General features: G+C 36.2%; 7 protein-coding genes across 28 annotated transcripts; 3 read left to right on the top strand and 4 right to left on the bottom strand.

Moving 5' to 3' along the window:
• Window positions 1–6,150: 6,150 nt before the first annotated feature.
• On the top strand, window positions 6,151–31,703 carry LOC120319339 (trifunctional purine biosynthetic protein adenosine-3-like). The gene is made up of 21 exons (XM_039368099.1): window positions 6,151–6,375; window positions 6,906–7,001; window positions 7,726–7,900; window positions 9,064–9,175; window positions 10,690–10,767; window positions 11,650–11,775; window positions 12,415–12,502; window positions 13,206–13,291; window positions 13,688–13,856; window positions 14,182–14,413; window positions 15,812–15,906; window positions 17,545–17,654; window positions 18,456–18,663; window positions 20,123–20,374; window positions 20,655–20,807; window positions 21,893–22,096; window positions 24,089–24,238; window positions 25,773–25,903; window positions 28,138–28,279; window positions 30,508–30,623; window positions 31,290–31,703. The coding sequence occupies exons 1-21, from the start codon at window positions 6,231–6,233 to the stop codon at window positions 31,515–31,517; spliced, it is 3,096 nt and encodes a 1,031-aa protein (XP_039224033.1). The 5' UTR covers window positions 6,151–6,230; the 3' UTR covers window positions 31,518–31,703.
• Window positions 31,704–33,745: 2,042 nt separating this feature from the next.
• Window positions 33,746–77,991, bottom strand: GART (phosphoribosylglycinamide formyltransferase, phosphoribosylglycinamide synthetase, phosphoribosylaminoimidazole synthetase). 6 transcript variants are annotated; one of them, XM_039318920.1, is made up of 24 exons: window positions 77,904–77,959; window positions 75,605–75,711; window positions 73,714–73,818; window positions 69,270–69,418; window positions 62,205–62,300; window positions 61,254–61,428; window positions 61,020–61,131; window positions 59,275–59,343; window positions 58,088–58,213; window positions 56,328–56,415; window positions 55,557–55,642; window positions 53,951–54,119; window positions 50,669–50,900; window positions 48,509–48,603; window positions 47,513–47,622; window positions 46,598–46,796; window positions 45,452–45,703; window positions 43,502–43,654; window positions 41,351–41,554; window positions 40,942–41,070; window positions 39,080–39,210; window positions 37,321–37,462; window positions 35,326–35,441; window positions 33,746–34,932 (listed from the first exon to the last, which is right to left on the bottom strand). In XM_039318920.1, the coding sequence occupies exons 4-24, from the start codon at window positions 69,412–69,414 to the stop codon at window positions 34,735–34,737; spliced, it is 3,027 nt and encodes a 1,008-aa protein (XP_039174854.1). In that variant the 5' UTR covers window positions 69,415–69,418; window positions 73,714–73,818; window positions 75,605–75,711; window positions 77,904–77,959; the 3' UTR covers window positions 33,746–34,734. The 6 variants fall into 6 exon arrangements, with proteins under 6 accessions (XP_039174854.1, XP_039174891.1, XP_039174885.1 ...); XM_039318957.1 differs by lacking the exon at window positions 45,452–45,703 and having other exon boundaries at window positions 77,904–77,960; XM_039318951.1 differs by lacking the exon at window positions 73,714–73,818.
• A 3,964-nt stretch (window positions 77,992–81,955) lies between these two features.
• On the top strand, window positions 81,956–113,464 carry SON (SON DNA and RNA binding protein). 8 transcript variants are annotated; one of them, XM_039318862.1, is made up of 12 exons: window positions 81,963–82,446; window positions 85,263–85,429; window positions 86,868–94,220; window positions 95,382–95,545; window positions 96,653–96,796; window positions 98,477–98,659; window positions 100,336–100,446; window positions 101,727–101,843; window positions 109,550–109,697; window positions 111,627–111,695; window positions 111,812–111,927; window positions 112,645–113,464. In XM_039318862.1, the coding sequence occupies exons 1-12, from the start codon at window positions 82,367–82,369 to the stop codon at window positions 112,801–112,803; spliced, it is 8,811 nt and encodes a 2,936-aa protein (XP_039174796.1). In that variant the 5' UTR covers window positions 81,963–82,366; the 3' UTR covers window positions 112,804–113,464. The 8 variants fall into 8 exon arrangements, 4 of the variants coding, with proteins under 4 accessions (XP_039174807.1, XP_039174818.1, XP_039174827.1 ...); XR_005553600.1 differs by lacking the exons at window positions 109,550–109,697; window positions 111,627–111,695; window positions 111,812–111,927; window positions 112,645–113,464 and adding exons at window positions 106,709–106,784; window positions 108,045–108,176; window positions 108,963–109,048 and having other exon boundaries at window positions 81,956–82,446; XR_005553599.1 differs by lacking the exons at window positions 109,550–109,697; window positions 111,627–111,695; window positions 111,812–111,927; window positions 112,645–113,464 and adding exons at window positions 106,709–106,784; window positions 108,045–108,294; window positions 108,963–109,016 and having other exon boundaries at window positions 81,956–82,446.
• Window positions 113,465–113,665: 201 nt separating this feature from the next.
• DONSON (DNA replication fork stabilization factor DONSON) lies at window positions 113,666–132,797 on the bottom strand. The gene is made up of 10 exons (XM_039318907.1): window positions 132,439–132,797; window positions 127,086–127,166; window positions 126,332–126,535; window positions 123,694–123,872; window positions 119,743–119,921; window positions 119,548–119,665; window positions 119,318–119,437; window positions 117,576–117,774; window positions 115,372–115,581; window positions 113,666–114,924 (listed from the first exon to the last, which is right to left on the bottom strand). Exons 1-10 carry the CDS (start codon window positions 132,751–132,753, stop codon window positions 114,787–114,789), a joined length of 1,743 nt encoding a protein of 580 aa, XP_039174841.1. The 5' UTR covers window positions 132,754–132,797; the 3' UTR covers window positions 113,666–114,786.
• Window positions 132,798–133,943: 1,146 nt separating this feature from the next.
• CRYZL1 (crystallin zeta like 1) lies at window positions 133,944–162,045 on the bottom strand. 2 transcript variants are annotated; one of them, XM_039318841.1, is made up of 13 exons: window positions 161,720–162,045; window positions 158,341–158,409; window positions 153,000–153,077; window positions 150,115–150,187; window positions 148,733–148,777; window positions 145,825–145,893; window positions 144,073–144,206; window positions 142,653–142,764; window positions 140,301–140,399; window positions 138,189–138,307; window positions 137,779–137,884; window positions 135,472–135,517; window positions 133,944–134,742 (listed from the first exon to the last, which is right to left on the bottom strand). In XM_039318841.1, exons 1-13 carry the CDS (start codon window positions 161,792–161,794, stop codon window positions 134,643–134,645), a joined length of 1,125 nt encoding a protein of 374 aa, XP_039174775.1. In that variant the 5' UTR covers window positions 161,795–162,045; the 3' UTR covers window positions 133,944–134,642. The 2 variants fall into 2 exon arrangements, with proteins under 2 accessions (XP_039174775.1, XP_039174785.1); XM_039318851.1 differs by lacking the exon at window positions 161,720–162,045 and adding an exon at window positions 161,560–161,650.
• A 147-nt stretch (window positions 162,046–162,192) lies between these two features.
• Window positions 162,193–257,321, top strand: ITSN1 (intersectin 1). 9 transcript variants are annotated; one of them, XM_039318785.1, is made up of 40 exons: window positions 162,193–162,463; window positions 175,365–175,404; window positions 179,241–179,288; window positions 179,917–180,009; window positions 182,425–182,488; window positions 186,234–186,394; window positions 187,448–187,627; window positions 190,304–190,397; window positions 193,737–193,837; window positions 195,856–195,919; window positions 196,044–196,181; window positions 199,549–199,664; window positions 200,583–200,845; window positions 201,859–202,008; window positions 205,670–205,810; window positions 207,376–207,463; window positions 207,584–207,723; window positions 213,969–214,090; window positions 215,133–215,362; window positions 216,962–217,083; window positions 220,452–220,699; window positions 221,332–221,491; window positions 221,849–222,054; window positions 222,275–222,354; window positions 224,131–224,297; window positions 225,664–225,709; window positions 227,502–227,623; window positions 227,816–227,933; window positions 230,960–231,151; window positions 240,688–240,809; window positions 243,051–243,157; window positions 243,748–243,931; window positions 245,916–246,014; window positions 246,629–246,796; window positions 248,049–248,261; window positions 252,349–252,470; window positions 252,905–252,987; window positions 253,071–253,154; window positions 254,508–254,681; window positions 255,055–255,203. In XM_039318785.1, the coding sequence occupies exons 3-40, from the start codon at window positions 179,261–179,263 to the stop codon at window positions 255,201–255,203; spliced, it is 5,139 nt and encodes a 1,712-aa protein (XP_039174719.1). In that variant the 5' UTR covers window positions 162,193–162,463; window positions 175,365–175,404; window positions 179,241–179,260. The 9 variants fall into 9 exon arrangements, 8 of the variants coding, with proteins under 8 accessions (XP_039174719.1, XP_039174737.1, XP_039174701.1 ...); XM_039318803.1 differs by lacking the exon at window positions 175,365–175,404 and having other exon boundaries at window positions 199,552–199,664; window positions 255,055–257,321; XM_039318767.1 differs by lacking the exon at window positions 175,365–175,404.
• Window positions 257,322–259,462: 2,141 nt separating this feature from the next.
• Window positions 259,463–266,874, bottom strand: ATP5PO (ATP synthase peripheral stalk subunit OSCP). The gene is made up of 7 exons (XM_039318763.1): window positions 266,767–266,874; window positions 265,002–265,052; window positions 263,157–263,267; window positions 261,959–262,088; window positions 261,651–261,763; window positions 260,791–260,877; window positions 259,463–259,655 (listed from the first exon to the last, which is right to left on the bottom strand). The coding sequence occupies exons 1-7, from the start codon at window positions 266,797–266,799 to the stop codon at window positions 259,542–259,544; spliced, it is 639 nt and encodes a 212-aa protein (XP_039174697.1). The 5' UTR covers window positions 266,800–266,874; the 3' UTR covers window positions 259,463–259,541.
• Window positions 266,875–274,623: the final 7,749 nt, after the last annotated feature.

The following is a 274,623-nucleotide window of genomic DNA, read 5'->3' as shown; positions in this document are numbered from 1 at the left end:
TTAAACAGCCAAACAAAGCCAGAGATATTCAGGAACCATCTATGACCTAGGTATGAGCATCTATGAGACACAGAGCAAGTAAAAATTCCCTTTATAGTACAATGGCATTTTCATCAAATAAATCAAATGCCAAAAATATTTTTGTTTGGCTAATGCTATCTTTGTATTTGGAAAATTAGATCTTGAAATTTAGTACTATTAAGTTCTGGCTTACCTTCTGACAAATTAGGGTTTTATTTCATATTAGTATTTCACATTAATTTATTTCCTTTTAGAAATCGTGTCTTTCTTTTTAAGATACGTTTTTGTTCTTTATCTTGACTTTACCAATATTTTTCTAGCTTTCCTATATATAAGAAAAATGTTTCCCTTATATCTAAGAATACAATTAATGCAAGTGTATTTTCCTCTTACTTGATTGGACAAAAGGATGGAATTTCAGGCAGTAGCCTGTTAACTGTGAGCAGTAAAGCATTCTTTCAGCTAGACACTAAGCCTTCCACACTCTAAATGCTTTTGTAACTTAATCTGACATCAGCTGAAGATTTTCTTTTCAGTGCTGCTCTTTACAATTTAGAAGAACACTGAAATTGACTTCTGTATACAGTATTGCAGAATAATTTGGAGGATTTTGGTAAGTGCTTTTTACTTTTCCAATCAAAGGGACTTTTTACAATGTGCTAAATTAAAACTGATATTTTACAAAGCAAAGTGGGCAGTGAAACTTTCTGTATCAGAATCTGTAAAATATATTTAAATTCTAAAATGTAAACATGTGAAAGAATGAAACATCCAGATAAACAAAAATACTGAAAGCAGTTAAAATATTTTAATGGGATTCTCATAAAAAATTAATAATCTCTAAATCTCAGATAGTTTAAAAAAAATATTGCCATGCTACTGGATGAATCTAGCCTAACGATTTTATATTTTGAAGATGCAATTTGAGCCCAGATAGGCTGGGAAAACAAAGCAGTTATTACGTATCATGTAATATATCCCACAGTTTTAAAATTGATTATCTTGATCACTTATATTGATGTTTTCTTTTTGGAATGATAGAATTAAGTCTCTTAAGAGAGTAGCTGATAGCTAGATTTTAAACCGTCCTTTTAATATGCAGTGTACCTTTTTGATACATTCGTAATACATCCAGATAGCAATAATGTCATTGTATAGTCATTATCTCAGCATACTTTATACAAATACCCTGCTATTGACTATCCAATAATGCATATTTCCACAGTACTCTGCTTTAAAATTCAGGAGGGAGAATTGGCAAACTAAATTATCACAGCAAAGTTTCTTGTTTCTCCTCTATCCAACCAGTTCCTTGCCATTATTATCCACAGTCTTCTCAGTTTGCAAGCAGCCTGTGCACTCTGTATTTATCTGTGCCAGAATTCTAAAATATTCCAAAAGCACAATTTATCATTCACAAATTAGCTTTACTGTCCCAAATTTTTATATTTTTCATAATTCAGATTCAGCTGTTCAAATGTTTCTGATACCCACATTCCTTCTGTTAAAAATATCTTTTTGCATACTTATGTACTGCTATAACTGCATGGATTTCTGATCAAGCTAGACATTTTTAATCTGAGTGTAGGATCATTTTGGAAATAGTAAAGATCACCAATAAACAGACTGTTTTTTCTTCAGGAAAGTTTTTATTGCAAAAAAACCCCCATACTTATTTTCTATCTTATATATTTAACAAACTTAGGTCATATGCCTATGCTATCTTAAACTATACATATATATCAATTGTGTAGGCCTATATTTTATTCATACACAACCTATTCTTCTTGGTCACTTGAGCATATATCAAAATCATTAGCCATCTTCAAATTGGCTTCTGTTACTGTGCAGCTTCTGTTCAAAACTGCTGAATCGTTAGCTTAGCAACTTCTCCGTCTGAGAAAAGGAAGATGCTTTACCAGCTGGCTGCAGCTTCTCAATGTGGCTGCTGGAGTGGTGAAGCTGCTGGGCTCTGCTTTGCTTTTGGCTTGCCTGCTGCTGGTTTGGTGAAGTCCAAGCCTGCTTCTGCTTTGTCATCACTTGTCTGTTAAGCCAGTGTTTCCCAAGCTTGACAATTTTAAGGCATGAGGACTTCAACTCCCATGTGGAGTTGAAGTCCACATGCCTTAAAATTGTCAAGTTTGGGAAACACTGTGCTGATGGCTTTTTTTTTTTTTACTGTCTCAGCTGTAAATTCCTTCTTTCTGCTTTCCTACATGACACAACACACCTATACACCCACACCATGGTGTTCGCCACCTTTTCCTTTTGCAGTTAAAAACAGGTGTGCTATAAGTGCATTGGGCAATTTAGGCTGCCTTAAAGTCCCAGGGGAGAAAACAAAGGGAAGGGATTACTCATGATGACTTTCCTTCCATGCTGAGTAAGCCAATGCTGAAAAATTCCTTAATGTGTTTACCAGTTTTTGCTGAATGTTGTTGTTAATGGTTTATTTTAATTTAAGCTTTCATTCAGAGATGTTGAACACGTAAGGCATATTGGAATCTTGGAATTTTGTTTTAGTTTTAAGAAGAAAGATTTCTTTGTGATAAACTGCTTTAGTATAAATGTTAGATTACACATCTAATGAAGAAAAATAAAGAAGGACCTTATGCAGAAATCCAACTCACATCTGAACATGACTATCCAGATAAATGCTTGCTCATTCTGTCTACAGTCGTAACCTAGTTCCTCCTTTGGTTAAGTAGATAAATAAGAGAAAAAATACTGCTATTATACAGTAGCAATCAGCCAGCTTTTCTTGCAGGAATTTCTAGGCAGGCATCATCAGAGCAAAGGACAATACCATTCAAAATTCATAAGCATTGTCTGTTCTTAAAAATTGCAGCTTTAGGACATAGTCTGAGTGTCCAGCACTTTTTCTGTGAATGAAGTAATCGGAGCTTCCAGATCTGGACTACAAAAATCCAGATGACTGATAAATTATAACCCAAAGTTAGAGATTTCTGAATCTTTCTGTTGTCATCTAGTAATTTTTTTGCAGATCGGATAGTCCTAATGGTAATAAAATCATATAGAAAAGTTTTACTTCCAGAATTCCCAGCAAACTGTTGGAGGTAAAACAGAATTTCAGAAATGTTATTTCAAGACACTTAGATTATAATACAGGTAATCCCTGAGTTATGAACGTTCACATAATGCTTGTTCAAAGTTACACAATAAGCGCCCCCTAGTGCTTATGAACAAGTCCCAAAATTACGAATATTGCAGTACTGTGGCAGCCATTCACCTTTACAAGCAACCGCAGAGGCTCTGCAACATTCATCCTGGTTTTTCCCCCCTCCCCACCCCGGGGCTTCCTAGGCACTAGGCCTTCAATACTCATCCTGCGACGATCGAGATCCTTCACTTTCTTGGCTGCTCCAGGTTTTTGGTGAGTTCGCAGAGAATGGAGACTAAAGTAACACAAGATCAAGCAACATCAATGGGGCGAGATCTCATGCTACTGATCTCGGTGATCTCATAAGATAAGATAAGAGAACAGAACTGAAGCCAGGGGACACTTCCATGTGCCTCCAGAGGCTGGATCGGGGCGTTGGAAGTCTTTTCCAGGTTGCTGCCTCCTGGATCTGAAGCTGGGGGACGCTTCCATGGCCTTTGGGTGGCCTGATCCAGGCACCAGGGGCCTTCTCCAGGCCACTGCTGCCTGGATCTGAGGCTGGGGGATGTGGCCCTCCGGTGGCCTGTTTCCAGGCAGCAGCAGTCTGGAGAAGACCTCCGGCGCCTGGATTGGGCTGCCAGAATGCCACAGAAGTGTCCCCCAGCCTCAGATCCGGGCGGCAGCGGCCTAAAGAATGCCTCCAATGCCCTGATCCAGCCTCCGGAGGCATGCGGAAACATCCTCTGGCCTCAGATCCGGGTGGCAGCAGGAACCGCAGCAGGGAGAAGACGGATCTTTTGAAGGTGAGTCTGGTGCAGCAGGAAGGGAGGGGGAAGCATGAGGTATCTTAGTGGTCAGGGAGGCCTTGGGGGCCTGTTCCATCACTAGGCCCTCCATGGCCTTCCCCACTCTAAGATACCTCATGTTCGCTTAATGAGCAACATGTGTCTTAACGAGCAAGGGAGTGATCTCATTCAAGGTACGAGATTCACTCCCATGGGTTTTCGAGTTATGAGTGGAATGGGCAGGCTGCATTAACTCGTAAGTCGAGGACTACCTGTATTGTATCCAGGTCATAAAGAATTAGATAATCACTAGATAATCACTAGATGGCAGGAAGGAGTTCAGGTCTTCTATATCTCTATGCTGCCATCTACCAACCTTCCTTCCTTCCTTCCTTCCTTCCTTCCTTCCTTCCTTCCTTCCACCCACCCACCCATCCATCCATCCATCCTTTTCAGAAAAGTTAAAATCTCCCAAATTGCTGAAAGTGATTTTTCAAGCTCTGTGTAGAATTCTGAAATTTACTATAAAAGAAAATAATGCACAACCCCAGGTGGACATCTGTCGATGTAAAAAAAAAAAAATCTCAAAATCTTTCAAGTCAAAAACTTCCTTTAAATGGGAATATAAAATATCTTCAATCTGTGGTATTTTTTGTTATTTATTTTGTTAGGGATGGGGCTTTTTTAAATGACAGTATGATGTAGTAGTTAATGACAGAAAACACTGGGCCTGTCACTGTCTCTCAACCTCAGGATTTCATATGCTGGCAGGAAAAGGGCATGAAGATTCAGGACTGTTATTAGAGCATAAAAACAATAACAATGCAAATTAGCAAATAATGTGGGCTAGTTTGAGTGAAACCCAACTGCCAATGTAGTAGCAGTTGCTCAGATCCTGCAAACATCTTAATAAGCTAAGTAACTACTAAGCTATTTCCCTATTGTTTCCTGCTGGTTATTTATTATTGTAGGCACATATGCTACATGTAAATTCTGTTCAAGGTTTTATCAGCATTATTTATGAGCAGAGACATATGTAAATAATCTTTCAGTTTTGTAAAAGGATGCAGTTTCTCCTTATAGCTTGATTTAAATTACTTGAGGAGAATTGTATTAAAGGCATCCTTTAAAGCTGATCCATCCTAACCTCACTCCTTCCCAGCTGCTTGCTTTTCCATCTAAAAGTATTTTTTTTGGGGGGGTAGAGATAAAAAGGCACATTTTATTGCGCTGTAATTAACATATTTGATGGGCAAGAAGTGCAGCAGTGGACTTTAAAGGTCACATTTATAGAGAGCTCCCATTCTTTCTGCCTCAGCATTCATGATGCTTATTTCTAGTTCATTTTTTTTAAAAATATCAACAAATGAAGGCACAATGTTATTGACATGCATAAAACTATCTAATCAAGAATAATGTTGGGATAGGCTAATTGCATACCTCCTTTCATAACATACTTTTCAACTATTTATTTTCATTCTTGCAATTTCTCTCTGTCCGGTTGCCAGCTTCCATTCCCTGAATGACTTCTTATGAAGTGTCACAACTTAAAAACTTGAGAAAGTTAGTCACTGTATCAGCCTAGGGCAGGGGTAGGCAACCTTGGCTCTTTTATGACTCGTGGACTTCAACTCCCAGAATTCTGGGAGTTGAAGTTCACAAGTCATAAAAAAGCCAAGGTTGCCTACCCCTGCCCTAGGGATTTGGAGGCAATCTGGCTGCCACATTTGTCACCCCACGGATTACCAAATTTGGTTTGGCTGATTTGCCTGGCTATGTGGATGTCCCCTTTTTTTTCTCATCATCTGTCTCTTTCTGGAAGCGGCATTCACAGTGGAAGAGGATGACCATATGTCTGGCATGTCTGAACTACGGAAATCTATACAACTGATGCACGGTAGCAACATTACTTTTATGTAACTTTTCCTGGCCGTCTAATGAATATATGCAACCAGTATGATAGCTCCAGTTTGCTGAAACAAAATACATGGAAGTAACATGAAAAGCAATGTGCACTGCAGGATCTATATATATTTATATATGTCAATACCTTTTTTGCCCAATTATGTCTTGATTAGTTTCTGATTCCCTTTTATTATAATTTAATTCTTTTAGCCAATTCTTTTGCAGTTACTTCATTTAACATGCTTTAAATTATAGAGAAATCAGGACTATTTTGCACTGTTTTTCTATTGCTTGTCTCTAGTGTGCCTATTATCCAAATAAATTTTAAACTGATTCTCCTTTTTGATGCAGTCTCAAGTCGCAAATCACCATCCATCAGCTTACTAAAACAAGCCAGAATGGCTGATCGAGTGCTTGTGATTGGCAGCGGAGGCAGAGAACATGCATTGGCTTGGAAGCTGGCACAATCTCCACACCTGAAACAAGTACTGGTTGCACCAGGAAATGCCGGAACAGTCAGTGATGGGAAAATGTCTAATTCAGGTAAAAAGATTATTATATGACAATGCATTAATATATTTGAATGCCTCTGGAGAGAAAAATCTATAATACCTCCCCAAACCATTGTACCACATATTGTACAAAAATAAATGTTTAGGACAATGCATTTGATTCATGATTACACAGAGAAAACAATTTAATATGAATTAAATAGAAACAGGAGGTAGCTAGATTCATAAAGTCAATTTAGCTAGGTTAGTAAATTAACCCAATTTTCTGAACCTGTACAATACATTGAATCATAAGCTCACCAAACAAGTTGAGTTTGCATCACCTAAGAAGATGCATAAAAATTAATCAGTTCTAAAACCAACCAAACTTAGCATGTTGTAAAAAAAAAAAAGGAAATTCCCCCCCCCCACTTATAAGATTTTTTTCAGCCAACTCTTTATATACATTTTTAAAATTATTATTTTCATTAATTGCAAGATTGCTTCTGCTTCCCTTGGGAAGCACAGTTTTCATATTTAGTATCTGGATATTAAAGTATGTGTTTTTAATTTCTATTTCAGGTGTTTTAATTAGCAACCATACTATCCTTTCCCAGTTCTGCAAGGATCATAACATTGGGTTTGTGATTGCTGGACCAGAAACTTTGCTTGCTGCTGGTAAGATCTGAACCTCTTCCAAAGCTGAGGATTTGAACTTAAATTAAAATTAATGCGCCAGTCTTGGGCTGTAGATTGATGTACAATCCTGGACAAAGAGTTCAGTGCTGATACATCATGATTGAATGGCATTCTAAGGATTTGATAATAGTTTGCAGTAGTTTGCTGTTCTGGAGTACAAGGATGCTTTCAGATGATGTATTTGTCATGTAATTGCCATTCCTCGTTTGTGAAAGTTTATGAGGAATCCACATAATATAATCTTACTTTTGCATTCTTCCTATGTTTTCCCACATCTTTTTTCTGGAAAAAACTGATTACCTGGTTATCTAGGAACAGTTTGATCCTGTTGGGCCTGAGGAAGTGGACAGGGTCCTTGCAACTGTAGTTCAGCCACGTGCTTCTTAGATTCATGCCCCAAATATGCCAAAGAGACTGATAAGCAAACTCTTAAATTTCATTCAGTGTGCATTCCATTTTTACAACCATTAACATGTATATTCATGAATATTCATATAGCCACTGATGACTAATAATGTTGTCTTTAAAAAAGGGCTAACAACATAATCTTTCCAACAATCTCATTATAATGCTAAATCAGCCAAACTCTTCCCTCTTCATAGCAATATGAAATTTTTAAATGCTCTTTTGTTCTGGGACAGTACAATAATATGACATTCAATTACATTCAATTTATCTGAGCCTTTCAGTATTTCATTACTAGGAATTGTTGATGACTTGGTAGCAGCTGGAATTCAGTGTTTTGGCCCTACAGCCAAGGCAGCCCAGTTGGGAACAAATAGATATTTCACTAACATCTTTCTTGATCAGCATGGAATTCCCACAGCAAGATGGAAAGCCTTTTCAAATCCTAAAGAAGCATGTGCTTTTATTAACAGGTAAATATTTATTTTCTTTCATTGAAGTATTAAGATTATCTGTTCTATAGATAGGATCATCACAGAGAAAAGATTGTGTTTCTAATCAAATAATTTGATATAGGAGGACCTTACAAGGATTTTAAGACTCTCTGTGTGAAGAATCTTTCCTCTTTTTTATGCCTAATAATATAAAATAACTTACATAACATGACTGAAACATATTTCCAAAATCTGTTCTCATTGGCTAAAAAGAAAAATTAAGCACAAAGACTGCTCTTTCGGAGAGCACAGCAGAAGGAAACATTAGAGGGACATTAGAGACAATTATCACCATTGTCACGCTCTGCAATAGTGGGAGAGCACACCTCACACCAGTCTTTCTTCCTTCTTAATCAGTTTCTTGAAGCAGATTGCCACATCTCTGAGCAAGTTTTACCCCAGTTCTGCAGGTCCACTATGAATGGCCAGTCCATGCAAGTTAGAAGCTAAAAGCTTGACTTTTAAATAAGGAAAAGAGTCAGATTGCACAAGTATAGATTTATGTGTCAACATGGCTATTATGAAGTGAAAAGAAAATAGTACTAATATTTCTTGATAAAATAATGTGAAAAAAGTGTTAGAAACAATGTAAACAATCAAAAATATGTTGACACTAATACATTACTACAATCACTTTGTAAAAAAGATTTTATTGAGAATTCTAGCCTGCATGCACAATAATGCAGATTATTATCTCATGCCAGATCTCAGTCAACATTTGAGTCTCTATGAGGCAGTTTAACCAAGCCCGTCCATAAGCTAATAAAATTAAGACTTCCATCTTTCAAAAAAGAGGCAGAAGATATAGATGAGGCTGGAAAAAAATAATGTTCTATCTGTCTTTTCAGCAACTTTAGAGGTAATTTATTAGGTTTTTCAAGAGGAAGTCTAGGGATAATTGTGATAATTGTGACCCCAGATTGGATCCTGAGACCTCTACTCTTCTATCTTCAAGACTCTACTATTCATATTCACCCTTACTGAAGTATTTACATGATGTTGATCTGAACTGTAAGAGTCCCGAGAATAATGTTGGTCCTTGATTCTGTCATATATAGTTTTCCAGTCTGCAGTTTTACAAAAGGAGACCTTGGATCATATACTGTACATTTTCTTCTAATGTGCTCTATCTTATTTTAAAGTGCAGATTTTCCTCCACTGGTGATAAAACCTAGTGGTTTCGGTCCTAGAAAAAAAATAGTTCTTGCATCCAACCGAGCAGATGCCTCTAAGGCAGCACAAGATATTCTTCAGGTGACTTACATTTCTATGTAAACGTATTCCCTGTATTCATATTCATATTCATGTATAATATTAAGAAAATACATAAATCACATTATGACTTCAGACAATATGTGAACCCTGAATGTGATTCATTTTGGTGTATAATTGCTTAGTTTAATAGTAAAGTATAATAGTAAGTTTACAGAATTCAGTGAAGTTATGTTACAAAGTGAATTAGTAAATCAATGGGCCAAAATCGATTGTAAATTACATTTTATGATGTGTGCTTTTTTTCTGTATGTTGATTATATTAAACCTAAATGCAGAGTCAGATCTCTGCTAAATATTTCTTTGTTTTCAGTGTATTGTCTTCTGACTTCATTGACTTGTGAAATCCAAAAATAGGATAGAAATACTCTAATAAAATAATCCTGACAAAGAGAAAGGCTTATCTATGATGTTGTTAAAATTAAACGTCTTCCTAACAGTGGCATCCAATTTAATTGGTGATGCATCCATAAACACAAGTGATGAAATCTCATCCTATTATAAAATAATGTTGTACAGGACATCACCTTTAAAACTCTCATGTAGGAAATATTTTCTGCCTAAGTAAACCTACCATCTCAGGAACAAAACTTGTAGCTTTCCTGTTACTGCAAGGAAAATTGCAAGTTTTTTTTTTAAACAAAACAAAACAAAATTGGAAGAGAAGGCAAAAAATAAAAAAATCCCTGGCTGGTATTTTTGTCTATGTAGACAATTATGCAAAACACTGATTCCAAGCTACTTTGGGGCCCAACTTTCCAATGTAATACAATAGCATTTTTATAAGTAAGTATGCTGACATGCATAGTCCCCCATATAATACTATGATTACCTTAAGGCAGTGGTGGCGAACCTATGGCACGGGTGCCAGAGGCGGCACTCAGAGACCTCTCTGTGGGCACCCGCGTCATCCCCGCAGTCCTAGGCCTTCAGCTGGGTTTTATAAAACCTTTTCGCTTTAGGCCTCTGCCACCATGGGCAAAAAAAAAAAAAAGGTTCAATCAGTCAATTTCAACTTCTTGTGGGAAAAAAAAAGATCTTGCAAAGTTGGAATTGATTGATTGAACTTTTTAGTCCCATCCAGTCTGCCATTACCACCGCAGTCATGCCCGCCCAATTGGCCACGCCCACCCAATTGGCCACACCCAGCCAATGGGCCACACCCACCCGGCACTTGACGATGCATAAGCGGGTTTTGGGTTGCAGTTTGGGCACTCGGTCTCTAAAAGGTTCGCCATCACTGCCTTAAGGCATATTTCTGCAGTCAGCAGGAGTTGGACTCTAATTCTAATTCTATAATTAATTGTAATCATATCAGATTAGAAATTAAGGATTTGACTTATATCGCCCATGAGTAGAATATGCTCTATAAAAAGTTTTATATGTGGAAAATGAAGTATATTCATAGTGGAAATGCTGTAAAGATGGTTTCTCATAAACAAGAAAGGATGAAAAGAAAAAAGATTTGACCATTGACTATTCTATTTATATTGCAGGACAACATGTGTTATCATTCTGAAGACTCCTCTGAGACAGTTATCATTGAAGAACTTCTTAAAGGGGAAGAATTTTCAGTGTGTTGTTTCATTAAATGTTTGGGTCAGAATTATCATTGTTTGCCTGGGTTACTTTTTACCCTGACTACATATTCTAGTGTGATTATTAACATCAAAAATAAAGCTAACAGAGTGCTTAGAAAAGTGTTGAGCATTATAGTAGTGCTAAGTATTATTAATTGTAGAAAATCAGATGCAATTAATTTGTTGTACTGGCATATTGGGATTTAAATTCTCATTCTGTTCTCTGGGTAATTAGTCAATAAGTTTAGGTTGTCATAGGGGTGCTATGGATAAAATATGTATGTGTATACATATACATATGCACATGCTCATGTGCACACACACACACATACAAATACAGACAGATATGGTATACACACAGACACATATACCATATGCATATGTGGGGAGGGGGCTGAGTGTGAAAGCATATATGAAACTTTTTTAGGGCAATTGAAGTTTTAAAAATATGGTAGTGCCGAGCTTTAACATTTTTAACATTTTCAAGAATTTCATTAGAAAATATTATTAAAAGCCAGAAAAATTATAATTTTAAAAACATTATGGAGGAAGAGTCCTAGAAATGGGTTTGGATATCTTTCTTTTCCTGCATTGCTCCTTCCCCACGTCCACATTTGTAGAATTCAAAATAAGAAAAAATGAAGGTTTGTAGATTTAGGGAAAAAGAGGAAAAAAAACAGATGAATAGACAGTTGTGGGGATAATATTAACCTCCTTGTTGTGAAACAAACCCTCAGTTAAGAAGTCAGAGTGTAGCTGGAAAGGCTTGTTGAACAGTTTGCTGGTGTGGTGTTTATTAATTGAAATATAAATACAATAAAAATATGAATTTCATTTACCATATAAGTAATCCAGTCTCCTTTGCTTTCCTTCCAGTATTTATGCTTTGTTGATGGAGCCACTTTTATTCCCATGCCACCAGTTCGGGTCCAGAAGCAGCTGCTGAATGAACATCAGAGTCCAAGCATCATTGAAATAGGAGCCTTTGCCCCTTTTCCTAAGGTGCATCATATTTGGTTCATGGTCTTACATGAAAGATGCCAAGAAGTCCTGTATACTGTAGTCTAGAAACATTTGATTACTATAATAAAATTCCTGGATAAACAATCATTCAACTTTATCTTTTTTAAATGTTCAATGGTATTGGTGGCTTCCTTTCTCTAAAGAAACAAAAATGTAGCACACAGAAGACTATGCACTTCATTAAAATATGGAGCCTCTGGCACCAAAGTACAAAGATATTGTACTTTAGCACATGCATACTTTACTCTATAATACATGTTTATCTGGGTTGTTTCTGTCTGGCAGGGGAGGAGGGAGAGCCTGTGTTTGGTTAAAATGGTATTGTAAAAGCTGCACTGCTAAATAGACTCAGACCTACACCTACCACTACCATCACCATCACCACTCCACACACACTGTACACAGATGTACACATATACACTGACAGTATTGAATGATTCATAAGCATTGGTAATCAATGGCATCTTGACTTCTAAAGCATGCCCTAACTTCTGTTAGGTTGTAATACATATTTGAAAGATATGCTGTTGTATCAAACAGAGTTTGTGTGTGTGTGTTGCTATTGAAGAAAATGTTTAATAGAGAATTCTTAATGTGTTCTTTTCCTTGACTTATTAGGTTCCTGAAGTTCTTCTGGAAAAAATTAAAAGCACGCTCCTTCAACACATTCTTGAAGGTATGAAGCAAGAAGGTTTGTCATACACAGGTAAGGGGCTGTACTTATTTCTGAATTTTTTTTAGGAATTGTTGATTGTACTGTAGATTAGGTATGCACAAAGTAGGGCCTCAGGACTGCAACTATCCCACCCTACTTAAGCCTTGCATGCGACTTCTTAGTTCTTCCAAAACTTACTATTGAAATCTCAGTTCAGGCATAATAAGAAAATGAAGGACAAAACAGCCACATTTTATTTGGGTAGGTAGAATTCTTTTGCTTTGAATGGTAAAATAAATAGTAAAATATTAAAGTGGAAACAGCTCCTGACTTTTGGCCTACTGTGCAAAGCCTGAGAGCTAACAAAACTTGTGAATCCTGTTTTAGTCCAGCTGCTTTTTGTGCTTAATTGAATGTCTCTGAAGGAGCTTGTGATGAATAGTTCAGTTTTCCAGAGTTGTCTGGCCTAGTTCTGGAACCCTGGATATGACTCTGGATGATTGTCTTGTTGTTTATGTTGGAGCCCCAATCTACATCAGTTGATTTTCTTGGTTAGCAAAAGATTGCTTTAGATGTTATTCTATGAAATGTCATATTGCATCATCAGGTAAGAACTGATCTGAGAACAAAACTGATTGGGTGGGGGTTCCTGATTAAGAACACAAATCCTAAATCCACAGGCAAAAAAGACAGATAATATATTGTTTTAGGACATGTAAACAAAATCATTATTTTACCTTTTTTCCCCATGTAGGTGTGCTACAAATAGAATTAATGCTTACTAAACATGGTGTGAAAGTTTTAAGCGTTGGCTGTCATTTCGGTGACCCACAATGCCAGGTAAAGGAGAGAAATATAATTCCAATGAAACACTAAAACAATAAATTACTATTTTGGGTTAGCTTACTTTCTGTTGTGTTTTGTTGTCTAATTTTTTGTACATTAAGGCTGATAATGCTGCATTAGCATTGTAAGCTAACAAAGGAGAGGCTGCTTTATCTTCCAGACTATATTAGTATATTTTCTTCCATAGAGCCCAAAGGGAATTTCCATTGCTTTTCTACCATACTTTGCCATGTTCCCTGAAAATATTATTCTTTATATCAATGCTTACACAGATCCAGTAGATAGACACAAATATAGCATTTGGGAAAACAAAAAACAACAAAACTGAATTCTGAAGTTAGAACTTCTATAGAACTTGTACTTGATTTTTTTTTTTACATAATTTTGTAGATAATTCTTCAGCTTCTTAAAAGTGATCTTTATGAAGTTATCCAAGCTGCAGTTGCTGGCCAACTCTGCAATTCCATATTGGCTTGGTTGGATAATTGTACTGCTGTGTCAGTTTCCATGGAAAATGGCAGCTATCTGCAAGGTCATAAAAAGAGCATAGAAATCACTGGTAAGTTCGTTATTTTTATGTATTTTTCCGTCTCAGTCTTTTCTTCTGATATTTGACGATAGTCAGGTTTGCTCAAAGAATAGCAAGCATCTGAGAAGCCCCTCTGAGATACAGTGTTCTTAATTATTTGCTAGGTTTGTCTGTTTTCAAGAGTCTCTAAAGAGAAACAAATAATTAAACGTGGAGGTTCTTTGTTAGTAGAAAATTCGTCTCCCAGTATCACAGAGTATGTGAGCTATCTATATAACTGAAGTACAATGGTCACTATTTGTAGAAAATATTGTGAGAAAAATAATGAAGCCAATTATCCTTTTAATTTGTTTAGGGCTTCTTCAGGCTAAAGAGTTAGGCCTTGAAATCTTTCATGGAGCTACTGTAATAAAGGAAGGCAAAATGCTGAGTAATGGAAACAGAATCCTTACAGTAACAGCTGTCAAACAGGACATCATGTCAGCCCTTGAAGATATCTACAGAGGACTAGCAGTCATTTCTATCCAGGGTGCAACCTACGGAAAAGAAACTAGCCATCAAACTATTGCATTCTTCCGACAATTTGTGTATGTGAACAATGGGAAATAACATGTATTAAGCCATGACTTATGACTTTTTCTAGGATTTTCTTGCAATCGGCATCTTAAACAAAAATGGAGTTTTTCTGAGAATGTATTTATTTTTTATTTATTTTATTTAAGAAAATTTATATGGCCGATTCACTTTCAATGACTCTGGGCTGCTTACAAAAATAACTTAATAATAAAAAATAATATAAATATAACATAATAAAATATAAAAATATTTTTTTTATCTCTGAACAACTAAAAAACAAAAACTATATCCATGAACATGATTTATAAAGGTTCTAATCAATTTATATTATTTCATTAGTACATATTAAAGATATAGAAAAACTACTCAGAGGAATAATATCAGTTCCCCTTATTTAATATCTGGCACCATTATCCATTTTTACTTCTAAATATGGCTGAATTTGGATAGACCTCTTGGAAAGTATTAAATTCTGCCTGCGGGCTGATGTAACACTATTTTCTTGTAGGAAGCAATGGTGAGGCCTTGGTTAAAGAAATCAAGTTTAGACCCAATAGCTAATTGTCACAGTATCCAATTTCTGTTTCTTCAGCTAATATTGGAACATGCGGTGGCATCTTAACTCCAGACAACATTGAAACTGAGACAGCTTTGGTTTCTGGTGGATGACATACATAAATGTCAATAATGGCATAGAACTATATTGAATCTTTTTACCTGCTCCATAAGCATGGCAAACTAGGAGAGCCAGGATTGCAGCCATTGAGCAAAGCGATCATGTGGCATCTTGCTTAATGACCACTTTACTCAGCAACTGAGATTCCAGGTCCAGTTGTGGTCATAAGTGAAGGTCTACCTGTACAGACTTAATACCAGTTCATTTCAAATCATAGGCCAAGTACACCATTCTATTAAAAACCATTATAATATTCAATAAATGTAATTAATTAAATAAGCAATAACCAATAAGCAATATCAATCATTAAAACCCAATATAATTGACATTTATCACTTATTAATATACACCATTGAGGGGTCCTTGCTGCTGTCTGAGTTTGGGATGATGTTGCCTAGTTGGATAATTAAATGTCTGCAAGAAAACAACCAAGCTCAGAGAGCACCAAAGACCTCACAATTCAATCCTGAGCTGTGCTGAGCTACAAATATTCTTTTCTATTGATACATTGTTGAACAAAAATAGTTCATCAATAGTTTTAATTACAGGAAGTATTACCTTGCATTTCTTATGTTTTTATGCAGAACTTTTTCATTGTTTCTCTGGTTGTAATTCATTTAACAAAAACAGCAATCAGAGTGGTGTTTGATATTTGCTGCGTTGCAAATATCAATGTTATGAGTCCTGTAAGTGTCTGTTTTATTAATTACAATTACATTTATTTCTGATTGAGGTCCCCATCATATGAAGATAGAATTTCAGATTCCATAGCATGCAGTATCTTGGATCATTCATCTGTGTTATCCACTGCAAGGGGTACCAAGCTAGGTAAGGGGAGGAAGAATGAAAGAATTCTCAATGATCTTGGAATTAAAATAAGTTTTTTGTTCAGGGTAAATCAAACAACCCTTGTTTTCACTTAGCTTGGAAGTTCTTCTCCAGTTCTTTGCACAAGAGTAATTTTCATTTACACACATATACATACACACACGTATCCCATCTTTATTATTTTTATAAATAACTCAGCATGACTTTCATGAATCAACAGCAGCAGCAGCAAAGGAGGTTTTCCATTCTCTCATAGGGCTGCGTCCTTAGTAAACTGAAATTTCTAGTTATTTAGATAATAAACCTGAATGTATTTATACCAAGCAACCAATTGGATGAACTCAGTTAAAGTGGCAAGTTGGAAGACCTGAAAGACCAGGTAAGGGACAGATACTCATGGAAAAAATCTATATGGTCGTTTGGAGTTGAAAATTACATAATGGCATATAATCAGTCTTACATACTATATATGCCAAGAACAAATACATAATAAACATACCCATTTTCTTTCACATAGCAGAGGGAATATCTTTTCCAAGATGACCTCTGGGGTTATCCATCAGTATATCATTTAAAAACAAATATGTTTTTCTTTGGAAAATATAATTAGGTATAGTTTTAATTGATAGAATTATCAAGGAATCAAGTTCAAGTAATATGAATCCATTAACATGTACTGTACTTAATTGGGTACATCTCCACTTATTAATTTACAATCTTCATATACAGAACCTTGACAAAGGGCAAGGTTATAGAATATTCATAATGAAAACTGGTATAAATTGCTTCTATCACCACCACCCCTGTTATTTTGCTTACAGTTCTTTTGCCACTAGGTGACATAGTCAGAGCTGGCCCAGTTTCTTCTGTAGAATTGCCAACATACCTTGATTGTTCTACCTTCATTTATTGTAGTTATTTAATAGACTATAGAAACAGCTGTTGCGTTATAATACCTGCTGCTCAGCTTTCATCTTCCACTAGCAATAGAGTTAGCATCTGCTGTTTACTGTGTGTTTGTACCTGCTATAATCTCAAACAAAAAAGAGGACAAAGTGGCTGAATTGTAAATGCATTTTTACAATCATATTTATCATAGAGAAAATCTGTTTTTATATGTAATGTGTCACTAGTTGGAATTGTTTCAGTGAATAGTGTAAAATTTTACACTCTTATCCTAGAGAAAATTGGGGGTGGGGAAGAGAGAGAGAGAGAGATTGAGATTATAGTTACAGATCTTTATTTGATGCCACCTACATAGAGTTCATAGTTTTTGTATGGACCTATAACCTTACGATATCTACAATAACGGTGACCTTTTTGTTATTGAGAGCATAGGATTCTTGATTACCATGAATACAGTTTTTTCCCCTGGGTAATTATATTGATTCCTGTACAGCACATATTGTAATTTATGCCTGTTACACCAAATTATGCACTGCAAAATGATCCTTGTGCATATGTGAATCTGATATGAGAACTTACAGAGTGCTATCTCAACCACTTGTGCACTTTCTCCAGAACCCTCCCTTATATCCTCATCCTTCTACAAGCAGGTTGAATTGAAAGGGAAAATAGTGATGTTTTAAGTTTTTGAAAGCAATGGTCCATACTATCTCACACTTTTATGGGTTGCAGGTTGCCCTGGGCATGATGCGATCATGCCAGCCTTCTTTGATTTGAGAGCCTCTGGTTATCGTGATCCCATTCTAGTATCCCATGCTAAAGGCATTGGGTCAAAACTTAAGGTAAATGGAGGCAAGTCCATTTTTAAACTGGACTGCTTGTACATAAATATGTGATTAAAAAATATAAACTTGCTCTAGTCTCATCAGAAGGGAATGACTTGCTCATAAAAAGAAAAATCACTTGCTCGTTTATTTTGAACTTCTGTTTATATTTTTCATTATATATTTTTGCACACTGATCATGCTGACAATGTGCAGTCAGTCCACTTTATATTTCAGTAAACTCTTTTTTGTCCCTTTGTCTTTTCCCCTTCCTGTTTCCTTTTTCCTGGATTGATGAGATAATTTTGCTGGACAAAATATCTTCAAACTTTAAGGCTGCACTAAATGCAATTTATGTAAAAGTGGGGGAGTTTCTTAGCTATTTGTTGTGATTTGCTTGGTGCATTTATATCTATTGCTTTTTCTGGCTTTTACTAGGTTGCTAGCAAGATAACATCTGATTCTGCAAGACTCATACAATTGATTATGTTTTACTTATAATTGTATCAGTCTTGCGGAATCAGATAATTGTATTATCTTTAATTATTGAAAATCCCAACCCCTTTAGAGCAGATTTACGTTTACCATGAATTATCCCTTCCACTGCAACCTTCTACATATTTTCTTATCATTAGAGACGAGGAAAACGTACACTACTGTGTACTCTTCTGCTGCACTGAAGGAAGCTTCCTATTAGCCAAATAATACTGGATGGTTTTCAGCTGAGTTTTTGGATCCATCAAAAATTATTGAAGTAATATTTTGTATGAACAATTATTTACATTACAATGTGTGGCTAATTTGTATGATTTTTTACAGATTGCCCAGTTGTGCAATAAGCATGACATGATTGGTCAGGACTTGGTGGCTATATGTGTCAATGACTTGCTGGTTCAAGGAGCTGAACCTCTCTTCTTCCATGGCCATTTTGCATTTGGAAAACTGGATGCTGGTGTGACTCAGCTCACTCAGGGTATCTCAGATGGGATAGCTGCAGCTTGTAAACTGGCAGGATGTACTTTCCTTGGTATGAACACGTTTAAATCAGTTTTTAAACTACTTCCCTGAATCCTAGTGGCACTCATTTCCAGTTGCAAGGCTGAATCTGAGAGCACTTCCATCCTACCACTTCCATTCCCTAATCCCTGAGAAAAAAATCAATTTCTGTTGAACTTGAAACATTGAAAGAATACAGGGCCAATAGGAAAGTCACCCAAGCAGTATCTTTTTCTCGTGGAGCAAGAACAATCTCATCGTCCTCATTCAAACAGTTACTGATCCTCTCCTGCACATTTTCAGTACATGTTATGCACATTTGTCCATTTACAAAACAGCCAGACAAAACATTCTGAGCTGTTCATACGATGGGGAACTTCAAAGATATAATTCTTCTTTTGTTATGTTATGATAAAAACTTTGGCATTATTGCAACTAAGCATTTCAATACTTTTGTTCATGGTTGCCCAATGCTAGAGCAACTGGAAAAAGAGAAAAAGAAAGGTATTATTTGGAATGTTTATAGGCAGGCCACAGGAAAAGGATGCTGTAGCTCCGTGGTGGCGAACCTATGGCACGCGTGCCACAGGTGGCATGCAGAGCCCTCTCTGTGGGCATGTGCGCTGTCGCCCCAGTCCGAGGCCTTCAGCTGGGTTTTATAAAATCTTTTCGCTTTAGGCGTCTGTCGCTGTGTGCAAAAAAACCCCAAAGGTTCATCAATCAATCAATTTCAATTTCTCGCGGGAAAAAAAAGATCTCGCAAAGTTGGAATTGATTGATTGAACTTTTTAGTCCCACCCAGTCTGCGGTTACCATCACAGCCACGCCCACCCAATGGGCCACGCCCACCTGTCACCCAACAATACATACGTGGGTTTTGGGTTGCAGTTTGGGCACTCGGTCTATTAAAAGGTTCACCCTCACTGCTGTAGCTTTTGGGGAAGAACAGATAGTAATTCTACAGTGTACAGTGTAGAATCTAAGAAGAGGGATGACAGAGAAGTTCTGGCCCATAGAAAAATGGCCTTTACAATGTAGCACAGCCACTTACAATAATTCATCTTCAGGTGCGAATGTACTTCTGGTATGGGGCAAAATTCACGAGGGCAAATGTCCTCATTAAGGGCTATTCCAGATAAGAAAACACATATACACAGAGAAAGACACAAAACACACTATCAGTGGTTTTCTCATTCCATGAATGGAGGTTAACAAGAATTTAGCTTGTTTTTTTCTTTTACAAAAATGATATTTGAAACTATGAAGCACTGTTGGGTGTAAGGGTGTAAGGGCTTTGGAAGCATCCCAACAGTTTATTCATTTATGCATGCTTTTGTTGGCCTTTATCAGTGCAATACATTTTGTTGGTCGTATAAAATCAGAAGTCGGGGCTTTTACTAATCTGTGCTATTTTAAACTGGATTTCAATGGAATGATGATTTCTAGATTTTCTTAGGATGCACTGTGTTTGATTCCTTCCTTTTTCCCAGGAAGAGAAACTAATGAAATGCCTGCCACTTGTGTAGCTGGAGAATACAACCTGGTTGGCTTTGCAGTTGGTGCTATGGAGCGAGGCATGAGGTTTCCTCGGCAAGGGAACATTGTCAGTGAAGATATTGTGATTGGAATAGCTTCTTCAGGACTTCATCACCAAGGATTTGATCTTGTGAGAAAGATTTTTTTAACATCGTCCCTACACTATTTCTCTCCAGTTCCTGGTGGACATGGCAACCATACTTTAGGCATGTAAACACTTGCCACTTTTTATTCCACACTTTTCTTGGAAAGAAATAATTTTCTGTCATTAGGTATTGTGCAAGGGACATAGACATAAACATAGACATATACACTGTTAAATAGTTTTACTGTATTAATTGCAACTCTTTGTATGTTCTGATCCTGACGATGTAGGCTCATCCCTAGAATACTTTGAGATTAGGAATTTAATTTATTTTGTTTCCTTAAAGAGCAGAAAAATGCTATCTTCTGTTTCTTAAAATTAATTTCCTTGTATCTTAATAGGAGAGCAGTTGCTAACTCCAACCAAAATCTATAGCAGATCCCTCCTTCCTGTCCTCCGATCAGGAAATGTAAAAGCCTTTATCCATATTGCTGATGGAGGATTGTTGGGTGGTTTTTCCCATATCCTTCCTGAACGCTTTAGTGTTGTTTTGAGTAAGTAGAAAAAGCTTGGAATGTTGTACCAACTGTAATCCAATAAGATAATGAAAAAAATCTGCTAAAGAATTAATGTAGGCATATCCTCTGGTGGACATGTGTAATATAATGTATAATGTAAATAGATTATATGTATAATATACTGTATAATAAACTTGGTGGAATGGAAAAGAAAGAAAACCTGGAAGGTAGTAAATTCATCAAAGAAAAGATGGACTAAGTAGAGAACCACTTCCTTAGAAAATGAGACTGAAAGTTTCAGTGTCTCTTATGCTATCAATTCCAAAATTTTCTACACTGTTCTGAGGGGAGAATAGGAATCTAAGGATATAAGAATCGATCTTTAAGGTTCTGGTCATTTCAAAAATCAACTGCTTGATTTTAATTTCTGGTCTAGGAGTTAACAGGAAAAGCTTGTGTAGGAATCCCCAACTTTGAGGGGCTGGTAAGCACATTTGGAATTTTGAGAGCACTTTATTGGTAATCTTCCAAAATGGTTGTGGAAAGGTTATCTATTCACAAAATGGATGCCAAAAGAAGATAGCAATCTGATAAATTGATGCTTTCTTATTGGCTAATTACTACTTCCTGTCATCTGGATTTCCTCTGCTTGTTTTTATCTTTTCTTCTAGTAGTATGGTTTACTTCCAAACAAGCCCATTCATCATTTTTATTTTCTAAAAAAGTGTATAAGGCCCATTTGATGACCAAAGGTACTTTTGTAAAGAAAGATGATACTACTGACAAGTATTTTACATTGAAACATACTTATCATTTTTTTAAAAAAATGATTTAAATATGTAAACCAAAAAAAGTAATTGGAGCATAGATTCTGGAAGACCCCAAGAAAACATCTATGACACATGGAACGATACTGAAGATCAAAGGGCCATTCATTTTGATCCTGGGGTCTCCAATCACATTTGTCTCAATCGTATTCTCAGCTGTCTGTATGTTTCTTTTTTCCCTTTGCAAATCATAAGATTAATCTGGGTTGTGATGTTAAAGGGATCAAAATATAATCTCTATTTGCACTGCTGTGTAAAAACTGGGTTGTCCTTTACAAATCGTCTGCTTTTTAGATACCTGTGAGTGGAAGATTCCATCAATTTTCTCCTGGCTCCAAGAGGAAGGAAACCTCTCAGAAGAGGAGATGGTGCAAATATTCAACTGTGGGATTGGTGCTGTTTTAGTAGTCCAGAGAGAAGCTGCCAAGCAGGTGCTGAAGGATGTCCAGAAACATGAGGACGCATGGGTGATTGGAAAGGTTGTCCTCCGAACTGCAGGTTATTTAATTGACTAAGCATGTATAAGAACAACTTTATCTTCTTATTGAAACCAATTAAAGTGTGGAAAGATCTCTACTTGGTTTTGAATAATCTGTGTTAGGTTTCTGCAGCTATATCAGTATTTATGAAAGACTTCTGAAAATCCATCAGATTTCGGAAAATAGTTATAACCAATCTAAGAACCAAAACAATTTCAAATTTACCTTATGGATTTTCAAGCAAGTATACAGTGCTGAGTTTGTTTTAATAAAGACTGTAGATCAACATTTAGCTCCAGTTCAAGGAGAAAGCGAAATACAAATTCATATTCTTCTCAGAACTATTCTTAGTAATTTCATGCCCTGTTATAATTTTACTTCTATCCATATAGACACAAGAACAAGGGTTCCAAGTCTCAGTTTCAGTATGCAATAGTCATTATGAGAAGTATAACTATGAGTTGTCTTCTTGAATGGATTTTCAAAATGCACATAAAACCTTTCTCCAGTGCACTATTATTGTATATAAATTAATTAGGAAGTATTGTAGTCAGAGTAGACAAACTGATTTTGGTATCTTCTCTAAGGTTGTATAAATTGTGGCCTAACCTTTATGGATGTTTGGTAACTTGTGTTAAGTAACCTGTTGATCTCCAGATGTTTTGGTTTACAACTCTCTAGACCAGGGCTTTTCAACCTTTTCACCCATTGTACCACTTTTAGGATATGGCAACATCCGAGTACCACCAGTTGCCTAGCAAGGTGTCAAAAACTTGATGACCAAAAAAAAGGAAAAAAGTGATAAAGTACAGGTAGTTCTCGACTTACAACAGTTCGCTTAGTGACTGTTCGAAGTTACAATGACACTGAAAAAAGTGCCCCCCAAGCCACAGCCTGCCCGCCTGGCAGCGCTCTTCCTCCTGTCCGAGGTTTTCATTATTGTGAGCATTTCTGTTGAGGATTGGCCATGGGTGTGGGGTGTGGGGTGTTTGGTTTTTATTCCCACTGTCTGCTGGGTGGTTGCAGCAGGTTTTGGTCACTTCAAATGATCCTGGGACACCGTGACTGTCATAAATATGAATCAGTTGTCAAGCATCTGAATGTAAATCACAAGATCCTGGCGATGCTGCAACATTCCAGCTGATTGTTGCTTTTTCTGGGCTCAGCAGAAGCGCCAGGATCATTGCTGCTTTCCAGCTGATTGGTGCTTCTTCAGGGCTTAGCAGAAGCACCAGGATCAGCGCCAAACTCCAGCTGGAGCCTGGCGCTGATCCTGGTGCTTCCACTGAGCCCTGACAGCCCCAAAGAAGCGCCGATCAGCTGGAAAGTGACACTAATCCTGGCGCTTCCGCTGAACTCTGACAACCCTGCAGCTCCAGCCATCTCTCGCTCAGGCTTGTGTGGTGCTGCCAACCGGTTCAGCTCCCCCGCTACCACTTTTCTAGGATGGTTGCGTACCACCTGCCAGGTGTCAACGTATCACAGGTGGTACCCGTACCACTGGTTGAAAAGCCCTGCTCTAGACCAGGGGTGTCAAACTGCCAGCCCATGTGCCAGATGCGTCACCAGGAAATTGCGCCCACCCCAAAGCTGGCAATGAGGAAAAAGCTCCGATACATTGCGCGATGTCACATGACGTTGCGAGTTGGACATGTCTGTTCTAGACATTAACCATTCTAACTGGGGTTGCCTTAGAACTAAATTTCAGAAGATGTTAAGATTTCCTATCTCTGTCTATGTAATAAAAACGCTGGCCTTAGTGAGAAAGATGCTGTGCAGTACACTTTACTAATGACTACTTTTGAATCTTTTTGTGGCGTGAATAAAAATACAGAGTATCAGTTTAGGAATAAAAATCAGGTGAAGTGTAAGAGATTTTTATTCGATAGTATAATTACAGGAAAGTTTATTCTTTCAGTAATTAGTTCAAAACATCTGGAAAAAGCCAAATTTAACTGAATTTTGAATGTAATGCTTGTAGTTACTACATTTTTAGCATATACTTCTTCAGGGTATCCCCAGGTAGAAATCAAGAATCTCTCTGAAGTCCTGCTAAAAAATAAATGGCCATTTTTGAAGGATGTTTCAAATGTAGACAATCAACCTCAGATCATACACAGAAAGCATAAAGTTAAAGTAGCTATCCTTATTTCTGGAACAGGTAACCATACAATTATTTTCTGGAGTTACTAATATCGCACTGTATATTTAATGCATACCATGTCTTATAGTTGAAGTCGCTTGTCTGTACTTTCCATATCTGCTTGAAACTACTTTCTTAAGATTTGTGAAAAGTTATCACATTTCTAGTAGTTATGCTTTGGATCAAATTGAAAATTAAGTAGAACTTCCAATATCCAAATTTTCCATTAAACTAATTGTTCAAATCCATTGAATATCTTTAATGGCAACTGGAAGCATCTTCAGATTTTAAGAATAAAATTCCTAAAGAAAGCAGAATGGCACCGTGGTTTGAGATGAAAGCTTTTTCAGTTGGATTTATATAACTGAACAGAATGTGAAACCTTCCGATTCTTAAGCTGCCTAAAGATGCAATACTACCTTGCAGTACATCCCAATGAACACAACTGAGCTCACTTACTTAAAATCCATGAATGTTAAATTTAATCCATGAGAGGGATGGAGTTTTCTCCAAATGGGTAGGTTGGGGTTGAGAAACATGCTTCAGTAGATTTCTAAACTTAATAGGCAAATAAGATAGAAAGGAAACAATGTTAAAGTAATCATTTGAATTTAATTATATTATGCTATGCTGTGTCATTTTTAAACGTTTTCAGATGAGAATTTTTTTTAATAGGCTTCAGTCTATTAAATGATCAAGAAACCTTTCATAATAAAAGAAAGGAAAATATGAACTTATATTTTCTGTCTGAATGTCAGAATAAGCCTTTCTTGTTTTGAGCCCCCAATTACACAATGTGGTAATAATATATATCACATATATATCCCATATATCTATGGGATCGCCTTTTCCTCTGCCAATCTTATTAGGTAAGATAAGGTGGGTACATTCCTAGACCCAATAAAGGAGAATATTTGTAGCTCAGGGTTGAAATGAGAGGTCTTTGGTGCTCTCTGAGCTTGGTTGTTTTCTTGCAGATGTTTCGTTACCCAGACTAGGTAACATCATTAGTGCTAGATGATGCTAAAACCGATGACGGTACCTAGTTTGAGTAATGAAACAACCAAGCTCAGAAAGTATCAAGGAGTTTATATTCCTAGCCTCTTTCACTAAATTTTGCCATCCGAGGGGAACTAGGAAGCATGTTCCTGCCCTATGGAACACACTGCCCCTGAAATTCTGCAGGCCTCCATCCTCTGAACCTTTTATAAAGCTCTGAAGATCTGTCTTTTTCTCCAAGTATTGAGATAAGATCAGATAATTGCACATTAGATGTTTTGACTTGTTGCCAGGCCTTTGTTTTTTTCAATGCTTTAATCTACTTAGTTTGATAGTTTTAATATGATTTTATGTGTTGTTTTAATTTTTGAATTTGATCCATCCAAATTTGGTTATGAGTGGCCATATAAATGTGTTAAGTAAATGAATAATTAAATAAATAGACACTGCATTATTAATGGGGCATTTCTTTTGCTTGTCTCAAGAAATTGTCATTTTCAGCATTTCAGGATGGAGTTTTGATGCATTTTGCATGTTTTTCTTTTATTTTGAGGTACAAGTCTTTCAGCACTCCTGTCATATGCAAAAGAGCCTGCAAGTTGCTCTCAGGTAGTCCTAGTAATTGCCAACAGATCTGGGGTGGAAGAACTAAGGAATGCAACCTTGGCTGGGATCCCAACCAGAGTAAATACTTTCTATTGTTTTCGCTCACCTAAGAAAACAACTCAGCTTTCAGGTTGCGATGTGCAAGGAAACTTTGTAGATATCTGATTTACATTGTCTCTTGTTATGATATTTTTTTTCTTTTCTGAATTATTGCTTTCAGTCTGTTTTTGACATTAATCAATGTGTAACTTATTGTAATGTACATTCTAAAAAAATTACATTCACTATTTTGGAGGCTCCACAGATAAAAAGGCGCCACATGACCCAATTCATTAATGTACATTTAGTTCCAGGTTAAGATATAATCTAATATTTATTTGAATACATCTCTAAGCCTACTAGCAAAACACTCACACTGCCTTCACACATATTTAGTAAAGGCTATAATATCACTCTAGCCCAAGTGTGCCTTGTGACTGGTGGCTGTCCAAGCCAAGAGGCCCTAACTTTTAATATTTAGAGGCAAGTAGACAACCTGTGACACATTGGATCATCCTTTCACAGATACTGCCTTCAACAATGACAGAACTTCTCATGTATTACCTTCACTGGAAAAGTTAGGATTAGAGGAGCCTAGGACAACTCATAATAACCAACTTGCTGCAGCCAACTCACCGCGGGACAAGAGTTACACTAATATCAAAGAAATGGTGAAATAGAATCATTAAAGATGCAAAAGGAGGGATAAAATGAAATGCGAATGATAAAAATTAAAATAATTTTTAAATTATTTAAATAATTAAATAGAATTATTGACTTGTCCCATGGTGAGTTGTCCTGTGGCAAGTTGGCCATAGCGAGTTGTCCTACAGCAAGTTGGCCACGGTGAGTTATCCAATTCCAGATTCAGAGATATAGCTCTGCCTTGAAAATAGCCTACACTGAGCTGAATAGTATTACTCAAGTATCAGCACATGAAATATTATATGGTATTTTGTATTTGTCATCAAATACTATATGATAATTCTATGTCATATGAATATTTCCAAATTTACCAAATTTCAATTCTACAGGAATAATGGGTTCCAGATTTTGGACACATTCTGTACATTAGTCCATTTGAGGTACCTTTGTTCAAAACTTATTGTCATATGATGTACTGTTTCACCCAGTTAAAGATTACAGGAATGAGAGTACATAGAGAGTATAGAGTCTATATATTGTCTATATATTATGTATACTCTATATACTATAAGACAACCACAACTAGAGAGTGCAGTCAATGCAACAACAGCTTAATTACCAGAAGATTTAAAGTACAGAAATAAATATGAGGGAAATATTAGTCAAATACATGCCCATTCTCTTGCCAGAGATCCCTCCAGAGTAGCAAATGACATCCCCAGCTGATCAAATGGAGCATAGCATCTTCTGGATGGTTTATACCAAAGACCCCTGCAGAGTGCAAATATTTCCAACTTGTATTTTAATTTTACTTTGTTTTGACTGTAAATTTGTCCTTGCATCAATTGCCAAGGAATTCTTCTTAGGGTATGTCTGCTTCCTTGCAAGGTGCTGCTGGTGCTAGTAGAAGAGTCATCTACTTAGCTTTGTGTCACTTTTTCCACATTGGGAGAAGTCCAAGTCCAATAGATAAGTAGGAAAAGAAGCAAACAAGTGAAGTGAAAAATATGGCACCACACTGTACTTCTAAGAATGGAAATACATTGCAGCCATGGGGGTGGAGATGACTTTTCCAAGACTGACTTCAGTGATTAGTATCATTAAGCATCTGTAAAGTTCAATAAATTGATTGTAGATACACTGTATATCTTTTTGATCATGGTACTACATGGTTATATTTTCTCTCTTTAAGTATGGCATAGGTAATAACAAAGAGATCTCTTCTTACCCTCTCTTTTTGGTGGGCTAGAGGGGGCACTCCTGAAATGCAATTTGTCTGGGAGTTAGTTAGCTGTAGTATCCTTCTTCCAAGTGATGAATTGCTTGAAAATAATCTGCACAATTGTCTGTTATTTGAATTATAACACACATTGTTTTTCAATAAGAGTTGCAGTATGGAGACCCAATAAATGGGAAAAAGAACTTATTCAGTGCAAAAAGCGGGAGTGAAATGCAATGTATATTTAACTTTGAATCTTGAAACTTCACAGATTGTACTTGGTAGATGTTGTATATCCACCTAAATGGCTTTCAGATATATACTGGTGACTGTTAAGAGAATTGTTTTCAGTGTTCACCCAAACATTTACGAGGTTTTGCCCTCTCTAATTTCCTCTTAACTATTGCAGGTAATTGATCATAAACTGTATGGAAGCAGATCAGAATATGAAGGCACAATTGACAGTGTCCTTGAAGAATTCTCTATTGAATTGATTTGTCTATCGGGATTCGTGAGAATTTTGTCTAGTAACTTCCTTAGGAAATGGTATGGTAAGCAAGTTAGATGAAATATTATTGTTAACAGTAATGGATCTATTCTTATTTGTTTATTTGTTTATTTTATAAAATCATTGAATCAGCACATAACTCAGGGTAGAATACCTCATCAGCAAAAGCAGTAGAATCATGCAAAACAATATAATAAACAAGTAGAGAAAAACAAATACAAAGACACGAGGACATAAAGTTTCAGGAAAATTCATTTGGCAGGAGAAAGAGCTAGGTCTTCAGTACTTTTCAAAGGCACACAGGATTAGGACCAACAAAATCTGGGGAGATGCTGTTCCAAAGGCAAAGGCCAGCAATAGAGAAGGCATTTCTATTGGATCTTGTCAGATGATATTGCCTAAACAAAAGAATCTAGTATACCAACCTTTCAGATGCTGCCAGACAAGGAGACATAACTGGAGGTAAATAATTCCACAAGTAACCTGGCCCTGAGCCATGGAGAGTTTTGTAAGTGAGAACCAATATCTTGAATTGCACCCAGAAACTCACTAGTAATCAGTGCAGATCATGAAGTAGAGCTGGTATATGCATAGTGAGGTATTCCTATAAACATCTCTGTGACTATGTGTTGGCTAGTTGCAGCTTCCAAATGGATATCAAGGGCAGCCGCCATGTACAGTGCATTGCAATAATCCAATGGCAAGGTGACTGAGGGATTAAGGGCCATGTCCCCAATTGGCACACAAGATGGAGCTGTGCAAATGCTCTGCAAATGAACCACTGCTGCCATCCGCTCCCCAAGCAGGAACCCAGAATCTAGGAGGAGCCCCAAATTGCTCACTGAGTCTGTTTAGGGCAGTGTGGCCCCTTCCAGAAACAAAAATGGAAATCTTTCAGAGCCAGGTGGCTTAAAAACCCACAGCCAATTGGTTTTGTGAGGGTTCAGTCTAAGCCTGTTCTCCATTCACATCTCTAAAGATGCCAGACAGTGGGACAGAATGTCAATGCATCACTTGGGTGGCCCAGAGATGAGATGTACAACTAAGCATCATCAACATACTGAAGATATCTCACCCTATGCTGACAGATGACCTCCCTCATTGATCTCTTGTAGAAATTAAATAGGAGTGGAAGGAGAACTATATCCTAGGCACCCTAAAGACTTGGGCTAGATCTCTCACCACCAACCCCTCCCATTAAACTGACAGGAACTAGCCCCGAGGAAAAAAATCACCACGGTACCTTGTCTTGCACTCTCAATCTTTTAACCAATCCAGCAGGATACCATAATTGCTGGTACTGAAGGATGCCAAGGGATCAAGGAGGACCAGATTGAATGTACTACTTCTGTCCTGGTTATAATCCCCCTACAGATCATCAAGTGCGATCAGTGCCATCTCTGTACTGTGGCCAGATCTGAAATCTGCCTGCAAGGATCCAGATAATCAACCTCATCCAGAGCATTTTCTAGTAACAGCCTGAACACCTTCTCAACAACTTTCCTTGTAAAAGAAATGTTGGAGATAGGCAGAAATTATTCAGCATGGTTGTGTCTGGTGATGGCTCCTTGAGGAGAGATTGTATCATCACTCCCTTAAACAATGCAGGATCATCCGTTTTCTCAGATACATTCACCACCTTTTGCACCCAATCACATAACATCCCATTTCTGCCTGTATGTAAAAATCTACCATATTTCTGCATTTTACAGGGTTATAGGTGTTGTGTTGCAATGACTAGGCCAACTTGCCACTACAATTTATATGACCTTAAAATTAAAATTTAAACGTTTAAAAAGTGAACGAAGAGGGGCCTTGGGCATAAATCTGCTTTGGAATTTGAATTTGGCACATTCATTGAGCTGTGGGCACAGTGGTTAGAATGCAGTATTGCAGGCTAACTCTGCCCACAATCTGGAGTTCAATCCTGACAAGCTCGAGATTGACTCAGCTTTCCATTCTCCCAAGGTCGGTAAAATGAGGACCCAGATTGTTGGGGACTATAGGCTGATATTTTTAAACCACTCAGAGAGTGCTGTAAAGCATTATGGAGCAGTATATAAGTCTAACTGCTATTGCTATTTCTACTGCTGTTATTCCTCATTACTACTCAGAAGAGATATTTACTGTTGAAAGTTTGGCATATATGACAACCTTTTCTATTAGCCAATAAGTTTTAGATGTGTAATCTAAAACATTTAAATTAATTACCTGTTTGTGTCTTGTATGTCCATACTATTTGATAATTCCCAATATGATTATTAATTGTAGGAAAGATGTTGGGAACTTACCCATCCATTTCACCATCAACTAAGAGAATTAACACCTATAATCAAGCACATCCATCTATAGACAAAATTGTTGGCTGTACTGTGCATTTTGTACTTGTAAGTATGTTTTTCTGGATTGGCAATAAACACATTTTCTGTGTTCTATATATTGGTAGGTAATAATTATTATGTTCACAACTAGCATGGCTTGTCTGTTTGATGTTTACTGTGATTTCATTAATAAAATAATATCTACCAAGATTTGGGAAATCCTTTTGTAGAAATTGAGGCTATGGAATATTGTTATTCCTCTACTTTTGTGCGAAGAAATCAACTCAAACATTCCAAATTATGTTATACCTCCTTTGTCTATATTTCATTGAACTTTTATGGTAATTAATTTTATAGCATCTACCTCTGATGCAACTATCTATAATTAAATATTCTTTAAATGTATTGGACTACAACACCACCTACTCTTGTTAGTAGGGAAGGTAGTATTTTGCTCTGGCTACTTTAATATATTGGATGAGAAATATTGTCTTAATTTCATGCGTGACCAAAATTCTTCATACACTATCTAAATAAAATATTCTTTTAGTGTACCCTTATCCCATTTCCAAATGTTCTGATAATTCATTGTCTCATATCTTAGTGAACAATTCTATTGTTCATATAATTAAAGTACACAAGTTACTGCTCTGTTTTTAACTATTTCTCTTTCACGTTAACCTTGCTAGTACGTTTCTGGATAAGGGGTGTTTTCCCTTCTCTTTCTTTCAGGAGGAGACCAGTCCTGAAGCAATAATTGTACAAGAGCCGGCATATACAAAGGCAGAAGATCCACAGGAGGCCCTATCTGCAAAGATCAAAGAAGCAGAGAACCGGATCTTTCCCATGGCTCTGCAACTGGTTGCCAGTGGAATGGTGCAGTTAGGAGGAGACAGAAAAACCTATTGGAAAAGAGAAAGACAGGAGCTAAACTGCCAAGAGGAAAGGCAGGATTGTTAATGCTTTTGTAGCAGCAATTTCACGTAGTGATGAATGACAATGATTGAGATTCTAAATTCAGTTTTGGTTTCAGTCTGTCACTTCCGTTTATGCAGCAACTCCCCCCCCCCTTTGCTTATATACTATAGTTACAGCTTTCCTTCCATAAACCAGAGCATTAGAACCAGCAACGGCTCCCAGGGGTGAGAAAAGGCATGGGCATAATAATGTGAGCTTCAAATAGTTCCTCTTCCCAAAGGCCAATAGCTGCATTAGACACTGAGCCTGGGCTTTTTTTTTCTATCAATTTACATTGCAATACCTAAATCATTAATTGTCAAGGACTTTCTTACCACTGAGCATCACCAAAAAGGTCAGCCCAGGAGATGAAGCAGTTATAGATGGCCCTGACATTTGCTGCCACTATTTCTTCAACCAAGAATATAGGAGCAAGACTGAAAGAAAGAAATGCCTTCCCCTTTCTATTAATTGAAATGGCACAAGGATAGCTTAATTTTTGTAATCCGTAGTTAATCTGCAGCAATTGAGCTCTGGATTACAAGCTCCTAAATCAAAACATTCACCAGCCCTGAAGAAGCACCAATCAGCTGGAAAGTGGCACTGATCCAGGCGATTCCGCTGAGCCCTGACAGCCCTGCAGCTCCAGCCATCTCTCGCTCAGGCTTGTGCGGTGCTGCGCTGGTTCAGCTCATTCCCCTCCCCCACTACCACTTTTCTAGGATGGTCACGTACCACCTGCCAGGTGCCAATGTACCACAGGTGGTACCCATACCACTGGTTGAAAAGCCCTGACCTAGATGACTGAGAATCTCCATAGACAGAATGGATAATATCATCATCATCAAAAAGGTTTTAATGGAAATATCTAACAGTTGTGTACTAAGTATATAAATATGAATTAAATCTGTCTTTGTGATAAAAAATGGTAAGCAACGTAAGTAAAGTTGATAATACAAATAAATTTGAGACTTGCAGTTCGTATTAGATTATTGATATAGTGAATAAGATTTAATTGTTCTGGAAGTTTAAGATTTTATCTTTCTATCTTTATATTTTATCAGTAAGTTTTGCTCTACAATGTCCATGCTTCGTGGATACAAGGAAAAAGATGCAGATAACTATTGCTTAATGCTTGTTAAAGGAAATCTCTGGAAAGTATATATACCAAAGAGATTTCTAACACCTTAAAGATCAACCTACCCCTGTTCTTGAAGTCTCATAGTGTCAAGGTTTTATTTCTCCTGTTATATTTGTTACTGACCAATATACATTTAAATTGATAAAACTCAAGTAAACATATATCCACTTAATAGCTCAGTATTCCATAGATAGAACGTCAGCATTCTAGGCTTAAAAAACATTTTACTAATTAATTTGTCATATTGTTTCTATTACTTGCATCATGTTCCTGTATTCATTGCATTGTAGTAAATTGTTCTAAGCACCATTATTGATGTTTTAGAAACATTCTAGGTTTTAGCCATTTTACTATTTTTTCCAATTAATATTTATATATTTTTTCTAATACCATAGATTCTTATGCTGTGTGCTTTTTCTTTTAATCTGTCTACTGTTTGATTTGCTGGTCAGTTACTGTAATAAAGATCACCTATATAATATTGGTATGCAATGTGGATCTCAATTACTTCTTTGTAAAGCACTTAGCCTTAGGAAGTGGTAAGGCAGTGTTTCCAAATCTTGAAATTTCCAGTTGTGTGGACTTTAAATATTTAGAATTCTCGCTGTGCATTAGCCATGGAGGATTCTGAGAGTGAAATCTGTGCATCTGGAATTCACTGATGTCAGAAAACACTGCTCTAAGACAATACCTATTAAAAGAAAAAAAAGTACTATTACCCCATCAAATGATTTTCTAGGCATAAGAGACCTGGTGGATGAACCCATCTTGCGCATCTTACTAAACTTCATAGTTTAGTAAGAGTAGCAAAAGGTATATAGTTGAAACCGCTTCCCACTATTAATGGATACATTCTGGATTTCTGTGAAGTGACACAAGAGACAACAGAGGACTATTTGTGTTAAATGCCTGAAACAGGAACTCTGTGATTTATTTCAGGCTGCAGAAATGTTTTTCATCATCAGGCTTCTCTGAACATCATCTTTTGATTTCTCTAGAAATCACAGTTGTTACAAGTTAATTTCAACTACTCTACCAATAAGACTTTTATTCCCCTACACCTATGGTATTAAAAAGAAATCCATTGATATAAAAATGAATTTTGAAACATTTTATTAGATTGGGAGTTGAGATCACAAAATCTTTGGATATAAAAACAAAGTTAAAAGGAATGTCACAGTAACTGAGTTATAGTCTGTCTTCTCATCATTTAAGTTAGTAACAAAAATATAGTTCAGTGGAACTACATCGTTTATATTCATTTTAAAAGAAGTAATAATATGACTTTTGAAAAAGTAGGTAATATTTAGGCCCATAATTCCACATTTACTTTCAAACAGGAATTAAATGAATTTGTTTGTTTTCGTAATATTAACGGTTAAGATAAAAATATCCTGGAAAAAGATTGTTGCTTGATTCCATGATGGAAAAAATATACGATTTGGATGTTTCAAGTACAATGTATTTAGAAAAGGGGGTGGAAAATTTGTGTCATGTAGGAGGTCAGTTACACACAGATCTGGTACTGAATGATACCGCTTTGTTCAATAATACTGGTACTGCTGTGTTCACAGTATTTAGTACAGGATTACAAAACACAAACTCTTTTGATATCACTACTATGGAAAAAAAATGAAGGAACTTAATTCCAAATTACCTTAATATTTAGTAGGTGAAACTATCATTAGTACTTTTAAAATGCTTCATTCATAATTGTGATTATGACCTGTTCTTTTTTGTGGTGCCTTTCTTAGTCTGAGTTAAACATAGAGTCTGATCCCTTGAAGCACAATTCTGACAGATAACAGACAGGTAAAATGACAAGCATTTGCGGCAAGCGGCTCTTCACATAGTTTTCAGATAACATACTGTGGATATACTAATTACACAAATGCCTTGTCACTTAGACCTATCTCCATTTAATTCTGTTTTGAGTATAATTCGGCAAGTTCATTCCTTTTATTTTGGGATATATTAGCTTGAGTTGCTTGGTTAAGATTTTAAATCTTGCTGTCCTATGCCAAACTCAGAAGTCAAAACATACACCAGAATTGTTGCTCTTTTTATGCCCTATATTGTTTAGTGATGGTCTTCCAAATTCCAGCACAACTTCCCATCTCTTCCTAATTGAACTGCTCCACTTGCCACTAGCTGCATAGCAGCAGGGAAGGCTTTGTGTTCTGCCTCCTTCACTCTTTCTGACAAAGTCTTCTCTGTGTCTCCAATCTTCACGGGAACAGCTTCTTGAAATATTATTGCTCCAGCATCAACTTCTTCCTGGAAAGAAAAGAATAAAAAACTTTAGCAACATACAGAAATTTAAAGTCATCTGCAATAACAAAGGATACAGTGAGAATGGCTAACTTAATTCTTAAATGATCAAACAACTATGGCCTGTTTTACTAGGGGGAGAATCTATTATTCTTGAAATATATTTATCAGTATTCCACTAGGGGGACAATCCATGTGTATATATTTTTTTTCTATCTACATTTTTTATGTCTTGTTTAGTTTTGTTTTGTCAAAACTACAAGATTATAGCTCAGATTCCTGATTACTTTATGTTGAGTTCACTATACTTTGCTCTCAAAAGTAGTTATGAGCAGTTAAGCTGCTAGCCAAAGGCTTTAAACTAAATTGATCAACCAAGTAATAAAAATAAGCACATACAGCCACAAAGTGCACGGTGCAGCCAGTGACACGGACTCCAGCCTCCAGTACAAGTTTATGGGCATTACTTCCTTTAAATGAAGGCAGCAAAGAAGGGTGAATATTCAAAATTTTTCCTACGGAAAAAAAAGAATACACTGCTATTATGTTCATTTTTCTAATTTTATAAAATTAAAATATAAATTAATGGGTGTGCATAAAATAAGATAAAAACACTTCCCCCCCCCAATTTAATTAAAAATACAGTGGAAACTGTGTAATGTCTGTCCAATGCAGTCAACTAAATTATAGTTTGGAAGTGGTCAAATCAAAATCTGAAACCAAATGGCAAAACATATTGATAAATCTTGGTTGGTGTCAGGGAGAAATTGCCAAATCAATGATTTAGAACTCTGCTTTAAAGGGAAAAATAAAGCATAAATCAAGATCTGAAGTCTAAATTATGGCTATATAGTGCAGTGTTTCTCAACCTTTTTAATGCTGCGACCCCCAAGTGGTCGTAAGTTGAGGACTACTCAACTGGTCGTAAGTTGAGGACTATTCAACTGGTGCAGCCCCGTTTGCAGAATGGGACTTTTGGCGGGCTCAGCAGGGCAGAGACAGCCTGGACAATTTCTATTGGCTTTTGAAAGCCAATAGAATGAGACTCTATTCAAGAGAGTCTCTTCTATTGGCTTTCAAAAGCCAATAGAATAAAAGGGAGCAGCACAGCTAAGGAAAAGGGAGAAAAAATGGCGGACTGCGTTGTTTGGCGACCCCCGTGAAATGGTCGTTCGACCCCAAATGGGGTCCCGACCCACAGGTTGAGAACCACTGATATAGTGCAATATGTCAAATTTGAAACAGCAATCTATAAGCATCAATGTATGCTTTTAATGTCTAGTCTTTCATCAGCACGTATTAATTGCATTTGCAATACAATACATATTTAGATTGGAATCAACCAAGCTCCGATCCATTGTAATGATACCTCAACAAATTGTCATCTAATGTAGTTCTGTCTGTTTTGATTGGCAATGTTTCTCCAAGATCTCAGGAAAAACTGTAATCAACCTATTATTGTGATTCTTAGACTAACAACCTAGGAATTGAAATTTGGACTTTTTGCAGTACTTGTAAAAATCAGTCTGTTGATAAACTTTTAAAGATTTATAACAAACCTTTAAGACCCTGCATTTGTATAGTAGATGAAGCAAGCAGACATGACCCCTAAGTTCTAATTTTAAAAAGATTAAGCCAGTAGATAGAACAAATTCTTATTTAAAGAAAAACTCAATACTTTCATGTGTCCTTGTTCTGCTTCATTGTCTCTTTTAAAAGAAATACCGATGTGTATTACATGAAGTTCCCATCATAACTGCTCATAAAGGCTCCACTCTAACTATAACTCCTCTGGTTGTGTTCTCACCCCAATTTCTTTCAAAAGACTTCTATTACAAAGGATTGATTCAGATATCTAAAATGACCATTTGTCTCCTGCATCCTGCTACGTAAGGACGGGGAAAAAAAAGAAGAGGTGGTGGTCCTTTTCACATTGGGCTTTCTAATATTTCTTACTCTAAAATATGTTTATCTGAGATCGTATGGTGATGATAGTAGAAGTCAATTGTCTCTCAGTCTAAGAGAGCCGCAATATGTGTGTGTGTGTGTGTGTATACACACATACACATACACACACACACATATATATGGTAATAAATAGGAAGATTTTTGCCCTCATCTTAATTAAGTAACATATCAGCTCAGAATAGATGGTTATCAATATGGAGATTCTTGCAATGTACCTTGTTTAGTAATAACACGGAGAATAATGACATTGTCCCTTACATCAGTGGAGTTTTTAACTTACAAAATGCATCTGTTCAAAATAAAAGGATTCACTTCAAATCTGTTAGTCTCTGAAGACTTTTAAAATGATTAAATTAAGAAGTTACTGCTTCTAGGAAAGTGACTCTACAACAAACTGTTTGCTATGTAAAACACAGAAGTGCTCACCATCCCACTTGCTAACGAAAGGACCAGATAAGATGCGCATAAATCCTGCAAGACAAATCAATTCTACTGAAAATTCGCTCAGGACTTGATCAACGGCACTGTCAAATTCTATACGATTGCTGTAATCCTTGTGGTTAATTACCTAAAATACAAAAAACAGTAGAAAAAACAGATGTAATGCAGTCTAGTTTACCCTAAGTGCCATCTTTCAGATAAGTTGGACCTCAATTTCCATCATCCCCAGCCATGATAATTGTTAAACTGTGGAGCAAGATTAGACAAGTCTGATTTTATCATACTTCCATTAAATACACAAAACACTGATACTTAAAGCTTTATTTTATCAATTGGAAATCATTTAGGGAGACATATGATATATCAAGAACAATATATCATTGTCTACATGGTTAATTTTGGCCCTGGGCACTAAGACAATGAAATAGGAACCTTTAAACAGATTCAGAGTAGGATACCCTGTAACAGTATGTCAAAGTGTTTCACACATTCTTCTTAGTTACTTTTGTGATAACCAAGTATTATAACATTAATTCTATGTTGTAATCTGGAGTTTACAGCTGGCAAAGATTATGGCTGGCAATTCATGGCAGATGAAAAAAAAAATCCTATCATCTGGTAACTGCCCTTGTCCAAACCAGAACTTCTAGGGGAAAATCTGTATTGGGGGAAATCTGATACAATGGCCTCATCTAGCCTAATTTTAGGTCTCTTTTCCACACAGCAACAACCTCCCCCCCCATTTTATACACATTTTAGTGCACCTAAATAATTTCAATTGCAATAACCCAAGGGTGGAGAATCTAGGCTGCTGAATGGTTCCACCAGCTCTGGCCAGCAAGCTTAGCATGAGAAACTCAGGATGTTGTAGTTGTAGCAGTATCTCACAACATGCTGTAAATATTTTCCACAGGCATGTTAAATCCCATAGAATCTTATAAAGCAGAGCCACATCTACCTTTTCTTGAACTGTTTTCAGTATGCTTAATATAGAATACTTAAATGTTGCTATTTTATCCTTTATTAGACCAGTTTAGTTAAGGATCACAACGTTGACTGTTCCTTCTCCTAAGCATAGAAATCTTAAGGAATTCTGATGGGATGAGGATCATGTGTGCTTTTGAGAGTTATGTAGAAGGCTGCAATCTCAAAGTGGTAGGGATATATCTTTCTAATTAAATATGAAGTTAAATACAGATAATGCATACATACTCTCCCACAAACATGTACAGTATAGCTGAACATACACAAACTCTCTTACTCCCTTATCTACTTGCACATGCACATTGAAAATGCTTAAATACAACTATCACACAGTGATGTACACAAAAAACAGGAAGCAAAGTGAGAAGATGGGGAGCAAGCAGGAAATAAATGAAAAGGACATGGAACAACAGTAAAAAGTTGGGAAAAATGGCTTAGAACCATGTCTTGTAACTATGTTTTCCATTTGCTCAGTGTTTTCATTCTTATGTACAAAAAATCCAGAACAGCTATGATACTCAGGTTTCTAATGACGCTTTGTCAGATGATCACAAATTGTTCCATCTCAAGCACAATTTTCCTACTTTATGGGCTCCTGTGATGTCTTAACTGTGCTCAATCTGCCATCTGTGACAAATCTAGAAGGGCACGTTTTCTCTTTCTTAGGTATTTTTTATAAGGGCTGACCCACTATTGTTTACTTATTTATTTCAGGCAGCAACAACTAAATACAATAAACTGCTAATGCGAAAGTACCTACTTTTGTGGGAATCCCAACTCCTGCGGCTTTTTTAAGTCCTTCTGCATCAGCCTTATTAGAAATGACAACTACTATTTCCGCAGAGCTGTTTGGCTTCTTTGCACTTGCAATTAGAGCTTCCATATTAGTACCTGGCAAATAAAACAAACATAAGCCAGAACCTTAATTTACCTAAACATAAACTACATTGAATTCAATGAGTTTTCCTCATTAGACCATTTTTCTGCACAAGAATAGAACAGAACGGAATAGAATATCTTTATGTTATTGTGTAACTCACAACAAAATTAAATGCTGTCCACAGTAGCCAATAATACTCTGGGCGATGGTAATCACACTCTGGAGCACTTTCCTATCTGCTACTGTGCAGCAAGCAAACCATACACAAACGCAATAAGTTACAATGCTCTATGGAGCAATAGTAGAAGGTCACCAGCAGTTTTTCATTCATTCAACAATTTTCATTTCATTCAGTTGTTGTTTCCTGAGAAGTCTCAAGAAATATAATTTCTGCTGGGCCTTCTTAACCAACGCTATAACATGAGCACTCCAGGTCAAGTCCTCCTTTACGGTAACACCCAGAAACCTAAAAGTTGCCACCTGCTACACACAGTCTCTGCTGTTGATCAAGGGCTGAATATCTGATCTATTCCTCTTGTGATCTACTATAAGCTCCTTGGTCTTAGTTGTGTTGAGAACCAAATTATTGTCTCTGCATCACAAGAGCAACTGCTCCCCCTCATCACGGTAGGCAGTCTCATCCCCCTTGGAGATAAGCCCTACCACTGTTGTATCATCTGCAAATTTAACAATAATATTGCTGGGATGAGTGGGGGTGCAGTCATAAGTGTAGAGGGTGTAAAGTAGGGGGTTCAACAAATAGCCCTGTGGGGAGCCCGTATTAAGAATAAGTGCTGAAGAGATATAGTTGCCTAATCTAACCCTCTGAGAGCGTTTGCACTATTGTACTATTAACAATGTAATTAACAATACAATTAAGTATTCTAGCCAACTGGCAATTTGAGTCCTCACAAAAGTTAAAGCTTCCTTTGTAAAAAAATAACCCAATCCATCCAAAATCAACAATAATGTTAAAATATGAACATTAGTCACAACTAAAAATGCATTCTCATTTTAATATATTTTACTTTAATAAGATAGTGTATTTAATAGATATTCTAATTTTAATTATACTCATTAAGTTTTTTAAAAAATAATTTAATAAAATATAAATTTTATTTTAATAAGATAAAATTTAAAATAAAAACTTATCATTTACACTTGAAAACGCTAAAACTTTCTACTATACTGTTCATATATTTTCCAGTGTCAGCATTACATAAAACAGTATTGGCATTAGAAGAAACACCTTCTAAATGTATGTCTTGTTCTAAAATTTGAATTGGATTATATAATTCATGTGTCAAGGTATATAGATCTTTAAAAATGCAATTAATCAACCAACCAATCAAATGGAACTCCACTCCTAAATTAAAAATAGGTATACTATACTCCATTCTCTTAGGATAGGAACACTTTTAAAACATATTTACTTTGCAGTTCTTTAATAACTTCCCTCAGAAATTTGCATATAGAAATTATAGTTTAATACTTAGTAAACTATAACTATGTATTATATTAAAGGAGAGACACAGATGATTAAACAGAGAAACACGGACTCAAAAACTTGATCTATTTTCATAAGAATTATGTTGATCAAATCAATACAGAATCAGAAAATACTTTTCCTGTCCATATTGACCAAACTATTTTATGCTTGTTTGTCAGAAAACTATAGTCAATGAAAGAAAGATGCTTAAAGTTTTTTTGCATTTCTTGCAATGGGAAACACAAGAACTTACCTGTTCCAGAGATAAGGATGCCAACTCTTGTTTTGCGTGGCTCCATTTTTATTTGTTTGCTGTGCAAGGACTGTAATCTATTTGCTCGTAAGGCCTGGAGCAAGTTTTTGACTTCAACATGAGCAGAACCTTTATATTAGAAATTAAACATTAACTGCAAATATTTCAGATTACAGCACAAGAGTTCAGTAAAACAACTAATTTTCTATTAAATTATAAGGAAAATCCAAGATATGTGAAAAAGGGTAGTTTTATTTTAAACACCTGGAAAGGGTCCTAAAAGTCCTAAAATAGGTTCAAATAATGGTGGCATTTAAGATATAGCTATATATTGTTATTTAGCAATTATAGAAATCAGGACTGCTATACTGACACATGTAATCCCCAGAAAATTGAGGTTGAACATAACCTGCTTGATGTTGCACAACTTTCCCAATCAACCATGCCTCTTCACGTCTCCGAATGTCACTTAGGATTTTCCCAGCCAGCTCCTTCTGTACAATGAGGACTGCACCAATGCCACAATTAAATGTTCTTGCCATTTCTTCCTCTGATAGATTTCCTTCCCTCTGAAGCCAGGAAAAGATGCTGGGTATCTTCCAATGCAAGGCATCTGAAAATAGCCAGGATATTTATTTTAATAAACATTTATATTCAAATAAGAAATGTTATGGTCAAAACATTATAGCACTTAAAAGTTTCGGGAGTTTGAAGTTTGGAATACAATTTATAAAATGTAAGAACTATAAACATCTGCTCTGATGGTTACTTATAGCAATTGAGAAAATTCATTAGATTATATCAAGTATCATGGGAAGACTAAGTCACACAATAAAATTTTCTCTTTTCTACAAATGTGCTTTTCTAGATGAGACCACACTTGGAATACTGCATCCAGTTTGGTCACCACAATATAAAAAAGATGTTGAAACTCTAGAGAGTGCAGAAAAAAGCAACAAAGATGATTAGTAGACTGGAGGCTAAAACATATGAAGAACATATGAAGAACAGAGTTTGTCTAATTTAATGAAAAGAAGGAAGGGGGGGCATGATAGCAATGTTCCAATATCTCAGGGGCTGCCACAAAGAAGAGAGGATTAGCCTATTCTCCAAAGCACCTGAAGGCAGGACAAGAAGCAACGATGGAAACTACTCAAGAAGAGAACCAACCTAGAACTAAGGAGAAATTTCCTGACAGAACAATTAATTAGTGGAACAGCTTGTCTTCAGTAGTTGTGGGTGCTTCATCCTGGAGGCTTTTAAGAAGAGACTGGACAATCAATCTGGAATGGATTAGGATCCCCTGCTTGAGCAGTGGGCTGGATTAGAAGACCTTCAAGATCCCTTCCAACTCTATTATTCTGTCATGATCTCTCACCTTCAAAAGCAAATCTGAACTGGGGGTGTGGGGAAGAGGAATGCAGAGAAAAGTAATCTATTCTACCAGCAAATATTCAACCCCAAATTTCTGTTGCTCAGCAAGACAGTTATTAAGTGAGTTTTGCTCCATTTTTAGACCTTTCTTGCCAGTTAAGTGAAGCACTGTAGTTAAGTTAGTAACACAGCTATTAAGTGAATCACTGCAATTGTTAAGTTAGTAACATGGCTACTAAGTGAATCTGGCTTCCCCATTGACTTTGCTTCTCAGAAGGTTGCAAAAGGTGATCATATGACCCCGGGACACCACAACCGTCATAAATATGAGTCAGTTGCCAACTGTCCAAATTTTGATCATGTGACCATGGGGACACTGCAACAGTCATAAGTGTGAAAAACGGACATAAGTCACTTTTTTCAGTGCCATTGTAACTTCAAACGGTCACTAAATAAATGTGGTAAATTGAGGACTACCTGTATTGTGAACTCATCTAGCATTGTTTTTAATTGCTTTGTTAATGGCTCAACCTCCAGATCATTAGAGCTCAAAATGTCTTTGCTTCACTTTTCTCTCTCATTTCTATTGCCCTATTGATTGTAAAGCTTACATATCTATGAAATGCATATGTCTATCAAAATACTATGGGGGGTTGTGGGGATTGGGGTAAGATAAAGAGCAGGGTAGCTGTGCTATTTCTGTCCCAATTCTAGAATTTAAAAATAAAGTAATACTGCTTTTTGTCTCATATGCAGGTGCTGCTAATTTTCTTAACTAGGGGAATATAAAGCCTAAAGAGACAGATTTTTTGTAAGGTACAATTACAGTTCAACATTAAATCTGAACCAGGCCTTTAGAACAGTGGTTCTCAACCTGTGGGTCGGGACCCCATTTGGGGTCGAACGACCATTTCATGGGGGTCGCCAAACAAGGCTGTCCGCCATTTTTTTCCCCTTTTCTTTGGCCATGCCCCTGGCACCTGGTGATATATAAGTGGTTGGGGGTCACCACAACATGGGGAACTGTATTATGGGGTCGCAGCATTAGAAAGGTTGAGAACCACTGCTTTAGAAGGTAAAAAATAGCCTGTAAAGAATGCCTAAGAATGTATCTGTAAAATCATATTTAACAAAAACAAAAACAAAAAAAACAAGAAATCTCCAACTGTTGCTTTAGCTTTCTTACCTAGAACTACACCAACTGATGCTGGCAGGACACGAGGAATGTTTTCAAGCAGCCCTCCTCCAGTAATGTGGGCATATGCTTTCACATCACCCGAACGAAGCACTGGCAAAAGAATCTTGCTGTAGATTTTAGTAGGTGTGAGTAACTGTTCTCCTGTAAACCCCCAAAATGAAGGAATTATTACAACAGCGACATCCACTGAGGCAGTAGAAGAATAAGGAAACCAAAATTAATATTACTGAGATGTCTCTTTCACAGAATAATCATATTAAGAGAGGCCCATAAAATTAATAAAAGGGATGCTGTCTGGCATCCAGTGCACAGATATCTGAGCAAAAAGCCAACATACATGTTTCTAGGTCAGCAGGAAGCCTGCACATGTGTGTTTCAGGCTGCAAAGGAATCTAGTTGCATTGTTTTTCCTCCTGCAGCATTTCATATCTAATATTAGATTAGATAAATTTCATTGTCACTTTTTCCTGTGGGCACAATGGCACACATTAAAAATGAAATTTAGTTGCTTCCTCTCAAAGTGTACACATACATAACACACATTTAAAACATACTATATACAACATATGTATAGACCTACACCCTTACATATTAGTAACATATAAACATATAATATGTGAAACAGGGCTGCATTCCCACAGAAAGAACAGGTATGTAAATTTCGAAGTACCTCATTAAAACCGAGAAACCTCTGTGGCCAGGACTGCTATAAATTGGTATGGGAGAGTAATTATAGTCCACATAAATGTAAATGAGATACATATAAATTCTGGGTGTTACAATCCAGAGGGTGAACTGAACTAAATTGGAGAAAGGATTCTTTATAGAAGAGAATCTAATGTAATGCTATTTGAATATGGTGGCTTGCTTATCCTGGCTTTGCAGTATATCCAAGGACATGAATAGTCCCTTCAATGGCAAAACTTTTACCCAATTTCCATTGAGCAGGAAGAATATTATGCGGTAGCATGAGTGAATGGATGAGGATTAGAGTTTGAGATTAAATCTCTTTCATTTGCCATTCTAAATTGACCTTCTCTATTTATTTCTTGTACCAACCTTACACACATGAGTACGAAGCCTGCCCAAAACAAACAACAGAATATGTTCCTATAGTTTTGATAGGGTGTCTATGGAGATTTTTAATCATCCAGGTCATGGTTGCCCCAAAGTGCTTTTTCCAAAAGGCAACTGGACTTCCTTGGTTTTTTCCCTTGAAAACATTTTGCTCTCCATCCAAGAAGCTTCTGCTGAAAGGACAGCTTTGTAAACAGGAGATAGGTGTGTCCTATTCCTCCCGCTCTGTTGAGGGAGGGCTGCTCTTTTAAGAGGCCCTCTATGTTCAAATTGAACAGCAGTCCCAAGAAGGTTCCACAACATTTACACTTTGATTCATCTGACTGAGGATGCAGACAAACCCGCAAGTGGCCTCAACAACTCTCAGAAAGCTAACCATCAACCCTCAGAGTGCTAACAATCAAATGATTGCAAAGAATATAAATCCTGAACTGAACTGAAAAAGCTTCTTGACTCTGATTAGGATACAAGTGTCTCCCACTTATCCCAATGAGAAAGAAATATGATTGATTAGGGCATCTCTGGACAATTTGCACTGAAAATGAAAAGCATATTATAGGGGCAGTTGTATTGGAAGTGAATAAAATAGATTTATTAGCTTATAAATCAATGCAACTGTTGAAACACATTCTATTGCCCTCAGGGATTGGTGTGTTGGCTGAAGACAGAAATCCTAAACTGGCTTAAGTTCAGCCAATTCAACAATGGTGGAAAATGAGGACAGAGATAACTCCTGCGTTTTTTTGGGGTGGGGGGAAATATTTACAAAGTAATTTGTATAAACATGGGTATATTAAATATATTATACAACCAGAAATTAATATTTATATTGGATGAAAATACTGTATTGAAAGAGCTTACCTAGTGTTTGCTCAGGACAGTCACCCACTGAAGGAGAGGAAAAATCTAAAGAGGATTTTTCAACAATCTTTCTCACAAGGCTAAACCCATTGCTGTGAATACCCGAGGAAGCAATTCCAAGAACCACGTCTCCATCAGTGATCTTGTCAAGGTGGGGGAGCATTTGTCCTCGTTCTACAGCACCCACAGCAAATCCCCCAAGGTCATATTCTCCAGGTGGATACATGCCAGGCATTTCAGCAGTTTCTCCGCCTTGAGTTTGGGGGTGGTGTGGGAGGTGGGGATGGAAAAAATGTTATTGTGAAGTTTTATGTAATCTTGCTATCTGGATTCTTATATAGATTATAATATGACATAGTTTAGAATGTCATAAACGGTTTAATTCTAAGAAATAGTGCTGCCCTGAGAATCCTACTATGAAATTTTGCCCATTCTTTCCTATCAATTCTGTAGAAGACAACAAATCAACAATGGCAAAACAAAAAAGTTAAGACTGCTTTTACAGTGTGGGATTTCAATACCAATAATTCCTAGCTGACAAGGAAATAGAATCCCATAAAAAAAGGTCATCCCAGGGAACTTGGTCTTAGTATAATTAAAGACCTAGAAGATTCACATAGTGTAAATCTGTTGAACTGTACAATTTTTGTACAAAACTAGCACATTAGAGGGGGAAAACATGGAATTAATTTTACCTATACCAGTCTCTGTCTCTTTAGACAACCTCTTTAAATCCTCCTTGTGCCAACCAATTGCAAATCCAATGCTTGGGTTTAACACCCTGAGCTAAGCCAGGTTACTATTGTGTTTGTATTAATTTACTCTTTTAATATTGTATTTTTTCTATATAAGTCATCAAGAGTTGTTTTGATTGTAGTAGCAAAGGAATATATTGTTTCTGGCTTAACAATGATTGTTCTAAAATCATTGTTTACGGATTTGTAATATATGTGAACCACCATGATGATTTCTGCAAGAGATTATGATTAAAACAAATAATGGGTTAGTGTGTGGATGAACCAGTCACTGGACAATGATTCCTGCCAGCTCCAACAAAACACATATAACATTCTTAACAACACCTAGATTCCTAAACACCACCCCAGCTGATAAAATTCCTGTGATAATAGAAGTAGAGAGCCATACCAAGAAGAGCACAGCCTGCTAGTTTACAAGCTTCTGCTATTCCAGCTATGATTGTCTGAGCCATCCTGACATCAAGTTTCCCACACGCAAAATAGTCAAGGAAAAAGAGAGGCTCGGCTCCTTGAGCTAGGATATCATTGACACACATGGCGACCAAGTCTTGACCGATGGCATTATGCTTATTACACAACTGAGCAATCTGTTGTGAAAATGAAGAAACAGCAGCATGTCACGATCATTTTACAATTTTCATCTTGATGAGGCTTGACAAAAAGTGCCTTTGCCAGTTCCCCCCCTCCAAAGTACATTTGTTTGCCAGCCCTAATAAAAGTTATAGCTTTTGCTGCATAGTTTTGCTGCCCAGTGGCCATGGCTACTTTAGACTAGAGATTTCAAGGAGAGAACATGTGATTCCCTGTATTCCTTACTTTGAATTCCCCATATGGAATCCATGGGCGACACTGTTACCTAGGAAGCTGAAAGCATCACGCAGTAGTAATTTCTCACCTAATAAAGGAATGTTTTATGAATGGTCATCTTCACCACAGCAACCATTTTTTGAAGATTTAGATATTCCCAACTTTCTAAATATACCACTGGCCAAAAATATTAGAAATTCTTGATCTAAATTTATTAGATTTATATGTCTCCAAGAACTTCAAGAAGTCTCCTTAATTTTAAGTTCACAATAGCAATCCTGTGAGGTAGGGCGAGTGAGAAAGCAAGGGGCACATGATCATGAAGTGAATTTCCATGGTGGAGGTGGATTTGGCCTTGGATCTCCCAGTTCTACTGTTAACATCCATTACAAAGGTTTCTTATGAAACCTGGTTTCAGGCTTAAACCAGCCTCTCTAAAAATAAACAGCAAAATACCAAAAAAGAAAAACTATGAGATGTCTTCTTTTCTTATTACCTTGAGCTTTGTTCCAACACCATCAGTACCAGAAACCAAAATTGGATCTTTATATCCAGCTTCTTTTATATCAAAAAGGCCAGCAAAGCCTCCAAGGTCAGCATTACAACCTATCAAGTGTGGGAAAAGGGTTGTTACTATAAGATTTGTCAATTTGTTGTTCTGGCTTGATTTCCCCATTTTTCAAATTTTGACCTAAACCTACAAAAAATATATGCCAGCAAGCATGGGATAACATTTGTTTCGATTATGGATTTTCTATAGTAGTAGCAGCAGCAGCAGCAGCAGCAGCAGCAGCAGCAGGGTTGGAAGGGACCTTTGAGGTCATTTAGTCCAACCACCTGCTCAGGCAGGAAACACTATACTGTTTCGGACAAATGATGTCCAGTCTCTTCTTAAAAACTTCCAGAGTTGGAGCCTTCACAACTTCTGGAGGCAGGCTGTTCCACTGATTAATTGTTCTAACTGTCAGGAATTTGTGGGTACTAATTTTGATTTTATTTGGAAATGTGTTAGTTGAAATAAAGCAACTCCCCTCAACATGGCACCTTCAAGATGAATTGGGATTTCAATTCCCAGAATTCCTAAACTTCTCCAATAAGGTAACATGGCGGGGGAGGCCGAAATAAAAGCTTGTTCTCCCTTCCCCACTGCGCCTGAATTAATCTGGATTCCTTTGCTCACTTAGTTACCAAATAATAATTATTTAATAGGGCTTATTTGATATCAACAAGTTCCATCAGTCTGAACTAGAGTTCCTGAGTAGACATGCAAATAAATGCTTTAATTGCTAATTGATTTACAGAAGTCCCGCTGAACTAAGGAACAGAATTATATACACAATCCCAAATGGAATTCATAATAATCCAATACTCAGTCATTTCTGCACCCTTGAATTCTAATTGCAAAATACAAATCTAGTAACTAGTAAATATTAGTAAATGAACATGTGTCTGACAATTCATACTTCTACAAAATGTAATAAGATTATCTTACCTGATCTAGAGGTGGCTGCTGCTAAAGGTTTAATTTTCTGAACCAAGGTGTTACCAGCTGCAATATCTACACCACTGTCTTTATATGTTAGGCCTCTAAAAAGGCAGAATAGCCAATTATCAATTTGCCCATATATACAATCTATTTTGCAGTTGTATTTTCTAATGCTTATAGTCGATTTGTAAGGACTTTTTACTCATCCTGCTTTTTTACCTTCAGCAAACATAACAGAAAAATTTAGCCTTTAAAAACTAGTGTTTTAAAAACAGGTTTGTGTTCTAAAAATATAGTTTTATCGGTATTCTAAAGCTAGGTGTTCTAAAAAAAACTATTTTTTAGAAAAATATTGACTTTGATTTCAAAACTCAGTAACTATGTTTCAGTACACAGAAGACTGTCATTTCTGGTGTGTGTGAGGCCTCAGCTGGTATTACGTCAACCAAAAAGATCAGAGCAAATTACAACATAGTTCTTCAACTCTCCAGTATAGTATATGGCATTACTGAACACATGGAAGCAAGATTCTTAATGTCCCTTTGTGAAGTGATTTGCTCAAGTGCATCATCAACAGAATTTTCCAATGGATTTACTCTACTGATTCTTTACTGTATTCAAAGAAGAAAAAAATAAGAATAGCTCTTATCATATTACAACTAATATCCAAAATATGACATAACTTTTTTAAAAGTAAAAAAAATGTGTGTTAATTTGCATTCTCCACATGCACTTATGAAAGTACTGTTACAACTTGTTATTGTTCCACACGTAAACCAATACAGACCATACTTCAAATAATTATTTAAATAAAGTATTATTGAAGGTGTGGGATGTCAAGGTTATAGATTACAATCAAGGGTAAACCTGTGGAAGAACAGGTATAATGGTCTTTTAGCCACACTTGAGATTTTAGTAATTCTGAATCATGCTTATGATAAAGCAGTTTAATGACTTAAACAATTTTAAGGCCTCAATAGAAAAAAATATCAATATTAGGGTTCATTAGCACAATGAAAATGTTAAAATGGTGTTATAGTACTGTACCACAAATCAACTATGTATCCAGATAATTCTATTTAAATAAAATGGTTCCTTTCTGAATACAATGCAAAGTCCAGTGATAAATTCATATCTTATAATAGCTGTTTAATCAGACTTTTAAATACAAGACTATGGTATGTTAACTCTTTAAATATTACATTGAACTCACTGAATATTACAGACCCTTTTCTGGCCCAAAGACCACTTCATAGTGCTGCATTTGATATAGTCCGTGAGAGTTTATAAAACACTCATTTTGTCTTCTTTAAGCTGGCAAAAATACTCTAAAACTTCTCTTTTTTTTCCAATTTTGCTACAATGGAATACTATAGCTTTTCACAGTGAATGTCCTGTTATAGCTGTTCAAATATACATGCTTCAAAATAAAATACAAGGTAATTTTAAAATAAAATTCATTTCACTGAATTTAGCGAAGTGGATTTATATCACTTTTCAAATAATTATTCAATACTAAGAATAATAAAACTAAATATGATTACACAGTAGCTTTATTGCATTACAGAAGATTAGTCTTGCAGTGCACTGATATGTCATACACTTTCAAGCAAAGAAAGCTTTATCAAGAGACTATTATTATGGTACAAAAGATTGTGTTATCAAGAAATGTTTGATATTACTTTGATGCTAATTTTAATATTTGGTGGATTTTGCTCTTTAAAAAAAAGACTTTGTTACAGCTCAAATAAACTCAAGCAAATTCCTGGATTAAATACTAATTTTGTTAATATAGTTGCACTAAAAAAAATTAGGATTCAGTCTATGTATTTCTTGTGAGATTGGTCTATTTCTCCATACAAGGGGACAAGTAGGAGAATCTCAATTCCCTAATCACACAATTCAACTGGGGATCTAGAGTTAGGGAGGAGATATCAGGAAAAGGCATCCCTTTGTGGCAGCAGTAACTGTCAAGGTGCACACCAAGACAGGATGTGGAGCTAAGGTGTGTAGTCCCTGAGGGCTTCTAGGAGACAGGGCCTTAATCTAATAAACCAAGCTTTCACTGTATAAAAATTAAATCAAGCAGCAATTTATAATGACTTGCATGTCTTCTGCTTGCTTAAATTTAACTATCAATTTTTAGTTCTGCCTTCAAATAGATACCTGGATTGTTTAAGAAAAGCAATAGCCCGATAACCAATATCCTTTCTATAAATGGCCCCTTTGAAACGAATGATTTCAACTCCTTTGTTGGCATGTTCCAGTGCAGATATAAGATCTTTCTTGATAGCTGTCACAGTGAGGACTCTTCCACCACTGGTAACCACCTTGCCATCTTTCAGGGTTGTGCCAGCATGGAATACCTCCAAACCTTGTACTTTAGCTTGAGAAAATCCTGTAAGGCAACAATATGTTATAACTAAATAACATTTGGATACTAAAACTTTTTCTATGTATCTATTGTGTGTATATTACCATAATTACTATTATTACTACTACTACTACTATTGCTAATACTATGACTTCTGTTACTGCTATTGTTGATTGGTAAAGACTACAAGTAATAACACAATAGCATAAAATGACATAATGAACAAGCTACTTCCAGGTGTTTCTCACCAGTTTTTCTAAAATTTATTTATGCATTTAAATTACATTAATATATATGATCATGTAAAGCAGGAAAGTCAGAATTCCTAGAAGCCTGGTACTCGGTTAATGGGACGTCAACAGCTCAATGGAGCTGAATATGTTTGATTATCCAATCAGATGGCACATTAGGTCACACAAAGCAAACAAATGAGGTGGATCAATCAAAACAGAGACAACCTATTAACTCCTCACAGGAGCTTATTCAACCAACCCCTCTAAATTAAAATCCTACATAAACTACAAATACTGCAGGGCAACAGAACTTTTAAAATTTGCATTGGGGAAGCCTGGTTAGGATACAGGATAAAATTATTTGGAAAACCTGATCAAAGCCTGGAAACTTTGACTACTAAATATGCTTTCCGGGGTTTGTGGTGATCCAGAATATCTGGAAGTGATAGGTTTCCACTTCTGATACAACCAATTATATCTTCTCTTGTAGTAGTAGTCATCATCATCATCATCATCATAATAATAACAACAACAACAACAACAACAATAATATAACAACAACAGCACACTTGGTAGATAAAAATGCCAAATCCAGTCTAAACATCTGACTGTGCAATCATCCATAATATTAGTTAGCAATTAGCCATTAGGCCGTATCAAAATGCAAGACTATAATAAGTTTATATATAATAGAGTAAAAGGCAAAATTTGAAGAAAATAAAATTCATATATACAACAGTCTCAATAGTACTGTTTTATTCAGATAAAAGGTCAAATTATATGCTATATTCGGGTTCTGGCAACGTATTAAATATATTGTTCTAATGTATGCATCTACAGTAATTGGGCTGTACATTTAATGTGTGGTTTAAGATACCCTATTGGTCTTTTACTTTATTATATAGCTGCCATTCAAATAATATATGTCTTCAACCTCTGAAGCAACACAAATAATATATGTATATGGTAAGCAACTTGATTATATCTTCCATATTTAACTATTTTATATAATTGTCCAAATCTTAAGTAAAAACCCTTGGACTACTTGCACTTTTTGTATTTAGATATCTTTGAATTTGAAAGATGCATTTCTAACCATTTGTCCATTTCAGTGTGCCGGCCTTACTGAGGGCAGCCATATCTCTTTGTGATTCTGCATCAAATCTGCAGAACTCTCATCTTGCAACAGTAACAGAGATGGAAGGGATCTTGAGGTCATCTAGTCCAGGGGTAGGCAACCCAAAACACTCAAAGAGCCACTTAGATCCGTTTCCCACTGAAAACAAAACCCTGGGAGCCGCAAAACCCTTCTGACATCTAAAATGACGATAACACTGCATATATCCTTTTTTACCTTTACCTTTTACCTCAGTGTATGTGTGGGGGGGGCACTTGCGCTTCCCCCCTCTTTCTCTCTCTCCCTCTCTTTCTCTCTCTCCTCTCCCTCTCTTTCTCTCTCCTCTCCTTTTCTTTCTTCTTTCCTCTCCTTCTTTCTCTTTCCTCTCCCTCTCTTTCCTCCCCCTCTCCCCCTTTTACTCCTCTTTCCTCTCCCTCTTTTCTTTTTCCTCTTTCCTCTCCCTCTCTCTCTCTTTCCTCTCCCTCACTCTCTTTCCTCTCCCCCCTTTCTCTTTCTCTCCCCCTCATCTCCCTCTTTTTCTTTTTTTCTTTGCTCTCTCTCTTTCTCTCTCCCCCTCTCTCCGATCTTCTGCTCCCCTGGCAAGCTGGCTTCAAGCTGTTCTCCAACAAACTGACATACATTCTTATTCGGCTAGCTCAGGGGCAGGCAACCTCAGCTCTTTTATGACTCATGGACTTCCAACTCCCAGAATTCCTGAGTCAGCATAAGTGGGCTCGCTAGCTGTCTCCTGCCCTTCCTGCTTCCTGCTGAGACGCAGCAAAGGGAGGAGCCCCACCCAATAAGCCGCAGGAGAAGGCTCAAAGAGCTGCACGTGGCTCCGGAGCCGCAGGTGGCCGACCTGTGATCTAGTCTAACCCACTGCTCTCACAACAGAGTATTTCTGATAAATGCCTACCCAGTCTCTTCTTAAAAGCTTCCAATGATGGGGCACCCATAACATCTGAAGGCAATTTAAATTTAAAACCTACAAACTATAGTAATATATTCTAATCTCCAAAATAAAAGCAAGGAAACACAACGTTATAGAATGTTTTGTGTAGATCCTGGCTAGCATTTCTACAAGCAGTTTCAAGGAAAATGCAAACAAACTCTATCTTTACAAAGTACTGTACTTACAAACACAATAGTTTGCAAATACAATACTTAAGAAGCACAACAGGTCCCAAAGTGCTTGCAAACAGTTTTGTTATTATAGAGTAACAATTAAAAAAAAATACAGAAGCAGTCCTCAAGCCCAGGCAGGAGCAGATTCTCCACCCAAAAAGCAAAAACAAATCAGCGCCCAGCTCTTGTTAGGCCATGTGACCAGGGACAAAAAAAACAAAACCCTTCAGCTTCAGGAAATTACATTCGTAACCTGCCGCCCAGGCAAGTCACAGAGTTCAAAATGGCCACCGCTGCAGCAGTAACTGAATCCAAGTCACATGGCTACAGAGACCTCTTTTTGCTCGCAATTTTGAATTTCTAATGTAAGTACCCTTTCTGAATAAATTCATTTTTCTGAAAACTCACTAAATGAACATTCATACCTGGGGGATTACCTGTATTCTAATGCAGAAGCTAAACACGTTAAAAAAACAAACTGGTTAAAGCTAGTACTTTTGTTATTTGAGGCAATGTGATACCAAGAAATTCACACAGCCTCCAGTGGAATGGGAACATTGAAAATACTGTATTTGGGATTCTATGTGACTGTTTCATACCTGTTATTTCCAAACCCTTGGCATAATTTCCTGGATAGCCTTCACTAGCCATCACCACAGTAACAGCTGCACGATCCTCAAACCAAACAGGTATGCAGTTGGACAACTTCTGATCAATAGTTGCTTGCATAACCTCATAAAGGTCACTTTTAAGAAGTGGGAGAATTACCTACAAAAATGCAGACAAAAGTTATGTTGTTATTTAAACTACAAAATATGTGACATTCACAAGACTATTAAAGAAGCATATTAAGATTCTAAACATATTTATTAAGAAGCATATTCCATTAAGCCCTCCTCTGGTGATGGCAACTTTTAACCTTGGCTGATATCAGAAATCAGTAACGACAGTTCTAGTTAGTGCTTGGATAAGAGATCACTGATTAATCTTGGATGAGATGAGGGGAAAGACTGCTAATTTTATAACTGGGCAAATTAAGAAATACTGAGATTTGATATATACTGGTAAAAGATGCAGAAAAAGCTCTTTGTTGATAGTGATGGCTGTTTTAGTAAATAATCCGCTAAAATCCTACAAACTTTGAAATCAATAATATATATTCCAAATAAGTATTCAGTTTAAAGCTATGCAGTCTATACCAATGCAATCATCAAAATTGGTTCAGAAGAGGTTGAATATTGTATTGGCTAAGCCACAGGTCGGCAACCTGCGGCTCCGGAGCCGCATGCGGCTCTTTGAGCCTTCCCCTGTGGCTCCCAGCTTCCTCTGCCTTTGCAGAGAGAGACAGAGACAGAGAGAGGCAATTGCGCTTCCCTGCTTTTCTCTCTCTGTGTGTGTGTGTGTGTGTGTGTTTTTAAAAGAGAGTGCACTCACAGTGTTCTCCGAGGAGCTGAAAAGCTTACTGGGCGGAGCTCCTCCCTTTGCTGCGTCTCTGCAGGAAGCAGGAAGGGCAGGAGAGAGCTAGCTAGCCCAGCTAGGCTGACTCAGGATTTCTGGGAGTTGAAGTCCATGAGTCATAAAAGAGACGAGGTTGCTTACCCCTGAGCTTGTTGGACAACAGCTTGAAGCTTGCCAGGTGAGCAGCAGATAGGAGGGGGTGGAGAAAGAGAGAGAGAGAGAGAGAGAGAGAGAGAGAGGAAAGAGAGAGAGAAAGAAGAGAGTGGGGGAAGAGGAGTGGCAGACCAAGGGCAGATAGAGAGGGAGGGAGGGAGAGAGACAGAGAGAGAGAGACCCTTTTGACATCTAAAATGAAGATAACACTGCATATATCCTTTTTTTACCTTTGTGTGTATGTAATTTTATTCTCTTAAAGCATTCTCTTGGTGATCATTGTTTTAATAGTATGGATATTCCCAAGAGTCATATTTTTACTTTTATTTTTAATGTGTGTACATACACACACACACACACACACCTATAATAAAGGTAAAAAAGGATATATGCAATGTTATCTTCATTTTAGATATCAAAAGGGTTTTGCGGCTCCCGGTGTTTTGTTTTTGGTGGGAAACGGGTCCAAGTGGCTGTTTGAGTGTTTTGGGTTGCCCACCCCTGGGCTAAGACAATATGCATATTTTAATAGACCTTATTGAACTATGATATCAACATGCAGACATGTAAAAGATTGCAGTTAATTATTCTCACCTGGCATTCAGGGTCACCAAATCGACAATTGAACTCCAAAACTTTAGGTCCATCTTTCGTTAGCATTAACCCCGCATAAAGCACACCTTATTGAAGAACAAAAAATACTGGAGACAAACACATCTTGGACAATTGTCTAGAAATACCTGCAGAACAATCATGCTGATAATTGTGTTCATAATACTGTTGAATATTATCACTCAACAATAACACATGTACAACCTAGATAAAAGATACATCTTTGAAAGGAGAAGACCCTTTTCCACTGTAACCCCAATCCTATGGAACACTCTGCCACCAGAGGTGAGAACTGCTCCATCCTTTTGGCCCCCCAGAACGGCATTAAAATTTAGGTTTGCCACTGGGCTTACAGCCCAGTACTGGAGGTGGCTGAGGGAGTAAGAAGGCCTCATCCCCGTGCTGCCTTTCACCTTGGTTCTGGTTTTTTTTGCATAGTTTTAATTTTTTAATTTCTTTTCTATTTATCTTCTAATATTCTATAGGCTCCCCAGAGTTGCCTTATTGGGGAGATGGGCAGTACATAAATAAAATAAGTACATACATAAATAAAGTCTGGTTCCTCTCGAAAGCTTAGATAACTTAGTTAAGTACTAATACCTGAATTCCTGCTCCTTCTGCATTCCTGCATCTTTTTGTATGGTAATTATTAGAAGCTTACAGGTAAGCATTTTTCATCCTGAATCTTGTATGGCAACTAATATAATGTGTTTATATCATAAGCAATCAACTAAGAATAATTCTCCCACTTACCTATGTATGGGATACCTTCTTTTCTCATACCATCAATTGTTTTCTGGAGAACAGAATTTCTGATTTTCAGAAGCAGATCTTGAGACAGCTAAAAATGTTACAGAAAGTGAAATTTGTAAGAAAAATTTAATCTATAATCTCAGTATAGGAAATAGGTCTCTGCCCAGTGCCTTGGAGCATTGCTCACTATATGGAACAATGCTTTGACTGAACCATATTATCTTAATAAGGGCGCAGCAGCCAAGCAGTTATGATGCTGGGCTTGTAGATCGTAACATTGGCACTTCGAGGCCTAAGTAACTCCTGTTACTTGCCCCAGTTCCTGCTAACCTAGCAGTTTGAAAGCACGTAGATAAATAGGTACCACTTTGGTGGGAAGGTAATAGTGTCCTCTGAGACTTTGGCATAAAGTCATGCTGGCCACATGACCCCTGAAGCAACTTCAGATACTTCAAAGATGAGCACTGCCCCCTACAACTGGATATGACTGGCAGGGGAAACCTTTACCTTTTTTAATGGATTACATTACATTTGCATTAAATAATACAGTAAATACAATGTCACTATTATGATATTTTCTTCTGCTCTAAACCATAAGTTTTAATCTCCCTTTACAAAAGAAGATGCATATATAGCAACCCAGCAGCCTGCAAGATTTGGACATAATTTGGTTCCTGGCTATATGCTTCTTTTGTACTTCTCCTATTCCTCTTTCAATGCTACTGCATAAAAAGATTCACAGGTAGTCCTCAACTTACGACCACAATTGAGCCCAATATTTCTGTGGCTAAGTGAGACATTTAAGTGAGTTTTGCTCCATTTTACAACCTTTCTTGCCACTGTTATTAAGTGAATCACTGCAGTTGTTCAAGTTAGCAACACAGTTGTTAAGTGAATCTGTATGTCCTTTGACTTTGCTTTTCAGAAGGTTGCAAAGAGTGATCACGTGACCCCCAAAAATAAGTGTCAGTTGCCAAGCGTCTGAATTTTGATCACATGACCATGGATGGAGAGGCTGCATTAGTTGTAAGTGTGAAAAATGGTCATAAGTCACTTTTTTCAGTGCTGCTGTAATTTTAAATGGTCACTAAATGAACTGTTGTAAGTCGAGGACTACTTGTATGTTATTAGACTTTGTTAAAAAAAACCATAGACTGCGGACAGAGAAACAACTTAAAATTATTAGCAAAAATGATAGGAATAGAAAACTCATACATAAAATATAACTTTGTCAGTGTATTAATATCTTGAAAAGATTGAATCTTTCATTATTTTATTATTTTCATTTTATAATAAATTTACAGCTTCATTATTTAAGAAGATATTTATAGTGTATTTTACTTACCTATTAACTAGCTATTTCTGCTGGATAAAACCTAGTGTTTTTATGATAAATGGCAGACTAAGAGTTCTTTCCACTTCCTTTTACAGTGACCTTAGTTTTTCTTATGCCTTTCCTCATCCCTCTGCCTTTTTTTAATCCCAAAGGCATGTCTCATTCTAATTATTGTACAATATCTTATTAGTGAAGTCATGTTACTGTTATATCATATCGTATCATATGAACACTTAATATCACATTGCCTCATCATAGAGTACCATGCCATTATCCCATTAAGAAGTGATATAAAGAAAAGTGGTGACAATTAGTTTACATCACTCTTTTTTCTTAAAATCTAAGAAGAGTATATAGAATTCTAATACCCACTACTGGCTTCTTTTAAGCTTCCTAAGGAACTCTAACATAGTAGGAACCTTACCTGAGGTGCTGGGCAATATGCACCCATTCCACCAGTGTTTGGTCCTTGATCACCATCCATTAACCGTTTGTGATCCTGGGCAGGAGGCATGGGAGCCACAGTGATACCATCTGTGAAGCACAAGCACTGTAAAAAAACAAAAACAAATAATAGCTAGCACATAAGAACAATGCAATGGGAATAACCGTGATATTAAACTTATACAGCTCAGTATTATTCAGCTCTTAATGATAAGTAACATCCTGCTTATAACAAGAGATAGGTTGTATAAAGTATACTTATATACTCTAATTTATTTCCACTGGCATTTCTGAATAAAAGTTAAATTAAAATATTATTGTTTATTGTTAAAACAAACACATTTTATTAAAAAATCAGACTGAGATCATTTCAAATACTTTGTCTAAGGAATTATTATTGACAAGTAATTTCAATACCCACATACTTTAACAAAATTTAAATAGTTTGTCTAAAACAGATTAGTGCTTTAGGCACTAAAGCACTAATAGTGCATAAATCCTGAAAAACTTAGTCCATTTTATTTTCATTCATTTGATAAAATATCTAAATTGTATTAATTTATTTTATATTCATTTTGATATTGTATGAACTCTTAATCAAGCCCAATATTCTGGTTTTGACTGTTTGGTCTTATCAAAGTGTTCAACTGTGCTATGCTTGTGAATGACCAAAATAAAGGCTGGACTGGATTTCCTGAAAATTCATTTAGGAGTTTTATTTATTTATTTAATTTCTTGGCTGTCCATCTTATCACAAGGTAACTCTTCACCAGCAGTATGGGAAATATTCAAGAGAAAGCCAATGTAAAGATTAATTGATAAAAACAACACAATATTTAATCATCTGTTTTGTTTCAGTGATTCATACAGGAAGAGCTTGGTTTTCTAAACTTTTAATTAAAACTTTTGTAGAATGTTCAAAATGGGAATAATATAGCCAAAGTTAAATACATTTAATTTCTATTGTTTTCAGTAAGGAAGAGTTAAGCGGTGATTTTGGATGAACTCTTCCACTGAAATGGAAGAAGCATAAAAATAGTTACCTTGACTGGATTTCTGAAAACTTTTACATTACAAATTTTAGAGGGGATAGTGGTGCTGTGCATGAATGATGAAAGAATTATAGGATGGACTTCAATAGACTCCTGTATTATGTTATTTACTTACAGAAACTTCTTCTCCTTCAAGAAGTTCCTCAACCACAATAGTATCTCCAGCTGCTCCAAAGGTTTTATCCTGCATTAAAGATACATGCATATTTTATGGAATCTGTAAATATGTTATATAGAAAATCAAGTATTCTTTTTGGAATTCCAAGCAGTGATAAGAGTTTTTTTTCCTTTAATTTTTTGCATTTTTCTTTTTAAAAAACACTAGCTTTAGTTTAGCCATCTGCAAAATACCATAATTTTCCATTCATTTCAAATTCCAAATTATAACTCCCTCAGCTGAAAACAACTGTTTTCAGAAACAAACTACAGACATTCTTTTAAGTAGCTTTCCCAATTTGTGAGACCTCGGTGTCCCCATATGAATTACACAACAGCATATCTTCTTCAAATGTGAAAGATCCCTCCCTCCCTCCCTCTCTTTTTTTCTCTTTCTCTCTCCAGATTTGTTATTATTACAATTTTCATGATCTCCACCTAGCTTTTTTGTTGCCTATGCCAGGGGTCCGATCTATAGACCGGCAGCAATCCACGGCCTGCCAGAAACTGGGCAGCACAAACAAGCAAAGCCACGGGATGCAGGCAACACATGAAACCACGCCCCCTTCAGTCCACAGAAAAACCTCTCTCCATAGAACTGGTTCCTGGTATCAAAAAGGTTGGGGGTCATTGGGCTGTGCTATCTGGGCTGATGGATGTTGTAATCAACTCATTTGGAGACAGTGGGCCAGGAAAGCTGTCTTAAATCACATCTCTATTGCTCATTTTCAGCATGCATATTGGAAAAAATACTCAACGTTTTCATTGAGGGCTTAATCTCAAGTAACATATAGCAACTTAATTGTAAGGGAGTGTTCTTCAAAAATAGTGTTAGAAGATAGAAGAACCAATTCCTAGAACTCTTAGCAATGGCTAGGTTGGCTGGAGAATTCTGGAATTTGCAGTCTGTATATCTAAAGGGGGACCAAACTGGAAAAGGCTATTAAAAGGTTATTCTATCCGTATTTACTCAGAGGAATGGCACAGTGTATTCAGTAGACTTTAGTATCTAAAAAGCATATGACTGTTGCCTTTACACTGATTTGATTGCAATATCAGGCTTTCCTGAAAACACTTTAGATGAAAAATTATGTATATCAATGAAAAAATAAACTAGTTAGTGGTCCTTAAAATGAAGTCCTGTAAAGTTATAGAAGACACATAGTAAACACTCAGATGCTATATTTTGACAGAGTAGCAATGACACATTATAACTTTTTTTTTCCAATCTAAAGCATTTCTTCCTTTTCTTTTTAGGATAGATGTTATATGTTCTTGGCATTAAATTAAATTAATGCCAAGATCTGCAGATCCAAGCTATTTTAAAAAACGTATGCTTTCATCTTACAAATAATTTCTTTATTATCACTACCAAAGATCTTAAAATATTGTATAAATATTTAGCATCAAACAATTATAGTGTTGTTATTGTTAGACATAAGTTATTTGACACAAACTGAATGGTGCATTTTCAGCAAATTAGCAACATCCAAACATAGTAAAATGTAAACCATTTGATCTGTTTCTCAGACTAAAAATCCTGCCCACAATTCCTGGGTAATTTGAAGAACAAAATATTCCAAATCAATCAGAAGCCAATTTCTTTTAATTATAGTAAAATATTTCTGGTAACAATTATTCTAAATGTAGGACAATGAAACAACTTATTTGCACATTGTTTAAGCTTGGCTGTTTGTTACTCACTTGCATTATTTCATGCACAGCTTGACAGGCCTCTTCTTTGTTAGCAGCTACTATCACACCTTTTCCAGCAGCCAGACCACTTGCTTTTACAACTAGAGCAGGGAAAGATGCACTTGGGTTGGGGGTGGGGAGATGAAAAAAAAATTAAGTAAGCAGGGAAGATATATTATAAATGGCAAGCTCTAACACTTTATCAAATGCTGGGACAATGGAATAAAAGATGTTCTACTATACCTAGTAATAAAAGTGCAAGCTTCTTCTTCATTAGTGAAAGCTTTCCATCTTGCAGTAGGGATGCCATGACGATCTAAGAAGGCTTTCGAAAAATTCTTGCTTGACTCTAGCTGAGCTGCCTTTGCTGTAGGACCAAAGCATCTCACACCAGCAGCTTCCAAGTCATCAACAATTCCTAACAAAAACACATGCCTCAAAGTCAGATGGACTTTCATATGAGCACACGGAAACACAATTGCTTACATGCACTCCAAATGCATATTTTTATGTAGCCCAAATGGCACTATCCACACTCAAAATAGACATGTCAGCAAAGTAGGGGGACCTCAACATATTGCAAAATGAAAAGCTAAGCATGCTCATCAGTCATAGAATGCCAGTAGCTGCTGGAATGGGAGATCAGAAAACCAGAAAAGAGGAAGAATGGAATGGATTATATATTTAAAATATATAGATGGATGACCATTTTGACCATTTCAAAATGGGCATTGCAACTCTTTGTAAATTCTACTATTTATATCTTTTATGGCTAAAGTCTACCCTACAAACTGGGATGAGATTTATCGATATGATGGACAGCCATTGCTTTATCAATCTCTTTGTAGCATCATGGGGGAATTATGAGTTGCTCAAAAGAAAATGCTACATCTTAAACAGGACTGACCCACCAAATATTTCTGAATTGTGATTCAATCATGGCAGCAGGCTAAGATACCCCATTAACTAATAAATAACAATATTCTGTTACATGTTATTATATTATGATTGAAAAGAATTCTGTAGTGTCTGCACACCTATGCATGTTTAGATCCAATTATTAGCATATAATTATATAATAATTAGATACTGGATATTGATCAGAATATTTTGTGCAATTGTATAACATCAATCAGTTAATATGTTAGACAGGAGACTGGAATTGCAAAACAAAATAATTTCATTTGGACATACCAGCAGCAAGAGGGACTTCTGGACCAACCACCACAAGGTCAATCTTCTGGTTTTTGCAGTATATGGAAAGGGCTGCATGATCACTGATTGAGATTACTATCAGGAGATAAAGAAAAACTTGCGATTATTTATTATTTATAGTATGGTTCTACCCCCCCTTTAATTTTTTGTGAGAAAACCAAGGAATTTAGAAACAATTGTTTCTTAAGAATAATTACAGGCATGATATGAGAGACTATCAGGACACTGTGGAAGGAAGGGAAAGATAGCAGTCGAATTAGTTCACAGCTTATTTTTATGAACAGCCCAGATGGGAAGAAATCTGGGAAGAAACATCTAAAAGCATGCAAAGAGACACCATTTTAATTTTACTCAGTATACATGAGACTGAAGAATTTTTACTGAAATATCCAAGATTCTGAATTTACTCCGGATGATAAACATATTTAATATACCTTTCTCTTCCTATTTTCTCCACAACATTATGCTTGTGAGGCAAGCTGGGCTGAGAGAGACTGACTGGTTTAAAGTTACCCATCTGGCTTTCGTGGTAAAGCAGGACTAAAATTCACAGTCTCCTGGTTTACAGCTTTGTGCCTTAACCACTGGACCAAGCTGCATTTGAAATTATATACATTTTAGTAATTGTTGTGTGCTAATTGTTCAGTTTGCAGTATAATCCAAAGATGTACAAATAGTTTAAGAACCGATACAAATTAGTCTCTCCCTTTCTGGTAAATTGCAGAGTATTTTTACTATGCCATATCCCAAGAAAAAGGAATTCTACAATAATGGAATTAAGATCTTGCTTCAGATCCTTGACTAATTCAGGGAATGATGTTCAGTTTGTAAAGGAGAATTTTTGAAGTTATGCCACATATTGTACTTCAAACCAAATGATTCTAGGACCTGATCTAGAAGTCTAATGTTGCAGCAAAACTCTCGTGCAGAAAAGTTCATTCTACATGTAATGTTTGCTTGGAAAGAAAAGACAACCATGAGATAAAAGACATCATTACTCCTACACTTTTATCAAAAATAAATAACTCCAAAGTCTAAAGTGATCTGGCAAAGATGAGCATATTAGGCAAGACCATCTCTTACCTCTCTCCTCCTTTATTTCTGGAGAGCTGTGAGATGTACTGTATTACTGTGGCAAGAATTTTGGCAAACATATGCAAAACTGTTTCATTAAACTGGCACATTTAACATCACGCTGGGATGTTACTCTTGAAAGAGTTTCATTTCATTCTCACATCAGCAAAGCCTTGAATTCACACTGCCATTTTTAGGGCAACTTTAGGATTTACACTGTGACAAATTTTTTGGTTCACTTTAGTACTGCTGACCAAACATCTGTAATAAAATTGCATTCTATTTTAAATAATCAAACTGACAGATCAAAATTCATCATTTTTGGAAACATGGTGTTTAGCCTTTTTAATGGGTTTATAGAAAAATACAGTCCTAGTTTGTTTCATTCTTTCATCTTAGCTAATTTTCTATCTCGCCTGCTTCAGAATAAAAGAATTGGCAATAGCAAAAATACCCACCTTGAAAATGGCATATTAATAAACCATTATTTGTGGATGCAATATGGATCTTCTTTAAAGATACATTAGGAAAGATATTGTCACATTTGTGTTATGTGTGGAAAAAATCCTTGTACTATTGATTACATTCACCAGAGATCTTGAAACTGAAAAGTACCTGTATCTCTGGAAACCTTGTTAAATGATACATTCCAGTGACTGAATGTATGACTGATGTATGGCTCTTACCTTCCAAACTTGTGAAATAACATTTGAAAAGAACTGTTGTATATATTTTGACAATGGCATTGGAAACTGGAGCAGAAACAATTTCTATTCTTGTTTGAATATTACATGAAATGCATAAAACATAAACATGTATTCACAAAGAATATCAAGACCACCTCCTCTAAGGTGCTCAACCTTTATAAAAGCAAAAACAAAAACATATAAACTGCTTATGCAATAAGATTGTTCAACTGTAACATAAATAGCAGTTTGGTATTTCAACACCAAGCCTCCAGTTTCAAATATATTTTATCATAAACCAAGATTAAAGGTTACTCATCACCAGAACTCAGCCCAAGGTTTACTAGGTTTGATGTTGAACTTGAATACTCCCAGATTGCCACAATGCCCTTTTAAACTTCAACTGCAGATATTTAAACTATGGTTTTTAATATGTAATTTATCGGGTGAATCTGTTTTTCTTTGCTTCTGCTCCTATTCCACCTTTCAGAACAAAAATTCTACTACACAAGAAAATAGTTTTTATTTTAAAAAAAGAAACCTAATTTCTAGGATCCTTTCAATAGAACATAGATGGAAATAGCTCTGAGAGTCATGTGGCTTATGGATTGCTCTTCCCCTTCTCTTCAAACCCATGTTAAAGAACACTATTATATAGTAAATACCCCAAAACAGCTAGAGTTTTTCTTGAAATGAATTACACTAAACTTACACTAAAAAAAAAAAAAAAGTCTGGCTTAACAATTAGGAAATTGCTCTCTGGTGTTTCTACAGGACACAAGGAAAAGTCTGACTAAAATTCTTCCAAGTCCCTTATTCAAATCAGGGTGATACTGTATTTCCTCGAAAATAAGACCTATCCCAAAAAGAAGACCTACCCTGATTTTTGGGGGGTGGGCCTAATATAAGCCCTACCTTCAAAATAAGCCCTAGTAGGACCCCGCCCACTCTGTCCCACCTCGCTTCCGCCACAAGGCGAGGCAGTTGAGGGAGGGGGTGGAGCTGCCTCACAGGTCCCACACCTGCTTACTTCAGCCCCCCCCCCCCCGCCAGGCCATTCCTTGCTCGGGAGGCGGCAGGAGAGCCTTGTGCTGTTGGCAGAGGAGGAGGAGGCTACTGCTGGGCAGGTGATCTGTAGGGTGAAGCGCGAAGCCCCTCTAGTGGCGCACAGAGGCAGCGGAGCCTTTCACTGTCACTCCCCCCTGGCTCTGAAACAGTCTGGCTTGGGAGGGGAGTGAAAGGAAAGGTCGCCGAGCAAGGAATGGCCTGGCTGGGGGAGGGGCTGAAGTAAGCGGGTGCGGGGCCCGTGGGACAGCTCCACCCCTCCCCCACCTGCCTCACCTTATGGCGGCAGTGGCGCGATGTGCCACACGGCCTTCTGCCGTGAGCAACCGCAGAAATGGGCCGGCAGCCACGCAGGCTGCTGCTGGATGAGCTGTTGGTGCCGCCGCCACGAGTCGAGGCAGGTGTCATGAAAAATATAAGATATCCCCCCAAAATAAGACCTAGTGCCTCTTTTGGAGGCAAAAATTATATAAGACCGGGTCTTATTTTCGAGGAAACACGGTATATAGACAGAACATGTGATTGAAAGCTAAGCTGAATTTTCCTTCTTCATTCCTATTATTTTAAGCAGCTACAGATGCCATTTGTGCTTCTCCTTTCTTCATTGAGTGTCCCAATAATGATGTCTCAAAAAAATGAATATGTAGTTAGGACTTTAATTTTGTTCTTATCATGAAAGCAAAATTATTGAAAATGAATCAAATTTAATTCAGTGAACATAAAGAAAAAAGATTGTTGTTCAAAACTGTACATTTAACTTATCATATGACCATCACAAGAATGCCATGGGACATCCCATTCTCCTCATGAAACGGATAACTAAATGAAGCAAATATATTTTTACAAATCTGACAGTAGTCTGAAAAGAAACAGGACTGCTTTATTTTATATATACTGAATTGCAGATAAAACAATGGGCAAAAGGGATTCCATGCCTGGATTTTTCATGCATAGAAACAACAAGCAGAAATTCCATTTGCTGACTTGTTAGGATGAACGCTTTGGTGCATACCAGCAAGTGTAATGAACCCCAAAATTCTTCCCAACCTTGGCAATAGACATAAGAGGACAAGGAACTAACTAATAATTGTCTTGGTTTGCCAAACCCTCTAAAGTGCAGTGCCACTGCTGAAGGTTTAAATTTAGCTGGAACGCTTGTTAGAGGAAGAGCTCCTGGATAAGCATGCTGAAAGAACACTGAGTAATTAAATCATAGAGCAGTGTTTCCCAAACTTGACAATTTTAAGGCATGAGGACTTCAACTCCCAGAATTCCACAACCAGCAATGCTGGCTGTGGAATTCTGGGAATTGAAGTCCACATGCCTTAAAATTGTCAAGTTTGGGAAACACTGTCATAGAGTATCCCATTAAAAATAGGTAAATACTCATAATGTCACATGTTGTGGATACAGAATATGGGCTTAGCCCAGCTGCTAATGAATGTTAAGAATCATTCACTATATTTGAAGTATTAGTAAAATTTATTTAAAACACATACAACAGGAAAGCTCACTTCTAGATTAGCATTTTATTTCTCACAGTGGCCAACCAAATGACTGTTGCATTCGATAAGGAGTCAAGCTCCTTATTACTCTTTTAGAATATTTTGCATCTCATTGTTTCTGAATCTAATATTTTAAGAGAAAAAAGAAAACTTTTGTCATCTTTCTTTTCTATTTCATATATTTCAAGAATTGGCTCCTAGCAACCAAAGTTTTGGAATGCAGATCCAGATACAAATGTACTGTGTACAATAATGTAATAGATTGGAGCTAAATGTGCAACATCAATAATTTTTCATCCATCTATATTAACACATTTATGAAAGTCAATGTTTTAAACACAGAAAAACAAAAGCTCGGTCAGAGACACACAGCATGCCCTGGGAAGCAAATTTCAAATTGTTCATTGTAATCTGACAATCTGCGTAGATTCTAAGTCCAGAAAGGTCAAAACACTGATTAACCCAACTGCAGTTCTTGTAATTCAGTATGAAGCAAAAATACCAAAATTATTTCTTCATTTCAAAGGAAGGTTCAAAGAAAATTGGTATCTTTCTCTAATTTCAAGATAGGAGAAAGGCTCAGTATACACATATAGAAGAATTAACAGACTATACTTTTTAAACATGCTTTAAAAAACCCTTCTAATTATTTCCAAGTCCATTTCCCCCCAAAATCCATTCCTGATTACCAAACCATAGTCTGTTCCCTATTCAATGTTTCATCATTGTCTCCTTCACAATCTCTTTCATCAAAAACCATCCAATCAATCAATCAATCAATCATGCATAGGAACGTTTAACTATTTGGCTTTAAGAACCGTAGATCCAAATAACTATATATCCCTAATCATTTATTTTGATTCATACTTTGTCATATGTATATGTGAATACGTTTTTGTTTAGAAATCTGTAACAATATTCCCTCCCCTCCCAAGATCTGCACACTCCAACCCTTATCTTTAAGAAAGATCATTTGCAGCAGGCCATCAACAAGAGCAACCAGTGCTGCCCCATACTTTGACCCACCTGATAATCTATTTCCTCCAGAATTCTCTGGAGTTGAAGTCCAATCATCTTTTCAATATCATTATCTAAACATGGAAAGATGGTTATTAGATGGAAATTGTCCCAAACTGTCTTTCTCTCTTCAGTCTTTTTCTCATTCACTTTCCCTCTCCTCTCCTCTTCACTCCTTCAGGCAACTCCCTCCTGGATCACCTTCTGTGGCCAAGCTCAGTGTAACTCAGAGGTTACCTACCATGGAGTACAAAAGGACTGTATCCTCAGGTGCATCACTCATGCAGCCCAATAACAAGGTCTTGCTGTTGCTGTAAGTCTCTCTGGATCAGACTGAGGCAAGTTGCTAAGTCACTACCACAAGGTTGCTCTTTTTCCTAAAGCACGGCCCATGTTCATCCTGAGCATCTAAGAACACTGGCTTTATTGGGAAGCTATTTTAATTGTTGCAGACTACAGAAGATGAAGTGGAGAGATGCATAAGGCTCACAAGCTGCAAGTTTGAGACCTCCAATCTAAATGATGGTACTCCATATTTTATGACATATATTAGTCATTTTATTCTTAATGAAATCTATATTTTTGCTTTTACACATAACAATAACAACAATAATAGTAAAGTTAGAAGGGACCTTGGAGGTCATCTAGTCCAACCCCCTGCTCAGGCAGGAAACCCTATACCATTTCGGACAAATGGCTGTCCAGTCTCTTCTTAAAAACTTCCAGTGTTGGAGCATTCACCACTTCTGGAGGCAGGTTGTTCCACTGTTTAATTGGTCTAACTGTCAGGAAGTTTCTCCTTAGTTCCAGGTTGCTTCTCTCCTTGATTAGTTTCCATCTGTTGCTTCTTGTTCTGCCTTCAGGCGCTTTGGAGAATAGCTTGACTCCCTCTTCTTGGCGGCAGCCCGAGATATTGGAACACTGCTATCATGTCCCCCCTCATCCTTCTCTTCATTAAACTAGACATACCCAATTCCAGCAGCCGTTCCTTATATGCTTTAGCTTCCAGTCCCCTAATCATCTTTGTTGCTCTTCTCTGTACATTTTCTAGAGTCTCAACATCTTTTTTATATCGCGGTGACCAAAACTGTCCATCTGTTTTTTCTTTCCTAAATGTAAACCCTACATTTCATGCCACTAAATTGCAGTTTGTTGGGAAAGGCTCATGTCTGTCAAAATCCTTTTGAATGGTAAACTTATCTTCTCAATTCTCTATCTCTGTATCCCAATTATTTATAAAAATGGTGGAAAGTACTAGCCACCAGGAGAGAACCCTGAGGTAGCCTACTGGATATTTCTTTCATTAGATATACAAGTGTACCTTTGGAAAATAGAAACACATATAATTATTTCCCTTTTTAACAATTTCTGAATTTTCCACACGTCTTTTGCAATTGTCCACAAGATACAGAGTCAAAGAGGAACTTTGAATCCAAGTCTTAATGTTATTATTAATGCTAATGAATACACAGAAACAAATAATACATAGTGGGGATATGGGAAGACTGGTGGAAAAAGGAATTCAGGTTTCTGGATAAGAAAAACCTGTGCTAGCCTAGTTTTATTTTATTTTTTTATTCTTCCAGCAAATTTACAAAAGAACAATGAATGCAGGAAAGCCAAAAATTTATCAACACAAAAGATTGAAAGGGAAATTCCTAAATGCTGTATATCTAATTTCACTTTTCTATAGTTACCTGAATTAGAAATTTTCCCATCGTTGGCTGTTCCAGCATTTCCTGGAGCAACCAGTACTCGTTTCAGGTGTGGAGATTGTGCTAGTTTCCAAGCCAGTGCATGTTCTCTGCCTCCACTGCCAATTACAAGCACTTGTTCAGCCATCAGTCTGTGGAGAAGGAAATCATACAAACATTAAATGTTGCATTGAGTTACTGCTTCAAAAACGTGGTTTGTACCTTTATCACAATACTGTAAAATTTCTTTCTTCCGTTAAAAGAGAAGCCATGTTTGTATAAAACAATCCAAAACATCTGAATTTCCAATCTATCCATTCATATAGCAAATTACAACAACACTGTTAAAAACTTTATTGTGTAAGGGGAATGCTATAAGCAGTGCATCTTCTTATTCTATTTTAGTGCAGTATTTAATGTGCATACATTCCAACTTAAAAAAAATCCATAGAGTTAATTGGGGCTAAACCTCAGGAAACATATTTTGGATTTCAGCCTGAGCCATGCACAGGAAAAATAGGAACCCCAATCTTTCCTGGATAGGACATGGAGTTAGTTTCATCCCATTTACTTCTAATCAGCCAAACTGCACAGCCACCCACTTATTTCAGGTATATTTTGTCTCTTTTTCCTTAGCAAAACTACAAAGAATTAAAACTGGTGGATCATCTTATTTGTGGGGTCTCTATTTAGAGTAGGGTTTTTGACTGTTGAAGTCCATCTTAAAGTTGTCAAGTTTGAAAAACCCAAATTTAGAGTAACTCAGTTACTCAGTTTTGGCTGCACGTGATGTCAGAGGCATAGGTTTCTTCATGAACATAACGGCTAGGCCAGTGGTGGCGAACCTATGGCACGCATGCCAGAGGCGGCACTCAGAGCCCTCTCTGTGGGCACGCACGCCACCATTGCCAGCAGTTTGCGCAGGTCCATTAGGCCGCCGCCACTGCCCAGAACGGCAGTCCCACCAGGCATAAAGGGGGCGAAGTGGACAGCTAGCAAGCTCGAATAGAGGTCGTAGAGCATGCCCACACCCAGCAGGCCACCCCGAGCAGGGAAAGCTGGATCCCCATCGGCACCATGGCCCTCCAGTCCCAGCTATGATTGCATGCCTCCCCCCCATCTATGCTGGGCCTCCTGCCCACCGCCCTACCCACCAGAGACCCCCTGGATCTCCCTCAACCCTGCCCGGCCCCCACAGGCCTTCACCCCATGAGCAACATCAAGGTGGTCATGCCCACCCCAGCCACTCCCACCCAGTCTGCCATGACAACCGCAGCCCTGTCCACCCAGTGGGCCATGCCCACTCAGTGGGCCATGCCCCCCCAAGGGCACCACAATACTGATGCGGTCCTGGCACTTTGCAATAAATATGTGGGTTTTGGGTTGCAGTTTGGGCACTTGGTCTCTAAAAGGTTCGCCATCACTGGGCTAGGCAAAGGAAATTTCCTCTTCTGTGTAATATAACTTTCTTTTTCAGTTAAATGGAAGGTAGAACCAAATGCTTCCAGCTGCTATATTGGCAATTACTGAACACTGATCACAACTAACAATAATAGCAAAAGACAGCTTGCCCTGGATTTCCCCAATTATATTCCTGTAACAACATTATGAAACAATTTGGACTAAGACAATGATTGCCTGGCTCAAAGTTCCCCCGGGAGTTCCATGTATGAATGGGGATGTAAATCTGACTTTCTCTAGCTCAAGACCAATCTTTATATATCAAAGAATATTCACTCCTAGAATTAACCAATCCCAAACAAACAAACATCACTTGTGCATTTTGAAGAGACATTTTGTAATAGAGAAATATTTTATACCTGTAATACTTTAAGTATGTATGATTACCAATATAATTGTTTATGCAGTTGAAATACTTGTTATGATTTAAAAAAATATATACAACGTAAGACTGACAAGACTGATAAAGTGCCTTTGCAGATATGGAAGCTTTTATATACTGAATGCTGCCAGGAAAATAGCTTGCTATTTAGTTAAAAATTGCACTCAGCAAAGCTGAACCTCTGTTGCAATCTTTGCAAATATGCATTTGCCCTTCTCCTCCCCCTGTGATGTCATCCTTATTCAGGTCATTTCCCTCTCCCTTGTCAATGTAAACAATTCCTCCTATTGCAAAGTATAGATAAAAGCAAATCTTGCTTTTAAAACCTGGGGGGGGGGGAGAGAAAGAGGCCCATGTAAAATGTAATGTCAAATGGCCACGGGACTGGCGAAGAAGATACCCACTTAAATAAGAGCCTTCTCTAAAGCAGAACTTTCTTTGGTAGTAAGCATACATTCCCATTCCGAGGCAGAGCGCTGTCATGGATTAAGCAGACTTTGTTGGTTCACCTAAATTTTGCCCATTAAGACATATATATTATTCCTCAGGGGCTAAGAGTGGAAAGAAGAGAAGGAAAAAAAATCATAGCCCTTCTGCTGCAACAGTTTTTACTTCTATCCAGAGGAAATTTAAACAAACTCTATAGAATGGCGAAGCTCATTAACTCAGAAAACAGCAATGAAACATTTTAGTCTATACAGGTAGTTCTCAACTTACAACCAGTCGTTTAGTGACTATTCAAAGTTATGACAAACCCCCCCAAAGCTACTTACAACCTGGTTCTGGAGTTCCAATGACTGCAGAAACCACTGCAGCTGCATGATGCCATTTTGGGTGCTTAGCACCTAGCTCACCTTTATGGCTGGTTACCAGCAAAAATTGACCATAGGAGTACATTGATTCGCTTAATGACTGCAGCATTTGATTAATGACTGCAGCACAACTGTCATAAAACTGGGTTCGGTCATGTGGGTGCCTCACTTTATTAACGTCATGATTTACAGTGGAAATTATAAGCTTCATTATATACCTCTGTGGCAAGGACTACCTGTACATGTGTGCAGCTATCTGAAAATAAATTTGACTTAATAAAGGAATTTGTTTTCAAGAAGGCATGAATAAGATTAGACTGCATAACTACCAGAAATATTTTTTTTTAAAATCTAAATTATGATATGTAGAGCTACATAGCCGTGTTTCCCCGAAAATAAGACCCGATTTTATATATTTTTTGCCTCCAAAAGAGGCATTAGGTCTTATTTTTCAGGGAATGTCTTATTTTTTACACTGTCTCACCTTGTGGCGGTGGCACCAACAGTTCCATCCAGCAGGAACCTGCGGGGCCACCGGTGGCCCACTTATTCTGTGGCTACTTTCCGCCACTCGTGTGTCACCCCTGGCCTCCGTTTCGCCGGCAGAGGCCTTCAGGAAAGACTTTTGAAGCTGAAAACGAAGCCCTGGGTTGATGTGCACGAGTGGCAGCAAGCGGCCGTAGAAATGGGCTGGTGGCAGCCACGCAGGTTCCTGCTGGATGGGGCTGTTGGTGCTGCCGCCGCAAAGTGAAACAGATGTTGGGGTGTGGGAGGTCTGGCTGCGGGGGCCTTGAGGTAAGTGGATGCGGGACGTATGGGGAAATTCCACCACCTTCCTAATCTGCCTTGCTTCACCTTGTGGCAGTGGCACTGCAAACAACCAGATGGAATGGGCGGGCGGCCAGCTGCGCAGGCTCTTAATTAGAGCTTATTGGGGGGGGTACGGCTTATATTAGGTGCATGCGTTTCTTTTTGATATTCTTAATTTGTACAACTGCCCTTTGCTACCCACTTGATCACCTTTAAAGCTTAGATTAAAAAAACTTTTGATACAGAATTCATAAAAACTAATCTGCTTTGCAAAGATGAAAAATAAAGTAAATGAAATTCTAATATATACATTTGCCTAGAAATTAGCTGCACAATTTAAGACAATACAGTGCTGAATTGACATATATGGAATTATATTATGAGCTTACAAATCCTATGCATAGTTCAGACTAAATCCTATAGAATTTTGTTGATTTTATTTCTCAAGTAATCCAGCTTCAGACTTGTCATTCGATGTACATGAAACCCAACTGAGCATTCTGGATTGTACCAAAGAAGTGGGCTCACACATCATAATAAAGTATGATTTTTTAGTGGTTGTTTGCTGATTAAACCACAATAGTTGGTGGCCACATTGTGATAACTTAAAATTACTTGCAATTGCACACTGTCAAGAAAGTTTGTCTTATTTAATTGTTGTGAAGACTTTAATTTGGAGCGATTCAAATGGGAGGGCAGAGAGAGAACTGTCTATAATTAAAATGCAGCAAAAAATTACTGATGTGGAAAGAAATTCTTTAATTTGATTAGAGAAATTACATGTACTAATTTCTCATTTAGAATTTGTATTTAGTAACAAATACATCTTTTTTGAAAAGATCTGTGGTGTTAAAGAAGTAAAGGTATTTACAGTTATAATACAATATCCAACCCTTCAAAGATAGTGCTAGTTATAATGATCAAAGAAGTCATTCCCTTGGAACCGATGCTAAGAGCTAACAATGACAAACAGTGTACTTACTGTGATAGCAGCAATTTGCAAAGAGGGATATCAAATTCCAAAAAGGCAGGAAAAAAAGGAAAGAAATAGAGAGGTGCCTTCAGCTAAAAGATAATCAGGTCCATACTGACGATGTTAGGCATGTAACCAATGAAAAGAAGAGTTAAGTTCAGCGTCAAAAGAAAGGGCGGTTACAACTGATAATTTATATGCATTTTCCAAATAAATTTATCTATAGTAGGAGAAAAAAAATACAGTTAACTGCCATGACAATTGTTCCCCATATCCAAATGCTCAGTATTTTAAACAACATTCTATGCTATTCTGAAAACTGAGAAAGTTTTCAAATATAGCACAGTATGGAAGATAAAATGGAGATTTACAGTTCAAAGAAAAAGCAGAAAATCCCACTAGATGTGCCAGTTTTTTTTATAATATTTTATTAATTTTCCAGTTTTACTTTTGAATATTTAAAAAGCAACGTGGTGACTGGATTAATCAATAGCTCAATGTCTTTCTTGCAAGAACTTTTTGGATTCTGGCCGTATTTAAATATTTGTGTTTAGCATTTGATAGCTTTTGAGCCCAGACTAGATCATCCAGATACTAAGTACTGTAGTTACTAGTTAAAAGTTGGATGGAAAACTATCAGGGAATCCCAGGTGGTAGGCTAAACTAGAAAGCTGAAAAACAACCTAGAAAAAGGCAAAACATTTTTGTCCAGATTTCTTAAACCAGCAAAATCCATGCCTGGAATTTATCTATATTACTTGTTTGACCTTGTTGCAAATAACTTATGCAAACACCTATTCTCCTAATGTTATTTATCTATCTGTGAGGCAAGGACAATTACAATTCCCCTCGACACTGAATTGTGTTATACATCAACATTTAAATTCATGGGTCTTATTTTAACATTTAGAATTTGCTTTGAATATTCCTCCTTTCCCATTACTTCTTTGACCTTAAACTAGTGAGAAAGTACTGGCAAACTGGAGATGCTTAGCTGTTTTTTTCTTGTTTTTGATGATTTTTCACTATATACATAACAACTGTACACCAGTGATAATCATACAATATATTTTTAAAACCTATATTCTTCAGCACCAACAGATGCTTATGTGTTCTTACTGGACTTTTCAAAAAACCAGCAAAAGTGTAAACTAACATTTTACATTGTAAGTTGGAACTCATTGGACTCCACTGAAAAGAAGCAACAAAAACTAAACACACCAGATTCTGCTGTAGGGTGAAGTGCCAACACAAGTGACCTGCATAAAAATGCAATGTAAGCATGTTTGTCCACATGTAGCTATATGAATTAAAGCAAGTGAAATAGCAATGGCAGTAAGACTTTCAACTGTCTTACAAATGCAGTACTGCAAACAGCCCTGAACAATATTACCAGAAATAATAAAACATATATGAGCTTTTCAACCCTGCCTACTATTTTATATGCTATGTATTGGAATGTGATATTAAACAGCAATCCTACATTATAGATGTCTTCTAAACAATTGCTCTGGGGAAAAAAAACCCTCAGCAATGTTTAAAAGGGGCTCTACAGGTAGTCCTCGGTTAACAATCATTTATTCAGCAACCACTCATAAGTATGACAGTGATGGACAAGGGCGACTTATTGCCAGTCCTTGAAGTTGCAGGTGTCATAGGGTCCCTGCTATGTGTTGTGATCATAATTCAGATGCTTGGCAATTGGCTTGCAATTATGATGGTTGCAGTATACTATAGACATGTGATTTCCATTTGCCACCTTGCCTGCTGGGTTCCCACTAGCAAGAAGTCGCAAATTGCTCCTGCTCTATTCCCCCCAAGAGGAGCATCCAAGTGGCATGGGGATCTTGTACTCCATGGTGCCTGTCCATGGCACCTGCCTGCACTCTGTAGTGCTTACCTGTAGCACCCACCATCCGTAGCTCTCACTTGATGGCCTGCTTGCCTGGGTTGAGCTTCAGCACCCCGTGTCACATAAGGTCCTTACAATGACCTGCACAGTCCTCCCTTAATGGCGTCAAAAAGGAACTGCCATCAGTAATGCAATCACATGACATCACTTTATGAAGAGCATCTAGAAGCTGCAATTAATGCAAAATGCATCCATGTGGGATTTATGGGTCCTCCCTGATTAGGGCATTTGACAACTCTGTCCCATGAGATACACTGGTTGTCAGTATACTTCTGGGTTCAATCCAAGGTGTAGGTAATGATCTATAAACCTCCATATAACATGGGACCAGATTACTTGAGGGACCTCTTCTCCCTGGTTACATCTAGAAATCTCATCAAATCCGGCAGAAGAGGCATGTTACTTGTCCCATTTATTAGGGTGTCATCAGGCCTGAGGACCCAGTAGCAATATGAAGTTGTTCATTGGTTTTGCTGAAAGTTTTGAATGCTTTTGGTAACTTGGCTGTTGAATATGTTACAGTTTTATGTTTTGTTTATTTGCAATTAGTTGTTTCTGATGCTGCCAAGGGTTAAGCATGTGAGATGAGCAGGTATATAAATTGTATAAGCAAATAAATAAAATAACTTGACAAAAGACAAATCAATTGGAGTTGAGGTGCAATAAGAGAATGAAACTCAAGCTAAAGGAATATAAAGGAATCTGCAATTCTTTCTTAATACTAAAAAGAGCTTTTCAGATTGACAAAACTTTCTTTGATAGCAGCAACATAAATTGTCACCAAGATGCAATAATGTTTTCATTTTTAAATAATGCAAATAATTTGTCATTCTTTCTTTAATTATACTCCAAATAGTAATAGTAATCTTTGGGATACTGGAAATATTAGACATTGCTTGGTTGAAAAATACTAAAACCAGCAATGCAATCCATGGTGTTTGAAATAACTTCAGGGATGCAAAATAAAAGCAAACAAACAAAGAACACCCAGTAATTGCACACTGAAATCACATTTTGCCTGCCATTCACCACAAATATGACCTAGAAAAATCTCTATAATTATGAAATTGTTTTTTCATTTAACTGATCTTCTATTTTTTAAAAATTCTTTATAACATGACAAAACAGTACTGTAATATGCACATCTAACAGTCATTCTATGAATTTTTCTGAAAATATCTGGTAGTATTTACTTTAATATCACGTCCTTGAATACAATGCTGAAAGGCCAACATACAAGTTTTCTAAAACTATAGTATCCATTTGTGCTGTAACAAACTGAAGTAGCCCCGGATGATTATGACTTTTTAAGAAAATACATATATTAACAGCCTAATATGAAAATTAGACAAATTTATTTTCAATAAATGCAAACAATCCTAAAACAAAACTGTTTCAAAATTAACATGGTTTTTGCATAGCAGAATGCAGAAAAATAAGACATTACTGAATTCACTCTTGATTCACACAGAGTTCCTGCCTGCCTACTGCTTACCTATTTATATTTTAGTAATCTAGCATTATATAGAATGATTATTAAATATGTACTGATATTTTACATCTTTCTAACACACATTAGGAATGTGCTCCGACGATTTTCAGCTACTCATGTTTATTGGGAATTCTAAGAATTAGACCCAATGTACTCTGGATAGTAAGGGAGGAAAGTCTGATTTATATGGAAAAAGAAAACAGGTTTCCACATGAGACAACTGTAACAGTTGTCTCATGTGAAACTGACAACAGTTTCCAGACAACTGTAGTTATGGCATTTCGTTAATTTTTTTTTGCTATTTCCATTTTATATCATTGCTTATTATTCAGAGGATCCCAGAGCATTATCACGTCACACTTATACAGCATATCCACCCTAAATTTCTCGATATTTTGTAAAAATATAAAGTCATGACTCTTCACGAGCAGCAGACATGTATACAACATTAATGGAATAATTTTAGTTTTGCAAAACTGTATACAAATATTTCAAATTCCTGTAAAATTCAATAGGTTAATGAATATGCCGAACATTGTCGTAAAAAAATACACAAGGAACACACGAAAAACACAACCATTTATATGAAGAAATTGAAAAAAAAAGCCTACTCGAAACTGGAGAAAAAACAGCAAGAAAGCAATTTGCAAACGCTTACCACGAGGTCAAAAATTAGTCTACTATCTCATTAAGCAGACAAAACAGACTATTACGTATTTTTTAAAAAGCACACCATAATAATGTGCTAGTTTTCTTTTTTCTTTTCTTTCTCCGAAATATATACTGAAAACTTACTTTTGGGCGGACAACTTTTAAACAGCAAGCATACACTTTCCCACCAGCGTATGCTAAAAACTACTTCTCCCAGAATGCTGCTGTTTCAGCGATCTTTAACCCTTCTCAGGGAAGGAGAAATAGAACTGATTTCATAATGGCAGAGGGATTTATTCATGGTCATAGCCTAAAAAACTGAAGTTGAATCTAATATAAACATTTAGATTAAACAACATTAATTACACAACAAGCTAGTGCTTACAAGCGTATTTGCATCGGTGCATACTTGCTGTATAGAAAACTTTTGAGGTAGCAAAAGTAGCAATAGCAATAGCACTTAGACTTATATTCGGCTTCACATTGTTTTGCAGCCCTCCCTAAGCGGTTTAGAGTCAGCACATCGTCCCCAATAATCTGGCTCATTTTACCGACCTCGGAAGGATGGAAGGAACATGCTATATCATTAGAAATCATATTTCAAAACTGCATTGCATAGTTAGTCTGTATGATTTAATGCAGTATTTTTCACTTAAACTTTGGTTGGAACATTAATTCTCTTGTATTTTTTTAATTATATAATTATAATTTATATAAATGCAAAGAGCCCAGAAAGTTGCCTTAAACCATAAACAAGTTTATAAATGCTTCTCCATTTGCAGTTGTTTCCAGTCTGTTTCCAGGCTCAGTTCAATCTTTAAAAGAGGGAATAGTACAATAGCAGAAAGCTTGTGCGCACATGTATGCATGTGCACGTGCACATACACATACAAAAACACCCAAGAGCTCACCAAGTGCTATATAAAATTGTTAAAATATTATTAATGTATTGACCAAAAATTTGAGAAGTAAAAAGTTTTATTGTTACTTATAAAATCATAAAGGCAGGATAAAATAACCATTGCTTTATTGGAACATGTCTATTTTTAGATTTTAATCCATAATATCTTATCTTTATATTTTAACAACTCAAGGCAGCAAATATAATACATCTTATTCTCCCCACAATTACAACCCTGTGAGCTGGCTTGAACCAAGAGAGCATAATTACCTCAAAATCATCCTACCAGCTTTCATGCCTAAGGAGGACTAGAACTTTCAATATCTTGTTTTTTAGTTTAGTATTTGTGACATATATTGTACCTGTATCAGGCACATGGAAATTGTTTATCTTAAATTTTAAACCTGCTTTCCTCCTAATATGCTAATAATAATCCGTATTATTATTTTAAAGCTGTAGCCATATAATTTGAGGATCATTCTACTACTGTATGTGGAAAATCTACCATTCTGGGAAAGTAGGTAACCCAGAAGATTTTCACATAGACCATGCCAATTTGGCAGTTCAGCTGTCCTCCTATAATTCTGCAGAAAACAGCATTTTTTCAAAGTAATCTTTTGGGGTACCTTTTTTGGCTTTTAACACAATTTGGTGTTTGGTTTCTAATTTTCTAAAACCCTTCTGAATAGAATAGGAATAGAATAGAAAAGGCTTTATTGGCCAAGTGTGATTGGACAAACAAGGAATTTATTTCCGGTGCCTAAGTTCTCAGTGTATATATAAACAACAAAGTTATATAATAAGTGTACATACAAACCTACAAATAACATGTATATACAAACAACAAACAAGGTAATATAAAATACCAATAGGAGAAGGTAGTAAAAAAGATGAGAAGAATATAGCCATACTATATAGGTAAATATCCTTAGGCATAAGACAGTACTGTGACAAGTAGGTGTTCAGCAGAGTGATGGCATAAGGAAAAAAAAAAGGCCTTTGTGTCTAATTGTTTTGCCACGCAATGCTCTGTAGCAGCATCCTGAGAGAGGAAAGAGTTTATGTCCAGGATATGAGTGGTCTGTAGGTGCTTTCTCACCTTTCTTTCTGACCTATGCAGTATACAGGTCCTGAATGGAAGGTGGGCTGGTTGCAATTTTTTGCTGCAATCCTAACTATCAGTTGAAGTCCGTACCTGTCCTTTTTGGTTGCTGTAACAAACTAGTGTTGAAGGAAAAATCTTCATCAGGATCCAGTCCAAGCCGAGAATAAACAACATGGCAACTGCTTTAGAAAGAAGGTTGTAGTTTATTGAAGAGAGCCAGACAAAAAGATGGCTCTGGAAAAAAAGAGAGAGCACATGTAGTAGGGAGTGGGTTTTATACCTTCTTGGACTTTTGTTTGGAGTTGTTCCTGTGGCATGAACTTTGACCTGAGTCTGGGTGTGCCTTTCTGGTATTCTTATGGTGGTGGGTTAATCCTATTATGTCATGTCTTAGAGTTTGGGTGGGGTATGCAGTTTTTAAGGGTCTTTGTCTTCCTGATCTCTTCAGCTTCTAGCTGAAGGGCTCCAACCTTCCAGAATGGATTATTACATCAAATATTTCTTTCTCTGGATTGTTCCCACACTAGACAGTTATAGAAGTACAAATGACAGACTCAATAATTCTTCTGTAGAACTTTATCAACAGCTCCTGGATAGTCTGAACTTTCTGAGTTGATGCAGAAGAACGTTCTTTTTAATGATGGTTCTAATGTTAGGTGTCCATTTTAAGTCCTGAAACTTAAACATACTTAAAACTCTCTACAGTTTTAAGTGTGTTCAGCTCCAGATTGTTCAGGCTGCACCATAGCTGGAACAGCCACAATTTTACCTTGGATATATTATTTTTAAAGATAAATTTTAGTTATTTCTTACAGTTTTCATATTTATGAATATAATAATCTAAGCTTATTATGGGTTGTCAGCCAAAAATATGTCTTTGCTGAAGCAAGACAGGTTACCTAATATAACATTCTATCAGTGATCAAGAATTAAGAAAGTTCTTAAACATGAACAGGGAATTAATACTTTCTAGTTTTATTCTTCTGAAGGTGTTATTCAATATATATTTCCACTGCTTCAGACTAGAAATCATTGGTAGTCTTTTTCTCTATGAAGTTTTCCAATCTCGTTTTGAAATCATTGAAACTGGTAGCCATAATTAATGGTGCCAAATTCCTGTTTAACTACATTATAGTAACAGGATGCAGATGTTTTGGATTCAATTTGAGACAGCTCTTTGGAACATGCAAAAGTGAAAACGCACCTATATGCAACATATTAAAGCAGTTTCAAGCACACTTGGAGGATAGTTGTTTTGATGAGTCATACAAGGGTACTGCATTGGGGCTAACATTCCAAAGCAACTTTCCAAAATGAATCTGAAGCATTGCAGAATGGTGTAAATATTATGTACAGTGGTTTTTATAGCTTCTTCGTAAGTGTCTAGGGAAACAATGGTTTGAATTAAGGATTTTTGGCATGCTCAACGTTGTGTCCTGTTTTCTCTTACCAGATATTAAGGCTTTCTTATCCCTCTCCCTTGAATTATAGCTTCAAGTAATTATTTAATTCAATTAAAATGCTCCTGACATTTCCTTTGTATAGTTACTGAGTATTGTATGAGGCAATAGGCTAAAATAAAATGTTTTTGTGATTCATTTTGTTACGTGAAGTCAGTTTCTTCCTTAGTTCCTCACAACAAAATGTGTAGAACTCCGCGATATCGCAATTACCAATGACATTCTTCATTTGCCCTCTCCCTGGCTTATTCAGTAAAACTAACCATCTTGTGGTGCGAGCAGAGCTGATTAATTTTGCTGAACCTTTAAAATGGCGCTTTAGAGATTGCTACCGATTGACCAACTTGCTTTGAGCCTCTGTGCTAGATAGACATATTCACACTAGAGATTAAGCCGAGAAACTATGCAATTATGTAAATGCAAGGCAGATATTTTTCAGAATATGTGAAACGTCGGGCTATGTTGCAAGCTACTCTCTTGAACCTTTCCGAACAATGTTTAGGAGAGCTCCGATGCGCCTCCCGTACCACATTAACCAGTCTTTTTGTCCCTCCCAGCCATACAAGCTCCCACTTCTTCGGCAAGCCGCGCTCTCCCGACTCCCAGCGACAGGCAGTCACCTCGCCGTGAAGCGCAGCAACATGGCCGCCGTGCACAGCGAGCCAACGGTAAAACTAGGCTCTTCCACCCCCGAGAACCGCGTGATTATGAACCTTCAAGACGGGGGACTGTTTAGTTCAAGCAACGTTTAAAGCGGAGGGAGCGCCCACGAAGTGACTTCCACGATCAGAAAATTAATTTTGACCTAGGAAGTAATCGTTATAATCTTCTTTATTATGTTCTTCCTTCCTCGCGTATACTTCACACGGAACTATGACTAGCGGTTGCAGCAAATTGAAAAAAAGGCAGCAATGTCTGTGGGAAACTCGGCCGTCCGGGACTCTATGACCAAAATCGAGGGTAGAGCGTCCACACAGACGACTTCAGTCCCCACCTCCGGCCTCAAAGCAAGCAATCAGAGAAGGCAGAACGTAAAAGGAAGAGGTGGGAAAGAGCTGCATCTTCTTCCGGCGTTGCATTGTAGAGCGCAGGCGGATCTGCGTCTCGAGGAGAGAAGGGGTTTGTGCCGCGCAAGGCTGTCATGGCGACTAACATCGAGCAAATTTTTCGGTCTTTCGTCGTTACCAAGTTCCGGGAGATCCAGGAGCAGCAATTCGGCAGGTAAACCGTGAGAGGAGTGGGCTTATGTTGCTTGGGAGCAGGTAGCGTCTGGCAGCGGGTACGCGGAGTAACGGATGAAGCGGATGGAGTGGGGGAGGGGTTAGCCAAGAGACCGGAAGGGGCATTGAGGGGGACACAGCTGTGCGAGAATGGGGCCGAGGGCAGATTTAGTCGGGATATCGATTTATATTAGTCACGGAAAGAAATTGGGCCTCCAAAAACCGAAAGGGTGCGGGGGGGGGGAAGAGTCAGAAGGTTGGAAGAAGAAAAGCCGACATATGCGGCCTAGAAGTAGGTGGTAGTTGGATTGGCGTCGCAAAGAATATAAATACTTCGTTATTTGAAATTTCGGAAATCGGATCGTTGGACGTATTCAATGGGTTTTAGAGCTTGAAAGCGGATTTTAAGCCCTGGGACTATTTGAGAAGATAATTACTTATCCAGCAAAACAAAAATTTTAACTGTACATCATCTAGTCAGTGTTTTAGAAAATTGACGTGTTCAAGAAAGGCGTTATTTGATATCCTTTCCCGGGAATGAGAAAGAGAGAAGAGTTACATGGAAATGCCCTGATAAATCCACTTCACTGTTTGTAGAAAATTGTAGAATCTAACTCTTTTAAAGCATAGCTTTAAATCAATTTGCCAAGAGTGTTATTGCAAATACGAATTTTTTTTTTAAATGTAATTATTTTAAAGTAAAATTAAACATTTTAATAATGGTTGTGAAACTAATACGGTGCTTAAGAACATCAATGAAGGATCTCTATCCAACTAATTTTATATATTGGATTACTTGTAAAATTCATAATAATTTTCTTTATTGATTAAACTATCATTATATTACTTAGTTATCATAGAATCAGTGTTGACTCCTGGTGACTGACTGGACAAATCCTTGAGGCAAGAGTTCAGAAGTGGCTCATCATTGCTTCCTTCCTAGGAGTGACAATCCCAAATCACTCAGCTGTCTTTCACAGCTAAGGCAGGACCAGAATTCAACTCTTTTGGTTTCTAGCCTAGTACCTTAACCACTAGCTCAAACTGCCTCTATTTTTACTTTATTGTACTTATATTCATCATTTATTTTTATTATTATATCTGATACTCATGTAGACCTATTGGACAAGATGGACAATAGGGATCTCTTTGGCAATGCTAATTGTGTAAAACACCAAATTCTGATTATGGAGGCAGTAAATAAAATACTTTCAGAAAAAAGTATTTTGAATACAAGAGGGTTTTGTCAAGAAGTTATATCAAGCTATTATAAAGATTATAAATATTCTTTAGATTTTATAATTTTGGCAATTGCAACAAAAGATGCAAATTGGAAATGTGCATATATATATAGCAGTTAACAAATGTTTACATTTTAATAGCTGTTGTATCTATAGTTTACTATCTTAAATTTTGTTCTTTGGAGGACAGTAGCTTAAATGTAAATATGCTCTAGGTTTTAGAGTCATATTTACTACCTAAATCAACATCCTATGTGTGAATGAAGAACTAATATTGAGATTTCTGCCCTAAATGGTTGCATTAAAAATAATAAAAACTTTCAAAGAATATGAACTTGTAGAGTGAAATCATTGTAGGTCCAAGTGTACTTTCTTCAGCATATATTTGTGAAAATAAATAGGCTGAATGACATACCAACTCTAAAACTTCATGTTTTTTTTAAATTACACTCGATGTAACTGTGAAATATAACTTTGTATGCATTCCATTAAAAGTTATAATCAACGTATGTCAGGGGAAATAAATTAATAGTAGTCTGTTTCTTTTTTTCTTTTTAAATGAGGTATCCTTCATTAAAAACACTTAACTATCTTGGAAACACTGCCTGATCCTGTTTTCATTTAATACTAGTAGTATTTCAAGGGCATCCGTGCCTTTGAATTAGTATTCCAACTGTGTTCAAAACCATTCCAAATATGCATTGAGATGCTTACCAGCATACAGAATAATTCTTGTAAATATTCCTTTCATTTTCATGAAACCAATAAATGTAGCTCAAGTTTACTTTAGTTAGAGTAAAAATAAATCATTGTATCAGTGTCATAAAACTATAAAAAAGGGATGTTATATTCTGGAAAGGAGTATAATTATCAACAAATTATCACTTGAAAGGATCACTCAATTTTATTATGCTCTATAATGTTGATTTGTAAAAGGCTTTTATTTACCTATATCAGCTCAGTGCACATAGCTGAAAAACATATATAGTTAATCAAAAATACGTTGCCTTTGTTTCAAGCAGTAACATCAGAAGAACAAATAGCACTAAAGATTGACAACTTATAGTAGGAGATAATACTAAAAAAAAAGAATTCAGCTCATGATAATGCAGGCTTTATTGTATATGCTTAACTGTAAGTTCATTTAAAAATATCAGATGTAAAATACTACAGTTTTCTGCAAGGAAATTTATGTCCTCCCACTGTTTTTAATCTAGTCTTCTGAGTAAAAGTATGGTACAGTGCTTGGCATTCTTGTCTCAACTGTTAAAAAATGGATATTACACATTATTATATGTAACATATACTTCAACGGACATGTAATGTTCTATACATATTTGACTGTCATAACTTAAGACTTCATTATTTTATTGTGCTAAATTTTATGTGATTATTACTCGTTGAGAGCTTTTTCCTATATTGTGAATTTCAATATGAACATAAATTTAATATTTATTCATTTTTTGTCTAAGAGACGTTTATGTGAATTGTTGAACTAGTAAACATAGGGTACATGTATTTGACTGTATACTTGAAATATGTCTGATCTTGATATTTTTAATTTTTTTCTGATTAGTGGAAAGCTAGGAAATCAGCACAATGGTGAAATAAACACATCTGGACAAGTAAACTCCTCAGATGATACAATTCAATCTATAGAAAGTCTTCAGAATGATTCACTAGTGCAGAAGATAGAACAAGTATTATCAGAAGTGTTGGGTACTGAGCCACGGTACAAATCAGGTAAATTAAAAAACATTTTAAGATCAGTATGTAATTTTAATTACATTTATGTCTTTAAAGTAGTTAATGTTTGTAAAATAGTATGTTATCTCTAGAATGTGTACATGTAAAATAGCTTTCTGGAGATGAATAACACTTGCAAAATGTGTTTCATAATGTTTTCTGTACCTTTTGCTATATCAGGATAGATTAAATTGACATTTGGAGAAAATAGTTGGATCAATTTTGTATATGTTTTGTAATTTATATAAATTAAAGTAGCATAAGTATAAATGTTTGTTTAATACTTTCTAAAGCAATATTTTAAATTGTAATAGTTTATAGTAAAGGTAATTTTCTGAATAGAGTTCTATGCCATAAAGAAGTTGAGGGAAGATTTTGCCTTCAAACATTTTACCTATTGATATAGGATCACCTCCCCTTCGTTTGGAAAAAAATAAGGGTTTTTTCCTTTGGGCATAGAAAATAAAATATTTGAATTACACTCTCCACAAAAATACAAAAGACATGTAGACACTATTTCCATTAATATGTCAGATGTGTAGCTGTTAACTTTTTTTCAGCAAAGTGCATTATCTTGGTTTTTGGATGGTTAATAACCAGTATTTCAGCTTTACAAAAGACCAGTAGGGACTTCTGTGCTTTTCTAATATTTTAACATATATTGCTGCATAACTATATATGTTAAAATTGGAATCTGTTTACCAAATGATGAAAATTTATGTTAGAAAGAACATGATTTAAGTAATATATAAATTAAAAAGAAATTGAACAAAAATGCCCCCACATTATAATGAAGATAAACCCCTAAATTAACCTAAGGTATAAATGAATCTGCTATAAAGAAATCAATAAATACAGGTAGTCCTTGATTTACAACAGTTCAGTTAGTGACTGTTTGAAGTTACAACAGCACTGAAAAAAGGTGACTTATGTTTTTTAACATTTATGACTGTTGCAACATCCTCATGGTCAGGTCAAAATTCAGCCACTTGGCAACTATGGTTTATGACGGTTGCAGTGTTCTAGAGTCATGTGATCAACATTTGCGACCTTCTGATAAGCAAAGTCAATGGGGAAGCCAGATTCACTTAACCTGTTAGTAACTTAACAACTGCAATGATTCACTTAACAACTGTGGCAAGAAAAGTTGTAAAATGGGGCAAAATTCACTGAAAAAATTCATTTAGCAACAAATTTTGGGCTCAATTGTGATCGTATGTTGAGGACTACCTGTATAGGACCTTAACTCTTTGAGAATTCATGGTATATATCAGTATTAGTAATAGTTGCTTGTTGACTCAAATAAGCTGACAATCCCAGCAAATATAGCAAAACTGCTTAATATTTGTAATATTTGGCCTTTGATTTTCATATAACTTTATGTCCGTTTTTGTCATTTTATGTTTTAAATTTTAACCAAAATATCTTTTTAAAGGGGATGGAGATGATATCGAAAGGAATAATTCACGTTCTATTAAAAGAGGCTTATCTGAAGATGTGCAAGATGAAATTCCAAGGAAAAAGTCTAAGAAGGACAAGAAACACAAAGATAAAAAGAAAAAGAAAAAACGAAAGAAGGAAAAAAAAGAAAAGTATAAAAAACATGCCAAAGAAACAGATGTTCAGCAAAAAGAATGTGGAGATATGCAACTTATTTCTCATTCAAATCTAGAAAATTCAGGTTTTCTCTTAAATGCAGAAAATGATATAGATACCCAGTCTGGGTCTATCTTGAAAGACGTTTCTCCTTTGATTAATGAAAAAACTGTATATGAAAATCTAAATTCAGCCATGTTGAATAATATGTTTAGTTCAGATACCAGCAAACTGGATATATCTGAAGAAGATTCTACTTTGATAAGTATTCAGGAGGTCAGTGAAGTCAAGATTACAGATGAAAAAGAATTGGAAGATGACAGTTACCATCCTAATGTAACTGTAACTATATGCCCAGAGGATAAATATTTAAGTGAAACTGTTTGCACAGTTGTAGAAGGAGTATCAGATATAAAAGAAGTAGAACAACCTAAGTTAATATTGGAGGCAACAGATCAAGAATACATTCCTGAAAGCAGTCCATTTTGTGTAAGAGGGGAGCCAGAACATTTGGAAACCAGGCTGGAATCTACTGCAATGAAAGTAACCTGTATAAATTCAGTCACAGAGTCTGCGACTTCGAAAAATTTGAAAGAAACAGTATCCACATCCTTTGAACCAGCTGGCTATAAATTAACAACCCTCCCTTTGGAATCAAATGCAGAAGCTAAAGAGTCAGTAACAACTTTGGGATTTTTAGCTATGGTGGTAGGAAAAGATTTTGAAGCAACTTCAGAATTTTTAAATACTGCAAAAGTGAAAGCTTCAGAAAGAAGTCCGAAGCATTCCGGTAGAAAAGGTGATTCAGTTCACGAGTCTGAGAAAACTATCACAGTGAAAGGTTTGCACAAACCACAACAGTTTGGAACAGAAGGGAAAGATTTGGAAACTGCTCCAGAAGCTGTCCATGCAGCCCCTGAAAAAGATTCTGAACTAGCTGTGGTAGTTCAGCTGAAACCTCAGCAAGAAATTTCAGAATTTGATGTTCAAAAATATAATAGAGCAAGCCTTGGTGCAGAGATTCCGAAAGAGATGAAAGAATTGAGAGAAACTCCTACTCTCATGACAGGACTGAGTGAATCAGAAAAAAATGCAGGATATCTTCCAATCCAAAAAAATGCAAAAGATTTGCAAAGAGCACCACTATTAGAAAATATGACTAGAGTAGATTCAGAAGAACATCTCTCAGTTGTAGTGTTGGAAACAACGAATTTAGAGGTTAATACTGGTTTTACGGAAATTGACAAAAAATATTTAAAAGCAAAATCTGCTGGTGTAATAGAATCAGAAAATTGGAAACCTGCTCCAGAATCTTTTAAAGCAAAGAATTTAGAGTGCATCCAGGAATTTGAGAAGGCTGAACAGATTAATTATTTGGAAACCTCATTAGAAACTGTAATAGAAAATAGAGGAAACTCTGAAATCATCCAACACTCTCTGGCACTGTTTAATGTGAAAGTTCCTGAAAATGCTTCACAATTAAAAGAGGTGAATGTTGCAGAAACAATAATACAAACACAGGTTGGGAAAACACAGAATTTGGAAAGTTCAAAATCTGTAGCTCTAAGAAATAAGGAAAACAAGAATGAAGAGAAATTGAAAAATATTCCGGAAACTTTGATGATTGTAAACAATTTAGAAAATTCCTCTTCACAGTGCATAGAAGAAATTAAAATAGTGAAGGAAACTTCACAGTCTGATATGGAGGCACAAAAAAAAGATTTCAAAATTGGTCTTGAGCCTGAAGAGGAGAGAGAAGAGAGAGAAGTGGATGCTGGTTCAGGATCTCTGCAGATGATATTTGCAAACTATTCAGAACATAGTCTAGAACTTTATACAGAAACTAAAGGTATGACAGAGTTGAAAAATACAGAAGCAGTGTTGAAATCATTGCATAAATCGAATACTGACAATTTTGAACCACCGTGTGCCAAGGAAATCAAATACGTTAAAAGTACAGAATCTGGAGCAGTGACTGAAGCAAATGATTTGCAAGAAAACTTAAAACCATTGCACAAACATGTAAAAAATGTGGAAGCTGCATCAAAATCAATTACATTACCAACTGTGACATACACGGAAACATTAGAAGGTACTTCCAATAGGAAACAAAGTGAAACCGAATCTCATTTTGTGCAAGAAATAGAACAGAAATGTTTTGATTCCACTGTAAAGAAGAAAAGTAGTGGAGATACAACGGATTTGGGACTTATAGCAAGAAGTAAAGAAGTAATTGAAACAAACTCCAGTAAAATAGAAGAAAGTGAGTTGTTAGGTAAGAGTCAAGATCCATTATTCGTTTCAAAATCATTGCATGAAATTGATGTAATAAGTTCTGAAAAAAATAATCAAGAATTTAAAGGAATAGCAGCAGTACAAGACTTAAAAGAACCTGGAAAATCTTTGGCAGCTGCAATTGATCCTAGGGAATTTTTACAATTGAAGAATTTAGTATTAGTTGAGTCAAAAGATGATTTTCCAGTTGGCAGTACTGTGAAACAATTTGAATCAGTTTCAGAATCTCTTGAACAAAATCAAGAACAATTAGAGCACACAAAGACTCAAATTAGAAAAGAATGTTTAGATTCTGTGCCTGATTTAGGTGTTAAATGTGCAAGAACAAGCCCAGAGATTCTATATTCAGATGAATTTAATATTCAGGAGAACAAGAAATTGGAAAAACAAATAGAAACAACAGGATTAATGGAAGCACCAGAATCTCTACATTTGTCAGAGAGAGATCTGATTGTTCCAACTTTTGATTCTGGAACTAAAGTTTCAGAATATGGTCCAGAAACTGCGTACTTGACAAAAACAAATTCAAAGACCATCCCAAAATCTTATGAAATTCAAGTGAAAGATTCAAAAACAACTTCAGAATCTAAAATGATAAATGTAAAAGACTTGAACATTGATTCAGAACCTTTGCTTCAAGCAGGTGTAGAAATTAAAGAATATATTCCGGGATGTAAATCAGTGCTATCATCAGAGAGTATGATATTTACAGCAGAAACTCCCCGAAAAAATGAAATGCTTCCAGAATCAAATTTGCAAAAATCAAATACAGTACTCAGAAGTGAAGGATTGACATACGAACATTTGAAAACACCTCCAGCATCTGTATATGTAATAGATACTGAAGATTTAGAAATACCTCCCAAGTCTAAAGAATTGGACGTAATAGAAAAGCAAGGTGTTCTAACATCTCTATTTGCATCAGTGGAATCTACAGATGTATCAGAAGAAAGTTTTGAACATAATTACAAAACAAATGTAAAGAAGGTAGAAGCAAGTCAGAAGTCAATTAATGTAGAGTCTGTGGGTAAAGAAAAGATGAATGATGAATCTGTCCAGCCATTTAATGAAAATGATGCAAATGTATCAAAACCATATTTGTCTTCAAATCATGCTGTAAGGGCACAAATTATAGAAGATAGACTGTCAATTGCTGACAAAGAAAGTGTTTCTGGAATAACTTCAGAATCAGGGACAGAATTAGTATTAAAACGTTCTGGAGTTTCTGAAACTATCACAGGTCAAGAGAGAGAGAAGCTTGATACACCTCTGCCTGAATTTATGATGGATTTGAAAGAAAGCCCTAATATTTTAGATGCACAAGAGATGAAGAATTTAAAAGGTATTCAGAGAGAAAAATATACTAATTCTCTTTATGTATTAGAATCCAGGGATGCAGCTGATGCTTCACAGTCTGGGTCTAAAGTTGAAAGACTATCAGAAATAAAAGATCCAATGGCTGCTTTAGTGCAATTAAAGAAACCAGAATTAACATCTTCAGAATCTGTTTCTACATTGGAAGTAACTGACACATCAAAAATCCCAGAGCTCAAAACTACTCAAACATATTTAGGAGTAACTGGTTTCAAATCTACTGACACAGCTGCAGAGAGTTGTCCACTAGAAATCATTGACTCTGACACACAAATACAACCAGAAAACATTTTGGGAGTAAAAAATTTTGAATCTGTTTCAGAAATCAAATATGGGCTAGGAACACATCCATTCAAAATTGCTTCAGAATCTGAAAAAGTGACACAAGACCAGCTTTCAAAAGCTATTTCAGACATATTATCTTCAGGCAATATAGAAAACCTGGAACAAATTTTGAAATATAGACGTAACCAGGAAAGAAAAGATTTAGAGTCTTCCCAGTTTGACATCCCAGTGGCCAAAAATTTAAAAGGAAGTCTTCCATATAAAGAAATAATAGGTATTTCAGAGACGACTACTCAGTTTGCAAAAGCAACAGATACAGGGTCAAATATATTGACTATAGTTCCAGAAACAACTGAAAAATGTTCTGAAATATTTCTGGAAAGTGTAAATATGTCAGATATACAGGCTACAAATACAAATGTAGAACTAGACAATTTAATAAAGAAATCACCTGACATTTCTACAGATACTAATAAATCAAATTCAGGATTTATAGATATAGTGGAATTGAAATGTAACAATGCTGCAGAATCTGTACACATGAAACAACTGGAAGATTCTGAAGCAGTTGCTGTATGCAAGTCTGTCATTGAAATAAAAAATATCCAAGCTGATGTACAAACATCAGAAGAGAAAGAGCAAATGGATTTTCAGAAACTCTCAAAATCAGTGTTACCTTTAGACATTCAGAATTTGGAAAGAAACTCAAGTTTGCCACAACAAAAGATATTAGAAATATCTCTAGAACCTGCTAAAGATTTTGTATCCGTTTCTGAATGTTCAAGTACAAAGAATACGGAACAGAATTTAAAAAGTGGATTTGTGGCAAAAGCAAAAGCTCAGGAATCAACTGTAGAAGATGTGATACCAACGCGAGATAAGAGTGCAGAAATACCACAGTTATCTTTGGAAATGAAAGATTCAGAAGTAACCTTAGAATCTGTAGGTGTGGCAAACAGAAAAGACTTAGATGTACAGACTTCTTCAAAGGAACAAACAACTATAAAACCTCTCTGTATTGCAATAGAAGACAATGTAGAAGTTAATCAACTGGAAACTATTGTGCTGGAAGATTCAGGAGAAGCTGTAAAGCATGTGCACGTGGCAGAGAAAGAAGATACCAAAATGGGAGAATGCATTGAGGCAAAAAAGTCAGAAATAGCTGTTGAATCTGAGGTTATAGTAAAGGATAAAAACTTGGAAGTTTCTCTTCAGGACTCTTCAAAATATCAAGATTCAAATGCTTCTCTGAATTCTTCAGACATACTTAAGGAAAGTGAAGTGAGTAATTTAAAAGACAAAAAAAGTGAAAAAATAAGTAGTAAAAGTAAAGATAAAAGTAAAAGTGGAAAAAAAGCAAAAAAAAGCAGATCAAAATCTCCTTCCAAGTCAAAGAAACGTAAAAAGAAGTCTAGATCACGTTCTACCTCTAGACAAGTATCTAGAAGAGCACGTTCTAGAAGCAAAAATGATTCCAGTTCCAAGAAGCATTCTACTTCACGCCATAAGTCTAGATCCAAATCTGTTGATAAAAAAGAAAAAGAATCTTCATTAAGATCTAGACGAAGACGTTCACGGACCTCTGATCGTGTTAAATCTAGATCTAAATCTCCTGATAGAAGAGAAACTTCAATAAGATCAAGACGTAGACGATCTAGATCTTCTAATCACAAGTCTAGATCGAGATCAGTTGAAAAAGAATCAGCTAGGAGAAGACGAAGATTATCCAGGTCTTCTGACAATCGCAGGTCTAGATCAAGATCAGTTGATAGAAGAGAGATTTTGACAAGATCAAGGAGGAGGCGGTCCAGATCTTCTGACCATCATAAATCTAGATCACGGTCAAGTGACAAAAGAGAGACCTCTGTGAGAACAAGGCGAAGGCGATCTCAGTCTTCTGATCGTTGCAGATCTAGATCTAAATCTTTTGACAGAAGAGACTCTTCAGTAAGAACAAGGCGAAGGCGATCTAGATCTTCTGATAACCTCAAATCTAGGTCAAGATCTCCTGATGACAAGAGAGAACCTTCAGTGAGAAGAAGGGGGAGAAGATCAAGGACCCCTGAAACCCGCAAATCTAGGTCTAGATCTGTTGACAGACGGGAGATTTCAGGGAGAGGAAGGCGAAGGCGGTCAAGATCCTCTGATAATCGTAAGTCAAGATCCAGATCAGTTGAGAAAAGAGAGAGTTCAGTGAGGGTAAGGCGAAGGCGATCCAGGTCTTCTGATAACCGCAGATCAAAGTCCAAATCTGCTGACAAAAGGGAGATTTCAGTGAGGACGAAACGAAGGCGGTCTGTGTCCTCTGATCGCAAATCTAGATCCAGATCTGTTGATAAAAGAGAGACTTCAGCTAGAACAAAAAGGAGACGTTCTAGGTCTTCTGATAATCACAAATCTAGATCCAAATCTGTTGAGCACATAGAAACAGCAGCAAAGTCAAAAAGAAGGCGATCTAAATCTACTGATCATAAGTCCAGAACAAAATCAGTTGAAAAGGGGGAGTCGACCTTAAATTCTAGACATAGACGATCTAAATCATCAGATCGGCCAAAATCTAAATCAAAATCTAGATCAAAGTCTTCTGAAAGAAGGAAAGACAAAGATTCTGTAGATGGATCAAGAGGAAAACGTTCTAAATACAGATCAAAGTCAAAGTCCCTTGAGAAAACAGATGGAACTGAGTCTTTGGAAGCAACTTTGAATAATCGAGAAAAATCACCTGAGCAGCAGAAATCTAGGTCTAGGTCTAAATCTATAGATAAAACAGGAGAGAGAGAACGCTCAAGAAGATCAAGAAGTAAAGGTTCCAAGTCTTCAGAATCGAGGTCTCGTAGACGTAGAACAGTATCAAGGTCTAGAAGAAATCGTTCACAATCATTAACACAGAAGAGAACAAGATCTAAATCTAATCATCGATCACAGTCACGCTCTCGAACTCGTTCACAATCATGTTCAAGACGTTGGAGGAGGACTAGGTCAAGATCGGTATCAAGACAGCGATCTTTGTCAAGGAAAAGACAAAGACGATCTCGGAGAAATCGATCAAGATCAACTGACAGGAGAAGAAGAAGATCTGATTCAAGAGACAGTTATAGAATATCTCTCAGGTTACGGTCCAGAAGCCGAACACCTGTCCGTCTGAGGTCTACAGGAAGAAGAAGAAGTGCTAGTAAGTCACCTGATCATCGACGATCTAGATCTTCAAGCAGATCACCAAAACGTCTCACTGACTTGGGTAAGCAAACATTACTTCTTGCTAGATAAAACTATCTTGATTATTTTGGCATTCATATATTCATTTCACATCATGAATGCATTCAAAGCTATTCCCCACCCTTCAGAAGATTCTTGAATGAAAAGTGAAACATCTTCAAGGAAAAACAAAATCCAGTTACCTTTTGAAATTTCAAATCTGATAAACCCAAACCACCTCCTTCCTTAGCATCTTGCAGTAATTTGTATCTAATTCTTGGTTTTTTTCCCTTGCCATATAAACTTGGAAATATCCATTGCCATTGTTTAAATGGAGTATCAGTTGCAAGTATTGGCAGTGTCTGAAAAAGAAAAGGCATCTTTGGTAAAATATTCATCTTAATTACAGAAATTTTACCATTAATGATAATTGCAATTTATCCCATCTCAGTAACTCATTTTTTACATCATTCCAAAGAGGCACATAGTTATTTTGAAACAGTTCTGCGTTTGTATTTGCCAATATAAACCTCAGGTATTTTACTTTCTTAACCTTAAAAATCAGATTTTTTAGTCAATAGGTCACAATCCTGGGAGTCATATTCTTAATAAGCATTGTTGTTTTCTGTTTATTTATTTTAAAACCTGCTAAAACCCCAAACTCACTTAATTTCCTCATCAAATATTCTATATTATTTTAGAGATAAGATAACCTTTATTGTCATTTTTTACTGTGGGCACACTGACACACATTAAAAATGAAATTCTGTTGCCTGCTCTCAAAAGAAAGTATCCACCTACCTACCTACCTACCTACCTACATACACATACGTGTGTGTGTGTGTGTGTGTGTGTGTGTGTGTGTGTGTTGTAAATTACTGTCCATTTTGAATACTTTTTTGAGGGTCTTGCAAAAATATAACCAAGTCATCAGCAAATGCTCTCAATTTATAAACTTCCTTTTTAATTTTTATACCTGTTATTTTCTCATCTTGCCTAATATCGCTATCGAAAACTTATACTGCCTCTTGTTCTACTTTAACTGATTACTCAAACTTAACTGGCCTTGAGTGAATGAGAATGCTAGAGCAGATATTTGGAAAGAGGTATATGATTGTCCAAGTTATAAACCTGCACTCGAATTCTGTAAGTAGACACCATGAGACTGACACAATATAAATAAATAATTTCATTTTCCTTGTAGATAAGGCACAATTACTTGAAATAGCCAAGGCAAATGCAGCAGCAATGTGTGCTAAGGCTGGTGTTCCACTCCCACCAAGTCTGATGCCAGTTATAACTCCAGAAAAGAAGGAAGAGAAAGTTACTCAAAAATCAGCAAAAGAAACAATATTAGAACTGACTGAGGTAAGAGGAAAAATGAAACCGATGTAGGAAAACTAGCTAGAGGAGTGCCAAAGTATCAAATCTGAAAGCGCCTTTAGGTGCAAATCAGTTATTTTAAATATAAAATACTCGTTTACTCAGGCATCTCCAAAACTGAAATGGAACAGAGCATCGTGAATTTGAAATTGTTTTGCATCCTGTCTTACCACTGATTTAATGAAAACAATTCATGCTATATTTAGTTTTCAAAATAAAAAAAATACCCTGTTTGAAAAACATTAGATCTCGTATAAGGACAAAAATAAGTGCAACTTGAACCGAATCTGGATTTTCTTTTAAATAATTTGTATATATGTCTGGGTGTGCCTTTGATGTTGATTTTTGGCGACTATCTAGATCAGTGATGGTGAACCTTTTAGAAACTGAGTGCCCAAAAACTGGCCCTGCCCCCCGCTCCACCCCCTGCTCTGCCTCTACCCTGCCTGCCCGCAGGGCCACTCACCGCGTCCAGGGCTTGCTGCAGATCGCCCAGGCAGCCCAGCAGTGCCATGGCCATGCCCTCTGCCCGCGCCCCACAGCCTCAACTGCGCGATGGGGCGTGAGGGCAGAGTCTTGTCTACGCTGCCTGGCTGCCATGTCCTTGGTTGCACTGCTCTGCGTGGGCCATGCTCAGGGGCGACTCCTCCAGAAGGGCTGCTGGTGAGGGGTCGCAGGGGGAGGCAAAGCTGGGGCAATGGCACGTGTGCCCACACAGAGAGGGTTCCGAGTGCCACCTCTGGTACCCAAGCCATAAGTTCGCCACCACTGGTCTAGATCATGAAGTTTTCTTGACAAGATTTCACAAGTGGCTCACCATTGCCTTCTTCCTAGAGTTGAGGGGATGAGGTCACCCAACTGGCTTTGTGCCTAAGGTAGACTAGAATTTATGATTTCCCACTTTCTAGCCAGGTACAATTTGGTTATATTTTAGTGGATGTTTGTTCCAAGTCTGTTCTTTGATTTTTTAAAAAAGTTTTTAACTGTTATCATTGTCATATTTTAGGAAATGCCATTATATACACTTACCTCCCCAACCCTTTAATCATACTTGTTTCATTGTATACTATATAATGTTAACTTTATTTTCAGAAATGCAAGAAGATTGCCCAAAGCCAGGAAGATGATGTCATTGTAAATAAGCCTCATGTTTCTGATGAAGAAGAGGAGGAACATCCTTTTATCAATCATCCCTTTAAGCTGAATGAGCCCAAGCCTATTTTTTTCAATTTAAGTGTACGTATTGTAAAATCCTTGTAGCTGCATTTTGTTTCATTTAAGTACTTTTACAAAATATTTAACTGACAAGGAATACACAATATAATGTTTTATTATTAATTGCAGAGAAATACTAATGTTCACAATACTTGAAATAGGCTATCACTAGCATTTAGGCATATTCTGGGTTTTGAAGTAGATTTCACCAACATTTGAAAAAGCAAAATATGTATAAGTTATAAGTGGTGAAAAGATAGAGATTACATTCCTCCCTTCAGGTAACTGAATATTTAGACAACACACAGTAATATATTTACACTGTTGAAACAGTAGTGAACATTGGATTTGTTTCATATAATTTATGGAACAGTGTTTAGCAGAATGGGAAAGACACATGATTTCTACTACTCAGGAGTCCCAGACTCCTCAAAAATTGTTTTGGAGATTTGGACTTGGATTAAGGGAAGTTCTGTTATAAAAATTAAAACTGCACGTATGAGATTGCATTTCATTTTATGATTTATTAGAAGGTTTTCATGATGGTGAGCAGAGCCAACTCAATTTAAAATACCTTGATGGAAACCTAGAGAAACTGTTTAATACCTTCTTAGCATCATTTCAAAATCTTTTAAAATGCTTTTTATTGGAGATTTCAGCAATAGTAAAAGGTAATACAAATTGAAATCAAAAAGAAAAGAAAAATGAATTTTTTATAAAAAATAAAATAGCTAAAAATAAATAGCATAATTAATATGCATTACAGTATGACCTACCATCATTACTTAACTATTTGTCATGGTTCCGACTAATGAAACACTTCAAAGAACTTCCAGGCATTGTTTACCCTAAATGCCTTTATTAACAGTGTAACAGATTGACGGCACTTCATGGATGGATGCCAGAATCTGAATTTCTCTTGCTTGCCTCTAACTTTTCTTGCTAAACCCCTCCCTTATTTTGCAGTCATAAGTCACATCTTCCAATTAGCCCAGAGGGCAAAGATTCACTTCCGTTCCTTTTCCCGGGCTTTCCTTATAAATCTCCCTTTCTCTGTCATCTGAATTAACTCTAAAAATACCAGACAGTTCTGTATATTTTGTCAAAGCAATAATATCCTATATTAACAGTGTCAACATCATTGCTGTAAATCTTTAGAATGGATCAAAACAATTGTGCTTTTGCCTATGATGTCTGTTTTCATAACCTGGATGGCAAATACTTGGAGACAACCTTCTCCCTATAATAATGAATTCATGTTATATGGATTTACCTTGAGTAGAATTCTTCTCATGAGATAGTTTAAAGAGAAAAGAGGCAGTTTTTGCTTTTAATGGGTTAGTGCATCAGAGATTGTTCACAAAGTTGATGGAGAATGAATTCAGATATCACCATTTATTTCATTGCTTTCCCCCCTACTTTTGAAACATTTATTTTTTCAAAAAAAAAACAGTTTTATTTTGCTTTGTATAATGTGTTTGGAATGACACATTATACATATTAGTTGTGATAGTAGTAAATGATAAAAATGTGATTAAAATTATCTGGATTGTAAAACTTCAAAGTTGGAAACATGGTTTGTTACTCATTCAGTTTGTTGTGCATGTTTTGCCAATGCAGTGCTAGGAATTTACTTATAATATATGAGTGCTTATAATTGTAAATCTGTTTATTATTTTCTTTCTCGCCCACCTCCCAAAGACTCCTACAATAAAACCAACACCTCCAAAAAATCAGGTAACTCTGACAAAAGAGTTTCCAGTTTCTTCAGGATCTCAACACAGGAAAAAAGAAGCAGATAGTGCATATGGGGAATGGGTTCCAGTTGAGAAGAACAAGGATGAGAACAAGGATGATGTGTTTCCCAATCCAGCCAGCTTGGAGGTAAAAAGTTGAAAGAGACTGGAGATACTGACTATCCATCTTTTCATTAACTGTATAGACCAGTGTTTCCCAAACTTGACAATTTTAAGGCATGTGGACTTCAACTCCCAGAATTCCACAGCCAGCGTTGCTGGCTGTGGAATTCTGGGAGTTGAAGTCCTCATGCCTTAAAATTGTCAAGTTTGGGAAACACTGGTATAGACATTAGATTATAATCTAGTGTGCAAGCTGAATAATTCTCAGTTAAGTATAGAACGATATGCTGATTTTAGACTGTTTGCCTGCTCCAGTCAAGTTGTCAAACTAATTATTTTAGTGATACAAATTCTAGAGGAAAGTTGGAATATAAACTTAGTTTTAGAAAATGTATGCTTTTATAAGTAAGAAAAAGCAACCATCCCAATGCATATAATTTGATAATTAAAATAAGCTATGTATATTATGTTGATCATTTATATGGCTGATTGCACAGTCAGATATTTACACTGGAGTTGGTATTTTTATCCAGGACCTGACATAAGCAGATGTTTGATGGTTTAAAGCAGGGGTATCAAACTGCTGGCCTGTAGGCTGGATGCATCATGGCGAAACCGTGCCCACCCCATTGCCGGCAATGGGGGGGGGGGAAATCGTGACACATCACGTGACATTGCGAGTTTGACACCCCTGATTTAAAGGTATTGTTGCAGGATAAAAGGTGTTCAAAGTAAAGTTGCCTATTGCAATTTACTGATGGTTATTTTGTCGATGCTGATGGTTTTCAAATAGCACTCTAGATATTTTGGAATTGCACTTAAGGCAGCTGTTACTAGTGGTGCTATCCATGCCCATCTCACCAATAGGCAATTCTAAATGGCTTGCAACCAAGTAAATGCTACAAGATAACACATTAACATTATATTAATATTAAAATTGGCTTAAAATTGAGAAACCTGACAAGGGAGCAAGATACGCATGGGATGAAGGTGGAGTTAACCACTTCCAGTATGACACCCTCATCGAGGCATCAGGCCAGTTGGCAGAGCCAGGCCACCAAGCCCGTTCAGAAGGCCAAAATGATGGGGGGCAAGATCATCTTGGGGGGCACAATGTTCCAGAGGGCAGGAGCCATGGCAGAAAAGGTTTTCTCGACTTCGTCAGTCAGAATTCCTTGATCAATGGAATCATGTCCTTTCTGCCAGTATGGTTGGGGTAGACCAATCCCATTGGGGTGAGGTGGTTCCTTAGGTAACCTGGACCCATGTCAAAAAGGGCTTTAAAGGTAATAACCAACACCTTGAATTGAAGCAAACTGGCAACCGTGCCGCTTGCAGAACAGCGGTGTAACTGGGGCCACCCTAGTGGCCCCAAGAACTGTCTGCATTCTGTGCCAGTTGTAGTTTTCAAATACCCTTCAAGGATAGCACCATGTAATGCCAGATGTAAGATAGCAGAGCCTGAGTGACTGAGTACAGGGATTCACAAACCAGCAAAAGGCGGAACTGGTGCACAAGTTGCATTTCATAGCCCCACACTGCTTTGTTGTCTCTGTTATTCTGTGTTTACATGTTCTGAACATGTACTAAAAGTGTCCTATTGGCTTATAATTAGACAAAAGTTTGTATTTCTCTGTGGGAGAATATTTACCGAAGGGAAATTTCCATAGGGAAAAGATAATATTTTTACTATTTTTTTAGCCTGTGGACATCTCATCAGCATTGACTGAACGGACGATAGCCCAAAAGAGACTTACAGAAAATACATTTGATCTGGAGGCAATGTGCTTGTTAAATCGTGCACAAGAACGGGCAAGTTATAGCTTCTTTCTATCTCCCAATTTTATCTTGAAAATGTTATAAAAAACTGAGGAATGTAAAATCTTATCAGTTTTACATATTTCTGGCAGTATTAATTTCAGACTTTTAAGTTTTTTTAAAGCTATGTTCTTTATGTGTTCCCATACACACAGACATTGAATTGTTTCCTTAGGATGTGATAAGCAAAACACGAGAAAAAAAATTACTTTATATGCCGGCGTATAAGGCGACTTCCGCAAGCGCTAAAATCGGCGCCAAAGACGGGGGTCATCTTATACGCCGAGTTGTCTTATACGCCGGAAATACTGGTAGTTTCCGGCGTATAAGACGACGTTCTAGGAATGCAGCTCAGCGACAAAGACGGGGGTCGTCTTATATGCCGGGTCGCCTTGTACGCCAGCATATACGGTAGTAAGCAAAATTGAAAAGAAATGAAATCTAATTTATATCTACACCTTTTTCTCTTTCAGTTTTTGCAAACTCTCTTTTCTTTCACCATATAAATAATTGCTTTTGTCTTTAAACTTCTCACTTTTTTGAGGATCTTACTGAATCCAATTTCCTTGATCTCCTCCTCCTTCCCAATTCTTTCTCACTGATTTGTTATTTCTTATACATTATTTCTACATGACCAAATCACCTATATCTCTTTTATACTGTTCAATCAGTTGTGAATTAAATCCATATGCACATGCCATTCATTCTTAACCCTATATCTTTTTTACTATACAAACTTCTTAATTAACATATTCCCACTGCATTCAACTTTTATGTTTCTCCTGATACACCAAACTTTAACTTCTGATTAATGAAGTGATAAGATGCAGATTGATATGCAGCCAATTTCACTTCATTCTATTCATTCTTTGCAGCAAGATTCATACAGTCCACTACCTTTATACATTTTAAAATTTCACTCCATTTTTCCCTCCTCCATTAAGGGTCTATCAAGTTTCAACGAGCCAGAAATCATGCTGATTGATAGGGGATCAAATACTTATTTCACTCATTAAAATGCAGATCAATTTATAACTTTTTTGAAATGCGTTTTTCTGGATTTTTTTTGTTATTCTCTCTCGCTGTTAAAATAAACCTACCATTAAAATTATAGACTGATCATTTCTTTGTCAGTGGCAAATGTACAAAATCAGCAGAGGATCAAATGCTTTGTTCCCTCACTGTAGCTAGAGGCACTACAAGGAAGTTACGTTGATATATACTTAATGTTTGGAAATGTTTTAATGAATTATTATGCTCCTTTGTAATTGCAGATTGATGCCTGGGCTGAGCTGAATTCTATACCAGGCCATTTTACGGGCACTACTGGAGCACAGGTCTTGACTTCTGAACAGTTATCCAACAGCGGTCCCCAAGCCTGGGTTAAAAAGGTAGATGATATTCAGACAGATGAGTCCAAATGTCACAGTTTAAATTCCTTTGAAATCACTGGAAGAAGTGATACTGATGCTCTTAGGACATTAGTAACATCCTAAAATATATGCAGAAAAATAAATTAAAAACGTTTATTTTTGTGTTCTGTCACGAAGTGTTTTGCATTCTGTATTTACACTGCTTTGATACCCGGACTTTAGAAACTGGGAGACTGATATGTGCTCACCTGTTTAAAAATAACTGTTTTAATTTCTCTCCTAAGGTTACTGTTATTTTGTGCTGAAATTGTCCTGAAATGTGGTTCCAATTCTATGGGCTTTTCTATTAGTTTAAGTCTTGATGCTGATTTCAGTACAATTTGGATAGGAACTCACTTAATGGTCAATATGGCTGTAAAAATTCACTTGCTTGTTTCTGTTGTGTACATCTTTGAAAGGGGAGAATTAGAAGTTTGCCTAACTCTGGCCTGAACCAATAGTATTCTTGGCTCTTAGGAGAATATTCTAGAATTTTCTAGTCTGCAAAGGCAACGTTAAGAAGTTATTATCATTATCATTATTAAATCCTAAGAACAATGGCCCATACTTGATGGGGACATCAGTAGGAGACAAGTTGATGAAAGTAGACAGGTAGTCTTTGCAAATTGAGGAGAGGGGTTTTTTTTCTTTGTCTGCAGAATATGATTGCGCATATTAATAGGGCAGTGGCAGAGCTAACACACATTTATTTGCATTTATTTGTTGCTCAGAAATAATGCAAAGACAATGAAAATAAAGGCTGTTTGGATAGTTTTCACAGTTGAGTTTTTATAAGACTGATCCTGACCCCCTCACAGAGCCTATGTTATATCTGCTGTTTCTATAGCTGAAATCATAAAGGCGCTTTAAGTTTGTAGGAACTATAGTTTGAGAATTTACAGTTTTGGAAAGTTTAAAAGACCCTTTACATAGTGGGATTGTACACTTGGCAAGTACATTTTTACAGTCTTCTTTATATATTCGTCATGCTCACAGATCTATCAATTAATTTTATGATTGTCTAATTCTGATTGGCTTTTTTCAAAGCCCTATTAGTTGGAGCCTGCTTGTTTTCAAACGCATTGTGGTTGAATCAGTGCATTTGGATACAGTAACTAGAGTTTTATATTTGTGTTTTGTTGATAAAATGTATTATATACTTTTACAGTTTTGTAATTAAAGTATATGGGAAATAATGTAAATACACTATATGTAAATATTTCCTCATGAAAGGGTTTTCTCTATGAAATAAAACTGGAGAATTGTTGGTAATTATTAACATACAGCAGCCATTTTAACAAGCAGTTCACTGAAGCTCCCATTATATGCTTGGTATTCAGCACCGATGTACAGTTCACAAAAAAGCCATCCTTTCTGTAATATAATTGGCAGAGTATCTAATTTTAGTACGTGCTAATTTTAATGAAATCTGAAAAAAAATGGAGAAATCTTGAATCAGGATGTCCCAGAAGATTTTTGCAATAACTTTTTTTCCTTGTTTTTAACTTTTCACAAGATGCCTGAGTGACACATCTAGGGGCATATCTTTTTTTTTAAGCAATGACAATTTTGTAACTACTTAATTAGCTATTTCAAATTGTTGACTGGCTGAGGACTGCTCATAGCCATTCTTCACAGAGGGTTGAAGCTTTGAAATTAATGTATGTAGTGTACATATATGTAGCTGGTACTGCTTCTGTTTTTTAGGATTCTAATATAGGAGAAATTGTCTATTAATGTTCTTAACTCAAGCATTTTGTTCAGGTCTCTTATATCTATAATAATCTTTATATTATATGCTTTAGATTACAAATTTCTCTCTTTATAATATAGTTTGTTAGAGGAATCACATACAATATTGCTTTTTTCCTTCACCTCCTACAAGTCTCAGGCAATTATTCACTACTTGAGTAGAATAGTTATTGGAGGCCTGGAATATAGAGTAGTTAGCATGTTGCTGGTAATTTTTTTTATAAAAAGTGTTTGTTGAATGTACAAATATATGGAGATGAAGCTCTTGAATTGATGTAGTTTGCATTGTGTGATTTCTATCACCTTTGATGTGAGGATAGTTGGGTAGAAGATTTCTCGGAGATTTGTGAGATTAGACCGTTGAGCTTTTTAACTGTCTGGTATTGTATGTCTCCACATATTCACCCAAATTTAGAGGGCTATGTATATAAAAAATTACTCTATGTTATCGGAGCTGTCTCCTTGTAAAAATGATGATTTTTCCAATGAATAGGTAAACCAAAAGCACCTTGAAGCAGTAATTTTTAGATTTTGTTGAGTGCGTAATATCCCTAAATACTCTTCATATTAGAGTTTTTGATTATATTCCCAGAAAATGTTGGTTTCTTGAGTAAAGTTTGAACGAAATAAGAAAGATGGAAAAATCTATACAAATCTATATATAATAGCCTATATGCATACAGAATTCCTGAATGAAAAGTCTTTCTTATAGCATTTAAATTCAGTTGCCATGATAAGCATTCTTTCTTGCAAATAAGACCATTTACGCTCAATAGGACTTGAATGTTGCATATGATTGGGCTGTTAATTTCTTTGCAAGTGAAATCATATGAAAAACAAATTAATTCACATTATTACACATAATAAATATCCACCATTTTCTTAAAAGAACAGTCATTGGATCTGTCAGTTGACTCTGGTGAATTATTGGTGATTTTTTAAGAAATGAAATGTTAAGTCTATACTGTATCAAGCTTTTTAAAAAACTTACATTGAAATTTAACTATCACTGAAAAATAAGAGAAAGATACACCAAAGGTTATGTTTGTTAATGTGCTTTATGTTGTAGCAAGCAAGCCACTTTTAAAAAAGCAATTTGTGTTTTTATTTGCTTGAATTTTAAGCAATGTAATATAAAATGTTTGGGTATTAGGGTTTTTGATATTTTTAAAGAAAGAACAACTTTAGTCTGTTTGCATTATCATCAATGATGTAATCAGTTCACAAATACAAAAATATTAAATTCTTCACAGTACATGTGCAACACATTTCTTTTTAGGCTTACTGTATTTATTTGCTTTTTGAATCACATATATGGTGATTTTTTGAAGAGGGTATTAAATATTAGGCCAAAATTGAAAGAAAACAATATTGATTGTCCAGCAGAGATTAGTATCTCAAATAGGAGTCCGTGTTCCACAATATTTTTCAGATTTACTCAATAAGTAAGAGTGTTTAGGAGCCCAGCCTTAATAACGTATTAAACGAAATCTCGCTTGATTTTCAGACAGTGCCACATATATTACTATCAAAAATAGTCTTTTAGTTTATAATGGTAACCAAATGCACATTGTCAGTTATTTCCTACTCTAAAGAGAAAAGTCAGAATACAAAAAGTTTTAACAGTTTACTTTTTTCCTGTACTTTCCCACCAACCAAGAAAATGATAGGCTGTTCTTGTGAAGGCAAATGGGATAAGCATGATAGATCTAGGAGAATTGGTAGTGCTTGGTGTTTTAAGGAATTATTACTAGGTTGAGTGCTGAAGTTGAATAAAGCAAGTATTTTGGAAGTTGAGTTCCTTGGATATTCTGAATGCTGTGCTCTTCTGAAGCTTCCCCTGTCCCAGTACTCTGTCCCCCTTCAGGACCTAGATTTCATCTGGAGGGACTGACAGCGCTGATCTTACACGATTGCTGCAATGAACAGGAAAGCCGACCAGGAATTCCCAGGTGAAAAATGTATAGGAGAAAGCATAGTACTTCATAATGGTATGATATAACAATAATCTTCCCTTACTTCAGAAATCAGTACCTGCCAATATTACTCTCTCCTGAAAGCAATGCAAGATCCTCCAACAAAGTAAGCATGTGTGTAATACAAAACAATTGGGGAGGGGGCACTTAAGAACAGGATCGATATATATAGACTTCTCAGATTTGCAAAAGTTGGAATACTGCTGATTTTGGACCTTCCTAGGAGCTTTAAACCCATACCACTATATTAAATACCACTATATTAAATCAATATAATAATAAAATGCACTTTATTTTACCTGCAACTTAAAAGCACACAGGACTATAATTAGTGATTTCATCTAAGGGTTAATGTGTTCTGTCATGGAAGTAATGATCTGATTTCTGTTGATAATATGCTTCGGAGCAAGGCTTCTTATTTCTATAGAAACATTTTTAGAAGCACGTGATCTGCCTTTTAGCACTCTGGAAGCATTTTTCAATGGTAGATTCCTGATGTTGTGGACACTGTAGCTACAGAATGCAGATTAGAAAAAATGGATTGTATGTCCTGAATTCAGATACAAGAATGAGCTAGATATAGTTCCAGTAATTGGAAATTAGAATTTCAGCTCCATTTGCAATTCTTTTTTCTATATTATTCTGGTCCTTTATCATCTTAGTAGCCTTGATATTCTGCATTTCAAATAAAATAAAATACTCTGCACACACAAACACACATAGCAGTTTCAGCATGCGAGTTTTTGTCATACCCAATTTAGCTGCAATGTCCATATTACTTTTTCCTTCATTTTATATTGCTCCTTATTATTTAGCATATTGCTATTACTTCATAGCGATAGGTATAAAGGCACTCTGGCAACTTTACTCTCCCGATCCCCCAATCATGTTTGTGTCCATTTCGAAGTAAAAATCATGAAGACCACTGTCTCTTACATTTGGCCATAAGAAATGTTGTTTACTGTATGTGAGAAATATGGATTTGGTACAATAATATTTAAATACTTAACATTGGTTTAAGTAAAGTTTCATTTCTAAGTAATTACAAAGTTTGCAGAAATAGTCAGTGGCAGACATGGTCTGCTCACTGTAGTCCGTTCTGTGTTTTTCTTATAGGTATTCACCCTTGCACCCAGGATTGGGTCTTGGCGTTCCCATTTGTGTGGGCTTTTCTTGGCATTGAATGAATCTGGTAAATTGTGATTTCTTACCTCTTTCGTTCCTAACTATCCCTGCACCAGTCTGAATATCATTTTTTCCCCCCATTACAGTGGTGTTGAATACTTCCTTTATCAGGCGTTCTTACTGCTAGGTGCTTTTATTAGATTTCATTTGCTTGTCCTGTAAACTAGACCTGTCAGCCTTTTTTTACAATAGGAAGAAGAAATGGCTTGCCCTAGCTAGTGACAAGAATTTTACTACTTCACTAAGACTTGTTTAATATAGGGTGATTTAAAGAATCACAAATGACCAATTGCCATAGAAGCAATATAGGGTCAGAGCAAAACAAATAATTCAAATTTTAAAAACTTTTACGTGTTTCCCATATTATTTGTTGACTTTATAGTTGTGTATTTCAATAATAACCAATCTTGATTTATTGTACCTTTGTACTGGAAAATATATTAATAGTATTGTAGATTTAGTTCCTCCATATTGTGAAATAACATGGTCACAATGTAATGTTATTTCAAGTACTTGTTCAACTTTCGGATAGTGCTTGTTTAGCATTGCAAATAAAATATCAGAGTATTACATGTATATACTTAACAGGCATTTTATTTTAGCCAGTTTTTACTAGCCAAGTGGTTTCCCGAGCAAGATATCTACAGGCTGGAATAGATAGGACTTGTTTAAAGTATCTGCAGGGTGTGAGGTTGGAAATAGCTCGTATAATTTTCTCATGTAGATGAATCGGAGTGTTTTGTATTTGACATAAACTACTATTAGATATAATTTGCAGGGATATAAAGGCTTATGGGGGTAATCCATAACTCATGAATTAAAAAAGCCTGGAGTGCTTGACAAGGAGTTGTAATGTGCAATCCAAGAACAACAAAAGAAATATTAAGATTCCCCTTAGAAACCATAAACTTCAGTACCTAAGTAAGCATTGATTCCATTATTTATTTACGGATAAAAAGGATTTTAGGACATTAGACAAAAACTTGTTCTTTTTCCACTGGACTTTGGCACATATATTTCCCTTTGAGTTCTGTCATTGAATTCTACAACTGGATAACCTGTGAACATAGTGTTATAATCAACTTGTTGAGCAATTAGAAAACAGTACTTCAAAAATGTACTGTACTTCAGTTGTTGTTTTTTTTTCCCAAAAAAAAAAAAAACCCTCCAAGTTATATCTCACCTTTGTAGAAAAAGATTACTTAGGATTGTGCTCACCTGTGTTTCAAAGAAAAGGGCTTCTTTTTATTTTGCCCCCAATAATTAGGACAGAGCCTGATAAATTGTTGCAACCTCAAAGACCTTCCTTGAACAAGAGGTCCCTGGCATTTTTGTGAACTGGATACACATTGGTGATGAAACAGACATTGTTGATGAACATTCTATCATTGCAAAGCAGGTACAAAAGAGGAGTCGGAGCCCTGGGTGACATTGACTGGGGTTTGTATCATACTCTGCATGGTTGCCCTTTTCTAATGAGAGGTTCGTGGAAAGGAGAGGGGAGGATGAAAATGGAAGTAAGTAAAAGCCATTCTAGAGGTGTATCAACTCGAAGCAGTTGGTAACTGGCATCAGCTAACATGTTTCTGTGTACACAAACTGCATGGCTTGCACCAGTCAAACTGTTTCTTTCTGTGAGAGGTAATGTCTGCCTCATTTTTAGCCCTTTCTTACATAAGAACCCTTTTCCAAAGTAAAGTTCATTTGCATGGAATACAGACATGTATTTAATTGTATTATATGGACTGATTTGATACTTGAGGAACTCATGTTACATATGTCATTGGAATACACTACAGTTTGCTTTTTTAACAGGGATACAGATATCAGTACTGCAGTGTGTGTGTGTGTGCATATGTCATAATTTTCTGTGCTGAAGGACAAACCTACTGACTGTACACTCAGTTCGCTTTCAGTGCATATTTTCAGTCATTGAAATGTAGACTGAAAGCAGAGGGGTTTCTATATAGAGTTTGGTATGTTAAGTTTTAAAAATGATGTGCTAATACTACACACACAGACACATAAGTATATGTGTGTACTTATATGTTTGTGTGTGTATATATATCCATACATCTACACAAGCAGTTTGTTGTGTTGGGTCCTTGGGTGGGGCAGAAAGAGAGATGATAGTTCACAGAATAGCCTGTGAACTTTCACCCCTCTATATGGAAACTTGTTTCAGGGCCAAATCTGCCTTGTAGCTGCCTTCTTGCCACGGTCAATGCCAGCCCTACTATTCACAACACTGCAGCCATCGAGGCCTAGGTACGTAAACGTTTAAGGAGTTTTTAAAGAACTATAAAGCTGAAAGCATTTTAGCAGAGTTGATATACTCTCACTAATAATATGATTTTATGGTTTTCAAAACATTTGTCCCGTGCTACTGTTGAACTGTATGGCTAAGCTTTTTTCTTTTAAAGATGCTTCTATCATGCATGAGGAGTTTTGTGAGGGAATTGGTTTTCAAAGGTCCAGATTGTTTCTGAAAATGTAATTGGTAAAGGACTGTTTTACTCAGTAAGTAGTATATCTATACAAATAAGTTTTTGCTTGTTTTAATTATACTTTTAATTTGAAACAATCCATTGAAGTTTTCTAGATGAATGCAAAAGGATATGCATATACTTTGAAATCTGATTTGAATTGTAACTGAAAAAAAAGTTGAAGTAAAAGAATTCATTGCTGAAAATATTAGAAAGGTCTACATTTTTTAAAAAAAGTGTGTTAAATAAAGGTATTTTTTTTCCCCTTTTTTTCCCGCTTGGGTAGGATCAGTTTCTCAGAGCTGCCCCTGTTAGTGGAGGAATGGGAGCCCAACTCATGAGAAAGATGGGATGGAGAGAAGGAGAGGGCTTGGGAAAAAACAAAGAAGGAAACAAGGAGCCTATTTTAGTTGATTTTAAAACGGATCGGAAAGGTGAGTGTCCAATCTACAATTCTAATATGAACAGTCAGTTGCTCTTTGAAATAATTATGTCTTGATTGTTTCCTAACTCATCTGGGAGGATGCCATCCAAATTTCCAGGGATAAAGATATGCCTGGGGAGCACACAGAAAAAAAAAAAAATTCCTGTCTCTCCTGTCCCCAAATCTTATATTGAGGTGCGAGAACTTTACAATCTCTGTTCAGGAAGCATGAACTAGATAGATTGGCTAACTCAGTTTGAGAGTGTATTCATGACAAGCCATAAAAAGGGCATGTAGGTGGTGCCTACAACACCATTGGTATGTGAGACCAGGGATTCTTGCCTGCTCGAAGATACACTGCTGCATTTGTGTGTATGAGCCGTGGTGGCACAATGGTTAGAATGCAGTACTGCAGGGTAATTCTGCCAACTGCCAGCAGTTCGATCTTCATTGGCTCAAGGTTGACTCAGCCTTCCATCCTTCTGAGATTGGTAAAATGAGGACCCAGATTGTTGGGGGCAATATGCTGACTCTGTAAACTGCTTAGAGAGGGCTGTAAAGCACTATGAAACAGTATATAAGTCTTAAATGCTATTGCTATGACCAGAAACCTAAAATTTCCAGAAATGTTGTAAAATTTTCACAAAAAATACTATCCTAGTTTTATGACTTTACAACACATGCCTAGAATGAAAAAAAAAAAAAGCATTCTGCTTTAAGCAGAACAATCAATGCGCCCTGCTTAACCTCCTGGCCCAAATGCTAATGGGAATATTCAGGTCATTGATTCTTATGCACAAGGCCAACAGAATTGGGGTGATTTGGATTCCAAGAGTGTGTTATTCCACAGGATATGCTCAGCCACAAAGTACAACTTTTAGATCCTGCAAGAATAGATGGGACTTGGAACATGCAATTTTGCTGCTTCTAGCGGAGAAAGCAGAGACAATTGAAGATAGGAAGCCCAACTTTTAACTGGCCCTGAACTGTGTAGGCTTTATAAGTGATGTGGTATGTTATGATCTCTTATTCATAAAGTATGTGATACTTTACCAATCAAATTTGGTACTCAACACATTTTGACATGAAAGCTTTGCTTTGCAAGTCATTGTTTGTTTGGTATTCAACGCACAAGTTAGAACTTATCACTGTTGATTCCCTTGTGACTCTACATTATTCCTTATGGGAAATATTTGTTTGGTACTCATTTTTGGTGCTCATCCTGCCTCCCGGATACAATTAATAACGAGTAGCAAAGTACCACTGTAATTTCATAACTGTTAATTTTAAAGTTTAGGGTTTTTTTGTTTTGTTTTGTCATATTTTATTAAAAACCTAAAATACTAAAGATATTCAGATATCTTTTGACTATACATATATACACAAACAGTATTTTGAACATAAGAGTTTTGGAAGCAGAAGATACATTAAATATACCAGTCATTTTTTGTTAACATTTTTAAATATTTCAAGAAATAATTTTTGTGATGCCTTTATTATAAATCACAGTAATGGTGTACATGTTCTTCATATTTTGAATGTAATAAATGGAACCCTACAGTCTACTATTGTGCTTTAGAGGTTAACCAGATGAATGAAGGTAGATGCCTGAAAAGGAATTTCTTAAGCTACAGTCATGTAAGAATGCACTATGGATAATTCTTAATGAATCACAAGTTTAATGGAGATTAAAATTACTTGCATATGAGAAAAAATGGTAAGATATTGTATTATGATGATATGAGTTTATTGGTTAAACTGCTGTGAGTGACGATTGGAAATGGCATTTTTTTTTTGCAAGCGTTAGTAGTTTCTCCATTTACACTTGTTGGTTTAAAAGGTGTGATCCCAATATAAAAATGTTACTAAATACCAAATGCATTAGGAAAGAAATGAGCACACACAACAAATCTATATAATTCTTTTTTTGTTTTCCAAGGCTTAGTTGCTGTGGGAGAGAAAACACAAAAGAGACATGGGCCTTTTAGTACAGGGAAAGATCTTTCAGGTAAGATTTGGAATAATAGATATTGGTTTGCATAAAAATACAGCAGTCTTCCTTGCGTTTCAGTTCTAATTACAATGTACCTGGAAGATCTTTTTAAAATGTTTTTTCTTGTTAAGGCAAACATCCAGTATCAGCTTTGCTGGAAGTCTGTAATAAAAGAAGATGGTCTCCACCTGTATTTGTACTGGTGAATGATAATCGTCCTGAATATCGCAAACATTTCCTGTTTAAGGTAAGTTGTAATTATCATAACATAAAAATGTTGACTTGATTCCTAATTCTGTGAAAGCTAGTTAGAATATTATGTGTAGTCCGCATCTGTAATCTTGAAAGGTAAAATACATTAAGGGGTCCTGTCCCATGGATGGTTCTCTACTTTTGTGATGTTAGAATTCAGTGGGCCCTTTCTAAGCTCCCCAATTTGAAAGTATTATTTCTTTGATTTACCATTTACTGGGTATAGGAAGTAAGTAATCATAATATAGAACAATTATCCAAAGTTACCTCAGCAAGCAAGAAATAATCCTGGGCACCTTATCTTCCCTTTAATTTTTCAAACTAGAATAAAATGAAAAAAGTATACATAGAGACATCAGATAGGTCAAATTTCGCCATCTAAATAGAAAGGTTTTGGTCCGACGTTTCCTTCCTGATTGAAGACTTCCTCAAATGAAGTCATTCTGCCAGAGAAAACTCTTGGATTTAACCCAATGAAAGCATGCTTATTGCTTCAGAACTATTATCTAATTTGTGTAGCCAATCCTTAAGCTTCGCTCAAAAATATATTGGCATTCTCTTTTCTCCCGAAATATGCCAATCATTTGTAGATGACATCTGACTATTGTAAAGAATAGGGTGCTGTTTCCCCTCCCCCCTTTTTTTTTTAAAAAAAAGGGAAAACTATATTCAGCTTTGAAATTATTCTCTTCCTTTCTTTATTCCCTCATAGGTGATGGTCAATGGAGTTGAACATAAACCTAGTTTTGTCAGCCCAAACAAGAAGCATGCTAAAGCCACAGCAGCCACTGTGGCTCTCCAAGCATTGGGACTAGTACCAAAGGAGCTCTTGGCAAACACCACTAACTTCAGGAGTGCCTCACATAACTAAACTATTGTTTTTAACATTTCAAACATTTCTATTCTGTATAACAGATATTTCGTTCTGCTTTTGTAAATACATCAGCATCTCATTGTAAAAACTGTACAGACACCTTCAGGCTTTTCTTTTGTACCTGCAAATATATTTAATTCATTTAGTTATGTATATTATTGATCTCAGTCACGCCATCATTTCTTAAATTACTAAACATCTAATGTGAGTCTGAAAGTATCTGTAATTTGCTTTAATATTTTAGCTTTCTCTTCAATATAAATATGGTAGTTTACAGTTTTGTAGTACGATGCAGTTCCCATAGTTTTGGAAAAGTTCATTTATGCTTATTTAAAACTATGTAGTTTTTAAGCCTACAACTACTAGATAAGTATTGGACCCAAACATTCAATAATTTTTGAATCAAAGCAAAATCCAACAACTTTGCTAGATAATGTTATCCATTATTTCTCTATCAGAATGTCTTATGAAAATGATTGTATAAGAACAATGCATGTTTTCGTAAAAGAAACAGGAAATTGTAATTAATTTCACACACAATACCTGATGTTGATTTAACACATTTGTAGTAAACAAATAATTCAGCGATAATTGGATGAGGATGTATGATGCTATTGTTGTTGTATTCCGCTTGGTCAAATAAAGCTGTATAACTTCATTTTATTTACCAGCCACTTAACAGAATATTATAATGCACATTTTGATCAAATGGAACAAGAGTCATTAGTAGTGATTTGCAGTTTTGTTATAAGCTGAACTATAAAAACTAAATAATTTAGGCTTTATAATTTACCGTATATGCCGGCGTACAAGGCGACCCGGCGTATAAGACAACCCCCGTCTTTGTCGCTGGGCTGCATTCCTAGAACGTCGTCTTATATGCCGGAAACTACCAGTATTTCCGGCGTATAAGACGACTCGGCGTATAAGACGACCTCCGTCTTTGGCGCCGACTTTAGCGCTTGCAGAAGTCGCCTTATACACCAGCATATACGGTAATAGGATTTTTTAAACCTAAAGAATCATATTATTGATGTATTCAGGCTGAGAGCAAGTTGGAACTATTTTCTAGTTGGCCTTTAATTAAAGGTTGATGTTACATGGCAGAAGCTGAAATCATTACTATATTTATTACTATATGTCTATCAAAGTAGCAACATTTGAAGATTAGTTTAGATGCTTCATCTCCCCAAGTAATTCTGAGTTACTAAGCAACAGTTAACTACTAACAGAATCATTGTACAGTTTTTTGCTATGGTAGTTGAGAACCTGAATTTTTCCATAGGTAGGACCATGGCCGTACATAAAATAAAGGATCCAGTTCAGTCTACATCTGAACTGCAAATATTAGGAATACTTTAATTTCAATCCATATTCATAATGTGCCTTGCTTATTTGCCCATTCATTCTAGTGTACAGAACAAATTCTGTGTTTTGTTCACAGCTCATTCAAGTTATTGCAAGAACATGTAACAACTAAAATTATTTTTTTAAAAAAGCCTTTCTATCCCAGAGATTTTTGGCAGTACTGCCTAAAATATGAAATTATGATTTTTACCATCTTTGTCTCATTTCTGAAATGCTGCTGCAAGCTGTGGTGCCTTTCAAGTCCACCACAGCTACTAATGGTAGTCACTTCCTGGTTAAAACAATAAGTATAATGCAGTATAGATGCTTTGAAGGCCTCAGCATTTGTATTAAGAAGTGTGACATATATAATAAAGGAAAACGCCATGGACGGTAGAAGGGAGTATTGCAACATTTTTTCCTCACCCAACTCTCTTCCTTCGATCCATACAATTACAAATGTCAGATTCTTAAAGTTTAATTTAAAATGTATATTTCAGATTTACAAGTTTAAGAAAAGTAACAAGAGCAGTTACATAAGCATTATATACAAAAAAGTCTATTAATGAATAAAATTATTCTTATTGAGTACAAGGCTCCATTTTAAGCCATTTTAAATTATCATTTACTTGCTTAGGTTTTCCATGTATAGAGATAATCACTCATTTCTAAAAGTCGTATTGAAGATTTTCCTAGTGTTGAATTAAGGGTAAGTTGATTTAAAGTATTAGGATGCAATCCACAATTGGAAAGTCCATTGATACAAGATTCCTGTGAAAAATGGGATAAACAAAAATAGTTAACAGTGGGATAAACAAAAGCAGCCTATTCAAAGGTCGGATATCAGAAAAGCTTATACTGTAGTACAATGAGAAATAAGGCAATTCCCAATCTGTGCCTTTATGTTGAAAATGTACAAATCCGTGGGAAAAAATACAAAATTTAACCATATTGTTCTTATATGATGATTTATGAACAGGTTACATAAATGTGCTTCATCATTCTAGATGAAAAATGGCCTTTAATTACAGCCAGCCAAAATACAAAGTAATGGCCTCATTTTAATCCTGTTTTTGGTGTGCTAACAATATAGTTTGTTTCTCTGCCTGTAGTGAATAAATCTTAAGTTGTGGCTGTTACAACCACATGAGAAAAACTTATTAGCACGTCATTTATGTAAGTGGTCCCTCCCCAACTAGGATAAATGCAAGTATTTACCTTCATATGCTGCTTGTCGCTGATACCTGTGTTGAACACAGCTGTTGGTTCATGAGTATAACATACAGCAGAGAAAGTTCCCCTTTGAGCAGATTTCAGTAGCATTGACAAAGAATGGACACAATGGGGCATAATAGGGCCCACAATCTCCAAGCTAAATAGATCTTTATAATGCGAATGGGCTTGTGTTCTCACATTTATGCTTCGGGCCTAGGAAAGAGGAAGAAAAAAATCCTTAATTGCAATTTATATTTGCTCCTATTACCAAAGGAGTGTTATTTACCATGGACAACTGATATTTGAGACTTGTTGGTAAAAATGTGCTCAAAAATGGGTGACTAAGCCAGGCAAAATTAATATTCACACCAAAAATAGCAGTGGTCTACATCTGAGCATACCAATTAGAGTAACTTGGATGAGCAATAGTAGGAAACTAAAATAAATAAAAGTCAAGTCACCAAGCAACTAAAAAAATCCTTCGAGGGAGATGGGTGGTTCAAAAATGTGAAAAATAAATCTACATTTCAGGTCTGCGTCTTCCAAATTAGTGCTAGAAAACACAAAGTTCCTTTTAAATTCTAAAAACCCTTGCAATCTTGTATAAATTTTAGGTATTTCAGCAACTATTTGAAACAAATTGCCAAGTGAGCAGAGGACAAGTTGCCATTTCTAAAATAAAGGTGACCCTTGCTTAACGACAGTAATTGGGGCTGACAATTCAGTTGCTAACAGACCTGGTCATAAAGTGAAAACTCACATGACTGCACCGACTTATGATGGCAGTTTTGGCAATTCCAATTGTCATCATTGAACAAGAATGTTACGGGCTTAGCTGGCTGCCCAAATTCCACAGAACAGGAAGCCCCTCTTTGGAGCAAACCTCTCATCAACTCCCTGAGAAGCCCCAAGGACTTGAGGAACATGGACTACATTTTGGAGGGGGAGAGCAAACCAGGGCTACAGGTAGGCACACTTGTACTTGTCTTCCACTCTGCTCATTGAGCTGCAGGTGGCCCATTCCCCCATGCATCCTGTGACCCCCGAGTGGGGGAGGCAAGGGGCATGAATCCCAATCCAGATGGGCCCAAGAGCAGGCCAGGAGACTGCCCACCAGTTCTTCCTAAGCCTGATCACATAGATGGATGGCAGGTGTCAAGGCAGCTCTTCATGCAGTACTTCCAGACTGACACAGACCTTGAAAGCCTTCTGCACCTGTCAGAACCATTCTAAGGCACTTTCCCAAAACCACAAGCTTCATTCAGGCAAGGTCTTGGGATGGTAGCATGTAAGGAAACAACAGTGGATGGTGATGCCCCCAGGCCTGATCTCCCTCTCCACTGCCTTTTCTCATCTGCTACTTCATTTGGACCATCAGCAGGTTGACAATGAAAAACAAGGACACCTGGAAAAAGAAGACCACCCTGGACATTGCCAGAAGCTTGCAACTTCCTACCAGCTTTCCTATTGACTTTGTGGGAAGCCAGCAGGGAAAGCTGCATATGGCGATTATGTGACTGCGGGACGCTACCATATTATGAAGGCTGATTGCCAAGCACCCAAATTGCAACCATGTGACTGTAAGTGGTGCTGCAAGGGCTACAACTTTGAGAACTGCTTGTAAATTCAACTTGGTCAGCGCTGTCATACTTTCAAACAATTGATCAATGAATGGTTGTTAAATGAAGACACATGTATAAATTAATTTCTTACCTTGAATTAAGAACTGGAAAGGAGATAGTCTTGAGTTGAACAGAGAAAAATGTATATTATATTAGCAATCAGGAGCAATATTAATATAATGTACATTTTCTAAGTGTTATATTTATTTGGACCCTGTGTTTTCCTATGCTGGAGCTCTCAAAGAGGGCATTTTACAAAACAGTTTGAAGAAAACCAGTATTTCCCTATTTTCCCCTTTAGTCCCTTCTGCTCCCTCTTGCATAATTCTGAAAGGTCTCCCAACTAATCTAAATAGATTTTCAGATAGTGAATGGGATAGCAGAGGTATTAATTGGTGAGAATCAGCTTTATCCCTTATTTCTGCCAGAATAAATGTTCATTCAGAAGCTTCTGGTGAGTGATAGATGTATCACTTACCCATCTTATTTTTCTTCTCTGAAATTGGACGGTGTATATTATATCAAAGTACTTACGATAGATTAAAGTGAACAAATAACAACAACAATAAGCTCATAATTTATTACCTTGAGTGTCTGCATTGTTGCGCCTCTAAAAGCAACTGGGGACAGCAATGTTGGAGGGATTCCAGCCTGAGGACCTGCAGAAGCCACCAAACTTTTACAATTCATCAAGAAGTTCAGCAAAGTGAATGTATTTGTCCCTTTTACTAACACTACAGATTCAGGCCTGTGATCCAATTTCATCTCAGTTTTTTCTTTGCAACTACATAGACAGTTAAGGAAGATGCATACACATACACAGTACATACACACATATATAGTAATGGTAGATTAATATGAAGTTATCTGTGGGAAAAGAGTTGCATTATAATAATAAGACAAATAAATGTTCTTTACATATGCTTTTTATTATCCTTGCAAATCTGTAGTGGAAGGAGGCTTGCGAAGATAATAAAACCAAAGTTTGCTATTGTATAGGAGAATTCCAAATATTACTACAGACTAAAAGTATTACATAGAAATAGTTGCAATATTTAAATATACTATTTAATATATATTTATAGTTGGGAGCTTCTCTCTATCACAGTAACAAAAATATGCTTTCCTGCCATATTAAGATTTTTTTCTCCTCAGTGAGTCCAGGATTATTTAACAAACACATTTTCCCCATTCTTCGCAAAACAAAAATGGGAAAGAGATTAAAAAGAAAGGAAATGCAATTAAATAACAAAATGAAACAAGTGGGAAATATAAAATGCATCAATGTTAGTCTCTTTTTTTTGAGGATCTCTCTGTATATACTTAAGACTCCAATAAGTTTGATTAAATAATCATGATACCAATTGCAAATACATAGCAATTACATTTGCAGAGAAACCTGCAAATTCAGGTAATCTGAATTTGAATTACTAATTCATGATAAAGAATGCCATAAAATCATTTTTATTCTGTCGATTCATCAGTATGCTTGTTTAGGAATAAGTTCTGCTAAGCCCAAGAGAACAAATAAGTGTAGCTTTTTTTTTTAATTTTAAATCTTCTATCTGCCTGTCTATCTCCTAGTTCCCCCCCCCCCGCCTTCCCCCCAAGCAATCCCGTGAGGTGGGTTGGCCTGAGAGAGCGACAGGCTCAAAGTCCTCCATCTGGCTTTCATGCCTACAGGGGCTAGAACTTACACTCTCCTGCTTTCTTGCCCAGCATCTTAATCATGTTATTTTTCCTGAATATATTCAGCAGATTTCCACCATATTTTTTGGGGATTTGGTTACAGACTTATGTACTCACATACTTCCACCTGAAAAAAAGATTACTGCTTGCCATGTACAACTGGCCCTGTCTTATTCATTTGAATTGAAAACAAAAAGAAGTGTTTAGTCCATGATATGGAGTGCCCCTAATAAAGTATACAAAGTTCAAAACTTTCCAGAAAAATAATTTACTATTGAAAAACTAACAAAATAATGTCATGAATTCCCAGAAATAGAGAAAACCAGAAAGAAAGAAAGAAAAAATGGGACAACTATGACACAGAACCTCAGGTTCTAAGGGAAAGGGTGGGGGACGGAAATTTCCTAAAAAACAATAACAAAAAGAATCCAGATAAACTGAAGCCACCCATCTGAAGAAACTGAAAAATGATCACTGCTATTTTGATTATCTGAGCAGCAGCCACTACAGTACTTCTATATACAGATACTAACATCACTTAGAGTCCTAGACTGCATATAATACAGTATAATGCATATTTTAGGGAAACAACTATTGGCCATTGATTAAAGGAAAATGTTTTAACTCTTAAAGGATACAATTTGGTAAAAATTGTGTCTGGTTTTTTAATTTTGTCTTCAACTCCCATTTCCACCAGCCATAAAATTCCATCATCATCATCATCATCACTGCCATCGCCACCATTCACTCCCAATTCTCTGAGTAGCAAAACATAGTAAAAATACTTATAAATGACCAATTTTTGAACAAGAGCTAATAGTTCTAAGAGAAATGCACATTAAGTCACCGTAAGCACTAGATCACATACTCTTCAATTTCGTTGCCCATTATTTCAGTATCTTTTTCATCTTCTGTTTCTAAAGGAGAAGCTGCAGCATTGAATTTTTTTTGTCTAATTCCTTGGAATGGTAAATCAAATTCAATACCTATAAAAAAGAAAATAATAATAATTTTTCTTGGTTGGGGACAAAGAGAATTTTTACACTGTTCATAATTTCTTTACCTTCATTTTTCATGGCTTCCCTTAATCCTCTGGTTGTGGGAGAAATTAATGCAGTGATCGTATCACTTCCAGCAAGTCCTGCTGCACGGAACAGTACAGTGAACTGATAAGTGCAAACATAGAAATAGGGACACAGCTTGGCTCTCAACAGGTTATAAAGAGAGGTAAAACTGAGGGACCTGCAAATTAAAGAAACAGAGAACGATCAACTTCCTGGTATAGAACAAGGAAACAACCTAAACCGGTTGTTTTAAGCTGCTGCATTGATGTATTCCTAAGCAACAGTGCAAATCTGACTATTATTTCATGTGAATTCATAATTGCAGTGTTATTCTTCCTTTATTTCATTCAAATAATCAGTTTTTATCTAGTTTTCCTGTTACTTTGTATGTTATTCTGGGTTCTTTTCAGTTATATGGAACATTTTTTTTAAAAAATACCTATGTATCAGTTCTTTTTTACATCATTCAAATAAGCTAGAAGAAAATAAGAATTGATTCACTTGCTAATTTTGTCTTCTTTTGTTTTCTATATAGCCCATTTATTGTTTCCCTCTTTCTTGATCTATCTTCACCGTTGTGAAAATAGGCAAAAATGAAATCCTATGTGTGGTAATCTACAGAACAATGTGATAGTTATTGCGTAAATTAAAACAGTTTATTTTCATCAGGGGAAAATTAAGTAGCTGTTTTATAGGTATTTGAAAAATAACGTAATTAACTTAAATTGTTCTTCGCTAATAAAGAAAGGCCGAATGTAATCTAATGGCTACATAAAGAGAAACTGATTATGGCGCAGCAGTTAGAATGCAGTATTGAGGCTAATTCTGCTGACTGCCAGCAGCTCAAGGTTGACTCAGCCTTCCATCCTTCCGAGGTCGGTAAAACGAGGACCCAGATTGCTGGGGACAATATGCTGACTCTGTAAACTGCCCTAGAGAGAGTTGTAAAGCACTGTGAAACAATATATAAGTCTAAGTACTATCTTCGCATAGGCATCAGTGTGAAAAGATCATCCATTTGATTTTAATCTACATTGTTTACTGAAGCCTTCTCCAATCTAGGTGCTTTCCACATTTCAGTTTCAAACATAGCAATTGTTAAGCCTGAAAAATGAAATTCATACATTGCTGGAGTGTTTCTAAGAATACTAAGTCGACAACAGTCGTAGTTGTTACCATATAGGCAGGCAAATTAGTTTCTAAAAAGCAAAAATAAAGAACTTTAAGGCACTCTAAAAGCAAATCAAAGGACATGAAATTCTGAACAGCACAGAAGTCAACATCCAAGATATCTTAGTAGATATTCCCTATTTATAATAACCTGTATTTTTAGAAGATGAAATTAGAAGCACATTCTTGTAATTACCAAGAAGGCTACAGAACTGATGGAATATGTACAATAGACAAAAATGTCAAGGAAGAGAAGAAAAATCAATAAAAATTCTAATCAACTTTGCTAGCAAATCTGAAGAATATGGTGATCAATAGATTGGAAGAGATTACAGATTAATTTCAAAGAAAAAAGATGTAAAGGATGCATTAGTAAAATACTTAGGATCATTCAACACAAATTAGAGCCCTAGATAAAACTGCTGATGCATACTGGATAATTGAGAAAAACCAAAAAATACCCCCTCCCAAAAGTCAACATATGCTTCAAAGACTATAGAAAGGTCTTTAACTCTGTTGACCATGTCAAGCTGTGGAATGTCCCTAGGAAAACCTAGAACATTTCATTGTCCTCATATAAAACACCAATATACGGGACCAAAAACCACTATCTAGATGGAACATGCTAAGACAGATTGACTCCAGATTGACAAAGGAGTGAGAAAAGATTATATACTTTCTTTTCAGCCTATATGCAGAATATATTGCAGGAGTCTAGAATGCTAAAAGATAGACATGGTTTTAAAACTGGAGAAGAAAATATTAAATAACCTGCACTACGCTGATGACAGTACTGTGATAGCTAAAAATGCAAATGATCTAGTTCTTGGTAATTAAAGTTAAGGAGTATAGTAAAAAAAATGAGACTGCAATTAAATTTAGACAATTCAATTAATGACAAAAAGTACAGCATTCTGTCTTAGAGCTGACAATAACACACTGAAGTGTTGGAAAGCTTGTGCCTTTTAGAATCAGCTATTAATAATAAAGGAGTCATAAATCAAGAAATATATCACATCCTAGGATTTGATAGATCAACAATGAAAGCCTTGGAAAATAAATTCAGATACCATAACATACCTCTATTTGAATAAGGCAATGGTTTTTCTTATGACATTCAATGGAAGCAAAAGTTGGACTGAGTTTTGGTGTTTGAGAAAACTCTTGAGAATACCATGTACAGGGAAGAAAACAAATGAATGGATCTCAGAACAAATCAGTCTGTTTTTACTTGAGGCATAAATGACATGCTCAAATTATTGTATTTTGGATACATTATGTGAAGATCCAGCTTCTTTGAAAAGTCTGTAATGTTGGAGAAGATGAAAGGAATGAGGTGAAGAGAATGGCTGGCAGCAAGGTGGATGGATTATCTTACAGGGCAGATATGAATATCCTGTTGGAGGACCTGAAGCGCCAAGTTGAGACAAATAGTCCTGAAAAGATTCACTCTATGTAATTGCTAGGAGTTAACACTAACCCAGGGGTAGGCAACCTTGGCTCTTTTATGACTCGTGGACTTCAACTCCCAGAATTCCTGAGCCAGCCATGTTGGCTCAGGAATTCTGGGAATTGAAGTCCATGAGTCATAAAAGAGCCAAGGTTGCCTACCCCTGCACTAACCTAATGACACCTGATCTATTAATCAGTCATCCAATGTTATTTATTTGGTAAATGCAATATAGCGGCCCAGCTCATATATTTGACTCCGAACACCATGTAAAGATAAAAATTCAAAATAACGTAACAAAATAACAAAGTAACAAAACAACAAAAACATTACAAACAATTAAAAAAAAAAACAATCTCTGGGAGAGTGCACTCAATTTCTTTAGTAATAAAGCCATTTTGTGGGCTCTATACCTGTTACCAGATCCTCATGCCAGATGGCAATGCAATGTTTCCAGGCCCTTCTGGGAGGCCAGCAAGGTTAGAGCCAATCTGACCGCAGGGAGAATAATGTTCCGAAGGGTGGGTGCCGTGGCAGAAAAGACTCTCCTTCTGGGTCCCGTCAGATGACACTTGGGGGAGCTTCAAACTGGAGCTTGTTAATTAAGAGCTAATCCCACCTCTCCCCTGTGCCTCTGGCTGCCCCTTTCTTCATCTTGTGTCCGTGATTTAATTCTTTTTCTATTGTAATTTTATTGGGTATATTTATATATGATGATTTTAATGTCTTTATGTTGTAAGCAGCCCGGAGTAGCTTTGAAATGAGATTGGCAGCCAATAAATTTCATAATAATAATTTCTTTCTGGACAGGAACTGTCACATGCCCTTCCTATTGGATCTGATGGAATGGGTAGATGTGATTGGGGAGAGGTAGACCCTCAAATAATCCAGTCCCATGCCATGTAAGAATTTGTAGGTCATTACTAGCACTCTGAGTTGAACCCAGAAGCAAACTTGCAACCAATGTAGCTCACAAAGCAACATCTGCTGATCTAGATGGGCATATAGCTGACCACACAGCCACATTTTGCACCAAAGTGCTCTTCAAGGACAGCCACATATAGAATGTGTTACGGTAATATATTCTGCAAGTGTGCACAGACTCACAGAATTACCTTTTACAGAAAGCCATGTTAGTAACGATCTGCTTTTTTAGAGGTATAAAAGCATAGCAACTATGAAAATAAATACTTCTTTCCTCTCACAGAACTGCTCTAAGTGCCTGAACACAAGCAGATTTTGGTTAGAAAAAAAGATCCTTACTGAAAATACTCTTCAGAGAAAAGGAACTTATGCTTAGCTTTTTATATTTCCAAGAACTTCAACTTACCAATCACTCATGAACATTTGTTGGAGTTCTTCATTAAAGGCACACGGATGATTTTTTCCAACCATTTTTCTGTCCGCTCCAATTCGAGGAAAAAGTGGTAGCCATGGGAAGAAGGGGTGAAGCCAATACACTAGATTTTGCTGGAAAGCACATCGCAGTTCTGTGGAAAGTTTTGGCTCCTAAATATCGAAGTACAGAACTTACATTTACATTTTTAAAAGGCTATTTTTAAGTTATTTTCAGCCATTCAAAAACCATCAAAGACGGAGATAGACCTGCAAGCCATAAGTGAATCTTGTAGAAAATATGGTAAGCAAATAAATACAGTATGTGAAATGTCTATTCAACAGTACCTGATTTTAATACAAATTTGGATCACAACTGGAAATGAATTGCAATTGGATTAATGCCCAGTTATCAAAAAAAATATCCAAAGGGTTTATAAGTTGAACATGTTTTAAGAGGAGGAGGATAAGGTTAGTATTCTAGTGCATTTATGTACTATGGCTTATTTGTAATGTTGCTTTGATTTAAAAACAACTTGCTATAACACTAGATTCAATTTGCATAATACATCCTCCTGTCCATGAACTATATTGGATAAAGATGCCGTCCAAGATCACTGTGGATGCACTTTCATTCATACTGTAGTTTTGGAGAAAAGTGTAAAGAAGATAATTGGAAAAGGATTTTTAGAAAAATTCATGTAATAAAACACAGAGAATAGCAGCATTATGATATATTTCCATTTTTTCAAGGGATCAAAAAGCAATTTCTAGTATTCCATTTTAAGTCCACAAATGTTTATAATATATAAAACAAAGTTAACATATTTAATATTTTTGCACCTTGCCATAATCTGCAAACAACTCTACCTTGGTTTCAATTTACTTATACAGATTAGGATTTATTTAAATAGCTTGTTTGCATTTAAATGCCAATTGTCCTGATAAGGGGACATAATAAAATAATTTGGAAGCTTTGCCATTTTTCTTGTAAAGGGGAACAGAATTTTTTAAAAAATATACAGCTAGTCTACCAGAAAACAGAATATGCCGTTTTTATAAAGTTTAACCTTTATGTGGTTTTTGTGATAATGATTCAGAACATTTCTTAGAAGCAGATTTTATATCAAAGATAAAATATCTTACACTGTACCAAAACATATTGGGAGAAGTTAACAATAGCTATTTTCTAAAAGAAAATATAAAGGCAGCAATTATTCATACTTACAGTTATATAGAAGTATTTGTGTGCCTTTTAAGACACATGAAAATATGACATACCTTATATTAGCAAAACTAACTTTGGGAAATAATTTATTTAATATATAGAAACTACTATTTAGTTTGTTGTAACCATGAGGTTACAGGTATTAAGGATCTACGCTATTGTAGATTGTATATGCTTATAAAATAATTTTGAATTTCATTTGGCAACAAACTATCACTTAGTACAGTTCTTTCCAAGCAGTGCAATCTACTCAAAGTAAGTTATTAGTGAAGATGCAATATTCTACATGGGCAGCATCTTCTGGGCTAACGTACGTGTTACACATGATGACTGTGAAGTTAACAGTATTACTATAAGCTGTACTGTCCAAAAAATACATAGTGAAGAAATGCTTTATCAAAGAATCAATTTCTGAGACCACTAAAAAAATGGCTTCTAGACCAGTGATATATTGTGTGCTTAAGTTTTCAGAGAGTATGCAGCTTCATCCAAAATAGGTAATCTCTCTAAATCCCAGGTAAACATAATGCAGTATCTTGTCAGGATTCATTTGTGTCCAAATACTCAGATGATACTTTTATGACTCAGATGATACAGAGAAACAGATCTGGTTGTCAACAAGCTACTGATGTGACATGTTGGCTCCGTATCTATATGCAAATAACTACATATACTGTAGATGTTAAAAAGAACTAAAGATAGGTTGGAGTCTTGAAGAATTCTATAATTTCATTGCTACAGAGCTGAGCATTAGTCATTTTGAGAATTGCTGAGCAGGCAAGAGCAGTGTTGTCTGAATCAACAAAGAATACAACACTTTACCAAAATTACTGAGAAATTAGGAGGATCATCCCTTTCCTAAAACAGTTTATCACGGCAAGTAAGGTTTATTTACTCCCATACCCTAGCCTATCCAAATTAAAATAGTTCCCCAATACTTATTTTTTCCAAGAATTTATAAATCTGCCTGCTGTTAGCATGATTTGAATCCTCCATAAGTGATATTCATAACTGTCTAAGAAAAAGATATTAGTGATTCCGGGAACTGGCACCATTCGTTGAAACACAGGCATATTTCTGCATGATGTAACACCCTGAATGTCACAGATAACTCAATAAGGACCCTTAAGACATCCCCCTTAGATTCATAGAATACTGAGAAATTTGTTCAACAACATTAAACAATTGAGATTTTATTGTTTTGTTCACTAGATAGCTGTAAACATTGAGAAATAGGCAACAGAGGTGAATTAGAAAGATATGACTGGCCATTCAGATTTTAAAGTATTTAAAGAACTAAATATAACAATCCAAAATAAGTTCACCAGTTGCAATTTGAACTGACTCTTGCATCGACTGCAGATTCCAGTTCATTAATCCAACAGCATTAAGCAGCATAACCTACCTGTATACTTTGAGGTAAGTTTATTAATGTTGCTCTACAATGCTGGATATATCCTTGGGATTCTTCTTGAGCTTTTAAGTGATCTGCCCATGCAAATGATTGAGAAGAAGTGACTAGAAGACGAGTTTTAATACTCCAATCTGCAGGAAATTCAAAACTTGGCGAAGAAAGAACATCAGTATTGGAAATGGCCAAACAAGAGTCCTTAAAAAAATTGAACAAAGTATAAGTAAGCAATGAAATCAATAAAATGCCATCAGTTAGATGTACAAAGACGTCATCCTACTTTTGCCAACATTAAGCGTTATCATTTTGGTTCTGGATTTATACTAGACATGGGTAATACTGATTTATAAATCTAGATCTAACTGCACAAGGAAAAAATTCTGAAGTTTATAAAAGAAGCGCACTTTAGTGCTGTGGTAAGTGTGGTGAGTATACAGTACTTCTTTAAAGAAAAATGGACATTAAGTTATATGAGGGGTCCTTAGTGCTCTCTGAGCTTGGTTGTTAAGTTACTTTTAAAAAGTAAGATACAATTAAAATTACAGAGTAACCAAAAAAAAGTTTTATGTCTGACTGTAAGAAAACATGCATGGTTGCAAGAGGTCTATTTATATGAAGAGAGACTGTGTGCAGTCTATATGCAAAGCAGCACATGGGGATATGCAAATACCCAGAGTAAACAACCCTGCACTCTCGAATTTTAAGTGTTTTTATATTTAAAAATTCTAAAATTAAAAATGATACTTACTTTGATCAGTGTTTCAGCAGTTGCTATTTTAGAAAGCTCTTCTTTACATGTGAACCCATCTTTGCCACAACCTTTTAAAAACTAAAAGAAAAAAAATCAAACCATATATTGCAGTTTGTAACCTATTACCATTGCCTGTATTAAACTTCATAAGAACATCAAGCTTCAGATTCCTGCCCTGTAGCAAAAAAGTACAAGAAGATATTGGAAGCAGGTGATCACCATAGTGACAATGGCAAAGGCATCTGTGTGAGAGAAGGCAATGATAAACCACCTCTGCATTTTAACCAAGAAAACCACATGGATAGAAAATATAACATGATTGGTGATATACTGCCTGGTGATGGATCCCTTGGAATGAATGGCACTCAACATACTACTGAGAAAGCTGAGGATTTTTCAGAGTACAAATGGTGTTTAAGATGTCCCACAGGCTTAATCTAGCCACATCCAGTTGCTAATGTTGCCATACAGGAAAAGAAAATCTGAATGTGCAAAGGCAGAATTATGGTAGAATGTTGAATATAAGAAGCAGGAACATGGGAAAACTCAGCAAAGTGAAAAATGAAATGACTACAAAATGAAATCTTAGGCATCAGAAAATCAAGATGGGATTGGGATTGGACTTTTCAGTCAGAAGATCACATTTATTAGTCAGGACATAAAAAACAAAGAATAGCATTGTTTTTATAGTTAAGGAGGGGGCAACAGGAACACTACTTCACTGCAATGCAATCAATTATCAAATATGTGTGAGAACAACTTTAAGATGATGATCATTCATGTTTATGATCCAACCAACAATCCAGAAGAGGAGGTAGATGATTTTTATGATCAGGTTTGATTTGAAATCATCAGAACATGCAAGCAAAATGTGCTGCTTCTGACTGAAATGTCAAAACTGGAAACACTAAAGAAGAAAATGTAGTTATATTAGCTTTGGAAACCAAAATGAAGCAGGAGATTGGCTTATCATTTTCTGCCACTCTAGTGAATTCTTCCTAGAATTCTGTCTTCAAACAACTAAATTGACCCCTATACATGGACATTACTAGACGGAGTATGTAGAAATCTCATTGATTATATTATTGCTAAAAGGAGGTGGAGGAGCTCAATTATAACATCAAAGAATTGGAGAGGTGCTGACTGTGGAACAAATCATGAACTTGTCATATGCAAGTTCAAAGTTAACAAAGAAAAAAAATCAAGTCAGTTTCTAGTCAGTCTTGAACATACATCCACCATTTTCACCCACAACACCAGAAATTCCTTTGAAGTCCTGAACCTGACGGACAGAAAATTCCAGATGAGCTGTGTAGTGAAATTAAAGAAGTCATTAAAGCTGAATGCGAAGAGACTGACAAAAATAAAGAGAATAAAATAAACTGGTTTCAGAACAAACTGCGGAAATTGCCTCAAAGAGAAGCCAAAGTCACGAAAAACAAAAATCTCAGAAAGGACCTTAAGGAGTTTTGGAGAGCTGTTAGAACAGGGGTGTCAAACTGCTGGCCCACAGGCCGGTTTCATCATACTGAAGCCGCGCCCACCCCATTGCCGGCAACGCAAAGAGTCGCGATACTTCATGACATGTCACATGACGTGGCGAGTTTGACACCTGTGTGCTAGAAGATACAAGAAGCAGTATTACAACTTCTGTACAGATACTGAAGAGGGAAACAGATGTGGAGAAACAAGGACAGTTTTTTAAAAGATCTCTGAATTCAGTAGTTCCAATCTTGAATTGGTAGGCTAAAAGACTCCAATGGACAGATAGTTATCAATTCAAACGAGATCAGACCAAATGAGAAATGTATATTAAAACATTGTACAGTAGAACTGTCAACATTCAAGATACCTTAGAAGATATTTCCTACTTATAATCTCTATTATTAGATGAAGTTAGATCAGCACTCCATTCATTACCACGTCAGAAGGCTACAAGAACTGATAGAATACCTACTGAAATAGACAGGCAAGCAACTGAAGGCGATTTGATCAAGATTCCAACCAAGCTTTGACAGTAAACATGGAGAATAACACAATGGTCAGCAGATTGGAAGGCTTGCTCCAGCTTGGGAAAGAAATGGGACATGGCTATATACTCTCCCATTATGTATTCAATCTATATGCTGAATATATATTAAAGGAAGATAGATTGGAGAATGAGGAGTGTGTTTTTGAAGTTGGACGAAGAAATATCAATAACCTGTGCTATCTGATGACACTCTCAGGTACTGTTATCCTTGCCCATACATTTATTTAATACATTTGTTCAAAGTTACAATGGCACTGAACAAGGGTACTCCTTTCCCCAAAGGTAAACCCACCCCCAAAAGTAAGCCCCAGCTGATTTTTTTTGGGGGGCGGGCCAGGCCTAATATAATCCCTCCCCTGAAAGTAAGCCCTACTTAAGGGCCTGCACAGATGGCCTCTGCGATGAGGTGAAGCCGATGGGGGAGGGGGGGATCCAGTATACCTCCCCCCGGCTTGTTCCATAGCCTCATGGCAGTGGCATTGGGTGCGATGTGTGAGGTGGCAAACAGCCGGCTTTGGCATGATGTGGCTGTTTGCCGCCGGCTGCAGCCGTTTGCTGCCTTGCACGTCACACCCAATGCAACTCGCGAAGTTGGAATTGATTGATCTTTCCCCCCCCCCAAAAAAAACTTCCTTCGTTTTCTTAAACGTGGCAGCGGCAGATTGCGAAGGAGAAATGGTACGGGGCTGGGAGTCAGGTAAGGAAAGAAAGGCAATTTCTGGGCGGACCGAGGATTTCTTTCCTTATCTGCCCCACTTATTTTGAGGCCATTTTCCACTCAGCCGTGTTGCTCTTGCCAATGGCCCGACCACCTACTTCAGCACCTTCCTTCACCGAGCCTCCGGCACTCTACCTGCTGCTTTGGTTGATCTGCCAGGCCCCACCTCAATGCCCTGTTCACCGCTACCCCGGGGCTGCACTTGCACAGGAAGGGCACGCGCCCCACCCTCCCGCCACCATGCAGGGTAAGGTTGCCGCGCCATCCCGGCCAGATGCCCTCTTTTCCCCCAAGCAGTTTTTTTACTAACCTGTGTTTCAGTTGCATTCCGTTTCTCTGTTCGCTTCTCAGCCTTCACTGCATGTTTGTGGGACTATCGGTTAAAAAAAAAGAGTTCCATCAAACTTTCTAATTTCTTGAGATCGTGTGAGAAGTTAGAAAGTCTGATTGAACTTTTTTTTGGGTCTCACAAATATGTGGCGAAGGCTGAGAAACGGAGAAACAAAATGCAGCTGAAAGGCAGGTTAGTAAAAAAACGCTTGAGGAGGCGAGGGCATCTGGGTGGGGGCAGGTGTGGCAACCTTACCCTGCACAGCTTCGGCAGGTGTCTGGCAGGGGGAGGGAAGCAATTGGTCTGCCACCATGCTAGCACCGCCGTGTTGCTTCTCCACCCCACGCACAGGCCCTGCCCCACCCCTGCACGTTCGTGGCCTACTGGTGCCGGTACCGGCAAAAAGTAAGCCCTCCCCAAAAGTAAAACACTGCTTACTTCAGAGCCCAAAAGAAAGTAAGACAGTGTATTACTTTGGGGAAAACATGGTAGTTGCAGCTACTGCAGCATTCTCAAAGTCACATAATCTCACTGCTGGCACTTGGTGACCAACTTAAAATTAAAACATTGCAGAGTCCTGTCATGCCTCCATCTGAGTCTGACTCTGAGGAAGACATGAAGTTCTCTGTTGAGGCCCAGGAGGGGGTGTCTGTGGCTTCGGAGGACTGTGGGGAGGAGCAGGCTGAGGCAGGCCAGGGCCCTTCAGGTTTGGAACAGGGAAGGCAGAGTTCAGGAGAGGAGCAAGGCCCCTCGCCACCTGATCCTAGAGCAGTGTTTCTCAACCTTGACAATTTTAAAGCATGTGGACTTCAACTCCCAGAATTCCACAGCCAGCAATGCTGGCTGTGGAATTCTGGGAGTTGAAGTCCACATGCCTTAAAATTGTCAAGGTTGAGAAACACTGTCCTAGAGCAAGGAGAGCAGAGAGGAGGAGGGAACAATGGAGGCAGGCTCACTTGCTTGGGAGGAGAGCATCCCGCCCCACTCCACAAGGCACACCTGGGGAGTAGGATTTAAGGAGACGCTGTGGGGTCGGGCATTTGCTGGGAACAAATGTGAAATCTTGAGATAGTGTGCTCTTGTAACCTGGACACTTTGTATTCCTGACCAGTTTGCTTCCTGCTGATCTTTCCTTGCAGTCTGCAGCATGCAGTTCACAGGTAAGCTGGGAGTTAAAAGGATTATACATTTGCTTTTTATCTGTCTTGCTTTAAGAACAGTGGAAACTTCCCTGGCTGTTTTGTTTGAACTGGTGCCAGCATATGTGGGGGCTGTTGGGTGAACATTGGCAGTGATTAAAAAGACTATTGCTCTGGCCAACTGATTGCTTTGCCTCCATTCGGGGCCCTGGGTCATCACAGTCCCTTGATTATATGACCACCATTTGTGACCTTCTCTGCCAGCTTCCTACAAGCAAAGTTAATGGGAAAGCTGGCAAGAGATTGCAGATGGGAATTACATGGTTGTGGGATGCTTTGACCACACAGGATTTGCTTAATGATGCCAACAGGAACTGCTAGAACTGCCATCATAAGTTGCCACAATCATCTGAGTTCCTGGTTCCAATTATTATCAGTGAGGATTCCTCGTATTATAAAATGCAATGGATGTGGAAGCTCTGATAAAATAGAATAATAGTTAATAAAAGTAATAAAAGTTAAGGAGTAAAATGAAAAAAAATGGGACTAACATTAAATATAATGAAGATCAAACTAATGACAACCGGTAGAACACCCAGCCTTAAAATTAACAATAGACATGTGGAAGAGGTTGTGTTCTTTTAGGATCAACCAACAAGATTAAAGCAACAAGCAGTCAAGAAATATGTTGAAGTCTTGGAAAAGATTTTGGCTGAATAGCAGCCATCTTTTTCTTTTCTTCAAAAAAAGAAAAGAAAAACAGAAACCATTATAAGAACTAACAACATCTTCATAAACAAGCTGAGCCAAATATGGAGAGACACTATTCCCAGTAATTTTCATTCTCATAAATGATTATTTTGTTATTAACTATGTGGTAGGAATGTCCATATCTTTTTAGCATTTCAAACAGGCCCACAAGACCGAGAGCTGCACTCACCTTCTTAAATTTAAGCTTTATCGTTTTTCTTAAAATTTAAAACTCATTTCAACACACAGGCGCACCCTTATACACAATCATTTACAACGCTCTATTGTTTTCTACTCCTTGGGCACGCCAACACGCTTGATTTATATGCAGTTCGGTCTCATGCACATCGAAGGCAACGCGACAGCAGAGACCAATTTACCTCCTCCTCGGGTCTGCTGGATACGTCATTCCTCGCCACTAACCACTCCACGTCTGTAAGTTTCTGAGTAGAAGATTGAACCCCACTGGGTTCCGGCAGAAGACGAGGCGTGTTTCCTAGGTTCGTGAAGGGGTTGCGCCGCCGACTCCCCGGACAGAGTCGAGGGGGAGCAGGCGAATCCTTGAGGGTTGCAGCGGACGAAAACTCTCCAGAGAGCGCGACCGTTTCGCTTCTCCGAAACCTCTTCCTCTTCAAGCGCAAAATCTCCGGCGGCTTCTTAAAGCCAGGAGAATAATCGGGCACCACGGAACACATACCGCTTGATCGGTGGAAGCGGCTGGAAGGAGACTACTACACCAAGCAGAATTCCGCGCTTAACTTGAAAGCCCCGCCTAGCAGCTGGGCGTATTCCTTTCGTTTGCCCGCGGAAAAGACAACCAATCCGAACTGAGCTCCTTCGCGAGAATCGCCACCCCTTTTCCCCACGCAGGGCGAAGGCCTCCTTTCCCGCTAGCGAAGAGCCAGGGTAGTCAACGGAGCTCCGTTCGTCAGGGGAAATAAGAGAATATCTGGAGGCTTACGGGTTCCTTTTCGCTTTTGAAAATTTGATTTTTATCACAAGATCCACTATTAAACAGCCAGGACAAAAGACGAAGGCTTAGAATTGTGAATCTAGATCCATTTCAGCTGTCTACCAGTTATTAATATCAGAATGGTGAGAACTGAATTTTCCTTGTCGATCTAGTACGGTAGAAATACAGCTTTATCGCTCATGATTCCTGAGTGCGGTGTTTCTCAATCTCGGGCACTTTTAAAAATGTGTGGACTTCAACTCCTAGATTTGTGAGCCATTCAGAATTGCATATGATGGGCAGCAGTGTAAATCTTTTACATAAGTAATGTAATGTAATTTTTAACCATTGAATAAAAAAATTAATATGCAGTTAACCCAGCTAATAAAATTGCACACAGCAAGTCCAGGTCTGTTATAGCATATGCAGAAATAAACATATTTAAGTTACAGGTTTCTTCTTTATTTGGTGCAATAGTCCTGATTATTCCAGAATTATATATTTTAAGTGTGATCAGACATCAAATAAAACAGTGCAGTTTTAAAACATTAGACATTCTGAAATTGTATATGCACTTTTGGGGATAAGTATCTGTACTTCTGCATAAACAAATGCAGGTTTATATTCCCAAATTTATTTATTTATTTATTTATGAGACTTATATACCGCTTTAAGTGCAAGCACTCTCTAAGCGGTGTACACCAGTAAGCAATGTGTATATATATATATATATATATATATATATATATATATATATATATATATATATATATATATATCATTGCCCCCAACAATCTGGGTCCTCATTTTACCTACCCCGGAAGGATGGAAGGCTGAGTCAACCTTGAGCCGGTGAGATTTGAACCGCTGACCTGCTGAACACAGTAGATAGTTGAAAACAGGGAAGACAAATAATACATCCAATTCTTTAAATCTGAACTGGGGACATCTCTTTATTGTATTGTGAAATGCTTTTCCAAGATTATAACTTTACTCAGGTTTATTTCAATATGTCGTGCTCTTTGTAAATGAAATTGAAGTTTATGTGACAATTCTAATAAAGATAGAAACAAAGTGTAGTGACATTTTTAAAAGAGAAAATTACAAAGTTACAACATGTTGCTCATAGTTTCCCATTTACATATTACTGATGGAACATTAAAGAAAACACTCAGCCAAACCAAAACTAAGAAATCTTTTTTGAAAAATCCTGGCCATTACTTATGATTCATTATAAATTTGTTCTGATTTCATGCTTTGTATAAACTTGGATCAAACATATAATTTTCTGTGACATTATAGAACAATAATAGGAATCTCCCTTCATCGGAATCAGCATGCAGTTACCCCCTTCCCCTCAAAATAAAAAAAGCCAAATAAAAGAAAGCAGTACACAATAGTCAAAGGTAAGTCCTATGGTTTTTAGATACATGAATTATATCTAAGGTTATAAGGGAGTTAACCTATAGTTATTAAGAACTATTTCAGATGTGATAGAAGAGTTCAAACTGTTATTCTGTAATAATTTTTAATAATAATTAAAATAGAGTATTGGCTGAAAACAATAAATATTTAACAACTATGCAGAATACATTAACTTCACTTTTTACAGTTCAAGTTGCCTTAGAAACTTCATAGCTGGACAACTAGCTTTTTTCTTGCTTGATTCTTCTGAACCATTTCCATAGAAACTTTAGCTTCATATAAAGGTACAGGTTTATCCAGATGAGGCCTGAGAACAAAAACAAAAATTATAAATGTACCACATTTAGTTATTTGCTTTATTCATTACTTCACTCCCTAGCAATCTTTAGGCAGCTTACAGATATTAAGACCCTCCCAAAGTATCAATAAATAATACATAACAAATTATTAAAATAATACTGGTGGGAGGAAGATCTATGAATGTGCACATGGACTGTGAACAAATACAATATCTTGAAAGGCGATTTCCCAGAGAATGCATAAGTAATCCATCCTAAATGGGTTCACTTCTCATATGCAGTTTGTCCTAAGGGAAAAATATACATGGATGATTTTTGACAACTTCCTAATTTCAGTAATTAGAAAAAGAAATAAGATCAGAATAGCCTGCACAACGTGGGACATGCCAAGTAGCCTTGTGCAGCCTGTTTTTTAAATAGTAGTGCATTTCCAGGAATTTCCTCCCAAAAATAATGTTTCTGAGCATCTCCAAACTTCCTTGCCAATTCCAGCACTTTGCTGCTCCATTAGTCGCAAAAGATCTCATCGGCACTCCAAGTATTTCTTTGTGGCCCACAAAGATTTTTAAATTATCAATGTGGCCCTTTCCTCTTTATGTGTTTTGCAGCTCTGATCTAGAATATCTAGGATCTCAAGAGCTAATTGGAACTAAAGCTTTTAAGTATCACTTTCTCATGTTTTTAAAGAGGTTAATCGATTGAATACTTAAATAGTTCAAACACCAATTTATCCTTACTTGAAAACTCCACTTGATAACTTCTCCATTACATCTTCCAAAATGCGTATAGAAAAGAATAGTCAAGTGAAACAATATATAAGATAGTAGAGCTGTGCCAAGATCTGGGTTTAAAGCAGAAATGTGATTCATAATATTAAACTACTCTCACAATAACCTTAAATCAAACACATGTCAGAAAAACAAGGGTACAAATTAACCTATCGAAGAGCAATTAAGGAGGAACCCTTTTTCTTTGAAATACAGGTAGTCCTCAACTGAGTCATTTAATGACCGTTCAAAGTTACAAAGATCCATAAAGCACTTCTGCCCCCCCCCAGATTATTGAGATTTGTGATTGGCAGTTTGCTTGTGCTTACAAACAGTTGCCAAGTATCCTGCGACCATGTGGTTGCCATTTGCAATCTTCTCTGCCAGCTTCCCCCAGAAAGACAGAGAAAGTATAAACTGCTGCCACCAGCCGATAGATTTCTCCTCCCCTCAATGGACACAGGTAAGGAAAATCCTTTGTTGGGCTGCAAAAGCGAAACTCAGATCTTCAGGATCCAAGGTCCATTTCTCTAGCCCAATGAAAGTTATCGCTTCATTAGATCCTGAAGATCCAAGCTCCATTCATGCAACCTATTTGAGTTCCCTTCTGTGCACAGAGGGGAGCTGCCTGCCTTTCTTCAATAGGAAGCTCCGTTGTGCCATCTGCTTAACAACCTGCTTAATGACTGCAATTGGGACAGCTATGATTGCAGTTGTTGAACAAAGCAGTCACATGACTACCTCACTTAATGACCATTTTGCTCAACACTGAGATTCTTATTCCAGTTGTGGTTGTAAGTTGAGGAGTACCTGTACTAGCATTCAGTGAGCAACAAGGCTTTCAGGGAGATGGAGCGGAGAGAGAAAGCAATTATTTTATTATTTCTAATGTGCATTTATATGCTTTCACTGAACATGTATTCCTAAGCTTGGGAGAACCCACTAGTCCAATGCTTCCCAAAGCTTTCCAAAACCGCTTATCAGACAGTGCTTTTTATCCAATGTACATAAGTCAATTTAATATCCCTGTTTCTAATTGGGCAATAGTTCATGTGTTGTTACCCAAAGAAAAACTATTCCTTGAGTAATTTACCTAAGTTTGGAAAGTACTGCTTTAGTTTATACTGTTTCATAATAAATAAGGTCTCTACACACAGTTAAGGAATGGCTGTCAAAATAAATCCCTTCCTACTGTAAAGACTTTTCAGTGAAAAGTTGTCCAAGTATTTCTATGAAAGAAAATACAATTATAATTAAATGAAATGTCATAGTATTTAGTTTTTCTACTGTATGTTAAATGGTTTAAAATATGGTGGGAATGATGGAACAATTGAAAAGAAAATAAGGAAAATATGTTTGTGATCAACTAAAAAACACTTGGTCTGATTCTATATATTATGTGTTTCAACAGTAGCTATGAAGACAATAAGCACTTTGAATATGTTAAAAAAATCATACATAATATTTGCCTGACCATTTTGCTTGGCACTGTAATGTATAAATATTTCACAAATAATTACATAGGTAAAATTATTTAAATTGAAAACATCAGTGTGAATAATACTATTTATGTTGCACTACAGGTAGTCCTTGACTTATGATCACAATTTGGGACTGGAATTTTGGTTGCTAAGTAATGTAGTCATTAAACAAGTCATCATGAAATGGGATTTGATTTTACAACCATTTTTATTTTGGTACTTAAGAGAATCATATGATCGCTTAGTGAAGCACACAGTCATTAAGCAATTCCAACTTCCTTAATTTGTTTTTCAGAAGCCAGTTGGGAAGGTTTCAAATTGCTATCACCTGACCTCAAGATGTTGCAACTGTTGTAAGTGCAAACAAATTGCCAAATGCCCAAATACCTGATTACGAGACTTTGAGGATGGTGCAACATTCATAACTTTGAGGATGAGTTGTAGGCCAATTTTTCCAACGCTGCCATAACTTTAAATCATTGTTAAATGAATGGTCATAAGTCAAGCATTGCAATTCAAATTTTTTTACTCCCACCCTTAAAGGCCTTTGTGTCTTAGAGGACAGATACTTAAGGGACCACTTCCCTCTTATTTTTCCTGTCTGGCCAGTAATATTTGGCAAACGTTGCATGGATCCCATCAACAAAGGAATGTCATGTTGTAAGACACAAGAGATGTTTTTCTGCAGCTGTCTCTGCCAGCTAAACACGGATATTAACCTCACAATCAATACAAAATGTGGTGTATAGATACTATGATATATAAATACAATAAAATGATATAATAGAAAGGATATATAGATATTTTCCTTGTTGCATACTTGACAAATTCCAAATTTCATCATTCAGAAAAGAAACTGAAGCACCTTTCAGAAAAAGGTATCTAGAGTCTGGAGGATCCAACTTTAAAAAAGGGAAAAATAGTGAAACTACATTACTTGGAATAAAAATAACATAAACAAAGAACATTAGTTGATGGTTAACAAAGTTTTTGCTAAGAGAGAATATCATTTTTAACATCTATATTATTATTTATTCCAAAAATATAAGACTAGGATGACATATAATGCCTTCCAGATACAGTATATTAGAATTTCAACTTCTGTATCATCTGGGATTTTATGGAAATTAAAGTCCAATGCAGTTGGAAAATATCAGACCAGGAGAAGTTGGTCTAACTATAATTGTTTTAGAAATTTCTTCTTACCTGAAGATTTTTTTCAGTTGTAATCCAGTGGCTTCCAGCACTGAGTAATGTAATGATGTCATGCTTGTGGGGTAGCAATTGTTGTGAAGTTGTTTCATTGTCTTTATTATGCAGTCTCACTAAAAATAAATTATAAACACTTTCTAAAAATGGAAGATGAGAAAGAACTGAAAAGATGTGCATATCAATAAATTCATATTTTTTCAGGATGCAGTTTTTCTTTGTACTGATTAACTTTGGCTTCTTTTAAGGATCTTTGTTGTTTTTTTACTTTACCAGGGTCAAATTATTTATTTCTGATATATATATATGAAAGCATGTCACTCATTTGATTTGAGTGTCACTATTTTGCTATATAAAAAGTATACTGTTCCCAATGACTTGAAAACTGGTAGATGAATAAGTATTCATAGCTTGAAATATATACTCTATAACAGTGGTTCTCAACCTGTGGGTCGGGACCCCATTTGGGGTCGAACGGCCATTTCACGGGGGTCGCCAAACAACGCAGTCCGCCATTTTTTTCCCCTTTTCCTTAGCTGTGCTACTCCCTTTTATTCTATTGGCTTTTGAAAGCCAATAGAATAGACTCTCTTGAATAGAGTCTAATTCTATTGGCTTTCCAAAGCCAATAGGAATTGTCCCGGCTGTCTCTGCCCTGCTGAGCCCGCCAAAAGTCCCATTCTGCAAACGGTGCTGCACCAGTTGAGTAGTCCTCGACTTACGACCGGTTGAGTAGTCCTCGACTTACGACCGGTTGGGGGTCACGGCATTAAAAAGGTTGAGAACCACTGCTCTATAAGCATTTCAATCTATGCTGTTAGTATATAAAATGCTCTGAAGTGCCACTGGTACAAATGCACTACTTTGTAATATTGTTTTCCAAGAAAGATCTTGTGCTTTTTCATTGCTTATAAGAAAATATCACAGCCAAATGGTAAAAAGTACAAAAGTGAACTGGTTTAATTATCTTTGCAGTACCCTTTCCTGAACTTTGACTATTGCTAGAGTAGCTGCAGAATAGCAAAGAACAAATTCTGCTTTCAGAAGATTGTGCTCTACTATATGGGAACATTGAGGAGTCAGCTCAGTAACAAAACTGAAGATTTATAGAGCCGTGATACTTATTATCCTTCTGTATACCCATGAATGTGAACTGTGTATTGAAGGCATGCAAAACAACTCAACTATTTCCAAAGGATTTCTTTTTTTTAATCCTTTTATTATTATTATAAGTAACTGAACATGACAAACATACATATTCTTTTCTTCTCCTATTTTCCCCAAATCAACGTAGGGAACAACATTTGTGTAAGATGGGTTGGCTGAGAGAGAATAACTGGCCCAAAGTCTCCGAGATGGCTTTCATAGCTAAAACAGCTCTAGAGCTCAAAATCTCCTGGTTTATAGGCTGGTGTCAAGCACAAGAAATTGGGAGTCAGGATAAGAGTTCAAAAGCACTGTGAGTTTATTTCATGCTACCTATACACAAGAATCTGCTCTACTAATGGTCAAGGAATTGGCACCAGATAAGAGTCAATGGACTTCAAGTAAGGGGTGGTGGTGGACTTAGGTCTTTTACAGCCGCACAGAGACTCCAACCTGATGATGTGTTTGACCCTGCACTGGGCTCAGCCTGGTCATGTCCTACAGCTGGTGCTTTAACCACTAAAATGGCTGTTTGTAGAGTATTTGTTTTTGCTGGATATTACGCATCAGATGGCAAGACAAGGTTTCAACACCGAACTTTCATCCAGACCATATCTAACTTCAAACTACATGTCATCCTTATGCTAGATGAGTGCCTACCTGAAAGCTCCTTTGGGGGAAACTGTCAGCCTTCCTAAGTAAACCAGAAGGAAACATGACTGGTTGAGCTCAATCTACTTTACTGTAAGGCTGCATTAACAGAATCTTGCAAGTCTGAAGGTACAAACTTCCTGCCGCCACTTTTAACCATCTGATCAATTAGGGTGGATCCTTCCTAAGTTTCTTTCTATGGCTTTATTAAATGGCAAATTCTAATATAGTTTATATAATTTTAACCGTAGGCTATATATTGTACTAAAAATGTGCTTCTCTAGGTAGAATCATCCTGGAATAATTACAGACCTCCTGCATCAATGATGATGTCCATTCCTAGACCACCTGTCTCCTCTAAACAACTTTCTGTCAGGTCATATTTTCCATTTGAGACATCTATAATCCGAACTGAATGGATGGGAAGATAAAATAAATATTTAGACATAAGTTGTTTTAAAAATCAATTCAAATACCAATATACATAAAAGAAAAGAACAGTTTCTTTTGTTAAAAGATTTACAGTTAATGTAGATAAGAAATAACCAGTTATCAAAAACTTAGAGCTCCTCCTTCTCAACACAGTAAACAGGCCAGACAAAAGTTGTATATCCTTGCTCTACTGTGTTCCTTGGGATTTCCTGATGTTTTTACATGCTATTTGGGAAGGATATAAAGGAGTTCTAAGGAGAAACCAGTAATAACAGTTACCTTTTATGAAAACTCCTTACAAGACATAAAAATAAGGCCCAGACCAAAACATGAACAAAAGCAGAAAACAAAACACATCACAAAAGACAATTGCAAAAAGATATGTAAAAATGACTTTGCTTTCAAATCATTTATTAAAGCTTGTGCACATGGAATCAAATTGATAGATCTTTCCATATTGTCAATAGAGAGCCAATTCAAAGGTTTTAGTAGAGGACTGGGAGAATAACAACTGGCATATAAAATGAGAGCTCTCCAGAGATTGCCTACAGAAATTGCTTATTTTTTTATTTCACTCCACCACCTTGCAGAGTAGTGAGATTAGAGAGGAAGGGATTACAAGAGAGTAAGCAGGCATGCAATGGGAATATCCTAGGCTCTTTCCAGGGAATGCTCCTGGCTGTTGGTATCAGCACAATGTAGACTGACTATGATGGCAATCACAAGACATAGGGATATTGCAAAGGTGATAAATGCAGCATTGGTTATAAAGCTATTTTTTTCAGCACTATTGTAACTTCAAATCGTCACAGAATGAGGCACTCAATAAGCAAGGACTACCGGTACTGCTACATACACAATACGTCAGTGGTATTCTAATAACTGCTGTTATATGGCAAACAAGAAATGTGTGCTTTCAGGCCTCAAAGATGATCTTTCTTTTAGGGAAACATATATTTTAATATATATATATATATTATTTTTGAGCTTGCAATATTACAGAAAATATTGCATGCAATCATAAGTCAACCATAAGTAAACCTGGAATGTCATTAAGTCTAAGATTGCTACACTAAATCTGAAAAGCCAAGACAAAAGATAAATAATATTAAAATTAAATAAAAGATCAAAAAGATGAACGTTGCATAATGTGCAGTTCTCATTAAATTCTATGAGCTTTTACAATTCTGGATTCCTAAGTTTTCATTGGAATATTGCAAATTTCCCATCATTGGATATTACCGTAATAATTAGAAACAACTTCTTACATAGCAGGAATTTATCTAAAGTTATAATCAAAGGTTACAATGTAACCTCTCAAATTTCGACATCCTTTCCATTATTCCAGGCATGTCAAACTGCCGGCCCGCAGACCAGATGTGTCATGCTGAAACCACGCCCACACCATTGCCGGCAATGAGGAAAAAGTCACAATACGTCATGCGACGTCATGAGTTTGACATGCCTGCATTATTCTTTCCCTTGTCAATTCCAGGCAGAGACCAGATCAGAATTTTTCCAAAATTACTGGCAAAAAATATCTACCTTAACTGTATATGTCTGAGTAAGACACTTTGGATCAATTCACATGATACACTAGTCAATAAAGGTGGCTATAGTGAATAAGTGAGGCCAATAATCAGCTCATATCTTGGTTGGGAAACCTCACCATAGTATGTTGTAAACTGCCTGTCCAAACAAGCCAGAAGACAAACCCCTTAACAAATATAAAAACAAACCTTGGTTTTGTTCTCTCTTCTTCAAAATGCTGCATTCATAATTATACTGAATGTAGCTAATCTATCTTTTTGCCTTAGTACTATAGCTATATGTAATCATTGAACAGAATTGCTACATTCCAATTCCTTTTTTTAGAACAGATATGAAAGTTCATTGTTAGATGGTATAAGTTATATTCAAAGATTGAATTCTAGGTATTAATATTTTTATTTATCTGATATTTAAATTCTTTTATGCTGCATATCGTCAAAATTTAGTCAGTAAAGTTAACATATATAGTTTACATTATGGGTGATTCTGACCAGATACTAAAATGTTGGTAATGTATGTGCATAAATGTAGGATGTATCTGAAAGATAGATGATGTAGAATAATACTCTATTTCAGATTCCTAGATGCCAACCCTTGCGAGCTTATGAACATTTATAAATTTAAAAAATGGTCTGAATTGGGTTTTTTTCATGCAGTTTAGTATAAAACAATTTAACTTACCTACAGGAGGAACAATCCTCTCCAGACATTGTTTGTCTTCAAGATTATACACAGTAGAAATCACTTTAGCTCCTCTGTGTTGTGCTAACTGAATAGCTATTGTACCAAATGGCTGTAGAAAAATCAAATGGTTATGTACTTGTATTTATACATCTATATCTAGCTGCATTAGAGCCTATTGAAAAAAATAATCTTTCAAATCCTATATTCAGTGTAAAAGAATCTTAGACTTATGTGTTTACTTTTCTGCTCTATCTGGAACGTCAGAAACCTTGAAATTTATACTTTTCTTCATTTTTAGCAGCATAAAGGAACATAAAAGATGCCTTGAGAAATGTTTCTGCATAACATGCTAGCAAAAGAAAATCTACACATTATCCTGAACCTAGTTCCATTGTTCCAAAAATTCAGTTAAAATCTTTTTTTCCTATATCACTATTGGTTTTAATCCTGTATTCTGGGACAACACAGAACAAGCCTTCTCCATCTTTTTAATGTGTCAGCTCTTCAATATTTAAAAAAGCACTAGAATGATTTCACTTTTATCTTTTCCAAAGTAAATATGTCCTGTTCCTTCAACTTTTCTCCACTGGAATAATTTTTCTTAGCTCTGAACATTTTCATTACTTTCCATTGCATCCATTCCAATTTGCCTACGTTCTTCTTAGGGTATGAGATTCTGACTTTTGAGATTTTTAAAACTTTAATTTATTTAAAGAACTTTTATGGCCAGCCAATTCACATAGTGATCTTAGGTGACTGACAACCGATATAAAAAAGATCATGCCTTTTCACCAGGTGCCATACTATGGACCCATACTATTCATATTTCTGTCCATCCATCCAAACACGCACACAGGCAGATGCAAATTAAGTGAAATTATTGCTTCTCTATGGTTTTTAAACGTGTGGTTCTGTTAATAAAGCCACAAAACAGATACTTTTTAAAAATCATTATCAGGTGACACTTGTGATTCAAAAATCTATAACTATAATTCAATTACTGCATCCCATTCCAATGCTGAACTTGGTTTTCTGTATTGCTTAGCAACAGAAATACCTGTACTGTATTTTGCTTGGCTGAAATGCAAGGGTAGAAATTAGTGGGATTTAGTTTTTGGTGAAAAAAAGCATGCCAGATTTTACTGGAATTTACAGAATCACTCTATAATAGTCCTCTCCATAGCCAAATAGATATTAGTAGCCAGTTGCTTTCCCCCCCATCCATTTAAGTAGCAGAGATTGGGGCATTGCTTAAGGTGTTCATTTAAGTAGCACAGACTAAAGTGATCATTTGGAAAAAAGAACAAGAATTGTATGAACAGAAGGCTGCTTTAACAGCATTGGATTTAACCCATCGAATCTATTTCTAATAAATAGTTTTCAATATTCTTAAGTTCAATGGCATTTTTATACATACACTTGCACCATCCATTATCAACACGTTCTTTCCATCAGAAACATAAGAGAGGTAATGTAGAGCTGTATATGCACGAAGACCGTCACGAATGGTCCCAGCTGATTCAATCCAGGAGATTTTTTCAGGTTTATGAACTGTTTCACAAAGAAGAAAGTTTGGTGATAGACTTTATAGCAGTGTTGAAGCATACAGATGGTCCTTGACGAACAATCATTTGTTTAACGATCATTCAAAGTTTCAACAGCACTGAAAAAAGTGATTTATATCCATTTTTCACACATATGACCGTTGCTGCGTCCCCATGGTTACGGGATCAAAATTTGGATGCTTGGCAACTAGCATGTATTTATGCCAATTGCAATGTCTTAGGTCACATGATCACCTTTTGCGACCTTCTGACAAGCAAAGTCAATGGGCAACTGAGATTCAGTTAACAACTGTGACAAGAAAAGTCATAAAATGGAACAAAACTGATACTTTACAACTGTCTTGCTTAGCAATGGAAATTTTGGGCTCAGTTATGGTAGTAAGTCGAAGACTACCTGTATATTGATCTAAACAAAATAACTAAAATGAAATGTTCAATTTGCTATAACTATGAAATCATTATCACACAAAAGTATTCAATATCTTCCCTTCTCCATTTATTTCTCTATTAAACATTTGATTGGTTTTAGCTGATCAACTATCAGAGAGTTTTTAGAATAATGTTGATTTGACAATGATAAATGTCAAGGAATGAACATTTGAAAAAAAATCAAAAGTAACTGAGTAAATTGTTTTATAAAACAACAATTTGTATTATTATTGATTAAATTGTTTTGAGTGCTAAGTTAGGCTTCAAAATATGTTCGTTAAGAAACAGTACAGTTGAACATTGTGAATCTAGACGTTACATTCAAAATTTAATATGAAATTTGATTGGAGATGTTCCAAACCAGTTTCAAAATTATAGAAATATAAGGGCAAACTGAAATCCAGGTATTATACAAACCTATGCATGCCATCTGACTATATGAAACTTCATATTTTCCTGTAAATTCTATATATTTATATGATTTGCAGTATATACAACACTGACAAATCTCCAAAGATAGCTCCAAATCGAAATGCAAATATTTCCGTATTTCAAAGCAAACCTCTGTAATGGGGCACATTTTCTAACTGCAGAATAAATTTTGCAATTGAAATTTTGTTTTTTATGAATTGGGCATGTTTTGCAATGTGGAAGATTTCCAAATATGTTTTTCTACAATATAACTTTAATATATTTACCATGGTTGAGCATACTGTATATAATAATAACCTTAATTCCAGACCCAACTCAATGTTCTGTCCCACCCCCCAACCCCCTGTTGTGATTTTTGGGAAGGACAAAGGGAAGATTTGGCTATTTTCCTTCTTAATAATTAGTAAATGCTTCCAAAAGAAACCAAGAACATCTTAGAATAACATATTAAAAAAAACCTAGGGTGAAATGCTTGCTTTTACACTTTCAGGATTAGTCAGAAGGAAAAGTGAGTGAAGTAATAAAAGAAGTTTATCAGAAACAGGTGACTCAGCTTTAGTAGTTCTGTTTAAAGAGAATGATAACTACTACTGCTATTATTTAACTCAAATGATAAAGTTTTGATCTAAGATGATAATGTTTTCGCGTTAAACAAGGTTTATTCACAAATTGAACAATTTTTGAGTATCTTAGGCAGTTACATTTCAGAAAAAGTAATGTATTACTGTTTTCTACCTACATACCTAAATAATGCTCATGAACTAGAATCTCTTCACACAATCCAGATTCTTCTGAGTCCAATGGTAAAATTCCTATGAAAACAGGATTTCCTCCAGCTTAAGACAAGAGTACAATCAGCTGAACAACATCCAAGCACAATCATTGACTTGCACACCTTTGAATTCCATATAATGCATCTGAATGTGAATAGCTAAGAAGCTTAATGTAATTTGCCCTTGAAGTAGACATAAATAATCTGAATCAAAAATCCCCCATTTTGTTCTTTCTTGAATAATCATATTCTGTAAAATAACACATTAAAATAAAACATGGAGTATAATTAAAACACATTCTTATAAAATTGTTATTATGGGAGGGGGTGCTTCTGTGATCATGAATGTGAGCCAATCACAATCCCAAATTCAAGAAAACAAATAAGTGAGATGGTTGTCTCCATTCATCTATCTTTCCAGGATTTTCTCTACTACTTTTTTACCTTTATTTTTTTATTAAAGGAAGGTAGGCCAACAAATCATCAGATTGCAGTCACTATTTTTAAAAATGCCTATTTGATGTGCCAACTTTCATGTTTTTTAATTGAAATAATCTAAAGCAGATGCCACACAGAGTTTACAAGGACATAAGGAGCCATGGTCATCTAGTTGCTCATCTTTGGTTTAAGACTAACAGTCTGCAGTGATTCTTAATATTTGAAGAAGAACATTAAGAAAGATACAGATGGGCTATTATGCTGCTTCTTTCCATGTTTCTCCCTTGTATATATTCATCTATGCACTGACTTTGAAACTTTGAGGATTTTGAAAGATTAGTTTAGGGCCTTTTCCTATATTTGTCTTGCTTCTCCATCATTAAATATTGCTATCATTTAAAGTATTTTTATAGCATTTGCTTCAGTCTCATAGGCACACGTTATTTTGATTCATTTATCTCTTAACTTGGAATGAATTTTTAATAAAAACAGATTCCTAATATAATTAGATGCAAATGACAATTTACTATAAAGTGATTGTCACAATCTTTGATTTCTTTCCCTGTAGACAAGGAATTCAGTTTTTAAGATTTCTTCCAATATAGAGAAGTTCAATACTTTCTTTCCTTGTCAGCATTTTATTGAAAAGCTTTAGCCTTCCCACATAATTATAGTATAGGGATTAATAGGGGGAAAAAAAAGTAATATAGGTACATTAGAAGGAGAATTATCAATAAAGCTAAGGCCAGGGAGGAAAGTAACAAAATTTCTCCACTGTGCTCAAGATTATTATACAAATCCAACAACCCAACTATGAACAAAGCATACAGTAATGGGTATTTGTTGTTAGGACTGAATGTGCTGGTTAAAATATTAAAGAACTATGTCTTCTTGAAGCTCAGGACAGCTGATCTAGGGGCCTCCTTTTGTGAGCTGAGAAGGCATGTATGTAAATGTCTATGGAGATTCTCAATCATCCAGGTTATGGTTGTCCCAAAAGTGCTTTTTCCAAAAGGCAACTGGACTTTGTTATTTTTTTCTTTGAAAAGTTTCACTTTTCATCCAAGAAGCTTTTTCAGTTCTAACTGACTGGTGGGGGATGAAAGGATTTATATTCTTTGCAGTCATTTGGTTGTTAGCACTCTAAGGGTTGGTCGTTAGCTTTTTGAGAGTCATTGAGGCCACTTGGGGGTTTATCTTTAGCTTGGTAGTATAGGATTCTGATTCTCTCAGTTTGTGATCCAGTGGATGATGAGAATCCAAATGTAAATACTGATCTGTGTGGCTTTTCTGTATACTTCAATGTTGAGGCTTCTGTCTTCCTTGATGTGTACTGAACAGTCCAAGAAGGCTAGATTATTTTCCTTAGCGTCTTGTATGTGAACTTAATGCTGCTGTCCACAGTATTGATGGGTTTGGTGAAGGCTTCCACTTCCTGTGTTTTAATTTTGAGCCATTTTGGGATTCTCACCACCCACTGGAGCAGAAACTGGGAGTAAGTATATAACGCTACACCTGGGCTGAAGATTTGCCTACCAAAGAACAAAAACACATCACGGAAGCCCTCAGAACTTGTGGCTATCCTACCCTAACTTGTGGCCTTCATCAAATCCATAAAAAGATCCAGCAGGAGTTCCTTTATAACAGAAAAAGTAGAGAACAAACAGAGCAACATCGTCATTCTATATGTTGTAGGAAGATTGGAAAAACTCAGGAGGATTCTCAACCAACACAACATTTTGGAAAAAGCACCTTTGAGGTTGCCAATAAGTGTTTTCTGTGCATAGCCACATATGATGAAATTTTATTCAAAGGTGCTCAAAGTGACCATGCCAAACCTTTGAACTAATGTAAGAACTTGATGCTAGAAGTAACATGCTCAGAAGACTATCTTACAAAGTGTGCCTCCAAATGGTACACACCCCTCTGTTAGCTATAATTTTAGTGTCTAACCCAGTTCTCATACTGGAAAAAAAACATTGTAAGAGCAGCCAATATATGTCTGAGAGATGTGACCTCTGAATTCTAAATTAAATCTTCATAACAATTAAGGGAGTGAAAAGCTCTTTGGTCTATGATATATCGAACAGCATTTCTGGATCTGGCTTTCAGTGGGAAAAATGGCAGTTTAACCTGGTTTAAAATGTAGAAAAAGGTTAAACATTTGAGGATTTACTTTGACTAATATGAATTGCACGCTGATTCAAAATAATTATGCCATGGTATGGAATGACATTTACAAAGATATATTCAGATGGGAAAAATTGTAATTGCCATTGTTGAGAAAAAATTCTGTGATCAAGATGAATGTTTTATCTACAGTGTTGTATCTATTTCAGACAAATACTCATTCTGAATGTCAAAATAAGATATATTTTTAAAAAAAAAAATTATGGTAAATTTTTACAATTTAAACATTTTAGTTAATTAGATAAACTTACCTACTACCTCATCTTGAAGCTTAAAAGAAGACACTTTATTTCCAACTGGAAGAAAGGAAAAAAAGGAACAATAAAACACATAAAAGAACTATGGTACTTAAAACAATGTTACTGTTAATAATAATTTATTATAAAGTCTTCTAATACATTATGCAATCCACAACATGATAACTATAGGCAGTTTTAAAAAATACTGAGAAGGGCAAGAAAAAAAAAACTTTCTCTGAAATAGAATTTAATAGAAGACTAAAAAGGGAAGCAAGTCCAGGCATTACATTCCCAAGAATAAAAACTGGAAAAAAGACTATTAAATTTACATACCCATTTCATATATATAGCTTCAAAACAATCAGATCCACAGATCAATCAACAATATGCAAGCAATAAACAAAATAAATTCAGTTAATCAAGATAATGTATTTTAATTCAAGTTGGATGTTTCTGTATCCAACTTCATTTTCTAGGTGCATATGTGAGCTAAGACAATCTACTATATGAACAGCAATTTACTACAGTTTTATGTTACTTGTCTGGGACTGCAAAATCTACCTGAATACAGTTCTATAGATCTCCACAGACATCTCCCAGAATACAGTTCATTACTACTGATTTGCTAGTCAAAAGTCTGGCAGTCCTGTCCTAAGGAATTAAGGAAAAGAAATAGTCAAATAAAAAAAATATGTCTTTTCTATCTCCATTATTCTCAAACATTTCAATGCATGCATTTATATAGACAAACTAGTTTGTAAATATAAAAAGAATTGGATGTTTGAGAATGAATTTAATGAAAAAATATCCTAGAAATTATTGGCTTATATGTTAAATAATAATTGGCACATGTTTTAAATTAAATTTCCAATCAAACTTCCTCACTCAATCTCATTAGGTGAACCTATCATGGTAAACAGTCATATGGCTTCTTTAAATTTTGGCCTAATACGTTGTAGAAACATCTTACTGTCATTTACAAAACATGATTTCTGTTTGCATGATTGTGGAAACTACTGTCTCCACTGCAGCATTAATGCAAACTTTTATACAGGACAAAAAATGAATTTTAAGCGGCTCTCAAATAAAATGATCCTGCACTTTAATTCTGATAAGCCTTTAACATTCAAGACTGCTAAAAGTAAAATACCTCTCAGTTGGCATACATTTTTTATTAATTAGAGATGTGATGGGGAATCTGTGGTCCTTTAAATATTGCAGAATTGCAACTTCTAGTAGCTTAGGAGTTGTAATTCAGTTGTAATTCTGGAGTTTTGTAGGTTCTGAGAGTGTAATAGGATCTGTTAGAGGATTACTGAACATAGGGACTGGTAATTTTAATATATGAATACTTCAATATTTTATAAAAATATTATGCAAATTAGTATACTTACTTTCCAACACAACACCAGCAATTTCCCTTCCAACAGGTAGAACTTTCTTCTCTTTTTTTATTTCTGATAAAAACTTATGACAATAACAGAAGGTCAATTGTCAAGTTTAGTACATCTGCATAAGGAGCAATAAAATGCTAATATGGATTCCTGCTACTAACAAAAATGAGACCCTGGTTATTTGGAAAAAGAATAATAGAGTCTAAGGCTGCAATAAAATGCACTTTTTACATAAAGCAAATATTGAACATAAAGAAATCCTTCTAAGTTATGCACTAAACTGTAAATCTAGCATTCTTGAAACTATAAACTTGATGTCAGAGTTTGGTTTTCATAATAATTACATTGCAAAAACAATTTAATTTTATAAATTGTAAACGCTTGAAAGTTTGACTAAAATAGCAATAGCACTTAGACTTATATATTGCAGCCCTCTCTAAGCGGTTTCCAGAGTCAGCATATTGACCCCAATAATCTGGGTCCTCATTTTACCGATCTCAGAAGGATCGAAGGCTGAGTCAACCTTGAGCTGGTCAGAATTGAACTGCTGGCAGCCGGCAGTCAGCAGAATTAATCTGTAAAACTGTATTCTAACTACTACACCACCATAAAAGTAATACATATATATTTTCAATTTTATTGTGTTTAAAAGGAAGCTGTGTAAGCTTAGAAACAAATATTTATCTGTAATTATCTATAAAGTTTCTATTCTATATTTTAATTATTAAAATCAATATCAAAACATAAAATATATGACTTTTTATTCTGAACATATACTTTTGAATGCATAATCTTTTAAATTGTAGCTCTACTTCTATGTACACACTGCCAATTGAACTAACGGGACAAGATAATGTACCCAAAAGAGTGCTTAATTTCAGTAGTCAGGCAGCACTCACATAAACCTGTATTAGTGCCAATGTATGTGTAATGGTAATCATGTGAAAGTCTGAAGTAACATATATGTAGTAAGTGAATCAATTATCATGTGTACAATAGACCATTGCAAAGTTCTTGCCTATTCACTATTATGACATAGAAGCTAATATTTGAGCCTTAGGATACAGTATTATTTTTCTCCCTTGATGTAACATTTGATATATTTGACAAAGTAAAAAATTGCCTGAAGGACCATTTTGTCTCAATTATATCAACCCATCTCATCCGGTCAGGCAGTAAGAACATATTATGGACTCTGTCAGTTAAAGAATTCTGACCGGAGGGGTCTAGGAAAATCATCTTTGCTGTCATCCTTACCTTATGGAATATTTTGCCCCCTGAGGTGAGGTTAACCCCCACTCCCATCGTCTTTTGGAAGAGCGTTAAGACCTGGCTCTCTCAACTGGCAGGGGGATCCAAGAACAATATACAACCCTGGGGATGGTTAGTGGCTTGAAGGCACTATCTTCAACTTTTGTTGCTTTTTGTAAGGATCTTATGGTTTTTACAATTTCTTTTACTTGTAAACCACTCAGAGTCACTTAGAGAGTAAGATGGATAGTGTAAAAATTTAATCTTATATATATATATATATATATATATATATATATATATATATATATATATATAATAAGGTCTTTGGTTGTTCGGGTTTTCTCCCGCGTAAAATTGGAAGTGTCTTGGCAAGTTTCGACGAAGTCACATTCGTCATCTTCAGGCTGGTGTTTTTAGCTTCTTGCTTTGAGCAGCAATGTGTGGTTTTAGCTGTTTCTTCCTTTTACTGCCAGTGAGGGTATGAACTGATTGGATGGGAATTGGGTGGAGGTGTTTCTGAACACAGCCAAGCTCCCATCAATCAGTTCATACCCTCACTGGCAGTTAAAAGGAAGAAACAGCTAAAACCACACATTGCTGCTCAAAGCAAGAAGCTAAAAACACCAGCCTGAAGATGACGAATGTGACTTCGTCGAAACGTTGCCAAGACACTTCCAATTTTACGCGGGAGAAAACCCGAACAACCAAAGACCTATATACAAATACCCGCGAAAACCTCAGAAAACATATATATATATATATATATGTAAATGTTCATTTGTTCAAAATCTTAAATCTCCAAAAGTTCTTCACTGATTGCTTTGAAATTTTGAAACAACGTTGCATTCAAATACGCACGTGTTTTTATATACCTATATTACCGTAAATGCCGGCGTACAAGGCGACCCGGCGTATAAGACGACCCCCGTCTTTATAGCCGGGCCGCATTCCTAGAACGTCGTCTTATACGCCGTAAACTACCAGTATTTCCGGCGTATAAGACGACTCGGCGTATAAGACGACCCCCGTCTTTGGCGCCGATTTCAGCGCTCGCGGAAGTCGTCTTATACGCCGGCATTTACGGTATATAGATGTCACATCTGTGACAGGTAAAAACATGCTTTTTGTGAAAAACAGCACCATTTGTTGGACGTAAAAGCAACACATGCTACGATTTCAGACAATCTCTATATCTGCACAGACAATGGAATAACAAAAAATATTGTATACCCACAAGCATTGTGAAATTAAACATATTACAAACGTGTGCTTTGTCTTTTCTTTCTTTTCCATTTAACCAGATTGAGCCACAGCAACGCGTTGCTGGGAACAGCTAGTAAGTAAATAAATTTAAAAACTCAGACCAATTTATCTAGCAGGAAAAAAGCGAAGGATTAAAGTTAAGCATGTACCTACAAGTTTCAAGCTTTGTAGCAAGCTCAGCGAACAAAGGAAAAACTTCCTATGTCTAGAACTGTGCTGTGATTCATATATGAGTGTATATGATAGATAAGATGGTCAAGATATTAAACTTGTTTGCATGAACTTGCATGAGACTTTATGCACAGAAGAATAAATTTATAACCATTTGACAAATTTATAAATATATATATAAAAGGTATATCAAATACCTTTTTATCAATCCAGCTAAGAGCACAGGCTTTAACTTGAACTTTCACATCGTGGTCACTCACAATAGGAAGGCCATCCTAAGGTAAATTGAAAGTATAGGTACAATTTCTAATATATTTTTTGAAAGCAAATCCAACAGTTTGATTACAATGAAAAACAGCCGAGAACATATTTCATACTAATAGCATTGGCACATTAGGACAATTCAAGGTTAATCTGGAAACTTTCTTTGAAATTTTGATCCCATGCAACTGAATGCTTATACAGGTAGTCCTCAACTTACGACTGGTCATTTAATGACTGTTTGAAGTTATGATAATCTCGAAAAGAATGGCCTGTAAAACACTTTAAAATGCCCCCCTCCACTGATCAAGTGATTGCCATTTGGGTGCTTGGCAACCTGTTCGCACTTACAACCAATTGTCAAGTACCCCTGTGATCAGTTATCACCATTTACAAAGTCTTCTGACAGTTTCCCCAGAAAGTCAATGGGAAGTCAGCAGGGAAGATTGCAAGGTGCTGCTGGGGAGCTGAGATTTCCTCCCAACAGTCAGCTCTTTTGAGGGGGAACTCCTCAAGGGACTGCACAAATGGAGCTCAATTCCCAAAGATCTGAGCTCCGTTTCTGCAGCCCTTCGAACAAGTTTCTTTCCATGTACACAGGGGAGGGAAACTCTGAAGGGCTGCAGAAAGAGAGGTCAGATCCTGAAGATCAAAGTTCCACTACTGCAGCCATTTGAAGGAGTTCTCCTCCATGCATGGAAGGAAGATGAACTCCTCCTGTGGGCTGCAGGAACGAACCTGGGCTCTTCAGGATCTGTGCTCTTTTTCTGCACCTCATTGGAGTTTGTCTGCTTTCCATGTGTGGAAGGGAACTGCTCCAGTCAGGAAAGAGCTCTGTTCTTGCAGCCCATTGAAGCAGTTCTCTTCCACAGAGAGGGAAGAGGAAATCCTCTGGCGGGGTGGAGAAACGGAGTTCAGATCGCAAAGATCCCAGCTGTGTTTCTGCAATCCTCTGGAGCAGTTCCCTTCTACACACAGAGGGGAGCTGAACTCAGCAGGCAGCTCTTTTGTCTGTCTGCTTAACAACCTGGCAGATTGCTTAACGACTGCAACGACAAATGCCAAAATTGTAGTCATGTGGGTGTCTTGCTTAGCAACCGTTTCATTCAATGACCAAGATTCCAGTCCCAGCTGTAATTGTAAGTCAAAAACTACCTGTACTGCTGAAGAAATATATTTAAAATGGAGCATGTATTCCAAGCAGTATTAGGAACAGCAATGAAAACAGACATGAAGAATTACATTAGAAGCAAACATTTGTAAGAAATTCTAGCAGAATATTGTGCTTGAAAAGGCAATGGGGCATAGGAATATTAATTGGAGCAGAGAGGCAGTGGCAAGCAGGGATGCTTAATCTATTTCAATCTGCCACTTTGTTTTATTCTATAATCTGTAAAGTGCTTTTCTCCATGTGGAAAAAATACTATAGTGAAAGTAATTATAATTTTGGAACAACGAAATAGAGAATTGAATGATAGTAATGCTATAAAAACAAAATGAAATAGAAAAATGAAACATCTCTCACTTTCATCTGCTTTCCCACAAATAGTCAACTGTGGCACATATTTCCTAGAAACATTTAGTCCTGCCCTAAAAAAAGATGGCAAACTGCAAATCTCCTAACAATATGCATGTATTTTATTAAATCTTACTATAAAATGTTATAGGCAAAGCAATTCTAAAATAAATAATCAATATATGTATAGTAAAATCATTTTCATATAATTATTTGCCAACAATGCTTTCCACAACTGTCTTAGGACACCATTTATAAAGTTGGTATTTTAATAAAGCTGGCTGAAATACAGTAGATTCAGCATAGTAACACATTATTTATATCTAATATATTTAGATCTAATATGAAGACGGGTTAGATTAGTTTATGTTGAAATGGTTTATTTAATGAGTTTTGGAAATCACTTCACTCCTTTCTTTTATAGTGCTAATGTTACGTTCAGCAAAAATTTAAAATTATGCTAAAGATAATGGTTGTGACTTTAATATTCTTGCTAAAATGCAATTCTTGCTAAGCAATTCTTGCTAAAATGCAATGCTGACTTCCTTGAATTCATGTGGTTACGCTGTTTCCTCACTATGTCAGATCATTTCTTTAAATGGAAAGTGACAAATTTTGCTAACAGATGCACTTTTTTTCCCTGTGCTGTGAAGAAAATAACTGCTGGACTTAGAGGTTTCTACTTTAAAAATGTAAATTATTGCATAACTTTAAGTGCAGTAAGTCTAGGCTTGATTCTTAATGAATGGCTACATCATGTTTGGACTGCTTGGATTGTGCTATATGCTTTGATGTTTCTTCCTATCATAATATAGTTCTATTCCCTCTCCTGAGTTCAAACAACTCAATATGCTATTATATCTGTATTAACTATAGTTTATACCAGGGCTTCCCAATCTTGGCAACTTTAAGACGGGTGGCCTTCAACTCCCAAAATTCCCCAACCCCAGCATGGCTGGCTGGGAAATTTTGGGAGTTGAAGCCCGCATGTCTTAAAAATTGCCAGGATTGGGAATCCCTGGTTTGTACAATTATACTCCACCAGAATATTTGGAAATTTGTTGCAAATTAATTTTGATTAATTAATTAAGGGCCCTTTGACTGGAAATATGTTTCTTAAAATAAATGGTACTTAAATATACACAGATCACAAAATCAGTTAATAACCTGATATAATACACATAATAAAAAGGCCTGTGATCATGCTTAATTTATTTTGCTATTAAGAAAGCAAAATTCTACAGTCTACAATTAAATATTTAGCTATTGCAAGAGTTATTCTAGGATCCTTATCCACCAAAAATACAGTATACATCTCCCCGAATAAACAATTTTGTCCAAAGAGCTTAAAAAGAGGTATTAGCAGCCAATTTCTAATAAACAAAATTACAATAAAGTAAAATATGAGTCTGTGATTTGATAGTTTCATCTTTTTAAGGGAAAACATTTCTGCATAGAGTTTTTGAAATTTAGAAAATAAATTAGAAAACACAGCTGGTGACAAGATATTGAACTTCAATAGTATAAAAACCCTATTAAATATATTATTTGTAGGTTGGTCAAAGTATGTTGAAACGTAGACCAAATTTTATTCTAACCTAGTTGCATTGTGTGTGAGAGCCTTCTGTATTCAGTTTATAATTCTGCACTGGGAATTTGTTGCCTGAGAAATATGTAACCTTTTCTTGTCCCAAGCTCATCAGCAGCTTAGGTAAAAATCCCATTTTCTGCAATTTGTCATTTATTTGCTGTGTCCATGAAGAAAAATTGTCAGGATAAGATGCATCAGATCTTGAGCTTGAAAATTAACATTTGTTTGATATTAAAGCACAGTTAGACACCATTGTTTCAATTTTAGGAACTCTACCTCTAGATCAGTGGTTCTCAACCTGTGGGTCGGGACCCCATTTGGGGTCGAATGACCATTTCACAGGGGTCGCCAAACCACGCTGTCCGCCATTTTTTCCCCTTTTCCCTAGCTGTTCTACTCCCTCTTATTGATGGCCACACCCACTTGGGGGTCACCACAACATGGGGAACTGTATTATGGGGTCACGGTATTAGAAAGGTTGAGAACCACTGCTCTAGATATAGGACAATACTGTTTCATTTATCTTAGAAAATTGGTTTGTCATCTCTCTGGCTTGTAATAGTTGATGCCTGGGTTTAGTTTGACTTTGTCTGGGACTTGTGCCAATGTCTTGGTTTCAGAAAATTTCACTGCAGCTGCTACTCTTGCTACTGAAGTCTTCTAAGCATCCAAAGCAACCTAGGTAGTGTAAGCATGTCACTTCTCCAAATATTGCAGTACAAATCCCAGATACATAGTAGTAGTAGTAGTAGTAGTAGTAGTAGTAGTAGTAGTAGTAGTAGTAAAAGTTGGAAGGGAGATCATCTAGTCCAATCCCCTGCTCAGGCAGGAAATCCTATACCATTTCTGACAAATGGCTGTCCAGTCTCTTCTTAAAAACTTCCAGTGTTAACAAATGGAACATGCTGCATTTTATGCTCTTCAGCGCTCAAAGTCCCTTTTTAACACAAATGCATGACTTTTTTCTTATAGTTAATCTGTAATAAGTGTTCCTTACAGAAATAGGTATGTCCCTGTATGGCCAACTGGTGTCTTGATATGGCTATATCTCAGTTTTGAAGAAATAATCTACTAATGAATTGCTATAAAACTTGAATAATAATAGTCCAAAACACACTCTTATTTATCCTCTTACTGGTTGATGCTGAATTGGAAAGGTGACTGTTATGTATATCTTACTCTCAGGCTAGTATTTTTATGAAGTGCATATAGTTGGGTATCTCTCAATTGATTGGGGATGCCTTAAGTTGTGACCTAAAGATACTGTAAGAAGTCAGCACCCCCACCCAGAAGAATGAAATATTTTTGGGAATATTAAAAAAGGCAGAATATTATATTTCCCCAAAGGAGAAACGGAAAAAAATCTTAAAGTCAGAAAGCAGCCCGTCTTTCTTAATAGCCTCAAGCAGAAGCCTCAAGTCTTTAGAGATGGATATTTTGTACCTATCAAGAAAGACTGGGTCAATCTATTCATAAACAAAATGCCTTCCATCCCCACAGCTGATGTAATTAAGAATTTACATTTCCCCACCTAAATTCTAAGGACAGGACATGACCTTTAAGACATAATAGGATTAACCCACCATCATTAAACTAGCAAAAGACACAAAAACCCACCTCATTGCACAACCCAGAAACATTTGCACTTCAAAGTCTCAGGGCCCCATAAAGATCCATCCACTCTTAAGTCCATTTGGTCAGCGATCCCAGAACTACATGCTGTTGTTGGTTCTGCTCATCATTCTTTCCAAACAGCTAGCCTCCATTTTATTTCCAGTGTCTTAGCTTCCATTTTATTTACTCCTGGCTTGGAACTGGACCAGATGATTTTTCTTTCAACAATACAATCAAAGGTCTGCTTAAGAACAAACAGGGCAAAAGGACCTGATTTAGGTCAGTGGCCTCCAGTCTTTTGGGCACCAGGGACTGGTTCCAAGGAGAGACATTTTTCTGCGGACTGGAGGGGGCGTGGTTTCACATGCTGCCTGCATCCCATGGATGGAGCTTCCCTTGTTTGCATGGTCCAGTTTCTGGTATGCCGGTACCGGTGCCTGTCCACAGACCCAATTTAGGTGGCTCGATATACTGTTCAATTTAACACTGTGAAAGTATTAGTCCCTGATCAAATATAGAATTCTGAATGGATGTGTAAGATAGCAATGTAACTCACCTTTTCCAGGAAGATGAACTCTCTTTCTTTTTCAGAATTCTGCTGCCAATATAAGCCTTTCATAGTGATCTTTAAAATTCAGAGAAGAAAATAAAATCCCTCAGATGTTAGAAAATTTTCAGGTCAGATATAGTAGACCCTAAACAATTTCTATCTAAAAATTTGGTAAGTTTTGGTAAACTTCTTAAGTTTTACCCAAAAAAAAAAAAAAAAAAGATTGTGGATGTTAACCTATTACTTCCCATTCAAAAATGAATGCCAAATTGTTATGTGACATCGGTTAGGTTGAATAACATGCTCACTGAATTATAGTTTGTGGTGCTGTTTATTTTATTTATCAAATTTGTATAGCTGTCCCACTCTCAAAATCAACTGTTATAAAAATGCAGCTGTGATTAGTTTATGATTCAGTGTGCTGCACAATACATCCAACATGGTACATTTATGGTTTCCTGTTGTGCAAATCCAAACAATTTGTTTCATTCAGAAAACTATTGATCAATTAACTATGCATCAGTATTATTCCTTTCAAAATTGCAATAGTAAGCAACATAGCAATAGATCCAAAGTGCATTTTCTTCACTATGAGAAAAAAAAAATACTAGTATTTCCCCCCTTAGTTAATAGTATTTTGCTTTAGAAATCTGTAAAATCTGCTCAGCACTATGAAAACAGGCTTTAGGATATCCCATAACTCAAAAATAGGTTCGAATAAATCAGTTACTTTATTTACAGATTAATTAATCCACTGTATACGTGCAGCCTTTGTTTACTTCATTAGGGTCAATGTTTATATTTGGGTTACTATACAAAACCATTCAAGCATCTGAATTTATACATCACTCTGTGCTTTGATACTGAATTAAATAGTTAACATTCAACTATGGTTTACAAACCATAAAACCTGAATCCACATAATATACTATATACAAAACCAATCATGCCATATTGTAAGCAAAGGGTAAACCATTTATGTTACAGCTTAGATAGTATGTGAATCCTTATTAGCTAAGACAATCTTTTTTCGCCTAATTTTTCAGAAGGAACCAACACGTAACAGATATGGCTTATCAGTTATTACCAGATGGTTACAGGTTCAGTTTCAAGAGTCTGAAACTCTTTAAAGCACAACTGAAACGAAGCGTGGAGAGCAGCGGTTCTCAACCTGTGGGTCCCGACCCTTTTGGGGGTCGAACAACCCTTTCACAGGGGTCACCTAAGACCATCTGAAAACACATATTTCCGATGGTCTTAGGAACCGAAACACCGCTCCACATTCGTCTCCGCATGGCCTCCTCCGCCATTTGCAGAGAGAGAGCAGAGAGGCACTTTTGCTTCCCTTCTCTCTCTCTCAGGCGGACTTACCTCCTGCAGGGCTCCTGATTGGCCCCATACCCGGGTGCCCCACCCCCTGGAGAAGCACAGCCAGGGTCTCATGACCTTGAAGCTGCCCGGGGAAGTCCCGGGATCCCTGCTGGGAGCGGCCTGCTGGAGGCTCCACTGAGCGGGCCAGCCCTCCAAGCCACGGCCCAAGGGAGACCAGCCTGTCAATGCTGCAAATATTGTATATTCTTGCTTATGACAATATGTAGAACTGTCTGATATTTACGGGGTTAATACAGAGCAGAATGGGGGTGGGGATAAAGCCTGGGAAAGAAAGAGGAAGGAAACCTTCGACCTTCACACTAATTGGATGATGTGATAGATGATGGCTAATTTAGGGAGGGAACATGCTGATAATTTAACTCCTTAGAGGAAGAGAACTTAGATCTTAGCATCCCTCCATTATGCCTGTGCCAACATCTTGTAACAATCAATGATTTTTAGGAAAATAAATGCCTGGAAGTTCTTTGAAGTGTTTCATTAACTGGAACCATAACACAGCCCCTGCGATTCCCCAGCCAGCCGAATCATTGGACCCACTGGCCAGGAAGATGAGCCGGAGTCCAGGCTGCCAGGAAGGAAGAAGGAGATTCAGCAAAGGTAGGAGAGGAGAGCCGCCTCCTGGGCCCAGCGCTGGCGGCGGCTTCCTTGCCATCCTCTTCCTCCTCCCCTTCTTTCTCCTACTGCCCCCAAGGCAGCTCGGGCAGGCGCCAGGGCAAAAGGGGTGCCGGGGGGAGGGTGTGGGAAGCAGCCGGGCTGGCAGAGGGGCTGACGGGCCACGCGGCACCAGCTCCCACCATGGCTCCATCAGGTGGGCAGAAGGCAAGGCCAGGCAGTGCTGAGTCTCAGCTGGGGCGGCGGCAGTGGTTTTCTCGCCCTTCTCTCCTTCCTCCTGCTGACCCCCAAGGTGGCTCAGGCTGGCACAAGAAGGGTGCCTGGAGGGAGCAGCCGGGCTGGCAGAGGGGCTGGCAGGCTGCGCAGCTCCAATCCACACTGCAGCCTGCCAGAATGAGAGAGACAGAGAGAGAGAGAGAGAGAGGGGAAAGAAACGGGGAGAGAAAAGAGAAAAAGAGGAAAGAGGAAAAGAGAGAGGGGGGAAAGAGAGGAAAGAGGGAGAGAGAGAAGGGAGAGAGGAAAGAGGAAAGAAAGAGGAAAAGAGAGAAAAAATAGAGAAAGAGGAAAGAGAGAAAGAGAGGAAAGAGAGAAAGAGAGGAAAGAGGGAGAGAGAGGGAAAAGAGAGGAAAAAGGGGGAGAGAGAAGAGAGGAAAGAGAGAGGAAAGAGAGAAAGAGGAAAAGAGAAAAGATAGAGAAAGAGAAAGAGAGGAAAGAGAGAAACGGGGAGAGGAAAGAGAAAAAAAGGAAAGAGGGAAAGAGGAAAGAGGGAGCAAGAGAAGAGAGGAAAGAAAGAAGAGAAAAAGAGAGGAAAGAGAAAGAGGAAAGAGAAAGAGGAAAAGAGAGAGAGAGAGAGAAGAGAGAGAGGAAAGAGAAAGAGAGGAAAGAGAGAGGAAAGAGAGAAAGAGGGAGAGGAATGGTGCTTCTCCAACCAGGCTGGGCAGAGCCGGTGGAACGGCCTTCCTGCCCCCCCTCCCCAGCCAGCTGGATGGGGGGTTGAGGGTCACCACAACATGAGGAACTATATTAAAAGGTCGCGGCATTAGAAAGGTTGAGAACCACTGGTGTAGAGCTACTGCAGAGCTACGGGACAATCAAGGAGACAACGGACGACACGATTACTGTACAGCTGCCCCGCAACACGCACTCCCTGCCGTTCACACGTCTAGCACCCCTCACCCGCGCGAGAAAAAGAGTCCGCGACTATCTCGCCAAGCCCATTACCTCTTTGAGGCCCCTCTTTTATTCTCGCGGGAGCGGAAACGTCGATTGCTAAATCCTACAAATAAGGGTTCCCTGAAAAGGCAACTGTCAATTGGTCGACCCAGCCGTCACTCGAAGTAAAGGCGGGACCATACGGCAAGGATCTTCCATTCAGACTTACCTTGAGCGTTTCACGGCTTTGAGTTTCTGAATTAAAATGACTACATTTCCCGGTACTCTGCGTAACGCGAATCATCTGGTTTCAGTACGCAGCGCCTCTCCAATTGCTGAAGGGTGGAAAAGTCAGAGTGGACACGTGAAAATCCGAGTGCTTTGCTTTGAATGGTATTCGAGATTATGTGTGCTTTTTCTGATAGAAAAATAAGAAGTTTTAATGACTTTCCTGGGGCTGGAACCTCAGCCCTATACCTTTTTCTTAGATCGTTTTTCCACATTCACTACTGCTAATTTTCGTTCGTTTTGTAGCCGTAAGAATACGTACAAACTCAAAATTCCCTCAGGCATCTTATAAATCAGCGCTTACAGCGATCAATTGGCCGGCATTTCCGCCTTCCCTACTGGTGAAAGGGGGTGTCCGTCATTTAGAAAAGGGGCGGGATCTCTGGCCGAACGAAAACGCGGTTGGCTGCCCGGGGATTGGTCTCTCTCCGCGTTGCGCAGTAATATGTGTGTGCGCGAGAGAAGAAGCCGGGAAGGCAGGTCTCTTCCCCCTCCCCCTCCTTTCTCCCCGAGACGGCGGTGACTCTAAAGAGGCGGCGGCGGTTAAAGCAGCAGCAGTAGCAACGGCAGCGGGCGCGGGAGGGAATGGTCCGTCTCGCGGAGGCAATGGCCTTTGCTGCTCAGCCGTCTGCCCTCCGTCCTGGCCGAGGTTGCGAGGAGGACACCCGAGACCGATAGATATGAGGTAACGGCAGGGAGCGGAGCGGAGTCGGGCTGTGGGAAAAGGCTTAATTGGCGGGGAGAGCGCAGGGGTCAGTCGGGGGAGGTGAGCGCAGGCGCTTTGAGGAGGACATCCAACCCCGTCCCCAACGTTTTTCCTACTGCTCTTTCTCACGGCTGCGAGGTTGGGGCCGCAGAAGATTTCCCCTTCTGCCTCCAGAGATCCACCCCTTTCTATTTCTCCGAGCCTGCTCCTGCCTGGCCGGATTGGTTTCCCCTCTGATTGTTTCCAGACTCGCCTTCTGTCTTGTCCTCTTTCCTCTTCGCCTGCTCTTCATCGCATCAGCCTCTTGGCTGGCGTGATCCTGATCCGTGGACAAGTGACCCCTGTCGCACATGGGGAGTTTTTTGCTGGGGGCCGTGATTGCCTTTTATATATATAAATCATATATCGCTAGGGACGATGCGGGTGTGGGTCTCGTTTGAAGCCTTTTGGCTCCTTAGTACGGAGGGGGGCGGAATAGATGCGAGGAGCGGAGCCAACAAGGGTGTGTTGGAAAGACGGGCCCTGTTCTCTGTGCATGGCTTGTGGCCAGTTCGGACAAGCGAGTGCTCTGCCTTGTCTGTGAAAGGGTGTCAACGCCTCTGTTCCGTGGCTTTATGAATCAGCTTGTTTGTACTGTATCAGTTTTGATCAACTCCCCGGAAGATTATGTAGTAACACAGACCAATACACTGGATAAGCCTCCACGACTACAGTGCTGGATAATCCATGAAATGTTGCCCCTGGCAGCCATGGCTTATTGAGAGGAATCTCATTTACATTAGGCTCTGACATTTTCTGGCAAAACAAATACTAGTAAAAAGTCTACATCTTTGCATTTGCCTGGCCTTGCACTGTCTGGTACTATCTCTTTGCCCCCAGCCTGTGTCCAAGAAAGTTATCTTTTTTTTTTTTCCTTCTCTAGTTAAAATGCTTCAATGCATTTTGTGGCCAGATTTGATTTAGAATCTGTGTATTAAAAATGAGAAATCCCAGATAGCTAGTTGAATGGTAATATCTGATGAATGAAAGGCACTGCAGTGTATCCTGTGCTGAATATAGTTCAGTAATTAGAAGATGAAATGCCAGAATTTATGACATTAAATAACCATGGTATGATTTAGCATAGGGATGCAGAACATCTTGTTGCCTCTAGTTTAAGAATTATCTGTTTCTTCAGGAATCTAACTTTCCTGTTTTCTTGGAACAGACAGAAAATATGGCATCAGCTGCATTAGAAATTAAGTCAGTTTCCTTCATGTGTTAAGTTATTGTTTCCCATTTTTTTCAAAATCGTCCTCCCGGGGAAGTTATCTTTTATAAAAATCTTATTTCTTGTACTGTTAAATTGAGTGGAAACTAGATACAGAATAGCATACAGAAATTAGGCCTGGTTTTGCTTCAAAAATGAAGCTTGAGAGGCAGGATCTGGCAACTTTCAAAAGTACAAAAGGTTAAACACGCAATATAAAGAAATCCATTAAACTGCATATAATGTAACAACATACTAAAATTAACCATTAGGAAAGGTTAAATGTAAAATTTCAATCAACTTGCCAGAAGGTAAAAATAAATACTGTATACCGGTAATAAAACTGAACAATATTAAATTTGAGCATAAATTATAAAAATAAAACTTAAAGCAAGTACAAAGAGTTGCTGTTGGTCTTAAAATGGAAACAATTCTTGAATAGAATTCTAGATGATGCACTTGAAGGCTAAAAAGCTGTTACATCTAGCAATTGCCTTACAATTGCTAAGAGCTTTTTAAATAGTTTTAATTATATTTGAGTAAGATTTATAAAAATTTATTGTAGACCATAGTTATCCTTTCTCAATCTGAAACCCAAAGTATGTGTTGAACAAACTTTGTTTGGCTGTGTCAGCATTTTTATCCTTGCTGGTTGAAATCTATGGTGCTTATAGTCTGAAATATTTATAGTAATCCAGATTAGAGCATTCTGATTTTGCCTCCTTCTATAGTAGTCTGTTTAGGATTGGAAACATTGTACTCTGTATTTTAAATGGGCCTTTAAATTGGATACATGGTGCCTAACTGGTAAAATTAGCAAAAGCTGCTCCATGCACTGAGTTTCAACTATTTTATTGAATATATATCTTGCCTCTCCAATCACAGCTACTCTTCATAGTTAATAGAGTATGAATACAAAATCCAGTAAATTTACAAAGACGTCAATAAGATAAATTTACAAAGTCAATAAGATGAATTTAAAACAACTTCAAATACTGTAGGAAGCTTTTCATAAGGCAGTCTCAAAACTCAGACAGGATATTAAATTTGGCCTTTCAAATAAGATGGATTATATATATAAAACCTTATATAACTTTCATATAGTTGGTATTTCCAACAGGGTCAAATTATATAAAGTTTTATGAATAGGTGTTTGCTGATTCGTTGTTTGATTATATTTTCCAGAATCTTCTCAATACCTGGGAAGATTCTGGAAAAGATAAGCAAGGAGTCAATGAACACCTAGAGGCAAACAAAGTCATTACCAAAAGCCAACATGGGTTTGTCAAAAACAGATCATACCAGACAAATCTTATTACATTCTCTGACCAGGTGACAAAATTAATGGACGAGAGGAATGCTGTGGATATAATTTACTTGGACTTCAATAAGGCATCTGATAAAGTAGACCACAACCTACTACTTGATAAGATACAAAAATGTGGGTTAGACAGCGTCACCACCAGATGGATTCGTAGCTGGCTGACTGGCCGTACTCAGCGTGTGATCCTCAATGGAACTGCAGCTACATGGAGGGAAGTGTGAATTGGGATGCCCCAGAGCTCTGTTCTGGGCCCAGTACTCTTCAACATCTTCATCAACGATCTGGACGAGGGGATAGATGGGGAACTCATCACATTTGGAGACGACACCAAGCTGGCAGGAATAGCCAACACTCCAGAAGATAGTCTTAAGATACAGCAGGATCTTGACAGACTTGAAGATTGGGCACTATGTAACAAAATGAAATTCAATGGTGAAAAAAGTAAGGTTCTACATTTAGGAAAGAAAAAACAAATGCACAGGTATAGTATAGGTGTACCTTGCTCAGTAGTAGCAACTATGAGAGGGATCTCAGAGTCCTAGTGGACAATCACTTAAATATGAGCCACCAGTGTGCTGCAGCTGCCAAAAAAGCCAACACAGTGCTAGGCTGCATTAACAGAGGGATAGAATCAAAATCACGTGACGTGTTAATACCATTTTACAATGCCTTGGAAAGGTCACACTTGGAATACTGCATCCAGTTTTGGTCACCATGATGTAAAAAAGATGTTGAGACTCTAGAATGAGTACAGAGAAGCGCAACAAAGATGATTAGGGGATTGGAGGCTAAAGAACGGTTGCTGGAATTGGCTATGTCTAGTAGTTTAATGAAGAGAAGGACTAAGGGGTGACAGGATAGCAGTGTTCCAATATCCCAGGGGTTGCCACAAAGAAGAGGGAGTCAAGCTGTTCTCCAAAGCACTTGAAGGCAAGACAAGGAACAACAGATGGAAACTAACCAAAGGGAGAAGCAACCTAGAACTAAGGAGAAATTTCCCGACAGAACAATTAATCAGTGAAATAACCTGCCTCCAGAAGCGGTGAATGCTCCAACACTGGAAGTTTTTAAGAAGAGATTGGACAGCCATTTGTCTGAAATGTTATAGGATTTCCTGCCTGAGCAGGGGGTTGGACTAGATGACCTCCAAGGTCCCTTCCAACTTTATCATTATTATTATTACTATTTCTACTACTACTACTACTATTATTGTTATTATCATCATCATTATCATCATCATCATCATCATCTTCCTGAATTGTGTCTTGAAATAGAAACATAGGAAAAGACCTAGTGGTTCATTGAGACTGCCTGTTGGGTTTTTTTTTCTTTTTAATTTATGTATTATTTTTACTGTAATTATTTTTATTTTATTTTTTAATTTTTGTCACATGATCTTGCATTGATAATGCTGTTGAGATGTGTGAGTAATTTGCCAACTAAGCCTAGCCCTGATCAATAATTTAAACACCTTTCAAAAGCAGCTCCTTATAGTTCATGTTAAAATGTGAGAGTCTGGATGAGGGTTTCTTTTTTAAAAGAAACCAATCAGGGCCTATTTACTTATTCGTTTAAGGGATAACAAATACTTTAGGGCTGATTTCTAATCATCTTTTTGCTTTTCTGCTTTATATGAATTAAACATGATTTTTTAAGTATTATTGGTATTGTGAGATTATTTTAAAATTTGTGAACACACTGGGCTTCTACAAAAAGAATAATATAGAAAGTATAGAAAAGTAGATATAGAAAAATAAAAAAATTCTGGGCAGTCGTATTTTAGTTGTGTTTTTATCATATTTACTGGACATATTGTAAGTTTCTCAGAGTTTTTTGGGGGCTGAATGGCCTTAACAAATCCAGTAAATAAAAATAAAATGTAAATACTCTGTCAAGCTAAACTTGAATTGTGAACCCTACCATACAATTTTGTTGAGAGCATATCAAAGTGTTTTTACATTTCTTTGTTTATGTTTTTGAACTTTCCAGTCTAACAGCTCTGGTGGTCCCTTCCAAATATTACCAGGCTTGATTCAGTTTAGTTTGAAAGTCCTGACATAATCAATCAGTTCTGCCAATTGAGATGTTATCATGTACATTTTTATTTTAGCTAGATCTGTGCTTGAGGAATCAGGGAAGAAAACACAAGTATGGGATATCTGCTCCTTTTCTGGGTCAAATTTGCCTTTGCCCTATTATGCTGAGCCTCCAAAATGCAAAGGATACTTCCCTTTGGGCTTTGGTTCTCTGTTGCCTGCAAAAGCCAAAGTCTCTCTCTTTCCAGTTTTGCAAGCATAATTAGGGTTAAGTACCATATTTATCCCAAACACAACAATTCTTCTGTCACTTGCAGGAAAAAAATCATACAAGTTGGCAAAAATTTGGTGCAGTGTTCAGCTTCTTTACTTTATGAACCTTGAGTTGACAGTTTTAGCAGAAAAGCTTCTCTTTCCCACATGATACACATTTGTGAAATGTGTTTTTTTAATTGTTGGAAGTAATATTCTAAAAAAGGGGAAGACCAGGAGAGAATCTATAAATGTAATAATTAAATCTATCAATAATCCTAAACTAAAGACATCTGTTTAGTACTGTTCAAAGTTATTATGTTGAAAAAAGTGACTTTTGATCAGTACTCTCACTTATAACCATCACAGTATCTCCATGGTCATGTGATCTCAATTTGGGTGCTTGGCAAGGACACATATTTACTATGGTTGCAGTGTCCCAGAGTTGCATGATTGCTATTTGCAACCTTCCCAGCCACTTACAACAAGAAAAGGTCAGTAAGAGAGGTTGGATTCACTTAATGAACTCAGCAGAAAAGGTTGTAGAATTGGGCACAGTTAGTTGATTAAATGACTGTATTGCTTAGTGACAGAAGTTCTTGTTCCCATTGTGTACAGGAACAAAGCGTGGCAGTGATAGGTATAAATATCAGTTTTGAGTGTGCGTTCATCTGTATTATAATGAATGATAGGATATCTAAAATTTAGTGTATTACTGATTAGTAGGTATTAGCATATTACTGATTAGTAGGTATTAGTAAAACATTAATGTCAACAAACCTCTGCTTCTACTTTAGACTTAGTGGAGTAAATTATTGTGGAATTCTAAGATAAATTTAAGTACTAGATGCAACATAAAACTACTAGATGCAATATAAAAAAACATCCTGAGTCTGCACATGTCCTTCACCAAATTGCACACTGCCATCTTGTGATGCTTCTGAGGCTTTCCAAAAGATTGCAGAAAGGCTGTGCCAACACTTCTCCATTTGCACACTGCCTTCTTGTGATGGTGGCAGGGTTGATGGAGTGCAGGGTAGGGACGGCTTTATGCTATGGCACAGGGGTGGCTGGCTGGCCATGATGTGGATACTGAGGCAGCAATTCTCACTGGCAGTGGTGTTAGGATGGCATTGGGGCTGATGTAGAGGCCTGGGGAGACCGTAGCCAACTGATACTGCTAAAGGCCCTGGGCCTGTATTTCAGCCCCAGCATGTCTGATGTTGCGACCTCCAGCAAGTGCTGCTATGCATGGCAACCAAAAAAGCAGAAATGGGGAAAAGATAGGCAAATGATGGTAGTTGAAACTGGTCATAAGTGCAGGCAGACTGCCAATCATCTGAATTTTGATCATGTGACTGGGGGACTGCAATGGTTCTCTAACTTATCCTGGTTGGTGGTGTTAAGTGAATTCCACCAGTTGTTAGCCAAGAACCCACCCTAATCCTAGCCATTCTGGCCCCTCTTAGTGGGACTAGTGAAATTATTTATGAAATTATTTACAGATCACCCCAGGTTTGCCTTTATTCTGAGTCTACTGAAAGAAGGGGCTACCAAAAGGGAAACGCTCCTTGTTGAAAGCAAAAATCAATTACTGAATAATCACCCAAATTTCATGCAACGATTTGTGATGATCTGGAAAGGAGAAAAAGAACAAATTGGTAAATTCACAAACTAAAGAAAGGTCATTGTATAATTGGTGTGTATATACTGAATTTCCAGACACTTTCAGGGATATGGAATGGCATAAATTAGCTTTGACTAGTTTTGGAAAAGACTTGCTGACAAATTGAGAAATGAGTTGTTGGCATACAAGAGAGTTTGGAGGAATTGTTCCAATGTTGTGTCGTTGTGTCGTAACTGATGGGCAATTAGAGGAGTTGAGACATGGAGGAAAGAATAAGGGAAAGAGCTTTTATAGCCTCTCTGCACCCAGTTCTCCCCTCTGTAGTCTCCTTGGACCTGAACACCAGAGAAACCATTCAAATAGAAACCCGCAGCAGAAACAGACAGACTTAGGTTTGTGTTGCTACTGTACAGCCCTCATATACATAGCCAAGACTTCCACGGCTAAAATACCAGTTGCTAAGTGCCCACCTGTGGAATTGCAGGCCATGTAGCAAGCAAATGCCTGAATTGCTTCAGAACATTATCTTCAGGAATCTTGGCAGGCTTCTATGATCCCAACAGCTTGGCAAGGGAGCCCTCAGACGATTAAGAAGAGCTCAGGAAATTAACAACAGACTGCTGCATTTTATAATCTATGTTACTCTTCATGTACTCTGAAGCTTAGAAATACAGTGGTGCTTAAAAATTTGTGAACCCATTTGAATTTTCGATATTTCTGCATAAATATGACCTAAAATGTTTAAGCCCTCACTCTTTGGGGTCCCATCCCCTGGTTATTTTAATGAGCGGGTTCGTTTGAAGATCATTTTATTTTCAGAAGGTCAGCTCTCTATTACTGAGTAGAGGGCCTTGCTCTGTGCGGTTCCAGGCTATAAATGCACTCTCCCAAAAATCCTTTCAATATTAAGGAAAATAGTGAAAATCAGTATCTTTCGAGAAGCTTTATAGCGTTCATTTCATTTAGATTTTAATGATGCAGATTTTAATATTGATTTTAATTATATATATTTTTTATTTTATAACTTTTATTTTCAATTGCTATAAGCCACCTTGATGATTTATAAATAGAAAAATGGGGTATTCATTTAATAAATAAATTACATCTTGAACTTCTGTCTAAAGGCTAGTTAGAGAGGCTGGGGAGAGTGACACTTCTGGATGACGGGTTAGGGTTCCAGAGATGCTGAGAGCAAATGCCGTGTTGGTTGTAGGAGGTTTGATGTACGTGGCTGGATGGAGGGATCCCCAGGTCAGAAAGCTAGAAGGCCAGTGTTGGGAAGAGGAGGAAGATTCTGAGAATTCAGAGTGAGTTGCAATATTCAGGTGGTGATAGGTAGGGGATATTTCAACAGGAGTCAGAGGGTGGGCAATTGGCAGATAAAATTGATCCCAGTTGAATGCCAACAATGGGACAAGTCCTGTGGAGATGCCTGGGGAGCAAACTTATTCAGTTATCTGGGAACAATTTGATCCTGTTGAATCTGAGGAAATGGACAGGTTTCTCCAGACTAGAAATACCAACACCTGGGAATTAGATCCATGCTCTTCATGCTGTCAGGACTGCCCCCAGAAGTGGCATGTGAATGGGCGTGAGTGATGGTGAATTCTTTGCTGGAAGGGGTGTTCCCAGTTCACTTTAAGGAGATGCTGGGGTGCCCTCCCCTCTTTCCTAGATCCTACTGTTCTGGACAATTTTTAGGGAAAGTGATGGCACTACAATTCCAGAAGATTTTGGATGAAATCGATCAGGACTTTTCAACCAGTGGTACGGGTACCACCTGTGGTACATTGGCACCTGGCAAGTGGTACGCGACCATCCTAGAAAAGTAGCAGGGGAGGGGAATGAGCTGAACCAGTGGCAGCACCGCACAAGCCTGAGCGAGAGATGGCTGCAGCTGCAGGGCTGACAGGGCTCAGTGGAAGCGCCAGGATCAGTGCCGCTTTCCAGCTGATCGGCGCTTCTTCGGGGCTGTCAGGGCTCAGTGGAAGCACCAGGATCAGCACCAGGCTCCAGCTGGAGCTCAATGCTGATCCTGGTGCTTCTGCTGAGCCCTGAAGAAGTACCAATCAGCTGGAATGTTGCAGCATCTCCAGGGTCTTGTGATTTACATTCAGATTCTTGGCAACTGATTCATATTTATGATGGTCACAGTGTCCCAGGGTCATGTGAAGTGACCAAAACCTGCTGCAACCACTTAGCAGACGGGGAATAAAAACCAAACACCCCCCACCCCATCCCCGCTGCCAATCCTCAACAGAAATGCTCACAACAATGGAAACCTCGGACAGGAGGAAAAGTGCAGGCAGGCGGGCAGGCAGGTGTCTTGCTTGGCTGTGGCTTGGGGGCACTTTTTTCAGTGCCATTGTAACTTCGAACAGTCACTAAGCAAATTGTTGTAGGTTGGGGCACAATTTTGTGCAAGTCCATCTCCTTCCTCTGAGGCTGGTCCCAGTCGCTGTTGATAGAGAGGGAGAGGTCCAGTCCTCAGCCCCTTTTTGGTAGGGTGCTTCAGGGCTTAGTGACATTTAACATTTACATAAAACTGCTGGGTAAGATCATCCGTCAGCACAGGATGAGCTATCATGAGCATACTGTACAGTGATACATCTCTGCCCCAGTGAATGAAATCATGCTGTGATGTTCTTTCGCAATGCCCGAAGGCTATGGGTGTCTCAGTGGGGATCAACAGGCCGAACCCTGGTAATACAGAGTGGCTGTGGGTGTGGGGTTCCTTTGGAGGTTTATTATCTTTGGTCTTGGATGGAGCAGCATTGCACCAGGCAGACCCAATGCATAATCTGGGGATTCTCTTGGACTCATGACTGCTACTTGTGGCTAGGAGGGCTTTTGCTCAATTACTTTTGAAACCTACTTGACATGAAGCCAGGTTATCACCCTAAAAGACCTGCCACCTTTTAATTTTATAATTTATTTTATCTTTGTTTTTATTTGGCTCCTGTTTTACTGGACTTGATAGATATTGTGTGCTCATATAGTTTTAATGCTTTTATCTGCATATCTGTAAATCAGAGTCATTCTGAGAGTAAGATGGATAGTATCTAAATTTGATGATAAATTAATATTATGTAGTATGGATTTATAAGATAAAGATGTTCTGACAGGATTACATTTGTAATTATTGTATGGTATAATGTACATTTAATTAGATGCTGAAAATGGCTTTAAAGAGATTTCTTGGCAATCACAATTTCTAAATATCTGTCTTTACACAAAGGGAAAAAAACAGACCAACCTATCAAAAATAGTGCCATAAAAAACAAAATAGAAATGCAAGTTAAGATAGGCAAGAAAATGGTAAGCGAACACCTGTCCAGCCTAGACGAGTTCAAATCACCAGGACCAGATGGATTACACCCAAAGATTCTCAAGGAACTGGCAGATGTGATCTCAGAACCACTGAACTATATTTTTCAAAGATCCTGGAGCACTGGGGAACTACCAGAGGACTGGAAAAGAACTGATGTAGTTCCCATCCTCAAAAAAGGAAAAAAAAAGGACCCAGGAAATTACAGACCTATCAGCCTGACCTCAATACCTGGGAAGACTCTGGAAAAGATAATCAAACAACGAATCAGTGAACACCTACAGGCAAACAAAGTCATTACTAAAAGCCAACATGGGTTTGTCAAAAACAGATCATGCCAGACAAATCTTATTGCATTCTTTGACCAAGTGACAAAATTAGTGGGCCAGAGGAATGCTGTGGATATAATTTACTTGGACTTCAGTAAGGCATTTGACAAAGTAGATCACAACCTATTGATAAGATAGAAAAATGCGGGTTAGACAGCATCACCACCACATGGATCTGTATCAGGCTGACTGGCCGTACTTAGCGTGTGGTCCTCAATGGAACCGCATCTACATGGAGGGAAGTGTGTAGTGGGGTGCCCGAGGGCTCTGTTCTGGGCCCAGTGCTCTTCAACATCTTCATCAATGATTTGGACGAGGGGATAGATGGGGAACTCATCAAATTTGGAGACAACACCAAGCTGGCAGGAATAGCCAACACTCCAGAAGACAGGCTTAGGATACAGAAGGATCTGGACAGACTTGAACACTGGGCGCTATCTAACAAAATGAAATTCAATGGTGAAAAAAGTAAGGTTCTACATTTAGGCAAGAAAAAACAAATGTACAGGTATAGTATAGGGGGTACCTTGCTCAATAGTAGTAACTGTGAGAGGAACCTCGGAGTCCTAGTGGACAATCATTTAAATATGAGCCACCAGTATGCTGCAGCTGCCAAAAAAGCCAACACAGTGCTAGACTGCATTAACAGAGGGATAGAATCAAGATCACGTGAAGTATTAATACCACTTTACAATGCCTTGGACGAGGGGGGACATGATAGCAGTGTTCCAATATCTCAGGGGCTGTCACAAAGAAGAGGGAGTCAAGCTATTTTGCAAAGCGCCTGAAGGCAGGACAAGAAGCAACAAGTGGAAACTAACCAAAGAGAGAAGCAACCTAGAACTAAGAAGAAACTTCCTGACATTAGAACAATTAACCTGCCTCCAGAAGCGGTGAATGCTCCAACATTGGGAATTTTTAGGAAGAAACTGGACAGCCATTTGTCCGAAATAGTGTAAGGTTTCCTGCCTGAGCAGGGGGTTGGACTAGATGACCTCCAAGGTCCCTTCCAACTTTAACAACATCATCATCATCATCATCATCATCATCATCATCATCATCATCATTATTATTATTATTAAAGTAGGTTTTCCTTTTCCTAAAAGTTTACATTTTGCATTGGCATTATTTATCCAATCACTCAATCATATGTGGATTACCAGTACGGGGTTTTTTAAAAAAAATTCTGTGGTATCATTACAAATCCCCTCATTCTTGAACTTGAGTCAAGGGATTTCTACCAAGCTCACAGTTGTAATGTAGCTTTCTTAATTTCTTAATCACCTTTGGAAATTGTTTCTTAACTGCTTTTCAACTATTAGGAATCTCTGGACCAATATTTTTTATAGCACCAGGTGAGTTTCCTTCAATCCTTAGCAAAATAAATTTTAGATACAAATTTAAGGACTGTATATTTTTTAATAAACAGCAGAAGGTGATTAGAACTTTGATGTTGGAAGTTATAGACTAAGGGCTCAGATGGATTTATGAGTAAGATTTTGAAACTGTAAGAATCCTTCCTATGGGAAAATGCTGTTGTTTTGAATGTTTAAAACAAAACATGATATGATGGGACTTTGAAGCTTGAACACAAGAGGAAAACAGAAGGAACTAAAAATTACAATTAAAAAACAACGTTTAAATTTGACCTATTAATACAAAATGGAGCAAAATACTTTTACAGTGGACATATTGAAGGTTATTTGTGAACAATGGATCCAGAAGTTAATTTAAAAACTGTCTGTTATTATAGTTAGACTATCTTTGAAAGATGAGAGAAGAGGAATATGTTTTATCGGATAAAACTGAGACTGATTTGAATGTGGATTTAAAAATAACAGACTATAAGAATGATATGGAAAAGATACTACACAGGATATACAAATGGAATTGGCTGAAATCTTAATTAAAAGGAACATATACATAACAAACCAAGAGTGATTTGGATAGCTTGTCTATATTGGATTTACAAGACAGTTGTTAAACTTTTAAGAAGTGACAAAGAAAAATGAAAAAAAAAAAAACCACTATGTTCTCTAGGACCAGGTGTCAAACTGCCGGCCTGCAGGCCAGTTGCATTTGCGGAGGCCGTGCCCACCTCAGCTCTGGCAATGCAAAAAAAGTTGCAATACGTTGCAACACATCACATGATGCAGCGAGTTTGACACCCGTGTTTTAGGACATTATTTGAATGGATTAAAGATCAGGATTGTTAAAAGGAGAAAGTATAAAATTGGTTTCTTTTGCCAAGATTAAAATAGATATGTTATCTCTGGTAACCTTTACTAGAGATTTGCTGACCAGTATTGATCAATAAGGCTTTAAGGATTTGGTTATAGATAAAAATGAGGTATGGGAAATAGAAATCATTTGTTGTATTTTAAGGAAAGGTGATCAGTTACTAAAAATATAGTAACTTGTTGTGATGAAGAGGGAAGATATTTGTTTTTTCGTTGTATTCTTTTCTATTTTCCTTTCCTTTTTTCTCTTTATTTTCTACACTTTCTGTTTTTTATTTTTATTCTTTTATATTTTTAGTTTGCATTAGTTTTTATCTTTTTAATTGTTATGTTTAATAAGATAAGATAACCTTTATTGTCATTTTTTTATTGTGGGCACAACGGCACATCAAAAATTATTGTAAAAAAGAGTACATGCCTATATTAGCAAATAAAACCATGAAAGAGTGCTTGAAAGAAAAAAGAATCCCTTCATTCTTTTTTTGTTTATTTTAGAATGTCTGCTTTGAAAGTTGAAACCCTGAAAATATTAAAGGTACTGTAGTAGGAATGTATCAGATAGAGATTACCATATGCATTGTGTTCTATAAATTTGCCACAAACTTCTTTTCATAATCTTATTTCATTAACATGAAATGTTGGCATCCTTCCTACTTACTTTGTGAATTGGGCTATATCAGACTTGATATCAAAATATTTGAATAATTATTCTATTTTTGTTGTAATATGTTGGGAATTTTTAATTGAGAAAGTTTTCTCAGCTAGTGTTGAAAGTTTAAACTCTATTGATTCTTATTTTCAGTGGTCTTTCAAAGCTTTCACAATGGTTAAAATGAATTTAAAAGTTATTGAATTTTCTGTATGGAGTTATCCTTCAAGTTTCTTACTCTACAAGTTGGATTTAATTTTCTGAGCATTCATGCCTTTTGTTGGCATTTATTTTAGTTTTAGTTTTATTAATGCAAAATGGGGCTCCAAGTGTCTTTGGATTCAACAGGGAAGTTATTTCATTCCACTGAAATTTTGGTAGATCCTAGATTTTGGGGATCAGTTTAAGTAACTCTTTAAATGTTAATATATTATGGCTATCCACAGTTTTAAAATGGCTGAAGTAAATTGGGACTCACATTCAACAGTATTGTCTTAGATTGGCCTAACTAACTATTCAACGTTTAAAACATTTGTAGAAATTAAAACTTAGTTTGATTACTTGGAATGCTTTTTGACAATTTTTAACCATATCTTTTTTTTTTAATTGAAAATTTTTAAAAGTTTTTACAAATAAGGAGGAAAAAAAAATAAAAAACAAAAAACAACCCTACCCAACCACCCCAACCCTCCCAGTCCATCCCCCCACCTTCCCAGAGCTGAATATAGGCTTGATTAAAATTTCTAAAAATCTTAAAAAAAATTAAAAAAATATAAACCATTAATATATCTAAATACATTACCTAAGCTTATAAGATAATTAACAATAATATATATGTAAAAAAAAAACAAAACATAGATATTAAAAAAAGAGAAAAAATTACTTAAAAAGAAAGAGAATAAAAAAGAAAAGAAAGAAGAAAAGATATATATATATATAAAGAAGTAAAATAAGATGAGATAAAAATAAAAAATATAAGGAAAGAGAAGAAAAAAAATACAATCTATAAAATATTAAAATTTATATATAGGTTATTGAAAAACTAAGTAATATTTTTTATATCCAACTTATGTTGTATAAAATCTATCCATTTTTCCCATACCGCAAAAAACTTCTCTTGCAATTGATCCTTTAAAAAAGCCGAAATCTTTGCCATTTCCGCCAAATAAGAAACTTTAAAAAACCATTCAATTTTTAACCATATCTTGACAATTTTTCTACCTTAATTGGATTTGACTGCTTCATACTTCATTCTCTGTTGTAATCTTTAATATTTTTGCAAGATAGTATATTTCCGAAAGTATATATTTTGTATATATACATATCATTCTATGTTTTATTTGGTATTTCTGTGTTATAAGTAGTTGGACCAAAATTGTCTTAATCCCAGCAAACCCTAACACAGTGATGGTGAACCTTTTAGACAACGAGTGCCCAAAACCATTCCACCCCTGCCCTGCCCACTCTGCCCTGCCACTCCTACTCCACCCCACCTTCTGCCCCACCCACTCTGCCCCACCCTGCTGCCCACAGGGCCACTTACTGCCTCCATGGCCTGCCACGGCAGATCGCCCAGGCAGCCCTACAGCACCATGGCAGCCATACCAGCAGATGCAGCCATACAGCAGATGATGCTGCGGGGCATGGGGACGAGTCTTGTACCTGCTGCCCGGCTGCCATGTCCTTGGCTGCCCTTCTCTGCACGGGCCATAACTGGAGGCGATTCTCCTTCAGGGGGGCTGCTGGTGAGGAGGGGGCCATTGGAGGCAAGGCTGGGGCGACAGCGCACATGCCCACAGAGAGGGCTCTGAGTGCTGTCTCTAGCATGCGCGCCATAGGTTCGCCACCACTGCCCTAGCATGTCTTCAGCAAGTTTTAGACTTAATGTAGGTTACCACAGCTTTACATTCTTATAGTATTTATAAATTTTAGTATTACCCGTGTTTTCCCGAAAATAAGACCGGCTCTTTTTTTTTGGCCTCCAAACGAGACACCAGGTCTTATTTTAAGGGGATGTCTTTTATATTCAACTCCGGCACTGACAGCCCCACCCAGCCGGCCCACTTCTTCTGACCGAAGGTGCAGCTTCATTCTGCAGCTGCATTCCGGCCTGCATTTTGCAGTCAGGCCTCTGCAGCCGAGTACCAAGCTATGGATTCAATCCATAGCTCAGTTCTTGGCTATAGTGGCCTTCCGGAAAGGCCTGTGACTGAGAAATGCAGGCCTGGCTGCAGAAGACAGCACAGAAGAAATGGGCTAGTGAGGAGAGTCCTGGCTGCAAGCTGAGTGGGTGCGGGGCGTGTGGGGCAGTTCCACCCCCACCCCGCCCTAGATTGATTTTTTGGTGTGTGTCTTGCCCCAAAACTAGGGCTTATTTTCGGGGTAGGACTTATATTAAGTCCGCCCCCCAAAATCAAGCTAGGACTTATTCTCGGGGTAAGCCTTGCTTTCGGGGAAATGGTACTTATGTCCTTTTATAGTTACGTATCCTGGATATTTATAGCATTTGGATTATTTATCATAGAATTAATATTGTAGAATTTTGCATTTTCATTCCTGTATTCTGTAATTCTGTCTTTTCCTTATTTTATCAATATGAATTTTTATTTTTATTTCTATTTTAGCATAATTATTACATTAGCTCTATGCTAATGTATGACTAAAATAACATTGAAAAAAATAATTAAGGTTTCCAGGCTAGTTAGTTTTGAAAGAAATAAAAAAAGTAGATAGATCAATGCTAATTACAGTATATTTAAAATAATGAATGCCCTGTTATTGCAGATTAGAAGACAATTGATTTATAAAATATAAACTATCAATTCTTTTAATCTAAAATGCGATTTAATATTGAAAACATAATTATACATACATCAGATAACCCTGATGTCGGGATTGACAATGAGACTCTAGTTCCTTAGAGATTTATTTATTTATATCCCACCTTTATTATTTTTACAAATAAGGCAGCGAACATATTTAACACACCTTCCTCCTATTTTCCCCACAACAACAACCCTGTGAGGTGGATTGGGTGAACAGAGAGTGTCTGATCCAAAGTCACTCAGATGGCTTTCATAGTCAGCAGCTATGCAAATACCTGACTTCCAAGTATTTGTTAGAAGTTGGTCATGAACCAAAAGTGTGATTCAGTTGCCAAAGGCCAATGTTATTTTGTGATGTATATCAAATCCAGATCACAGGAAACAATTATTCCCTTCTACTCTTTCTTTGTGAGACCTCACTTGATATATTGTATCCTATTCTGGGTACCATAGTCTAAAAATGGACATGACAAAATAGAATAAGATCAGAAGAGAGAGAGCTATTAAGTTGATGAGGAGCCTCAATGAGAATCAGTCTGCTTAAGCGCTGTAGAAGTCCATGTGTGCTGATGTGCAGTTAGATAAAATTAAATATTGTCGTTGCAATTAAATAAGACTCATTTTTTAAATTAATACCATTTGTTTTTCTGTCTCATTTTCTTTGCTTATCATAATCTAAAGTACTAAGACAACATTTGTTAAAATAAGCAACAATGTAAATTCTTTAGACTAAAGTTGTAACAATATTTGTGATAGACTTAATGCTGTTAAAAAGATAGGAATGGAGTAGAATCCCTCCCTCCCTCCCTCCTTCCTTCCTTCCTTTCTTCCTGTATTTATGTCTCAAATTTTCATATTTTTAGTAATCCCATGTTTTTATGCATGCATTTATTTCAGACACTTAAAGTAGCTGAATCATGGCTCAGTTTCCAACACCTTTTGGAGGTAAGCATTAAATTATATCTGTGACACTTCTTTTTAAGGGAGAAAACACTATTTCATTTGTGTTAGAAAAAATACTCTGATTTGCAGAGCCAAAAGTCATGTATCTCATTCTTCAGAATAATTATAGAACTTAGCAAAAGCAGCTTAGACAAAGGACATCAGCATAGTTGGAGATAAAAGCAGCCCAAACAAGAGCTAGAGAAATAACTTTGGAGTCCAAAGATTAACATATTGGATGGCATTGGTGATGGGGGCTGTCAGAAGTCAATTGGCTACTTCCATTCATAGTAGTAATAGAACATTTTCTCTATTGTCTCTGATTTAAAAAATGCAGAGGCATTTGATCGTCAGAAATATATTCATGGCTGGTTTCTACTGGTCACCTGCCAGCTTCATTTATGGTGAACTCCAATTCTTCAACTTGTATTTTTGTTGCTCTTTAGATTATTATAGTGAATATTTTCTTTTTCTTAATTAGTGAGCTTTGCTTCCTTCAACATGAGGCGGAAGACATTATTTAATCCCCTTTCAATTTGTGAATGTTTAAATTCTTCATAGCTCCTTAAGAAACTACACCATTATTTATAATACCTATTTTTCCTTTTTTAATTTCTTTGTTATGAATTAGGCAGCTTGGAAATTTGGGCCATAACTGTGGAAGAGAGAGCGAAGCATGATCAGCAATTTCACAGTTTGAAACCAATATCTGGATTTATCACTGGTAATGCCAAATAGTCATTCTGTTTAAGATCATCCATAGTATCATGTAACATGTTTGTTTCCCTAAAGCAGTGGTTCTCAACCTTTTTAATGCCGCGACCCCCAACCGGTCGTAAGTCGAGGACTACTGAACCGGTCGTAAGTCGAGGACTACTCAACTGGTGCAGTACCATTTGCACGGTAGAATGGGACTTTTGGCGGGCTCAGCAGGGCAGAGACAGCCTGGACAATTCCTGTTGGCTTTTGAAAGCCAATAGAATTAGACTCTATTCAAGAGAGTCTATTCTATTTGCTTTCAAAAGCCAATAGAATAAAAGGGAGTAGCACATCTAAGTAAAAGGGGAAAAAATGGTGGACTGCGTTGTTTGGCGACCCCTGTGAAATGGTCGTTCGACCCCAAATGGGGTCCTGACCCATAGGTTGAGAACCACTGCCCTAAAGCCTCCGTCCAACAGCCAAACTGGTAGTGTTGCAAAAGTTCATTGTTATAGTACGGTAGAAGACAATGCATACATGCCTACAAGATAATATTCTGCTCAAAATATGATCTCGGAGGTGTAATTTTAAAAGAATCACTAAAATTTTAAGAAATTATGTTCTAAATTTATTGCTACTTTTTGGTGTCTTGCCTATCTAATCCCCCCAATAATCCATATCACTGAGTTCAGCAAAGAAATAATAGCAATAAATTCACTTCACTATTGCCAGTGATCTGCATATGAACAGCAGAGATACATTTCTGTATGATTATTTTGAGGCTTCTTTCAAACCCTATTTTCACAGCCCATATAATGTAGCCTGAAAGCTCAAATAGCGTAACAACCCTAGGTTTACTGCATGTGCATAATGCATAATTTTTCACTTGATAACCTACCTCAAACAGAAAGCAAAACACAGGGATGACCCTCTCCAAAATATTGAATGAGACAATATATTATACCAGAAAATTTAAAAATACGAGAAAGCTTACTTATTAGCAAACAGCAGTATATTGTTACTTACTCTCCTTTCTTCCAATTGACATGTAGACAATAGCAACAGCAATGAAACCTCTGCATATTTTTTTTATTAATTACTGCACTCTCTAAGTTTGCATGGTTTTAGATTTTATTTAAAAAAAATTATAAGATGGCAGAATGACTGAACTGAAATAAAAGCCACCTAGAGTAGCCCCAGGTGAGCTAGGCAGCAAATAAATTTAACATAAATAAAAATACATACATTTTAGAGCAAAACATTTGGAACATGGGAGATTTTGTTCTAAAATTGAAAGACTTGAAATAAGTTCAAAATGTTGGCATCCCCCTATTAGAGACTCTAATATGTCAATCTATAAGTGAAATGGGTGGTCTCTAAATTTAATGAATAAAAGAAATAAATTTAGAGCTATTGATGGCATTGTTACAAATAAAAATCTAAAATAATAGCAGTGAACAACTCACAACAGAAATAAAATGTTTTCGCAATATTCTGCAATTTGACAAAAATGGCAGTATTATACAGTACGTTGAAAGTGGCCTTCAAAAAGGAAGATTTTTAACAATGTCCAGAAAACTGTTATCAAAAATATGAGACAACTTCTTTGGAAGAAATTCCAAGCTTAGATGCAGTCATTGAAAATCCTGGCTTCCTATTGTCAATATTGTAGTTCTGTTTTTGACAGTTAAATGGAATCTTTGTGTTCATGATGTAATGTGCTTATAAATATCTAATGTTAAGGAGAAAAGGAGATAATGTAATAATCCAGGACTATTAGGGAGTTTTCAGAACATCTGGTCTCGATCTGAGCCAGCAGAATGTTCTGACTCTGTTTTAGAGCAACTATTGACTTCATGAACTACTATACCTTTTTATTATGCTTTTTTGGTATCTACTACTTTGCGTTCTAGAAAAACATTTCCTAAAAATTATTTTTAGTTCATTTGATTATCTCTAGAACTATTCATTCTCCTCCCAAAATCCACCCACTGGGAGAGAGAAAAAAATCCCATTTTCATGGTTGTTTCACTTGCTTTCTTTTTCAAAATAATTTTTTTTTTGTAGTTTTGCAAACTGGTAACATTGAGTTTCTGGCATGCTCAAGAATGAGTAAAGCTGTTTCAGAATGAACATGGAAAACATTATTTAATGGTAGAAGGAATAATTCTGACCTATCACAATAGCTGTTGTAAGAATTACTGATATTCTTTGAATAAGATAAAATAACAGCATTAATTATTTACTGTGGGGAAGGGAACTTTTGGTGCTCTAGATTCCTTTGGAATTATACTTTAATTTCAGATGCTCTAACAGGATAGGTGATAAGGGTTTTATGAATGTAGTTCAATAGCATTAGACATCATTGGTTCCTTACTAGTACTTTTTTATTGCTATTGGTACAAGTTTACATTTGAAATAATACATTTCTTTTTGGCAGGTGATCAAGCCAGGAATTTTTTTTTTCAGTCTGGTTTACCTCAACCAATTTTAGCACAGATTTGGTAAGTTTGATATTTCATCATTTTTGGAGGGGATAATACTTAAATTATGGTGATACAGTGATATTCTGTTTTAAAATTTCACCTAAAAACCAGAACATTGAGTTCTAGTCCTGCTTTAGGCATGAAAGCCAGCTGGTGACTTTGGGCCAATCACTCACTCTCAGACCAACCCACTCCATAGGGGGAATGTTATGGGGAATATAGGAGGAGAAGGAATACTTTGTTTTACACCTTGAGTTACCCATGAAGTAATAAAGACAGGATAAAAATATTTTAAAAATGAATAAAATAAATTTTATCTATAATATACTATGAAATACAAAGGCTGTAGGCTTAAATGGGAAGTGAAAAATATATCCTGGAGGAGAATTACATGGATGTGTCAATAGAGTTGCCAATAGATGGCCCTAATCTGAAGGAGGCATTTCTTTTATAGTATGAGTTCTTAGAACAGTATTTTTGATAAATATTGTTTTTGTGAAAAAAAATTTCTAAAGAATTAAGGGAAATATAAAAATGTCAGACCAGTACATTAGCAAATTAATCTTTCTGTACCTATCTTCTTTCATTAGGTATCTGAATTATCAGAATAAATAAATATAAATAATGTTTGATTCTAAGATTGGAAATAAATTTAGCAGATAGAATGAGTTTTCTCATTGTCTAGAGAGAATAATTAGATACTGAAATAATAGGATGTTACTTAATAGCCTCTAGTTAGAATGTTTATGTGATTATATATAATGTATATTCTAATTTGTTAAAAAAATTACTGAGAACATTTAAAAATCCTTTGTTATATAAGGATGTAATTTCATCCTGTGTATTCTGGTATAATTTTGGTATAAAGGATGGTAATATGAGAAGATAAAAATAATTATTTGTATTTGCATCTTATAATATTTTAGAATATGTAACTGGATATTTAAATTTTCTTGAGCTTTGAAAAACTATCAATGGTAAAATGCTAGCCTTTTAAACATAATTTCTAGTAGCTAAGACAATTTATTATAAAGGTTAAGGTTTATAATGAAATGAAATTCAAATGGTTTTCAAAATAGTAACTAAATTTAAATAGCCATACTGTTCCAACATATTTTCTGAAAACTATATTCTTTAGGATTTTGATTAATTTGATCAGTTTGATTAGTCTTGATACTATAGATGAACTAGTAGAGGTGAAATAGAGAACTAGAAGATGAAAATACTATGTAGTATTTTGTAGATATTTCAACTTCATTTTTATCAATTGTTATAAAATACTATGTAACACTATGCAGTATTACAAGTGTAGAATTAGAAGTTTTTTTATTATAGTATTCAGTTATTGTTATTGGATTAACTGTGGCTGTTGCTTTTGTATACAACTTAGTTACCTTAAAAATTGATAGAGAAGGAAAGGGAAAAACGTTAGTAGGCAGTTTATACTGTTCCTTTTGTAAATACAACCTTAGCATTTCTGTGAAAGTGATAACATTTTCCTATGTGAAAGAGATACATATTTTAGCACTGACAGAGTAATTATTTCCATACTTCCTGTTACAGCCACAGTCCAGTTCAATTTTGAGAATGTTTTGAGCGTATAAGGTGATAAAACAGACTTCCTTTAAAGTTGCTTATTATGGGTTGTTTAATACAGTGCATTCAGAAACTATTCGGACCCTCTTCACTTTTTTCAGGCTACAGCCTGATTCTACAGTTGTTGAAATTCATTTTTTTAATCATTAATCTATTACTCAGTACCCCATAGTGACAAAGGGAAAACAGAATTCTAGAAATGTTTTTTAAAAAAACAACTGAAGTATCACATTGGCATAAGTATTCAAACTCAGTACTTTGTTGAAGCACTTTTGGCAGCAATTACAGCCTCAAGTCTTTTGGGGGTATGATGCGACATACTCTGCATACCTGGATTGGGGAATTTTTCTGCCATTCTTGCAAATCCTTTCAAGTTCAGTCAGGTTGGATGGCAACCATCAGTGGACAGCCATTTTCAGATCCCTTCAGAGATGTTCAATAGAGTTCAATTCAGGGCTCTGGCTGGGCCACTCTAGGACATTCACAGAGTTGTCCCTAAGCTACTCCTGTGTCATCTTGGCTGTGTGTTTAGGATTGTTGTCATGTTGGAAAGTGAATCTTCACAGTCTGAGATCCTGAGTGCTATGGAACAGGTTTTCATTAAGTATATCCCTGTACTTCGCTCCATTCAGCTTTCCCTCAATCCTGACCAGTCTCCCAGTCACTACTGCTGAAAAACACCCCCACAGCATGATGCTGCCACCACCATGCTTCACTGTTGGGATGATATTGGGCAGGTGATTAACGGTGCCTGATTTCCTACAAACATAATTTTAGAGTTTGGGCTAAACAGTTCAATTTTGGTTTCATCAGACCAGAGAATCTTGAACCTCACAGTCTGAGAGTCCTTCGGGTGCTTTGTTGCAAACTCCAAGAGGGTTTTCTGTGTTTTGCACTGAAGAGAGTCTTCCGTCTAGCCACTCTGCCATAAAACCCAGATCGGTGGAGGGTTGCAGTGATGGTTGTCCTTCTGGAACTCTGTCCCATCTCCACAGAGGATCTCTGGAGCTCAGTCAGCGTGACTATCGGGTTCTTGGTTACCTCTCCTACTAAGGCCTTTCATACTTTCTGAATGCACTATAGGTGTCCTCTTAAAAAGAAAGAGTCAGCACAGTTTAAACTATTTTCATCCTTTCTTTTGCAATGAAATTTAATGCTTGATAACTCTGCCTTGTGGCTCTGATTCAGTTCTTGTTAGTTTCAAGTAGAAGTAGAAAAAATATTATTTTAAATAATTTCATTCTGTATGAGTAATTTGCAAAGTGATATTAATTTTAGTGCTACGAATAGTTTTAAAACACCAATTAATTTTACTTTAATTCATTAAGATGAACTTTAGATTTAATTTTGATTCAGTTCCTGGTAAAGGAAATTGGAGTCTAATAAGAAGAAAAACATCACCAGTTGCTTTCTGTTGGTTACTAACTGGCAAAAACATTAATGACAGGAGTAATGTATGAAAATAATGCAAGAAAGTAATTGGCTCTGTTCTATATCACATTAGCATAAACCGTGTATTACAATTTATTTGAAACCATTCATTTCATTTAGGATGTGTATTAACCTGGAAAATCTCTAGTATTTAGCTTTTTAACATTCGAAGTTCATAGTAATATTAAGTTGAAATCCAATACATCTGGGGATTATTAGGTTAAAGAAAAGCTAGTTTAAAGAGTCTTGGGCAGAGGAAAAATATTCTAGAGCGAGCTTCCATATCTTTTAGAGAGGAAAGAACCAGATTAATACCTTAGAAATAATCATAGGCCACTAAAGAATAGCTGTCATGCTGTTAGGCATCCAGGAACAGCACAACAGTATGGAGTTGGCAATGTCTGTGAAGTCTAGAGGTGTTGGAAATGCTTGGCAATATGACTTACATGACAGTGGTGGTAATATTTAGTGGCAGACTTAAGTTTTTTTTTAAAAAAAAATGCTTATGTGTCACACAGGGCTGTTTGATAGACTGCATATTGTCCAGCACTGTTCTAGAACTTTAAAATCACTCTTTGAAAACTGATGCTATCACAATATATAATACTGGACTGTGTGGACCAATGTCTACCTTAGGATAAAAAGAACACATGAGAAAATGTTGGCACAGTAATATAACTTTTGTTTGCTTTTGGATGAATTTGCAAGATTCTTTTTTGAAATGCTGATATTTTAGGGCTCTGGCAGATATGAACAATGATGGGAGAATGGACCAACTGGAATTTTCTATAGCTATGAAACTTATCAAACTAAAGCTACAAGGTTATCAGCTCCCTTCTGCATTACCTCCTATTATGAAGCAGCCTCCCATTGCTATTTCGACTACCCCAGGATTTGGTAAGAATATTTTATATTACATCATCTTTCTGAAGTACTTTGTAGATTTCATATTGTCTACATACTGTCATTCTATTCAGAGATCACTTTAATACAATTGTAACAAACATGATACAGATTTTCACTTATGATATAAATACGTGTTGTTAGCAGTTTTAATTTTCGTTAAGAGTTATCCAAATAAAAGACGAATACAGAAATTTAGGAAGAAAAAGAAAAAATACAGAAAACAATACAGTTAAAGAAAAATAATAAGTGAAGTATCTTCTGTCCTTCTTTACAGCAGTTACAAACTCATTATCCCTTTCCTCTTTTAACAATAATCCCTTCAGATCCTTTTGGAATCCTTTTTAGTCCTTAAATTCAGAAATTACCATTTCATAGATTTATATACTGGTTCACAGTGCTTTATAGCCCTCTCTAAGAGGTTACAGAGTTAGCATATTTCCCCCAACAATCTGGGTCCTCATTTTAGTGACATCGGAAGGCTGGTGAGAATCGAACTGCTGGCAGTCAGCAGAATTAGCCTGCAATACTGCATTCTAAGCACTATGCCACCACAATTGGGATTGGACTGGAATTATGGCTGTATGTCAGGATTGTAAATTGAGGCACCACATATCAGACTTGATTTTACAACCACTTTTATGATGATTAAGTGAGGCACAGTTAAGTGAACCATATAATTGTAAATGCAAAATCATTTGATTCAATGGGCATTTTCGCCATTTTGATTGCATTTTTCATTGTTAAGGGAAATGTTAAAATATTTTAAACCTTTTAAAAAATAACCCCCTTGATCTACTTTTGTGATCCCAACTTGGAAAAACAAAGGAGCCAAGAGATCATTTTTCAAATTCTCTTTCCCTATGGAGAAACATTATTTCAAATTTTGTTCTTTTGGAAAATCTTTCTTGGTCTGATTTATTCCAGAATCGGAACATTTTTTCCAATTTTAGACCTATACTTATTCAACAATTATTCATGTAGATCATTGTAATAAAAGACTTTGTAGCTTGCCAATGATGGTAATTGTGAAAACTTCTCTTACAGGAATAAGCGGTCTCTCCAGTATACCACCTCTTTCAGCTGTTGCACCAGGGCCAATGACATCCATACCAGTTGTGGGAATGTCTCCACCTTTAGTATCTTCCGTTCCTACAGCAGCTGTGCCTCCTGTTGCTAATGGAGCACCAGCTGTTATCCAACCTCTACCAGTTTATGGTCATCCCGGTATGCTGAATTATCAACATTTAGGTTTCCAGAGCTTATACATATTATATTTTATATTTAAAAGAAAAATAATTTGTGTTTTAAAATGAAATCACATATTTATGTATGACATCAATGTAATTCTACTCTGAACATTAAGTTATCTGTTAAACTTATAATACATTATTTTCTTATTGAATGGTATATAATAATAATAATAATGATAAAGTTGGAAGGGACCTTGGAAGTCATCTAGTCCAACCCCCTGCTCAGGCAGGAAACCCTATACCATTTCGGACAAATGGCTGTCCAGTTTCTTCTTAAAAACTTCCAGTGTTGGCACATTCACCGCTTCTGGAGGCAGGTTGTTCCACTGGTTAATTGTTCTAACTGTCAGGAACTTTCTCCTTAGTTCTAGGTTGCTTCTCTCTTTGGTTAGTTTCCACCCGTTGCTCCTTGTCCTGCCTTCAGGCGCTTTGGAAAATAGCTTGACTCCCTCTTCTTTGTGGTAGCCCCTGAGATATTGGAACACTGCTATGATGTCCCCCCTCATTTTTCTCTTTGTTAAACTAGACATACCCAATTCCAGCAACTGTTCCTTATATGTTTTAGCCTCCAGTCCCCTAATCATCTTTGTTGCTCTTCTCTGTACTCTTTCTAAAGTCTCAACATCTTTTTTACATCGTGATGGCTAGAGGTATATACAGTGTTTCAGATCCAGTCTCCTAAAGATTCTTTGAAGTGTGTGAACTTAACATCTGTCTGCAACACTAAAACAACCCCACCTTTTTTTCAGGGTCAGACTGTTCTCTGTCTGATTTAATCCAAGGAGCTGCAGAATCCTGGTGTTTGCAGTATAATTACATGACTCTTTATTAGTTTTTATATATAACAGCATAGCAAAATATTATTGCATCTTAGATCAAATATTTGAGTTTAACAGTATTCAGAATTATAAAGTTGCATTCCTGATTCACACAGATTTTTAATAATTTTTTGTAATATCACTAAATCTTTGATAATTTGATTAATTTTAATAAGCTTATCATTTTCTTCCCTGAAAAATTACACTGGTTGGCTTTTCCATGTCTTTTAAATACTGATTAAGCCATGTTAAAATATTATAAAGGCAAGTGCATATATTTACATATTTAAGCAAATCTAATATTAGACATGAGATTGATATCTTTCTGAAGTATTGCTTGGCCTAAATTGTCTTCCACTTTTATAAATAATATCCATTTAGTGGTTTAGTTTCCACACTGTACTAAACCAAAATTTGGTTTGTTTGCTTTTGGCACATAATGCTGTAATATCTAATTGGCTTTCATTCTATAAACTGGCTAAATGAATTGTAGCTTAATACAGTATGGGATCAGTTTCTCCTTTTACTGCAATATACTGGTTATATATTCCAGGTCTTTCTTAAGCCTTGGCAGAAAACTATTCAAGAAATATGTAATTACATGAAAGGAATACATAGGGAATTAGTTGTGTATAAACAATTTTATTGTACTGTACACAGCCCACAGAAAATAAAATAACTTTATTAAATAGATACAGCAACAACGTGGACCATATCCATGCCCTAGAGAGGTATGAATAGGAAACAATGAATTGTCCATTATGAAATCATGCAAATGCTGCAGCTTAAGTAATTGTATCAGATATCAAGATTGCAAATACATAATGGCATTTGTGTGATGACATCACAGTGCAAATGAAATAATTTTGGCATCGTGGTTTGCTGTGGATATCACGATCAATGTCAGACAACTCTAACCCTTGTTTAATACCCGGTCTTATATTTATTTTGCCTCACAAAGAGGCACTAGGTCTTATTTTCAGGGAATGCCTTACCTTAGGACTGCCGCAGCCAGGCCTCCCACGCCCCAACACCTGTCACACTGCTGCTTGACTTCAGCAGCCGCTTGCTGCCATGTGCGGCCGGATGCCACCTGGCGCATTGTGCCAGTGCCACCCGTCATGGCAGGAGACCGCATGGTGCTTTGGGCCACTGCTGCTGGTTGTAGCAGCAAGCTGTGCAGTGCTTCAGGCCATTTGCAGGAGGCTGCATGATGCTTCCCGTCGATGCCACCGGTAGTGGCAGGATGCTGCATGGCACTTTGGGAGGAACGGCAACAGCCTGATGTGCCGTGCAACCTCCTGCTGAAAGGAGCGGCAACGGTGCGATGAGCCATGCAGTGCAACAAGTGTCGGGGTGTAGGAGGCTTGCTTGCAGTGGTCCTACCGGTAAGGAAAGGGAATGTAGTGTGTGTGGGGCAGTTCCATCCCCCTATCCCACCCTAACTTGATTTTTAGGCATTTGCCTTGTCCCAAAACTAGGGCTTATTTTCGGGGTAGGGCTTATATTAGGCCCACTCCCCAAAATCAAGCTAAGACTTATTTTCAGGGTAGGTTTTATTTTACTTTTGAGGAAACGTGTTACATTTTGTACTCAGATTCTTTAATTATCTAAGAGATCTGTAATCAATTCATATTTTGTTTAATTGATTAATATATGATTTAATATTAATTGTTATGATCCTTTGTACTTTTAAAAAAAGTACAATGTTATAAGCAGTATTGTAATCTGTACATTGAAAAGTATGTTTGATAATTGCAGTTTAAGGTAAAATAATTTGTGTATTAATCATTTAATTTCATCAAATTTAAAACATAATTGTTATGTTTCAGCAACATTGCCAAAGAGTTCCTCCTTCAGTAGATCTGGTGGAGGACCCCAACTAAATGCAAAGCTGCAAAAAGCACAATCATTTGATGTAGCTGGGTAAGTAAGACTGTTTTGTTCTGAAGTACTTTGGCAGCTTTGTCAAAAATGTCAGTCCTGCAGATACTCAGATACCAATGTTTTCACTAAATTTAAGAAGACTACTTGTAAATAAATGATATCAGGAATGAACTCTTTGCCTATAATAGGGCATTTCAAAAATCTGAAATTAAAGAATTAATTCTGTTGAAAAGCTTGTTTGTGTAGAATAGAATATAATTTTTATTATGATCACTGATTAGAATTGTGTAGAAGAATAATTATGTATAGTCTTTAATATACTTTATATTGTACATCTGTTTTGTTATGAAAAGATAGTCATAGATTAAAGTTTTGTATAAATAATAAGATTTGGACTTATCTGGAAAAGTAATTAGCTAGATTTACACTGCTAACTATTCTTGTCACCATGTAATAAATTCTCCATTTATTTTGATTATGCCTATGTTTGGATGCAGTTTTCTCCTTCCTCTACATCTGTTTTTGACACTGAAATTCTCCATTTTATTCCATCATGTATAGTATTTCACAGATATTCATTAATATATATTTAACTGGTTTATTGTCATGTTTTATCTTAAAGCATAATTTTATAAAAAAGCATTGTTATTTAGGAGAGAAGTTTTCTTAATTATTGCAATTGCAATTTTGTTGCAATATTGATCAGAATATATTGCTTATAATTGAACAAAACTGGTGTACTCATAAATGGTAATAAATTTGAATTCTGGAGAATATTTATATTTTTGGTGGCCACATGACCACAGAAACGTCTTCCAACAGCAGTGGCTTAATGGCCCTTGAAACAGAGATGAGTGCCATTCCCTGTAGTCGGTTACAACTAGCAGAGTAAAATCTGCAGGAACTCCTTTTCTTAAGATTCACTGTCAAAATTTTATAGGCCAGCTTTTCCTAAGCAGATTCCTTTAAATGTGATGCATAGTCCATGTTTGATGAGAAGGCTTTGAATTGCAATCCAAGAACTTTTGGGGATACTTGAGTTGCTGGCATAGGATAAAACAAACTCCATTTTGCCAAACAAATGAACTTCAGTATAAAGAAATTTAAACAGTTAAGAATAAAGATGTGAGTTGCAAATGGTAATGTCATATTTTATTAAATTTGGGTAATTTAAATTCTGAGATACATTGATTCAAACGTATTTTGAATGGTGTTAGTAATTCCTATTCATATACAGTCTTATTTTGGAGATCAGCATGGGCATCTGTTTTAACATTTGTTTCAATGAAGCCTCTTAGTAGGGTAGCAATGCTAGTATTCATAGACTATGTTGGGAGGCCTCTGTATAGAACATAGCAATTAATCTTCTGCCAAGAATCTAAAGTTGTCTAAGATTAATGGGACTAGCTCTGTTTTAGCTGTCTCCCAGTATCAGTATCTTTATCTGCATAAGAACCAAGAAAGAAAACAAGCAGGAGAAAAGGAGAGTAACCAGAGGCTGTGTGCTATTAGAGTTTGCATGTTCAGCTGTAAGATGTATTTTTTTTTCTTTCCTGTGACTTGCTGCTTACCTAATATGGGTGACTGAATAACTGTTCTCTGCTGAGAAAATAGAGACTGAAAGAGGAATAAAAGGCAGCTAGGTTCATGAGAGCAGGCTCACTGAGCAAGAAAACAGGGAGTGCTAACAAGAGTTTTGAGTTAATCTTGCCAATTAAACTGTCTCTGAATGTCAAAGGGACTAAAAAGCTACCTTATAGAATGGAATATAGGACTGATAAATTCTTAAGTAGTAAAAAAAGATGCAATTGTGCTTTATAAAAACACAAAGAAAAAAGTCACGTCAGTTGGTAATGCACTCCTGCAAGAAATGCAATGTGACCAGGGTATACAATAAATATACAAAGAGCTATAGATTATTTAGTATGATATCAGTCCTTGGAATCATAAAGGCATTGATCTTAAACACTTAAAATTGTTACTAAAATTCAGTTTGGATTTGTTGGAATCAGTCTGACAAGATTTGTTTTTATCTTATTTTTTAATTATAGCTTACTTTAGAATAAATTACAAACTGCTAGAAATCAACTCAGTTAAACAAGAAATATGGATCAAAGTGAAAGATTTTGAAAAACTAATGAAACTCAGGCTAACATGACAGTTCCGCATCATGCTTGTAGTAGGCACAAATGGGATAGAAATTCATTATTTTGAACAATGAAATAATTGTATAGTGTGTTTTGATAAGACTTTACCTTGAAATCTTTAAAAATTTTCAATAAAAAAAAAAGACTTTACCTTGAAATCCAGCTGTGGGCACCACATTTTAGAAAAGATTCGGGATAAACTAGAACACATTAAAAAAAACTTCCATAAAGATATCCAGGGATTAGAAACTAAATCCTGTGAAAAGAAATTAAAGGAAATGATTATATTAAGCTAGATAAAACTAAAGAGAAACATGTTGGACCTCTTCAGTTGAATTAAAATCACAGGTGGAAAGATTCCAATTGAATATGAGAAAAAAAACCTTTTGAACAGTAAAATCAGGTATCATTGTGGAGGTTTAGATAGCCAACTGACCAGGAGGTTTTTATTTGAATTATGGCACTAAGGAGAGGAGGGATTGACTTGATAGTATAAAATGGTCTCTTTCAAATCTATTCTGCTTGGAATGTTAAAAATATAACATGCCAAGTAGTAGGAATAAGAAGGAATGTTGAAAGCATACTTTTATACACATTTGGAAACACAAGTCATGGTTTGAGTCTTGAACTGGTTTCATAGTTCAAAGTGTTGACCTACTTTTTGACATTATCATTTAAGCTTTTAATCTGTGTTTCACATCAAGTACCTTTCAGATTGTTTGTACAATGGTTTAATGACAAGTATGTTTATTGATGTGATCTTAACTACATACTGTTCATGTATTGTACTGGTAATATTGGAAACATACAGTATGGATGCTTTAAAATGGTCAGGAGAAGGTAATTATGAAGAAAAATCCAAGAAGTTAAAAAAAGTATGAATATATATTAAAGGAAAATTTTATGATAATGGAAAAGTTCATTACAACAAACATTTGTGGCATAATGCTAAAAGAACTGTGAAAAACCACATTATAGATAACAAAAATGAAAACGTATCTTTTAAAAACTTGGTGAGAGGCATGCTGATTTTTTAAGGTATTTTCACAGTGCTAATTCCTCTTTGCAGAAATTCTATTGATCCAAGGTAGATGTAAAATGATAACTTAAGTGACCAACTTCAGTGGTATTAAAATGTTAAAGAACAAAGAGAAAGTTACTTTTAAAGAATCTAATCTAGAATTTAGTATTCTTGGAGCTGTGGTTTATTGTCTCTGTTCTATCATTCCAGTGCATCTCCGGCAGTAGAGTGGGCTGTTCCTCAGTCATCAAGACTAAAATACAGGCAGCTATTCAATAGTCATGATAAAACAATGAGTGGACATTTAACAGGTATTAGAATATGCATATTAATGAACTTTTAAAATTATATTCAGTTTAAATAAAATACATTTAAAGTATATTTAGTTTCAAAATATGTTTGGTTGATTAATTCTGCTAAATACTTTCAAATTTGTGTAATGCAGTGGTTAAAAAGTCATGTCAATAAGATATTAGTTATATTGGTGAAGGGGAATTTCCTGATTTAGAAGCGCTATGTCTCTGAATGCTAGCTATTAGGGAAATAAAAGTGAGGCAGCATCTTGTTGGCCTCTTTTGGAAAACTTATGTTGTGCAATGTGGAACTTTCATTTGATTCAGCTTATTTATTTATTTAACTTTAATTTTTCAGACCAAAATCCTCTTACAGCTGCTTGCAACCAATATAAATAGTTTAAATTAAGAACCCTGTCAGTATTATTAGATAAACACACTTTTAGAATTGTTTTTTTCCATAGAGCAGTTCGTGGTAATGGTTTTCTAGTCAAATACAACATAGCTCATTTTACAATACCTTTTTTTGAAATAATGCAGTTTTAAAAGCATTTATTTATTTGTTACAGTATTCACAATCCCATGGCAATTCTAAAGGAGACTCAGCAGCATACAACGCTAGCAAAAAGAACCTAAAAGCATAAATAATCAGGACATAAAAATAAAGTCAAAACCAAAAAATAATCACAAACAAAAATAATCCCCAAATAAAACAAAGATAAATGTCCATTGTAAGGGTCAAAAATGCATGGTATATAGGTTTTAAACTGTTTCTAGAATTTTTGCAAGTTGTTATACCTACTTCCAGGGGGAAAGTATTTCATAAGGGAATGTATTCCCTAAGGTGGGGGCTATTACAGTGACAGTCTGCTGTCATATCCATATTCGAAGGCAACAAAAGAGAAGGGAACTTTTGGCAGACTTTTTCTTGAGGACCAGTCTGAATTGGCCAGACTGGATGAACAGATTCAGTTCTAACAAGATATTAACCTGATTAGAGCTCTTTAACTATTGCAAGTGCTTTGGCAAGTTTATGTGCATTTTTGCCTCCTTCCATTCTCTCATTGTGACTGTTAGGTGAAATATTTTTAAGGCCAATACTATCTCAACAGTACAACATATACTATACATAAAATAAAATTAAGTATTTTGCATTACCATTACTAAGGTACAACATTTGTTCAAAGGCAAATCATAACAGAGTAGACTGAATCTACGCTGTGTATACGAAAGCAGTATGATATACTTCCCTTTTAATTTTTTTGCTGTTATAAATACTGAACTTATTGGTAGAAATTGAGCTATAAAGGAAGTCTCTTATTACTTAGCTTTCATCAATATTCTTAAAAAGAAATAGGGTATACATGAAGTATGTAACTCTTAACATATTAAAGATTGCCTTCTGAAACATGTTCAAAAAGTTAACTAATCCAGAATGTGATGCTCAGGAATGAAGCAGTATTTGAAGACTATCTGTTTCTAAACATCTAGAGAAGTTGTCACTTCACTTTTGAGTTTCATTTATGACTGTACTTTTCTAAAATGGCTTTAATTTTGATATGTGAACCACCTTTATCCTGTGAACAATCTGTATTTTCTATTGAGGCCCTGTGCAAAAGATCATGGTATGGAATTGTTAGTCATATTAGTATATAGCAGCAGAAATGAGACAATAGCACCTTTTTAAACTAACAAGTTTTATTAATGGAAATATCTCTGTGTATACATACATAAAATGTAATATACAAAGCTGTAGAACTGATCGTTCCATTGATTAGAATCGTTCCCTTTGCCATTAAAACATGTTGATTATCTTTGGAAAAGTAGTTATTAAGAATTGTTTTTACATTTCTTTGGAATAGAAAAGATTTTTTTCTAAAGGGCTGCATTGTTTATGAATATGTTCTATAAATATTTCATCATAGTCCACTGGACTCAGGCAGCTACTAAATTTGAATAAATAAAAAAAATCAAGGCAACCATTTTGAAAATTCTGTATTAAAATGTATCATTGTGGCATGTTTCCCATTTATTAGGTCCACAAGCAAGAACTATCCTTATGCAGTCAAGTTTACCACAGGCTCAGTTGGCTACAATATGGTAAATATTTTTCATAAAATTGCTTATGATCAGTTTGTTTTTCAGATCTCACTAGTTTGCTTTATTTCAGAGTTAAATTATCAATAAACTTCAGGTTAGACATTCCTTTTTTCCCCCTCAATAGGAATCTTTCAGATATTGATCAAGATGGAAAACTGACAGCCGAAGAGTTTATTCTAGCTATGCATTTAATCGATATGGCTATGTCAGGACAGCCATTGCCACCTGTGTTATCTCCAGAATATATTCCTCCTTCATTTAGGTAAAATTTACAGCTTTTCATTTTGATGCTGAATTTTATCTTTGGAATTCTAATCACGATATTGCTGCATTTTAGATAGCTTTATTATGTTTGGAATATAATGTCCAAGTTCATTTCTTCTAATTGAGAGAGGTGACTTTTTCTTTTTTTCTAAATTTATTAATCAAATTTATATTATGCTGTAATCATAAACAGTCACCTGGTGACACCACCACCACCCCAAAAAAATCCTGAAGAAAAGCTCTGTTTTCTACTTTTTCCAGCAGGCAGATAAGGTTGGGGACAAACTAACCTCCAATGGAAAACTATTCAAGAGACTCAGCCCCATCATGGAAGAATAATGATTATGGGTTTTGGTCCCCTGACCAGTAAATCCAGCACAATCAGGCTGACTCTAATGGGGAGATGTGGTACTACAGATAAACTGATACCAAACTACCCAACCTTTTTACAAGATGGGCAGCCATATAAGTCTTTGAAATAAGCAAACAAGCCAGCAAGCTATAAAGGGCTTTATGGGTTAAAGCCAGCATGCTAAATTGCATCCAGAAACTAATAATCCATTGCAGGGCTCACAAGGTAGGTGTAATGTATGTCCACTGGTGAACATGTTTTAGAATACAGGCCCCTGAATTTACATCAACTGAAGCTTTTGAGTGGTTTTTAAAGGAAGCCCTAGGTAAAGCTTGTTATAATAGTTAGATCAGGTACTGATGAGGTCGTGGGCCACTGCAGTCAGGCCCCTCATCGCTCAAGTGAAGTGGCATCTAACACACAAGGCTGAAGCTGGGCAAAGACTCCCCCCTCCACTACCACCTCCATCTGCTGATCCAGCAAAAGCTATGAGTCCAAAAGGACCCTCAGATTTTGGACCTGTTCCTTCAAGAGCAGTGGAATCCCTTACAAAGGCAAAACAGCCATAGAGGAACCCCAGTTTCAAACAATACCTCTATCTTACTGTTAAGTTTAAACCTGTTTAAGATTTCGTGTAGTTGTCAAATAAATTATTAAATTAAATTATTAAATTGAAGTACCCTCATTTGGACCAAACAGTGTTCATTAATGAGTTCATTAATGAGAGTGACTGATACTGTCTTTGTCCTGTACCTGGATTTGAATCTTGACTGAAGAGTCCAAACAATCTGCTGATCAATAAATCTAGCATCTGAACAAATTTTACCAAAACATGAAGATTAGAGACTGCAAAGTATTTGTTTATTATCTCTAGAGTCTCTTAAAGAAGAGATGAACCAATCCCTTTTTAAACACCGCCAGTATTGACCCCTCTGACAATGAGACAGCCTCCCAAATCCAGGGAAATCCCACTCTAGTTAGCCAAAGAATCTAGGAGGGGCAAGAATCCAAAATCCAGATGGTCAAGAGAACCTACAGAGCACCCTATTCTTTCCTCAAAGAATAAATAACCTGATGCCCCAATCATCACCTAGACTCCAAGCAAATAGAGTCTACATAAGAGCAAATTTGAATGACTTTATTGGCAAACTTGTCAGAACAGTCAAATGGTAAGTCAGCAGAGTAGCACTTATAAAAAGCAAGTTGACCATCAAATAGAGCCTCTGGATGGCAGTCTGAAACATAATAAGAGAGGAGGAGTCAGAATGCTTTGCCTGCCTTATCACCAAAGAGTAGGCCCAACTTAAGCATATATCTGTACTTGGTCAAATTCAGTCTCAGCCATTCTTCTGCACCATGGGCATTGCTTCTGCTTCTTCCTTTACCAGAGGTCCTTGGAAACCAAGGGCCACCTGGAATCAGCCAGCGAAGAGAAGTCTCTTGGAACAACTTTATCAAGTGTTTAAAATGCCACTTCACATCAGTCCTGAATTAGGTCATCAACAATTTCCCTGCCAGATCATTGGGAAAATCCCCAGTTATTGTCAGAAATCAGATGGATTCATAAGTGGTCTGGTGTGGATTATTCAAATGAGTACAGCCTGGCAGAAGGAAGCAGGCAATAGTCAACTGCATGTGGATCAGAAAATGATCAGTTCATTACAAATGGTAAATCATTGTGTCCCCTGCATCCAGATCATACAGCAATTGCTAAGAGATGAAAACCACGTCTAATATGTGGCCAACCATGTGTGTTGGTGCCAGGATAACCTGGGACATGGTCATAAAGGCCATGAACTCTTGAGCTCTACTACAGTGGTCCCCAACCTTTCTGGCCCCGCAGACTGGTGGGGGTAGGGGATGGTTTCGTGTATGTAACCTAATCCTGCACATGTACAAATGGAGTTTTGTGCCCTCACCCACCATTTGCACAGCCCAGTTTCCAACCCAACCCAGTAATATTCACTTGGAGATTGAAAAACTAAACTACAGTATCAGCATAGAAGAAAGATATTCATCACTTAAGTTGACAACCAGGTCTGGAAATTCAGGAAGGGATCCTCAAGAACAGCAATGCAGCCAGCTGTAAAGAAAGAAAGATTATCTTGATGAAGATAAGCCAGATCCATTGCCATTGTATCAAGATAAATATGGTTAAATCCAAAACAAGTAGAAAGTATGGGTAAACAGCTTAGACAGACATGAGAATAAGAAGGAGAGCATAGCACAATCACACAAGTCATTATTATTACAACTGAGTACTTTTTTATGGAATTACGCTCTAGGACAGGGGTCTTCAAACTTGGCCCTTTTATGACTTGTGAACTTCAACTCCCAGAATTCCTCAGCCAGGCACGCTGGCTGAGAAATTCTGGGAGTTGAAGTCCACAAATCATAAAAGGGCCAAGTTTGAAGACCCGTGCTCTAGGGAATAGCTTGTATTAGCGTCTCCTACTTTTAATAAATCACAAATTTCCTGTGGAGTTGCCTCTTGGTCTGATGTACCTAGTGTGGCTTACCCTGGTACACAAAAGGATTTCTAGCTTTTCCTTAGAGCATAACTGCATAGAAAGGTACTCGGCCACAACTGAGATGTTACACTACTAGATCAATGCCACATCCCTCCTTGACAGTCTTCTTGTTGCAAAACCTACAAACCAGCTGGGCAGATTTAATAGATGGAAGCATTGCTTCCCTGCCTCTGCCAGGTCTCAGTAATGTATGGCAGTTCATCCTGCTTGTCCACTACCGAATCATGAACACATACAGTCTTGTTGCAGAGTAGACTTTTATATCACTGTTTCAAATAAATGGCTTTGTAAGTTGAATTCATCCATTGTACTAGTTTCTAATGAATGCCTGCACTGCAGTTTATTTAGGCTTAATAATCCTGAACTTTAACCTTTAAATTAGTTATCTGCATAGTTGGGAAGGAAGTAAAATGACAATATTAGAATGAATAATAGTAGCTTTATGTGAGCATATATTTTAATGCATTATTCTTTATTAATAGAAGAGTTCGCTCTGGCAGTGGTGTATCTGTCACTAGTTCAATGTCTGTAGAGCAGCGGTTACCAGAAGAACCAGTATTAGAAGAAGAACAGCAGCAACTGGAAAAGAAATTGCCTGGTGAGTAAAAATATAAATGAATAAAATTGAACCGCCTGTTTTTGAAAGATACTAAGTTCTGAAAGCCAGAGTTTATTTGAAATTAAGAAATATGTGGTATTTTATGGAAATTATATCGTATGATATATAGGTTGCATTTGAATCAAGAAGCCTTTATTACAGCGTTGGTGTGAGAAAACCCCAAAGAGACTATTTACAATAGACCACGAAAACTATATTTGCAGTGGTCATGTCAATAAAATTTTTCACTTTATCTTTTCTATTATCAGGATTGCAATACAACTGTTTCTCACATTATTTCAGAAACAATCATTATAGCAGCGTAGTAGATTGATACACCACCTCGTGGAAATTGCCATGAAAATGATTTCTTCAACATTATTTAGGCTTTCCAACATTATTTTTGCACCAACAGAAAGAATTGTACTATAATAGTGTTGCCATCATGAAGATCATGCCAGAATATTTTTTTGTATTTGGGAGTCCTTATTTTGTACGCCGCCCTGAGTCCTTTGGGATTGGGCGGCATATAAATATTTGTAAATAAATAAAATAAATAAATAAAGGTGTTTATTGTATGATTCATCGTTCCAGTTTTAGTAACCCAGTTACTGCTCCACAAATCGCAACTGATAATATCTATTTGCTGGAGGCCAATTCCCATTTAATAGCATCAAGTATATATAATGGTTGTGACATATAGAAGAGAAATGCATGGTAAGAAATTTTGCCAACAGGGTGCATCAAAAAAACACTCAAGGTAATATATATGTATCTAAATCCATCTATAAGAATAATAAAGATCAGGCATTTGTATAGGATTTTACAATTTTAAAGTACATTCCAGATAGACTATATAACTTCATGTTCATATATGCATAAATCACATCTGAATTTTAATTGTAACATTTTTTAAAGTTACATTTGAAGATAAAAAACGTGAGAACTTTGAACGTGGCAATCTAGAGCTTGAAAAGCGGAGACAAGCTCTTTTGGAACAACAAAGAAAAGAGCAAGAACGCCTTGCACAGCTGGAAAGGGCAGAGCAGGAAAGGAAGGAACGTGAACGGCAGGAGCAGGAGCGGAAAAGGCAAATGGAATTAGAAAAACAATTAGAAAAACAGAGAGAATTGGAACGCCAGAGGGAAGAGGAAAGGAGGAAAGAAATAGAAAGGCGTGAGGTAAATAAATATTTTCAGAGGAACACTCATTTGTCAAAATTATGTTGAAAAATTATATTGGGAAATACAATATCTTGTATTTCTTTTTCTTTTTTTCTGTTTTCAAAATTGTGTAAATGAGATATTTGGCAAAATGGGGCAGGAAGGAATAATTTAATATTTTTGCAATATTTTGTCAGGAAAGATACATTTAAGTATTGGTTCCTTAACTTGGCTCTAAATCATGACTATGCAAACTTTGGCTTTATGTTGCACTGAATCTAAACTATTGCTGCCTATTGCTTATCTTTTAAGCATAAATGAATGTTCTGGTACTAAAACTTTAAAAAGTCCTTGCCAGCTTGGAATTTAAGGACAGTGAATATCTAAGAAAGCATTGTCTACCTCACATGTTCATTATTTTTTATTGCTTCTAGGGGATAGTATTTAGCAACTAATTTATCAAATAAAATTGGGTTAAAATAAGTTTTAATCAAATCTATGCATTTCAAGCAGCTTTTGCCTGATAATCAAATTGCCTGATTTTTTTTAATTAGTATACTAATTTAGTTATTAGCTATCTTCAGAATCTCTGTTCACTTTAATAAGTAAAATGCCTTTGTTTTTCATTCTTCTTCTGCTTTGTAAGCTCATTTCTATCTATAATCTTTCATTCTGTAGAGTACCACTTGAACTGACATACTAATATTTGGATGGATAGGAACTTTCTAATCTGGCTACTTTTCTTACATTCATAAATTGTGCATTCTTGTAGAGAGTTAATTTGTATAACCACACAAGTGTCTAATTAAAATATACTTTAATTAGAGTGAAGATCCAAGGAAATACTAGGAAGGGAATCCAAAACTTACGTAATATCTAGTTTTATGTTAGGAAGATGACAGGGAGACATATATCTGCATTGTTTGTATGAATACAATACTAATACATACAGTATTATATAGGTTGAAACTTTTATTTAATGGAGCTACAAAAGTCAATAATTTTTTTCTCATATTTTTAAACTAACGAAGGCTGCTAAAAGAGAACTGGAAAGGCAAAGACAGCTTGAGTGGGAACGTAATCGTCGTCAAGAATTGCTGAATCAAAGAAACAAAGAACAAGAAGATATAGTTGTTTTGAAAGCTAAGAAAAAAACTTTGGAGTTTGAACTGGAAGCTTTAGTAAGTGAGAAACATTTGCCAGATATTTTCAAAATTATAGATTTTTTTTCTATAATTATTTTTTCTAATCATCAAAACATAATTTCATTTTTTTTGTTTTATGAAGAAGTTCAAGGGGTTTGCCAGTCAGCATTAAACTTAGACAATATATTTTCGATAACCAAAGCTGCCAATTTGGCCATCTCAGCAAGTTCCATCTTGTTCACCATCTATTCCTCCATTGTAGGTAAAGCTGAGTTTTTCCACCTTTATGCATGTAATAATCTTGCTGTCAACTTTTTATCCATCACTCCCAAAACAAAGGTATCTGGTTTCAATTGCATATTGACCTTTAAAATCTCCTGTACTGTATTAATATATATAATTGAGTCCAGAATTTTCTAGGATTTGATATAAACCACCAAGCATGACAAAATGTCTTTTCTCGTTTGGCTTTCTGGCATAAATTTGAAGTATCTTTATAATTCTCAACAATTTTTCTGGTGACATATGCCAACAACCCATCACTTTATAAAAATTCTTTTTAAGATTATAACATAATGTAAATTTTACTCCTTTCAACTACATTTTCTCCCATTGTTCCATTTGTATACAGTACTGAATCAAAGATTTTAGCCCATTTTATCATATATCTGTTCACATATTCTGTAAAGGTTTATATATTTTAGCAATAACATGTTCATTGTACATAATTCTGTTTCAAATTCAGTCTTGCAGTGTTCAGAAACAAAAGTTATCTTATTTACTTTACATCTTCCCAGCAGTTGTATATAGGAAGACGGTTGATACATGTATCCTTCCAATTATTCTCTTGATTTTATTTTACACTAGACAACCCATGACACACTGAGTCATCATTTCAGAGATATTTCCTTAATATCTCCTTTTTAAACAGAGAAATAGAAATGACCACGGGCAAAAAAGCTCCAGCAGCTGATGGTGGGATCTGTCTACTCAGCCTAAGGAAGGTTAGGGTGGGATTGGCCTATCTTATCTCCATTAGCTAAAGGAGGGACCAGTCTACAGAACCTCCAGGTGGCAGCATTGACACAGCAATGCAACAGCACTGAAGTAGCCACAAATATGTGAAATTTCAATCCCATGGGAGTCATCTTCCCAAATTATGGACATATTGTATAAATTAGCTGACTTGAAGAATGGGATCCTTGATGCTCTCTGAACTTTGGTTTTTTTGCAGACTTTTCATTAGCAAACTAGCTAACATCATCAGTATACCCGCGTACACCAGTATACGAAGGACCCACAGTTCAACCCTGAGCTACAAATATTCTCATCTACTGGTACCATTTGAAATACCTTGGTTTAAAACTGTTGCCCCATGATGCACCATTTCACCAACTGAAGGTTAAAGATAAAGGAACATGAAAGTTTTAGTAATATATTTTACAGTCTCCTTGGCAAAATTCTAGTATATCAGAGCAATTAACTATTTGCGTTTACTATCATTTCTCTTCTATAAACTGCTTCTTGTGCTGAGAGCCCTGAAGGTATTTTTAGGTACAGCTTAGGTTTATATCTATTCCATATTCTCAATATGATATGTCTAACAAAACAATATCATCTACATTAACGTTAGTTTTGTTGTATCATAAATATCCATGCTACACAAATTTCAAGTCGTGTCCTTCTAATTCCAAAAGCCTTCTGTTTTTCAGTAGCATCCATGCTTTCAGCCAGACTAAATAATAAGCTACAAAATATAATTTCAAATCAGGTAAACCCAATCCTCTTTTTTTTTTTTACATCTTGTAACAGCTTGTATTTAACTTGTGCATTTTTCTGCTGCTGCACAAATTTAGTTATCTCTTTCTACTCTTTTATGGTATATCAGTCAAAATAGATATTGTCTGGAACCAAAATAGCATTTAGGCAAAACATTAGGTCATAAAAATTCTCCCCAATAAATCAATTGCATTTTCTTTCATCTTAACATATCCTTTTAAGCTTCATTCCTAGTTGTAACATAATTATCTTGAAATAGCAAACAGTTCAAATTTATCATATTGATACCCAAATATTTTACTTTTTGAATGTGGTAATCCATTTTATTGATTAATTATATTTGATCTTGTTTTGCGTTTTTTTGAACATCTTTGTCTTCTGTTTCTTAATCTTAAAACCTTGTCTTCCTTTTTGTATTTCACATGATTTAGCTAAATTTCCATTTATTATTTGTGTTTTTTATGAAATATAAATCATTTTTATTTCTTTATAAAATTCTCTCCGGTTTATAACTTCCAAAACTAGAAACAGAAAAGTCCAATTCAAATTACCAAAAGTTTTTTCTCCACCTAAAAAAAATAATAATGCAGCTTGTTTTTCATTATGCTGTTCAAAATATTCTAAAATATCCAGTACAATTTTAACATTCTTTTTACTATCTTTTAGGTAAAAATCCACACTGATCTTCATGAATAAGTTCTTGTAAAATTAGTTTCAATCTGTCAGATAGTACTGTTGTGAAAAATTTGTTGTCATTATTCAATAATAATATTCATCAATAATTTCTTGTTGAAATCAAATTTTATCCCTCTAGGTATAAATGCAATATTTGCAGCTTTTCAAGTTTCTAGCATCTTTCCTCTCTGTAAAATAAGATTCACTGTGTTTTGCAAAGGTTGTAGAACTTCATCCTAAAAATATTTATAGTAAGAGTCCAATAATCCATCTGGTACAAGTACTTTTCTTGGTTTAATTTAAAGCTTCAGAAACTTAGAGAAGAAAAGAAAGAAAGAAAGAAAGAAAGAAAGAAAGAAAGAAAGAAAGAAAGAAAGAAAGAAAGAAAGAAAGAAAGAAAGAAAAAGATTATGAATGGATCTACAACTATAAGAGGTTGTAGATCCATTCATAATCTATCTTTCTTTTTTTAATAATCTTTGATAGATTTTGATGTTTTTTTAAAACATCCATCTATTTTCTCCAAAGGAATATCATGCCCTTTATATAAATTGGAATAGTACTGATGGAATGCTGTTTATATTGCTATATTATCCATTAATACAGCATATCTCTCTCTCTCTCTCTCTCTCTCTCTCTCTCTCTCTCTCTCTCTCTCTCTCTCTCTCTCTCTCTCTCTCTCTCTCTCTCTCTGTTTCAATATAATTTTTTTCTTAATTTGTATGCTGGTTTATTTGCAAATTGAACATTTTTTGTGTTGCATAAGTTCCCTTTTATTTACATTTTTCTTACCTTCAGTATCTATAACTTGCTGTAAGAGTTTAATTTCATGAGAGATATTTATCTTTCTTGCAGGTTTCTTTAATTCTTTTTATCTCATCTAAAATAATCTGGGTTTCTCTTGATTCTTTTTAAGTTCAGTATTATTTTCTATGAAATGTCCTCTAATAAAAGTTTTACTTGCATCCCAGGCCATTCTTAAATCAGTATCTTTATTTAGCTTGTTTAAAAAAATACTGTTAATTTCCTTTTACAATCCTTCACTATTTATTTCTTGGTGTAATTGCATTTTATTTAATCTCCATCTAAAAGAAGTATATTTTCTTTTTATAGACTAAACTCAGTGTTTATGATCAGAAAAAGAAATCTTTTTCAACTTCGAAGTATAACTAAAAGAACTTGCAACCAGTTTTGTGTTATAATTAAAATCTGAATAAATCAATATTTTCTTTCTGTGTTGAAGAATGATAAAAAACATCAACTGGAAGGGAAGCTTCAGGATATCAGATGCAGATTGACTACTCAAAGGCAAGAAATTGAGAGCACAAACAAATCTAGAGAGTTGAGGATTGCAGAAATCACACATTTACAACAGCAGTTACAAGTAAGTATATAGTTTTTGAAAATGTTTAAAATTGTATCCTATGTTCCCTTGCATTGAAAGAATAGGACTTAATTTATGAGAGTTGAATGTACTAGTTGCTTAATTAATGTCTGTGTTAGACAATAAGTATGTGGCAACAGTGAAAATGAGCAGTATCTAAGGAAATGAACTTTATCTTATTTATGTCCCATTTTTTTCCTCCAGAAACCAGCGCATATGATGCTGTAGTTTTCTTCCCACATCCCACAGAACCTATTCTGATATTGAAATTTAGTTAAGTTGATTAGCTGTTAAATTATGCTGCCTAGGAACAAGTGTACCTTAAATATTCTCACAAAATACCTGAGGTTGGTCCTCTAGTTTTCTGAAGCAAAAATTGTGGCATCTGAAATTTCAGGCAAATTTTCACTTTAAAATGCTGTCATTTTTTAATTTGGATATTCTATTGTTATTGCCCGCTTTACATTGCAGGCATTTTCCTAAGTATCTTTCAAAGACTATATTTAGTAACTTTTGTAGATAATTGTTAGTGATTGAAGTATGAAGAACTAAAATACTTTTATTTTTTCATAACAAAAATATTAACTATTAGAATTGGCATTTTTCATCTAATTTTGAAACCAAATAGTTCAGTTAGTTGGTAGTGATTATATACTGGTTGAACCCTATAAAACTACGCTTTCATCAAAACTTTATTTGGAATTTCTGTGAAACATTTTTACCAAGTATCTGTTGTTTCTTTATTCTATTGCAGGGGTCCCCAATCTGTGGGCCATGGCCCACTACCAGGCCATGGGCACTCACCCCTACTTGTGCTAGCGCCATTGCCGGGGTAAAAATGGGGTGCTGTGTGGTGAAAACGGGGTGGTGCTAGCACCAATGTGGCAAAAATGGGGCAGTGCTAGCGAGTATCACAGGCACTAGTACCACCCTGTTTGCGTTGTGTGTGCTCATGGCCCCGTTTGTATGCGTATGCGTAAAATGCTTCCCCTTCCCTTTCCCTCCGGTCTTCCAACTGAGAAAGATTGGAGACCTCTGTTCTGTTGCATTCATATTTGGCTTACCGATAATGACAAGTATTGTTCCCTGTTACAGTATTGTTTTGTTGTAATAAGAAACTCCAGCGAAATGAATCTAAGGAAGAATAAGGCTTGAAAAATGTCTTCAAAATCTTTATTTGTGAAAAATTGGGCGTAATCTTAACAGATTTCTTTAGAGGAGGAGATATTATCCTAATGTTATCTTTGAGATGAGATTCTTCATTAGTGTAACAAATTTGTTTTCAAGATTTTGTATGGAATTTTTCTGCCACTTCAAAGTGATAGCAATAACAAATGTGTAGAAAGCCTAGACATCTTGCTTTATTCTGTTTGTGTTGTGAAAGGAAGTGATAGCTGTAACACAAAATAAGGGGAAATATTTGGGAGTATTCTACACAGTGGCTTTTTTTTTGGCAGGCTTAAGGAACTGTTTTCTCAGAAAAGTGGTTTTCGTGGAATAATGAAGCAATTCTGATATGATACTTGTGGTTATAGATGCAACATTTCTCATGTTATTTCTTTTAGGAATCTCAGCAAATGCTTGGAAGGTTGATTCCAGAAAAACAATTACTCAATGACCAGTTAAAGCAAGTTCAGCAAAACAGCTTGCATCGTAAGTTCATTTTAAAACGGTTCACTGCTTGGAGAAATATGTATATTGTAAGATCATTCCATTTAAGAATGACTGGAGAGTCTTTTTTAAAATATTCACTCTCAGTATTTTTTTAAATAGGAGATTCATTTCTCACTGTCAAAAGAGCTTTAGAAGCAAAGGAGTTAGCATGCCAGCAACTTCGTAACCAGCTAGATGAAGTAGAAAGAGAAACCAGATCAAAACTTCAGGAGATAGATATTTTCAACAACCAACTAAAGGTAAACAGGTTTAAGTTATATTATAATTAAGCAAATCCTCAACTTTACCATTTGCAGAATAAATTGTGAAAATTGACTTGAGCATGCATGGAATTTTTTAATAATAAACAAAGACTTTGTCCCTGTTTTCAGGTTGAATATGTTTTTTGTGATAAAATATATAAATGTAGGAAGAAAGAAGAAATAATGCTGATTATATTATTGGCAAATTGTTAGAATTTCCCAGTGCCATTGAAAATTTGTCCCATAAAAGTCTGAGTGTCCCAAAAGATAACTTATTCACCTTTTATTTGAATGCATTTCTAAGAATTAAGAATTCTTAGAATTAGGAATTCTTAGAAAGCTAAATGGACAATTATTGATCAGGCCAGACTTAGCTTTTTTTAAAAAAAAAAATAGCATCACATTTGACTGGTTTAATTCTTTAAAGACATTGATTTAAGGTACTTAGTATAATCAGAGCAAAATTGTCCAGGAATGTAATATTGATACATATTTGTCATCATGCTTTTAGCATTTCTCATTCTTGTCTAATTTTTTTTAAATTAAAGTGTTCTGAAGATAGGATATGGACTAGATAAGATGATAAAAACATGATGACAGTTATTATCAACATTGCATTCCTGGACAATCCATGTTTTTGAAGAATTAAACCAGGCAATTGTGGTTCTGTTTTTTGTTTGTTTGTTTGTTTGTTTTAAAAAGCTAATTCTGACCTGGTCAATAACTGTCCATTTAGCTTTCTAAGTATTTAGTAACTTCTCTGTCTAGTAACTATTTTTGGTTTGAAAACTGCTTGCTGGCTTACTCAGAACAAGGTTCTGTTCAAAGAGTATTTGGGATTTAGGCCAGGGAGATCCATAATCAGTAACTGCACAGTCTTATAGGAGATTGTGATCATTGACCAAAATTTCACTAAAACAGTCTAAAAGTTTAAAACATAAAATTAAAAGAGCAAAAATAGCTATATAGTCAATATGAATAGTGAATTTTACAAAAACAGAATTTTAGTTCAAATTGGAGCTGAATGTTAGACTGCTTTTTTTACTAGGCTCCTGTCACATATTCAGATTAAATAGCTTAAATTCGGTGTTAACTTTATCACTGTTGAAGTTATGTGTAGTAGTTTGGAATTGCAGATACCTGTATTAACCTATTTGTTTAATTTATAGATTGCATCATACTGATTCCAAAGGAGTGGCATTTTCTTATTGTAGTGCCCATTTACAAAGACAATCAAGACTTAACTGCTAATTGTTGTTGTTGTTAATTGCGAAGTCGTGTCCGACCCATCGCGACCCCATAGACAACGTTCCTCCAGGTCTTCCTGTCCTCTACCATCTTCTGGAGTCCATTTAAATTCACAGCTACTGCTTCAGTGACTCCATCCAGCCATCTCATTCTCTGTCGTCCCCTTCTTCTATTGCCCTCAATCTTTCCCAGCATTAGGCTCTTCTCCAGTGAATCCTTCCTTCTCATTAGGTGGCCAAAGTACTTGAGTTTCAACTTCAGGATCTGGCCTTCTAAAGAGCAGTCGGGGTTGATCTCTTCTAGGACTGACCGGTTTGAACGCCTTGCAGTCCAAGGGACTCGCAGGAGTCTTCTCCAGCACCATAGTTCAAAGGCCTCAATTCTTTTGCGCTCAGCCTTTCTTATGGTCCAACTTTCACAGCCATACATTGCAACTGGGAAAACCATGGCCTGGACTATACGCACTTTTGTTGGCAGGGTGATGTCTCTGCTTTTTAGAATGCTGTCTAGATTTGCCATAGCTTTCCTCCCCAGGAGCAAGCGTCTTTTAATTTCTTGGCTGCAGTCCCCATCTGAGGTGATCTTGGAGCCCAGAAAAATAAAATCTGTCACTACCTCCATTTCTTCCCCATCTATTTGCCAGGAATTGAGAGGGCCGGATGCCATGATTTTGGTTTTCTTAATGTTGAGTTTCAAGCCAACTTTTGCACTCTCCTTCTTCACCCGCATCAAGAGGCTCTTTAGTTCCTCTTCACTTTCTGCCATTAGAGTGGTATCATCTGCATATCTTAGGTTGTTGATATTTCTCCCGGCAATCTTAATTCCAACTTTTGATTCATCTAGCCCTGCCTTTCTCATGATGTGCTCTGCATATAAGTTAAATAGGCAGGGCGACAGTATACAGCCTTGCCGGACTCCTTTTCCAATTTTGAACCAATCAGTGGTTCCGTGTTCGGTTCTCACTGTTGCTTCTTGACCCGCATATAGGTTTCTCAAGAGACAAATGAGATGGTCTGGTACTCCCATCTCTTTAAGAACTTGCCACAATTTGTTGTGATCCACACAATCAAAGGCTTTTGCATAGTCAATGAAGCAGAAGTAGATGTTTTTCTGGAACTCCCTAGCTTTCTCCATGATCCAGCGTATGTTGGCAATTTGATCTCTAGTTCCTCTGCCTCTTCGAAATCCTGCCTGTACTTCTGGTAGTTCTCGATCCACATACTGCTGGAGTCTAGCTTGTAGGATTTTAAGCATAACTTTACTAGCATGTGAAATGAGTGCAATGGTGCGATAGTTTGAACATTCTTTGGCATTGTCTTTCTTTGGAATTGGAATGTAAACTGACCTTTTCCAATCCTGTGGCCACTGTTGAGTTTTCCAAATTTGCTGGCAAATTGAGTGTAGCACTTTTACTGCATCGTCTTTTAAGATTTTGAATAGCTCAGCTGGAATACTGTCACCTCCACTAGCTTTGTTGTTGCTCAGATTTTCTAAGGCCCATTTCACTTCACATTCTAGGATGTCTGGTTCGAGGTCAGTGACCATCTCATTGTGGTTATCTGGGATGTTAAGCTCATTCTTGTATAGTTCTTCTGTGTAGTTTTGCCATCTCTTCTTAATCTCTTCTGCCTCTGTTAGGTCTCTGCCATTTTGGTCCTTTATCATGCCCATCTTTGCATGAAACGTTCCCTTCATATCTCCAATTTTCTTGAAGAGATCTCTGGTCCTCCCTATTCTGTTGTTTTCTTCTATTTCTTTGCACTGTTCATTTAAGAAGGCATTCTTATCTCTTCTAGCTACTCTCTGGAATTCTGCATTCAATTGGGTGTATCTTTCTCTTTCTCCTTTGCCTTTCGCTTCCCTTCTTTCCTCAGCTATTTGCAAAGCTTCCTCAGACAGCCATTTTGCTTTCTTGCATTTCTTTTTCTTTGGGATGGTTTTAGTTGCTACCTCTTGTACAATGTTGCGAACTTCCATCCATAGTTCTTCAGGCACTCTGTCTATCAGATCCAGTTCCTTAAATCTATTTGTCACCTCTACTGTATATTCATCAGGAATATGATTTAGTTCATACCTGAGTGGCCTAGTGCTTTTCCCTACTTTTTTCAATTTAAGCCTAAATTTTGCAACGAGAAGCTCATGATCTGAGCCACAGTCAGCTCCTGGTCTTGTTTTTACTGACTGTATAGAGCCTTCTCCATCTTTGGCTGCAGAGCACATAGTCAATCTGATTTCTATGTTGACCGTCTGGTGATGTCCATGTGTAGAGCCGTCTCTTGGGTTGTTGGAAAAGAGTGTTTGTTATGACCATCGTATTCTCTTGACAAAATTCTATTAGCCTGTGCCCTGCTTCATTTTGTACTCCAAGGCCAAACTTGCCTGTTATTCCGGTTATCTTTTGGCTTCCTACCTTAGCATTCCACTCCCCCATGATGATAAGGACATCATTTTTTGGTGTTAATTCTATAAGGTGCTGTAGGGCTTCATAGAACCGGTCAATTTCATCCTCTTCAGCAGCAGTGGTTGGGGCATAGATTTGGACTACTGTGATATTGAATGGTTTGCCTTGGATTCGAATTGAGATCATTCTGTCATTTTGGGGATTGTATCCCAGTATTGCTTTTCCTATTCTTTTATTGACTATGAAAGCTACTCCATTTCTTCTGATGGATTCTTGCCCACAGTAGTATACCTGATGGTCATCTGAGTTAAATTCACCCATTCCTGTCCATTTTAGTTCGCTGATTCCTAAGATGTCAATATTCAGTCTTGTCATCTCTTTTTTGACTATGTCTAGCTTGCCTTGATTCATGGATCTTACATTCCAGGTTCCTATGGAGAAAAAATCTTTACAGCATCGGACTTTCCTTTCACCACCAAATATATCCACAGCTGAGTGTCCTTTCGGCTTTGGCCCAGTCGCTTCATTCTTTCTGGCGCTACTAGTACTAGCCCTCTGCTCTTCCCCAGTAGCATATTGGACACCTTCCGACCAGAGGGGCTCATCTTCCAGCGTCATATCTTTTTGCCTTTTAGTACTGTCCATGGGGTTTTCATGGCAAAGATACTGGAGTGGTTTGCCATTTCCTTGCTATAACCTGTCCGTCTTGGGTGGCCCTGCACGGCATAGCTTATAGCTTCATTGAGTTACGCAAGCCCCTTCGCCATGACAAGGCAGTAATCCATAAAGGGGAACTGCTAATTATCAGCTTATAAATCTTTTAAATACAATTAACAAATTTATGTTAAGCATCTATATAATATTCTATAGTACTTCATGGAAAAATGTTTATTGCCCTAAAGAAGACATCCAGGCTGTATTTTTCTATTTAAAAGTAGTATATAATTCATTTCCCAGCTATTGGGTGAAGCCGTCAACTTCTAAATTATATGACAATTTCGTTATAAATCAGGTTGCCTCTGTGTTCCTAATTCCTGTTCAAAAAAGAGTGAAGCAAGGTTGTTTATTTGCTACCTTTCTTTTAAATGTCTACATAAACTCCATAATCCAAACTCTAGAAAATATTGAATTTCACCCAGTCCAGTTGGATAATAAATCTATCTCATTTTTTATATGAGATGATGCCATCATTCAGTATTGAACAAACCAAGGCATTTAAATATTCACAGAGAGTGCAAATTCTTGATGTATGCTTAGATGCACTGTTAAACAAATTAATCTTACTAATATATTTTACCTTAAACTTGATTTTAACTGTAACCTTATCTTTAAATTATTACATAATTTTCAATATTATTTGAGAACAGTCTAACTACTGGTCATTAATAAGAAATATAGACTGAGATTGATCCAATTAATAATTAATTGCAGATGATGAATACCTGAGCTAAATACTGAAAATATATTATACATTATTATTGCACTTAAATAGAAATACTACTGCAATGATTTTGTTTTCCTTAAGTTGTCTTCAGTGCTTATTTTAATTTTACGGATTTTGAAATTTGTGTTTCCAATTGACATGTTCAGTTATATTAAAGTTAATCTTATAATAAGAACATTTATCAAGGGGTCTGAATAGCTTTGTTATGGGGAAAATTTTACAGTGAGTTTACCTTTCTGGTTTAGAAAAAACAGTGAACAAAGTAGGCAGAAAAAAAAATCATGAAGATTAGATAAGGAGAAACTGTTTTATTACTGTAGCTGTTATTAGAATTTTGCTGTAACTTTATACCCAAATTCTGTTAACTTATTTTGACAGATTTTAATATTATAGGAATTCATGTTTGTTAGGCATTGTTAAGATGGTAAAACTAGAATTGTGACTATCATTTTAAGTACAATACTGTTGAGACATGACATACCCTGTCCTGTATGAACATAAATTAGTAATGGTTCTAGAACATCAGACTTAGGTTTTTGAGATTATAAAAACTATTCTGATGGTTATTGATAGCACATCAGATTCAGAGCTGCCTTTCCATCTCAAGGGTAAGAGAATTAATGTTTGAAAATTATTATCTTAAGTGACCAGTAAGGACAAGATGCAGGGAATGAACAGCATTTTGCATAGAAGCCAATGGAACTTTTGAGAGATTTGAAAACCTACACATTCTGTTAAGGATGTACAAGATTCAGAAACAAAAGCAAACAAGTTGAATTTGAATTGTAGAATCCTTGGTGCTTTCTGAGCTTGGTAGTTTGCTACATATATTCTCTTTTATTCATAAACTAGAATTTAAGGTGATAAATCATGTAGACTTTTTATAAACAATTCTTGTCATTTCAGGTTGTCCAATAAAAGCAGTAAACCTTTAGTTTTGACAGTCAAGATCAAATTTAAAGCAGTTGAATAACTACAACAAATATAATATCAGATATAAATCATACTACAGTGAGTTTGAAGTAAGATGATTATATAAAATTTAAAATTAGTTTATTTGGTTATTCTGGAAGAGCTTTGGTTCTTCATGCTGAGAAACAGGGAACTGTCCTGTGCATTATATAGTAATCCACTATGTTATTATTGTAGGACCTGAGGGAAATACATAACAAGCAGCAGCTACAGAAGCAAAAGAATATAGAAACTGACAGACTAAAACAGAAGGAGCAGGAGAGGAAAACAGAGCTGGAAAAACAGAAAGAAAACCAGAGGTAAGCTCGAATTTGGAAACCATATTGCTTCATGAAAGGAGTTGATCAAAATCTTGAACAGTCAGTTATTTGTATTCTGGAAGGACTAATTGTCCATATATTTGGCAGAAGCTTATTTTTTTGACAGAGCTGCATAATTCTTTGATTTCTTTCAAATAAATTGTGTCATATTTTAATATTTGCCAAAAAAGTATTGATGGAAACATTTAATATTTAACAAACTAGCAGTGCTTCCTTAATTTAAATTTGAATTTTCCTGGCCTAAAGTATGGATTATCCAAGGAACCAAATGATATCATAGGTGCACCTACAATTGATCCAAAGCATGTTTCTCACTAGGGGTCCAACTATCACACAGCTCAATTTTTATTTATTAATATTTTCTTAATGTTGTACATCAATATGTGTGCATGCATAATTATATTCAATTAGGATAAATTTTACTTTACTTGAAATAATAACCTAAACATTAGATAGCTGATTATCTGTTTGCTGTATTAGGTTCAAGCTAGCAGTAACACACTCCCTTTCTCTCTCCCTCCCTCCTTCCCCTTCTCCCTCCCTCTCTCCTCCCCCCCCCTCCCTTTCCTTCTGTCTGTGTGAGTGGGGGCGGGGTGGGTCCTTGGTGCTTTCTGAGTTTGGTTGTTTTCTTGTAGACATTTCATTATCCAAACTAGGTAATATCTTCAGTGCTAGTAAGGAATGGGGTTTGCTCTCAGTTTATATTTTAGTGGCTTGCCCTGTCAGTGTTGCTAGGACCAACAGTCAAAAAATAAACAATACCCCAATCAGAGAACTACCAAACAAACTAACAGTAAACAGCCCAGCCAAAGAACCACCAAGATCACTCCCACCAACATCTCTGAATATGTCCCTGAGCTTTTAAGAACTTTTCCAGGTAAGACAACATAATAGAAGTTCTGCCATTGTTGAAAGCATTGAGGCATCTGTCAAGGAAATATCTCTGCAATTACATAGGTTGCCTAGTATATTTCTAAATTTCTATATGTCTAAATACCATTTATATGTTTGCACTAATTAGAAAAACCGAAGATAGAGAAAGACAGTGGCTTGACAGAATACAACAGGAAGAAGAACATTCACGGTCAAGAAAAAATCAAGAGGAAGAAAAACAAAAATGGGAAGAATTAAACAAAAAGAAAGAAAATGATGAGAAGAACAAACAGGAAGTGCAAGAAAAAATGAACAAATTTTTTCATCACCATAAAGATTCAACAAAACCAACTATCCAAGCTCCCTGGTCAACTGCAGGTACAAAATAATGGAATACTCAGATTAAATGCTCATAAAATCTTATGTTCTTCTCTTGATGTACTGGGGTAGATTCTGCTGACTGAAGATTGGATAGTTTTCTCTGTTTTCCTCATTTTCTGACCACTAATTGAATATATTTTATGACTGCATTTTATAACTTTACTGTAAATCACTTGAGATGCATTTTGGAAGCAGTATAAAGGCAATTAATGATAAATATTTTGTTTTTAATAAATTACTACTATGAACAAAGCAGATTAAACTGGAAGCAAACTAGAAGCAGATGAAACTAGAAGCAGACTACAATTTATCTTTTGTTTTTTTCTAATGCACAGTAGAACCTCAGTGTTTATAAGTCTCTAAATTAAAGCTAGAACTATATTCAAATACATTCAAATTACTATTTCAGAAATATGATTTAAAACTTCTGTTGATATCCAGTGTTTTTCCCATAATCTTAAAACTATTTGTATGCATGCTTGTTGTCCTATAAAGGAAGCTTCTTTTGGAGAGATGGGGGTTCAATGAAAAATAGTTATCCTAAAAACAAAATATAGTTCAGTGCTAATACATTCTTTTAATCAACTTGGATTTAACCAACTCAGATAAGAACAGCACACAAAAGAATGTACAGCCAAAATAAAATTAAAAAATCATTTTTTGCTTCCACTTTTCCCTTCCCCAAATTTTTTATTTAGATGAAGTTGGTTTGATTATTTTTAAATATAATTTGATGTCACATTTTCATGCTCGTGTACATACCATTATATGCAGTGAAAATTCAACATCATTGGGCAAATGATGTAAATGCCACATTATTCAATATATTGATTAATAGACCCCTTAATTAGACATTTCAGTGAACACTCTTATTTGGTACAAGCACATCTTTTGTTCATGTAATACAGTGGTTCTCAACCTGTGGGTTGGGATCCCATTTGGGGTGGAACAACCATTTCACGGGGGTCGCCAAACAACGCAGTCCGCCATTTTTTTCCCCTTTCCTTGGCTGCGCTACTCCCTTTTGAAAGCCAATAGACTAGACTCTCTTGAATAGAGTCTAATTCTATTGGCTTTCAAAAGCCAATAGGAATTGCCCAGGCTGTCTCTGCCCTGCTGAGCCCGCCAAAAGTCCCATTCTGCAAACGGTGCTGCACCAGTTGAGTAGTCCTCGACTTACGACCGATTGGGGGTCGCGGCATTAAAAAGGTTGAGAACCACTGATGTAATAGCATCTGAAATTTTATAATATTGTTGTGATTAGTTTTTATTCATTTATTTTTTAATTTTTATTAAAATAATAAATACAAATAATGAAAACACTACCCAAAAATATAGTTAACAAACCTACATACAATATAGTGGTCAAATAAAGTAAAAGTAACAGAAAGGGGGGAAACCCTTAATTTAGAATATATATAGAATAATTGTGAATATATTTTGCAACCTGCAGTTTCCTAAATTGTGCTTAAATGAATGTTTGAATTCTGTTTCTGCTACTGCAGAATGTGAATACAAATGATGTCGATGTATGCAAATTAAATTTGTCTCTTGAGTTATAATTAAAAAACAACATGTCTGTTTTTGTGGATCTAGAAAAGGCCCCACTAACTATTTCTGGTCAGGAAGATGTAAAAATAGTGTATTATCGAGCTCTGTATCCTTTTGAATCCCGAAGCCATGATGAAATCACTATCCAGCCAGGAGACATCATCATGGTAAGAGAAGAATGCAGTATTATCCCAAGATCACAAATCTTAATCTTAACATCTTAATAGAGGAGATATGTTATGAAAATAATGGGGCTCTGCAGTAATGTCTGGGGATGTTATAGAGATTATAAGTCTATAAGAAGGCAAATAAGGTGATGAATAAGGCTGTGCAGTCTTTTGGATTTAAAGGCAAAAAGATACTTTGGAGGTTATTGGGCCATGACTGTCTGCAGCTGGAAAAAAAATGTACTTATTTTAAAGAGTTGCTGGCTGGTATTCCTTAAACTAAGGAGTTCTTAGAAAAGTTGGCTTTTAAAATATTTTTTAAACTTGCATTTTAATTTTTTCCATAGATGTAACTATAGAAAAACTCTTTAACCCTTCCTGAAGCCTAGAAAGTTTTTACAGTTCCTGTATAAACAGGAATAAAAGGAGGGAAATATCACTGGAAGGCCCTTGTTTGGAATGAATGTAAGCTTTTTTCATAGACAGGATTTTAATTATTTGAAGTATATAATGTAAATATGCTTATTTTGGAGTACTAGAGAATGATTTTTTTCTCTCTGTCAAAGTTTAAAGGAACTTTGATGTTTAGGTATGCTGATAGATCTTAATTTTATGATTATATGAAGTTTACTAAAACTTGTGTAAAGTTTAGTAACTTGTGTTATTAAAACTTTGTGTTTATAGTTTTTTAAAGTTAATTTTTCAAATGAAAGAATAGCATGAGGTATGCTTGTATGTAGTTTTCTTTCATGTTCAGTTTAGTAACATTTTGTCACATACAATACATTCAAGGCAGTAAATCTGTGTGTTTATAGCAGGGGTAGGCAACCTTGGCTCTTTTATGACTCATGGACTTCAACTCCCAGAATTCCTGAGCCAGCTATGCTGGCTCAGGAATTCTGGGAGTTGAAGTCCATGAGTCATAAAAGAGCCAAGGTTGCCTACCCCTGGTTTATAGGATAGTAAGTACTAGTACACAGGATTTCTACATGAATAGGTGTTTTTTTTTTTTAAATTATGGATGCCAAAACTGAACGTTCCATGCATTTCCCCAACATTCTGAGAGGTTGTTGTTATTATTATTATTGTTATTATTGATTTGCATTTTTTTCATTTATCAAATCCTTCTGAAGAATTTAGGATAGGCAGATGTTGATGTTTGATGCTATTAAACATATTGTTACTGGATATAAGCTATTCTAAGTAAAGCTGTATTTTGCAATTGACTGATGGTAATTTTGTTAATACCAATGGTGCCCCAGTTATTTTGGGATTGCACCCAAGGTGCCTCTTACTATTGGCATTACCCTTGCTTTCTTTTGCACAGTTGTTCTATATCTGTTTGCAAGTCTTTGTATTTTGTTATCTTTTCCAGTTCTTTCTCTTCTATTCTTCTCTCTCTAAATACTGCCACATGCACTATCCAGACTTTTTTGTTGTTCTTATCAATAATTGTCTGCGGTGTTATGTGGCAGATGTATGTCAGTTTGAATCTAAAATCTCAGAGCAGTTTAGCTTCTTCATCTTCTATTACTTTCTCTTTTATTCATATGTTTGCAGGTAAATTGTATTTCTTGCAGATTTTCCAATCCACCATTTTTGTTACTTTGTCATACCATTGCCATAGTAATCTGTGCAGTCTTCTTTTAGCAGCTAACCAGGTGATCCACTACTTCTTCAGCTTCTTTGCAGAGGTGGCACTTGTCTTCTCAATTCTGGCTTTGTATATATTTGTTCTTAAAGTTTCATATTATGCAGCCTTAATTAGCTCCACTGTCTCTTTCTTAAATTTTCCTGCTGTTAGACACTACAGGTCTTGTTTTTATCTGCTTTGCCTGCTATTTTTTTTTTTTTTTTATGTACTGGCCATGTAATACTTTGTCTTCCTATATCTCTTTTCTGTTCTTCATTTGGTTTTTCTTGTAGGCCAGTTTGGTCTCTCCAGTACTCAGTAGGCCTTCCTGGTATATTAGCTCCAGTGCATTTTCTTCATTGTCTTTCGGATATTCTAATGCCCTTTTTTCTTTCTCAACTGTCTGATGCACTTGCAACATTTTATGCCCGCTTATTTTCCAAGACAAGTAGATTATGTCAACATCACTGCAAGGATGAAGGGCATGATTCATTGTCATTCTTTTTCTGATCTTCCTATCCAGGGCTTTTAGTTCTACATGAGTTCAGTCTGCTATTCCAACTGTGTATCTAATAACTGGAATCAGGTGTCAATTGCCTTAACAGTATTTCCTCCACTGAGTTTGAACTTCAGAAATTCTTCATTTTCTAGATGTATTCACTTCTTTTTCTTGACTTCAGTATGCTTGATGTCAGCTTGAAGTATGCCCAGGTATTTGTAGTGATCATCTTCATCCAGACTCTTGATGTTATTTCTACAGGGCATCTTGATTCCTTCAGTTTTTACTATTTTTCCCCATTTGATAAAGAGGGTGGCACAATCCAAATTCCATTGCAATATCTTATCTGTATATATGGACTGTATTAAGCAAGGATTGTATTTCAGATGGTGAAATAGCCTGATAGGTATTTTTGATGTTTGATAGCCATGGCTTTACAGAACCATGAAGATTGTAAATGCAAAAATTGGTCGCAAACTTTTCCATTATTGTCATGACTGTGAACGGTCACTAAAAGTAGTTGCTCAATGAGGACTACCTATATAACATTGAACAATCCCTCTCAGCTCATTCATTTACATGCAAAGCTCTAAAATGCTTCTCTTTACACCTTTTTAAAAATTTAAAATGTTCAAATGTTCTTTCTAACAAGGAGTCAGACATATGCAATTAGTTGTATAATTTTGCTTTTTTAATCTCAGTATTATAAACATATTTTGTGATAAATTTTTAATACAGTATATAAATAAATAATGAAATATACACTATTATCTAATATTGTTTCTTTCAGATCATGACAATTTATGTTAATATATAAAATAAATACCCATAGTTATTGAAGCATAGTTACATAAGTAGGAAAATAATTAGGCTGTAAATATTAATGCAGATTTAATACAAATTTATTGTTTATATTTTACTGTTATTTGCCTTCAGTTATATATGTAGTGTCTCTTATACTTAGAAAAATATAGAAATATTTAGATTATATTCTCCTAAATTGGTATAACTGGAATTGCTCTCTGGTGGGTTTTTTGGAGACCATCTGTTTTCACTATTACCTGTCAATAAGCTTTGTCAAAGCTTTTTGTTTCAGTCATTACAGATTTATTTACATTTCATTAATTATAATACTATTGCTCTAAAATTATTAAATATACTTAATTTGGTGAAAATATTATTTGTGGAAATCATTTTAGTTTTGTGCTTTGAATTAACTTACTTACATTTGAACAGGTGGATGAAAGCCAAACTGGAGAACCGGGATGGCTTGGAGGTGAACTGAAAGGAAAAACAGGATGGTTTCCTGCAAACTATGCAGAAAAGATGTCTGAAAATGAAATTCCAAGTTCCATAAAGCAGTTAACTGATGTGACATCTGTACCTAAAATTTCATTACGTGAAACCCCTTCAACACCTATGGCACCACCTGTTCCTACGGATTCAAGCCCTACTAGCAACAACTGGGCAGACTTCAGTTCAACGTATGATTTCATTGGAATTTCAATTTTTCTTCCTTTTGGTAATTGTATAAGTGAATGACTGAAATAAATTATACCACTTTCACTATTAATTTTACAAGAGGTTTTAAATTACATACTGAAGCACATCTGCCCTTAATTTTTGGTATATTAGTGGCTTCAAAATGGGTCAGCACAGTAAAATTGAGTTCAAAAATTGTTTTTTCTAAACTCTTTTTACTCTCTGCTCTTAGAAAATAGATAAAAATTTCTATTGTTAAATTGCAAACTTTAGAAAATATTCCGAAAAGTATTTTAAAGATTTTAAAAAATGCTGAATTTAAAGCCATGTAAAGAAATCCATAGTCATAATTGCCTTCAGAAATTCCAAGCACCTATTGTTCCTTTCCCTCTTTGTCACTCTTTTGTACAATCCATGGTGACATAAGGCCTCCAGGGCCTCATGGTGAATATCTGTTCTGAACATTTTATGTCTTGACAAGTAGCAGTAATATTCAGTAGCAGTAATATTGAAAGAGATGCAGGAATCATCAGTGATCCAGTATTATTCTGGAAAATATGTTATATCATGATTAGAGAGAAAACATGTGTCTTAACTATGGTGATGATTATAGCCATCATTTCTCTCTATTCAGTTGGCCAACAACTACTAGTGATAAACAAGAAACAGATAACTGGGATGCTTGGGCAGTTCAGCCTTCCCTTACAGTTCCAAGCACAGGACAGTTAAGGCAAAGATCTGCCTTTACTCCTGCAACTGTTACTGGATCCTCTCCTTCTCCTGTTTTGGGTCAGGTGAGTTGATATTTGTGAGCAAGCTAAATACCATACGGGCATAAATTTTATTGGGTACTTTGTATTGTACTTGTGCTCCTGCTTTATGAAATAAACAGTTAATGGATTAGATAAATAATATAACTGATAGTATCACTTTACATGAAGAGGCAGGAAAACGGAGATTTAGGAATTCCTGAGTCCATGCTGTCCAAAATAAAGAACGTATAGTAATGCTAAACAAATACACGAAATTTCACAGTACCATGATAACTTCACAATAATCTATGAATGTTGTGCCTTCTTATTCCCATTTTATATTTTATTGATTATTATAGTATATCAAATAAACTCAACCTAACTTCAATATCTAACTAGGGTGAAAAAGTAGAAGGACTTCAGGCACAAGCATTATATCCTTGGCGAGCCAAGAAGGACAACCATTTAAATTTTAACAAGAATGATATCATCACTGTGTTAGAACAGCAAGATATGTGGTGGTTTGGAGAGGTTCAAGGACAAAAAGGATGGTTTCCTAAGTCCTATGTGAAGCTTATATCAGGTCCTATAAGGAAATCAACAAGGTAATTTTATTTTGCTACATAAAATAATAATAGAAGGATTATTTTAAACAACTAAGATTATGTATATGAACATGTGTATAAAAATTGTTTAAAGAGAAAAAGTAACTTGTCCATAATCTAGAAATAACAATAGATATTCATACGTAATTGTATATTCTTTTTAAGTTGTCCTTACTGAATAAGCTGCAAATAACATTGATTCTTCTTTGTTCTTTCTTAGCATGGATTCTGGATCTTCAGAGAGTCCTGCTAACTTAAAGAGGACATCACCAGTTTCAAAATCTACATTTTCAGGAGAAGGTTAGACTTTTAACTGGAAATATACTGGATTGTTATATAAAAAATTATAAATAGCAACTGAGAGCAAATTTGAAATATGTGTTCCCTTAAATTTACTATTAAATTAAATTCTGTGCATTAAATTCTGTGCACAGTAAATGTTTTAGTAGATTACAAAACAGCCATGCTCTATCCAGATTTTCCTTTACCACCTTCTCTTTACAATTATATAGGATTGTTACTTGTAGAGATACTCTGTTGTTCAGCAATAGCATTTTGGGTGAAAATTCTAGCACATCTGAGAGCAAACTTTTTGGGAAATACTGCTTTGTCATGTGCTATTTTTTTTGTATTTCCTATTGTCTAAGTTCTTCTATGGTTGCTACCATATTTAAATTTATTTTTGGAATCAGAAGTCTTTTAATCGAACTCACTTCTAGGTGGGCTAAAGCATTTTTGACTATTGAAGACCTCCGATGTAGGGGAACATGCCATTTTATGACACTATTTGTTCCATTAATTGGCAACTTCATTATCAGGAAATTCCTCTTAATACCTACCCTGAAGCTACTTTCTGATACTTTCAATCATTGGCTCTGATTCTGCCTTCCAGAGCAACAGAGAACAAATCTACTCTTCTTTAGAAATTTAAACATTACAATCATCTCTCTCCTCCTCTTTCACAATCTAAACATATCCAGTTTCTTCAGATAATTTGTGTCTCCCTTCCTCCATTTTGGTAGCCTTGCTTTGAATTTGCTCCAGTTTGTTGATGTCTTTTTTATAAGTGTAAACATGACACAGTATCCAAGTGGACCTGATCATACAAAACAAGTCCTATGATGCAGACTTTATGTCCTTGTTAATACATCCCAAAATAATAGTTGCTTTTTAGCAGCTCTTTCGCAATTCTGGCCTTTGTTGAACTTGTGTTCTAGAATATCCAAATCCTTTTCACATGCATTGCTACGAAGCTAAGCTTCCATCATCCTACACTGGATCTTTCATGTTTACTCCACAATGCAGGATTTAACATTCTATTTATTAAAAAATTTTCTCATCATCATTTCATCGTCCCATTTGAAAGATGTCTAGATTTTGTGCTTTAGACGTTAAAGCACTTATATCTTTCATAATAACTTCCCCCAGGCTTTGTATTTGTTTTGGATTGAGAACTAAGATGTATATTCTACATAAGAAGTGTTATTATAGTTAGGCCTTCATACACTGTGATGAGAATATTAAAGTCCAAAAATTAAAAGTTTTACTTTTTCACTTTAATAGAGGAGGAGCTACCAGTATTTGAAGCTACTGATATCCAGAATTTAGTTAAAAATGTTTTGTAGGCCATGAGCTTTATTTGTCAGAAATTTTTGTATGATAGGAAAAATTTACAATTTAGAATAGAACTATTTAAATAGAAAACATGCAATTAAGTGTAAACTTTGTTGCTTTGGACAGTAAGATGGTAGCATATAAATTTCATAAATAAACTAGACAACCTATGCACCATTGGATCATCGTTTCAGAAGTATTTCCTTACTTAAACAGAGAAACAGAATGATTGTTTTTTTATATATTCACATGCTAATAGAAAATACTTTTCCAGCGGAAGTAATCTCTCTAAAACTGCTTTTATTTTTATTCTAGAACCCTCCTGAAATAAATTTGTGGCAACTAAAAATCCTATTTAAGGGAAAATCAGAGATCAGAAATTAGTGTACGTCACATTGCATGAAAGTAGCCTGCAAATTACTTATAAGCATTTTCTCACTTCCAAATCATTTTGCTTTTTAGAATATATTGCTATGTACACATATGAGAGCTCTGAACAAGGAGATTTAACATTTCAGCAGGGAGATTTAATTCTTGTGACCAAGAAAGATGGTGATTGGTGGACAGGAATTCTGGGTGAAAAGTCTGGAGTGTTTCCATCTAACTATGTTAGACTCAAAGACTCTGAGGTAAAATTCATACATGTAGACTTATTAGAAATAATTTCTCTATGTGACTGAATATTTCAAATATGATTGAAAATTACAAGTTATCAAATAAAGATGGGGAAAGGAAGAAACAAAAAATATGTTGAACTAAACTATATCAAAAGTGGGTTTTTATTCATTGGCAATATTCTTCAGATTCTGGATTTTAGATTCTGATGAATTACTGTTCTGGAGGATCAATTATGCTTAAAATATTCATCTATATACTCTGTGTGTGTGTGTGTGTGTGTGTGTGTGTGTGTGTGTTCTGTTCTTAGAATAAAATGAAAATAAATTTTGTAAGGGTATTAAAGTCTACAATTGTGGTCTAAACCCCTTTAAATTGACCAGGCTTTATTTTTTGGTAAACATGCATGGACAGTGTTACTTTTTCTTTGAATTAAGCAATTGAAATTAATATAAAATACTGATTAAGTGATCTTGTCATCTTTTTTTCTTAAGTAACAGTATTGACAATTCTTTATTGCCAATACTTGTATTGCCAACATTGTACAACTTATACAAACTTATTGTGTTTGGATCTTGATCATCATGCCCAGTTTATTTTCTATTTTGAGGTTACCGGTATATATATATATATATATATAATATTTATTCATTGATTTGGTTCTTAAATCACACATCATATATAATAGCATATATAAATACCAAAATCTAATTATATTTAAAAATACAGTGTGTATAGAAAATTAAAATATAATTAATTTGACCAGTGAGGTAAATATTTTTCAGTAATAATTAAATGTAGGCCAATGGAAAGCGATATGTTTTCAAAACTGTCTAAAGGCCAGTTTGAATGGCAAAACTCATATTACATTACCAAGTGGGTTCCACAAGTGCAGAGCTACCATGAACAATACTGTATTTAATTCTGAATGACAGCTAGAAAGGCTAGTTGCTATTCGAGACTTGATTCCTTGGATGATATTTGTGTACATTGACTGTCTTGCAGAGGAGGCACTCTCAGATATCCTACATTAGGGCTTTAAAAATAGTATGTAATACTTTGGGAAAGAAATTGGCAGCTAGTACAAAATTTAAGAAGCAGTTAATATGATTTCTACAGGGTATTTGTCCCAATTGAAAGCTCTAAGTAATATGCAGTACAAGGTGAGAGAAGAATGTTCTGATAGCCCAGGGGTTCTCAACCTTGGCAACTTTAAGACTTGTGGACTTCAACTCCCAGAATTCCTCAGCCAGCTTTTTGTTACTAAAAGTAGATTGCTGTGCAGATAGGAAAAAATAGAGGGATTAATTGCATAGCCCTTTTAAATTTAACTTTGTTTTGTAAAAATTCTTCTGTTAATAATATGCTTATTATTTAAAGGTTCCTGGAACTGCTGGAAAAGCAGGAAGCTTAAGCAAGAAACCTGGTAAGCTATAAACTGTACTTTGAGGGAAATGATGTAGCATTTGTAAAATATTTCTCACCCTTCTATTTTCAAATTATTATATGAGTCAAGATGTTTTAAAGGATATAAGCTATTTTTATTCTGTATTTGAAAAAATAAAGTGGAAATAAGTCTCAGGATACAATTTTTTTGATCGAATGAACCATTTTATGAGTCTCTTTTTCTGAATCTAAAATGAATTTTTATTTCTTTTGAAGATTTTTAAATAAAATAGGGACAAGCTTTTCAAATTAACCTATTACCTGTTTTGGTGAATTTCCAAACATACCAATTTATTTTGTATTTTAACTATTTTATGTATCATTTAAAAAAATAAAATATTAGAAAATATGTCATAATCCAAATTTTGAATTAAAAAAAATAAAGATTAAATCAGAAAAAGAAGTTTTATTTTGTCTCTGTCCCTCAGTTTTTCTGTCAAATTTCTGTACCAGGAAAAGTGGGATTAAATTTCAGTATTAGTAATATATAATTTTGTTAACTGCTATGTTCTGTCAAACTATAAAGAAAGGGGGTATTACTTTGTAATCCCCACTCCAGAGCTTTGCAAAATAAAATATAACAATCAGTGTGAAGTTGCAATGTATTATTTTTGGGGGGGAGAGGTGGATGTTTAGAATTCGATATTATCTTATCTTTTTGCAATTTTCTGATTGATTCTCAAGCTTCAGTCCAGTATTCTCTCCCACCCCATACAATTAGATATTGTAGTTTATTGATAATAGCAATTTATTTATTAGCATTAGCAAAAATCTTATAATATTTACAATGCTACCTTCTTTGGTAAAATTAGCACAGTTTTAAGTAGGGAGGGAATTAGGAAATTGCCCTAATTTATTTTTTCATTCATTAAATTTATATGGTCACCCATCTCACCAAGTGATTGTGGGAGGCTAACAACAATATAAAAATCCAGCAAAAAATAAGAAAAAATACAAAATAAGTGAACAATTGGAAACCAAAACAAAAATAAGATAACAAAAACAGCAAGAAAATAACCCTCAATACATATATTTCAATAAAGCTAATTCATAGGTCCAGCAGATGCCCTGACCCTTACATTCTTTTGCAATTTAGTTGGGATTGGCTTGAGGGCTCACAAAAATGAGGTTTGGAATTACTTAATACCATAAGCCATTTGTAGGCAATCTGCAGACTATGTGCAGCCTCCAGAAGGATATGGTGCATCTATTACATTGTGCCTAAACAAAGTAAAAGGAGTTAAGATTTCTACCATCACTGACAATGGAAACAATGGGAAGTCAGGTTTTTTTCTCCTTTTAGAACCACTAGGAGACCACCATCTTGCAGCTTCCTCTTTTGTCCTAGGAAAAAGAGGTCAATATCATTGCCATTCTTTTAGCAAAAAGCAAAAAGGCAATGGGTTGTTTTGATTTGGTATTTATGCAGAAGAAAGTAATTATTTATAATGAATTTATAATAGATATGCATATTGTATATACATGCTCATGCCTGAGTGCTGACCATGAATGCCTGAACTGGTCTTTGGGGCAACTCATGAGGGATAACATGACTGCATGGCTTGTATTTTCTTATGCAGTTGTTCTGTTTTCCCCTGATGTTATGTACTAAAAGGTGTGCGTGTATGTATATGTATTACAATTAATATATATTGATGATGTAAAACGAGTTGTCTCTTGGCATAATTGGTAGTACAGTAGATGTGTGACTAATTGAAGTCAAGATATAACTTTCAGATTAATGAAAATATTTTTTTTTAATATATGAACAGAAATAGCTCAAGTCATTGCCTCATACACCGCAACAGGCCCTGAACAGCTTACTCTGGCTCCTGGTCAACTAATACTTATAAGAAAGAAGAATCCTGGGGGTTGGTGGGAAGGAGAACTCCAAGTAAGTTACTAGTTTTGGTTTAAAACTTCGTATGTATATATATGAAAAAATGAAAACTATATAAATTGTAGAACTGGTATTTAAAGTTCATTTATTAGATCCATAAGTAACCCATGTTTTAGTACTGCTAAAGGTAAGTATATATATATTCCTGATTTGCTGAAAATAAGTTGATAATTCCTTTCTCATTAGGCTCGTGGGAAAAAACGGCAAATAGGATGGTTTCCTGCTAACTATGTGAAACTCTTAAGCCCCGGTACTAGTAAAACCACGCCAACTGAGCCCCCCAAATCAACAGCATTACCTTCAGGTAAGTAATATTGTTGAATCTAATTATATACAGAATTCCTTCTTTTAGGAAATCTTTAATTCAAGGAATAATAATAATAATAATAATAATAATAATAATAATAATAATAATAATGGCATTGACAAATTCGCTATTAGTCAATTGCAAAAGGTGGCCTTACTAGGAACTGCTTCCATCCTGCGATGATATCTGTAATACCATCAAACATCCACATCTGCCTATCCCAGGTCCTGGGTAAGGACTCGATAGGTAGACAAAATGCCAAATCCAGTCTGAACATCTGGCTGACTGTGCAATGATCCATAATAATAATAATGATGATGATGATGATTATGGAATGGACCTTGAAGGTCATCTAGTCCAACACCCTGCTCAAGCAGGAAATCCTATACCACTTCAGAAAAATGGCTGTCCAGTTTTTATACTTTTATTTTCATACTTTTGCCTGTTGCATTAATTTTTCTTTTAAAAAGACAAATGCCTTTTAGATGCATTGTTCGAGTGAATTCGACTAGTTACTGGCTAGTCTTTTACAAACCCACTGTCTTTTTTAGTGACTATTTTATTGAATTTAAAATATTGCTCTCAGTACTCCTTTCTGGCTGTAACTTGCACATAAAATAAAAAGGAGTAGCCAAGTTATCTTCTATATAATCTTATTCATCATTACTGAATTTTTTTGTCAAATAATACTGATTTAATTTTTAAGTATATTTGACATTTTATTGAATACAGTTTAAATATTCATACAGATATCAGAAAGCAGCCAGAGGTCATAAGGTCCTCCAACCAATATACAGTTTTCTTCACTTCAAATGCAAGTGACCAATTTCAGACAAATAAAAAATAAAAATAAAAAAAAATGTTCAAATCTAAACTTGCTAAAATAGAAATGAAAAGGATTCTTATTGTGAAGTACTAAATTATATCAAGAAGCAAAACTTCCAACATCTCCAAATGGCTAAAGAGGTCTAATAGACAAATCATTTTTTCTCAGTTCTTCAGAGCATTCTTTTCATAAAATCTATCCGCTAGAATAAAAATACATACTTTATCACATTCTTTAATAAGAATGTATATTACACTCTTTCAACAGAATCTTCTGCCATTGTACATAGTAATCCCATGCCATCAAGCTAGCTCTCCTTTGGCAGTTTTGCATCTTTATCAAAATAACTAGCTCATTCCTGGTTTCAGTGACCAAAGCAAACATTTTATGCTTTACAGCAATATTCCACTGAAGAAATTTTTTCAAATAATAGCACATTGACTAAACAGTTATCGGTCTAGGGAAGTAATTATATTCAGTCAATCAGTCAGTCATTCAGAAATGAATGACTTTGGTTGGTTGAGAGTCTGGTAGCACACACAACTGATACAAGGAGAGATGGAATTTACCAGCCATCTATACACAAACACACGCACACAAACTAAAGATACTACACATATCTGAATGGAAAAAATATATCATTTATTTGAGCACCCAATAATTGCTAAAAGAGCAAGGGTTTCCTGGACCTAGAAGGATCCACTTTTTGCCTGTCAAACTATAATTATCCTTAGATATTAAGACTTGCCCATCAGAAGATCATTTTCTACTCTGATCCAAAATATCTATAATTAACTACATGGAAATTAACAACTTACATAATATGGAAGTTGGAAAAAATATCTTCTTAATATAATCAGCTGTTAGCATCTGTGATATTGCCAGTAATACTTCATTATATGGAATAAACAGAGGTGGAATAAATGATCCTCTGAAGTTGGACTTTAAGCCAATCCACTTTTCCTCTGACCTGTCTAGCTGGAATTCTATCCATTCTTCCATTCATTAGAGATTGTTCAGCGAATTTACCAGCCAACTGTTTTCTGCAAAAATAAGTTGACTTTCAAAAAAGTGGCTTAATACCAAAAGCTAAGACTCCCTGTCTTATAGATATTAGCTCACATTGTTATAATCTCCTCTGCTGCACTTTTTTTGTTTTCTTCAGCATATTTCAGTTCTTAACTATCTTTTCATTCCCTTCAGCGTAGGCATAGTAGCTTTGTCTTTGTCTTTTTAATTTCTTCTAAAAGAGGTAAAAGTTGGAGAACAGTGAGTACTCATAAACTGAGGACTATGTAACAGTGAAGGGAGTTGAGTAGAAAGAGAAACTAATAGTTCATCCTCATGTCTGATCCAGTGATCAGAATGGGATTGGATATCATCTTTGAGCTGAATAGGTTTTTGTCTCCAAGTTCACCATTTTGGTGGCACAGGACCTTTTCAGGTCCATATTTCTCACATTTTTTTCTGCCTTTCCAAGATCTGGCAGAATTGGAATGTTCCAGGACCCATCAATCAAGCAATGTCAACTCATAAGACCCAAGGGACTGCCTTCTCTGTTTCTGCACCTGCCCTTTGGAACAGCATCCCCTATATCCTGAGTTCCAGATGTCCTCAATCCTGATGACTTTTAGAAACCCAAAGACCTGGTTCTCCCCCTCAGGAACTAGGCCAAGATGTTGTGTGTTCTGATTTAATAGTGTGTATCTAGAGTCTTTGTCCCCAGCATGATGTTTTTATTGTTGTTTGCTTTTTTTGATGTTACTATTGTAATGCTCTTACAGAGCACTTAGAGTTGTTTGTCAGATAAGCAGCATTAGAAACAAATAAATAAACAAAAATCCTGTGTGTTTATATGAACAGACATATATACATATACATGTCCATTTTGCCATTTTTTAAAAATAAGTGTTTTTGAAAATGTGAAAATGAAACGGTGAGGAAAAGTTAAGAAATTTTATGTAATTAAGATTCCACTCAGCCATTGCTATTTATACTTGGTCTGTGCTTACCATGAGTTTAATACCAGAGCTTTGGGAAGTAGAGTTTTGAATGTACCTTGAGATTGCTGATTTCTGTGCAAGTTATATTATGAGATTTAGGCCTGTGAGTGATGCAGGTATTGACATGCCCCTTGTGGATAATTTTTTTCCTTTATGAAAATCACCAATCTTACTAATTGTCTATTGTTTTACAGTGTGCCAAGTGATTGGTATGTATGACTACATTGCACAAAATGATGATGAACTAGCATTCAATAAAGGCCAGATCATTAATGTCCTTAATAAAGAAGACCCTGATTGGTGGAAAGGAGAAGTGAATGGGCATGTGGGTCTCTTCCCATCCAACTATGTGAAATTGACAACTGATATGGATCCAAGCCAGCAATGTGAGTGATTCTTTTCTCAATAGTTGCTTAAGATAGTATTTAAAAAGAAACATGCAGCATTGCTATAACTCTGCTGTGTTTTGCAGAATGTGGAGCTTGGCTGTGCTATATATTTGCCTAACTCTCTTTGAAGACCTTCTATATTGCAAGCCTAAATTTGTGTTGGTTTTGAGTTCCATTTCCCTTATAGCATGATACCTTTATCATTTTGCACCATGCTGTTTACATGCCTGGCTCATTTTCCTAGCTTGAATTTTGCTCATTGTTTTGTTTTGCTTATGTGTTGTTTTCCTCCTTTTTCTAGGAATCATATGTTGTCCATCCCCCACTCAGGCTTGAAAGTCCTCAAAGAGACCCACTATCCCATATCACTGTCCAGAGGGATGATGGGAGATGCAGCCTTGATCATGTGACTTCCAGCATGATCATCTACTGCCTTCTGAGTAGAAGAACACACTGCAGAGCAGTTTACCTCATTTTACATTAGTTGCATGTAATCACAATGTTTTTAACTTAATATCTAAGATATAGAAGCAAAATTACAAAAAGAGTCAAAAACACAGGATAGTGGGTCCTTTTGTGGCTTTCATAGTTACCCACCTATTTCTCACCTTGGCATAGGTGCTTTCAAGGGTATAAATATTTTAAAATGCCTATTTTAGTCCTTTAAAAAAAGCATTTTTGTCATTGCAATTTTGTTATTGCAAAAAGACCCACTATCAAGGAATGCTGCATGTATTATTAAAATTGTTCCAAATGTTCATAAATCTGAGACTTGTATTTTTTGTTTTGTTTTGTTTTTCACTTGTCCAGTGTACCTTGGTGTCTGTCTTTTTCCTTTTTATGTATTACTAAAAGAACAGAATTTAGTCTGGTTTAAAGAAAATTAAAATGTGCTCAATTAAAAATTCAGCTTAAGGTATTTGTATCTTGTATTGTTATATGTTGGGTGTTCTTTTAGTGTCTGTGTGAGTGTGTGTGTGTGTGTGTGTATAAATACATCATGGACAAGAAGTTAATTTCCTTCCATGTGCAAGAAAGGATATAAGTGTATAATATAGTTACTCTCATTACCTTATATTTTGCACGTTTATTTGTAACTACACATAATAAGCACCTTTTTGTTCTGTGTCTCAGATTTCTTTGGTTTTTTTTGCCTTTTTATATAAAAATAAAAGAATATAGCATTTATCTATTTCTTGAGAATTAACATGCCTTTTCAAGTTGAAGTTTTATCATCACTGTAATTTAATGACTATGGAACAGATCCTTTAAGCAAGTATCTTATTCTGACAAAAGAATGTATAGAAATACCTTCCTGCAATTAATTTCCAATGTTTACATTTTTTTTAAACTAGACTGTGGAATTTATACAAGTAACATTAAGTGGAGCTTACAGTTAAAAATTTTACATAGATATGTTGTAGCCTAAGCTATGTTTGTCATTTAAATATTAGTTATAAGCTCTTAATTAAATATCTGGTGCAGCCAGCATATAGGAAGAAAAGCCCTATGCCTGAAGCACAATATAGCAACTTTACTAATAACTTTAACTTTTTCCGTTTGTTTATGTATTTTATCTAAATTTTCTGCTGGCAATGTTGTAATTCTTATGTCCATTCACATGGTGCAAAGAACAAGAGAAGCTCCTTAGACACTTGCACTTCAGTATTTTCATTGGTATGAATGTAAAATATATAAATATATAAAACCTGCAGCTTTAACAATTGTAATACGGTCTTTACAATTAGCTACATGTATAGATAATTAAATTCTTCCTATAAAAGCTAGACTAAATGTCTCTGTGTTCTTGTTCCTGTGTATCTATTGAATTTAGTTTAGTGACACTAATCACAAAGAATAGCCCATATTTCGATTTCAGTATCAAAGGCGATCAGTAATGATTTATTTTAATTTCCAAGTATAACTGGTTGTTTTTCAACATGCATCCAAAGTGTCAGCATTGCTGGAATGCCAAAATGGCCAATACTAACTTTACATCTCAGGTTCCTGTATATATTCCAGTTTTTATCTGATTAAAACTTAAGACTATTTTTTTTGAGGTAGCATTCTCCAAGACCATGTTTCTTAAAAGCTGCTACATACTTTAAAAAGAGTTCTTTACCTCTGTGTGGAACAGCTAACTCTTTCTTCATTTCCCGGCTGTTGTATTTGTTGCAATATAAATTAAGCTTGTTTAATTAATCCACTGATTAGAGTCAGTTTCAGAATGTACTAAAGGAGAGGTTTCTTAAAAAGCACACGATCTAATTATTAAGTGAGTTTATGAGTCCATTAAAGAAAAGCCCAATTATTGCTAGGATGTTCTGTAAGGAAAGAACATCAATGTGAGAACTGCCAGTGGGAAAGCAAATGAACCCTGAATTCACCCTATTTTTATTTTATTTATTTGAATATTTTATTGTCATAATTGAAATTGCATTATTACTATTGCCATCAATGAGGAACTAAGAGACTGGAATAAACTTGCATTTCAAAAAATGAATTTTTACTATATTTTATGTGGTCAATTAATGTCTTGAAGCATATCTATTTAATCCACCATTGTAGACTGAAGAATCTCACTGCTGAGTTAAGACCATTTTCCAAGACCTCCATGTATCTCCATTTGTTCCATGGTGAAACATTCAGTTATTTTTGAAGTCAACATGCTAAGATTCTTTTGTGCATTTTAGCAAGCTTTTGTCTCACGAATCTTTATACATTCATTTCTTAGGAATTTAGTAAGAGTCATTGAGTTGTGGGTTAGGAAACGTAATTCAGAGGCCTGCTAAGCCATGAATGTACTAGGTGTTTAGGCAGACATGTGGGTGGGTGGTTGTTGAGTATTATTTTTATATTACCTAACTCAGTAATATGCATATTAAATTGAAGCTATCTAACATGATGAGGAGCTGGTTGGTGGTGAATGCGTCTTTCAGAGAGGCATTATTATTCCGTAGAAAAAGGCAGTAGTATGAATCCTCCTCAAGATACCACTCCTCAGCTCATACATACTGGATATCTATTGACCTATCTCAGGTATCCCTTTTGGGGGAAGGGTGTGGAAAAAGTGATTTGGCTCAAGAGGGCCCCAAAGGAAACAGATTATCTGGATCCTTGCATGGAGACAGCATTGATATATGCCCTATATAACATGAATGGGATAGCAGTAATACAAGCCTCCCTGTACTATTTCATCTCTCAGAGGCTTTTAATACCTTTGAACATTATAGCAGACTGCTCTTTGGAACTCCCTCCCCTCTGGGATCCAATAGGATCCTCACTTTCCAAAGAGCTTTGAAGACCTGAGTTTTCTCACAAGCACTGAGATATAGTAGGAGACTGCAACTCAGTAAAATTATTTCTGGATTTGGGGCACATGTTGCTTTTGGGAGGCATTGGGAGTTTTTGTGCTACTTTTCATGCTTTTCACTGTATTATTGTTTACAAGCTGTCCAGGGTTATGGTGTTTAAGAGGGATGGTAACAAATCATTTAAATAAATAAATGTTATAATCAAAAGTTTGTGTGATTATAACAGTAGGTGGAAATAACTTTGGGAGACAGACAACAGATGCAGTCAAGGGGAATGGTCAGATAATAATAGTAGTAGTAGTAGTAGTAAAGTTGGAAGGGACCTTGGAGGTCATCTAGTCCAACCCTCTGCTCAGGCAGGAAACCCTACACCATTTCGGACAAATGGCTGTCCAGTCTCTTCTTAAAACCTTCCAGGAGGCAGGCTGTTCCAGATAAAAAGCAACATAGCTCTCAGGAGGAATGTGGATGGGGCAAGAGGCTCAGAAGAGAGTCTCCCTAGCTTCTTGGGCTGTAAAAGGGAAATAGAAATGTACTTTCAGTCTTGCAAGATTGATAATAGCTTTGCAAGTAGACCAGAGAGGAAACACAGATGAGCTAATTCTACTTTATAGTAGAGTTATATTAATTGAATCTTCCAAGTCTGAAAGTACATTAAGCCAGATGAATATTTTCAAAACCTTGTGACTTTTGGCTACAGCCAGGATAGGGTAGGAGCTGGGCAGGTTGTTATTTTACAAATGAAATGTCAAGCAAACGATAATCTAAGAACCAAAATATGATAGTTCATGCATTTTTCCATTGGAAGCCAATAGATTATATGGGGGGAGGGGTTACTTCTAAGTAAATTACATTATTTTATACATCTTGCATAGTTTTATAGCTAGAGAAAACTGAGACTTCAATATAAACGTTTTTAATGTTTTCTAGAAAGAATAGGGAACAAGAAATCTTATGTGGGTGACGTAATTTCTGATTTATAAGATAATAGAAAAATACAATAAATGATAATTTTGTCAATATAATTCAGAACTAATTTAAAACACTGTAATACCAAAACAAATCTTATGGATCCTGAGAATTTCTCTCCCAGTATATTTCATTTCACGTACAATAAATCTATCTTATACAAATAAGACTTAAAGAGGATAATATTTATAAACCTATAAAAGAAATAAATAAAACGAACAACTGAAGACTTGAAGAGATATTATGAAATATTTCTGTTTGGATTTCTATGTTACATTTTTGGACAATAACTCAACTATGTTGTGTTTAGAAGCAATTTTCTCATCTTCAATATATTTACATTTAAATGGAAGAATTTTCAATATTGTATTAAAATGTATTGGGCCTAATGAGAATGTATTTGTTCTTACCTACCATCTTTTTGTTGGATTCTTGACCAGCAAGACAGAGGAATTAGAGGAACTCACCAGCCAGTTGACTTCTAACAAAGCACGATGTAAAAATGGCACACTTGCAAATATTACAGTATTGCAATCCTCATCTAAACACTGATGTACTCTCTAGGGTGATAAAGTTAACATCCAAAAAATCACAAGAATAATATTAATACAAATCAAGAATATTCATACAAATCAAAAGAGGAAGATGTGAACTATTAATCCACGAAGTCATAAAATGAAAACAATGGGTTTGTGACATTTGTATGCAGAATTCAAAAATATCTACTGAATCATGCATAACTGTTATAAATAATACTACAGTATGAATAGGGAAGAGATGGTGCTGAATGTTAGAAATGGAGGATTGTTAAGAAATGATTAGAAGGCATATAGCACTATTGTGAAGCTATAATTTAAAGGAACTGAATCTGATTAGCTTTAAGGAGCTAATATAAAATTACTTTTGTGGTGAAATAATGGAAAGTATACAAAGTTTTGTTCAAATCAAATCTTCATTATGGTCATAGACCAACATAGAACTTTACTGTTTCTATAACTTAGGATTTAATATATGGATTTCATGTTAGACTGATAAAACATTCAGGCAACATTTTTTAAATGCACATAAACTCTTAATTTAGTGCATTTAACCTAAAATCTCAAAATATGATCATGTAGTGCAAATGAAAATTATCTTTAATAAAGTGGGGTGAGAATCCAGGAAACCTATAAGAAAGCTAAAGAGACTTATTTACTAAAAACAAGGTTATAGCAATAACATTTGGAACTGTGGTCATTCTTCTTTGGATAAATATCTCTCTTGAGGAGATCTTTTTTTCTGGTAATACTTGCAACCCAAAGGAGGCCAGAAGAGGATCACATTTGGAGTTGAAGTACTGCAAATGCTGATAGAATATTGTCCAACCACACTTGGCCAATAAAGAATTCTATTCTATTAAGGCAGCAGACTAGAAACCAGGAGACTGTGAGTTCTAGACCCACTCTAAGAATGAAAGCTAGTTGGGTGACTTTGGGCTAGTCACTCTCTCACCCTAACTCATCTCACAGGATTGTTATGGAGAAAATAAGAGGAGGAAGGAATATTAGATATCTTTGCTGCACCTAGTTATTTATAAAAATAATAAAGACAGGATAAACAAACTTATGTGTTATCCTCTGGCATGAACATTTCACTCTTTTCATTTTCTTTTGCCATGGTTCCTGTTTAAAATTTAACATTTGTGTCCTGTCAATATTAGTTTTAGGTTATATCTAAGAATAACAGAGAAAACCGAAAAAAATAGCAAGAAAATGTATCATAATTTCATTTTAATGTAAAGATGTTCCTTTCAAAGTCATTCTGTAGGATTACTGTTTCCTAAACAAATGAAATTATGACATTTTATAACTTAAATGTGATACTTAATTTTGTAATAGTTGATTGACAACAGAAAATGAAATCATTATATACAATAGATCTATGTCCTAGTAGAGTTGATTTTTTAGAGGAATGGACTCTCCCATACAGAGAAAAGTATATCTACACCATAAGCCAAGTAAAAAAGGTTACCAGGATTCTTCAGGGAAGCACCAAAATACGGTTAAGTCGTGGACTAATGAATCCCATCTGTCATTATCTGATTAACTTTCTTTGCTGCTAATTGTCATAATTTTCATACCTAAAGGAATTTGCTTAAAATCCTGCTGTATGAACTACTTTTAACCATATGCTCTATTTTTCTTCTTTATTGAGTATAAGCTACATATGTTCCTTATGTAGTTTTTACAAATGTTCACTGTGCAATAAATCATACTTCTCTAAGCAACAACAATTAAGAAAACCAGAATGTTATGGTGAGCACAAAGTGGTTAGGATTGAGGTTAATCTCATTTATCCTTCAGTTAGTAGAAACTAAGGCAGTGTGTGAAAAATGGAACAAAAAAGAATGATAATCATCAGGCTGGTAGTTCCAAAAAAATCATTGGGCCCAAGTCATGCAAGCCTTCTTCATGATATTGTAGCTACTTTCACTGTATTCTGTGATGGCAGGCTGGTAATAACGTATGCCAGCTGGGTTTAAAAAGTACAACCTGGGTAGATTATTAGCTGTCTGTGTACCAAACATCAGCTTTCTAAGGTTTATAGCAAAGAGAAACTTTGCCTGGAGGAAGATTTACAGACACTCTCAATTTGCTAGAGTCTTATGATGCTAAAGAATGAATAGTAGTCAATTTTTACATGTTGCCTCTCTTTCTTTTAATATCCAAGACTAGTTACTGTTCAGCTAAATAATTGGACTCATACCATGGGAAAGATGTATTGGTTCATTGCTTAATGTGATATTCAATTTTTAATTTATTTATTAGCAGTGCTGCTCAGCATTTTAATTTCAGGGAAGCCAGTTTTGCTTCTGAAAAAGATAGATGTGTTGGTGGTTAAAAATAAAAAAGAAGCAGCTTTAAAAGCAACACCCAAAAATTGGAAGCTATGAAAAAGGTAGCATATTCTTTCAGCCATATTTTTCAGGTATATTATTGAACATAGGTTTGTTATTAAACTATAACAAAATGCCATGGTTTTCAGCACAAATCCTCCTCCAAGACAATAAGATCACAATCCAGTGAATCCTAATACAGTGACAACCAATTTGCGCAAAAATCCTCAAGTATGCACAACCTAACTAAAATGATACATGACACATTAGTGCTCCAAATGGAAGTAAAGTTTTTCTGAAAAGCAGAATTAAAAAATGTATAAGAGTTCTTAATCATTTCCACTGTTCAATTTAGTCACATACTGTTAAGGAATCCAGCAATTTGAGAAAGGCTACTTTAAAATGTAATTAAGAAAAAATATTGGCTTCTAATATCATTGAGTAAAAGTTTTAATTAATTAATTAAATTTATATGCAGCCCATCTCACTGTTGAGTGACCTTGGGCAGTTTACAACATTGTAAAAACAAGTACAAAATTTAAAATATTTAATTATTAAACAGAGAGTAAATAATAGATTGGAGGTAGGCTCTTCTTCCTAGTCCACTAGCTACCACCAGCATAGAATGATGCCCCCGTTAGGGTCCGAGGCCACATGGCAGAGCCAGGTTTTGAGATTCTTTTGGACGGGTGAGAAAATGGGAGCAATATCACCTTGAAGGACACAGTGTTCCAAAGGGAGGGAGCCACAGCAGAAAAGGCCCTTTTTCTGGACCCCATCAACCAGAATTCCTTGAGTGGGGTCTTCTGCTGGGATGAGCCAATCCCACTGGGTTGAGATGATTCCTCAGATGGTGCGGACCCATGCCATAAAAGGTTTTAAAAGTCATAACCAACATCTTGAATTGGTGTAAATTTTCATTTTAAATTTTAAATTGTATTTAAACATTCCTTCTTTAGCAATCAATTTAAGTTTCTATTTTACCTCCTGTCAGATGGTAATTGTCTAGCTCCCTTTAGTATATTATTTTAATAGTAGATAATGTTCACTTTTTTTCCCTTGTGCAGAAGTTTTGGCTTTCAAGTGGCATATTGGGAGGGACTTCAGACTTATGGGCAAGGTCAGGACACAATTAAATTTGTTTCATTTTGTTTATATTTAGAGGTAATTGAAATTAAACCCAATTAATGTGATTTCTATTGAGCCATGAAGTTTTGGAGGTCCCCATAGGCACTCGGGGTTTTTGGGAACCACATAAGTCTCTGAGTTTGACTATCAGAGTATCAAAAATATAGATAATGAAATGCCAACTTGAAAAAAATAAAATAAGATATAGATGAGCAAAGCAGGGGAGCAACATAAAACTAAACTAAAACAAAGGATGTTAACAATAAAAATATGTTTTCCAATGAAGTGAACTTCATTGTATCTGATTGCTTCAGAGTATATATCTTCCTGTGCATATTGTATACTTGTATGAGAATGACTCAACCATTCACTCACTCACTCTCAGCCCAACTTTCACAAAGGAGTTTTGGGTAGAAATGGAGAGGAACGAATGATATCTTGAGTTCCTGGAAGAAATATAAATATATGAGAAATCAATCAATCAAAGTACATACAGAGTATTGCTAGGCAAAGGAATGTTTACAAACAATGCTTTAGCTGGTCATCTACTAAAATAGATTTCATTCTGACTAAGGTGGGAAGCTGCCTTACTTAAAATGCATGATCTGGTGTTGCTCATTAATCCAAATTCTGTCCTATTTAAAAAAATCTACAAAACTATATAAAAGCCTGGTTTTCCAGGTAATGAATTAATATTTTAATGCAAAAATATAAATACATATTTTTACATACATACAAATTGAAGTACACTGTTCTTAATTGCTGTATGCACCCACATGTTGTGAAAGCTATGGGGTGCTAATCTTTTAAGCAAAATGTTTCTATTTTCTCCTTTGGCTACTCCTTTGTGAATGGAGCATATCTTTCAATTCAAAAGTGTAGAAGCATATTTTTAAAAAATGTTAATATTTGCAGTTGTAGGTTTGGTAATGTAATGCAGAGCAGATTTTATTGTAGTGCTGTTTAATGCTTTAAAAACATGATTGAATGATTCATATGCTTACATATGAATCATTCAATCATGTTAAATCCTCTTCTGTAATCTGTAATTGTTCAACTTGGAAACAATTTTCAAATTTAGTAATATTATAGTATTAAAATGGAGCATATTTGAAAGAGAATGAGGTTTGAGTTATTTGCAATTCCAACAACAACAATCAATCATTAAACATCATCATGTGGATTTTATGCAGAATTTTGTTAATAATCAAAACAATAAATAGCTCCTCTTTCATTGTGTTTTTCAGGGTGTGCCGATTTGCATCTTCTAGACATGTTGACACCTACAGAAAGGAAACGGCAAGGGTACATTCATGAACTCATAGTAACAGAAGAGAATTATGTGAATGATTTACAATTAGTAACAGAGGTGAGTTTAATTGTTCATTATTAAAAATTACTCTTCCCCAGGTTCATCCATTACTTGCTAGATAAGGTATGTCTGTGGGATGTCTATAATGATCTTAAAGTGCCTTTTGATCTGAATTAGAACTCAAGCCCATTGGTGCCAATATAACAGTAAATTTTCCTGGTGCTTGCAAGCCTCCTTGTCCATGTACAATGCATTCAGAAAGTATTCAGACCCCCTTCACTTTTGTCAATTTTGTTTTGCTGCAGCTTGATTCAACAGTTGTTGAAATTCATTTTTTTTCTCATTAATCTACACTCAGTACTCCATAATGACAAAGTAAAAACAGAATTTTAGAAATGTCTGTAAATTTATTAAAAAGAAAAAATTGAAATATCACATTGACATAAGTATTCAGACCCTTCACTTAGTACTGTGTTGAAGCATCTTCGGCAGCAATTACAGCCTCAAATCTTTCTGGATATGATGCGACAAACTTTGCACACCTAGAGTGGGGGATTTTCTGCCATTCTTTCTTGCAAATCCTCTCAAGCTCAGTCAGATAGGATGGTAGCCATCGATGGACAGCAATTTTTAGGTCCCGCAACAGATATTCAATAGGGTTCAAGTCAGGGCTCTGACTGGGCCACACTAGGAGATTCACAGAGTTGTCCCTAAGCCACTCCTGTGTTGTCCTGTCTGTGTGCTTAGGATCGTTATCATGTTGCAAAGTGAACCTTCTGCCTAGTATGAGCGCCGTGGAACAGGTGTTCATTGAGGATATCCCTATACTTTGCTCTATTCAGCTTTCCCTCAACCGTGACCAGTCTCCCAGTCCCTGCTGCTGAAAAACACCTCCATAGCATGATGCTGACACCACCAAGCTTAATTGTTGGGATGATATTGGGCAGGTGATAAGCGGTGCCTGGTTTCCTCCAGACATAATGTTTAGAAGTGAGGCCAAACAGTTCAAGTTTGGTTTCAATAGACCACTGAATCCTGTTCCTCATTGTCTAAAAGTCCTTCAGATGCTTTTTTGCAAACTCCAAGAGGGCTTTCTGTGTTTTGCACTGAGGAGAGGCCTTCATCTAGCCACTCTGCCATAAAGCCCAGATCGGTGGAGGGCTGCAGTGATGGTTGTCCTTCTGGAACTCTGTCGCATCTCCGCATAGATCTCTGGAGCTCAGTCAGAGTGACCATAGGGTTCTTGGTCACCTCTCCTACTAAGGCTCTTCTCCCCCGATTGCTCAGTTTAACCGGGCGACCAGTTCTTAGAAAAGTCCTGGTTGTGCCAAATGTCTTCCATTTGAGAATTATGGAAGTCACTGTGCTCTTAGGAACCTTCAGTGTAACAGAAATTTTATTGTAACCTTCCCCAGATCTGTGCTTTGTAATAATCCTGTCTCAGAGCTCTGCAGGCGATTCCTTTGACTTCATGGCTTTTGCTCTGGTACAGCATGCATTGGCAGTTGTGAGGCCTTCTATAGAGAGGTGTGTGACTTTCTAAATCAGTGGTTCTCAACCTTTCTAATGCTGCGACCCCATAATACAGTTCCCTATGTTGTGGTGACCCCCAACCACTTATACATCACCGAGTGCCAGGGGCGTGGCCAAAGAAAAGGGGGAAAAAATGGCAGACAGCCTTGTTTGGCGACCCTCGTGAAATGGTCGTTCGACCCCAAATGGGGTCCCGACCCACAGGTTGAGAACCACTGTTCTAAATCATGTCCAATCAATTAATTTACCACAAGTCAACTCCAAAGAAGGCATAGAAACATGTTAGCAAAGATCAAGAGAAATGGGAGGCACCTGAGCTAAATTTCAAGTGTTGTTGCAAAAGGTCTGAATACTTAAGCAATATGATTTTTCAGTTTTTTCTTTTTAATAATTTTACAGATATTTCTAACATTTTGTTTTCATTTTGTCATTATGGGGTACAGAGTGTAGATTAATGAGAAAAAAATGATTTTCAACAACTGTAGAATCAGGCTGTAGCATAACAAAATTGACAAAAGTGAAGGGGGTCTGAATATTTTCTTAATGCACTATGATTGTTTTGGCTGCTCTGAGTTAAGCAGTTAGTGTACTTAACGTCTCCTGATGCAATTACTGGGGTTTTAAAGTACTGGTCTTTGACAATATTGCATTCTATGAAATTATCAAGGTGACGCAGGAAAAGATGTTTTCAGATCTTTGATCTTACGTTGAGAGCGCAAATGAAGTACAGAGTAACTTTTCTAAATTGTTTCTTTAAATCTTCAGGTCTTCCAGAAGCCACTGATGGACTCTGAACTGCTGACAGAAAAAGAAGTTGCTATGATTTTTGTAAACTGGAAAGAACTTATTATGTGCAATATTAAACTACTGAAGTAAGTTAATATGTAAACCTTTTTTTGTCAATATTGTAACACGTTAGGGAATCTTTCTATTTCATTGGGAAGGAAAAATATAGAAATTAAAATGATGGGGGGAGATGGTTCTGCAAAGCCAGAAAGTTGGGAATTGGAGCTTCGCACACAAACACTTACTCACTGCTTCTGTGGCCTGGTTCCGAATGCAAACTCCTGTTTTAGGGAACTGAAAGGTTTTGATAGTTCTGAAGGTGAAGCCACATTATAGGTGGGCAAGGCTCTGGGAAGATTTCCAGGTTCTTTGTTTTCTGACAGATACTTTTATTTTATACCTTATGCTGTAGTTTCCAAGTTTTCTTTCCTCATAATGGAAGGAAAACATTGCAATGATCAGAGGAAACTCCCGGAGTTGCAGAAATAGGACTCAGTATCCACAGGTTGTTAATCCCTGCACTTACAGAAAGTTCTTCTGGTTCAAAAAGCTTTTCCTAACGGAGGGCCTGCAACTGTTTATATTCCAAAGTTCAAATGCTTTGATTTGTGGGATATTAATAAAGGGATTAAATCAAATACCTAACAGAATATCCATTTTACTTTTTGCTATTTAGAGCACTGCGAGTTCGTAAAAAGATGTCAGGTGAAAGAATGCCAGTTAAAATGATAGGTGATATCCTGACTGCACAGCTTCCTCACATGCAGCCCTACATTCGATTCTGCAGCTGCCAGCTTAATGGGGCAGCACTCATACAGCAGAAAACAGATGAAGTGCCCGACTTCAAGGACTTTGTTAAAGTAAGAGAACGTCACGCTTGCTTCTCTTTTTCTTTGCAGAAGCTTCTGCGTTTAAAGCATGCCAAGCAGAAACACAGCTTTATAATTGAAAACTTTATACATATATATATATATGTGTGTGTGTGTGTGTGTGTGTGTGTCCCCTAGTGACCATAACTTGGATAGAGGGGAATCAGAAGTAACAACTACACAATTCATGCATTTATAATGCACCTAAATAATGATATCACAGTTTAGAGATCCATCTATTCAATTCCAAAAACAAAGGAGCCTTTGATTTTGTTCCAAATAATTGACTTTTACACAGGATGGCAAGATTCTTTTTAGAATTAGGAAGTTTGAAAAACAGATTGTGATTCAACATAACCACTACCATGAGTTTGTTAAGAACCCTTCATTTTCAGATCAAGAATCTGTTACAACCAGCATTCCATTTCTAGTAGCAGCCAAATACCATTTGACAACTAAGGAATGGCCTGAACAGTTATCTGGAATACAAATAATTTGAAATTCTGCTTCTGTTCTACAAGTAAATGGTGAAGCCAGGAAAAACAATTTGGGAAACAGAAGAATAAATATTGTGTATATGACACTTCTCCATGTCCGAAGATATATCCAAGGGGATACTGTTTTTTCTCTTAGTTGTATGTACATTCTTCACTGTTAGTAGAACTGAGGAAATCTATGTTAAGTAGGTTTGCTGCATTCTCTGTAGCATTTCCTTCAACACTTAGTCATGGACTGCTAGCTTTCAATTCTTCAAATAGATTGGTGAATGCCTCCAAGTATACCTCTTGCGAACTATTGCTCAGTATCTTTTAATGTAACTCTGTGTTAGTTAAGCCCTTAGCTTGGGATACTGAGAATTTTAAAAGCTTCTCAGTATCCCAAATTGAGATTTCTGTGACACACATCTACAGAAATGTATCTACATCATTATCTAAAACAAATCTCTTTTATCTGTTTTTACTAAAACATACATATGTTGCAAAATCAAGTACATGGTATCAGAATCAGTTTCAAAAGATTGGATCAGTACCTCAATATAACATTACAGTTACATAACATAGTCACAATACATTTTTAAACCAATATACTGTTATATCAAAGCTTCTCTGATAAAACAGATACCTATCTGAAATAATCTATCCTTAGTCTATCTGAGGGGGAAAAAATATCCTCACTAGAGAGCCTTATGCCTCTTTGAGAAAACTTTTGAGTTTTTCATAGAATCATTGGGCTGGAAGGGACCTTGGAGGTCTTCTAGTCCAACCCCCTGACCAAGGCAGGAGTGTCCCAGACAAATGGTTATCCAATTTTTTCTTGAAAACCTCTAGAGACAGAGCACTGACAACTCCAGGAGGCAAGCTGTTCCATTTATTAATTGTTCTCATGATCAGGAAATTTCTCATTATATCCACACTGGATCTCCCTCTGTCAAGCTTCCATCCATTGCTTCTTGTGCCTTCAGGTGCTATGGAAAATAAATGTATAGTTTACCTGTTAATTCTTAATATATGTTTGGACTAATAATCAGGAGTAGAAAAAAATAAAATTTCCCAAATAAGAAAGTGCTCCTGGGGTAACAGTGCCCTGTAGCAATTATTTGGCTTTTAGTCACCATGCTATGCAAGAAAGACTAATATCCTGGGATTAGGAATTTTGATCATGAATGAACCCCAGTGTTGCATGAACAAATGTCCACTCTTTTTCTTTCTCCTTTTTCCCCTTTCCAATCTCCATTCAGTTTCCCTGGGCGAGACAGCTCAAAATTCTATTTCTCAGTGACCAGTGGATAGCATTTGTATAAGCAATTTAGGCCTGCTATATATATATTTTAATACTATAGATTTACAGGTGGAAAGAAAGAGAGAATTCGATGTTTACATAATATAAATAATAAAGGAAGATCCTGTTTGATTTTTGACATTTTAAAAATACGTTTCATAATCAACTGACATTTCTTACTTTCTCAATATTTCAGAAATTAGCAATGGATCCTCGCTGTAAAGGAATGCCACTGTCAAGCTTTTTGCTAAAGCCTATGCAGCGAGTTACACGATATCCTCTAATAATAAAAAATGTAAGTCTTTTTGTTATCAGATTAAAATTCTGAGATCCAAATTCACTTTGTTAATTTATCTGATATGCACTACTTGTCATACTAGAACAGCCAGCTCTGGCTTGATAGTCACCAGATATGTTGAATTATAAGTCTGTCCATTCTTATGTCTGTAACCATGAGAGAACGTTGAACACTAGGCCTTCACAAGCATATGTAGTCTTCCTAACCCTAAGCTAAATTGTATGCACTTTGTTATGTATTGATCTGTCTTTCCCCTCTCCTCTATTAGTTTTATTTGGAGGTTTGATCCCTCCCTACATAGCTGAAACATGAATTGATCTGGTTTTTAGTTCTTTAAGAGTATGATTAAGAAAGTTTGAGGGGTGAACAGATAATGAAAGGTTCAAATTATGTTAGAGTAATGTAAGAAAGATTAAAATAAGATTGCTTTGAAAATGAGTCAGCTTTAATCAGTTTTAGCAATCAAGAAATGTTACAAATGGCTTTTCTTAATGATTTGTACAGGGTCGTATTTCTTAAGTTTATTTTTCTTTATTTTTATAATTAACAAAAATTAAAAGGGAATAGATTTGCAGGTTTCTAAGGAACTAAATTGGCTTATTTTTATGTAGATATTGGAAAATACTCCTGAAAATCATCCTGATCATAGCCACTTGAAACATGCTTTAGAGAAAGCAGAAGAATTGTGTTCACAGGTGAATGAAGGTGTACGTGAGAAAGAAAATTCAGACAGATTAGAATGGATCCAGGCTCATGTTCAATGTGAAGGATTATCAGAGGTAAAGCTTAAATATATAAAAACAAATTATATTTTACTTTAAAAAAGATAGCTGAAATAATGTTAATAACTCTGTTTAGTTAAAGAGATATTAATAAGATTTTAAATTAATTTTATCCTACTCTTCATTGGACATAACTTCTACCAGTGTCAACTTTCTGGTTTTCATTTCTCTTTGACTCCTTTGTTAAGCCACAATATGGTGGTGACTGTTACGTCAACTAAGTTCTTTTCATACTATTCCACTTAAAAAATCAACTCTTTTCTGTATCAGTAATGCTGAAAAGGGCTGTTTCTTAAAATCAAAGATATAGATTAAGGTAGTTGTTATTCATTAATGGGTTTATATATCATAGGAAGCCAAAATTGTTATTTGATTTTAACTTAGTTTGTAGTGGAAACTCAGCTATTCTAAATGGTGATTATGGCTTAGAACAATGTGTAAACGGTGTGATCACAGGTTAGCACAATGTGAATCTAGACAGTCTGTGTTCACATATCACATAATCATGGTTTAGCATAAATGAACAAGCAGCATAACTTGGGCTTTGCTTTCCCATTCATCCTCCCAAGTTATATGGTCAGAGAGAAAAATTCAAATTTTTCTGTTCCTTTTCCTTGTTTGATAGTGGATAGTTTAAAACAAATCATCTTCAAATGCTAGTTTTTGAAGCTGCCTTCTTTAGAATAAGTACAGTTAATGTTAACTACAGGTCCAGTTTGGGTGAGAAGCAAAGCTGTTCTAAAAAACAAGTGGAAGAAACAATTGCCAATTTCAATTCTTAGCCAATGGTACTTACTGGCATTTATTATACTAATATAATTTTAATAGTTATATTAAATTAATAATAAAACTTATATTGATCCATGTCTTAATATGGCAGCAAATATGGCCAGTGTTGCCAACAGATAAAAAGTAGTCAACTGGTAGCAAAACTAGTTCAGTGTATTATAATCCTATTGTGCCAATGTATTGTTACCAATTTTATTTTTATACCTCCTTCAATTCTTTAAACTTTCCTTCTTTCAAATCTGATTGAAGGATATAAATCTAAAGGAATAATTTCACAAATGACCCTTATTTTTTAGCCACACCACTAAGTGATGACATTACACTGTTGGGTTAAAGCATTTACCCTGAACAGAAGCTGATGTCATAGGTTCAATTACACACAACAATGTCATGACTGGTATATTTTTATACATCTCACTGCTGCTGGGTTTGTGTGTGTGTATGTTTTGTTCCCCCTCAGCAACTTGTTTTTAATTCTGTTACAAACTGCTTGGGGCCACGCAAATTTCTGCACAGTGGAAAACTCTACAAGGCCAAGAGCAACAAGGAATTGTATGGTTTTCTGTTCAACGACTTCCTCCTGCTGACACAGATCATAAAACCTCTTGGTTCATCTGGCACAGACAAGGTTTTCAGCCCTAAATCTAATCTGCAGTATAAAATGTACAAAACCGTAAGTATCACTTTTAAAAAGGAATTATTGATTTATAATTAAAATATCCTTTTTTTCATTCAGACACATGAAGGTCCCAAACTCTTGAAGCCAATAGGCGTCTTTGGAATTTTGAGAACAAAGCTTGGATATTTTTACAAAATGATTCCATGCCCATTCCAAAATGTTTGCTATTGTTGCCTGAAAGCAAACCAGTGAGGAAGTTTTTGTCAGGGAAATATGGAGCCAATGAGATGGCTACACTGTGCGTAGGAAGCTGGTTCATTCTCCCATGGTCCTGTTTATATCTGTGTTTAAACTGTTTTTACATTATTTAAAATTTTAAATTGTTGAATTATGCTGCTGTTTTTCAATTCTTTCGCCCGATTGTTTTATTTATGTCACCTAGAGTCACATCCGTGAGACGGGCAGCTATGTAAATTTCATAAGTAAATTTCCTCTAATGTCTTTCCTAGCCTAGGTGCCCTATGCTATGCCCCAGTTAATCTTGGACTTTACTTTGAAATAAAGCACTGGGTGTCAAATTTGACAAAGGTAATCCAAACACTGGATGTAACATGGGTAGATAAGGCCTATGACATAAAAATATTTGTTCTGTGTTTCTTAGGCTTGGTGCCAGGCAGCAGTTGACTGCTGACATAATGAATACAGTATTCCTTGTCCAGAACACTAGCCATTTTAAGATAATTTTCAAATGGGCTGAAGGCATCCTCTGATTTTTATTTTTCAATAAGGTATAATGGGATAATGTCATAATCATCCTTGGAAGAAAGATGATGTTAACAACACTATGTGTAGGCATTTTTGGGGGAATGTGTAAGCTTATTTTACAAAAAAAAAAAAGTTATAATAAGTAATGATGTCAGGTGAACAACATGATCAACAAGGAAAGTATTTTCATCATATCATGTCAACCTTCATGTAATCCATCAAATATTTCTAAATGGGCTGCTTCACATTCAAAAGGTTTTACATAGAGGACGCTAATGTAGTACATCATAACGTGTTTTCCCGAAAATAAGACCTGGTCTTATTTTGTTTTGCCTCCAAAAGAGGCACCAGGTCTTATTTTCAGGGGTGTTTTTTACACTTACCTCACGGCAGTGGCACTGATAGCCCTGCCCAGCCGGTCCACTTCTTCTACGGCCGATGGAACAGCTTCATTCTGCAGCTGAGAATGGAGCTCCAGCCTGCATTTCACAGACAGAGGCCTTCTGGAAAGGCCTCTGCAGTTGAGAACTGAGCTATGGATTGAATCCATAGCTCATTTCTCAGCTGCAGAGGCCTTCCAGAAAGGCGTCTGACTGTGAAATGCAGGTTGGCGCTCTATTCACAGCTGCAGAATGAAGCTACTCCTTCGGCTGTAGAAGAAGTGGGCTAGTAAGGCAAGGCAAGTGTTGATCCATGGGAGGCCTGGCTGCAATGGTAAGCTCCACCCCCCCACCCCCACCCAACTTGATTTTTAGGCCTGCACCTCACCCCCAAACTAGGGCTTATTTTTGGATAGGGCTTATATTAGCCCCCCCCAATCAAGCTAGACTTATTTTCAGGGTAGGGCTTACTTTCGGAGAAACATGGTATCTATCCATTAAATTGTAATAAACCTAAACATATTTGTTTAGTTGGGTGCTCATGCAGCAGATCTTTCCAATCACCATCATTCTTTCTTATGTCAGTTCAGGTTTTTTTAAGTATTTGTGAAAACACAGCCACAATTATACTCCTCACTTATGAGAGGAAGATGACAACAACTCAAATAGAAATTAAACTGCATCAGTAGAAAATAGTAGATAGCAAGAAGAACTTTCAATAAAATAATTCAGTATGGATTATTCCAGCCAGTGTAGCAGGCAGAACTGGGGGCGGAGTTAAGTGAGTCAGCAGGCTAGAGTTGTTACATTCCCATAAATGGTCCAGATTCAACCCCTCTTGAATTCCATTGACCCTTATCCTGTGCCAGATTAGTATTGGATATTAATTGACTAGATTCTTTTGTACAGGCTTGAGCAATACATCTTCTGAGCTGGAATTTATGTATGATCCTGATGCTTCACACCCGACAGCCAGCTAGTTATAATCTCTTGTTTTCTACCTCTTCCTTCTGCTCCCTCTTCTCCCCCCCCCAATTATATATTTTATAGTCACCAAGCATTCTTAATCCCCATTAGCCTAATGTTGGCACTTAGAGGGTTAATTGCAATCCTTTATATTCCCAAAGCATCCTGATTGCCCTTATTTGTTTCTTGGGAGCAAGCTAGATATGTTGCTAAACATATAATTAGAATTGTATTGGATAGTTAAAAAACTAATTGGAGGTGCAGAGAAGGAAATTTTATTATGACTTGAAGGGGAGGATAAATGCTTGCTTTTTCTTCTGTGATATTAGCAAAAATTTCTTCTCTTTCTTGTCCCAGAACTGATTGAGTTTGAGGGAAAAAAATAATATGAAATGGTTCTAATAAAAATGGTATGGCTCATCTGGCTTTAAACTATTATAAGAATGGGCAGTTTTTGGAATGATGTATTAAGCTTAATCCTCATGGCTACAGACGAGTCAGCATTCACCAGCTGTTTGGAAAAACAATGGAAATACACTTGTATTCAATTTCTGATTCCTCAAAAATAAATTTGTAATGTCTTTAGTGGTAGTTTATAAATGTACTACTTTTTAGGTTACATGGAAAATAATGTCCTTGTCCTCCTTTTTGGTCTAGTTCAGAGGTAGGCAACCTTAGCTCTTTTATGACTCATGGACTTCAACTCCCAGAATTCCTGAGCCAGCCATGCTGGCTCAGGAATTCTGGGAGTTGAAGTCCACGAGTCATAAAAGAGCCAAGGTTGCCTACCCCTGGTCTAGTTTGTGTTTATGTGTTTATGTGTGTTGTTTATCCCAGAAGCAGAGATGGAACAAAAACATACACTATCCTCAATAGTTCTTATGTACTCTAACTCTGGCAGATATTTATATTTTCCCACAAGCCATGGATTGATAACATTAGTAAATTAATTAAAGCAATTCCATCAAGCTTTTGACAAATTATTTGTTTTAGTTTAAAAGCATACATTTACTATTGACATGCACTAAAAAGGCAAAACGTTTTCTGTTTTGACATCTCTTCCTATTTTCAGATAAATTAACTAAATCAAATCAGTATTTTCTTAGACATTCAGTATAGTGAATGTTGCTGCTGCTGGTTGTTAACTCCCAATAGAATTAAATAACTATTTATTAATGTAAGGTACAGAAGCTACACAAAACAAAGAATGTATGTACATGATATATTATAAACATCTAAAGCTGATTCCCATAAATATATGTTTCTTGGAAAATAATGTCATGGACATCACTTACATAATACTAAAACTATAAAAATTACACATATTGCTTAAGCATGCAGACTTAAAATTTGAGGATGTAAGTTGTTTTATGGGACCTATCATTACATATATCATGGATATCCCAGAATCACAGAGTGAGAAGGGGCTATTTAAATTACTCAGTGAGGTTCCATATCTGGCAGTGTCTCGCACTACCAATGAAATGTTTGGAGTATTTCTCAGGCTGTGGCGGTTTGTAGGGGCCTTTCTCCCATGTTTTGGTGAACCCAAGCTTGGAATGGAATCAGGACTCCAGGTTTTTTTACATAATTTAAGTATTCTTACTCTTAATGCTCATGTTTTGACAGTATTTGTAGCACTGAACTAGAGGTGATACTATAACAACTGTATTTCAATATAAGTGACAATATTCTGGGTATTGTATTGCCCATATGATTAATGCCTTGACCAGATCAGTATACAGTCTTTGTGGAAAAAAGGACCAAATGCATCTTTGCAAATATGCTGAATCTTTTCCTAGTAGATAGCGTTGTTGTTGTTTTTAAAATGAATATGTTGCAAATAATGTAGTTATGCCCTGTGGATACACAAAAGATTTATATTGGAGTGGATACGTGACAAATATTTTGTATGAAAAAGAAAAGTACCATCTTTCCAGCAACATACAAGTCAGTTGTGTGCCAAGCTTAACATCTCTTGTAAGGCTTTCATTCCAAATTAAACTGAATGTTGCGTAATATTTCTGCAGCCTATATTTCTAAATGAGGTTTTGGTAAAACTGCCTACGGATCCTTCTGGGGATGAGCCCATCTTCCACATCTCACATATTGATCGAGTCTACACACTTCGTGCAGAAAGTATAAATGAAAGGTAAAATACCATTGTATTAGCCCTGAAAATTACTGGACTTTGAACGTTCTCTTTTTTGTTCTATCATGCAAATGTGCCACATATACTTTGTTTCATTATCTCGTAGCTTTGAGTGTTGTTAACATTTAACTTTGCATTCTCCCATTTTGATTTCACAGCAACTATATTTATATGCTTATATGCTCTGTAACAACTTTGGTCAGGACATAGTTTTAACTGGGAATTAAGAAGCACAAAAAAATGGAATAGACCTTGCTCTTCCTACATTGTCAATGCCTTCTATTGTCATTTCTCATGGAGATCCTTCATATCACATCCAGTTTGGCTTTAAAACTTAGAGCTAAATTAGGTTCATGCTTCCATGCAATCAGATTTGCTTACCTGATACCCTTAATGACAATGGGTAACTTTGTTTCCACCTTCTCTTTCTGAAGGACAGCTTGGGTTCAGAAAATCAAAGCTGCTTCTGAACTTTACATAGAAACAGAGAAGAAGAAGAGGGAAAAAGCATACTTAGGTACTGCACTGGGGGTACAGTTTTAAGTTTTCCCCAAAATAACAGAAGAATATTATAATGAATCTTGCCTGTTCTTGCCACAGTCCGATCCCAAAGGGCAACAGGTATTGGAAGGTTAATGGTGAACATTGTTGAAGGTATTGAATTGAAGCCCTGCAGATCTCATGGTAAGAACTTTATTCTTTTTTTCCCATAATGGCTGGGGGGGGGGGCGGGAAAGAGAGAGAAGAGCTTCTGAGGGGAGGGGAAGAGAGACAAGAGCTTCTGGGAATGCAAAAAACATTGTCTACTCTAGAACTTTCTTCTAGGAATGTAGAGAAGAGTGCTAAAATGACAATAATGATACTAACAGGTGCTCAGTATCCTTTATGGCAGGGGTGTCAAACTGCATCATAGCGAAACCCCGCCCACCCCATTTGCCGGCAATGGCAAAAAAGTCGCGATACGTTGTGACACATCACATGACCTTGCAAGTTTGACGCCCCTGCTTTATGGGAAAGTTGTTCTGAAGAGTACAACTGTGACAGAGGGCACCTCTTGGGGTATTTAATCTGCTTAATGTAAAAGAATTTGTCAGAAAAAAAAATACAGCATTTGAAAAATATCATTTGAATAATCTCATGTAGATTAGTATGTTGACCATTATGGAACACAAGACAGGCAGCAATGGGAAACCCGTAGTGTTGCCAAAACCCCGTATATGTCCATGTATCTGTCATGAGCTAAGTTTGAAAGCATCTTTATCTTTACCTATAGCTATCTAGACTAGTACAGCCTGTACAGTTCAGATAGTACAGACTACCTTAAATACAGGTAGTCCTCGACTTACAAGTTCATTTAGTGACTGTTCAAAGTTACAACTGCACTGAAAAAAGGACTTATGACTGTTTTTCACACTTACGACCATTGCAGCATTCCCGTAGTGACTTAATCAGAATTCAGACACTTGGCAACTGACACATATGTATGACAGTTGCAGTGTCCCAGTTGCAAGCTTCTGACAAGCAAAGTCAATGAGGAAGCCATATTCACTTAACAACCATGTTACTAACTCAGCCGCAGCAGAGAAATTTGGGGCTGAGTTGTGGTCATAAGTGGAGGACTACCTGTGATGTTAATAGCTTCCATATGTTTCATAAGTCAGTCTACCAATTTTTAGCAGTTTCAGGCAGACTGAATAAAGGTGAACTTTATTGGTTCTGCTTTGTTCCCACTCCGAGGGAAAAAATGTCTCCTTGAAATTCACTGCCTGAATCATTTGGGTTTAATACTAGTAGTTAGTTAATATATGGATTGCAAGTGGTAAGTCACATGTGGCATGATTAACTTTGAATGATGCCATATTCATTTTACAGCATTCATGCACTCAAAAAGCCAGATAAATGTCCTTGCTTAAACACAAATGATATGAAAGAAATAAAAATGATGATGTCTTGTGAAAAGAATAGAAATAAATTACTAACTTCATGGATGCAAATATATAATCAGTGCTATACCATCTGTGTGAATTCTTCTATTAGGAAAGAGTAACCCATATTGTGAAGTGACGATGGGGTCACAGTGTCATATCACCAAGACTATACAGGACACTCTCAATCCCAAATGGAATTCTAACTGTCAGTTTTTTATCAAAGATTTGGAACAAGATGTGCTGTGCATAACAGTGTTTGAGAGAGATCAATTCTCTCCTGATGGTAAGTGGCACTTCTCATTTTTCAGCCTAGTTTTGTGCTCAAAACAGCTTTTCCAAACCTATATAGTCAGTGGGGGAGAGAAGTGTGTTGTTTTGGCAGTGTGCATGCATGGAAAGTCCCAGGTTTCTTATTCTTACAGCATGCTTTGACAATAATTGAAAGTACACTTTTAAATAGCAGGAATCTTCCAAGGAGGATACGAGACAATACAGGTAGTTGCAACTGAAAAGGAAGTTAACTGGTCTATGTTCATGCATAGAGTTCTTTGCTTTGTGGCATTTTCCTAGAAATAAAATATACAGAAGATGTGCTTGTTTTTCAGTTTGATCCCAATATTCCCATTAGTTATAATCACGTATGTTTCCTATTTCAGATTTCTTGGGTCGAACAGAAATTCGTGTGGCTGATATTAAGAAAGACCAAGGCTCAAAGGGACCAGTTACAAAGTGTCTTCTCCTGCATGAAGTCCCAACGGGAGAGATAGTTGTCCGACTTGATCTGCAGCTGTTTGATGAGCCTTAGAAAGGAAAATGTGAGAGGTTTCTACGAAATAGCTCAGTCCATTTATAAGAGATAAATAACTTTCCCTGCAGATGTTATGGACACTTATTAATTAGCCAGATTAATTTTGGACAATACTGAAGTCCAAATTGTGAGAAAAATGTTATTTTTCATTTTATTTTTTGTTCTGATGTTTTCTGTGGAATTTCTGCTGCAGTATTCAGGGTTTCTAGAATAACAGACCTTAGTCTGTGCTCTGACAAGGTGGAGAAAACATTGCACTTTTTTCCTGGTTCCTGCAGCATGCTGTGTCAAGAGGGGGGTGTCCTCGTATGACTTTTTGGACTTTCTAATGATTTATCCTAGTGTTGTGCCTATTGCCCCTCAGAGTAGTATATAAACAAATTGTGAATATATTTATATAAAAATACTTATAACACGAATGCATTCTTGCCATGTAAGATATTTGGATTTTTTTTTTTAGGCAGTTCATGATATTTGAATGGTTTTTTTTTAAAAAAAAAGAGGAAAGAAAAAAATGTTGAAGTGACAGGTACCCGTAGCCTGGAATGTTTTCAAGAGCTGAGCTGAAGGCTGCTTTTTCATAATATTTATTAAGCAGATGTTTTATGGATTAAGAATAAATTGCTGGCCCAGGGTGCAGTAACTTAAAATCTTTTCCTTTAGCAGGCAAGACTCCTAAGTGGACCTGAAACCTGTATAGGCGTTAGGTGTCTTTCACCAAACGGATTACTCTCTATCCATGCATCAGTGCTTCAGGTATTTGTATTTACTTGAGTTGTAAAGGATTTTTGATCCAATTAGCAAAAAGTCGCCCAAGTCCTGCAGTGTGTTTGCTGTACCTTGCAATAAAATTATTAGATTGCTGCAGGGGGATTAATCTAATGGTAAGGAAAGGTTGCTCTAGTTCACAAAAGCTGTTAACTCTGCATGAAGACAAGGCTAAAATATTCAGACAGGACATTTTATTACACTGCATTGTGCCTCAGTCAAATGAAATGATACACCATGGTTTTGAAACTATGCTAACAATATATATTGTAACCCATCAAGATAGTTGCAGATTTGCCGCTTTAAACATTGGATTGTGCTGAGACTTTGCAAAGAGAGCGATCTCAGTCAAAGGAACCTGTTGCTATCCTGTAAATGTAAAGTTTCACTGAAGTTCTGCAATTTCAAATAGGAAAAACTTGATTCAGCAGAGTGTTTAAAAATCATTTGAACAAAAGACTATTTGCATAAGTATTTGGATGAACTTGACACATTGACAGGAGAATTTGGGTCAATGCAAGTGCATTTCCTTTCTATTTTCAATTATTCCATTTGATACCCAAGGATCATGCTTAAAAGGCGATTTTTGTAGATTTTCAGAATGGGAGATGTTGATGGTTCTGTTAGCACGTCAATGTTCTCGTGAGTTGTGTTGGCTTTGCTGTTCTTTGCATGTTGCTTTGGTATCAGTTTTCATGTTTCCTGTGGAGATGAATGTTATTTAGCACAGCAAATCTTTTATTATTTCCATTAGGAAATTAGAATAACTTTATACTTGATAGGTATATAAGGTCTAGTGATAAATGTAAATTGTGCTTGAAACTGTTTGTGTGTTATTATTTCCAAGGAAGCCACTGTATTCTTTTCAACAGTCATTTTTTAAAAAAATCCTGTATGTTGGAGAAACAACAAAGTTTACATTTCATACTTTTAAGAATTGGTTTACTATTTATTTATTGAAAATAGTGTAGAATTTTGTATCAGAAATGACATACTTATGTATTTTTTGACCAGAGAAACACACTTTAGTTAGAAACTTTAAACTTGACCAAGTTTTAGAGTAAGTTTAACTGAATAGGCATGCAGTTATTTAGCACTGACTGGTTGAAAACACAATGAAAAATCACTTGTTTTTATTTTTCAATGTTGTTTGAAATGTTTGAATTAAAATATGTAAATAGTACTAGGCCCACACTTTCCTTTTTTCTGTATCAGTACATTTTATTAAATATAATGTATATGAAAATAATACATTATGTAGAAAGTAAAAAAAGAAAATTCCTTCGTGCTGGAAAAATATTAAACGTCTTTGTTCTTTGGCTATGCTTGAACTCAGAAGGATATTAACAAAGGTGGCTGTTGCTTTCTTTTCAGATTTTTAAAAAATCTTATTTACAAAAATCTTACTGGACAATAAAAATAGCAGGTACATTAGCTCCAGTGTCAAATCAAATTAGCTGCATATTCTTAGAAAACAACAGGAGACCCACAATTTGAAGAAGAGTAGCCATTCAAAGGATGTCAGTAAGTAAAACTGCCAATAAAGTTTTGCCAAGTTTGGATAAATCATTTATTTACCCATTTAAAAAGATCACAGACTTGAATGGAAAATTCAAATCTAAAGGATATAATACATATTATGGATAATGCAAAATTTAACTGACTTATAAAGCAAAATTCATCATTCAGCATATAAACTCTTTCTAGTTATTCACTTAGTACTATTAGTGGTCCTAGAAAGATAGACTCCTTCTCTAGATTTGTCAACATTTGCACTCAACATCTTTCACCAACACGTAAATTCATATAATACAGTAGCATCTTGGTACTCAGCATTAATTGGTTTGGGGAGGTGCAATGTATACTAAAAAGGACGAGTGCCAAACCACTTGACTTACCATGTAATCCTTTGTTTCGGCCAGGAAGAACTGTCTATTCCTTTTTCTATGTCAGCGCCTTCCCAACATGGCCAACTTCCTGTTCACCCTCTATGGCAGTGGTTCTCAACCTTTTTAATGCCGCAACCCCCACCCGGTCGTAAGTTGAGGACTACTCGTGCAGCACTGTTTGCAGAATGGGACTTTTGGCGGGCTCAGCAGGGCAGAGACAGCCTGGACAATTCCTATTGGCTTTTGAAAGCCAATAGAATTAGACTCTATTCAAGAGAGTCTATTCTATTGGCTTTCAAAAGCCAATAGAATAAAAGGGAGTAGCACAGCTAAGGAAAAGGGGGAAAAAAATGGCGGACTGCGTTGTTTGGCGACCCCCGTGAAATGGTCGTTCGACCCCAAATGGGGTCCTGACCCACAGGTTGAGAACCACTGCTCTATGGCCATCCCCCTCCTTTTGCAGTAACCTTCCCAGCATGGCTGACTTCCTGTCTGTTCCCCACAGCCATATTTTTCTTATAGCAGCAGGTTGAGTCCTAAACAAAGGCCAGGTACTGGGACATTTTCACATCAAAATACATAGAATACCAAATTTGCTGAGTTTTGAAGCATTAAGTACCAAGGTACAATTGTACCTTCTTCAGAATGACTAAACAGAAGCTGTCTCCCACCTATCTTTTGCATTACTGAAGACCACTGTTAAGGTTGAATATGCCGCTGCAGCTATGTATCCGATGTCTTTGACCAATTAACTGCTATCAGCACTTCCTGATGTCAGCTGATCTCAAAAGCAATACTTTCAACATGTGCTAAAAATGTTTGAGTAGAAAAACTAAACACCCTGCCAAATATCTTTCTAAGTCCTTGATTTAATTGAGCCATTTAATGTGAGACTGATTCATTTTGATTCTGGCTTCAAATCTACAATAATGCAATCCACTTAATATCAAATGCAATTCTGAATCCCCAAAGAATTCCTCTTCCCTGGTCTATGACTAGACTTTTGGTTATTCCTCTGACAGTTCTAGTACTGCAGGCATTATGTGGTCATTGAGGAATTTACAAAGACCCAAATGGAATTTAATCTTATAGTATACAGAATATATGCTTGAAATTAAACCCACTGAAATTCAGTGGAATTTGTTTTCAAGTATTGTTTAGAAGACTATGACCTTCAATGCAAGATGCAGGGAACAATCTCTACCATTAATGGCTAGCAACTGGCCAAGTTTTGCATTAATAGGAAAGAGCCAAAAGACAGAGAAAGCAAAAAACAAAGACAACCAAAAACAGTAACCATTAATCTGTTAGGGTTCCAGTCTATCAGGTTCACAAACATGATCCAAAAGTTAGACAAGATGTTTTGGGAGGGTAGGCTCTTCACCATCAGATGATAGTAGAAGAATGCAACACCAGTAGCACTAACTACATTTCCAATTTCACAGTTGGTGGTTCCCAGAAGCATCCTTTTGAAGGAAGAATTACGTTTTAAAATAGCAGCTACAATGGGCTGCATCTTAACCAGGGCAAAGACATATATATTCATCAATATTATTGTACTATCAAATCTAATATAAAAGTACTATAAATACAACCAGCTATTTTAAGGATAAACAGTTTTATTGTTCTCATGATAGGCCTTACAAGTTTTTAATGAACATTCATAACTGGATGGACATTATATAACTTCTTTCATGATCCTGCTCAATTTTTGAATTTTGGTCTTTGTAGACATGTCAATGTATTTGTCTCCAAGGTTGACAATCATTCCACCCATGATTGATGGATCAGACTAGAAAAAAATGGCAAGATTATTTAGATAGGTTACTACCACAGTATATAATATTGCTGTGCTTGATTTTATATTTGAGAAATCACTACAATCAAATTTATGACAGAATAGAGATGCCAAATAATCTTGACAGTTCTCAGAAATCTATAAAAATATTTGATTGAATGTTAGTGGTTTTTATCAGTATCAGAATCTGTCTGCCTGTCTGTCTGTCTACCTGCCAAAGATATTTCTTTGGAACTGGTTTCTTCCAATTATTTCTAAATGATCAAGATCAAGAAGTAATTCCTTTGTGTTCTTCAGGTGAGGAATATCATTTCAGGGACCTTGAATATGGGCCTTTTCAACTATTGGTGATTCTTCAGAACAACATTGACCCAGAAATCCAATATGGTACCAACCTTACTGAGCATTTGAAGGATCATTAAGACCAGCTTTTTCAGAGATCTGGCTTTACAATTATTAATTTATTTTATAGAATAGGATATGATACACTGCTCAGACGGTGGTGACTGGAATGGCATATAACTCTTGTAAATAAATCAAAATAACTTGACTATGCAAGAGAGAAGAATTAGAATAGTTAGTATATGTATTTGATAGCGAATGATATAAATATTATTTCTAGTTATTATTCTGTGAACAAGGTATTAAAGCAACTTTCCCTAAGTTTGGGAATTCTGGAAGCTGAACTCCACACATCTGGAAGACACTTAAGTTGGAAAGATTAAGAAGTCCAACATCTAAAGCAAACATGTCAAACTCGCGACGTCATGTGACATTGCATGTGACATTTGGCCCGTGGGCTGGCAGTTTGACATGCCTGATCTAAAGAAATGTCAACATTCACAGGCCAAAGAAACGATAATTAATTCTACTGTTAATTTAAGGTTGGCTACAAATGTGATTTTTTGCCACTTGTAAAAGTAGTTTGTTCCTATGGCCTAGTGTAAGACTCAATCATCCATTAATCAATTTGCATTAAGTTAGATTCGGAAAAGCAAAACATGGAAAAGGTTTCAAGGACAGATGAAGGAATATTAATGAAGATAACAGAGTTAGCCCATCTTACTTTTAGATTAAAAGGAGGAAAGGGTTTTGCTTTAGAGAACATTTATGTAACTTGCATCAATACCTTCATTTCCAATTTTAGAATTTCTCCTTTGGCTAGAAAACTATTCAAAGTTGTTTTCAATTCAGTAAGACTGGCCTCATCCAAGGTCTAAAATATTAAGCAAAAAGAGAAAAGTTTAAAAATTGACAGATAGCATTCAATTCTAAACATATAAGATAAATATATGGTATTTCTTTACTTAGAAACAGAATGGATAGTTTGTTACGCACAGAATCCTGAATGATTAGTTTAAAACATTTCATTGCTTTTACACTAAACTGAAATTCTCCATTCAATAATGTCCAAGTGACATTTTAATTTCCTTTTTTCAGAAAAATATTTTAAGACATGTAAGACATTGGCAAACACAATACATAGCTTCTTACCTTGCTGTGCTACATTATGCTATACTATAATGTACCATACTATGCCATGCCCCACCATATCACACCTAACCTTAGAAACAAGTGCCTCATAAATTAAAATAGCCCCAAACACCAAACTTATATAAATCACATTTAAAACAATAAACCAAAAACGTAAAAACATGGCATTGTGCCAATCCCAGCTCACAGACAATACAGACACCTCGCAGGCTCACAACGTTCATGCAATCCCCAGGCCTGAAGGCATAATCTTGTCTTCAGGGAATTTCTAAAGGCCAACAGGCTTGGGGGCCAGTGTAATCATGGGGGATGATATTCTATAGGGGGATGCTACAATGAAAAAGGTCTCTTCCTGGGTCACATCAGATGGAATTCCTTTTAGGAGGGATTATACTTATTTTCATTATGTGTAGCCATGTGATTTCCTCCATCCCCAGTACCTAATTATTAGAGACTTATCTATAACAATTAAAAATATTTAATATATTTGCTTACCTGAGCAGTAGTTACAGAGCACAATATCTCTCCACGATATGCACTCATAATCTTGCCAAATGCAGAAATTACACTTGGAGTATAAGGCAACCGACTGTTTTCAGCAAGCGTTTCTTGAAAAACAAAAATATAAGAAATGATTAATAATACTTAAGGATATCCAAACTGTATTAGAAGTGTAAACACATTGGCAAATTACAAAAAAAAAAAAAAAAAGCTTTTTCATTCTGAAGTATTTTACAGAATATTTATTCAACTCTCATTTGTAGAGTTTGGTCCAATTTACTACGAACACTATACGTACTTACTGACAAAATTGATAGTGAGAGGAGACAGCTTCTCCTTAAGTAAAGCATCACCCACCATCTGTTGCTTCACTTTGGCCTTTACATAAGGATTCATAACAACGTTGGATAATTTAGGATCCTTCATTATTGCCTTAAATTATAACAAAAAAAGAGAACTTGATCAAAATAATATTTGTTTCTAGTCATGACATACTAGTTCAATTTATCAAAGTATGCCCCGTGGCTTTGGATTGTTTAATGATACTACCGCATTCACAATACTATTCATCTTCTGATTAATCTTATATGTTCTTATATACAGTTCTCATCACTTTCCATCTTAGTAAATGTATTTCTGACTGTAACTTAAATCTGTACAATTTAATAAATGCTGGAGTAGAAATTTCATTCCAAAAGGTATTAAAGACATTTAACATCCATAATCAACCAACTTTTAAAAATAAATGAATAGAATACATTGCTTTACTTTTATAACTTGTAAGAAAACTAAATAGTGGAGGACTTCATTTATTCAAGAAAAAGTTACTTTTTACATCTATCTCAAGCTTCTTAGCTGCATGACAATAAGTTAAAATCACCTTTTTGCTTTCAGTGTGGAAGAAACCTCTAGGTCAGGGGTGTCAAACTGAGGTATTGTGTGTGGCTACAAAGGTCACTTTATTGTAACAACAATATCTGGTCATAAAATGGTCTTGTCAAGAACCTACCAAGAAAACAGTCCTATACATTCTCAGCGATCCCAGGCCAAAAAGAAAAAGAAAACACCCTTGTGAGAACTTATTTTTCTGTTTTTTAGAAGAAACTCCTACTACCAATCCAGTCCAAATGCTGAATATTAATATATTCAACTTAGTTTCCATCCAACTCTCAACACTTCTGGGTGGCTCTCAGAATAAAATACAAAATAATATCTGCTTTTGTATGTTAACTATTCTTTTATTTTTATTTATTTAGTTCTGATGTTCTCTATCAGAATTAAGGGATTTCTACTTGAACTAGAAGAATTAAGCACATATTCTTAATATTTCCTACAAAAAATACTTAAAAAGTAATTTTTGTGGTTCTATAATAAAATGGGAGAGAAGGATTTATTTTCTGCCTAACATGAAAATCCAAAAAGTTATTCCTCATACTCATGAGCACAAACATCTTTAGCAGAAATAGGCATCAAAAGAGTTGCAATACAAAATGTTATTACCAACACACGAGTCAGTTCTTTTTCTACTTGATCCAATTTCTTCTGCTTAGAAGCAGCAGAGTAGAGTGCAGTGGCATATCGGCCTTCTAACCCATATATCTGAATTGGGGGCTGCAGGAAAAAAAGCAACACATTAAATCATATTGTTACAGGTAATCTTGTTTAACCACCATCTGATGTTGTTAACTGTCTTGAAAAGGGTAATTTACAGACCTGAAGCACTTCTAGCTGTGGTAAAATATCACACATGCACACACATCATATGATTTCAATCTGATTGCTTGGCAACCTGTTCATGCTTATGATTGGTTGCCAAGAACCCCACAATCATATGTTTGCCATTTACAATTTTCTCTGCTGACTTCCCCTGAAAGTCAGGTGGGAAGCCCTGAAGGAAGGTTCTAAGTTGCTACTGCCTGCCAAGATGACTCCCTCTCATCTCTGGGGGCTGAATGAAAGAGTTGCCTGCTGAGGGGAGTTGAACTCCTTCAGTGGGGTAGAGAAATGGAGCTCAGATTTTGAAGGAGTTCACTTTTGTGCGTGGACAGTTGACTTCGTTCTGTGGGATGCACAAATGGAACTCGGATCCTGATGATCTGTCATCCATTTCTGTACCCCAACAAAGGAGTGCCCTTCTGTATGCAGAAGAGAGATGTTATCCTCCCTTGGTGTGCAGAAACGTAACTCAGATACTGATCATTTGAGCTGTTCCTGCACCCCAATGAAGAAGTTCCCTTCTGCATATGGAGGAAAGTTGACGTCCTGCAGGGTGCAAAAATGGAGCTCAGATCCTGATAATTTGAGCTATTTCTCCACCCACCCAAATGGGTTCCCTTCTGTGCAGAAGGGAGTTCACATCATTTGGCAGGGAACTCTTTCAACCAGCCTGTAGAGACAAGAGGGAATTGAAATTCAAGCAGAATGTGCAAGAAAGTAAGGGGTGTGGGGTACCTCAGGCTGGGTGAGGGAGGACCTGGGAGGCCCAGCACAGGCCACGCATGTCTTTGCTCAAAGGCTGGAAATACTGTTGAATTTTGGCAAGGAAGATTTTCAGCTTCTGAGTGGAGTCTCCCAGGAACTTCTCCCACCAAGACACCCTGCACTCCTTAACTGAGATCCCATGCATTTAACAATTCATGGAATCACTTAACAACTGCAACCAGAAGTGCCAGGATTATGGTTGTTGAGCGAAGCAGTCATGTGACATCTTGCTTAACAACCACTTCATTCAATTACTCAATCATTGTTTTAAATCAAGGACTACCCTATAACATTGCTGTACAATATAAGTGGTCCTGGACAATTTATAACAGTCACCTAAACACACTGCAACTAATTCACTAAAATTGATGGGATGTGAAGATTTTAGTTCTGCTATAATATTTTTCATATATCTCTGGATATCAATGGGCTTTTGTCCTTGCTTTCTCAAGAGAGCCACATGTTCCCTTGCTGTCCACTTATATATTTCTTTCCTCACCTCTTTAACAAACATCTATCTTTCCTCTGCTACCAACTTTATTCTTTTCTTTTTCTTTTTTCTCATTTCATGAAAACGTTCTGCTTCTTCCCTCTCTTGAATTTCATATTAACTGTAAACTTCAATTGAGAATAAAATGACTGAACCCAACAGGACTTTTTCTGAGAAAATATGTTTACAATTCTTTGTATATGAGCAAAAATATAATTAAAGTGCACTTCATAAGTGAAAGGTGCTAAAGGCTATCTTTTCATTATTTAAATTACAACACATTATTCAACAATGATGTGTTTATTCCCTTAAACACTATTAAAGCTATGGTTGAGCAATATTTTTTTTCTAAATTTAGCAATATTTAAATTTACCTGAATTAGCTTGGATGCTGACCTAATCACAGAGGTACTGAAGTGCCGCACCTGTAAGAAGAAAAGTACTGTTTAACTTTTTAAAAAAGAAAGCTATTACATAAACTGAGTAAAAAAAAAATCACAGTAATAAAAAATTGAACTACTTCCAAATCAATTGAGATAGGTCACTTTGTAAAACTTAATTCTGTAGATTTGATCCTAATGTATCTTCCAGACATACAAAATGTAGCGGTAGTTGTTGTTTTTTACCAGCCATAGGAATTAGTTCAGCAACCAACAGCTGAACAAGGCATATTTTCAACATTACAACAGCATCCTATTAATTCAACAAATGCAATATATTAATTCTTAATATGATCAATCATGAATATGATCAATTAACATAACAATAATTAATATGATAACTTCTCAATGTCATTCAGTATTGTGTATCATTGTAGAATAATAGTTCTAGGGCTGTGCACACATCAGTGATGATTTGGAAATTGTGTCCAAGACCCTGGACAAGGATCTCTGCTATTCTATCTATATCAGTGTTTCTCAACCTTGACAATTTTAAGGCATGAGGACTTCAACTCCCAGAATTCCACAGCCAGCATTGCTGGCTGTGGAATTCTGGGAGTTGAAGTCCACATGCCTTAAAATTGTCAAGGTTGAGAAACACTGATCTATATGATTGTTAGACAATGTCTTGATAGTGCATAAATATCAATCAACACCAGTTCAACAGTGCAACCACATTGTGAGTTTCTCTTCACTAGGTGTGTTTTCAGAAAGGCTGGGTAGCAATCTTGGATTCCTGCATGGTGTTTGTGTGTAAGACTTAAAAGCCAGAAGGGCCTCCAACTTTGTGAATCTATGCTTATTCTACATGCATATGCAACTAGGGCCTTCAACTTTGTGAATCTATGCTTATTCTACATGCATATGCAACTTGTTTTTTTATTCTATTTTGGGAATTTCTTTCAATCCAAGCAATTTATCATGCTGCCTTTACCCTTCTGGAAGAAAGAAGCATTTATTTATCACATTCCGGTATTTTATTTATTTAGCAAATTGTTTCAGCTGCCCATCTCATGAAATGTGACATGTTTCAGGCTTCAGATGAATTCTGGCAAGATGGAGAGGATTTGGGTGCAAGAGACATCAGGATCTGATTATCATCTTTAGTTCTGAATGGGATTGCACTCCTGTGCTGTCCATCTCCTTGGTTCTGGTTTTTTGCATAGTTATGGAATTTTAACTGCATTTTTTAGTAAGCCGTCCAGAGTCACCCTATCGGGGAGATAGGCAGCAAATACACTTAATAAATAAACAAGACAATTCCAGATAAGACTACAAGCACTTTCACCGAGCCCCAAAGGAGGCTGTGGGTTCACAAGTCATACTGGACCACGAGCAAACCAGAGATCGAGTTCGCACAACGGTGGGCAAAAATGCGGTAGCTGTTTGGATTTCATTCAGATATTGCTCTGGCATGCGGCGGTTCTTAAATTCCAAAAGGAGGATTTTGCAACAAATCTGGCAGCGAAAATGAAGATCGCTCGCTCAAAGCATCCCCTTTACACCTTCATATCAATCAGAATCCTCATTTTAAGCAAGCTCCATATTTTCGGGATCCTGCTTGAGCCTTAGATGTGACTTTTCCTTCCCCGAACTCTCACAGGAACGGGAGAAATGTTCTTATAATGAGAAGGTTATAAACGCAGGACCAACTCCCCCTTTTTTAAAAAAAAAAAATCCGCGAAACATTACCACTCACCTTCACACCCAATCCTGCGACCGAAGCCGCCATCTTCTTCTCTAGGTCAAACCGGCTTTCTCGGCTTCGCAAACGGGAAGCGCGCGCATAGACTGACGCACCACTGCGGCTTTCTGGGAGTCGTAGTTTCTGTGGAGTGCCTCATTTCTCAAACTACAGAGAAGGGAATATTACATACCGAGGAAGAGAGATCTCGCGTAGTTCCAGAAGGCAAAGAAAGTCTTAACAAGGAGTCGGAGTAGGGAAAGCAAAGGCTTTACATTGCTTTGAAAATGTAGGAAAACCATGGGGTTAGACTTATGCTGACCGATCGTAGTATGTACAAAATTTATTACCTCTTATGTAGAAAGATGGCTATTACATAAAACGAGTATTCTTATTCTCCCTTTTTCTGTATTTATACCTTTACTGATTCACATAATCAACACCAGATGTATTCATAGATGTACGTATGTAAGACTAATTGAACAGCGATTTATTTAGTTTTGTAGATTTGCAGCATTTCTGAACTATATTTGATTAAAGAAGTAGGGTTAGTAGAAAAACAAATATGCTCACCTACCATTACTGATGCTACATTGAACATACCCTGACCATAATTAACTTAACCATAGTTAACTGAAGTGCTCCAATATGAATGGACCTATAAATTAACAATATAATCACAGTGGCTGGATTTGCATAACACATTAAGCCCCAAATTCAACAACCATGTTTTAACCTTGTGTGTTGTGTGAATCTAATCCAAGGAAGATACATTCACCCTCAAAAGTATACAACAGAACAGAAATAGTAGAAATGAAAGTGAGCATTTTTTTAAATGCTAGTAATCAGTTACATTTGTATTGCATCATTACCAATCTGGGCCTGTTCTCCAGGAATACTGAGAATGCCATTCCAAGACATCTGTAGCTGTCCAGATTAGGACATCCTGCATTATCTTCTCAATACCTGCCCCTATAAATAGCACAGATTTTTATCAACCTCCTCAAGCTCATAATCACTTGGTCATTGGGGAGCAGACAGCAAATAAGCCTTCTAATAAGCCTGGATTTTGTTAGAAAATATTTTAATATTTTAATTTTTTGATACTAATTACTTCTGTATGCTTTTTATGATTGGATGCTTTTCCCACTTCACTTTAACTTACATAGTTTTGCAGAATCTATTTTGAACACCAGATGTCATCATTGTAAAAAGATTAGGCATCTTAATAAATTACAGTACTGTCAGTATAATAGTTGAACTATTTAAACCAAAATTCAAATTCCTGAATCAGTCTCAAGCTTGGCCATAGATAGGGGTGTCTGCAGGGATATGGCAAAACTTGTCAGGATGGCAGCTACAATCAAAGCTCTGTCTGTCACATATAAAAGCATCATGACAGTGTTCAAGCTTGGAAAGACTGTTCTGAATATTGGTTTGGATAGGAAGATGGAGAATCCCATCATGCCACTGGGAAGAACTTTATGGATTTTGTGACTGTATCATCACTTTTCCCAACACAATTCATCCACAGTGCTCAAACCTTCTCGGAAACTAGGGGATGTCAAAGTCTTTCCTCAGTGAACGGTTGCTTGTTGTGAAGGAGAAAAGATGTGCTGAACATGTGCCTAATCACCTTTTGCACTAATGCTGCTATTATATATCTTCTGAAATAGAGTACTGAGGAAGGCTCTTAGTTCAATTTTGGAAAGCCAAGGCTTCCACAAAACTGTACTGAGGAAATAAGAATGGAAGAAAAAAATAGGCAAAAAAGAAACGCTGTAGTGAAAAGAAATACTAGTGGAATAAAAGAGATAAGAAAGTCAAGAATGATAAGTATGTGAAGAGATGGAAAAGATCATGATTTCAGAATAAAATTGCTGAAGAGAAATGGGGGAATGGTAAGACGAATGAGGAAAAAGCTTGATCTTTAACAATGAATTAAACCTTGACTACACAGAATGCAGTCTTTTTTTTTCATCAATCAAGAGCCAATTAAAGAGCTAAGTGATGACACATATCATGAAGCCAAACGTTTGCATCTGGTACTCAAGTTTTTTTCCAGGAGTATATGATGTGTTTAGCAACAATCTAGACATGGTAAATCAAAAATTCTTCATAAGTTGATTATGTTCAAAGTTTTTGGAATACAATTTACAAAACATTAATGATATCAAATACTATATTTTGCTTAAGAATTTTGTTGACCATTGTAAGAATATTCTGCCAATCCAGACAACCAAAGGACATAACCAAAGTATATGTAAAAATATACTTCAAACTTAGTATACTATGTTCAGCATAAGAAATAATTTAATTTACTTCAATCTTCATTACAGCCTGACAGCCAGAAAACACAGATATAGTTGTATAAATCTAAAAACCTGTATATGTCAATAAAAAGTAAGTATAAAACACAATAACAAACAGTATAATAGAGGTGATTATCAGGATTAATACTATCTTTCGATCATACGCGAGATGAATAGAACAAATAGAAGCACAAAATTGTGCAATCTGGGAGGATACATCAGAGGGAATCAAACAGAAACAGACAGAAGAAATGACAAATACACTGAATTCCCTGCCAAGGGATTTCTTCAGAATGAGATGGATGAAGAACCAAGAAGAGCAAAAGAGGAACACATGGCTCTGACTTCCAGAGCCATCCCCACATAGGGGATATACAGGTAGCGCTCAATCACAATGACCACAACTGAGCATGGAATTTTGGTCGTAGGCCATTGCAGTTGTTAAGCTTAATTTTACTATCTTTTTACAATGGTCATGAAACAAGTCACCTCTGTTAAGTGAATCATGTGATCATTAAGCAAATCCAGCATATCCAATGGGTGTTTTGCTGTTCTCTGCTGCCAGCAAACATCGCAAATCATACTCACTAGCCTTCTGCCGAACTTTTTAAGTCTGCCTGCTGGTAAGAATAATTGTTCAGTAAAGAATGACAATTTTGTGTGGGATGAATTTATATTTGATGAAAAGTGAAAGTAGAGAAGATCTCATGGGATTATATTTCAGTTTAAAACATGCACAAGTTATTGAGAAAATCATTGAAGCAGGTTTAGAATTATACCAGAATATAATTAAATCCTTGCAAGAAAAATGTATCTTTGACAGGCAAGACAAAAATCGCAATTATTAAATTTAAACTTTGAATTGACCAGGCCAAAAATAAACTTTTTTTTTTTGAAACCTCAACTTATATAGGGACAACACATGGTTCGTTCTCCAAGATGTAGTTATAAAAGGGGGGGAACCCTCTATCTAGCCTTTATTCAAAGGTCTAAATTCAACACTTCTTCCATAACAAGCCTCATTGCAATTCTCTTAGGCCAGCTGGTCTTTTTGCAACAGATACTTGGAATTAATCAAAGTTTATTTGCTTTGACTCTGGTCAATCTTAGAAATAAAATCTGACTGTCTCCTGTTTTTGCTAACTCCATACCCTGCTTCTGCCCAATTTTTGTTAAACGTCGTTCAAACAAGGTGCAGTAATCTTTAGTCCAGTGCTAGCAGAAGGAAAATATCCCAATGTTACCATTTCAACCTGCATTGTCCATAAGAGCAAAAGAGAAACAGTATGCCATTTATTATGTCAGATCCACTTCATTCCCATATTGCTCTTTTAGCACAAAATCCAGGCAAACCAGCAGAATCTCATGGTATTCTTTTTTAATTGTAGGAGAAAATAAAATGCAGTTTCTCTCACTATTACCAAATTCCATATAACTATTATGTCAGTGCATCAACCTTTGATTAAAGACTGTGAGTTGTACTATTATATGATTGGTTTGACTTTTGTTTTAGGCTCATGTTTTAGCATTTAGATTTTTTTATTTTTGCTGATCGCAGACCATGTTAATACATACCTACATATAGCAGACCTTACTAACATACCTTCACACACACACACACACACACATTTATTAACACTGCAGACAAAAGACAAAACATCTGGTCCCAGTGACTGACCCAGATTGGATCCTGCAACATACATAATATACTGTAGCTATATTATTTAAGACAGAATATAGTGTAGTTTTTTCATATTCTATTGTCACGTGTAGGGTCTCCTGGAACTTGGGATAGCAAGGCATTGTGAATTTTTGAGATGGCTGAAGAATTTATACACAGGCAGAGGGAAATGTGGCTTGTGATAAGTCCAGTGAATCTAAATATTCTATTTCTTCTATCTCTTTTTTTATTCTTTGTGCTCCATTACTTCTTTTGGCTTCACTTATATAAATCCCTCACACAGCCTTTTCTAAGATACAAAATGAAGTGGGAAAATATCAGGCTTCTTCATCCAAGGCAGAATAAGGGTTGAGGAACAACAATCAATAGCCTTTGCTGAATTGTTTTGGCTGAGAACATGCATTCTTGAGAATAAAAGATTCCCCAAGACTCTGCTTATGACCACTTTGCATACCCACAGAAAATTGCTGGCTTCTGAAAAGCCATTTCATAACTGACAAAACAGCAAAGCTTTTAAAATGTGACCCAATAAATTGTAGCTGCCAGAATTATGGAATTTCCATTACATTTCTTAACAAAAAGCAAAAAGGAAGAAAAAGAGAGAATATGAAGCAAAAGTCGTCATATTGATTCATGTATTTTTTTAATCCTCCAAAAGCTATAGTTTACTAATCAAAATGACACAAAATAGTAAACAAGATTTTATCTCAAGGGTACCATGGAAAAAAATTAGAAAGAGACAGGGATGGTACAATCTGAAAATAATATGTAATCCATGGTTTACTTAACCATGCTTTACTAAATTATCCAATTGCCTGATTTTGTACAACATGCTGATTTGCATTACACAAACCAGCCAAAACCTCTACTCAGATGTCTAGCAAGTTCCATGGTCTCCTGTAATCATTGAAGCACGACTGGTGTATCTACTTTGGTTGGCAGAGCATCTGAAGACAAGCAGACAATTCTAACTTTCTGGAGGTAACTACAAAAATGTACATCCAACCCAATAATAAAATTTTACCAAAAGATCCTCGGGATGAAAGTTTAGGAATTGCTTGCCCTATCCTTTAACTAATTATTCAGTCAGCTTTTTCCTCACTTTTCAAAGTAACTTTCTTTTGCAGTTGGTTGTGATCACAAGACTGACAGGCCATTCCCCTGTGAGCAATCTCTTTCTGTAAATCCCTATCCTTCAAGCACTTTATATATTCTGGATGGGCTCCAAGCAGTGGTGGGATTCAGCCGGTTCACACTGGTTCAGTAGGAATGGTAGCTAATTTTTGTTGACTTCTACGAACTGGCTGATGCCCTATCTGTTTTTGCAAGGCCCAGAACGGACCGGCGGAAGTGCGTGGACACCACTTCCGGAAGTCCGTTCTGAGCCAGGGAGGCCTCCCAGGCCCAGAACAGACCACCAGAAGTACGCAGATGCTACTTCTGGAAGTCCGTTCTGAGCCGGGCAGGCTTCCCAGGCACAGAACAGACTTCCGGAAGTGGCGACCACACAGAAAACTGGTTTTTAGATACTTGAATCCCACCACTGGCTCCATCCTCCCACTTAGTATTACAGTACCTGCTTAGAATACTTTTATCTTGCCTGGAAGAAAAACTTTTAAGTGTCATAACAAACTTTGAGAAAAGGAGAAAAATAACCAAATTTTGCATGCAGAGTGAAGATCGCTTTAGCTTGTATGTATCTATCTTTAGCTGCAGCAGTGAGTCATTTCATTGTGATCTAACTGTATGGCTAAGTGAAGGTAATATAAAGGCCACAGAGGCAAAACACGAGGAGATTAAGCTGTAAAATTCCACTGCTCTCTAAATCAGGTTGATAGAGATTTAAGTGACCATGAGCTTTTTTTTTTGTTTTCAGATAAATTATACAGAATGTGGTATAATATGATTCAGTGCCAGACTTCAAAGAACAACAGAAGGATATTCAAAATCCATCAAATTTTGCTTGAGGAAAGCATTAATTTTTTGATGCAGCTTGGTGCACAAAATGTCACATCTCACCAGCCCTACCAGCCACTCCAAGTTAATGCTGGATTTTGCCTGGATGATGCCAGGTTGCTAAGCAACATTGCTAGGCAGCAGGCTATACATGATGCATAGAACTAGCTCTTGTGTTGTATGGTGCTGATTACAATGATTGTTTCTCAAGCTGTAAAATATTAATTTGCTGTGTGCAAATAGAAGGAACACTAAGCAATTCCAAGCCAAGTTCCCCTACCTCCTACCCCACCCCCAGCGGTGGCTCACCTATCTTACTGATTTTCCAAGTGGAAATTTAGCCTGAGATGTATAAAACATGGTTGGAATTCATGAGATACAAATACTTCTTGTGCCTGGGGTAAAAGAGACTGGCACGTATAATCATTTCTCAAGGTGACATCATGTAAATTAAGTGGCATTTATGTACACACAGGTACTCCAATAGGTGTGGGAAAGTAACCCTATTTTTCTTAGCTCTGTTAGTGTACGGTAGTTTGGATAGGATGGAGACAAGGAATTTAAGAGACAGCTCTTTAGTTACTGTAAATGTTAAGAGGTGCTCTTCATAAATCTACTTAATTCAGATAAAGGGTTATTTGTATCTGTTCTATCATGCAACATACATGTTATAATTTCAGGGAAAGGTTTGATTAAAAAGCTTCCCAGCAGATACTGTGGAACAAGGCATCTAAATACATAGAGATTTCTTCATCTGTTTGAAGAGTTTCCCAATTTAAAAGGAAAGAATGGGAAATAATAGACATTGAAATTGCTTAATTGAGCAAGGAATATTGTACCTCGACAGTGGAATTTCTCGTTCTGGTTAAGTGGTTAATACCTAATATCAGTATTGGGTGCTGATATAATTGTTAAAATATTTCATCTATCATAAACTAGTTTATGCCTATTTTATGTAGCATAGTGACCTCTCTTGTCTCTCCTTTTTTTTTTTTAAAGAGTACATTTTCACAGTTTTGATGGTATGTACAATCGTGTGAAAAAGAAGCTATATCCTCTTTGAGGTCTGTGGTTTTACGGATCACAACATAGTAAAAAAATCATCTGGTCCTCAAGCAGTTCTTAAAAGTAGATCAATACAACCTCAGATGAACAGCAACACATGACATATTACGTCAAGTCATTATTTATTTTACAAAAAGAAAGCCAAAATGAAGAAGCCAGGTGTGTAAAATTAAGCACACCTTATGAGTCAATAGCTTGTAGAACCACCTTTTGCAGTCATAACTTGAAGTAATTGTTTTCTGTAAGAGTCTCAGTTTCTCATCTGATGTGGAGGAATTTTGGCCCACTCCTCTTTACAATACCGCTTCAATTCATTGAGGTGTGTGGGTGTTTAGGCACAGCTCTCTTGAAGTCCTGCCACAGCATTTAAATTGGGTTGAAGTCTGGACTTTGAGCCATTCAACACCTGGGTTCTTTGCTTTTTCAGCCAGAGTATACAGGTAGTCCTCAACTTACAACAGTTTGCATGAGCTCACTATCCCCCCACCTGCCAGTTTGCAAAGCCAGAAAGGTTAGGAAATTCTGGTATAATGGACACATTTGTGTAATTTTCTTGGCAACAATATAACATTAAATTTCCACTACTTCCTTCCAGAATGGGTTTTTCAGTTTCCTAAATCTGAGAGTTCCTGGTAAGGTTTCCATCCGGATATTAATTTGGCTCAACCTTGCTTATTTTTTTCAAGATCAGAAAAGGCCAACTAAATGCGGTAAGAAGCAAATGGCATAGCTTATACAACATTTTCTGAGATCAACTTGCTCCATGTTATCCCTCAAATAATGTCCTCCTAAAGGAGCTATCTTTCATTACAAAACTTTCTAGAGAATCTCATTCTCTATAGCATTAACTCATAGTTT

Source organism: Crotalus tigris, unplaced genomic scaffold (genome assembly GCF_016545835.1).
Source record: "Crotalus tigris isolate CLP2741 ecotype Arizona unplaced genomic scaffold, ASM1654583v1 scf7180000017601.7605149639:7615979, whole genome shotgun sequence".
Classification (NCBI taxonomy): domain Eukaryota; kingdom Metazoa; phylum Chordata; class Lepidosauria; order Squamata; family Viperidae; genus Crotalus; species Crotalus tigris.
This window is presented reverse-complemented; position numbering and strand designations above follow the sequence as displayed.

What these genes read in the sequence shown, in the direction of transcription:
- LOC120319339 (XM_039368099.1), top strand. Translation starts at nt 6,231, where the DNA reads ATGGCTGATCGAGTGCTTGTGATTGGCAGCGGAGGCAGAGAACATGCA. An exon ending in CCTTTGCCCCTTTTCCTAAG is followed by an intron (nt 11,776 to 12,414) that starts GTGCATCATATT and finishes TTGACTTATTAG; the next exon opens with GTTCCTGAAGTTCTTCTGGA. An exon ending in GCATTCTTCCGACAATTTGT is followed by an intron (nt 14,414 to 15,811) that starts GTATGTGAACAA and finishes TTTCTGATTGAG; the next exon opens with GTCCCCATCATATGAAGATA.
- GART (XM_039318936.1), bottom strand. Translation starts at nt 69,414, where the DNA reads ATGGCTGAACAAGTGCTTGTAATTGGCAGTGGAGGCAGAGAACATGCA. An exon ending in TGGGAAAATTTCTAATTCAG is followed by an intron (nt 62,301 to 69,269) that starts GTAACTATAGAA and finishes ATCTCCTGATAG; the next exon opens with TAATCTCAATCAGTGATCAT. An exon ending in TTTCGTTAGCAAGTGGGATG is followed by an intron (nt 35,442 to 37,320) that starts GTGAGCACTTCT and finishes TTTTTTCCGTAG; the next exon opens with GAAAAATTTTGAATATTCAC.
- DONSON (XM_039318907.1), bottom strand. Translation starts at nt 132,753, where the DNA reads ATGTGTTCCGTGGTGCCCGATTATTCTCCTGGCTTTAAGAAGCCGCCG. An exon ending in CCAGCAGACCCGAGGAGGAG is followed by an intron (nt 127,167 to 132,438) that starts GTAAATTGGTCT and finishes TTTTTCTTTTAG; the next exon opens with TTTTTAAAAGGTTGTGGCAA. An exon ending in GACACAATTTTTACCAAATT is followed by an intron (nt 117,775 to 119,317) that starts GTATCCTTTAAG and finishes CTGTCTATGTAG; the next exon opens with TTGCAAAGAAAAAACTGAGA.
- SON (XM_039318862.1), top strand. Translation starts at nt 82,367, where the DNA reads ATGGCGACTAACATCGAGCAAATTTTTCGGTCTTTCGTCGTTACCAAG. An exon ending in TTTTAAAACGGATCGGAAAG is followed by an intron (nt 109,698 to 111,626) that starts GTGAGTGTCCAA and finishes TTGTTTTCCAAG; the next exon opens with GCTTAGTTGCTGTGGGAGAG. An exon ending in GCAAACATTTCCTGTTTAAG is followed by an intron (nt 111,928 to 112,644) that starts GTAAGTTGTAAT and finishes ATTCCCTCATAG; the next exon opens with GTGATGGTCAATGGAGTTGA.
- ITSN1 (XM_039318793.1), top strand. Translation starts at nt 179,261, where the DNA reads ATGGCTCAGTTTCCAACACCTTTTGGAG. An exon ending in GTTTCCAACACCTTTTGGAG is followed by an intron (nt 179,289 to 179,916) that starts GTAAGCATTAAA and finishes GTTATGAATTAG; the next exon opens with GCAGCTTGGAAATTTGGGCC. An exon ending in GGTGGGAAGGAGAACTCCAA is followed by an intron (nt 227,624 to 227,815) that starts GTAAGTTACTAG and finishes CTTTCTCATTAG; the next exon opens with GCTCGTGGGAAAAAACGGCA.
- CRYZL1 (XM_039318841.1), bottom strand. Translation starts at nt 161,794, where the DNA reads ATGATTCGCGTTACGCAGAGTACCGGGAAATGTAGTCATTTTAATTCA. An exon ending in TGCTGGTGTTGTGTTGGAAA is followed by an intron (nt 148,778 to 150,114) that starts GTAAGTATACTA and finishes CCTTTCTTCCAG; the next exon opens with TTGGAAATAAAGTGTCTTCT. An exon ending in TTATCAAGTGGAGTTTTCAA is followed by an intron (nt 134,743 to 135,471) that starts GTAAGGATAAAT and finishes TTTTGTTCTCAG; the next exon opens with GCCTCATCTGGATAAACCTG.
- ATP5PO (XM_039318763.1), bottom strand. Translation starts at nt 266,799, where the DNA reads ATGGCGGCTTCGGTCGCAGGATTGGGTGTGAAG. An exon ending in AAGAACTGACTCGTGTGTTG is followed by an intron (nt 262,089 to 263,156) that starts GTAATAACATTT and finishes TTATAATTTAAG; the next exon opens with GCAATAATGAAGGATCCTAA. An exon ending in TTCTAAAATTGGAAATGAAG is followed by an intron (nt 259,656 to 260,790) that starts GTATTGATGCAA and finishes ATTTTTTTCTAG; the next exon opens with TCTGATCCATCAATCATGGG.